The sequence below is a fragment of the Rhinoraja longicauda genome, chromosome 13 (genome assembly GCF_053455715.1).
Source record: "Rhinoraja longicauda isolate Sanriku21f chromosome 13, sRhiLon1.1, whole genome shotgun sequence".
Classification (NCBI taxonomy): domain Eukaryota; kingdom Metazoa; phylum Chordata; class Chondrichthyes; order Rajiformes; family Arhynchobatidae; genus Rhinoraja; species Rhinoraja longicauda.
This window is the reverse complement of record NC_135965.1, coordinates 13618201-13864929: the sequence shown is the minus strand read 5'-3', so window position 1 is coordinate 13864929 and position 246729 is coordinate 13618201. Positions and strand designations below refer to the sequence as shown.

At 41.9% G+C, this 246729-nt stretch overlaps 2 protein-coding genes and 1 long non-coding RNA gene across 13 annotated transcripts; 1 reads left to right on the top strand and 2 right to left on the bottom strand.

Moving 5' to 3' along the window:
* The first annotated feature begins 6334 nt into the window (after positions 1-6334).
* Positions 6335-182570, top strand: LOC144599462 (transcription factor Dp-2-like). Of its 10 annotated transcripts, none has more exons than XM_078410402.1 (14): positions 6335-6795; positions 29318-29437; positions 38768-38834; positions 115055-115158; positions 124256-124377; positions 133537-133584; positions 136045-136128; positions 143262-143424; positions 148219-148365; positions 161049-161117; positions 164980-165131; positions 166708-166874; positions 179982-180078; positions 180393-182570. In XM_078410402.1, the coding sequence occupies exons 2-14, from the start codon at positions 29426-29428 to the stop codon at positions 180586-180588; spliced, it is 1428 nt and encodes a 475-aa protein (XP_078266528.1). In that variant the 5' UTR covers positions 6335-6795; positions 29318-29425; the 3' UTR covers positions 180589-182570. The 10 variants fall into 10 exon arrangements, with proteins under 10 accessions (XP_078266528.1, XP_078266532.1, XP_078266535.1 ...); XM_078410401.1 differs by lacking the exon at positions 6335-6795 and adding an exon at positions 32886-33002 and having other exon boundaries at positions 29317-29437; positions 148222-148365; XM_078410400.1 differs by lacking the exon at positions 6335-6795 and adding an exon at positions 32886-33002 and having other exon boundaries at positions 29317-29437.
* A 13786-nt stretch (positions 182571-196356) lies between these two features.
* Positions 196357-237013, bottom strand: atp1b3a (ATPase Na+/K+ transporting subunit beta 3a). 2 transcript variants are annotated; one of them, XM_078410398.1, is made up of 7 exons: positions 236635-237007; positions 221439-221567; positions 212947-213054; positions 212674-212867; positions 212533-212589; positions 199783-199860; positions 196357-197072 (listed from the first exon to the last, which is right to left on the bottom strand). In XM_078410398.1, the coding sequence occupies exons 1-7, from the start codon at positions 236741-236743 to the stop codon at positions 196905-196907; spliced, it is 843 nt and encodes a 280-aa protein (XP_078266524.1). In that variant the 5' UTR covers positions 236744-237007; the 3' UTR covers positions 196357-196904. The 2 variants fall into 2 exon arrangements, with proteins under 2 accessions (XP_078266524.1, XP_078266525.1); XM_078410399.1 differs by lacking the exon at positions 221439-221567 and having other exon boundaries at positions 236635-237013.
* LOC144599461 (uncharacterized) lies at positions 227946-236539 on the bottom strand. The gene is made up of 3 exons (XR_013548006.1): positions 236078-236539; positions 232971-233110; positions 227946-228864 (listed from the first exon to the last, which is right to left on the bottom strand). It is a non-coding gene; the product is annotated as an uncharacterized LOC144599461 (long non-coding RNA).
* Positions 237014-246729: the final 9716 nt, after the last annotated feature.

Here is a 246729-nt window from a genome sequence, read left to right as displayed (position 1 = left end):
TTAAAACCCAAGCAATTGAAACAAATAGTATGGACGGACATAAGTACAATCTGGACAAATCTCTGATGGAGAAACCAATATTAATAGATTTAAATATGGAAACATGGGAGGGGGTTTGAATGGTGTGGTCTGTTTAAACCAGGGATCCTTTCTGTGCTGTTTCATCACTGTACTATTTGCCATTATTGAAATACAGGAAATTATTCAAAAACATTTCAGAACAGATGTGTTGGCAGGTGAAGTCCATTATTGATCAGTGCAAGATGATTAATTTGAGCCAAAAATATTCCTAGTAAAATGGGATGTCTCGGAGTATAGTTACATGGATCATTAAAAGTGGCAACGTAGGGTAAAAAGTTATTAAAATGTTTCATTGGCATTCTTTGCTGGAAAGATAGGAACTGAAAAAGATAAATTATACGAAACCTATTGAGAGCTTTGACTAAATTGTCCATGCAAAGTTCTTGCTTCAATCCTATTAAAATAATTGAGGCACTTGCGAACTGAAAATAATTCACTAGTAGATATTGGAACTAGGAGGAATGCTCAAAATTATACTGAAGTGTGGCCTGAAAAAACTGCTCCAAGATTGTTGTATGTTGATTGGGTGAAATGAGAACCAGGAAGCATTGGCGCAAAGAGAAATGGAATTAACATTTCACATCTATGATGTAGACTTCACCAGATGAGTAAATATAAGCTCTAATAAGTTACAAAAATCGTAGTTGTGCTCAAAGCCTCCTTGAAAAGATGCAGCATCCCACCGACTCCTGGTACCTGTGGCCAATGGGTGTTCAAAGGGAAGAATGGAATTAAAACCTCAAAGCCATGCATGGGAGCTCACAGACCTATGTAAGTGGAAGGTGCATCACCTCAGAAACTACCCGCACAACATCCATCTTCAGCTCCATCTGCGGAAGAGTCCTTGATTCCCACTTTAACCTCATTAGTATTTCAGAATTTCAAAATCCAAGCATAAGTTGTAACGTCTAAGAATGGTACAGCACAGGATGAGGCCATTCAGCCCATCATGTCAGCTGTCTTAACAGACATCTCAACATTTCCAATCCCCCATTGCTCCATATCCTTACAAGCTTTTTTCACCATGTATTTATTGAGTTTCTCCTTGGAAACCACAATGGAACTTGGCTTCCACACTTCTTCAGGCAGTGATTCCACATTCCCAACACACTATAAGAATGTTTGTTTTTTTCAAGGCACTCAATTCTCCTTTATATACCTTTGGCCTTCAGCCCTTGACCTCTCCACCAATGAAAACAGTCTCCACTCTGTCCATACCCACCATCATTTTATATACTATCAAATCTTACTCCTGCCTCCTCTGAAGAAAACAATACCAGCTTTTTCAATCGACCACTGCAACCATTGTTTCTCAACCTAGGAAGCTTTCTCAGAAATCATTTTCTGGACCCACTCTACTGCCTTTATTACCTTCTTGTAATGAGGTAACCTGGATTGAACACAATAGATTGCATGGGATTCAAGGAGAGCTAGCCAAATGGATAGAAAATTGGCTTCATGGAAGGAAGCAGAGGGTGATGGCGGAAGGTTGTTTTTTGGACTGGAGGCCTGTGACTGGTGGTGTGCCGCAAAGTTTGGTGCTGGGCCCGTTGCTGTTTGTCATATATCTAAATGTTTTAGATGTGAACATACAAGGCATGATTAGCAAGTTTGTAGATAGTGAAGATGGTTGTCACAAATTGCAGCAGGATCTTGATGGGTTGGTAGGTGGGCTGAGGAATAGTTAATGGAGTTTAATACAGAGAATGCAAGGTTTTGCATTTTGTGGAGTCAGACCAGAGCCGGATCTACACAGTGAATTGCATGGTACTGGGGAGTGTTGTAGAATAGAGGGATCTAGGAGTGTAAGTACATAGTTCCTTGGAAATAGCATAAGTAGTTAGGGTGGTCAAGAAGGCTTTTAGCAAATTGGCCTTCATCAGTCAGAGTATTGAATATAGAAGTTGGGAGGACATGTTACAGTTGTACAAGACATTGGTGACGCCACATTTAGAGTATTGTGTTCAGTTTTGGCCACCCTGTTACAGGAAAGATGTTAAGCCGGAAAGGGTACAGAAAAACAATATGAGGATGTTGCCAGGGCTCGAGGGCCTGAGCTACAGGGTGAGGTTGAGCAGGCTCTGTCTTTATTCCTTGGAGCACAGGTTATCTTATAGAGGTATACCTAATCATGAGAGGAATAGATAGGTGAATGCACAGTCTTTTACCCAGTGGAGGGGAATCGAGAACCAAGAGGCATAGGTATAAGTTGAGGGGGAAAAGATTTAATATGAACCTGAGGGGCAACTTTTTTACACAAAGGGTGGTAGGTATATGGAAGAGCTGCTGGAGGAAGTAGTTGAGGCAGGTACTATCACGATTTTTAAGAAACATTTAGATAGGTACATGGATAGGATAGATTTGGAGGGATATAGGCCAAATATAGGCAGGTGGGACTAACGTAGCTGGGGCGTGTTGGTCGGCATGGGCTGATGGCATATTCCAGTTGAGGTTGGACCAGTGTTTAATGAATGTTTTGCTTGACTTCCTTGTTTTTATACTTTGTACCTCAATTGATATTACCACCTAATCTCCCACTTCTAGAAAAAGCATAAGATTCCAGTGATCCTCAAGGATGTCATAATTGTTAGCCATCGTAAAGTCTATTTGTTGTAATTACACTCTTCTTGCTGTCATTACCAGAGTGTTCCCTGAAACATACTGCAGATTCCATCCATCAAGAAGTCCAATAGATCTGATTTTCACCCTGCATTAATTCAAATAAAAACCCAAGGAGTGATATCAAGTATAACAGATGGCCTTCTTTGACCTCACAAAAGCCTTTGATTCAATAGAGGGGGACTATGACACTCCATCTCAAACTTGGCTGCTCACAGAAATTCATCTCCATGTTACCTCTACATTCAAACTGTTACTCCACAACAAACCTAATTTCAGTGCAGGCTGATGCCAAACATGATGCTGTGTCATTGCCCTGATATTTTTTTCAATCGCTTTCAGCTTGGTTGTGAACCCACCTCCAATTAACTTCCTGTCAAAGTGAAGCTAACTTACAGGACAAATGGGAAAACATGCAACCCATGTCATCTCCACAGCAAAACAATTCTCACCCTGGATACAGCACATTGGCGCAGCGGTAGCATTGTTGTCCTACAGCGCCAGAGACCCAGAATCAATCCTGCCTACGGGTGCTATCTGTATGGAGTTTACATGTTCTCCCTGTGACTGCGTGTGTTTTCTCCGGGTGCTCTGGTTTCCACCCACATTCCAAAGAATGTTCGTAGGTTGATTCTGTTTCTGTAAATTGTCCCTAGTGTGTAGGGTCAAACTAGTGTAAGGGGATCAATTGGCGGTGCGGACTCGTTAGGCCTTAGTGCCCATTCCCGTGCAGTATCTCTAAACTAAACTAAACCCCTACTTCAGTCAATAAGGTGCTGTCTGCTGATGATACTAAATGAACTCACATGTTCAGAAATCAATATCCAAGCCATCGGTCAATGAAGTGTGAAAAAGAATTGGGCCTTACAGTTGATATAGGTGCAGAATGTAGAAGGACTTTGTTCTGGTCCACCAGTATCTGTTTCCTTCCAATAAAAATCCAGGAAGAGAGCCTGGAAAACATGGATCTTGCCCACATCTGGGTGCTACCTCTGAACAGAGATAGACACAAAGAAGTGCAGATACTAGAATCTTGAGCAAGACACAATGTGCTGGAGTTTATGGACGGAATGGAAAGGTGACGATTTGGGTAAAGACCCTTCTTCAAACAAAGTAAGAACACTGCTGTGCACCAGAGAATTCTCTTGGCATCTGACAAAAAAAATATTTGAAAATCACGACTTCAAACATTGCGCAAAGTGCAATGTCGACCATTCTGATGTTTCCTCCTCAATAAAGGAAGCAGCCCATGCCAGCAAAAGGCAAAACCCAGGTGCAGTCTGACATGTGGTAAGAAAAGTTGCCACAAAGGAGCCAGATAATGGCCCTCTCCAACCAAATGGAGTCTAATTATTGATTTTAACTGGCATTTCTATTGCTGAAACCCCGTCATCAATAGCCTATGAGTCACCATTGCCAGAAATTCAACTTGGTTTGCCAAGTTGAGAAAGATTTTGACTTCAGGAAGTCAGTGACTGGATGTACTGAAGCAAGTGACTCATCTCTTGATATACCAAGGCCTTTCCACACCCAAAGGGCACATGTCAGGAATATGATGAAATACTATCCACATGTCTGGATGAGTGCATGTCCAGCAACACTCAGGAAAAGTTGATACTTTCCAAGACAAAACTGCCTATTTAACTGACAACCCATTAACCATCCTCAATGTTCATTCCCTACATCACCAACACGCGGTGGTTGCAGCGTGTACCATGTGAGAATGCACTGCAGTTCCTTTGACAACAGCTCACAAACATGCAACTCTCACAAGATAGAGAAGAAAGCAAGCACATATGGTCACCACCACCTTAAGTTTCTTGTCAAAGTCACATACTATCCTGGTCTCAGAATATAATGCTGGTCTTTACTCATCACTGGGTCTAAACCTAGAACTCACTGCTCAACAGGATAGGAACTACACAATAAGGCTGTAGACATTAATCTCCTCTTCATGAGCAATTAGGGATGGGAAAAATATGATGGTGTTGCCAGTGATACTTAGATCCCCTCCCCCAAAACCAAACTTTATGTCCTGTGTTTGGCAAAATCCACGGATCTCACATCACCTTTGAAATAGACATAGAAACATAGAAAATAGGTGTAGGAGTAGGCCTTTCGGCCCTTCGAGCCTGCACCGCCATTCAATATGATCATGGCTGATCATCCAGCTCAGTAACCTGTACCTGCCTTCTCTCCATACCCCCTGATCCCTTTAGCCATAAGGGCCACATCTAACTCCCTCTTAAATATAGCCAATGAACTGGCCTCAACTACCTTCTGTGGCAGAGAATTCCACAGACTCACCACTCTCTGTGTGAAGAAATGTTTTCTCATCTCATTTCAAATCACGGAGGAAGACCTCTCTGAATCTGAGCAAACTCCTAAGAAGGTAGAGGAAATCCTTGGACAATTTGTTAATGTCAAGACTACAGAAATTTGGAGACTTGGATTATCTTTAGAACACAGTAAGATCTGAATTGCTTAATTAGGTTTTAATAAATGTAAAGATTCTTGTTAGTCTGTGCAGAAGAAAGCCATTTCTCTGAGCAACGGTCAATAGCACTAAAATTTAAGATAATAAAAGGATGAGGAGCTAAAAAAAAGTCTAAAACATAAGAGCTGAATGGGCGAAGATGTGCTGACACTCATACAGTTCTAATTGAATTTCCACAAACTTGCAAGGCAACACGCTAAATTTTATTTTCTTAGTTAACTCTGAGTTTGGTTAGCATTATCACGATGGGCCGAAGGGCTTCCTTAAGTGCCATCAATTTTTGTTTGCATGGTTTTGCTAGTTTGTGACTTTTGTTGCTCTTCCCCTGGTCTTCCTTTGCTCTGGGCCGCTGTGCCCTTCGTCTAATATAGCAGTCGCTTCAGTACTGTTTGGTTTTGTTTTTTGTCTTGCTGGTCAGTTTGCCTAGCGTATTTATTGGTACACTCTGCTCCCTTTACCCTGTACCCTGTGGACCCTGCACACTGCACCCTGTACACTGCACTCTATTGCCCTGTACACTGCACCCTGTATTCTGTACATTGCATCCTGTACCCTGCACACTGTACTATGTACACTGCACCCTGTTGCCCTGTACCCTGCATCCTCTACTCTGCACCCTGTACACGTTGCCTTGTGCACTGCACCCTGTACACTGCACCCTGCACACGTTGCCCTGTACACTGCACCCTGCACACGTTGCCCTGTACACTGCACCCTGTACACGTTGCCCTGTACCCTGTATCCTGTACACGTTGCCCTGTACCCTGTACCCTGTACCCTGTACCCTGTACCCTGTACACTGTACACTGTACACTGTACACTGTACACTGTACACTGTACACTGTACACTGTACACTGTACACTGTACACTGCACACGTTGCCCTGTGTACTGCTGTGACTTGGCCTCTGCCCCGGCCGTGCCCTCGGTCGCCGAGCGCTGCCTTTGTATCCATTCAGGCCGCGCTGTAACCATTCGTTTACTGAGCAGGAGGCCAGCGGCCAATCCGCGAGGAGCGGCGAGGACAGAGCGCCCAATTGGCCGGGGCGTGAGCGGCGGGCGGCCAATGGGAGGCGGGTGTCTGCGGCGGGGGCCGTGTGATTGGCTGGGGCGGGTGCGCGCGGCGGCCGGCCCGGGCCCGGGGAGAGGAGGCGGGAGTGTGAGTGTGCGGGGCGCCAGGCTGGGCGCTGCTGATACTCTCAACCTTTGCCGGCTTATCTTCGTTTCTTCCACTTGTAAACATTAACTGGGCGGCTGATTTTCTGCACAACATCCCTGTTGAAGCAGTGCATGGATTCCCGGGGCCTCTTTTGGAAAGGATTTGTTTAAAAAAAAACAACAATACGAATCATTCAAATGCTAGAAATGAATGTTTTTAAGAACAAAAGTTTGTTTCTGTTTTGACATCGCAGTTCGACGTTTCCTTTTTTCTCTCCCCCCCCCTCCTTGTTCATCCGGAAATTAAATTGCCCGAGGGTTAGTGTGGAGGATCTGTGATTTTGTTTGAAGCCTCTCCGCCTTTGGCAGGAGCTGGTGACAGATTGTGCCAGCTGATCGCTGCCAACTTCCCGGCGAGTTCTTGGAGCAGACAGAATGATGGTGAGTGCCTGATGCAGTTCATCTGGTGGAGAGGCAGGGTGGGACGTGCGTACACGAGGATGCATGCATGCATGCATGCAGCCTGGGGTAGAGACAGGGACACGCAGACTGAGTAAGGCCATGCATTTAAAGAAACTCCAAAATTAGTGAGCTCCTCCTCCGACAGTGGTCGAGGCGCAATTATGGATGTGGACTATTCTTGCAAATAAATGCATTTCAAAATACGAATCTTTTAATCTCGCCTGAGGTTTCCAAAAGAAAGTGCAGGCATTCTCGTGTTTGGCTCTTCTGGCAAACTTGGTAATCGGATACTTATTTTGAGAACAACCAAAATGAGAATCTAATTAATGAAACTTGAAGTGTTAGTCCAATTTTGCATGTTTTGTGCTGTATGACATTAAAAACAATTTTCATTCAATTTGTGATTTTATAGGCCCTGGGCCACACCAGTAAGTGTTTATACCAGAAGAGCATTAAAATAAAACAGTTTAATGAATGCATTTAATCCTTGTTGACTTGAAAATCAAAATGCGTGAATTTTAATTAAACTGTTTCACTTATTTGCATTTCGATCTTGTGTGGTTAGCTGGCAGAAGTGGCTTGCTTGTTATCCAGTTTTGGTCATTTTAGGACTTATTTCTTGGCAAGGCCATGGGCATATTTAATTGGTTGCGTACTCCAAGTTATGATAATTGCTGTGTGATTTTAAAATAAGCTGTTTCTCCTGTCAGAACATTCTGGATCTGTCGATTCTTTTCGTCAAAACAAAACATGCAGCATAAAGTATCAGAGGGTGGGGAAAGGAGGAGATTAGTAAGTGTGTTTAGTACTTTTACTTCCTGAAATAATTTCAGTCTCACGTTCTTCCTTTTCATCTTCAAATCAATCAAGTACATTAGCAAGAAACAGAAGTGCCGGGAGATGTAAACTCATATATATATTTGAGTGCTCTAGATATTTGGTGGGGATTAGGCAAGATTAGGGGTAAATATGAAATGATTACCTTTAGCTGTATTTAAATTTTCATCCTAATATTATGGCAACATATTTTCTGGATATGGTAACAAGAATTAATTTGAGTTATGGAGGCACAAGGAACTGCAGATGCTGATTTCCAAAAACCCCACAAAATGCTGGAGTAACTCAGTGGGTTAGCAGCATATCGGAAGGACATGGATATGAGATGATTCGGATCAATAGATAATGATAGATAATAGACAATAGGTGTAGGAGTAGGCCATTTGGCCCTTCGAGCCAGCACCGCCATTCAATGTGATCATGGCTGATCATTCTCAATCAGTACCCCGTTCCTGCCCTCTCCCCATACCCCCTGACTCCGCTATCATTAAGAGCTCTATCTAACTCTCTTGAAAGCATCCAGAGAATTGGCCTCCACTGCCTTCTGAGGCAAAGAATACCACAGATTTACAACTCTCTATGAGTGAAAAAGTTTTTCCTCATCTCCATTCTAAATGGCCTACCCCTTATTCTTAAACTGTCCCCTAGTTCTGGACTCCCCCAACATTGGGAACATGTTTCCTCCCTCTAGCGTGTCCAATCCCTTAATAATCTTATAAGTTTCAATAAGATCCCACTCTCATCCTTCTAAAGTCTGAAGAATGGTCCCGACCCAAAACATTGTTTATCCATGTTCTTCAGAGGTGCTGCCTGACCCGCTGAGTTGAAGCACTTTGTGTTTTCATTTAAAGTTATTGTCATTTAAATGCAAATAGCTAGAACTGAAATTGTGAATTGGACTGTAAACACAGTAGGGGGGAGGGAAGGAGATTTGGGAGTTTAAGAATGTAGTGTGAAGTCACCAGAGAATTGTCTATACCTCAGCCAGCAGTAATTGGGGTTTAGAGATTTCATAGTGCACTGCGATGAGTTGGGACAGACTGTTGAGGAATATTTTCATAAAATCACAATGTTTGCGTGATGATGGAACTTTTATACTTTAGAAATGAGAAATCATCCGTACAAAAATGGAAGTACAAATTCATTCAAAACTGGGATTAACACGGGTTGAGAAGGTTATGTATTGTCTGAAACTTCATTCCGATATCCCACCATGCCTTCTATTCGCAAATTTTCTTCTCCCTTTTCTTCAAAAGGAACGCTTCCTGAAGGGTATGGTTCTTTTGGTGATTGTTGCCCTCCCATAACTTTTTGATGAAAAATCATCCGTGAGTGCAATTCCATTTGTAACAGATGTAAATAACATCATATTCTGTCTATTCCAGCTATTACGGACTTCACTCAAAGGAATTTATGGCAATTTTATGCCCTCGGGGAAGCTGTGCCTGTAGTGATGACTTTTATAGTTGAAGTTGCGACCATTGTCTAAGATATGACTTGTCTGGTCGCTAGGGTGTGGTATTCAGGAAATAAACTTGCAAGAGTGACATATTTTGAAGTGTTAAGTTGGCGACAGGACTTTGACATTGCAAAGCATTGTGCACATCTATATACTAAAACTCTTGTTTGTTATCTTGTTTGTGACTGAACTTTAGCCCAAACGGTACACGATAGCGCAACAATTTTTGGCCCACCTTACTCACCATTTTCACTTTAGTGATAATGCAAGTAGTTTTATTGAAATCGGTGTTATATATTTAAAGTTATTCACATTTTAAACTTTAAAAGGAGGGGAGGAGGGAGGGGGAAGGGGGAGAGGGGAGGGGGGTGTGAGAGGGGAGGGGGGTGTGAGAGGGGAGGGGAGGAGGACAGGGTGCTGCACCAATGCAGGAGAGGTTTGGGCCCAATGCGTCCACTAGTAATAGATAAGATGCTGTACTTGAGCTTTACTTGGTGAACAACTTTGCCTTGGGAAAGGATGTACTTACGAATGCATTGTTGTATGTTCATAAAGGATTCTCATGGTACCTGAAGGAATTATGTTCAACAGTAAAAGAATCTTGTGAAGAAGTTACTTTTGAAGAATTTGGCAGGGAAAAGTAAAACATTTGACCAGAGAACTGGAGACTCCAGGAGCAGTAGAAACTGCAGGAAGAAAATCACATCAACATTGTGTTAGGTACTGACTTTGGTGCAGATTGTGTCAGGAGGTGGGTTGAAACAACACATGTAGTCATCTCAGTCAGTCCATGGGCGCCTGGTGAGAAAGGGTACCAGAAACTGGTTCTGAATCTATCAGATACTTTTATCAGCAGGTCAGGCAGCATCTCTGGAGAAAAAGAACAGGTGACATTTCGGAACCCTTCTTCAGGAAGAAAAAAGTGCCTGAAATGTCACCTATTCTTTTACTTCGGAGATGCTGCCTGAGCCGCTGAGTTACTCCAGCACTTTGTGTCTATCAATAGACAATAGGTGCAGGAGGAGGCCATTCAATGTGATCACGGCTGATCATTCACAATCAGTACCCCGTTCCTGCCTTCTCCCCATACCCCCTGACTCCACTATCTTTAAGAGCTCTATCTAGCTAGATCTAGCTCTATCTAGCTATCTTAGGTATAAACCAGCATCTGCAGTTCCTTCGTACACTTGATGACTAAAAGTGTTTGCTGTACCAAGGCTTTGAAATTGAAATTGGAACCATTAGATATTTGTCAAGTGCAATTGCACACAAGTTGAAAACCAACTCTTAAAGTGGGATTCCTTTTGAGATTTGGGTATCATAGATTGCTGTAAGGTGTTTTGTTCAGAATATATACTCACTCTGGTAATATTTTGCACAGGTGTTAAGGGAATAATTAAGTTGGCAAACTGTTATTCTCATTAGTCTACCATCCATGTTGGTACATAACGGAGAAATGCAGTTCTAAAGTAATTACACCAGTGAACAAATTATATTAATGTGGAAAGGCAATTAGATTTATGTGGCATCCCTGGACCATAATATTTATCATATTTATTGTGACAAAGACATTTTTTTATTTGACTGCATGGTAATGATAGATCATGGGAATGATATCTTAGTCTGTGAGGGACTGGTACACAGCATCATCTGCATTGAATCTGACCTCCATGGTTTATGTTATGAGGGATCAAATCAACTAGGATTGCATTGGAGACATAAGATTGTACCCACACAGGTAACCTGCTCCCTTTCTGCCCCCTTTCTCTCTCCTTCTGGTCTGCCTCGGTGTTCTTGCGCATATGGCGACTGTGCGTTTGTGGTTGTGCAAAAGAGTTTCACTGTGCTGTGAATACATGACAATAAAGAACCATTCTCTTCTTTACTCTTCTTTACAAATCCCCCCAGTCTTCTATCACCCAGTTTCTTTCTCCTTCGCTACTCACTCCATCTGTCCATTATCCACGCACTCCTCCTACTGGATCCCCCCTCTCCTCCTCCCCACCCCCGTTCCCATCTGCCGTTCTTCCCTCCCTTTTATCATCTATCTGTACACTGTGGATGGCTCATTTGTAATCATGTATTGTTTTCCACTGACTGGTTAGCATAAAACAGAAGGCTTACCTCAGTACACGTGATAATAAACTAAACTAAACTAAACTTCCCTCTTTGGTCCCATGTTTCACCTTCCTTTGCTATCAGATTCCATCATCTGCAACTGTTTGTTCCACCTATTATCTTCCAGCCTCTGTCGATATTTCCACCTTCTCTGCTCCACCTAATGTCAACTTACAATCAACCCCTCCCCATTCTGATCCAACTACTGCTTGCCAGCTTTGGCCCCCATCCCTCCTCCTCATCTCTATTACTGGCTACCTCCTCCCTACTCTTTCAGTCCACATGGAGGCTCCCGATTCGAAACGTGCCTGTCTATTTCCCCTGATAGACACAAAATGCTGGAGCAACTCAGGCAGCATCTCTGGATAGAAGGAATGGGTGACGTTTTGGGCCGAGACCCTTCTTCAGACTGAATGCTGTCCATTTCCCACTACAGATACTGCCGAACTGCAGCAGATTTTTTATTGTTTTGGGATTGCATTGCTTTAATCTATTCCTCTGGAAATGAGAGGAATAGAAGGTTAAAAGAAGGTTGATAATTTTGGCTGGCATCTTGAACTAATATAAAAATTAAAGGAAAGTCAGGAGTGAAGTTGGTATATAGTTCTGCACACTGTGGGTGTAAAACTCTGCAAGTAATACTTATTATTACGTAAATGAATTTAAAAATCTGAGTGTGAGGGTTTTGTTAACAAAAAAAGATACTGAGGGACATGGGAAAAGATGGGGAATAGTTTCAAGTGCCACAATTGGACTGAATTGTAAAATTAATGTCGCTTTCTACATTGTCTTTCAAAATGAAAAACAAACCTGTACCAGGAGGTGGAATCTGTCAAAAGGCAGGCTCTGTATATAAAAGCAAAACGGTGAGAGCAAATGTGAAAATTCAACCAGAGGTCCCTGAGACCAGGGACCCCGGTTCGATCCTGACTACAGTGTTGGCTGTGCAGAGTTTGTACATTAGCCCTGGGACTGCGTTGATTTTCTCTGGGTGCTCTAATTTCCTCCCACATTCCAAAGACGTACAGGTTTATAGGTTAATTGGCTTCTGTAAAATTGCCCCTAGTGTGCAGGATACAAAAGTGGGACAACATAGAACTAGTGTACGGGTGGTCAATGTCGGTGTGGACTCGGCGGGCCAAAAGGCTTGTTTCCACGCTGCATCTCTAAACCAAATCAAACTACTGGCTGATAAGAAACTTTCAGAGAGTTGTGCAGGCACCTTAGAATAAATCAATGGAAGATTGGTTGGCAGTGGGAGGGGAAGCCAAGCTTATTTTGCATAATGTGCTTTGCTGATTTTGGATTTGATGAGAGACTTTTCGCCTTGACTTGGTGGCACTCTGGGAATTTGACACAGATAGTGCCATAGAAATGCGTTGTTTTTGCTTAAAAAAAACTGTTGCTTAACTGCCACCCCCAATGGATCCAGTTCATTTGCTGTTGGGAAACAGACACACAACCATAATGGTGCCAGTATGCTGCAAGAGGTTGAATGACAAAACCCAACATCTACAGTTACCAGCTGCGTACATTTTACAGTAACCACTAGGTACTGGTTACGGATCATGAGCTGATGCAGCCCAGCAGCTGGTAATTTTTGTTGAGAAATGTTATGCTTCAAAATTTGTGGTTGCATAAACTAGATTCCAACTCAATTTTCACTGACCAACTAAAGCAGATGTTATCTGTGTTTTTTTGAATGAAAGTAGTCTTATTTTTCATATTTTATCTTGTAGCTAAAGCCCCTAGATCATAGATTTATCTCCGTTAATCTCCTCATGTATTCTTGTATTGCGCTGGGTATCCTGCCTATATTAGGTCTCCTGGACTAAAGCCCTTTGAAAAGACCTAAAGGTCTGGAGAGGAAAGAGAAGTGGGTAGAAGTTGAGAACAGTATTTAGTATTTAACCGTCATCTTTTTGTATCAAAAGACTTGAACTTTGGTAGTACCATCCATGTCTTTTCCAGGACTTTCCGATGCACACAGGCCAATGAAGTGCCTTTGGTCATCATGAAAATAAAGAAATGCAGCAGTCAATTTGCATAAAGCACGCTCCCAGGAACAGGAATGGGTCAATGATTAGAATATCTTTTACTTGAATAGGGGATAAATATTGACCCAGGATTCAGGGTCAAATCGCCTGTTCTTTACCAAATAGTGCGTGGGAAACCTCTAGGTCCTGTTGGTGACAGAAGATGGGGCTTCAGTCTGCTGACAGAACAGAATTTAATATCTCATCCAAAAGTTAGCCCCTCCTGACATTGCAGGATTCAAACCTGCAGTGGAGCCCCAGCCTTGATTTATGTGCTCAAGCTTCTGGCACAAATGTTGACTTGGAGATGAAAATGATGGCGACTGAAATGGTGCTGACCACAGAGTAATGATATTTTGGAAGAATGATGAAACAGTATCCAAGGTTAGGTTGAGGGGAGAGCCAATAGAAGTATATAAAATTTTGGGATGTATGGATAGGGTTGACAGTCAGAACCTTTTTCCCTGGATGAATATATCAAATGCTAGAGGGCATAGCTCTCTTGTGAAAGGGGAAAAATATAAAGGAGATATACAAGGCAAATTTTTTGCAGAGCGGAGTGGATGCCTAGAACGTGTTCAGGGATGGTGGGGGCAGGTAAATAGTTACATTTAAGAAGCATTTAGATAAGCGCATGGATATGCAGAGAATGGATATGGATTATGTGGATGCAGATGAGAGTTTCCCTTGGCATGTTGGGGGCCGAATGGCCCGTTCCTGTGCTGCACTGTTCTATGTTCTATGAAAGTCAGTTAATTATCATCGCTGATGGCAAACTACTAGTAGTTACAGTGCCATCCATAATGTTTGGGATAAAGTCCCATCATTTATTTATTTGCCTCTGTACTCCACAATTTAAGATTTGTAATAGAAAATATCACATGTGGTGAAAGTGCACATTGTCAGAATTTAACTAAGGCAATTTTTATACATTTTCGTTTCACCGTGTAGAAATTACAGCAGTATTTATACATAGTACCCCCATTTCAGGGCACCATAATGTTTGGGCACATGGCTTCACAGGTGTTTGTAATTGCTCAGGTGCGCAATAATTGCCTCCTTAATACAGGTATAAGAGAGCTCTCAGCACCCAGTCTTTCCTCCAGTCTTTCCATCACCTTTGGAAACTTTTATAGCTGTTTATCAAGATGAGGCCCAAAGTTGTTCCAATGAAAGTCAAAGAAGCCATTATGAGACTGAGAAACAAGAATAAAACTATTAGAGACATCAGCCAAACCTTAGCTTACCAAAATCAACTGTTTGGAACATCATTAAGATGAAAGAGAGCACTGGTGAGTTTACTAATCGCAAAGGGACTGGCAGGCCAAGGAAGACCTTGCTGAAGAGAAAACTGAAGGGGACTAGCCTCCAAAACAAGTGTAAGGTAAAGATGGCTGCAATACAGGCCTGGCAGAGCATCGCCAGAGAAGACACCCAGCAACTGGTGATGTCCATGAATCACAGACTTCAAGCAGTCATTGCATGCAAAGGATATGCAACAAAATACTAAACATGACTACTTTCATTTACATGACATTGCTGTTTCCCAAACATTGTGGTGCCCTGAAATGGGGGGGGGACTATGAATAAACACTGCTGTAATCTCTACACGGTGAAACCAAAATGTATAAAAATGGCCTTTATTAAAATCTGACAATGTGTTGGATAGAACTCTTAAAGATAGCGGAGTCATGGGATATGGGGAGAAGACAGGAATGGGGTACTGATTGTGGATGATCAACCCTGATCACAGTGAATGGCAGTGCTGGCTCGAAGGGTCGAATGGCCTTCTCCTGCACTTATTGTCTATTGTCACTTTAACCACATATTACAAATCTCAAATTGTGGAGTACAGAGGCAAATAAATAAATGATGGGTCTTTGGCCGAAACATTATGGAGTGCACTGTATTTGGTAGCATTAGGTTGGGATTAGATTAGGCACTTTGACTTTGAGCATGAGAAAAGCTTCAGCATTGATGCCAATCACGTTGGTCAACAAGAGTAGCAATGATGACAACGTATGTTCCAGAACTGAACCTGTTTTGAATGTGTCGAGCTGCTGTGAGATTGACTGCAAGAACACCCAGCAAATTAAATAGTGCTCTATGGGGATGGAAAGGTTTAGGTGGATGGGGGGGGGGGGGGGGGGGGGGGAAGGAAGGTAGAAAGTAGAGACTTCTAAGAGAGAGAACTTAGACAGGGTGTTCCAGAACAGGATCAGCTGGCCTCTGAAAATTGCAACCACTTGGCTGAGCCCCATTTCCTCTCACCCGAGAACTTAAACGATTCCAAGGCAGGATTTGGAAAAGAAGGATTGATGTATTGCCTGTACTGAGCAATTGCTGTATTCACTTGTGGAGCAGCAGTTGACCTCAACTAGCTCAGCATAGATTGGGTACGCCAATGCTTTAATATCTTTGTATTTGCCTGCAATACTTGTTTCAGTTTCTCGGTCTGAAGAAGACTCCCGACCCGAATAGTAGCCTGTCCATTTCTCTCCACGATGCTGATCCACTGAGTTGCTCCGGCACTTAATATTTTGCTTCAAATTCCAGCATCTGCAGTCTTGTGTGTCTCGTTGTGGTTGATCATTTCCCCACCCTCACTCTAGTGTGGATGGCCTCTTTAAAACAGGGATCCTCGACTGAAGGATTCAAATCAGACATTGGCAGCTATCAGTGTAGGGTGGGTCCCTAGATATCACCATAATTTCTTGAGCGACTGAGGTGTCCAATACGTGACCAGCAAACCCTTTAGCGTGTCGGCTGAGCTGTAAAATAGTTTGATCAACAGTATTTTTGCTACCTCAGACACCTGTTCTGTCTCATCAAAGAATTATTTACCTTCTCTATCTTGAAGCAATCTTGGGCCTGCTTCCTGGCAGCTTTCAATTAGTAGAGTTGGAGCCGAATGATTCACCATGTTTATTGTTACTGCACAGCTCCCTCTACGTTTTTAAAACATCAACAGGATGGAGTTTTGGATAGTCTGAGATGATGTTCCGCAGTATTCAGGCTACCAAAAAAGAGATCTGCAATCTCTTGAGTTCTCCAAAACAAAATCATCTATTGCTCAGAAGATTTGCATGTTTAGTTTTAGTTTAGAGATACAGCACTGAAACACCACCGGGTCCGCGCCGACCAGCGATCCCCGCATATTAACACAATCCTACACCCACTAGGGACAATTTCTTACATTTTTCCAAGCCATTTAACCCACAAACCTGTACGTCTTTGGAGTGTGGGAAGAAACCGAAGATCTCGGGGGAAAAAACCCGCGGGGAGAATGTACAAACTCTGTACAGACAGTACCCGTAGTCGGTATCAAACCCGGGTCTCCGGTGCTGCACATGGCTGTAAGACAGCAACTCTACCGCTGCGCCACCTTGTCTTAACCAAAGGAGTGCCTCTCTGTCAGGAGCTTGCATTGGCTGTTGGTCTCTTCCCACGGGTGGGAAGAGTTCTGAGTACGGAAGGTTTTAATGACGTACTGCCATCAGGCTATTAAATACTACAACCTCCAAATAAGCTCTGATCTACATAGCCTTGGGGCTTTGTTTTTGTCTTTTTTCACTGTTATTGTTTGTTTGTTGCACACACACACACATATTGTTTACAGAGTACTATATTCGCATATTTTGTTGCGCTGTTAGAACATATGGGACATATGACAATAAAACACTCGACTCTTGCCTCTTTGACCCTTTGGCTATCCTATTGCTCGATTGTTTTTGGTGTTCAACTTGGTTGCCCTATTAATTGGCACAGGGGCAGTGAAAGTTTTAAGCCACTGCCATAGAAAAGAATTTCACAGGTTAGACGGTTACAGACATTTTGCTAGATTTTCCTGAGATGATATTGAATTCTTATTATGCCAGTGGTGTACGAACTGATAAACAGTTAAAATTCAATCAGGTGAGAAGCACCCAAGTTGTGGAACCACAACGATGTTCGTAAAGGAAATGTTGATTGAATCAAACTTTTCAAGCCACATGTTTCTCTTGGCCTCAAGTGCACCTGTGTTGTAACTAACTTTAACTGTTCTTTTTAGTTTTTAAATAAGATGCTTTGACTATGACGATTGACAGTGCAACCAAATAGTAGATGCTGGAGAAGAATATGAAAGAATGCTACTCAGTCATGGTATTATATTCAACAAGTCACAAAGCAAACGGCTGTGGGTGGAGGGAATTGATGAGAAGGGTAAAATACTCACAAAATTGTATTGTGGAGTGCTGCCATGCAGGTGCAGTAAGTGTTGATGAAAACAGAACGGTGAAAGTCCAATTTGCACAGCAATTTACGTTGATTCAGATGTACCTAGACTTTTTGGTGTAACGGGATGGGTATTCATCGTACTCTGGCACATGAAGTGAATACGAATGTACTTCTATTAAGACTGTTGTGGATAATTTGGACAGCGTAACTGGGAAACTGGCAACTCTTTTCAGTAATTAGGTATAACTGAAAATATGATAAAGTTCAATTAAAGCTTCTTTAATTTTCTTTTTGGAACCTGGGCATTGTTAGCAAGGCCTGCATCGGTTACTCCTAGCTGCAGCTGAGAAGGTAGTGAACCACTGCTGCCCTTCTAGTGAAGGTGCTCCCATGGCATGGTTGGGTGGGGAGTTCCAGGATTTGGATCCAGCTGCGATATGTTTCCAAGACAAGTGACCTGGAGCAGAACTTGCAGACGGTGGTGTTTCTTTGCACTTGTTACTCGAGTCCCACTTGCATGGTAGAGATTGCAGGTTTGGGAGGCACTGTTTGAGTAGCTTGGGCGAGAAATTACACTGCATTTTGTAGATAGTACACAATCTGTATGGTAGGTAGGGTATCAAGTGGATAGACACAAATCAAGTGGGCTGTGTGGTCCTGGATAATGTGATGCCTATTGAGGATTGTTGGGGCTGGATACCTCCAGATAAATAGAGATTATTCCATTATACTACAACTTTATGCTTTGTTGATGGTGGAAAGGCTTTGGGATGTCGGAAGATGACTTGGGTGCTCCAACATACCCAGCTTCCTGCAGCCTTGATATCTGGTCCATTTGAGATCATGGTCAGAAGTGATCTCCAGGATATTGATTTGGAAATATAATGCCATGAGGAGGTGATCAGGCTCTCTCTTGTTGGAGATGGTTATGCCCTGCTTTTTAGTGATTGAAGTCCATACCCTTCTTCCTTTTAGTGCTTCTAAGTTTTGTCAACGAGGAGGAACACTGATTCATCGAGAGAGGGAGGATAGTAATTAGTGTTCAAGAGGAGTTTCCTTGCACATGATTAACCTGATGCCACGTGACTTCATGGGATCTGAGGTCAATGTTGAAAACCCCTTGGGCTTTTCCCTCTCACTGCACAGCAACCCTGCTGGTGGGACAAGCTGTCCTTAAGGATTGTGATGGGGAACCATGTCAGACTGTTGCTTGTCTAGTCTATGGGGCAGTGCTCCTGATGTAGACACTAGTTAACAAGTCTTTGATTGGAGGATTTTGCAAGATTGACTGTGCTACGAATTAGTTACTTGAGATGCTGCCTGACCTGTTGAGTTACTCCAGAGATGTTGCCTGACCCGCTGAGTTACTCTGAGATGCTGCCTGACCCTCTGAGTTACTCTGAGATGCTGCCTGAACCGTTGAGTTACTCTGAGATGCTGCCTGACCCGTTGAGTTACTTTGAGATGCTGCCTGAACCGTTGAGTTACTCTGGGATGCTGCCTGTCCTGTTGAGTTACTGAAGCACTTTGTGTCTATATGCTGAGAATGCCTTTGCTGTGATTGAATTCAGTGCTTAGGTTGATGTCAGGTGGCCCTGTCCAGTTTTATTCCTTCTCAATTTGAATGTGGTCATGGTGATACCACTGAATGGCTTGGAGGGCATTTTGGAGTAAACCATAGAGGAGCCCTGTGCAATAAGGATGATAGTTTTTATAACAATTCATGGTTTTCATGTTGAAGGTAGGCACAAAATGCTGGAGTAACTCAGCGGGTCAGGCAGCGTCTCAGGAGAGAAGGAATGGGTGACGTTTCGGGTCGAGACCCTTCTTCAGACTGAAGAAGGGTCTCGACCCGAAACGTCATCCATTCTTTATCTGTGTTTTGCCCAGTGATTGGTATCTTAGCCTCTTAGCTGCAAATGGCCAATTGGGAATCCAGTTATCGCTAATTGTAGTTTTAATTTGTAAATAACAACTCTGAAATGGGCCATGTCATTAAATATGTGATTTTAGTATTCATTTGTGCAGGCTATTCATGTGACATTTAATCTCTGTGTGTTTCTCAGTAAAGGTGTAAGAACATGAATGTTTTATGGTTGTTGAATGGATTCCTTACCAAAGTTAATGAATGAGCTAGATGTCTGTTACGAAATGTGAACTGTAAGTACATTCATCTGTTAAACGTGATTAACGTAAAAGGTACTATATTTCCCAAAAATTAGCATTTGACTAGTCAGTGATTTCTGCTGTCAACACTATCACCCTTTAACAGCAAGTGATAAATTTGTACAATCATTGCACATTGAAAAAACAATTGAAAACATGCATCCAATCTAGGGACCAGTTGAAAACAGCAGTGCACCCAAAGTTTAAGCAAGTGCTTTATCATGGGAGAGCTTGTATCAGTATTAGCTCAATCACAGAAGTCAGGAAATTCTTGCACCTTCTGCCAAGCCTGGAATTTGTCCCACTTTAAGTTGAGTGATGCTTTGCCTCAGACTTGAAGGACATTTTTTCTGTCATCCCTTTCAACCAATGGCCACAATGTTAATATTCATTTAATAAATATTTAATAAATTTTATATGGATGCTGCCTGTCCAGAGTTTGTACATTCTCCCTGTGACCGTGTGGGTTTTCCCTGGGTGCTCCAGTTTCCTCCCACACTCCAAAGATGCAGAGGCTTGCAGGTTAATTTGGCTTTGGTAAAAATGGTAAATTGTCCCAGTGTGTAGGATAGTGCTCGTGTACGGGGATCATGGTCGGCTCAGACTCGGTGGGCCGAAGGGCCTGTTTCCGTGCTGTATCTCTACTAAACTAAACTAAAATGAAATGAAATACTTGTATGTTAAGCACCTTCTATAAATAAGAGTGATGTTACCAAGTGACACAGCCTAAATAGTAACTACCAGTAAAATGCAGTCACCAAAAGATGTGCAAAGTGGTATTGTTATAGCAGTCCTCGGGGAAAGGCAAAACTCAAGATATTGAGTACCAACAACAACTATGTGCTTTTAAAGCAGCAAAGAATCCCAGTCTGAAAAATAGTCTCGACCCAAAACGTCACCCATTCCTTCTCTCCAGAAATGCTGCTTGTCCCGCTGAGTTACTCCAGCATTTTGTGTCTATCTTTGGTGTGAACCAGCCTCTGCAGTTCCTTCCTACACAAATTCCAATTCACACCTTTATTAATTGGGGTAGTCTATTTAATTCAAAGATAATTCATTCAAATAACATTTTGTTTTCTTGCTAAAACTACTAAATTGTTACGGGTGGTCAGTAATTTCAAAGAAATTGAATGGCTGTTTGAAAAATGAAAATAAAGAGTATGGGGTGCTAGAAGTGGGATTTTGTCAGTTAGCCGTATGCTTTCCTAACCTGTCATGTGCTCACCCAAAAACAAGATACAAAGTGCTGGAGTAACTCAGTGGCTCAGGTAGCATCTCTAGAAAATATGGATAGGTGACATTTCAGGTCAGGACCTTTCTTCAGACTCTGAAGAAGGATCCAACCCGAAACTTCATCTATCCATGTTTTCCAGAGATGCTGCTTAACACGCTGAGTTACTCCAGCACTTTGTCTTTTTTTGTTGTAAACCAGCATCCGCAGTTCCTTGTGTTTCCATCTATCTTCCCTATCTGGAATCGGGTCTGGCAGAGTCTATTACAATGTATGTTCCCTCCCTCATAGGCCTGCTTGATTAATTTCACATTGGGTTTGGGCCACAGCAAAGAAAACACCTCTAATTGTCAATAATTAACAATTTTCACCGAGAGCTCAGGCTGCTCACTCAGCCTGCAAGAAGTAGAAAATGCCAACTGGAGTAGTATGTTCAATGCTCTTGGATTAGGCTTGTGGCTTATTATCAGAGTGACTCTGACAGGGGGGCCTCATTGAAACCTACGGAATAATGAAAGGCATAGAGTGGATGTGGAAAGGATGTTTCCGCTGGGAGAGTCAAGGACCAGAGGTCATAACCTCAGAATTAAAGGGTGCTCTTTTAGAAAGGAGGTGAGGAGGAACTTCTTTAGTCAGAGGGTAGTTAATCTGTGGAACTCATTGCCACAGTGGGATGTGGAGGCCAAGTCAGTGGATAGTTTTAATGAGGAGACAGACAAATTCTTGATTAGAACGGGTGTCAAGGGTTATGGGGAGCAGGCAGGAAAATAGGATTAAGAGGCAGCCATGATTGAATGGCGGAGTGGACTCGATGGGCCGAATGGCCTAATTCTTCTCCTATAACTTGTGAACTGGTGAACTAAATTGTTGCATTGACAGAATAGAGATCCTTTGAGCAAAAGAAAATGATCAAAACAGTAAATCACATCACTGCAATATTCAGGCATGTGAATTTCCCGCGGATGTCCGCGTTTTTTAAATCAATTTCCCGCGCTTTTTGCATGGTTTCCGCGTTTTTCACTTTGCCAAATAAACGGAGAAATCGGATCGAAAAAAAGACATTTAAAAAAACGATTTTTAGACTTGTAATAAACACTAGGTTCTGCTAGAGGTCGCTAGGGATTCCGTGAGAAATCCCCCCCCGTGCGCCCTGGAAGTCTCCCCGGAAATGTGGCACCTAGGCTGGGCAAGGCAGCCAATCTCGACCTCATTGAGACTTCCATGGCCAATTTGTCAATTCGACCGCTGGAAGTCACTAGAGGTTCCGCGAGAAATCCCCTGCGCCGTGGAAGTCTCCCCAAAATGTGGCACCTAGGCTGGGCAAGGCAGCCAATCTTGATCTCATCGGGACTTTCACGGCCAATCGGTGGGTTGAATTTGCAACCTGCCGCCGGGGCTCTGGAACTCCAGCCCAGCTGGAGCCAGCAAATCTCTCTCCATTTATTCACAAAATACTGGAGTAACTCAGCAGGTCAGGCAGCATCTCGGGAGAGAAGGAATGGGTGATGTTTCGGGTCGAGACCCTTCTTCAGACCCGAAACGTCACCCATTCCTTCTCTCCCAAGATGCTGCCTGACCTGCTGAGTTACTCCAGCATTTTGTGAATAAATCGATTTGTACCAGCATCTGCAGTTATTTTCTTATAAATCTATCTCCATAGCCTGCTGGATAAACCAGCAAAGTTCTGCGGGATAAACCAGCAAAGCTCTGGAACCAAGAATGCCAGAAAATCAGTGGTGGAACTGTAATGTGTAAATATTAAATTTAAGTGCAAGATTATATAACTAAATTAATTAATGTAAATTACCCTGAAGTGGGACAAATAAAGGAATATATTATTATTATTATTAAGACAGGCTTAAAATATAAAACACAGCAGAAAAGTCAATTACCACCTTTTTGGGCTGATTATCAATTAATGTGTGAATTTACTTCAAAATGTTATTAGTGTATTGTGATATATTCACATTATTTTGTAATGTCTGTTTTTACTTTGAAATGCACTAAAAGAGGCTTGAAACGGGTAATTTTGTGTGTACATTTTTGACCCCCGTTGTACGCCTCGCGCAAACGCTCTGATCTTTTCCTCTTTTTTTTACCTTACATGTCTGAATATTATAGCTTAGTTACTGAAGTCTTTTTTTTTGTGGAGTGCATGTTATTACTCGCGTACTATACAAGATTAGTTCTTGTATAGTTTCCTGAGCAGTTGAACAGCAGTCTGGCTGAAGATAAACCGGTAAATGTTGGAAATAGGAAATCGCTTTCAGGGGACAGTAATATAAACTATTGAAAGACTAATCGACCTGAAAGCCTCCTTGGCACTGGGGTCACTGTCCATTTTAGGGGTGGTTAAAGTCTCCTTGATATCTTGCTCGGCAACATGTTAGTATGGGAACTCGGAAAGATCTGGGGGAGAATATGTTAACTTTGCATGCTGAACAGTATTTAGATTTTGTGGACTTGATAAAGGTGTTTTGTTTGGAAATCCAAAATTCTGCATGTGCCAAAGAAGCAAAATTACATGTACTAATCTTCATACTTAAAGAACAATAATAGTAAATATATACCATAGATCCTGCAAGTGCCAAAGAAACAAAATTACTGTACTAATCTTCATACTTAAAGAACATTAAGAGTAAATATGCACCACAGATGATTCATTTGCCCGTCCTCCCGAGTCCTCATTTTCCTCGTTCCAAATGTTACTATATTTTTTTAATGTTTTGAGGAGTACTTTTAAAGAGAAGTGGAAAACGGTTGTTTGTCTCAGTCTGCCGAGGGAAGTAGTGAACTGGAAGTGTTTTCTGTAATCACGAGCAACTGTGGCGGTGGAATGTGAGTTGGACAGTGAGAGTCTGATTTTTTTTTTAAGAGAGAAAATTCTTGGTGTGAATAAAGCTGTGCTGAGATCATTGGAAGCTGATATGGATGTCCTTTGTTCGGTAGTGGAACTGGAGCGGGAGGCTGCAGCTTAATGCGCTGTGACAACAGGTGGCATGCCTGCTGTCTCAAACTGGAGAGCAAAGGTAACGGCCACAAGGGGATCCACACTTAAGTTTATATTACTTGGTGATGAGATCGGCCTTTTATATTTCGACTGTCTTTCGAAATATCAAATGTGCTGATGCAGAAATCTTTGAACTAACAGCACTTCCTCTAAAAGCATTCTGTCAGAAACTCTGCTTTTGAGACCTTGTGCTGCTGCCACATGTCTTGGGTCCAGAGAAACTAATTGCAGGTCGCAATGTCAATGTTGTTGTACATTTGTTAATGTTCACATCCCAAATGTAAGGAATTAATTTTATTGCACTTACTCCCTATAACTGGAGAAAAATCTTGTTTCGGTGATGGGAGGGCCTGGTGGAAAATAGTGGAAAGTGTGTTTAAAAAGCAAAAACCTTCACCCCCCCCCCCCCCCCCCCCCCCCCCCCCCCCCCCCCCCCCCCATCTAGTCAATGAATCACTTTGTGTGCAGTGTGCCATAAATTATTCCCCAAGTTTTGATGGGCAGCCAACTTTCTGCATATGTGTGGTGCTCACAAACTGGTCATTGGGATATAGCCAAACAAGCACAAGTTAATGTCCTTTGATCTATTCATATTCCTACTCAGAAAAGTATCTTTTTAATGTTTAGTGTTGTTCAAATACCTACGGTTGGGTCCAACATATTGGGACCATAAACGCTTGATACCCCGCTGCTACCCAGCAACATAACACAAAGCACAATATGCAGATGTTGGAAATATAAAATTGTTAACATTTTCATTTTTACTGCGATTCAGGCACTGTATGAACGATAGTCTTCTTCTTTTGTGTCCATCATCCACGTTTCAATTGTTACATCGCTGTCATCGTCCGTCCTGAAAAGGGCACAAGCTTCCGGCGAAAATCAGTAATGATAGTGTTACAATACTTTCAAAATCGTTTTTTTGAAAACTGCAAACCCACACAAGAGAGAGAATCTTATTTATTGTTCCCAATATGAAATTGAAGACTAAAATAAATTGTAAATTTGATTACTAACTAAAGTTTGGCTTTTGGTGAATCCATTCTAAAGGAAAGCATGTTCTTCCTGTGACCGTGTGGGTTTTCTCCCACACCCCAAAGATGAGCGGGTTTGTAGGTCAATGTAAATTGCTCGTAATGTGAATGGGTGATTGATGGTCGGCATTTAAGTTTATTCTTGTCTCGTGTATCGAGGTACAGTGAAAAGCTTTTTGTTTTGTATGCTATCCAATCAAATCAGATAATACTATGCAAAAACGCATTCAAGCTAAACTCAAGTACGATAAATAGGAAGTGCAAAGGGGAAGATGCTGAATAGTGTCATTTGCTGGTGTTTTAATAATAATAATAAATTTTATTTGTCATATGTAGCTTGGTACAGGGTCAATGGTACAATGAAATGTATTTGACAAGACAACGGGTCACCTCAGCAGTAATATTCCAAGGATAAATAAGATTAAAAAATGACATTAGTAAGGTAAAAAGACAATATTAAAAATAGTTAAAAACACAATATTAAACAAACTTTGATTAAGTTTTCTCCCATTACAAAAGGAGCTAATTGGAAATACCGAACCAGTCTTCTACACTGAGTTGTGATTTCTAGGCACTGTCTGTATGTTTTCAGCCCAGTAGTTTTGATTGGCTTTTTGTTGGATTGCATTCTGTGCAGCAAATGTCACATTAAACGCCACTGTTGCAACCTAATAATGCAACCTTGTATTAGAATCATTGATTTGTAAATGAACATTCATTATTGGGCCCTCTCCCTACACATGGCCAGATCTCAGATTCCAGCTTCGTTGACCATCTGCTCTTTTTTTTTTTGGATTCGGGAGAGATAGTGGCAGATGGTGAGGTCAGAAAGTTCATGTTCCTTGGTTACACAGTGTGTGCTGTTCATAAAAATGTGTGGTGATTGTCTATTGCTCCCAGCACCTCATGAGGTTATGAGAACAGCCGCGATTCTGGGGCTCTCTGCTGTAGATCAAATCTTCCGGGTCAGCAGCAATAACTCATTTTATTTGCTAATAGCCCATCATCATGAGAACAATAGTACCATGAATGAATATATGGTGATTGTGCACTCAGTGTTGAATAATGGTTGATACAGTATCAGCTCACATGAGCTTTCTTCTCTGTGTGAAGTTCTACATACTGCAAAGTAGTACAACAAAATTTATTATACATGAAGCCTTGGGACCATGTCTGCGGTTATATTATTGTTTATGCTCTGAGGCTGAAGGCTGATGGAAACAAATGAAACATGTTTGTTTTACATTCATTGATGGTTTTATATTTAGTTCTGGACTACTACCCGTCCCCACAGTTAGCCATTGCCCCTCCAGTCACCTCTCCCACCAAACAAAAGGAAACATCTTGTCTACATTTACATTGCAGTTTCATAATTCATAATTTTTCAAACCTCCTCTGGTCTCCCAGATGGTTATTTTGGTAATACTCTCCAGTTTGATTTAGAGATGCAGCATGGAAACAGGCCCTTTGGCCCATCAAGTACACACTGACCATCAATCACCCGTACACACTAGTTTGGTGTAATCCCAGTTTCCCGCTCCCTACACACTAGGAGCAATTTACGGTGACCAAGTAACCTACAAACCCGTACATCTTTGGGATGCGGGAGGAAGCTGGAGTACCCGGAGAAAACTCACACGGTCACAGGAACAACATGCAAACTTCACACAGACAGCACTCGAAGTTGATATTGAACCTGGATCTCTGGCACTGCGAGGCAGCGGCTCTACCAACTGTGCCACTGTGCTGCCCAGTAGATTTTACTTTTAATGGAATACAACATTAAGGGATTAGTGTAATGAGATTAAAATGCAAACTAAGTTGCTAATTAACAAATTACCTAAACTGTAAAGCGGTGATATTCTGGACGTGTTAAACCATCTTGCAAATTTTGGGGACCATTAACATAGGAATTAATACCTTGTGCATTAATATTTCATAATTGGAGACAGTCATCAGAATATGAACAATAATATGTAAGAGAGTAATAATTTATTGTTATAGTTATCATTGGATTTAAAGATAAAATTCTTCCATCTTTTTACTGTTTTGCTGAAGCCCCAGATTTACACACACAAGCAGATTTGGAAAGTTCTGACAATTTCCGTTGTAATAAAAGTTAGACGCTAATCAAGGTACTGGGTGGTAGGAGAGATGGGAGCGCATGAGGCTGGGGAGGTGCTCAGGGGAAAGAGAGGAGTATTCAGTGTTTGTACCATTGGGTTGCAAGTTAACTAAGCAGAATATGAGGTCCTGTTCTTCCAGTTGGCTATGGCTTTGCCCTGGTAACGCAGGGGGTCAGGAACAGAATGGTCAGTAAGGGAATGGGAAAGGTAGTAAAAACAGTTAGCAACCGGGATATCCAGCAGGTCTTAGTGGATAGACACAAGTATTCAACAAAATGGTTGCCTAGTCTATGCTTGGTCTCGCTGATATAATGGAGGCCGCCCTAAATGCAATAAACAAGTTTGGAGGAGTTGTATGTAAACCTCTGTCTCATCTGGAAGGACCGCTGGGATCCCAGCATGAAAGTGAGAAAGGAGAGTAGGGAAAGGTGTTGCATTTCTTGTTGTTGCAGGGGGAAAGTGCCAGGGAAGGGGGCGGGTTGGGTGGGAAGGGATGAGTGAACCAAGGTGTTGCGGGGCGATGTCTCTACAGAAAGCGGAATGGAGTTAGATAGGAAGATGTGACTGGTGGTGGGATCGCATTGCAAGTACTTGTGTTTGCAGACAATATCATTCCTATGTATGAAAGAATCCTGGTTTATAGCAGAGGCAATGTTTAATCCAGATCGTCTTGTGTTCTGACTAGCTAATGCCCTTGATAAGTGAACCTCCTGCATGGCCTTAAACTCCAAACTATCTGACAGGCAAGGTGGTCTGAAATGTATTCTTGTATAAAGCGTGGCAAATACTACATCTTTCAAAGGAAACCATCAATAGATGTTTGACAGAGATCAAATTCCAATTCCAATTGAGAGGTGTATATGTGCAGAAAAAATATGGAGATGCATCAACTATTTTATGCTATTTCTGTTCTTCAACTTTATGAATGTCATTTGTGAAGATAATACTACTCCATGGTCAGTTCAACTATGTACACTAATTTTAAAGGCTTTCTGTTAGTCTCTATGGAGGATGGATGTCAAAGGATTTCATAACTTGCGGGTCAGTCATATGTGATTATAAGTTTTGAGTGTGATTGACTGCTTGACTAAATGGGAGATTTGAGCATGGGCATGAAAATAATGGATCCAACCTCAATGGATAATCCACAGTGTGCAGCTAAACTGACCAGCAACTGGGACAATTTGTTGTTGAACCAATATTTAATGTTTATTCATCAGTGCAAGGAAAACTGCTCTCTCACTCTCTCCTCCCACGGAGGTAGCTCCAAGGAACTTATTCTTTGTTAACCTCATTTCATCCCATTGAGCATTCAAACCTCACCATGATTTTGTCTTTGCTCCTTAGTGATTTATATCTTGGAATTATAAAGCTCTACAACAAGGAAATGGGCTCTTCAGCCCAACTTGTCCATGCCAACCAATTGAATGAATGAATGAATTAATTAATATTTATTGACCAAGTATGTGCATATACAAGGAATGTGCCTTGGTGCTCCGCTCACAAATGACAACACAAACATACCGTTAACAATTAAGAATAAAGCATAAACACATCAAAACACTAAGGATACAACATTACGGTCTAAACATGTGGGTGAAAATAAACCAGAGCAAAAAAGAGACAACAGACTTTGGTTATTGAGTAGAACTACTACTCGTGGAAAAAAAGCTGTTTTTATGTCTGGCTGTGGCTGCTTTGACAGTCTGGAGTCGCCTTCCAGAGGGAAGTGCTTCAAAGAGTTTGTGGCCAGGGTGAGAGGGGTCAGAGATGATCTTGCCCGCTCGCTTCCTGGCCCTTGCAGTGTACAGTTCGTCAATGGGGGGAAGATTGCAGCCAACAATTGCCTAACTGAGCTAGTCCCAATTCCCTGTGCCTGGCACTTATCCCTCCCACTCTTCCTATCCATGTACTTGTCCCAAAAGTCTTGTAAATGTCATTGTACCAGTTTCTACCACTTCCTTAAGCAGCTCATTCTATATGCATATCACCCCTGCGTAAGAAACCACCACTGCTCCACTCTCCCTATATGCCTTTGCACGTATTTTATTCCTAGTGATCTACTAAAGGTTACAACCTCAGGTACCCAGCGGGAATTTCCTTCTGAATCACCTTGTGTGTAATGTTCCTTCTTTATGTATAAATTCCTGTTGCAGAGTTTGCATTTTGCAGCAGGCTGATAATGCCCTGTGCTACTTCTTCACAAAGTTATTCAGTTGCTTTCACTGTTGCATTGGTTATTAAAACAGAACCTTGTTTCCAACAGGATACTGTCGTGGTGTAAAAGAACACGCGTGCTAAAGTGTCATTTTTGTTTGCGGCTGAGGGTCTTGAAGAATTTTGGATCCTGAGCACCCATTTTGGTGCAGATACGATGGCAAAACATGTAAGTAACAGCATATATAGATATAAATATATATATATATATACACATACAATGGGCCCTTGGTTAGTTGTAGAAATGTCAGGATGTCTAGTTAATCATCTCCATAGATGTATTGTGAAAGGCGGCTGGAAACCAGGTGTTGTGATGAGTTTTCTCAGACGTTATGATGGCGATTCCTTGTATGAAGTCATGTGGCAACATTTTATGCAACAGTTACTTGTTAAAATGTAACTTCCTGAATTCAATTTTCAACTTCGTGTTCAGCTCCAGGTACAATTCAACTTACATCTACCTTAATTTAAATAATTCTCGTTAGACCAGACTTTTCTGAGCCATGCAAGAAACACCATAGCCTGGATATTTATCGTAGGATAAAAATCTTGTCAAAATGTGACTTTTTTTCCCTAAGATTTACCAGATGTTATTATTTTATCATCTTTCAGGATGTCCCCTCCTCACTCTTCCCTACAGCCGCATAACATTTTTACAATAAAAATGGGTAACTTATTTACTCCCAGGTCTCCATTGTCAATGTGATAGCAATTGCTGAAAAAAATGTTCATTCTTCCCCTTATCCTTTCTGCTCCCTGCTTGCAGGTGCCTTCCTTGTGTAGGACTGGACAATCATTGCCTGAATTTGCTTGACTTTGCTTTGTAGAAAAACTCTCTTTAGACTTTAGAGAAACAGCGCGGTAACAGGCCCTTCATACCACCGAGTCCGCACCAACCACTGATCGCCCCCGTACACTAGTTCTATCCTACACATTAGGGACAATTTTTACAATTTTACCAAAGCCGATTAAGCCTACAAACCTGTACGCTTTGGAATGTAGGAGGAAACTGGAGCTTCTGGAGAAACCCCACACGGTCACTGGGGGAGCCTACAAACTTCGTTTCGACAGCACCCATAGTCAGGATCAAACCCGGGTCTCTGCCGCTGGGCGGCAGTAACTCTTCCGCTGCGCCACTGTGCCGCTCTGTTATCTTATTTTTAGCTGCACACTGACAAATTGCTTTCTGATTTATTCATTTTAATTTTTTTGGTCTCATCTGCCATTACCACATCTCACCATAGGAAACCAATGCACCCAAGTTGTACCAGTGGCTCTCATCCAATTGAGAAGCGCGCCAGGTTCTGGGCTCTGATTTTAGTTCCTGTCACGAAAGGGAAGCAACTCATCTACACTGTATTATTCCCCTTTTTCCTTAACACTTAATGCCATTGATTGATTAAATTAAATGAAAGATGGGCATGGAAACAAGCCCTGCAGCTCATTGAGCCCACACCGACCGTTGATCCATTCACATTAGTTCTGTGTTATTTTCCCTTCACATTACTCGCTACACACTGGAGGCAATTTGCAGAGGTCAATTAACCCACAAATCCTCACATCTTTGGGATGTGTAAGGAATTGGAGTACCCGATTTAAAAAAAAATCAATTCATAGGTGTTAATGTCAAGGCCTGCGTTGAGTTCCCATCTCTCACGTTCCTTCAGCTGACTGGCTTGCCAGGTGATTCAAGTAGGACTTAAGATGATCTTATTGAGGTGCACAAGATTATGAGTGGCATGGATTAAATGAATGCTCACCATATTTTTCCTGGGGTAGAGGATTCTAAAACTAGAGCGCATCGGCTTAAGGTGAGTAGGAAGAGATTTAAGAGGGACTTCAGGGGGAGCAGTTTTACTCGGATTTGTCGTCCTTATCTGGAATGAGCTGCCAGAGGCAGAGAAAGCAATAGAAGCAGATATAATTATGAATTTTAAAAGACACTTGGACAAATATATGGATAGGAAGGTTTAGTCAAGTCAAGTCAATTTTATTTGTATAGCACATTTAAAAACAAAGTGCTGTACATCAGTTCGGGTACTAAGAACGAACATACAATGGCACACAAACATAACAGCACATACATAAACAGTTCACAGCACCCCCTCAGAGGGCCTCAAACGCTAGGGAGTAGAAATAGGTTTTGAGCCTGGACTTAAAGGAGTCGATGGAGGGTGCAGTTCTGATGGGGAGAGGGATGCTGTTCCACAGTCTAGGAGCTGCAACCGCAAAAGCGTGGTCACCCCTGAGCTTAAGCCTAGACCGCGGGATAGTGAGTAGCCCCAAGTCGGCCGACCTGAGGGACCTGGAGATAGAGCGGTGGGTTAGAAGATGAGATTTAGAGGGCAATAAGTCAAGGGCAGGCAAATGGTCTGGTGTCATCATGGACAAGATGGGCCGAAGGGTCTGTGTTGCTGTATTGCTCTATGACTCTTTAGAGTAAGAGTGTGTGCCAGCACCTCTGGAAAGGGGGTGTGAAAGAGATGATTGGTTCAGGACACTGACAACGGAGGGGGGGGGGGGGGGGGGGGGGGGAAAGAAGCTGTTAAGTCTGGACAGCCAGGCTTTCAGGTTTCCTTTATCTGCTCGTAGACAATAGAAGAGAGGAAAGGGAAAGGCCAGAGTGGAAGGCGTACTGATTCAATGCACCATGACAATGGACAGGATGGAAGGAAGTGGTGAGCTTGTGATCGATTGGGCTGTATTCACTACTCTGTGCAGGTTCAGGAGGTCCAGAGCACAGCAGTTGCAAAACCATAGGTAGACACAAAATGCTGGAGTAACTCAGTGGGACAGGCAGCATCTCTGGAGAGAAGGAATGGGTGACGTTTTGGGTCAAGACCCTTTTTCAGACTATACCATGCTCTTCCATATTGAGATGCATCTCATGAGATACCATATCTGCAGAACTTCGAGAGAATCCTCACGGACTTGCCAAATCTTCTCAGACGCCAAAGAAAGTACATATGCTGATGCGCTCTCTTGATCACTATAGTTCTGTGAAGGGACCAGGTCAGATCGCAGGTGACTTGGATGTCGAGGAAGCTGGAAGCTGTCGACCATCTCAGCAGGAGCTCCGTTGATGAGAATAGGATTGTGTTCACCTCCCTGATTCATTGGGTCGACAACCAGCTCGGAGTGGCTGCAAAACACTCTGTAGAGGGAGGGTGTGTAGCCAAAAATCATTGCACATTGGCACGAATGACATGGGTGGGAACAGGGATGAGGTCCTATGAGCATAGGATAGCTCCCCTCTGACCTGCTTCAATAGTAATGGTATTTATACGATTGATGCAGATGAATTTCTGGTGACCCCCAGAATGTTAAAGGTGAGGAACATGTTGCACTGAATGTCAGGGGCAGGTGGTAAGACATTCTATTATTAAAGATGCTTATTGGCTGATGTTCTTATAGAGTGACCCGAATGGTCAAACAATCTTTTAATCGAGAAACAAAATCCTGGGAATACTCTGTAGGTCAGACAGCATGTGTGGAGAGAAAAACATAGTCAACATTTCTGATGAAGAGTCATTGACCTGAAAACAAATTATAATGTTTCTCTCCACAGTGCTGCCTGACATGCTGAATATTTCTGACATTTTCTGTTTTTGTTTCAGATTTCCAGCATCTGGAGTTTATTGCTTCAATGTTGGTTGACCAATTAATGTTGCCTAGGATGCAGACAACTTTCCTGCTCTTCTTTGAATAGTACAATGAGATGTTTTAAGTCAAAGGTGAGAGAATGTATGGTTGGTTGGCTTAATAGTTCATTTGAAAGCCAATCTCTAGCTCTTGATGTTATTATACTCCAAACTAGAAAAGAGAAAGCTTCACCCTATAGGAATTACAGCAGTGTTTATACATAGTCCCAACATTTCAGGGCACCATAATGTTTGGGACACAGCAATGTCGTAAATGAAAGTAGTCATGTTTAGTATCTCATTATGGAGGGCACTGTACTTAATATTGTTTAATATGTCAATACAAAGAATTGTTGTTGTATACTTAAAATAAATTATTTCTGTCTGAATGCTTTTTTATTTGCTCATGAGGAACGGTTTCTAGGTGACATTATCTTTGAACCAAAAGGGAAAAAATTAGAAACATTAGAAAAATATTAAAGCAAGATTTATATTTCATATCCCTTTCAAAACATCGCTGATTATTTTACATCCATGCATTGCTTCTTGAGGCATGTTTTTTGTTGTAATATCGGAAACTCAGCAACCATTTTGTGTACAATAAGTGCAACAATCAACATTGTTGAAATTACCAAATAATCAGTTTTTTTTTTGCGATGTGGTTTGCAGATAAATACTGGCTAGGGAAACCCTGGAGCTGTTCTTTGAAATCAGATGATGACATTTTTAATGTCCTCTTGAGAGTCAGACAATGTCTCAGTTTAACATCTCATGTACAATGCTGCAATCGTTTTTGCAATGATCTACCGTGTGTTTAACTGGCGTTTATCAAATTTTTTTTTAAACTCATTTCCTTGGTGAGGCAATGTAATTTTGATTCTTGACCATTAATTTGAAACAAGGCAGAATTTCCATTTATTTTTCAACCAGTCTCTGCTGTCCACTAATCTGGAATGGAACTTGTTTTAGTTTAGTTTAGAGATACAGCGTGGAAATAGGCCCTTCGGCCCACCGAGTTCGCACCGACCAGCGATCCCTGCACATTAACACTATCCTGCACACACTAGGGACAATTTACATTTATAGAAAGCCAATTTACCTACATACCTGTACGTCTTTGGAGTGGGGGAGGAAACTGAAGACCTTGGAGAAAACCCACGCGGTCACGAAAAGAACGTACAAACACCACACAAACAGCTGTAAGGCAGCAACTCTACTGCTGCGCCACCGTGGCCGCCCATGTTATATGCAGTCCCTCATGTTGCATGTATATTGCACCTGCACCCACTGGAACTGCACTGGGCGTTAGCTGTTCATGGAAAAGGTTACAAAAAGACTTGGGTAAACTCAAGTCTTGAATTGCTGTTGGGTATATTTTCCTGAAAGCCTTGTGCCATTGGAACAACTAATGTTTTTGTTAGAGCATTGGTTCAATGGAGCATTCAGTTGAGCTATCAGTTAGCTTAATCCAGTACTTATGATTTGGTTAACTGTGCAGAACCAGGGTTTGGTTAAGACTTCTCGGTGTTTTTCATGAGAGAGGCACGACAACTAAAAAAATTCAGCCATTCAGCGGCTCAGGCGACATTAGTGAATTGAGAAGCATTTGTTAACATTGGGTGTTGCCCGACCTGCTGAATATTGCCAGCATTTCTACAATGTTTCAGATTATTAGCATTTGCAGTTTTTTTGCACATTGGTAAATTGGAAACCACAAAGAATTAAGGCCGAATAGTCAAGCATTTAATTTATCCTCCCCCCCCCCCCCCCCATCCCAATCCATCCACTTGTATATCATGTTTTCTACATCATTTATGTTTGTTAAGTTGGCCCCAGCACCAACTCTAACTGAGAAAAGCATGACCCTCAGTTAATACTCTTCTTACTATCATCTTAAGCATTAAATACCAGCTTTTGTTTTATTATGTAATGGAATTTTAAAAATACACTTTACGCCTTTACACCTTGTTTGATACTGCTCTCAGAACATTAACTGGGTGGGGTGGGATGATATTGTTCTACATTTGAATTTGTATCTGATGAATTTAAGGAATTACGATCTATATATTTTAACATTCAGAATTTTGTGAACAGCAACTAAATCGACCTGCATCCAGACATGTCTTAAGTTGTTCTCACCAGTTCGTCGACATGCCATTATTTGTTTAATTTTTTTTGTTACTACTTAAAATTTACATTGTTATATAGAACATTTCAGTTAATGAAGCTATTATAGAAATGATAACTGTATTCGCTTTGGCAGAGTGGCTCGTGTGGTAATTTCCTGCAGTGTAATCGCATTACTCATTGCATGCAAAAGAGTTGGATAACATGTTGGTCATGCAGTTTGCACAAGACAATGTACTTTGGGTGCTTGCTGTAATGGAAATTGTGCACAAGGGAAGTGCACAATATTAACGTTGCAAAGTTTGAGTATGTTCATTTCACACCGTGGATAAATTTAGGTAAAACCAATTGTTATTGCTTCATTGTTATTTGTTTTAATGTTCATGGAATGTGCCATTTAGGTTTGTATATTTTTTTAATTTAATTTTCAAAAATATTTAGAGAGCTAGAGCATGGAAACAGGCCCTTCAACCCATCAAATCCATGCTGACCATCAGGCACCCATTTAAAATGACAATTCATAATATTTGCAAATACATAATACAGTATATTTATATGCCACCATCCTCCATGGAGCTGTGTGATTACATTTATATTTTTCATTTGTATACATTCCATGAGTGATAAATCTAAGTGGATCTTTGCAAAGTTCCCAGGTTGTCATTGAATTTGCAGTAGGGCCTTCATAGCCTTTGTGGAGGGCTCCATCCACTTGAAAATGAGCATGTTTTGGGCAGAACAAAGAGTATCTTTTATTGAGCAAATAATGTTCCAGCAGCTGTTGTGTTTGGTCTCAGTGTGAGTCATAGGATGTGCAACAGTTTATGATGCACCTCAAGAAAGACTACTGGTTCTGTTTCTAGACCTTCTTGGTAAACATGCATCCAAGAAGTAGATGGATGTTGGTCTCAACCTCAGCACAAGTAATTTGAGGGTGTAATGATGCCGTTGAGTCTGGCTGTGCACGAGGGTTCTCACATGGAGATTCTTCTCAAGATTTTGATGCTTATGTAAATATTCTGATGATGAGACATACTACACATGTGCAGACTGCAGTCTCAGTGATTTACAGTCAGATATCCTTCTGCTCAAATGTTTCTACACGTGGCACATGGGATATGTGATAGGGCAGACAGTATCGGAAAATAAAGTTATGTGACATGGTGGCCAGACTCATCCTTTAGAACAAAGTCAAATACATAGTGAGACCTAGTGTTTGCGCACAATGGGTCTGTGGACAATCTGATGTGGCCACAAATGGAGGTAGCCCTCAGGATGAGGGCCATGTTGGATACCTTATCGCTTCCTTCATACCTCCCCACCAACCCAACAATTTTTTTATCAAGATCTATACATTATTTCTCTGAAAACGATCCATTTTCTGAAGTTATGTCCACAAGCAATGCAATCTGCAGTGCACAGGTCACACCTACTGCACCTATTGTCTACCTGTCGAGGGCCTTAATCTCACAATAACCAACTCCCACTAATTAACTTTCATTCTTTGTACTGAGCAAAGTAAGGCCAAAGTAACCAATATCTGCCATATTGTTATGAATTGCAAACCTAAATATAATATCCTTCTAAAATATGAACCCCCTAATAGGCAGGCAACGTTGACTAGGCCTCCCATTAACTGACTTACTGAACTACTCCTGCATCATTGTGTATTCTCCCTTGCATCTTGCAAGCCTCTTTGCCCCCTCCGTTAACAATCAACTTTCCATCAAGCCATGTGATTTCTGCCTACGTGATTATTCTTACTGACACTGGACAATTAGTCAATAGTTTAATGGCCTTCATCAGCAAAGCCACGCACTGAAATATACTAGAGGTCAAATTTGAGTGCATCTGAGCTTCTGCTGTGCCTTTGGGTGCAGCATTAAGACTGGGGGTGTCCTGCAAAGTACTGAGTTGAGAGACCAAATACACTTTTTCACAGCACCTCAGCTCTAAGCAAACAGGACCTGTAGCGTCCAACAATGACCCATTTTTTTTATTTGGGTCATCGACCTTGAAATCAAAAGAAAATGGTTTGCTATCAATGTTTTTTTGATGAATGTGATCCTAATATCTTAAAAACATTTTTTTTAATGGACATGGAACAGTACAGCACAGGGACAGGCCCTTCGGTCCACAATGTCTGTGCCAAACAAGATGCCAGGTCCAACAATTATCTGCTGACACATAATTCGTATCCATCCGTTCCCAACATGTCATTTTCTTTTTTTCAGAGACATTTATAAATGGTGGTGAATTCCTTTTGATAGTAGGAGCAGAGTCAGAATGCTGCCAGAGTATCCCATGGACAATCCATTGGTTAACGCCAACTGCAGTCCACTTGCTGTTTACAGACCGCGCCATCTCCTGGAATGGCTATGGTAGTATAGCTGTTCAGGGTTTGGGACTAATGCAAGCAGAAATCATATAGTCATGGATTTATACAGCATGGAACAGGTCCTTCAGCCCACCTCATCCATGCCAAGCAAAGTGCCTATCTGAGTTAGTCCCATTTACCTGCATTTGGCCATATCCCTCTAAATCTTCCCCTTCCATGTCATATCTAAATATCTTTGAAACATTGTAATTGTAAATACCACTTGCTCTGGCAGCACATTCCATGTACACACCATCTTCTGTGTGAAATGGTTGCCCCTCGAGTCCCCTTTCAATCTTTCTCTTCGAATCGATCCCATGCCCATTAGTTTTAGACTCCCCTACCCTGGGAAAATGACTATAGCGATTCAGCTTATCTGAGCATCTCATGGTTTCATATATGGCCACCCTTTCCAGTCTCTCCTTATAACTCAAGCTATCAAGCTGGCAAAATATTTGTGAATCTTTCCTGCACCCTTTCCAGATTAATAACATCTGATAGCTAGGTGACCAGAATTGCACACAATACTCCAAACGCAGTCTCACCAGCATCTCGCACAGCTGTAAGATGACGTTCCAACTCTTGTACTCTATGCCCTGACCATTGAAGCATGCCAAACATCACCTTCAGCCCCCGGTTAGTATATGTCATTACGTATATCCTGAGAAAGTAGACAGATCTGGTGTGATCCAGTCTAATTGTCACAGATGTCATAGTGTTTGACATTTATCTCTATTGTCCAAGAGCTAATAGAATTGCTGGATTTTGGGCCCTTTTTGAAGCACTCAAACTTAAATGGTGATGCCTTTTTCTTATTCTAGAATTAGGGACCGAAGCTTATCCTGTGAAGGGGATCACATTCTTAGCCTCTCTCCTTTAAATATCCTCAGAATTTTTATAGCAAAAAGATTGCCTTCATTTCTCTAAACTCCAATTAGTGCAGGCTGAAATGCTCCTCGTACCACAATCACCTCTTCCCAGGAATCAACTCAGCAAGACTCCCAAAGCAAGTAGGTCCTTCCTTAAGCAAGAAGACCAAACCTACGTGCAGCATTTTAGGTTTACTCTGGTACTCCAGTATAATTTGTCACCATATTTCTGTATGTATTTCAGTGCCAAAGTATATCTCATAACATTCCCTACAAAATGTGTGGAATGCTTAATTTTGTTATAGGTGCTATTTAAGTGCAAACTACCAATGCCAAATCTTAAATAATGAACATCGGGATATACTTTATTTGATCTAATAATTATTCACTAATAATTATTGATGAAACATCTACTGTTAGTGGAGTCTAAATACTTTGTGAAGTATCCTAATTCTATACTTATCCACCCCTTATCCTCACTTTAGGTTGCAATAATTAACACAAGTGGAGAGCTGAAAGAATTCACAGACCAGAACCTTTATCCAGTAAAGGGTGAGTAGAAAATAGAAAAGTACAATCTATGTGAATTTAATTCAAAATCGTTTCACTTAACTGAAAGTCTAATTTGAAGTACCATCTCTCATTACAAGTCAGGCTTCAGAGAAAGGGTTTTGAGGTTATTTTAATCTGGAACAGATTCCTAATTTGTTTCTCAGAAATATTGCCTTCACTTGAGTTTGTTGAGAATTGGATTAAATGATGGTGCCAACTTGATTACAGTTGGTGCCTTGTGGTTCCAGGGACCTTGGTTTGATTCTGATTTATGTTGCTGTATTTGGAGTTTGCATGTTCTTAATGTGACAATGTCCATTTCCCTCTGGTTTCTCTGCTGTCCACCACATTTGGAAAAAATTGGTGGGTTAATTTACTGCCGTAAGTTCTCCTATTGTAGGTGAGTTATAGAAGAACTGGGAAACCTTATTGAAGTATTCAAAATAATTGGCTACAGGGAAATAAGTGGGAGAATGGATTTTTTTCTGAGTGCCAACATAGACTTGATGGACCAAATGGCTGCTTCTATGCCTTTATGAAATTTGAGATTAATTTACTTATGAATTTGTAGTTCCTATAGGAATATTATTGTGTGTGAAATCCTGGATCATTTGTACAGGCCAATTTACTGTTCAAGTCTATGGGTAAACATCTGTGTTACAGTTTGTGCATGTACATATTATTGAAGGTAAATTGCAGACGTTGTATGTTTGAGTGTGTGGGCACAGTTTACAGTACTCCTTACATATAGTGTTTATCTCAGCTAACGTGAGAGGTAGAGGGGCTTGTGTAGGCTGTTTGTGGAAATTTGGTCATAAGTCTCTTGCCCATTTATACAACCAATAACTGTTCCCCAATGCATTGATGTGACCAGTCTTCTGAGGTGGAGAGAGCAGGAAAATGGTATCAGTGTATGAATTAATATGGGTCAGATACGTTTAGGTTGTAAAGAGAGATTGGAGATGCAGAATGCATTATTAAAGTTGTTCTGATCAGTAATTCACCATTGTGCTGTAGCTACACTCGCACTGAAAAAGACATGATTAAATTTGCTTGAATGGCTAACTATCCTAGCCAGTAACCTACTGACATTGAGTTGTTCATAAGTACAACTAAAGCTGAATCACTGCTTTTCCTCATTTTCTAAATTCTGCATTTTTACTTTAAGAGTGAGCAGAGACAAGCCAAAAGGATTTAATTTACATCCACTCTCCAGATTGATAAGTAATCTTGTCATTGTTAGATGTTGATCTATGATAGTTCATCATTTTACATCAGGTGTCAGATTTGCTTTTTTGATTTTCAACTATACTTGGTTGTAATCGGCAATTACTTTCAGAGCATCTATATTACCCGGTGGAAATGATCACCTCACGCTATCAACGAGGTTGTCTTTAGGGTGGGAGATGCAGTTTGTTTTGCATTTACGTACACGTGACCTACTTAACTCGAGCAGATAAGTCCCCTGACAGTGCTGAACAGAGTTCCAAGTTTGTAAATTTGAATACGTTGTTTTGATGAGCTATAGGAAATAACTGAAAGTTGCCGATTTTGCCTTTGGAGTAGGTTCCTAGTTTTCGAAGTTTATATCAATATTCCACGTCCACATTTCGGTTGCAGGGTTTCATTACTACTTCTTGAGAGAGGTGCATTTGAGAGTCTTCACTGCTTGGCTAATATTTCAGTCCCAAAAAAGCATTTATGAAGGTCTACATTAGTATATTATGGTCTTGTTCATAGTTAGTTTAAAAAGCTACACCATCTATTAGTTCTGTTGGCATTCCTAACATTTTTGAATCTAATTAGGAACTAAAGAATATAAACATCTTGATGGAGAAGGGTCAGTAAAATGAAGCAGGAAACAGAAGAACCTCTGAGTTATCTGCCATGTCTCAGCAGCCTAAATTCTAGCGTCTGTGGGCTAATGATATCATTCTGACTCAACTATTTGAGCTTTCTTGCAAAATACTCAACGCTTTGTGGTTAAGTTGGCATCTTAATAAATATTTATTCATGTTCTCTTTGAATTTGGATGATAAGTTATAGTGTTCACATTAAGTTCAGCAGGTCTGATGCCCTACATAACAATGGGCCGAATGGTCTCTTGTGTTGTCATTAACTATGGACATGAAGTTTAGGGAGTAAGTGAAATTCATGAGAGGTTTAGTGTTGAATTGCTGTTAACTTCACGTGTTAATGGCTACTTCAGCCTTGAAGAAGCATCCGGCACAAACCAAGCTATTTCCCTTCACAGATGCTGACTGACCCACTAAGCTCTTCCGGCAGTTTGTTTTTTGCATCTGCAGTCTCTTGGGGTCAGAAGTGTGCCCAAAACAAAATAAAATCACTCATAAACAAAGAAAAAAAACTGGATCAAAACATTTTGTAGAAAAACGTGGTGTGGTGTATTTTTGATCTACAATCTCCATTGAAATCTTTGGTTGTCTTTCATCCTGTATCAAATCTGACCTGGTGCAGAATCTGGGAGGCAGTTTCCCTGGGGAAATGCTGGGGAACCTTTGCAAGACTAAACGCTGCTGCAAGACTACAAATCTGTGAGAAAGTCCTGGTCATCTTTGCTTTCCAGGAAGTCCAGCTAACTTCTCTTTCAACAGCTGTGTCTAAATGGTTCCAATTGGAATCCCCAGCAAAGGTCAGCACGCTCTAGGTCATTCAGTTTTTATATTGTTACAGGAACTCTAAGAGTATGGAACTCTAATAGGTGTGCATTTCACACCTATGATAATGAAAATGGAAGGCAATTGAAAGAAGCACCACTTGCCTGTTTTTTTTTGGCATGCGAAACAGACCGATGATATTGATGAGAAAAGGCAAGTGGCCATGTTGAAGGTTGCACAGTTTAGACAATTGCTAGATAAAATAAAGAAAATAGGTTATACAGAAAGATATACCTCCGGAAGTAGAGATGGAGAAAATAAAATTTTGGAGAAAGAAGTTATTGTATGCAGATGGTTGAATATATTTTAAAAAGAAACAACTTTATATGAATGCCCCTTTCATAATTCACATTTTGCTTAAAATTACATAGACAATGAAAGTTATTGAAGCATTGTTATTGTTAAAATATAGGGAAACAACTGGGAAATTGAACATAAAAATGCACAGTAAAATTAGTGGCCAGATAATTTGATTTTTGTAGTGTCCTTTGAGTGATAACTATTGAAGAATGCTTGCAATTTTCTTGAAACGGTGCCTTGGTCTGGCATCTTACGTCTAATGTGGTGCTCTGAAGTTTTACTTGGGGTGACACAATGATACATTCGGCCAAATGTCCAAATTCTGTGGGAGAGTTGGACTAAAACACCTGATCTTCTGGTTAAAAAGAAGCGGACGGAGGTGCTACCACTGAGTCATGACACCAAAGTGTTCTGAAATCAATTTGAATAAGTGTCAGAGAAGTGGGAAGTCCAAGAGAACAGTTACGAGCACAAATGTGATGAACTATGGGCTTGCCCTCAAGAACTTTTCTTCTGATTCCTCTCAAAGCTGTAGCCATGGGCATTCGCATGGACCCCAGCTATGCCGGTCCTTTCTTTGGTTACGTTGATCACTCCTTGCTCCAAATGTACCGTGGCATCACAACTCCTCCTCCTCCACAATATCAATGACTGCATTGGAGCTGCCTCCTTCATCCCAGCAAAACTTGTCAATTCCATCAACTTCACCACCAACCTCCACCCTGTCGTCAAATTAATTTGGGCTGTTTCTGACACCTCTCCCCCTCTCCTGATATGTCCGTCTTTTTCCAAGGGTCTTTTCTGAGAAAAGTTCAGGTATTCTTCAATACTTATCTCTCAAAGAATATCACTTAAAAACAAATTATCTTGCTATTGTTTGTTGTGAACTTAGCTATGTTCAATTTGTCTTCTGTTTCCCTATATTTCAACAGTGATTACACTTCAATAACTTTCATTGTATCCACAGACATCTACTATAAACCCACCATCTCCCAGGGCTACTATACAAAACCTGACTATACGTGAAGTATAATCAAGTCTCTTGCAAGGATGCCATCCCCTTTTCACAATTTCTCTACGTCCATTGCACCTGTTCTAAAGTTGAGGGTTTCCACTCCAGGGCATCTTAGATGTCCTTCAGGGAAGATTCCCCCCCCTGTTGTGGAGTTCTCACCCCCATCAATTACATTTCTTGCTGTCCTGCTGTCTCCCTAGACAGAACTGGGATAGAATACCCCTGGTCCGTTCCATTCACCTCATCAGCCTCCGCATCCAACACATCATTCTCTGACATTTCTGCCATTTTCAATGAAATCCGAGCACCTGTCAAATCTTCCCTTCCCCATCCCTTTTTGCTTTCCACACAGTCCAGCGTCTGCATGACTCCTTGATATCCTCAGCCCTCCCTAACCACCTCTACCACTCCCTAGGCACTCCTGCAACTGCAGGAGGTGTAACACCTCGCCATACACCGTTAACCTAGTCTCCATATAAGGATCCAAACCGCTCTTGCAGCTGTGACCAGAGGTTGACATGCATCTGCTCCAACCTCATCTATTGCATCTGTAGCTCTCTCGGCAGTCTCTATAATAATAATAATAATACATTTTATTTATATAGCGCTTTTCATATACTCAAAGACGCTTTACAGAGATTTTGAGAACATAGGGAAATTAATAAATAGATAAATAAGTAAATAAATAAATGAACAGAGAAAGGAGACAGTAGGTGAGGTGACCTTCAGTGGTTGAAGGCAGTACTGAACAGGTGAGACTTCAGCAATGTTTTGAATGTGGTGAGTGTGGGGGAGTCTCTAACGGTTTGGGGTAGTGAGTTCCATAGGGTGGGAGCAGCGATGGAGAAAGCCCTGTCCCCCCAGGATCTGAGTTTAGTCCGGATGTGGGGGGATAGGAGATTGGCAGCGGCAGAGCGGAGGGTGCAGGTGGGAGTGTGCCTGTGGAGGAGGTCGGTCAGGTAGGATGGGGCCAGGTTATGGAGGGCTTTGTAGGTTATGAGGAGGATTTTGTACTGGATTCTCTGGGGGATGGGGAGCCAGTGGAGTTTATAAAGGACGGGGGTGATATGGTCACGGATCGAGGTGTGTGTGAGTAGACGGGCAGCGGAGTTTTGAATGTATTGAAGTTTATTGATGATTTTTGAGGGTGCGCCATAGAGGAGGCTGTTGCAGTAGTCCAGACGGGAGGTGATGAAGGCGTGGATGAGGGTTTCTGCAGCTGTGGAGGAGAGGGATGGACGGAGACGGGCAATGTTTTTGAGGTGGAAGAAGGCTGTCTTTGTGATGTGTTATAGAGAGCACGTACTCTGTCTGCCTGGGTCAGCTGGAACGTTAGTTTGTAGCCGCATAGAACTGGCATAACATTATGTTCCATTTGGGCTTCCTACAATCCAACTGCATGAAAACTGAATTTTCCAATTACATGTAACCCCTGCCCCCTCTACACACCTTTCCTTTACATTATCCCCTGCCTTGGTCACCCAGTGTTGTCGTCCCCACCCCCCACCCCTCCTCCATCCACTCATTAACCATCCCACCCTTCTTTTGTTCCATTTTTCTTCCTACCCCACAACCCTCTGCCTGTTCCCTTCTTCCCACCATTACTCCCTCTGGTTCTACATCTCACTCCCCACTTTCCTTATCAGATTCCTCCATTTGGACCTTTTTATCTTCTCCACATCACCTCCAGGCCTGGTTACCCTCTCCTCTCTTCTTTCCCCCACTCGGCTCACCCTCCTTGCCTGGATTCTCTTATCAGTTGCCTGCTCTTACCCCATTCCTTCTCCTCGCCTCATTCTGCCAGCTATCTCCCCTCTACTCCATCAGTCTGAAGAAGGGTCCCGTCACAAAACGCTGTCTGCCCATTTCCCTCCACCGATGCTGGTTGTCTCACTGAGTTCCTCCAGCAGTTTGTTTTTGATGATGCATTAAGTTTCCTGCTTTGTGCCATAATTTCCGAGGAAGGCGTCGTAGGTTGGCATGACCTAGTGAACTTGGATGCTAATCCAAATTGAAAAGGGACCTGGAACTTCAAATAATACCGGCAGAGAAGTAACCATCTGAAAATCTGTTGAATGAAAAATGTACAGTAACTTCATATCCAGGATTTGGTCATAACTGAGTTACAAATATCAAGTGTCTGTTGTTGAAGTTCTAAAAGTATGAGCAAGTGAGGAAGTATGATGTTTCATGCTATGACCTGTGGGATGCTGATAAAACAATCACATTTATACAAGGCATTCCTTTAACCTGTTGTTTACCTAGTAAGGACTCCAATCCGCAGTTGCCTTAACAACCAATCTGTTGTGAGTATGCACTTTGGGGTTGGAAGGGTGGAAGATTAATAGTCTTTGGGAACTGAGTTGGCGGTGGAATTTTGGTAGCAGGTAAGCCTTTTATGAGTAATCCAATACCTCCGCCAGGCAGGTCTATAGTATTCCAAGCCGCAGTTTAAATAACAATCTGAATTAAACCTGGAGGGGTAGATTTGTTATTAAGGTTTAGAATTCTTTCATCTCCTTCAGATAAAGTATAAGGTAATGATCTGCTTAGTGGGTGAGCCTGTCAACAGAAGAATGTGTACCAGTGCTTTTCTCTGATAGACCGTATTGCTTTATATATTTAAACTCCCATCAGTAAGTATACTAGAAGCCTGCTAGCCTTGCCGTTTCCATGTTCTGTGCAAATTGATTAGACCCCTGCAACAACAAAAATGATACCATGCATTTGCATGGCAACTTTAATATGATAAAACATTGTAAGGTGCTGTCCTGGAGTAGTGCCAAATAAAAATTATACACTAAGCCACAGAAGGAGTAGATGCAGGTTTATACCGGAGATAAGACACAAAGTGCTGGAGCAACTTAGCGGGTCAGGCAGCATCTCTGGAGAAAATGAACAGGTGATATTTCGGGACGGAATCCTTCTTCAGACTGAAGAAGTCTGTTTCTGTTTGAAGAAGGGTTTCGATCTGAAACGTCACCTGTTTCTTTTCTCCAGAGATGCTGCCTGACCCGCTGACTTGCTCCAGCACTTTGTGTCTATCTAGGGCACAGAAGGAGATGTTGTGACAGAGGACGAAGCATGTCGACAAAGAGGTAGAATTCGAAAAGTGATGTGGAGAAGAAAGAAGTTGGAATAAAAAACTGGAAGGCCATAGAATACACAATCTGGAAAGTAATGCTGTTAATTTACAAAACATATTAGCAATCCACAGCCAGTATTCTGCACAGTTCTGGCCACCACCTAGTAAGAGGATGTGACTGTACTGGAGAAGGGTGCAGAGGATATTTAACAGGGTTTTGCCTGGGATGGAGCATTTCAGCAATGAGGAGAGCCAGCATAGAATGCGTTTGTTATCTTTAGAGCCGAGGTGTGACCTGATTGAGGTATTGAGGGTTATGGATAGGGTACAAAATGAAGACTTGTTTCCCTCAGCAGAGATATCTATGACAAGAGGGTATAGGTTTAAGATAAGGGGGAGGAGATTTAGATTGGATTTGCGAAATAATCTTTTTTGACCCAGGGGAAAGAAAATTCTGTTTCAGGGAGTGGTGGAGGTTATTTAAATGGTATGAGTATTGAAATGACATCCATCGAAAGCTACAGGCAAAGTGTTGGGAAATGGAATTAGTACAGATCTTTCACGGCGGCACGGTGGCGCAGCGGTAGAGTTGCTGCCTTACAGCGAATGCAGCGCCGGAGTCTCAGGTTCGATCCTGACTGCGGGTGCCGTCTGTACGGAGTTTGTATGTTCTCCCCGTGACCTGCGTGGGTTTTCGCCGAGATCTTCGGTTTCCTCCAATACTCCAAAGACGTACAGGTATGTAGGTTAATTGACTGGGTAAATGTTAAAAAAAATTGTCCCTAGTGTGTGTAGGATAGTGTTAATGTGCGGGGATCGCTGGGCGGCGCGGACTCGGTGGGCCGAAGGGCCTGTTTCCGCGCTGTATCTCTAAATCTGTAAATCTAAAAAAAAAGATGATAGCCATGGACATGTGGGCTGAAGAACATATATCTGTGCTGCATGTCCTAATGTCATTGAGAGGATTTAATGGATATTGCAGTGGATAAAAGCTGTGGTTTATTTTTGTGTTTCTGGAAAATTCCAGAGTCAGCTTTAGCAAAGGAGAATAGAACCCACCAGGTTGAACCTCTGCAATTATGTAATAACTTCACAGAAGATGGGTATACATCTATTTCAAGTGGTTTTTTAAAAGATTGTTAGACTTAATCATGGCATGTTGGTATTTCTTGCTCCTCATCGGCCTGAAGTATGAGTTGGAGTCCACCATTTTAGTATTTAACGTGGGAATAGAGTCATACAGCATGGAAACAGGCCCAACTAGCCCATGCCTATCAAGATGCCTGCGTTTGACCCATATACCTCTAAACCTTTCCTATCCATCAGGGAATAAGCAGACATGGCTCCCTCTTTATTGTTTTTCCATGCAAGTTGCTTTTCTCAGCTGCATTTTTTTAAACTAACAATAAAAGGGTGTTAATAAAGTAACTGGGTCACTGGTGAAGAGAAGGAAGAACATGTGGATAAGCAAGGAAGAGGAAGTTAATTGCTGGCACGTTCCTTTTACACTTCTACCTTCCTATTGGAGAAATTGTGGCTCTGTCTCGGAAGGGAAATCTGTAACTCGTACGAGTCTTCAATTCAAATGCATCCATTATAGACGTGATCGATTGGTAGATGAATAACTTTTGAAACAACAGCTGAGGTGCTTCAAGATTAACTGTTGGCATTCTAAGCTGTGGAAGATAATTTTTCCAACATTTTATTTACCAATTGGTTCCTGAGCCAGAACTCATTCCACACCATTTTTATTGTCTTAAATGATCTCAAAGCAGTTTTATTATGTTTACTTATGGTAAATTAATAGTAGTCATTATCAAAGTATATCAGGATCACAAGTTAAACTTATATACAAGTTGTACAATATACAAATCACAAGTTATACTTATATACAAAAAAAGAATGATGAATGCTAACCATACATTGTTCAACTGCAGAATGGTTGTAGTGGATGACTGCTCTCCTAGCTCTCCACACTGTTAAACTGAATTGCTGGTTATTAGATTCATAGATAAAATAATCTAATAGAATCTAATACATAATCTAGTTAATAAGGAGACTAACTCAACTCACTACAGTTAATAAGGATGCCCCAAGGTTCCTTAATTTTTCCAGTTCCCTCTTCTGTGCTGGGGAGAAAAAACATCCGTAATTACACAGAAGCCATCTCATGGAAATAAGTATTCACACTAAATTAAATTGCTCAGTTGTTTCTGTTATTTGGATCAGCATTACATTCAGTTTGCTTGCAGCAAGATCTCACAAGTACTGCAGTGAGAAGATACAAAACCAGTTAATCTGTTTTTGGTTGTTTTTGTTTTGTTGAAAGGAGAACAATTGGCACAGACCTGTGCATGATTGCTGCTAACTTGGCCAATCTGCCATCTGTAGAGGAATGCATGTATCCCTTCTGGTGCATCCTACCACAAATGCCAGCTCCACACTGGGCTTTATCAAAGTAAAGCGAAACTCCGATAAACTGGGACCAGTACAGCAACACAGCTGGTAGAGCCGCTGCCTCGCAGCTCCAGATAACCAGATTCGATCCTGACCTCTTGGTGTCTTTGTGGAGTTTGCACATTCTCCCTATGACCATGTGAGTTTCCTCCCACATCCCAAAGTTGTGTGGGTGTCTAGGTTAATTGGCCACTTTAAAAATTGCCCCTAGTATGTAGGGAGTGGATGCGAAAGTTGGATGTGATAGTCGTGTTTAGAGATACAGCAATGGAAACAAGCCCTTTGGCCCACCGAGTCCAAGCCTACACACTGGGGACAATTTTACAGAACCCAATTAACATACAAAGCTGCACATCTTTGGAATGTGAGAGGAAACCCGGGGAAAACCCATGCGGTCACGGAGAACGTACAAATTCCGTATAGACAGCTCACATAGTCAGGATCGATCCAGGGTTTCTGGCACTGTAAGGCAGCAACTCTACCACTGCGCCACTGTGATGCACATAGAACTAGTGTGAATAGGTGATTGATAGTCGGTGTAGGCCTGCCAGGCTGAACAACCTGTTTCCATTCTGTATCTCTAAACTAACCCAGAACTTTGTGACTCACAGAATTTCTAGACTGCTGGGTGTTGCTTGTTTTATCACAACACACCTTTATAATCTGGCTCTGATCTACTCGCCATCCTGCCCCCTAATGAACCCGACCCTGGCTTCAGCCCAAGCCCGATGATATGCAGTTGTTGTCAGAAAAGGGCGGGAACAGAGCAAGGAAGACCGTTGGCTGAGAGCAAAGTAAATGTTAATTGCTGTGTGTAAAGGCAGTTTAAAAAGAGCGCCAAGAGTCCGTTAGTAGTCAGTCAGAAAAGTGCATAACTCCAAGCTTGTCAGGAAGGCAGTATAGAAGTGAGTACCTGGATTGGTTGATCAATTAAAGTAGAAGTTTGGTAAATTGGCCATTTAAGTAATTTAGTGACTGATATAAGCCAGACTTGCAGAAGGGGTGCGGCCCTGTTGAGGGTGAGGGCAGGAATAGAGAGATCGGGGATACGAATGTATGGCTGAGGGGCTGGTGCAGGGAGCAGGGATTTAGATTTCTAGATAACTGGGATCTCTTCTGGGGTAGGGGTGACCTGTACAAAAGGGATGGGTTACACCTTAACAGCAGGGGGGACCAACATTCTGGCAGGCAGGTTTGATAGTGCTACAAGTGTGGCTTTAAACTAAGTAGTGGGGGGGAGGGGTTGACAAACTGGGAATATGGAGATGGAGTTAAAGGGGAAGCAAATACAGGAGAAATTGCAAAGGACTCTCGAATGAATGGGGAGGGAAGTTCTAGAAGGGATAAGAGAGTAAGGTCAGGGCCAATTGTGACCGGTGTGAGGGGGAGGTGAATACGGAAATTAAAGTGTTGTATTTAAATGCGTGAAGTATAAAAAATAAAGTGGATGAGCTTGAGGCTCAGTTAGACATTGGCAAGTATGATGTTGTGGGAATCACTGAGACATGGCTACAAGAGGACCAGGGCTGGGAACTGAATATTCAGGGGTACACAACATATAGAAAAGACAGACAGGTGGGCAGAGGGGGTGGGGTCGCTCTGTTGGTGAGGAATGGTATTCACTCCCTTGCAAGGGGTGACATAGAATCAGGAGATGTAGAATCAGTATGGGTAGAAATGAGGAATTGTAAGGGTAAAAAGACCCTAATGGGAGTTATCTACAGGCCCCCAAACAGTAGCCTCGACATAGGGTGCAAGTTGAATCAGGAACTAAAATTGGCACGTCGCAAATGTAATGCTACAGTGGTTATGGGAGATTTCAACATGCAGGTAGACTGGGAAAATCAGGTTGGTAATGGACCCCAGGAAAGAGAGTTTGTGGAGTGTCTCCGAGATGGATTCTTAGAACAGCTTGTACTGGAGCCTACCAGGGAGAAGGCAATTCTGGATTTAGTGTTGTGTAATGATCCTGATCTGATAAGGGGACTCGAGGTAAAAGAGCCATTAGGATGCAGTGATCACAATATGATAAGTATTACTCTACAAATTGAGAGGGAGATGGGAAAATCGGAAGTGTCAGTATTACAGTATAGCAAAGGGGATTACAGAGGCATGAGGCAGGAGATGGCCAGAATTGACTGGAAGGAGGCCCTCGCAGGGAAGACGGTGGAACAGCAATGGTAGGTATTCCTGGGAATAATGCAGAAGTTGCAGGATCAATTTATCCCAAAGAGGAGGAAAGATTCCAAGGGGAGTAAGAGACACCCGTGGCTGACAAGGGAAGTCAAGGACAGCATAAAAATAAAAGGGAAGAAGTATAACAAAGCAAAGAAGAGTGGGAAGCCAGAGGATTGGGACTTTTTTTAAAGAGCAACAGAAGATGACTAAGAAGGCAATACGGGGAGAAAAGATGAGGTACGAGGGTAAACTAGCCAATAATATAAAGGAGGATAGTAAAAGCTTTTTTAGATATGTAAAGAGGAAAAAAATAGTCAAGGCAAATGCGGGTCCCTTGAAGACAGAAGCGGAAGGAATTTATTATGGGAAACAAGGAAATGGCAGACGAGTTGAACCGGTACTTTGGATCTGTCTTCACTAAGGAAGATACAAGCAATCTCCCAGATGTTCTAGTGGCCAGAGATCCTAGGGTGACGGAGGAACTGAAGGAAATCCACATTAGGCAGGAAATGGTGTTGGGTAGACTGATGGGACTGAAGGCTGATAAATCCCCAGGGCCTGATGGTCTGCATCCCAGAGTACTTAAGGAGGTGGCGCTCGAAATTATGGACGCATTGGTGATCATTTTCCAATGTTCTATAGATTCAGGATCAGTTCCTGTGGATTGGAGGGTAGCTAATGTTGTCCCACTTTTTAAGAAAGGAGGGAGAGAGAAAACGGGAAATTATAGACCAGTTAGTCTGACATCAGTGGTGGGGAAGACGAAATTGCGGAGCATTTGGATAGTAGTAACAGGATTGTTCCGAGTCAGCATGGATTTACGAAGGGGAAATCATGCTTGACTAATCTTCTGGAATTCTTTGAGGATGTAACCAGGAAAATTGACAGGGGAGAGCCGGTGGATGTGGTGTACCTTGACTTTCAGAAAGCCTTTGACAAGGTTCCACATAGGAGATTAGTGGGCAAAATTAGAGCACATGGTATTGGAGGTAGGGTACTGACATGGATAGAAAATTGGTTGACAGACAGAAAGCAAAGAGTGGGGATAAATGGGTCCCTTTCAGAATGGCAGGCAGTAACTAGTGGGGTACCGCAAGGCTCGGTGCTGGGACCGCAGCTATTTACAATATACATTAATGACTTGGATGAAGGGATTAGAAGTACCATTAGCAAATTTGCAGATGATACAAAGCTGGGTGGTAGTGTGAACTGTGAGGAAGATGCTATGAGGTTGCAGGGTGACTTGGACAGGTTGTGTGAATGGGTGGATGCATGGCAGATGCAGTTTAATGTGGATAAGTGTGAGGTTATCCACTTTGGTGGAAAGAATAGGAAGGCAGAGTATTATCTGAATGGTGTCAAGTTAGGAACAGGGGACGTACAACGAGATCTGGGTGTCCTAGTGCATCAGTCACTGAAAGGAAGCATGCAGGTACAGCAGGCAGTGAAGAAAGCCAATGGAATGTTGGCCTTCATAACAAGAGGAGTTGAGTATAGGAGCAAAGAGGTCCTTCTGCAGTTGTACAGGGCCCTAGTGAGACCGCACCTGGAGTACTGTGTGCAGTTTTGGTCTCCAAATTTGAGGAAGGATATTCTTGCTATTGAGGGCGTGCAGCGTAGGTTTACTAGGTTAATTCCCGGAATGGCGGGACTGTCATATGTTGAAAGACTGGAGCGACTAGGTTTGTATACACTGGAATTTAGAAGGATGAGAGGGGATCTTATCGAAACGTATAAGATTATTAAGGGGTTGGACATGTTAGAGGCAGGAAACATGTTCCCAATGTTGGGGGAGTCCGGAACCAGGGGCCACAGTTTAAGAATAAGGGGTAGGCCATTTAGAACAGAGATGAGGAAAAACTTTTTAAGTCAGAGAGTTGTGAATCTGTAGAATTCTCTGCCTCAGAAAGCAGTGGAGGCCAATTCTCTGAATGCATTCAAGAGAGAGCTGGATAGAGCTCTTAAGGATAGCGGAGTCAGGGGGTATGGGGAGAAGGCAGGAACGGGGTACCGATTGAGAATGATCAGCCATGATCACATTGAATGGCGGTACTGGCTCGAAGGGCCGAATGGCCTCCTCCTGCACCTATTGTCTATTGTAGTCATTAAAACAGTAAATCTGTGGATTACTAGGACATTGCATTAATGAATGAGCCAGATGCTGAACCATCAAGGTGTTTAAACTATCAAAACCAGTCTGGGTCCTAAGGGGAAACCTGAGGAGCATCATTTCCACGTAGAGGGGGGTGGTTATATGGCAGATTTAGATTTATAGATACATCGCGGAAACAGGCCCTTCGGCCCACCGAGTCCGCGCCGCCCAGCGATCCCTGCACACTAACACTATCCTACACACACTAGGGACAATTTTTACATTTTTACCCAGTCAATTAACCTGTACTTCTTTGGAGTGTGGGAGGAAACCCATGCAGGTCACGGGGAGAACGTACAAACTCTGTACAGACGGCGCCCTTAGTCAGGATCGAACCTGAGTCTCCAGCGCTGCATTCGCTGTAAGGCAGCAACTCTACCGCTGCGCCACCGTGCCGCCCCTAAACCATCAAGGTGTTTAAACTATCAAAATATACTTTAACAGCATTTAAAAGATGTTTGGACAGGTACATGGATAGGAAAGTTTTAGAGGTGAATGGGCCAATTGCAGGCAGGTGGGACTGGTGTATGCATCACGATTGACATGGGAAAGTTAAGCCAAAGGGTCTGTTTCCAGGCTGTATGGCTCGATAAGTCTGTTCAGCTGAAGGGTCCCAGACATGAAATGTTAATTGGAGACACAATGGACTAAAGATGCTGCAATCTGGAGCAAACAAACCCAAACTGCTGAAGGAACTCAGCAGGTTGAGCAACATCTGTGGAGGAAATGGAATTGTTGATGTTTCAGGTCGAGACTCTGTATAAGGACTGAAAGTGGACCGAAGCAGCTCTTCCAACCTCGTCTCCTGCATTTGGTGCACCCAATGTTGCCTCCTGTACGCCAGGGAGATTAAGCACAGACTCTGTGACCATAATGACTTTGAAGGTATTTATTTCACAAAATGCTGGAGTAACTCAGCGGGTCAGGCAGCATCTCAGGAGAGAAGGAATGGGTGATGTCTGAAGAAGGGTCTCGACCCGAAACGTCACCCATTCCTTCTCTCCTGAGATGCTGCCTGACCCGCTGAGTTACTCCAGCATTTTGTGAAATAAATACCTTCGATTTGTACCAGCATCTGCAGTTATTTTCTTACATAATTACTTTGAAGGCACCTTATCTTCAAGGATCAGGTAACATAAGGCAGCAACTTTCTAACTGTGCAAGGAAGTTGCAAGGCAGGCATGTCCCGAAACCTCTGCAGCAACATCTCCCAAACCTGAGTTCTCCTCCACTTAGACGGACAAAGGCAGCTGGTGCATGGGAAGTGAATAGTATATGTACTTCCTTGATTAAGAGAGAGATAGCATTTCATTTGTTGCCACTGTGACTCACTACTTAACAGAACTGGGTGGAGCTACATTTTAGTTTACTTTAGTTTAGAGATACAGGGCGGAAACAGGCCGACCAGCGATCCCCGCACATTAACACTACCCTACACCCACTAGGAACAATTTTTACATTTACCAAGCCAAACCTGTACGTCTTTGGAGAGTGGAAGGAAACCAAAGATCTTGGAGAAAACCCACGCAGGTCACGGGGAATACATACAAACTCCGTACAGACAGCACCCGTAGTCGGGATCGAACCCGGGTCTCCGGCGCTGCATGGCTGCAACTTTACCGCTGCGCCACCGTGACCGCCCCATTCGACTCCAGCGTTCATGAAAGTTGTGGCGCCTCTATGGATACAAGGCCAGGTAGTTGCTGAGAGTTTTGAGAGGCGGCCTAACTGACTTGCCACTGCGCCACCCATAAGTTTATTCACGATTGTAATCACCAACACTGATAGTTATTTCACTGTTCCTACTCCATGCAATTCTGATGCACCACACCACACAGAATTTTCCATTTTATCCTCAATGGATTCAACATAAACTTCAAATGATTAAAAGATGAAATGTGGCTTAGAAAGAATATTAAATTGTAGAAGAGACACATATTAAAGGACTTGGCAACATATCAAGTCTTTGAACTTTTTTTTGTTGATTTGCCACTAAGCTGTCTTGGTGATTTTTGCTTAATATTTAATACTGTTAAAGTTTATATCTGAGAAACATGTTTTTGATGCATTCAATGCCAATAAGTATCTGGGTCTCAATTTTGTTTCAAGAAGTAACTAAGCAGAAATTGTTTGGATATTTTCAACAAGCAAGAGCAGATCCTTGCTTAACACAGGTAAACTGAGATTGTGTGCAGTACATATAACTAGACAAGCATAGTTGATTGTGCTTTGATTTTTTTGGAAATCTCGTCTGTTGATTTTTCTACCTAAAGAAGTGTAAGGTGTTCTGATTATTCCAACCAGCAATCATCCCTCAATCAATTCATGTTATAGTAAGACTCCAATAATCTGGCATTCTCTGGACTTTGGTGGTGCCAAACTAGCAGGTTTTCTGGACACAAAATGTTGGAGTAACTCAGTGGGATAGGCAGCATCTCTGGTGAGAAGGAATGGGTCTGAAGAAGGATCTCGACCCGAAACGTCACCCATTCCTTTTCTCCAGAGATACTGCTTGTCCCGCTAATTTACTCCAGCATTTTGTGTCTATATTGGATTTAAACCAGCATCTGCAGTTCCTTCCTATACATTTTCTGGACTATTGGGTGTTACTTGTGTTAACTCGCACACAATTTTATTTCACTATTTTAAGCATTACACAGTAGAATAATCATAGAATCCAGTGCATGTATAAGGAGAGAATGAGAAATGGAATCCGTTAAGTTTCAGCTGGTTAGATACAGTTTCTGTGCTTTAATTAGTCAAACACACTGAAACGTGCAGGTCTTGTCTCTAGCCACATGTTGGCCCACACTCTGGCAGCAAACCTACCCACATTTCTGACCCCCAGTATTCCTGAAACCGTCGCCCTTCTTTTGCTCCCAGTAATACACCGCTGGCTTTGCAAGTGCTCGAATAGTAGGTCTACAGATAACAGTAAATTGTTTTAATGAATGAGTCGGATAGCAATCTATCAGGATTTTAGAACAATCTGAGACAGTGTTATTGAGGTGTTGTAAGTTTGTATTCGTCTCATTGCCCTTATAAACAAGATGTGGATGGTATTATCTAATAGCTTAGATAAATATGCGGGTTCTTTCATCATCCTCCATCCCTTTCCTCTCCGTGTGCTACTTGTGTTGCCGCTTTTAAGGTTACATCTCAAAATCCCTCTCTGTGTCAGTGTTCCTCAGGGCTCCTGCCATTTACTGCATAAATTCCTCTTATATTTGACTTCTCAAAGGGCGACATCTCACATTTGTTCAGGTTTAACTCCATCTGTTTTCTCACTGTCCAAATTTCCAATTGATTTATATCCTGCTGTGATAACCTTCTTCGCTATCCACAATTTCACCAATTTTTGTGCCACCTACGCACTTACTAATCAGACCAGCTACATTCTCATCCAAATCACTGTGTACGAATTCTTTCAAGAAAACCTTCTGGATGCATTGAACAACTTCTGCCTGATCTCTGCGACTGGGGTAAGGAAGTCAAAGGCAATAATGGAATTTAAAAAGGAAGTTAAAGCTACCCACTGCAACAACCCTGGTGGCTTTGCTTCTTTCCATGAACTGCCTTCTTATCTGTTCTTCTTTCTCTCTCCAGCGATTGGGAGGCCAACAGTATAATTCCCACTATAGTGATTACACCTTATTCCTGCACTTTACCCATATGGTCTTGCTAGATAAACCCTCCAAGATGTTCTCTATTGGTGCAGCTGTGACATTGTCCCTGATCATTAATGCAACTCCTCCACCTCTTTCACATCCCTCCCAATCAAATCAGGGACATCTAAACGCTGGAATGTTGAGCTTCCAGTCCTGCCCTTCTTTAAATCAAGTTTCTGTAATGGCTAAAACATCCCAGTTCCATGTTTGAATCCAACTCTAAGCTCGTGTGCCTTACCAGTTATACGCCTTGCATTAAAATTAACCAGGCCCGCCATGTTCCTACATCTGGCTATGCATGTTCTTCCTATTAGACTTGGAGACACAAAAACTGCAGATGTTATGATCTGGAGCAGAAAACAGACTGCTGGAGGAAGCATTTGTTGAGGTAAATGTTCAGTCGATGTTTCAGGTTGAGTCCTTTTCTCTGGACAAAGTGTGGATTGGAGATCGCCAGTATAATGAGGTGAAGGATTTGAGGGCAGACCTGGCAAGTGATAACTAAATGGGTATAAGTGAAAACTTAATGGGTATATGTGAGAGGATATGCGGAGCCGGGAGCTATTGTTTGTCAATTTTTCTCGGGTAAGACCATGACATCAGAAATAAGAAAGGGGGGGGGGGGGAATGATACTGCTTCCTGGCAGCCAGCCTGGCACAAAGTGTTGAATGGCCACATGTGTAGTAAGTAAGTGAGTAACTTAAACACGTGTTGGAGATGATGGCTGAGGCAGAGGAGAAAAGAAACAGGGGAGTTGGTCATGTGAAAATGATGGCAAAGATCTATGACAATGCAGAGAGCAGAACCAATGTAATCATCACTGTGAGGGAAGAGGGGAAGGTCCTGGGTAGTTCTGAAACAAAGACTGTTGCACACATCCCACAGAGGTTGGCATAGATTGAACCTGAGGAGGTCTTTTAACTGCACCTTTGATAGGGACAAAGTGAATGGAATTGAAATGGTTGCTGTTCAGCATGAGAGCTGGTTCAGTCAAACAACATCCTTTCTGAGGTCATTTGTTGCGGCCTTGATTGGTCTTGGTCTTTTCTCACCTCCAGCTCGTCACCTCCCCCGCCCCTCCCATACTCCCAGTCTAAATAAGGGTCCTGACTCAAAATATTTCCTATTAATTTTCCCCAGAGGATGCTGCCTGACCCGCTGAGTTACCCTAGCATTTTGTGTCCATCTTTGGTGTAAACCAGCATCTGCAGTTCCTTTTATTACAAAGGAGGCTAATGTCAGGAAGACTGCTTGGGCATCTGTTTAAGTGAAAAACAAAGGGCCCTTGTGTCACCCTGATGGAGGGAGAGAGCGATTGGACATCCTTGATGAAAATGAACCAGCTACCAATTAGAAAAGATCAAAGTGGGAGAGGGTGTCCGAGGTAAGTGGGAAGAAGCTGGATGAAGGTAGATTCTTCCATTCCCTCCACATTCTCTCCAACTTGAAAGATGTTGGATTGCTCACATTCCTGAGGAAAAGTAATTGGGCTGAAAGGTTAACCATCTCCTCAGACACACCCGACTTCTTGAGCGTTATGAGCACTTTCTGTTTTTATTCCAGATTAACAGTGCTGTTTGTTTATTCTTTTCACTTCCCTTTGAATTCAGTGCTTACCTTGTGTGGAGGGATCACTCGGCCCCTTTCACCTGCCTACATTTGGTGTTCTTGTCCAAAAAGGGCTAAAGTTTAAGCTATGGAACATGTGTATGATGTTCTACCGGCTTTACATTCATTTTCGTGCTTCAGCTTGTACCATGGTTGGTGTATAATGCTTGGATCTGCATGCAGAATTCCTGATCTTGTGGAGGCATGCGCATTAATAAGAGATGATAAACAGTACATTGAACATTTTGCACAGTTATCCAAGTTGATTTTGATATGATTACATAATTAAAAACAGCTAGCTGACCATTCTTTTAAGCTGATGTGACTGCTAACTGAGGGATGATTTTCTCAGCACATGCATAATTAGCTGGAAATTTCAAAGATCTAATGCCTTTTTTACATTACTGGAATAAAGTAATTGGCTATCTTCATGTTATATAGGAAAGAACTGCAGATGCTGGCTTATACCAAAGATAGACACAAAAGTGCTGGAGTAACTCAGCAGATCAGGCAGCATCTCTGGAGAAAAAGCATGGGTGACGTTTCAGTTTGGAACCCTTCTTCAGACTGAAGAAGGGTTCCAACCTGAAACGTCACACATCCCTTTTTTTCCAGAGAATCTGCCTGACCGGCTGAGTTACTCCAGCACTTTGTAGATATCTTCAGGTTGTTTAGTGGCATTTTGGAAATTCAACAAGGCAATTACTGATTTGAAAAAAGACATAAAGTGCTGGAGTAATCAGCGGGTCAGATTGCATCTCTGGGGAACATGGATATGCTATGTTTCGGGATAGGACCCTTCTTCAGACTGATCCTACTCACTGATCTGATTCATCTTTTTGCATCTTGTACAATGTCCCTCTTAATGCACCGAATGGGAGAGTGGACCAATTTTCAATTGGAAATTGGACCAAGCTGTGCTGGAATAGAACAGTTGCGCCTTCATAGGACAGGTTGGTTGTATTATAGAAGTGCACTACTTGTGAAATCATTGGAGACAAGTCTCATGCTTGCATTTGATTCTTCAGTTCCTCCTCAGAAAATCTCCATTTCTCCCAAGCTTGCAGTCCGATAGGTCATAAGTGCCATCCTCACAAAACCCCTTTTTCTTTCTTGTTGGTACTGCCGCATGGTTACTTACCTTGTTCACCCATTTAGCACCAGGTCCCAATATTTGGGCTATGGTTGCCTGCACTCTTAATATTTAGCTCTAACTCAAAGTTCCCCATATGCCCAGTGCATTTTTTTTGTGATGATATGTGCTGATAGATAGTAGTTATCTAGTAAAACTAGATAGTAATTCAAAACTAGATTTTCAAATCTTCAGAATTTTTAATATTATAAAAACATTACTAAAGTTTTAAATACAAGTTGTTGATTAAATCAGGCTATCAGTAACTCAGCGGGACCAGCAGCATCTCTGGATGGCAGAATGGGTGACGTTTCATAGAAACATAGAAAATAGGTGCAGGAGGAGGCCATTCGGCCATTCCAGCCAGCACCGCCATTCATTGTGATCATGGCTGATCGTCCACAATCAATAACCCGTGCCTGCCTTCTCCCCATATCCCTTGATTCCACTAGCCCCTAGAGCTCTATCTAACTCTCTCTTAAATCCATCCAGTGATTTGGCTTCCACTGCCCTCTGTGGCAGAGAATTCCACAAATTCAGAACTCTCTGGGTGAAAAAGGTTCCCTCTCACCTCAGTTTTAAATGGCCTCCCCTTTATTCTAAGACTGTGGCCCCTGGTTCTGGACTCCCCCAACATTGGGAACATTTTTCCTGCATCTAGCTTGTCCAGTCCTTTTATAATTTTGTATGTTTCTGTAAGATCCCCTCTCATCCTTCTGAACTCCAGTGAATACAACCCTCTAAACTCCAGTGAATACAAGCCTCTAAACTCCAGTGAATACAAGCCAAGGGTCGAGATTTTTCTTCAGACTTGTCGGAGTGAGGAGAACTTCTTCATGCCTTGAAGAGAATTTGCAGCGGGGCAGACGAAATGTGCAGGAGGAACTGCAGATGCTGATTTACACCGAAGATAGATAAAATGCTGGAGTAACTCAGCGGGACAGGCAGCATCTCTGGAGATAAGGAATGGATAGGGACATGCAGGTTATTGGATGACAATCTGTCGTTGACACTTACAGGAAGGGATGATATGCATACTGGAACCTTTTTATCTACAAACAATGTACTGCCCAAGCCAGGATTGTCATTTGAAAAAATGTCTGATGTCTTGTACCTTGGGCAACAGTCATTTTTCAGTGGGGTACAATGACCAAACTATCACTGGTTCTTTGTTGTGACATCTATCTACCACATCCATTTGGGTGCTCTAAACATTCTCGGCAAATACAGGAAAAAGGCAAAAGAAAGAGCAAAGATGAAAAATAACTTTAAATTTGCTAATGTGAACCTTGCTAATGTTTAGTAGTCCCCAATAAAGGATTATGCTTTCTTTTTAAAACTTGAGAGTCCTTGACACAGTGGCCAGGTCCCTCTACAGAAACAAGGAACTACGGATGCTGGTTTACAAATAAAAGGACACACAGTGCTGGAGTAACTCAGCGTGTCATGCAGCATCTCTGGAGAACATGGATAGGTGTCATTTCAGATGGGGACCCTTCTTCAGGCTGGATTCAGCCAGGTTCCTCTGTTGCAAACTGATTTATCAGGCGTCTTATTATCCCTCTATATTTATGAGAAATGAAACAGCTTTGGTTTCAGAAGAAAAATCTCCATCTGGATATATTTTTGAACTTCCATTGCTTTTTTTTTAATCCCCCACATGAATTATCAGTCTATTCATATTCTCTCTTCCCCCATACCCTCTAACCCTTGTGTGGAGGGATACTCCACAGCTTGACCATACATTGAAGGCAGGCAAGGGACAACAGATGTCTCTCAATTAAGTTAGTAAGTCAGCCTCGCCTCTTGAAAGATAAGTCTTTTTTTTTTTGTCGTGTTTACTGCAGTTAATAATTTGCTTCTTGTTTCTAATCATACACTGAAAGGAGTCGTAAAAAAAAAATTCTAATTGCAAGGACTTCCATCACAAGAAAATGTGGTTAGGCCACAAATCTGCGACAACTATGCATGTTGTTTCATTCCGCCCCAGAAGTACTGTGAAGTACTTGGGCAAGTTTTGTTTTACGAGTTTGGGTATTTCTGGGTTAACAACTAATTGAGATTTGTCCGCATCTTTTTTAGTGACTAGTTGGAAATGGTGACGTCCCTGTTGTCATGTTACTTAGAGTGTAATGCTTACAGAATATTTTGTGTAAAGCCCACACTTGAGAAGACTTTTTTTCTGACAAAAACCTGTGTGTCAGCAGTGTTGCAGCGATGGGTGTGGCCCAGAGGAAGCACTTCTTGAGTTTTTGAATTAGTAAGCAATGCACAGACCTTTTGCTCCACTGATGTAGAGGATTAATATGGCTTCTTCATTGCTGCTGAGCTGAAGTGTGGCAATTGCAGGACAAACACTGAAAGGTAATTAAAAATATGTTATTTAAGTAGAGCCTTTCTGCCTTGAAAGTTGTAGAATTTGACAGTTTATTAATTGCTTTTGAAATGAGTTACAAGAAAAGGAAGTGCTTGAGGTACAGTGTGCAGTATTCTACAGAGAGGTTTACAGTGGAAAATGTTCAAGACAAATGAACCGATTAAGACACTATTAGTGTGAGTGAGACTTTGTATAGGAGCAGTGATTATTTTTAGAGATGGATCAGCAATTAATTTTACACAGATGCCTTGTCTAGCATGATAAATAAACTATCAATTATCTGAACTTGAAACATGAAAATGTGTGCATGCAATGTATGATTTCAAGATTCATCTCCATAACATAATTTGCACTGATCGAACAATGAACTAGTTTATTATCCCAAGGTTTATATTCTCAGTAGAAAGCAAATGGTGGCCTGAAAGGGGCATTGTTGAGCTTATAGGACTTGGTATTACAATCCCTACTGTAATCGGCACCTTCCTAATCTCTTGAGTGGGGGTAGGGGTAAAGACTTCATTGGGGTCATCAGGTGGGCACCCTCCTTCCTTGGTGTTTCGTTGATAGGCCCACGACACCTCCAGAGGGCTCAACAGCGATACCTGGCGTCCCAGGTGCGGTCCCCTCCCATTTTACCCCTGTTGCTGGTCATTTTGCAGCCCAGTTGAAGTCTTTCCTCTTCAGCCACATCCCAGAGCAACTTTGAGGTTATCTTGAAAAAGGTAGACAACATTAGTAGGAACTATTTATTGGTCATTAAATAGTAGTTGTCATATTGGGCACAGCATAAATCAGGTAATTAGTGGTGCATGAAACTGGTAATGCAGTAGTTATGTGGGAGTTTAATCTAGATATAGACCGAACAAGTAACATTGGTGGAAGGAAGGCGAATATTAAGTTTTTTTATTTTTATGAAGGACTTCTCGATTGCAATTATGTAGGGCCATAGTGATACCACACTTACTGTCTGGTGTACAACTGTAGTCTCCTTGCCTAAACAAAAATATGTTTACCATAGAGGATACAGCAAGGATTCGCTGCTCTGGTTTCAGCTATGATGTGTTTACAAATTGATGAAAGATGGAGTAGACTAGGCCTGTATTTTCAAAAAATTAGAGGAACAAGAGGAGATCTCATTGAAACGTGATTTTTGTTTTGTTTACTGGGCTCAATATGTGGGACGCAGGGAGAATTTCTCCCCTGTCTGAGGAGAAACCGTCTTAGAACAAGGGGTAGGTTGTTTAGGATTAAAATGGTTCGAAGTTCCCATTCAGAGATTGATGAATCTTCGGCATTCCCGACCCAGAGTGCTGTGAAAGCTGATATTGAGTTCATTCACAATAAATATTTATAGGTTTCTGAATATCAAGGAAACTAAGGGATATAGGGTTAGATTTGATCAACAAATCAACCATGATCAGGATGAATGGCAGAACAGGCTTGATCGGACTAACAGCCTCCTCTTAATCCTCTAATCACACAATATATTCACGCCTGAAGTAGGTGCGAGGCTGCTTACAGTTCTAAATTTGGGCTCGTATGTGTTGGGAGACCGCTCTTTGTAACCCCAAATACAAATGGATCTGGCCCATGCACCTCCACACTTAATCAAACAGTACATTTTGTGTTATGTAATGGGTAGTTTAATCAGCAGGCCTAAAGGGCTTGCTTTAGTCACTCTGAAAAGGTCCTTGGATTCTTGTAGGACCTGGAAGAACAGGAATATTGTGCCTTTGGGGAAGGGTGTTCTGGTGTGCTTCCCCCCATTTTGCTGCTGACTTCCCTCGTTTTAGCTTGCATGCCTCGAAACTACCAAATATCATCACTACATCACCTCTACCTTCGCTGCCCACCTCCAGAGGCTTTGGCAATGTGCTTGTTTGTATTCCTTAAAAACACAGCAACTGATGCCAGGAGCCTTATCTCACACTCCGGCATTTTTACAATTCCATTTGTATTTTCAGAGCGAGTTAAGGATTATCTCAAATGACAGTAAATGAAGGTTCACCCTAGAATATGATCAGCAGCATTATGTAAAGCGTATCTCTATGAAGTCATAGAGCTTTACATGCCCATGTTGGCATTCTGGGCTAGTCCAAATTCCCTGCATTTGGCCCATTTCCCTCCAAACCCTGCAATTGGTCCATATCCCTCTAAACCTCTAAATCTGGTGTGAAAATTGCAACTAAATCACTGTTAGTTTGCAATAAAAGTCAATCCACTTCCATGACAATAGAGGGAAATCAATTGCAGATCAATGATCTCGGACCTCGATGCGATGTACAAATCTGGAATATTTTAGATTGCATAACTAGTACCATTTGGGGCAGTACTTCTACTATTGAGATTCCAGTTTTCTGCATCTTGATAACTTGGGTGCAGTTAGGTGCTGCGGAGAGCTTAATGAGCAATAAAAACATAATGTTTCTACTCAAGGAGCTCCTGTGGAGAAGAAAATCTGAGTTAATGTTTCAGGTGTGTGACCTTTCATCAGTTCTGGTCATCCTTCCGAAATGCTAACTGTTTCAACCTTCCCATTCTCAGCATGTTTTAGCTTTTATTTAAGATATCCAGCAAGTGCTTCCAGCTCAGTCGATTGACCTAAATAATACTGTATAACATTTACAAGGATCTACAGATGTTGGAATCATGAGCAAAATTACAAAGTGCTAGAGTAATTCAATAGGTCAGGCAACAACTGAGGAGGGAATGGACAGGCGACATTGTGGGTCGAGACGCTTCTTCAAGTTCACATTTAAGGGTTAAGGTTTCAAGGTCAGTTTATTGTCACATGTACCAGTTAAGGTACAGTGAAATTTGAGTTACCAATACAACCATACTAAGTGAAAAGCAACAAGACGCACAACCACATTAAATAAAAGTTAACATAAACATCCATCACAATGGATTCCACATTCCTCGCTGTGATGGAAGGCAATAAAGTTCAATTTTTGTTCAGAAATTAAAAGCAAACCGCTGTTCATTCTGTACATTTAGTCATATTTGAGTACAGACACCACACAGTTTCATCATTCTGAAATTAAACAGTCTATAACACAATCAATACAAAATAACTAAATAGAAAGGTTTGACTTGATAAAAAAACTCGTTTTGAATGTGCCATTGATGAATCGTGAAAATGTTTTTGGAAAGGAAACCATGGGGGAATGTTTGGCACAGAAATATAACCAATGTCAGAAAATTGTAGAGTCGTAGAAGTCTACAACACCGGAGAAGAGGAGATGGTTTAGCTAGGTCTATATACTTTAAAAAATGGTTATTGATAACTCGTCTTTTCTCATGATTGTTGCTTTGAAGGTCTGGGAAAAAATATTAATTCAGGTACTTTTTAAGATGATTACTATTTGATTTTTATTCTTTCACCTTTGTTCCAGATCCCATCCTTAGGGTGAATGCAGGTTTTCTTCAATTTCCCTCAAATAGATACTTGTCACCTTAAATCTTTATCCACTTGTTCCAACCTTTCTGGTAATGGAAACAAAACCTAGTTATTCACCTTATCCAGGACTTTTGTAGGCATCCTGTAGTTCTGCTCTGAATTCATCGGAAACATCCTGGAATGTGGTGAGCAGAAAGAATTAGGCCTAACTAGCATTTTGTATTCAAGCTTTTGTCTGGTTTGGTTTCTATGCCTCAGCCCCAGAATAATAATAATAATAATAATAATAATAATAATAATAATCCTTTATTCGTCCCACAACGGGGAAATTTGCAGGGTTACAGCAGCGAAGTGGATAACAAAAATAAATAAGCATTCATTAAAAAATAAATATAACGGTAATTATAACCGTTAACTCTCCTGTAAACTCTCTTAACCTCCTTATCAACTTCCCCTTCCATTAGGGGACTCGTAGACATGGACTATTTGGCCATCTGTATCTCTATGTTTCCCAATATTCTGCCTTAGGTCTCCTTAAATCCTTGAAACACTAAATTAAATTATATTTGTCCCTTTTGGTTCCACCTGACCAGTCAGTCCATAGGCATCTACCAATAGTCCACGGCTTTCCTCATCAACGTGGTTAATTATTTTATTGTTCAAGCGTTTCAAACACATCCCCTAAAACAGATCCGAAATCATTGACTTTGAGTTTCTGTGCTGACACATTTTTGATTGACTTGCCATTTCCCTATGCATCCACAGACTTTTACTTTTCTAATCTGTGTTATATGGTATTTTTGTTAAGCATTGCTGAAACTTACATAAACAACACCAAATACACAAGCCTCATTGATCCTTATAGAACAGAAAAGTACAGCACAGGAAGAGGCCCTTTACCCCATATGTCTGTGCCAATAGACGTTGTGTTGGATAGTTGTTGGATAAATGTAATGATTTTTTCTTTCCCTCAGCAATCATGTTGTCTGTCCCTGATTAACCTTTACCTTTCTAAATGCCGAACTTAAACTGTCATTCAAAATGTTATCCAATGATTTGCTTATTATGTGTAATTAACATGATGAATTCACTTTATCAATTTCGTATAAGAGCTCTCCAAGGAAATGACACCTATATCAAAACAACCTGAACTTTATTATTTCTCTTGTAAAGTCTTTCACACCATTCCCATAGTAAGAATGAAGGTATCCTCCTTACGTGTTTCTAGAAAACACAACAGATAAAGAAACCGTAAAGATGGAAAGATCTATCTATTTATCCATCACTCCACTTTTTTCAACTACTGTGCACTTGGTGTGATGGTGTGTTGATGGGGTGCCAGCCAAGTGTGCTACTTGGTTCTGGCTGGTGTCGAGCTTATTGAGATGTGTGGGGACTGAAGTCACCAGGGCCAATGGATTACTCCAATCCATCATGCTCCTGATTTGCGCCTTGTAGATAGTGGAGATGCTTTGGGTTGTCAGGAAGTGAGTCATTTGTCACAAAATGCCCAATCTCTGATCTGCTATTATGTGGCCATAGTATTTATCTGTTGAGTTTCTGGTTAATGATGATCTCCAAGATATTGATGGTAGGAAACTTTGCAATGGTACTGCCATTGAATATCAAGGATAAGTGTCGGCTTGTTGTCCAGGTTTGCCTTGCATGGGCATGGATATCTGATCCAGTGAGGAATCATGTAGAATAGAACATGTGAATATCTGCACTCTGACATAGTGGATGGAAATTTATTAATGAAGCAACTGAAGATGGTGAGTCTTTGACACTTCTACAACAAATCTCCGCATTGATGTGCTGGGCTGTAGTAATTGACTTCCAACAGCCACAACCATCTTCCTTTGGTTGATGTATGACTTCAATGGTTGGAATGTTTTCTCCTTTGTGTCAATACACTTCGGTTTGACCAGAGGTGACCAAATCTCTGTTTTTTCCTAGTTGCCACTTTTAAGGAACTATGAACTTGAACACCAAGGTCCCTGTGTTCATCAACATTCCTTAATGCATTTGACTTTCCAAATTGCATGACCTCACAGTTATTGGGATAAAATGTCATCCGCTAACGTTCACCTAACTTTCCATCTGATCTATATTCTGTGTAATCGTGGTCAATCTTCCTCACTGTCAAGAACACCACCCACTTTCTTGTTATCTGCAAACATATTAATAACACCGCCTACATTCATATCCAGGTTGCTAATATATATGACAAACAACAATGGTCCTACCGATCTCTAAGTTACACCACCAACACCAGGATGGAAGTCATAGGCTTCCATCAATAACTTATCCTTCTGTCGCAACAATCTGCTATCCTTCACCAAACTAATTTTGGATCCAATCAGCCAGCTTGCCTCGGATCTCATGTGCCTTAACTTTATGAACCAGTCTACCAGGCGGGACCTTGTTAAAAGTCTTACGAAACTCCACATAGACAATATCTACTTCCCCTGCCTTCATTGTTTATATTACTCAAGCCTTCATTGTTCTTCTTACTTGTCTGAAAACACAATCAAATTAGTGAGGCAGGATTCTCCCACTCAATGCCCTGCCACATCAGCCCCTGCCTTCCCAAATATACCCAAATCCTATCCATGAGGATTTTCTCCAAAATCTCTCGTAAGCCAGTGGCCTGTGCACATGTGGTTAAAGTACTGCTCCTTAACCTACCAATGGTAATTTCTATTACTTTGTTGATAATTTTGAGTATTTTAATCGGGAGGTAATTATCTAGATTGGGTTTATACAACTTCTTGCAAACAGGACTTCATCTTGCCAGATTGAAGTGGTAATTTTTGCCTATTGAGATAGCAGGAAGCACTAAACACCATTATGACTTGGGGCGTTAAAAATATCTGTGCTTTGAAAATTAACAATTAATGGTGTGTTTGCAACTCTCAGTTTAGATGTTAGTGTGAAAATTCAGCTTAGCATACACTCCAAATTTTCCATCAATCTGCTAAACTGGCTTCTACTTGACTCATTTGGGAACCTGCACAATAATAAGCCATTCGAGAGTTACCAGCCTGTTCCAGCATTTAATTAGATATATTTTTTAAGAGAATCTTTTCTATTGGAAATACTTCCTCATTTTGAACACCTATCAAATATTCTATCACCTTTAGAAAATTTGTTCAACCTTTCCATTCCAAGAATTACTCATTCTCACATGTAAATGTGTTTGGTGCCAGTCTTGGATACTCTTTGTCACCTTCTAAAGTTTGATGCCCAGATTGTTATAAATTGTATTCACGCTGGGGTGCAATAAAGGTTCAGCGTAACTTCCTTGCTTTAATTCTCTGCGTTGTTATTCATAAGGCCAGGAGTTCAGGACAATTGCTATTCCATTACAGTTACCTTTAGTAGTCTGAAGAAGGGTCTCGACCCGAAACGTCACCCATTCCTTCTCTCCTGAGATGCTGCCTGACCTGCTGAGTTACTCCAGCATTTTGTGAATAGTTACCTTTCAAAAGGTCAGCCTGTAATTTCTTATGTGGAACCACATCAATTGCTTGGGAGATGTACTTGGCTAATATCCATAAATACTTGCTTATACACAGCATTGGAGGCTTCTTCAATAAAGCTAACTGGATTATATTCAAATTGTCAGAATTTAGTTAGAGGCAGAGAAAATCATTGGCTCAAACTTAATGGGCCAGGGCTCATTTCATCACTTCAAGAGAGTTACTCGCACCTGAAATTGAACAATAGAAAAGGTGGTAAAATCTATATTTTCTGGCTTTCCTGATATCTTGCTAAAGCTTTGGCAACTGAGAAAGATTATCTATTCACTTAATTTCTTAACATTTCCTTGTTGCCTGTCCTTGTTGACCCGCTGAATTACTCCAGCACTTTGTGTCTTCCATTCTCTTGTTGAGCGTAGTGGAACAATTATTGCACTGACCTTCATCCCAATGAAGTTCCAAATCCTGGCTGCTGTCCATTGCTCATTTGTGAAAGCTGCACTTTGTGTGGATAGCTAGTGAAGGTGGAATTCCTCACCACATCTAATTCCACTTATATCTGAGCCTATCCTTGAACATGTCGACACAAAAGTGGCCCACCGAGGCTGTAAGCATTAATGGAGGTGCAGCCATGTGAAATATAGATTGTTGTTTTCTGAAAGGGATGGCAAAGTTACAGTTGCATCTATTGAGGCAACATACAAAAAGCCACTCAATTCGCTAATATTCTATGTTTTCATTGTTTGTTGAGGGTAGTGGAATCATGGCCAATTTATGTTATAGGCTGATATTTTGTAAATTATCAGTACATTTCCAAAGAAGAGCATGGGCAGATGCATTAATTCCATCTGATCTGTCATTAACTCTTTCTTGTGGTTACCAAACAATGTAGTGAAAATCCTGAATGGAGGTAGCAGAAGGGAAGTTAGGGTCATCGGACTGCAAGATTACTTAACTCCATTGACTCGCCCTGTATTCTGAGGGTCAGTACCTCAACCAGACTCTCCAACATATAAATGGACTCCGACTGACCCATGCTGATGTTTAATACTAATGTTTCAGTGTTTGATAATTTTTAAATTAATTTTATTGAATGAGGGTTATCACACATCACCATTTATAATTCTTTTTGATATTTGATTGATCCTACATGAAGATAAAATGCCTTGGTTGTTGTGTGTTAAATATTTAGTAAGAGCAGCAAATTGAGCAAAACATGCTTAAAACACGGAGTAAATCCTAGAATTAGAAAGTTACAACACAAGGGTCTAATCCATGTTGAGGTGTTCACACTAGGAATAAAAGTGCCATTTGAATTAATCTCACTTCTCACCTGTTTGTCTTTAAACTACTGCAATTTCATTGTTCGCCAGATATTTCTTAAGTGTGATGTGGGTTTCTTCATTACCCTTTCAAGTAATGAGTTCCAGATCCTCGCCACTTTTTTGATTTTCTTTCCAAACAGCCATTCTTATTTTTCTACCTATTGATTTAAATCGATATCTTTTAATTTTTTAACTCACTGCTGAGGGAAACAGATCCTTCCTTTACATCCAAGCTTACCTTGTGTAATTATATGTACCTTGATAACATCTCTCGTATTATTCCAAAGAAAATACGCTAACCTACCCAGTCTTTTGTTGTAAATATTGCTCCCCGCTTGCGTCAGTTATTTTCCAAGACTATCAGTGCACATGTATTCCCATTGGTTTTCCTGATTGTGGAACTGATACCTGGGCTCACAGTTAGTTTATTAACTGCAGGTAACGTGCAATAATACAAGATGAGGAAGATGCATAAAGATTCTTTGGAATGAACGTTTGGTGAACTTGCACAGATTGCTGTCTTTCTTAATTCTTTGATGGTGATACTCATGGTGTGGAGTCTAAGCATGTCTTTGGTTTACCATGGTATTTAAACAGCTCTAACGAAAGAGACAAATGACATAGTCTGTGACACTTTATTCCTTTTTCAATGGCCCAGCATATCATGTCTCTCATTCCTAATGTCCCTTGATAAGTGAACTTATCGCTGTTTGTTTAATCCTTTGCTCCCAGATTGTGTTTTTGCTGCCTGTTAAAGTTCTCAATAACGAAGAAATATTTGTAGAAAGTATGTCAGTTATGTCAGGGCGGCACGGTAGCGCAGCGGTAGAGTTGCTGCTTTACAGCGAATGCAGCGCCGGAGACTCAGGTTCGATCCTGACTACGGGTGCTGCACTGTAAGGAGTTTGTACGTTCTCCCCGTGACCTGCGTGGGTTTACTCCGAGATCTTCGGTTTCCTCCCACACTCCAAAGACGTACAGGTATGTAGGTTAATTGGCTGGGTAAATGTAAAAAAAAAAAATTGTCCCTAGTGGGTGTAGGATAGTGTTAATGTACAGGGATTACTGGGCGGCACGGACTTGGAGGGCCGAAAAGGCCTGTTTCCGGCTGTATGTATATGATATGATATGATATGATATGAAGGTGTACTTGATCTGTTGTTTAAATTGTATATCTGCTGAAAACCCCCAGTGTATCAATAAATAAAAGCTGCAGCATTGAAAAAGGACATTCAGTAAATGTTGGCACTAATCCCCAATGAGAGCAGGGAATCATGTGGACACAGCCTATTTTGTTGGCTCATTTTCTTCATCTTTTTAATTTAACCAAGAATATTGAATTTTGGGTTTTCAGTACATTTTTCTTGCCCTCTGCTTTAACTCCCTGAGTTATAATCTATCTTCCAATGCTCGCTGGTTTCCCTGGGTGTAAATTGCAATACAGAGCAAAATGAATGTCAAATCAGACAAGTGTTTTGCAATGGATGCAAATGGTATCAGAACTGAGTTAGAGGTATTTAATGTGAGTCTGTTATACTCACTAGAAACTGGGAAAGAGGTGGGTTAAAGACATGCTGAAACTGCAGTTGGATTGATTTGCTGCCTTCTTGTTTACACATGAACATTCAACAAAAACATCAGTGCAGTGGAGAACTATGCCTGCTTGTTATTCAGTGTGATTGTTCAAGTGCCTAACACCAGGATAACAACTTGGTAATGACCATTTCCTACCTGAGCAATACAACACATGCAGAATACCTCAGGAAGAACCAGGGCCTTCACAGCATCGCTGCGCTTCACAAAATTAGAGGCGTTCAACAAGATTCATGTTCCCTAAATATTTGTTGGATGATGAATGATGAGAAAGAGAAAACTGCTAGGATTTCTAAGATTTCATTAAGGATGAATTTCCCAGTAGACGGTGGCGTGAAATCCTGTTTATTTGAAATATTTTTAGTACCGCGTTTGATTCTATACTGAAGAACTGGTTTGGTCCTTAGAGACCATAATCCAGACATTTGGAGAAGATTAGTATGAACTAAACTGAATTGATTAAATGTGTGGGAAAGAACTGCACTGTGTGTTCTGCCGCTCCATTTGAAGCGGGATGGTATGGAGCTACTCTAGTGTGTTTCACAGCATTCCCTTTCATGAATTGTGCAAACTCTTGTGAACAGAATTGTGGTCCGTTATCAGACACAATTTCCTCTAGAAATCCATAGGACGCAAACAACCCTCGCAAAATGTCTATCGTTTTGCTGGATGTCGCTTTTTTCATCGAAAACACCTCAACCCACTTGGAGTGACTATCAATCACAATGAACAATTGTTGTCCATCTAACTCTGCAAAGTCAATGTGTAATCTTTGCCACACTCTAACCGGCCATTTCCATGGCTGTAGCGGTACTGTGGGTGGATTCTTTCCAACTGCTTGACATGTGCTACACTCTTTCACCGTTTGTTCTATGTCCTTATCTAGACCAGGCCACCATAGATAGCTTCTAGCTAGACTCTTTGTTAGACACATTCCCAAATGCTGATCATGAAGATCTTCTAGCAATTTTATTCCATATTTTTCAGGTATTACAACTCTCGCTCCCCACATGACATAACCTTGGTCTACTGAGAGTTCGTTCCTACGTACAAAGAATGGTTTCAGTTCTGCCTCTGAATTCGGCAATTTGTTTGGCCATCCATTTGTAATATATTCCTGCACTCTTGACAAAAATCTGTCAGTGCGAGTAGCCTTCAGAATGTCCCCTGATGTGATAGGTAACTCATCTACATGGGAGAAGTAAAACAAGTCCTCTCTGTTGAGGGATAACCTCTGATTCCAAAGGTAATCTAGACATGGCATCAGCATTGCTGTGCTCTGCTACCTTACGAGACTGAATATCATACTGGTATGCAGACAATATCAATGCCCATCTTTGCATTCTGGCTGCTGCCAGAGTTGGTATGTGTGCTTTTGGATTTAGGATCATTGTCAAAGGCTGGTGATCTGTCTTGATTACAAACCTTCTACCATACAAGGAATTGTGAAACCTCCTAACGGCAAAAATCAATGCAAGAGCCTCTCGCTCTATTTACGCATTATTTCTCTCACTGGCATTGAGTGTTCTAGACGCAAATGCTATTGGCCTTTCCTCTCCATTTCCTAACACATGAGAGATCACAGCACCAACACCGTATGGTGAAGCATCACATGCTATAACTTCATTGGCTTATTGACATCGTAATGAACAAGCATTGAACTCTGCCAACTGAGCCTTACATGACTTGAAAGCTTGATCACATTTACGTGTCCACTTCCATGGTACATCTTTTCTCATAAGCTCATTCAAGGGATGTAAACAGGTGGACAGATTTGGCACAAACTTCCCATAATAATGCACTAATCCTAATATGTTTCTGGGAGTGGGTGCATTCTTGATCGCATCAACTTTACCCTTGGTGGGGTGTAGACCATCCTTGTCTATCTTATGACCCAAGTACTCTACCGAGTTCTGAAAGAACTCGCACTTCTGTGCCTTCACTCTTGCGCTGTGTGTTTCAAGTCGTTTGAGTACCACTTCCAACCTTTCATCATGTGTCTGCCTGTCAGGGGCTGAGATGAGGATGTCATCCAAGTAACACACCACACACACCTTCAATTCCCTCTAGAATTTGTGTCATTACCCCTTGAAAAATCCCTGGGGCTGATGATATACCAAATGGAAGCCTATTGAACTGAAACAATCCCAAATGCGTGTTAATAGTTAGCTTGGATTTAGATTCGTCATCTACACCTAACTGCAAGTAGCATTTGTCAAGTCCATTTTTGTGAAGACTTGGCTGCCTGTGAGGGTGCTAAACAAATCCTCTGCCGGTGGTAGGGTATCTGGTATGCTATCTTCAAGCACCTGGTTTACGGTCACCTTATAATCCCCACAAAGTCTAACACTACCATCAGGTTTAGGTACAACTACAATGGGTGTTGCCCATTCACTATATAGACAATAGGTGCAAATGTAGGCCATTCGGCCCTTCGAGCCAGCGCCACCATTTAATGTGATCATGGCTGATCATTCTCAATCAGTACCCCGTTCCTGCCTTCTCCCCATACCCCCTGACTCTGCTATCCTTAAGAGCTCTACCTAGCTCTCTCTTGAACGCATTCAGAGAATTGGCCTCCACTGCCTGAGGCAGTGAATTCCACAGATTTACAACTCTCTGACTGAAAAAGTTTTTCCTCATCTCCGTTCTAAATGGCCTACCCCTTATTCTTAAACTTTGGCCCCTGGTTCTGGACTCCCCCACAGAATTCAACTTTGTGACCCGATTTCTAGCTTTCCTTGACACCAAAAGTTATACAACCTTCTCCGTGCCTCTGTAGAATTCCTTATCTACACAACCAAGTACAGCTGGGGAATCGACGATCCCATCGGGCGGCACGGTAGCGCAGCGGTAGAGTTGCTGCTTTACAGCGAATGCAGCGCCGTTGACTCAGGTTCGATCCTGACTACGGGTGCTGCACTGTAAGGAGTTTGTACGTTCTCCCCGTGACCTGCGTGGGTTTTCTCCGAGATCTTCGGTTTCCTCCCACACTCCAAAGACGTACAGGTATGTAGGTTAATTGTCTGGGTAAATGTAAAAATTGTCCCTAGTGGGTGTAGGACAGTGTTAATGTACGGGGATCGCTGGGCGGCACGGACTTGGTGGGCCGAAAAGGCCTGTTTCCGGCTGTATATATATGATATGATGATCTTCCTCGCTAATTTGTGATATCTTGAGCTCAGATACAGAATAACAAGTTAACTCACTGCAGACCGGAACATGACTGCACAGCTGTACTGTGGTTTATTCAATCATTTACAATCCTCCAACCAAAGGTGGCGCTATTACAGGGAGAGGAATAAATAAATAAGTTGGGAGTGTTTGTGGGCAAGTTCTAGATTGATGCTCCATCATAGACCATTTTGAAGAAGATTGCTCTGATGCCCTGGTCTATATTTATATCTCAATCTACATCACAACGCCGAACCTTGTAATTATAACTTTGGTAGTTCAGAGACCTTACTAGATCTAAATTGGTTGCATTATGTCCGATATCACAACCTTTCTTCAAATATGTCTTTCTGTGCTGCCCTCTGGGACATTCTGGAAAGGGTGTGAAAGCCACTCCAGTGCTCAGTGACACAGCGGTAGAGCTGCTGCCTTACAGCGCCAGAGACTCGGGTTCAAGCCTGTCTACGGGTGATGTCTGTACAGTGTTTGCACGTTCTCCCCATGACCGTGTAGGTTTTCTCCAATTTCTTCCCACTCTCCAAAGAGGTACAGGTTTGCAGGTTAATTGGCTTTTGTAAATTGTCCCTCGTGTGTAGGATGGTGTCATAGAGTGATACAGTGTGGAATCAGGTTCTTCAGCCGAACTTGCCCACACCGGCCGACATGTCCCAGCTGCACTAGTCCCACCTGCCTGTGCTTGGTCCATATCTTACCTGTCTTTTCCATGTACCTTTCTAACAGTTTCACAAAGTTGGGTTAGTCCCTGTCTCAACTACCTCCTCTTGCAGCTTGTTCCATACACCCACCACCCTTTGTGTGAAAAAGTCACCCCTCAGTGCGAGTGTAAGGGGTTATCTGCTAGTGGAGGGAGAGATAGTTCAGCTATGATTGAATAGCGGAGTAGACTTGATAGGCTAAATGGCCTAATTCTACTCCTATCACTTATGATCTTATGATCACAAGTCGGCACGGACTCGATCTGCCAAAGGGCTTGTTTCCACAATGTATTTCTAAAGTCTAATATCTAGTTTCCTTGCTGTTCTTTGGGTCAACAGATTATTTTCTTTGAATTGATATAGCGGGAATTAAATAATTTTATTGTAGTTATAATGTGATGGCCCATTGGAATGTCGTGTTATTTCATACTACATATTTAACTATTGCTTCTGGGCGTGTTAATTTTGGTAAATAATCAGATTCTTGTATTGATGACCCAAGGACAAATCTTAAGATTATTTTTGTTTTCTTTTATTTGTTGCTATAATGATTAATTAATGACATTTAAAATGAGAACCTGCAGCCTGATCTGATTTTTAGTTGGTCTTGGGCCTTACAGCAGCACACATGCTAGTTACATGTTACTGGTATGGTGAGAGGTAAACCATGTCCGACCTGTGTCTTTACTTGTGCGGAGAGGCCCCTAGTTTCAAAACAGTCTTATAGTCATAAATCACAGAAACAGGCCCTTCAGCCCAACTCGTCCATGCTGACCAAGATGCCTGTTCTAAGCTAGTCCCTTTTGCCCACGTTTGGCCCGTAACCTTCTGAACCTTTCAGGTGACACAATGATCGACAACGATCATTGGGCGCCACGGTGGCGCAGCGGTAAAGTTGCTGCCTTGCAGCGAATGCAACGCCGGAGACTCTGGTTCGATCCTGACTACGGGTGCTGTACTGTACGGAGTTTGTACGTTCTCCCCGTGAACTGCGTGGGTTTTCTCCGAGATCTTCGGTTTCCTCCCACACTCCAAAGACGTACAGGTTTGTAGGTTCATTGGCTGGGCAAATGTGAAAATTGTCCCTAGTGGGTGTAGGATAGTGTTAATGTGCGGGGATCGCAGGGCGGCGCGGACCCGGTGGGCCGAAGGGCCTGTTTCTGCACTGTATCTCTAAATCTAAAACATAAAATTGGCTTATGCCGTGCTTTGTTTAGTTTGTAACAGGACCAAACAAGCCTTTGTTAGAGACCATCTGCCTCTCAAAACCCCCCCTTGCCAGTGTCCACTTATTACCTGCCGCGCTTTGCCCTGCCTGTGCCCTCTTCCAGCTTTCTTTCCTCAACCACCTCTCCCCAAAGAGTCCGAAGAAAGGTCCCGAGCCAAGACATCACCTATCCATGTTCTCCAGAGATGCTGCTTGACCTCCTCAGTTATTCCAGCACTTTGTGTCCTTTTTGTGTAAACCAGCATCTGCAGTTCCTTGTTTTTGGAAATACTATAATAATTATATCAGAGACACAAGAAACTACAGATGGAAAACAAAGCACAAAATGCTGGAGCAATTCAATTTTCATTAACATTGATTTCATGTACCCATGTAACAATTTTTCTGACTTCTGTGTATTTTTTTAGGTATTTATAAATTGTGTGTATGCACAATTTAAAATTAACAAATATAATGTTTTCTTTTCATATATTGTATTTTGTTTAAGGCTTTCTGTAGCAAATGATTATTTTAAAAAGTTTTGATAACTGAGGTAGTCCCAGTATCAAAGATCATCTGGTAATATTTTTTCTATACAAAAAGCAGTTTTTATGACATTCCAGTTTACGATCAGGGAAATGTTGACTTCCTAAATGGTCTTTTATAAAGAAAGTCATGAATATAAGCTTAGTTACCTGTTTCCAGCTTGAACACAAACACAGAGTTGTCCTGTACTGCCTCATATCCTATGCACTAGGCAGACTTAAATAGTTGATGTAAGAATCACAGATGTACCTCTTCCTATTTTCCTTTTTAATGGTTGACCTTTCCCAGTCCTGGCGAAGATACAGTCAACAAAGCGGATTTTAAAACTCTGCTCTATTTTTGATTGTGTCCACAGACGCATGCGAAGTGTTTAAAGCTGTGCGAAGAGGGCAGCCTGTGGGTGATTGCTAGAGTCTGGTACAGACTCAAGTTTCCATTGAATGTTAACAAAGACAGTGGAGGGTTCTGTTGGTACTGCAGTGAGAGCATGCTTTCTGGGAACAGGTAAAAGAGAGACCTTCTGTAATCTACAATTACTGCAGCCTTCTTCATGTAATCTCTGCATCTCTTTTGTTGTGTTATGCTCAGCAATCCTGGAGTTGAAAACGGCTTATTGTCCCAGTTGCAAAGCATAAAGGAAGTTTCAGGGAAGCAAAGTACATAGTGTGGAGAGGGGGAGGGGCAAAGTTAAGGGCTGGCCTGCAAAAATAATATTAAAAGTGGAGATTATTTTCATCGACTCAACTGTGTACCTTTATGCCTTATGATTTGTCTGTTCGTGCACTTAAACTGATGTTGATTTTAACTGATTGTTCAGAGCACGTGTGTGCATAGCATGATCCTGGTGTTGGTAACAAAGGTGCACTGAGTAAAGTGCATAAATAAGTTTCAGTTTCAATACAGTCTATTTCTTTCAAAGAAAAATGAATGTATACTTTGACTATGGTAGAATGCACTGTTCCTCTATTTTTATTTAACATAGAAACTCTGGTGTATTGGAATGGTAGTTAGTGGTCAGCTGTATTCTAATGAAGTCGAGCCATTGTTTGTTCTCAGGACACTGGTGCATTCCATTGCTTTATGGTTTATTATCAGACAGTGTGTGCGTGTAGGGTACCGTTTGGTATCAGCCACTTGGACATTACTTCAGCAAATAAAATATTCATTGGTTCTCTCTCTCTCCCCCTCTCTCTCCCCCTCTCTCTCCCCTCTCTCCCCTCTCTCTCCCCCTCTCTCTCCCCCTCTCTCTCCCCCTCTCTCTCCCCCTCACTCTCCCCCCACTCTCTCTCCCCCTCTCTCTCCCCCTCTCTCCCCCCTCTCTCTCCCCCTCTCTCTCCCACTCTCTCCTCCCTCTCTCTCCCCTCTCTCTCCCCCCTCTCTCCCCCTCACTCACCCCCTCTCACTCCCCCTCCTCACCTCTCTCTCCCCCTCTCTCTCCCCCTCTCTCTCCCCTCATCTCTCCCCCTCATCTCTCCCCCTCACACCCCCCTCACTCCCCCCACACTCCCCCACACTCCCCCCTCACTCCCCCCTCTCTCCCCCACACTCCCCCTCTCACCCCCTCTCTCTCCCCCCCTCTCATCTCCCCCCTCTCACCCCCCTCTCTCCCCCCCTCCCACCTCCCCCTCTCACTCCCCCCACTCCCTCCCCCCTCTCCTCTCCCCCTCACTCTCCCCCCTCTCTCCCCCCTCTCTCCCCCCCTCTCCTCCCCCCTCTCTCTCCCCTCTCATCCCCCCCTCTCTCTCCCCCCCTCTCTCTCCCCCCCTCTCTCCCCCCCCTTCTCTCTCCCCCCCCCCCTCTCTCCCCCCTCTCACTCCCCTCCTCTCTCTCCCCCTCTCTCTCCCCCCCTCTCTCTCCCCCCCTCTCTCTCCCCCTCACTCTCCCCCCCTCTCTCTCCCCCCCTCTCTCTCCCCCTCTCTCTCCCCCCCTCTCTCTCCCCCCCATCTCTCTCCCCCCCTCTCTCTCTCCCCCCCTCTCTCCCCCCCTCTCTCCCCCCCCTCTCTCCCCCCCCTCTCCCCCCCCTCTCTCCCCCCCCTCTCTCCCCCCTCTCTCCCCCCCCTCTCTCCCCCCCCTCTCTCCCCCCCCTCTCTCCCCCCCTCTCTCCCCCCCCTCTCTCCCCCCCCTCTCTCCCCCCCCCTCTCTCCCCCCCTCTCTCCCCCCCCCTCTCTCCCCCCCCCTCTCTCCCCCCCTCTCTCTCCCCCCCCTCTCTCTCCCCCCCCCTCTCCCCCCCCCTCTCTCCCCCCCTCTCTCTCCCCCCCCTCTCTCTCCCCCCCTCTCTCTCCCCCCCTCTCTCTCCCCCCTCTCTCCCCCCCTCTCTCTCCCCCCCCTCTCTCCCCCCCCTCTCTCCCCCCTCTCTCTCCCCCCCTCTCTCTCCCCCCCTCTCTCCCCCCCTCTCTCTCCCCCCCTCTCTCTCCCCCCCCTCTCTCTCCCCCCCCTCTCTCTCCCCCCCCTCTCTCTCCCCCCCCTCTCTCTCCCCCCTCTCTCTCCCCCCCTCTCTCTCCCCCCCTCTCTCTCCCCCCCTCTCTCTCCCCCCCTCTCTCTCTCCCCCCCCTCTCTCTCTCCCCCCCTCTCTCTCCCCCCCTCTCTCTCTCCCCCCCTCTCTCTCCCCCCCCTCTCTCTCCCCCCCGTCTCTCCTCTCCCCCTCTCCCCCTCTCCATATCTCCCACCCGACAAGTTGGCCTGAGTAAATCTGTGATTAATTTGATATCATGAATTTAGTAGTGGCTGTAGTTGGATCATGGATGAAGCAGTAAGCTTAGTCACTGCTGCACTTGGGCCACCTGGGTATGAAAGTTTAATACGGCAAAATAAATCCAGCATTTGAGTCATACATAATTGATGTAGCTTTATTATATTTTAAAATTGCTTATTTTTCAAGTGGTCAGTTGTAAAATTGGTCATGCTAAATGCTCAAGAATTTGCAAAAAACTTTTAATGCGAGTTCTTCCAGCTCGACTTCATATCGTACCCTTCTTGTTTCGTTGACTTTTTAAAACTTTAATCTTTTTCCATTTGTTCTTTCCTCTCATAAATGCAAGCTTGTGTCAATGTGAAATTCGGTCCATCTGTTCCTGTGGGACAGTACCTCAAACAGGAACATAAAAAGTGGGGGGAGAATTCTATGGTTGACCAACATTCAGTGTTGGGCCTCCTTACCCATGGTCAACAAGTGACATTCTAACAGCTGTGATCTATCTTGAGTTTCCAAATAAAGTTCAATTTATGCAGTTTTGGAGGGTTCATAAAAAGACACAAACTGCTTGAGTAACGCAGCGGGTCAGGCAGAATCTCTGGAGAACACAGATGCCATGCGGGACTCATTTTTGGACTCTGACTGAGCCTATCCATGTTCTCCAGAGATGCTGACTGACCCATTGAGTTACTTTAGCACATTGTTTCTTTCAAAGTCAGTCAGTGCAAGGAGTAAAGTTATATGAGGCGTAAGAAAATATCAAGACAAAGGCATGATCATAGAGGTAGGTTTGAAAGAGCATTTTATAGGAGGAAAGGGGGATTGTTAATCTAAACTGTTTTTGTAAGCCAACATCTGCCGTTCCATGTATCCACATTTTGGGGGTTTCATTTTGTTTTATTTACTAATGTAGTTCGGGCTTTACACAAAGGAGCAGAATTAGGCCATTCGCCCCATCGAGTAACCCGCCATTTGATTATGGCTGATCTATTTTTCCCCATCTCAATCCCATTCTTCTGCCTTCTCCCCATAACCTTTGATGCCCTTTTCAAGAACAATTAGACTCTGCTTTAAAAATTAAAAAAAGCAAAAATAATTGCTTTAATAACAGAAATAACAGTTGCTTAATGCATAGAAATTATTATCAGAGCTTGTCTAAAATCTGTGCATCTCCCCCCTCCCCTCCCATCCCAATCCTATGAAAAGGCAAAAGTTAGTCAGAAGGAACTACAGATGCTGGTTTACCAAAACAAGAAACAAAGTGCTGGAGTAACTCAGTAGTACAGGCAGCATCTCTGGAGAAAATGGATAGACAACATTTCAGGCGTGGACCTTTCTTCAGACTCGGACTGAGCCTATCCATGTTCTACAGAGATGCTGCCTGACACACTTGAGTTACTCCAGCACTTTGTGTCTTTAAAAGTCGGTCATTGGCCTTCCTTCTGTTTGAGGTGTGGTGACCCCTGCTGGACAGTGTGAACTTTGGATGCGATCCTCATCCAGCTGTTATTTCCATGGTTGAATAGTCTGATAGAACAGAGCTTATACTGGGACGCCGCATTAACACCTGTGGAGAGAGGGGGATATTTAAAAAAACACAATTACATAATTTAACATTACAGCTTAAAAAGTACTGTGGAGTAATTGCAAATATTAAGTCTAGTAATGCTTGAACATTTTGCTAATGTTCCGACATGCAGCTTGGGGACATTGTGCAAGCAGTCACAGATAGCAATATCTGTTAGTCAAAGACTACAATTTGTGTTGTGAATGAAAGGATTAAAAAATATAATTTTTGGGAGACCTCCCAAATTAGCAATTACATTTGTCCTCAAACCAACAAAGGTTTGCGTAACTAACTTCTTTGATTAGAAAATAACTTGAAGATCCTGTTCAGGTACCTATCATTCTGAATGAAACGCCTTCAGGATAGCAAAGTTCCGGGAGTGCAGTTGAGGCCTGTGGTCTTAATTGGCTGCATATTGTAGATAAGAAGTTAATAATTTCAGAAATTGCAGGTTGTCCAGAACAGACAGCAGTCTCAAACAAATTTTAATATCAAGTATACGCACAAATAGAAGAAAAGCATCTCATACTGTGTTTTGGTCACCTTCAACCCAATAGTATGAACATTGAATTCTCCAATATGAAATAATACACCCATACCTCACACGTTTCCTCCTCCATCCAGCCCTGAAGAAATTCCCGACCCAAAATTTCATCTGTTCAATACCAGGCCTGCAAACACTGATTCTGTTATGTTGCAACAACACTCGCATGTTATTTTCTAACATCACAGTTACATTTGATAATTTGGTTGTTCTGTAATTGTACTTTCATATTTCTTTGCACTACTTCCACAACCACCTTGTGCCATTCTGCTGTTTTGCAGTCATTGTTGTATTTATCATTATTGTATGTATACTGAAGATTGAAGGGAATGCTGATGCTGGAATCTTGAGCAAAAATATAGTGCCAAAGAAACTCTGTCCATGGTGGAAAATGAACAGATGACATTTTGGGTTGAGACCTTTCTTCAGGCAGATGGAATAACAGGGAGAAAGCTGGAAAAGAGAAACAAAGATGGGGAAAAGCCTGGCAAATGATAGGTTGGTACACTTAAGGGGGGTGGGGATGGGTATTGCAATTGACAAATAGGTGGATATAGTGGCGAAGCCTAGAGATATAAAAGGGTATCAGATAAGAAAAGAAGAGGTGGTGTAAAATGTAATGGTGCTAGGGATATGGGTAGAAGGGGAAACGAATATGGGGGAAAGAGAGGGATTGAGAGTGGTGGGGGAAGAGGAAATAGGATCAGGGTGATGAAGATGGTGAGGGAAAGGGGGGAATGAGTCGAAGGGCTGGATGGGGAAGAAGTCATAGTCATTGAGTGAATCAGTGTGGAAACAGGCCCTTCGGCCCAACTCGCCCACACCGGCCAACATATCCCAGCTACACTAGTCCCATCTGCCAGAATTTGGTCCGTATCCCTCCAAATCTGTCCTAATCATGTACCTGTCTTAACTGCTTCTTAAATGTTGGGATAGTCCCTGCTTCAGCTACCTCATCTGGCAGCTTGTTCCATACATCCACTGTGTGCATGGCCTCAGAACATTTATCATGAAAAGGTATTAACCTAAAACATCAACTCTCTCACTCTTCACAGATGCTGCATAATTCTGAGTATTTCCAGCATTCACTGTTTTTATTTCATATTTTCAACATTTGCTTTTTTTTTTGCTTTGTAATGTTGATGCTTAGAGATCCCAGGTTTACTCTGTAAAATGCCACACTTGAAGTCTTGTTACTGCTTCCTGTTGAGTTTTTAACAATTTAAAATGTTGTTGGTATTTAGTCTCTGAATTGCTTTGATTGATTGAATTGATTGAAAGAGACAACATGGAAACAGGCCCTTCTGACCACCAAGTCAACGCTGACCATCGGTCACCCGTTCACAATAGTTCTCTGTTATTCCACTTTCGCATCCACTCTCGACGCACTCGGGACAATTTACAGAGGCCAATTAACAAGCTACAATCCCGTGCATCTTTGGAATGTGGGAGGAAACCAGAGTTTTATTTGACAGACTGAACGAGTGCAACTATTTTTTACCTGTCTGTATTCTAACTCTTACCGAGTCTTATTTGCCCATCTCGCCATTGCTTTCTGACCTGGATTTCACATTGACCAAAAACCTTGATTCTTAAAGCTCTTGTCTTTGTTGGCTCTTTGCTCTATAATTTTGTCAGATCCTATCTCTGAGAACTCCTTCACTGTGATCGAGGCATTTCTCCAATTCTGGCCTCTTGTGGATTCCCTAATTTTGTTTTCTTGTTCCCAGTCGTGCTTTCAGCTGTTTACTTCTTACACAATGGAATTCTCTCCACCTCTCCCCGGTTCTTTTAAGACAGTCCGGCAAAACCTACCTTTTATTTTAAATCAAGTTTTGGCTCACCAGTTCCTGTATCTCTAAAGGTGATTTGGTGCCGAACTTTGCTTGCTTATGCTATTGTGATGTGTTTGGGGACGTTATGCCATGTTGTAGGTACTATTATAAAGACATGATGTTGAAGTTGTGGATCAATGAGATTCTGTCTCCATCAGATGTTTGTCACAATCGAGCCCTCGCAACACAATGATTAATGAGCTAGCAAGTTTTCGTAATCGCCTTGTTAATTGCCAGATATTTTGAAGCCTTGAAATTGTAGCATTTGTTTGGAATTCAGTGCCAAATGTATCAATGTGATTTGTCCCTTCTGGTATCTGATGCCATTTTAATTAAATCAAAATCTTTGGGTAAATGCCATTATGTGTGCCTGTTCATAATTTGTTTTCTTAAATTCCCCATCAATAGTGCCATGTGCTCAGCACTGTTGATACCCTTGGTATTGACAGGCTTATTGAGACAGGTTGATCCTGTCATTCCAGAAAAATGACAGGTTGATCCTGTCATTCCAGAATCCTGGGACATTCCAGAAAAGGCAGCAGCTGCAGCTATTCCGATCTGTGCCAGTTTCTGTTCACCACCTGCACTGGCTTTCAAGCTGGTCTTCAGCACTTCGAGCACTACACGCAGAACAGGTGTTCCTCCTGGATTGTCATGCAGGAAATGAACCCTTCGGCCCACCTTGTGTACACTGACACATCTAGACTAATTCTATTTTCCTACACTTGGTCTGTAGCCTTCAGCGCCTTGGCGATTCAAGTCTTTGTCCAACTGCTTATATATTATGAGAGTAAATAGTTCAACCTCACAATTTAGGAACTGTGTTCCCGATTCCAACTACCCTCAGGGCAAAAAGCTTCAGTGGAGACTGAGGGTATATGTCAAGAATGCCTTGAGTTGGTGGACTGGAACATATTCAAGACCACCTCATCCAGTCTGAATGAGCATACCTCAGTCGTCACTGGATTCATCAAGAAATGTGTTGATCCCTTTGATATGACAAAGACAGTTCAAGTCTATCCGAACTGAAACCTTGGATGAACAGGGAGATTCACTCTGCTAAACTCAAGGTCCAAGGCTTTCAAGAAGTTTAAAAAACATTTGGACAGATGGGACAGGTTTAGAGGGATATGGGCCAAGCGCTGGTAGGTGCGACCAGTGTAGATGGGGCATGTTGGTCGGTGTGGGCAAATTGGGCTGAAGGGCCGGTTTCCATGCTGTACAACTCTGTGACTAAGAATGATCCCACACAAGTCAAGTCAAGTTTATTTGTCACATACACGTACAAGATGTGCAGTGAAATGAAAGATTATCCACAGTCCAGCAATAGAGCAATAAAAATAAACAATTCCACACACAATCACAACCAACACCACAAAAAAAAAGAATGCCAAGTTCGATATGGTAGTCAGGCCAAGTATGATCTTCATAAGGCCATCAGGAATGCCTGGAGACTTCCAAAACAAGATGATGGTGCAATTTAATCAAGCGGATGCCTGGAGATTGTGGCTGGAAACAATGCATGTCCATGAGATGTCTTTTGGATCCGTTTTGAACAGACTAACATTTATTTTCCACTTAGGCATCCCCCACTGGCTCTGTCTCTTACATCTGAGTGGCATAAAAATCAGAACTGCTTTTAAGACAGTAAAATCTTGGAAAGAAGCTCTAACATCAACCTTAATGAAGTGCAATGGACAGTATTTGTGCCAGTCTTCCAGCCAATCTAGCCCCCCTGCAAGTTGCGTATAGGAAAAAATAGGTCTACAAGGAATGCCATCTTTGCACATACATTCAGCACTGGATCGCCTTGACAATAAGGTTATCTTTGTCAGGATTTTATTCATCGACTACAGCTCGACCATCAAGACCATATTACCAAATAAGCTTGCCCCTAAACATCTGGAACCGGCATCTCAACTTCTTGATCAGCAGGCCTCAGCTGGTTAGGATTGATCATAACATTTCCTCCTCTAAACTGGTGTTCCTCAGGGTTGTGTGTCCTGTCCCTATGCACCCATGAATGTGGGGGAACATATGTCAACTTGATCTTTAAGTTTTTGCCGATGATGCTGCCGGTGATGCCAACATTATCTACAACAACGATAAGATAAAGCTCTGGAAAGAGATCGAGATCCTTGTGTCATGGTATCAGGGCAATAACTTAGACCTTAACATCAGGAAGAAGAAAATGTTGGTTGTTGATCTGGGGAAGCAAGGGGGTGAACACATGCCTTGCCTCATCAACAGAGCTGCTGTAGAGATGATTGTCAGGGTCATTTTCGTAGGCATCCATATTACCAGTAACCAAACCAAGTCTGTTCACCAAACGCTGATCTGGACAGCGCATTTACTTTGTTGGACATCTGAGAAGATTCATCAAGTCCACGAGGATTCTCTCGGGCTTCTGTCACAACGCTGTAGTAAGTATTCTGACAGGATGCATCTGCAGAGACTATCCAGTTCATCGCAAGCTCGTCACTTCCTTCCACCCAATCCATCTTCACGGTGCGAAGTCTCAGCAATGCTGGAAGTACCGTCAAGGATGCCTGATCCCCCCCCCCCCCCCCCCCGGCCATTCCTTTTTCTCTCTTCCTCCTTCTGGGAGAAGATACAGGAGCTTGAAAGCCCAGACATCCAGAACTTAAGAACAGCTTCTTCCCACTGCCATCCAACGCCTGAACCATTCAGAAGATAGACACAAAAAGCTGGAGTAACTCAGGCAGCATCTCTGGAGAGAAGGAATGGGTGACGTTTCGGGTCGAGACCCTTCTTCAGACTGGTTAGGGATAAGGGAAACGAGAGATGTAGACGGTGATGTGGAGAGATAAAGAACAACGAATGAAAGATATGCAAAAAAGTAACGATGATAAAGGAAACAAGCCATTGTTAGCTGTTTGTAGGGTGAAAGTGAGAAGCTAGTGCGATTTGGGTGGGGGAGGGATAGAGAGAGAGGGAATACCAGGACTACCTGAAGTGGGAGAAATCAATATTCATACCACTTGTAAGCTGCCCAAGCAAAATATGAGATGCTGTTCCTCCGATTTGCATTTAGCCTCGCTGTGACAATGTAGGAGATCGAGGACAGAAGGGTCTGTGTAGGAATGGGAAAGAGAATTAAATTGTCCAGCAACTGGGAGATCAGGTCCGTGAAACGATCGCCCAGTCTGCGTTTGGTCTTGCCCATGTATAAGAGTTCACATCTTGAACAACGGATACAGTAGATAAGTTTGGAGGAGGTGCAAGTGAACCTCTGCCTAACCTGAAAGGACTGTCCGGGTCCCTGGACAGAGTCGAAGGAGGAGGTATAGCGACAGGTGTTAAATCTTCTGCGGTTGCAGGGGAAGGTACCTGGGGAGGGGGTGGTTTGGGTGAGAAAGGATGCGTTAACCAGGGAGTTGCGGAGGGAACGGTCTCTGCGGAAGTCGGAAACGGGTGGAGATGGGAAAACATAGCTGGTGGTGGGATCCCGTTGGAGGTGGCAGAAATTTCGGAGGATTATGTGTTGTATGCGACGGCTGATGGGGTGGAAGGTAAGGACTAGGGGGACTCTGACTCTGTTGCGACTAGGGGGAGGGGGAGCAAGGGCGGAGCTGCGGGGTACCGAGGAGACACGAGTGAGGTTTGTAATGGACGTCAGCCAATAGTCTATTTCTTGTGATGGAGACTGAGATCAAGGAAGGGGAGGGAGATATCGGAGATGGTCTAAGTAAATTTGAGTGCAGGATGAAAATTGGTGGTGAAGTTGATGAAGTCCATGAGTTCTGCATGGGTGCAGGAGGTAGCACCAATGCAGTCATCAATGTAACGGAGATAGAGTTCAGGGATAGGGCCAGTGTACTCCTGAAACAGGGATTGTTCAATGTACCCTACAAAGAGGCAGGCATAGCTGGGGCCCATGTGGGTCTCCATAGCTACGCCTTGGACTTGGAGGAAGTGGGAGGAGTCAAAGGAGAAGTTGTTGTGGGTGAGGACCAGCTCCGCTAGGCGGAGGAGAGTGTTAGTAGAGGGAAATTGAATGGTTCTGGTCGAGGAAGAAATGGAGAGCTTTAAGACCTTCCTGGTGGGGGTTGGAGGTGTAGAGTGACTGAACGGCCATAGTAAAGATGAGGGAGTGGGGGCTCGGAAAGCGGAAGCCATTAAAGAGACGAAGGGCATGTGAGGTGTCTTGGACATAGGTTGGGAGTGATTGGACCACGGGGGATAGGATGGAGTCGAGGTACGTGGAAATGATTTCCGTGGGACAGGAGCAGGGAGAAACAATGTGCGACTCGAAAAGTCACCCATTCCTTCTCTCCAGAGATGCTGCTTGTCTCGCTGAGTTACTCCAGCTTTTTGTGTCTATCTTCGGTGTAAACCAGCATCTGCAGTTCCTTCCCACACCTGAACCATTCACGTCTTTCACACCCCATTCCTGGAGGTGCTGCCACATGCTCTTACTCTCAACTCTACCTCCTTCATTTATTTTGTTATTGTACTTTAATATTTCTTTGCAATATAACACTGCACCATTCAGTCTGTTTTGCACTGGCCACATTTATTGTTGCCTTTATCTGCACAGTATGTATACAGTTTACTCCAAGGCTTGTGTGAACAACATTAATTTAATTGCATTGTGGTATATACGACAATAAACTGTTCCAATCCAATCTAAACCTCTTCTGCCTGACTTTACATTGTAGACACTTAAGCTGAGGGGAATGCTTCCTTTTAACCACTCTTCTGGGTGTGCATTTCCGTCAAAAGGAGTTCAGTCTAAACTATTTTATATGCATTGGAGTTCAGAAGAATGAGAGGTGATCTTATTGAAACCAGATTTTGAGGGGGATTGATGAGGGGAATAGGAAGCGAAACAATCTGTGGAATTTTATGCTTGGGTAATTGGTTGGACTGTTTCATTGTGTCAGGACCTGGAGGGGAGCTGTGGGTTATGGAGCACAGGCAGGAAAGTGGGACGGAGGCCAGGGACAAATCTTACTGAATGATGCACCAGGCTCCAGGAGCTGTGTAGACTCATAGAGTCCTACTGCACGGAAACCGACCCTTCGGCCCAGCTTGCCCATGCCAACCAAAGTGCCCCATCTATACTAGTCTCATCTGCCTGCATTTGGCCCATATCCCTCTAAACCTTTCCCATCCATGTACCTGTCCAAATGTCTTTTAAATTATCAAATTAAATTTTAGTTTCATTTAGAGATACAGCATGGAAACAGGCCTTTGGCACACCGACCAGCGATCCCTGCACACTAACACTATCCTACACACTGGGGACAATTGATAATTTGTTTACCCTTACCCTTACAATCAGCCCTACAAACCTCTACGTCTTTGGAGTGTGAGAGAAATCCGGAGGACCCGGGGAAAACCCACACGATCACAGGGAGAACGTACAAACTCCGTACAGACAGCACCCATAGTCAGGACCGAACCCGGGTCTCTGGCGCTGTAAGGCAGCAACTCCACCGCTGCTCCACCACGTCGCCCATTATGGTGGAATTATGGTCCACTCCAGATTATCTTTTATTAAAATGTACAGCATAAATTTGAGAGATTATCTGATTTCCTGTACAACAAACAAATATGGTGGCTGAAGTATCAACATTTTAATCCCAAAGTTTATTTAATTGCGAGTGTAAATAGAAGACTAGAAATTAAAACACTTTCTCACAACTTCACCGGTACTAGAAAATGTACAGTGGACATTTTTGGAAAACAGCTCACCGTTACATGCATATGGTTATGTAATGGAATGAATTAAGAATTTTTTCCTGTAGGGTTGTAAGCCAGTGGCCTATTTCCAGCCTTGAGCTGTAAAGATATTTCAGAGGAGGTTCTTCGTTGTGTAGCAATGAATACTTTTGTTTTAAACACAATCAGTTCCCAGCTATGAACTTTATTAGACTTGTTTTGACCGGTTCCAAAATGTATTTCCACTTTGACTTTGTTCAATCGAGATTGGGGGGGGGGGGGGGGGGGGGGGTGCAATGGGGAGTAGTTGGGAGAGCTGATGACTGTGGGGCCTTAAAGAAGATCTTTGGGCTGGCTGTAAAGGGAGTTGCTTTTGTCCTGAGCAGAACTGATAGAGATTAACTGGGTTGTAAATCCAGAGTTGATTTGGCACCAACTACCCCTGTTATTCATTTCCTTCACAATGCTGAGGAGAATAAACCAAATGATGTAATAACTACTTGCTTATTGAAAAATGTCACCACATAAAATTCCAAAATGGATGAGGGGGGTTTCCTTTTTTATTGAGAATTTTTGGAATCTGTAGTTTTGTTTAACCATTGCACTACTTGGTTTCTGGAATGTGTGTAATGAATTTCTGCTTTTGTTACATTTGAGAAATAATGAAGCTAATCCAAAGAGGAATTGTTTATAATTAGAAGACTTTGAAACTGCTTTTCAGGCTTCCACCAGCCGTCCAGATGGTGTTGTCTCAATTGTTTCGTAAGGAAGATGGCCCATCATGTGTATCTTCATTATCTCAAGGATGGAGGCCAAGTTGAAAGAAAGAATCCCAACATGAGTGTGTAAATTTATCATTTGTGACAGTTTACAACCCTGTTCCACCAAAGGCGTGCAGCTATTTTGCTGCTTCAGATCTTGGGGGTTTTGAGAATGATGTGAAATAGAGTACTCAAGCATACATTGGGTTATAGTAATTAAATTACTGGATTAACACTTAGAATAGCGAGTTCAAATCCCACAAGTGCTTTCTGTGTGCTTTTGTAATAAGTTAGTTTTGTTCGCAGTTCACTGCATGGAAATGTGCCAAATTGACGAAAGCAGATTAATTAATAACTTTAAAAATTGAGTTAGATGTATTGTGGAAGGAAAATGTTATTCAGCTTGTGGGTAAAATTTAACAACTAAATGGATAACTCTTTCAGAGGCATGATGGCCTGACTGTCCTTGCATAGTGTGCTGAATTACAACCTTTGGAAGTAAAATAATATATTTGGGAACAGCTAAGTAAGTGAATGGAACTTTCTGACTTTATGTACTTTTTGAACTAACTTTGACTTTTCTGAACAGCTTCTATTTGATTTTCAGTTCCTGAGATATTTGGCTAGATGTATCCCTAACCCTGTGAATTAAGCAATACCTAGGTGCAGGACAATTGTGTTATTAAACCTCAATGGGACAGAAGATAAACCTTTTGGAGTAGTCCATGTTCAACATGGAACTGAATGGAAACCACATAGAAGAGTCCCAACCTTAAACAGTACCAATGAGTCCCAACCCATCATGTTCCCAATGTTGGGGGAGTCCAGACATGTTCCCAATGTTGGGGGAGTCCAGAACCAGGGGCCACAGTTTAAGAATAAGGGGTAAGCCATTTAGAACAGAGATGAGGAAAAACTTTTTCAGTCAGAGAGTTGTGAATCTGGAATTCTCTGCCTCAGAGGGCAGTGGAGGCCAATTCTCTGAATACATTCAAGAGAGAGCTAGATAGAGCTCTTAAGGATAGCGGAGTCAGGGGGTATGGGGAGAAAGCAGGAACGGGGTACTGATTGAGAATGATCAGCCATGATCACATTGAATGGCGGTCGGTGCTGGCTCGAAGGGCCGAATGGCCTACTCCTGCATCTATTGTCTATTGTCTATTAAACGTCATCTATCCATGTTCTCCAAAGATGCTGCCTGACCCGCTGAGTTACTTCAACACTCTGTCGTATTTTAAACCTCCTCTAACATTGGGGACAAAAATATATTTTCTTTGTCCCTCTGTTTGCTTATTCTACCTTCCTCATTTGAGACCCATGAAATGGAAGCAAACAGTAAAAAATGCATCACTTGTACTGTGATCTCAGCATCATCTCCAAAGATTGGTTCAAAAATGCAATACTTGTACTGTAATCTCAGCATCATCTCCAAATATTGGTTCAAATTTGAAATCAGCCATTTGCCCGGAAAAGAAAACCAAAATTCAAGGTAATTTCAAAGATGTATAAATGAATCATGATCAAGAAAACATTATTTAATTATAAAAATCATTTATTAAAGAAATTTGCAAACCTGAAAATACAAACAGTGTGCCTGGATTTGTAAAAGTAACTGAATTCTTGACAAAGATTCCTCATCCAAAAGGCTGTTTTTTTCTCTTTTCAAATACTACCCAATACTTAATATTCAAGCATTTAACAGTATTAAAGCAGTGTTTTGAGTTTATGCCAGGGCAATTTGGTAAAATGGGGTAGAGGGACCAAATATTGAATACTTTATTTGCAATAATTATTTTAATAACCATAAAATATAGTAAACGCTGAAACCAAGACATACACTCATGGCTATAAATCTCGGCTTTGTCCCACTGCAGCTTTTCTGAAAGATACAGAATTAAATTAAAATGTTGGTAATGAAAGTTTGACTCACTTTTAACCTTCCATGCAAGTTAGCAGTTCTAATCGTCACTGTTTGCCTATCTCGTAGCTTCTGATGAAGATAGACTTACCTGCTCGTCTTCGATGTTCATGTCATTTTTGCCTCTTCTATTAACTCTGAAAGTGAATTCCACAGCCTGTGTGCTGACGTTTGTTCCAAATCTTTGGTACTGTAATTTCTTTGTAAAGCCTCTCAATGACTGAAAGTATTCTTCATCCTTCAATAATTTTAAATGCTTCCATCATCTAGCTCTGTAATCTGTTCTGAGAAAATTAATAGACCCATTGTTTCAACTCTTTGCGCTTGTTTCCTCAAACTGGAGAACATCACAGTTAATCTGCACTGGGCCTCTATCCATAATATCCTGCACAATATCCAGCGAGAAAGACAGTCGGAGAGCAAGGAGGGCCAACGAGAATGATGGGGGGCCCGGCGGGGAGAGGTGGGGCGCCATGAACAAAGGGAGGCCCAGGGGGGAGGAGGATGCTGCCATGTGCAGTGGCAGGCAGTGGATAGTCTGAAGAAGGGTCTCGACCCGAAACATCACTAATTCCTTCTGTCCAGAGATGCTGCCTATCCCCGCTGAGTTACTCCAGCATTTTATGTCTATCTTCTGTCTTGTAGATAGGACTGTTCGGTGAACTTTTGTAACTTTGTCGGCGCCAAAATGTGGTGACACGTGTGTACTGCCTAGGTGAGGTTTGCTACATGATTTTGTCGGGTTGTATGCAAAGCAAAGCCTTTCACTGTACCTAGGCACGTGTGACAATAAAGTATCATTGAATATAACTTCATAACTGAGGTCAGAGTAGGGTTATTTAAAAGTTTGACTAAGTTGACTTAGAGATGTGTCATTTAATTGGTAGAGCAAGATCTGATTTGTTTCTTTTGAAACGTTTTGCACAATGAGCAAAAAACTGCAACAAATATATAGTGTACTGAACAGGGCTCGGAAAACAATTGCAATACATATTATGGGGAAAATATAGCCTTGGCGGAGAAAACATGGGTTTACAACAGATGGACAGCAGATTAAAGATCCTCACCATTCCACAGTAACATAGGGGTTGTACTTAGCAACTAGCTGAGCTGTGCATTCCAGGAAGTTCTTGCATTCAACCCCTGAGCTGTGCTGAGTTAGCTGATCTACTTTCAAGGTTCTACATTTGGCCGAGTGATGTCTCTGGATTGAAATATGGAAAATTGAACAACGTTTTGCAGAGAAATGTTCCCTAAAGTGATTATCGGTGTCCAGAAAATTAAATGTAATTCAAATTCAGGTCAGTTCAGATTCAGATTTGTTGATGTCAAATACACCAGAATGCAATGACATTTATAGTCACTTGAAGCGCATTGAGTAAACATTATACGGTAATGATAGATACAACAATAAAAATGTAAAACAGCAGAATGTGACAGAGATTGTCAAGTAATTGTCAGTCAGGATGGCACAGCTTTACAGCGCCAGACACCTGGGTTCCATCCTGAGCACGGGTGCTGTTTGTACAGTGCCCTCCATAATGTTTGGCACAACGACCCATCATTTATTTATTTGCCTCTGTACTCCACAATTTCAGATTTGTAATAGAAAAAAAATCACGTGTTTAAAGTGCACATTGTCAGATTTTATTAAAGGCCATTTTTATACATTTTGGTTTCACCATGTAGAAATTACAGCTGTGTTTATACATAGTCCCCCCATTTTAGGGCACTATAATGTTTGGGACACATGGCTTCACAGGTGTTTGTAATTGCTCAGGTGTGCTTAATTGCCTCCATAATGCAGGTATAAGAGAGCTCTCAGCACCTCGTCTTTCCTCCAGTCTTGTGGACAGATGAGACAAAGATTTACTTATATCAGAGTGATGGCCAGAGCATAGTAAGGAGGAGAGAAGGAACTGTCCAAGATCCAAAGCATGCCACCTCAACTGTGAAACTCGGTGGTGGGGGTGTTATGGCCTGGGCATGTATGGCTGCTGAAGGTACTGGCTCACTTATCTTCATTGATGATACAACTGCTGATGGTAGTAGCATAATGAATTCTGAAGTGTATAGACACATCCTATCTGCTCAAGTTGAAACTAATGCCTCAAATACATTGGCCCCTGGATCATTCTGCAGCAAGACAATGATCCCAAACATACTGCTAAAGCAACAAATGAGTTTTCAAAGCTAAAAAATTGTCATTTCCTGATTGGCCAAGTCAATCGCCTGATCTGAACCTAATTGAGCATGCCTTTTATATGCTGAAGAGAAAACTGAAGGGGACTAGCCTCCAAAACAAGCATAAGCTAAAGATGGCTGCAATACAGGCCTGGCAGAGCATCACCAGAGAAGACACCCAGCAACTGGTGATGCCCATGAATCGCAGACTTTGCAAGCAGTCGTTGCATGCAAAGGATATGCAACAAGATACTAAACATGACTACTTTCATTTACATGACATTGCTGTGTCCCAATCATTATGGTGCCCTGAAATGGGGGGACTATGTATAAACACTGCAGTAATTTCTACAGGGTGAAACCAAAATATATAAAAATGGCCTTTATTAAAATCTGGCAATGTGCACTTTAACCACACATGATCCCAAACATACTGCTAAAGCAACAAATGAGTTTTTCTATTACAAATCTCAAATTGTGGAGTAAAGAGGCAAATAAATAAATGATGGGTCTTTGTCCCAAACATTATGGAGGGCACTGTACGTTCTCCCTTTGGCGATGCGGGTTTTCTCCAGGTGCTTCGGTTTCCTCCCACACTCCAAAGACGTACAGGTTTTAGGCTAATTGGCTTTTGAATAATGTAAATTGCCATCGTATATAGGATAGTGCTAGCTTACAGGGTTGATCGTGGTCCATGCAGACTCTGTCGAAGGGTCTGTTCCCGCGTTGTATCCCTAATGTCTAAGTAATCTGAGGTAGTACACAAAAAACTAAAGTGCAATAATGGAATAACTGAATGAGGTAAAGTTAAGAGTAAGGCTGTGGGGTAGCATCTCTGGAAAGGAGGTGTGTGAATGAGGTGATTAGTTCAGGAGTATAATAGGCATGGGAAGACACTGTTCTTAAGTCTGGACATCCGAGCTTTCAAGTTCCTGTATCATCTTAGAGAAGGTAGAAGAGATAAACGGATATTGGCAGAGTGATAGGCATCCGTGGTGATATTTCCAGCTTTCCTAACGCAATGCACTGTGAAAGTGGACTGGGTGGAAGGAAGTGAAAAGCCTGCGGTGGACTAGGCTGTGTTCATCACTCTACATGGACAGGCAGTCAAAAGCAGAATAGTTGTCATACCAAGCTGGGATTCAACCAAGTTGCCATACCAAGCACATTTGCAGGAGTTTGAGAGAATCCTCATGGACCTGCTGAAGTTACTTGGATGCCTAAGAAGGTAAATACAGTGATGTGCATTCTTGATTGTGGCATCAATTTGAAGGGACCAGGTTAGGTTGCTGATGATATGGGTACAAAGGAGCATGAAGCTGTCAATAATGTCTTCTGCAGCTTCATAGATGACATGGTTGTGTTCAACGCCTCCCTCCAGCATTTGAAGATTGGCAGATCAAAGACTGGATTTAAATAAATACTATGCGACTATGTTCAGAAAGGAGTAGGGAAACCAAATATTATCTATCTATATATAACTAAACCGCTCATCTTGTATGTATGCATGTTCCTGAAATACAGCCAAAACGATACACGATAGTGCAACAATTTTAGGCCCACCTTACTCACCATTCGCCTGCGGTGTGCAGTATTGAGTCTCGTTACATTTTAAAAGTAATTAACTTTATAAACTTTAATAAATGCGCCACCCCCCACACACACACAGCAGCGCTGGGAGGACCAGAGCATGTCCCGTGCCTGACCTTCCTCCCGTGGTGCAGCGCGGCGGCTGAGAGTCAAAACATGGCTGCCAGCAGGACAAACATGCGGCATCGCCTTGCGGCAGCTCTCCTGCTGCTGGCCACCCAGGGCCAAGGTGAGTGCCCCCCGCCCCTTTCCTCTCCCCCCTCGCCTGCCCCCGGCCCCGGGGGAGACTCCCCGGCCGGCAACGTTTCCACGAGTCGTCAGTTGGGGGAGGGTTGCCGGACCCGGAATCCGTGCGTGCGCAGTTGGGGGAGGCTTGCTGGGCCCGCCGGCGGCCCTCGACCCAGGGATCGTGCTGAGCCCTTTTGGGGCAAATAAAACTGTCACTTACAAAGTCACAGACTAATCAAAAAGTGATTTATTTAAAAAGTGTTCAATTCACTTGATTTAATTTTTTGAGGAAATACAACGGTTGAAGAGGGAATTCTGATTGATGGCATCTGTGTAAATTTTAACAAGGAATTTGGCAGAAGTTTCTCGCAGCATTTTCATCAGAAAAGTGATCAGATTATCCAAAAGCAAAAAAACTGAAATAACAAATAAAGAGCTCTGAAAATACTCAACCAAGAAGGGTCTCGACCCGAAACGTCACCCATTCCTTCTCTCCAGAGATGCTGCCTGACCTGCTGGGTTACTCCAGCATTTTGTGATACCTTCGATTTGTATCAGCATCTGCAGATTTTCCTACACAACCTAGGTGAAGGAGAATCTACAAAGTGAGAAATAGTTAACATTTTAGGTTGACTGCTTTTCAGCAAAATCTGTTAATGAATAAAGAAAGATGACGGGCTTCTTGGTAATTAGAAGGTTATTCCGAATGAATTTAAGGAAACATCAGTAGATTGCTCAGATAGGGAAAAAAAATGGAAAATGAAATTTATTCTGCAGAACTTCAAGGTCATGTACTTACTTGGGAAGGGGAAGCAAGTTAATAAAATTGTTAAGTTATTGAGAAGTGTGGACAGTAGAAAGGTGTTGGAGTTCATGCTGAAAGTTAATGGGGCGGCTGGTTGTGTCTTGCTGACAACTTGACATTTTTGGCATAAGATGTAAGAGCAGGCTGGTAATGCTAGAATCGTTTGCAACACTAGTCATGCTGGAGTACATGGAACAATACAACATAGGGAAATGCCCATCGGCCCACAATGTCTGTGCCGTACATAATGCCAAGACCAACACTCATCTGCCTGCACATAATCCATAGCCCTCCATTCCCTGCATAACCAGGTACCTATCCAAAAGATTGCGACTGTTTACTGTATAGATGCTTCTCATAATTTTAAATATTTCTATCATGTCTCCCTTGCACCTCCAGCATTCCAGAGAAAACAATCCCAAGTCTGTCCAACCTCTTCCTGTAGTTAATACCCAAATCCAGGCATCATTCTGGAAAATCTCCTTTGCACCCTTTCCTCAGCCTCCACGTTTTTTCTGTAATGGGATGACCAGAACTGTACATATTACTGCAAATGCGACTTCACCAAATCCCATAAAGCTGCATCATGACTGATAGTTATTTGGTCTTCATATTGCATGTGTATTAGTGTTAGAGAGGTTCAGAAGAAATTTACAAGAAAACTCAGGACTGGAGAACCTTAATTGAAGAGCTGCTGAGATTCTGTTTTGGACCACAAGAAGTCGAGGGGAGATTACTTGACGTATTTAATTTATAGGAGGTAAAATTGGACTAGAACGGAATGGTCTGTCAACATCCCCCCCTGAAGAGAACATTGAATTAAGGATTAACAAGATAATTATTTTCGATCCAAAGGGTAAGGAGCAGGGAATGGTGTGGAATTTGCTGCCTTAAAATTAATAGGAATGGAGATAGATGTAGATTTAACGTTAAGACTAAAACGTGAGAAGTGGAATTAGTCTAAATTGTTCATTTTTGAGTGACACACTGGGCTGAATGGCCTTCTTTGATCTGAATACTTTTGTGACATAGATGGAAACTAATGTCATTTAAAATGCAAAATTCAATCAGATTTATTTTTGAGGTCATCCATTTACTTCCCCAGATCATTGAATTCTTCACCTGTGCCATTTATACTGCAGGGAAAATAACTGCAGATGCTGGTTTAAATCGAAGGTAGACACAAAATGCTGGAGTAACTCAGCGGGTCAGGCAGCATCTCTGGAGAGAAGGAATGGGTGACGTTTTAGGTCGAGATCCTTCTTCAGACTGATGTCAGGGGAATGACATCCCCTGACATCAGTCTGAAGAAGGGTCTTGACCCGAAACATCACCCATTCCTTCTCTCCAGAGATGCTGACTGACCCACTGAGCTATTCCAGCATTTTGTGTCTACCTTCTTTTACACTGCATCTGTGTCTTTAAAGTTATTCTAGTAATTTTGGAAATTATCAGAGGGTAGCCTGTGGTGGAACTTCCCCTGGGATAGTCAGCCTCTCCGCTCATTTCACAAGTATGTGATTATAAATTTCTGCTTGGTCGTTTATATGATGCCTTAGTGCATTGAGGAATGGAAAATCTGCACACTAATAACTTGGTTGTTGGTTACAGCGTTTCATTTCTGAGACTTGGGAGCAAATGGCTTCTCAAAGTTGAAGGATTCAAGTGTGTGGGAAGTAACTTAAATGTATTTTTGAGTTTGGAGTGAAATTGCACATTTCTGTGTTGTTCATGTGAAATAATTTCAAACATCTTTTAAGCGAGAGGAGCAATTGCCCTTTAGACCTTCCAGAAAGTAAACTGTGCAAGTATTAGTTATGCTTACATGCAGTGTTTAAATTATTATCAGGAGTATGAAACCAAGGATATCCATTTGGATACCTTTGTTTCAGACTCCTGGTAATAATTTAGTTATTAAAATGTCTTCATGGAGCTCTAAGGGATCAGCCTGAAGTGTCTGTTCCATATACCTCCAAAAATTGCAGCTCTTCTTCTTTCTGTAAGTCTTTTTGGTGGACTTGGCCAAGATCTTGTATGCTTCCCTTTGAACAATGAGCTAACCAGTGGGATATAGTGGAAACATTTAGTATAACAGTTCTACAGAATTGGAAAGAACAAGTCAAAGGTACTGAGTTGAGTTCTCCAAGAGGTATTTCTGCCAGTTGTTGACCTCTGTTAGTTCCCAGGTATAGCACGGCAGCATAGTTTATTTTAGTTTATTATTGTCATGTGTACCAAGGTACAATGAAAAGCTTTTGTTTGCGTGCTATCCGGTCAAAGAAAAGACTACACATGATTACGGTCAAGCAATCCACAATACACAGGCAAAGGATAAAGGGTATGACATTTAGTGCAAGATAAATTCCGATGAAAGATACTTCAAAGGTCTAACGAGGTAGATGGGAGGTCAGGACTGCTAACTAGCTGATGAAAGGACCGTTCAGTTGCCTGATAACTGCTGGGGAAAAACTGCCCTTGAATCTGAAGTTACAAACTTTCCAGCCACTGTACCTCTTGCCTGATGGGAGAGAGGAGAAGAGGGAGTGACTGGGGTGAGACTGGTCCTTGATTATGCTTTAGGCCTTGCTGAGGGAGCATGAAGTGTAGATGGAGTAATTGGAAGGGAGGTTGGTTTGTGTGATAGTCTGGGCTACGTCCGCAACACTGCAATTTCTTGTGGTCTTGGATGGAGCTCTTCCCAAACCAGGCTGTGATGCATCCTGATAAAATGTGTTCTGAGGCGCATCTGTAGAATTTGGTGAGAGTTGTTGGCGACATGCTGAACTTAATAAGGCTTCCAAGGAAGTAGAGGCATTGGTGTGCTTTTTTTTGGCTATAGCTTCGATGTGGCTGGTTCAGGACAAATTGCTGGTGATATTTATTCCTTCTTAACTTCAGAACTTTCTTGGCAGAGGAGGTTTATAAGGCCCCTTGCCGTCACTGAAATAAGAAACTGAATGTCCCAACTTGAATAGAGCTTGTGGCATTTAAAGCTTGCTTGGAATTCCTAACTTTGTGTTGCAGTGTTTAATTTATGCATTGTGCACAGTTTAAGATCAAAGACTAATTGTCATTGTGTGGGAAGGTGGTAAAGCTAATATGAACACCATGTTTGTTGTATTGCTGGGATTCGCAGTGTTGGTGGAATATTTTTATGCAAGAGCCATACCAAAATCGGTTGAAGCAGTTAAATGCTGGGCTTGTATTTCTGGATTGTCAAGCTGGCTTGCACGCAGAATTGCACTATGAATCCTGTTTACACATGATGAGGGAAACCAAAAAGGTTTTTGTAAGTGTTGATGGATTTTTGTTTCTGGAATTAATATTTTATTTGAAAAATTGATTAAATGAACTGTAAAATACAAATACAACACTAATATTATCTAACTCATGTTGAAAACATGTGTTTCAAAATTTAGTATAGTTTAGAGACACACTGTGAAAACTGGCCCTTCAACCTTTCTGCGCTGAACAGCGATCCCTGCACACACTAATGCCACACAAATTGGGAACAATTTACAATTATACCAAGCCAATCGACATACAAACCTGTACGTCTTTGGAGTGTGGGAGGAAACCGGAGATCACGTAGAAAACTCACGCAGGTCACAGGGCAGAACGTACAAACTCCATAGAGACAAGCAGTTGTTGTCAGGATCAAACCCGGGTCTCTGGCACTGTAAGGCAACAACTCTACCACTGCACCACCGTTCCGTCCTCAGTTCTACTTCCACAATTGTGGAAAATACACATTAGCTTAAGGAATATAAAATATGATTACTTGCTGTGACATGCCTGAATAGATTGTGTAAGAAAATAACTGCAGATGCTGGTTCAAATCGAAGGTATTTATTTCACAAAATGCTGGAGTAACTCAGCAGGTCAGGCAGCATCTCAGGAGAGGAGAGAAGGAATGGGTGACGTTTCGGGTCGAGACCCTTCTTCAGACTGATGTCAGGAGGACGGAATAGATTGATGCATTTGCAATAAGAAGTTCTAGTTTAGGTCTCCACCCAATCACTTTGTTCTCTCCACCCCTTTACCTTCTCCTGCACATCTTAAAGTAGGTTTCTTAGTTCTGATGAAAGATCACAACTTGCAGCATTGATTATTTCTCTCTTCAGCAACACTGCCCGACCAGCTAAGTGTTTCCAGTAATCTCTATTTTATTCAAAAAGATATGCTCCAGTTATTTAATCATGTATTTGTACACTGGATGGCTTGATTGTGATCATGTATTGTCTTTCTGCTGACTGGTTAGTATGCACCTGTACCCCAGGCACGTATCAATAAACCAACTAAATATCTTATTGAATCTTGTTCTGGATGGGTAATCCAGATGTAGATTATATTCTTGAACTTTTTAATATATTTTCAGCATTACAGGTGTCATGAATGTCATGCTCCTCTGCACAGTATGATAGAGCAGACCATTGCCTTGTTGAATCAGTGCTTTCCAATTTTCATTGCCAGTGCTAAAAACAAAGTGCTTGATGAACTCAACAGACCAGTTAGCATCTGTGGAAGGAAAGGCAGGTGGTGTTTCAGGTCAGGACCCTACTTCGGGACCTTGTTTTTTGCTTAAGCTTCCAGCATCTGCAGTCTCTTGTGTCAATGTCTTTCATTGTTTGGACTGCTTCAGTGTGGGTGGTTAAGTGTGCTTACTTATGCTGATTGAGAGTGTGAATTGGGATGTTGAGCACCAAAGTAACACCATTGATGTTGATTGACATTAGAGTTCTACCTGCTCTGTCTGTAGATGGGCACACTGCACATCACTTTTGCATTTTCAGGGACTCGATGCAGGTACAGTGCCCTCCATAAATTTGGGACAAAGACACCCATAATTTATTTATTTGCCTCTGTACTCCACAATTTGAGATTTGTAATAGAAAAAAATCACATGTGGTTAAAGTGCACATTGTCAGATTTTATTAAAGGCCATTTTTATACATTTTGGTTTCACCATGTAGAAATTACAATTGTGTTTATACATAGTCCCCCCCATTTCAGGGCATCATAATGTTTGGGACACATGGCTTCACAGATGTTTGTAATTGCTCAAGTGTGTTTAACTGCCTCCTTAATGCAGGTATAAGAGAGCTCTCAGCACTAGTCTTTCCTCCAGTCTTTCCATCACCTTTAGAAACTTTTATTGCTGTTTATCAACATGAGGACCAAAGTTGTGCCAATGAAAGTCAAAGAAGCCATAATGAGACCGAAACAAGAATAAAACTGTTAGAGACATCAGCCAAACCTTGGGCTTGCCAAAATCAACTGTTTGGAACATCATTGTGAAGGATGGTGAGCTTACTAATTGCAAAGGGACTGGCAGCCAAGGAAGACCTCCACAGCTGATGACAGAAGAATTCTCTCTATAATAAAGAAAAAACCCCAAACAACTGTTCGACAGAACAGAAACACTCTTCAGGAGTCAGGTGTGGATTTATCAATGACCACTGTCCGCAGAAAACCTCATGAACAGAAATACAGAGGCTACACTGCAAGATGCAAACCACTGGTTAGCTACAAAAATAGGATGGCCGGGTTAGTTTGCCAAGAGGTATTTAAAAGAGCAACCACAGTTCTGGAAAAAGGTCTTGTGGACACGTGAGGCGAAGATTAACTTACCTCAGAGTGATGGCAAGCGCAACATTTGGAGGAGAGAAGGAACTGCCTAAGATCCAAAGCATACCACCTCATCTGTGAAACACGGTGGTGGGGGTGTTATGGCCTGGGCATGTATGGCTGCTGAAGGTACTGGCTCACTTATCTTCATTGATGATACGTCTGCTGATGGTAGTAGCATAATGAACTCTGAAGTGTATAAACACATCCAATCTGCTCAAGTTCAAACAAATACCTCAAAACACATTGGCCGGCAGCAAGCCAATGATCTTAAACATACTGCTAAAGCAACAAAGGAGTTTTTCAAAGCTAAAAAATGGTCAATTCTTGAGGGGCCAAGTCAATCACCTGATCTGAACCCAATTGAGCTTGCTTTTTATATGCTGAAGAGAAAACTGAAGGGGACTAGCCCCCAAACCAAGCATAAACTAAAGATGGCAGCAATACAGGCCTGGCAGAGCATCACCAGAGAAGACACCCAGCAACTGGTGATGTCCATGAATCGCAGACTTCAAGCAGTCATTGCATACAAAGGATGTGCAACAAAATACTAAACATAACTACTTTCATTTATATGACATTGTTGCGTCCCAAACATTATGGTGCCCTAAAATGGGGGGACTATGTATAAACACTGCTGTAATTTCTACATGGTGAAACCAAAATGTCTAAAATTGCCTTTATTAAAATCTGACAATGTGCACATTAACCACATGTGATTTTTTTTCTATTACAAATCTCAAATTGTGGAGTACAGAGGGAAATAAATAAATGATGGCCCTTTGTCCCAAACATTATGGAGGGCACTGTATCATTTGTCCCAGTTTTCAAGAGGAATGTTTTGCCAAACTGTAGAATGATGTTGAAAATTTGAATTTCAACAGCCAAGAGACAAGAGTGTTTTATTGTCCTATGTCCCAGAACGGAATAATGAAATTCTTACTTGCAGCAGCACAACAGATATTTAAACATATTACTCTGCAAAACCCATAATAACCAACAAAAAAAGTTCAGTGTATATAATTTATATTAAAAAAAACCAGACAAATGAATAGACATTATTTCAGACCCAGTCTGAAGAAGGGTCTTGATCTGAAACGTCACCCATTCCTTCTCTCCAGAGATGCTGCCTGTCCCGCTGGTGAGTTACTCCAGCATTTTGTGTCTATCTTCAGTGTAAACCAGCAACTGCAGTTCCTTCCTAAACAATAATAGTACAAAGTCAAAACTCTATATAGTTCAGAGCCTATTTGGATGTTAGTGTTTAATGGCCTGATGGTTGAAGCCGAGGGATAAGTTGGATAAACAGAGAAAACACCAGTGGGTTCTGGAGAAACGGACTGACAGAAGACCATGTGCTGACGTGGCTGCGAACTTGTTGAATTGTTTCCATTATTTAATAAGCCATTCTGCTACATCTATAGTGTTCTATCTGGAAGTGATTAAAGACCCTGGGTTCTGATATTTGAGTGGTCTTTATCTGCCCTTTTTTTGCTTTTGGGTTCCTGCTTTTGCTCTTGGGTACAACATTCACCCAGAAGTGTTATTCTCTACGGTCCAGATTTTGACTGGCTGGGGAGAGGAATGGAAGGAAAGTATTGTGCCAATTAGCATGTTGTGGGGAGATGGTTCTAGTATTGTTACAGCAACTTAGTCCTTCCCAATAAAGTCCTTAACCGTTGACGAAGGAAGGGAGCAATGGTTCTTGATGCAAATAACAACAACAGAGAGATCTTCACGACATTGCAGTCTAATTAGTTGTTTATTGAATTAATAATACAAAACAGATTAGTATATCTCCCGTCGCTAACTTGTTTGTTTGACTTGTTTGGTAAGAACTTAGTATCTCGCCGTCACTCCTTCGTATCCTGTTACTGGCTTACGGAAACCCTATTATCTTAGCAAGCTCCTGGTGCTGGTTCCATGGTCCGCCAAATCCCTTTGTTCAGCAGACTCCTCGTTGTTACTTGTATGGTCTGCTAAACCCTGTGTCTAGTCGGCTCTTGATGTCACTGAAGCATTACGTAGGTGCTGGGCAAATTATACTCAAAATTCTGGCCCTGCCCATGGCTCCTCCCATGGCTCCTCCCATGGCTCCTCCCAGTCCATATACGTAAGACTCCAACATTCATCTCAGGGCAATCCTCTGCTATACAAAAATAATACAGCAGGTTCCAAAGTAATATGCTAAGATAGCTAATAAACACAAAATGGCTCCGACAAATATATAAGACATTGATGAGGCAACATTTAGAGTATTGTGTTCAGTTTTGGTCACCATGTCATTAGAAAGATGTTGTCAAGCTGGAAAGGGTGCAGAGGAGATTCTGGAGGATGTTGTCGGGGTTGAGGGCCTGAGCTATAGGGAGAGGTTGAGCAGGCCAGGACTATTCCTTGGAGCGCAGGATGATGAGGGCTGATCTTAAAGAGATGTACAAAACCATGAGAGGAATAGATCGAGTAAATGCAAAGAGACGTTTGGTCAGAGTAGGGGAATCGAGAAACGTTTAATAGGAACCTGAAGGGTAACCTTTTTACACAAAGGGTGGTAGGTGTATGGAACAAGCTGCCAGAGGAAGTAGTTGAGATGACGTTTAAGAAACATTTAGACAGGTACATGGATAGGACAGGTTTAGAGGGATATATGGACCAAACACAAACAGGTTGGACTAATGTATATGGGGCATGTTGGTGAGCACGGGCAGGTTGGGCCGAAGGGCCTGTTTCCACTCTGTATGACTCTTATCTTCAACAGCAATATTGTCGCATCAGTCTGAGCTTTCACCACATGCCACCAGCCCTCAACAATTAGTACCAGTTGCCATACATTTAAGGAAACTTTTCATCTCCTCTTCCCCACTCCCTCTGACTTGCTATACGAACATTCACAAGACAAAACCGCTGGTACGCTCTCTGACACAAAGGCAGTGTCATCATCTGCCAGTAGCTTTATTTTTAAATATATTGATCTTAAGCACAATTTGTGTTTTGATTTATGTTGTTGAAGGGATTGGAAAGTTTTTTTTTTGGACTAAAATAGATTTTGGAATGAGGTACTTTTGAAAACTATTTTATTGAAACTCATGGGAACCAGTTCAATTGAGAACTTGTCATGACTTTTTTCCCCCTGATTAGATAGCAAATGTGAAAGCTGATAGACTTGGAGAGAAGACACAAGTTGCTGGAGTAACTCAGCAGGTCAGGTGGCCTCTCTGGAGAACATGGATATCCAGAAATGCTGCATGACCGGCTGAGTTACTCCAGCAATTTGTGTCTTCTCTCCAAGCTATACATCACTCTATCTGCTTTTACATGTGCTCTATCTAATCAGGAAAAAAAAGTAAAACCGGCACTTGCAGTTCCCTGCGTCTCCACATAGACTTGGTTGTTTCCAAGGACGAATTTGCTCTTTGGTGAAAAATCTAAGTAGGTTTCAGGCGGCACGGTAGCGCAGCGGTAGAGTTGCTGCTTTACAGCGAATGCAGCGCCGGAGACTCAGGTTCGATCCTGACTACGGGTGCTGCACTGTAAGGAGTTTGTACGTTCTCCCCGTGACCTGCGTGGGTTTCCTCCGAGATCTTCGGTTTCCTCCCACACTCCAAAGACGTACAGGTATGTAGGTTAATTGGCTGGGTAAATGTAAAAAAAAAATTGTCCCTAGTGGGTGTAGGATAGTGTTAGTGTACGGGGATCGCTGGGCGGCACGGACTTGGTGGGCCGAAAAAAAAGGCCTGTTTCCGGCTGTATGTATATGATATGATATGATGATAAACCCAGCACTCCCTGTCCTCCAAACAAAGGCGACCTTTTCAGTGGCTGCAAGTGACCATGTTGGAAACTAATTATTTTCATGAAAATGAATGCAAGACAAGAGTGCCCCGCACTGGTGGCAGTGGGAGGTCAAGAAGATATTGCACACAAACTCTAAAGGGCCGTTCAACTGACGACTTAAGCCATTGCATCTGCAGGACTTTGTTGCTTGCATGCTGATGGACAATGGAGAAGGAATTTCTACAATTTCTCCGGAATTTCATTTGCATCTTATTCAACAATGCCAGTTGCTTTGAATATTTCTGGTGCAGGGGTCATTCTCAACACATTAGTTGGAATTGTTAGCGAGCTAAGAGGCTTCATTTGGTTGCTGAACCTAGCGAGCTAAGAGGCTTCATTTTATCTACTAAATTGACATGATGGTTCAACGGTGCTTCATTCGTCATATGCACAGCTATACGGTGAAATTATTTTTGCATATATTGCACATGCAATTACTGCCATTTTGGGCGCCATTATTCAAAGTCCTAAGTCTGGTCGGACTACAGGAACAGTTACAGTGAACTGACACCCCTCTCTTCTCTCCTCAACCGGCCATCTTTGTAGCCGGGGGGCGCCTCTTGCAGCCGACCATTTTGGATTTCCTTTAAACCGAAGAACATGGGGAATAGAAAGAGTGGTAGGCTGTTTAATTCTTTACTCCTGCTCAGGAATTCAGATCATGGCTGATCATAGGTCGGTACCATTGCACCAGTGTGTGCACCCAAGGGATTGTTGCTGCTCTGATCTTTAACAACACATCTAGATTCTAGCATTAAGCATGAAAATGGGCATTTTACAAGATTTCCATTTGTATATCTTTCGGATGAAACTGCCCGACTTTGTGAGTATAAAGAATGCTCACTGCATTAACTTTATTTTTATATCGAGAACCATATTTGTTTCTTTATAGAAGTACAAAGCCTGTAATTTTGCACAGCATGCTAGGTGTCAGATCCAGTGAAAGAGTTTAGTTGGCCATCAAATGTTACACTTGCCTTTGGGGAAGACTGCTTTTATTTTTCTATTTTGGCACCCAAACCATAATATCATCCTGGGGTACAATTCCATGAACTCTGGGCACCTCACCCTAATTGATTGGAAAAATACAGCATACAAACCAGCCCTTCGGCCCATCGAGTCCATGCAGACCATCGATCACCAGTTCGTACTAGTTCTATGTCATCCCACTTTTGCATCCACTCCCTACACACCAGTGGCAAATTACATTGGCTAATTAACCTGCAAGCGGGCACGTCTTTGGGATGTAGAAGGAAACTGGAGCACCTAGACAAAACCTACGTGGGCACAGTGACAATGTGCAAATTCCACACAGACAGGCACCTGAGGTTAGGATCGAACACGGGTCTCTGGCGCTGTGAGGCAGCAGCTCTACGAGCTGCGCCACTGTGCCACCCATGAATGATGCTGTGTAATCCTCAACACAGCATGCAGCCAAAGTATTTAAGAATGGAAGGGTGTCATAGCCAACATGAATACTGATCTGAACAAGACCAAGGCTGTATCACTGTACTGAAAAGGAGGATGGGTGGGGTATGGGGAAGTTGGGAACTTTATTGGATAGTGAATAGAAAATTGCAAAAGTCCAGATCTGCTTTTGCAAATGGTAGTGTCTTGCTAATTTCCCACATGTTTCTTAACTCGGAATTTATCAGAAGTTAAACTTAGCACCTTGCCTGTCAAGCTCAGTTGAACAGCACCCTTCCAAACACAGCCCAATAAACAAAATAAATGACCAGTTTTGCTTCTTTCAATGGGAATGTAATTATTAACTAGAAAATTCCACATTTGGCATCAGTTGGCAGGTTGTATGAAAATTACCTCTTGGCTTAGAATCTGAATTGATTAAAATGCAGTTAAGTTATTTTTTTCCCGCGCTGTGATATTTATTTGCTGGTGAAAGTTGCAAGGCCTGGATATTTGTGCGATTATAGATAGCAAAAGCAATCAAAAGAACATTGATGCGTGATTCCAGTCTATGCAGAAAGTTTAAAAAATAGTATTTGGGTGTGAGAGATGACCATTCAGCCCACAGACCTATACTGACATTCATTTAGATTACAGTTGATTAGTGGAACTTCAGATCCACTAATCTGCCTTTTCTTCAGATAAATCCTTTAACCATCACAGCAATCTCATTTAACATAATGTTGCTAACTTTTTGCAAAATTCCATCGACCGAGTGTGAAAAGGTGTTTGCTGACTTAATTCCAAAATGGCCCCCTAGTTTAATGATTGTGCCCTCTTGTTCAGAATATAATCCATTAATTTAATTGTTTCACTATTGGTGGCTGTACTGTCAGCTGCCAAGATACTAAGATCTGGAGTTCCCATTCTAAACATCTCAGATTCTCCATTCCCCCTTTCCTCTTATAAAATGCTCTATGACCATGCCTTTGATATTTCCTTTTGTGGCACAAAATATAACTTTATTCCTTGCAATCATACCTTGGAGTCAAATTTAGAAACAGGAAACTGCTGAATATGCGGATTTACAAAAAAGCCACAAAGTGCTGGAGTGACTCAGTGGGTCAGGCAGCATCTGTGGAGGGAATGGACAGTGATGGGGGAGTTTTTGATAGGCAAATGGTTGGACAGGGATGAAAAGATAGAGGATGTGAGGAAAAAGGATTGAAGAGTTGTGAATTATGAAGCTAGAGGAAGGAACGTAGGTGGAAGGGAAGGGAGAGGGGAGAAATGGGTGCGAGTTCAGATGGGGTAGAGGGAAGAGTGGGGGTTGAAAAAGTGGGAGGGAAAAGGGGGGGAAGGTGTTTTAGATTGTTATCTAGAATTGGAGAATTCAATGTTCATACCATTGGGTTGTAAGCTACCAAGCGGAATATGAGGTGCTGTTCCTCCAGTTAGCTTGCGGTCTCACTCAGGCAAATAAGGCCTAGGACAGAAAGGTCAGTGTGGGAATGGGAAGAGGAGTTAAAATGTTTAGCAACTGGGAGATCCAGCAGGCAAGTGTTGGGCAAAATGGTCGCCGAGACCATGCGTAGATGTTGACCAAGTGTGAGCTTTATGGTAACAACAAATTTCATCGCATCCTGGTATATTTGACAAGAAACAAATCTGAATCTGAACCCTGACTAGTAAAATTTGTTATCATGTGCTCTTTCATCATCACTAAGTTTAGTCACTGGGGGGCAGCACTGTGACGCAGTGGTGGAGCTATTGACTTACAGCGCCAGAGATCTGTATTCGTTCCTGACTGCGGGTTCTGTCATAAGGTCGTAAATGATTGGAGTAGAATTAGACTCTTCGGCCCATCAAGTCTACTCCGCCATTCGATCATGGCTGATCTATCTCTCCTAACCCAATTCTCCTGCCTTCTCCCCATTACCTCTGACACCTGTACTAATCAAGAATCTATCTCGGCCTTAAAAATATCAACTGACCTGGCCTCTGCAGCCTTCAGTGGCAAAGAATTCCACAGATTCATCACCCACTGACTAAAGAAATTTAACTTAATTTCCTTCCAAAAAGAAAGTCCTTTAATTCTGAGGCTATGACCTCGTCCTAGACTCTCCCACTAGTGGAAACATCCTCTCCACATCCACTCTATCCAAGCCATTCACTATTCTGTATGTTTCAATGGGTTTCCCCCTCAATCCCCAGTGAGTAAAGGCCCAGTGGTGTCAAACGCTCATTATATGTTAAATTACTAATTCCCGGGATGTTCCCGGGAGTTTGCACGTTCTCCCTGTACCCATGTGGGTTTTCACGAGGTGCTCCGGTTTCCTCCCACACTCCAAAAATGTACAGGTTTGTAGGCTAAAATTGTAAATTGTCCGTAGTGTGTGCAGGATTGTGTTCGTGTGTGGAGATCGCTGGTCAGCACAGACTCGGTAGGCCGAAGGGCCTGTTTCCACGCTGTATCTCTAAACTAAACTAAATCCTGGAATTCCATGTCAGACGGTATTATGGGAGTAGCTGCATCTGAAGGATTGCAGTGGTTCAAAAGGCAACTCATCCCACCCACTCAAGGGCAGGTAGGGTTGGCAGTAATTCTAGACTGAATAGACGTGCCCACATCCTGAAAAAGTACAGGAAGAGATTAATGCGGAACTCATTGCTCCATCCTCCAGACAGAAACTGTTTCCTTTATTACCATTTCCTCTCCTACCTCCCGAGCCTATTATTAACCCACCGTTTCATTTTTGCTAATCTCTTGCGTGGGAGTATTATTAGATGCCACTGAATGTATGTATAGGCACTATTCATTGCTTTTCTCTCTGCCAGGCTAATAATCTCCTTAAAAAATACCACTAGATTAGTGCTACAAATTCATGCTTGCTTTCTTTGATCATCCCATCCTTGTCTAAATGCTCAGTCACCTCCTGTGAAGATAAATGCTGGTAACTTTCCCACGTATTCTGTTGGCACCAGATAGCTCACCAACAGTTTGACCCCATTTACTGAGGTCATTTCATTTCTCACTCCTTAAAGTTTGACATTCTTGATTGTAAAACCCTATTTAGTCGCCATTCTTTTATTGTCAGACTTCAACTGATTCTGACTAAATTTAGTTTAGCCTGATCCTCATTACTAAATCCAGCTCCCTTGTGAGGTCATAAGAACATGATTCAAGAATTTTGCCCCAAATATGTTGTAGAAATGAATTCCCATCGTGATTGGGGTGCGCCTGTTTCTCCCACTCTGTGAAAGTCCAAATCTTTTATTGAAGGTTCATTGTTCTTGTAGTATGCTTCCCTGGACATCTGAATATTCGCATCCCTTCATTACAGCATTCATTGGGTTGACATGCTCATCAATGCAGGTTCTGCTTTGTTCTGTACCTTCCCATACCTCTAGCTTCCCCCTCCCTGACTCTAAAGGGTCTCGACCTGAAACGTCACCTATTCCTTTTCTCCAGAGATGCTGCCTGACCCGCTGAGTTGCTCCAGCATTTTGTGTCTATCTTTGGGATGATTACATTGGGCTCAGCCAGTGCTTTGTGATTGTCCTCTACGCACTAACATGTGGTCACATAACCTTTGCAGCTGTGCTTCCCATAATCACCCCGTGGCCTTGTTACCATGGTTCTTCTGTAAAGTGGAGCAGGCCACAAGCATCGTAAAGGCCCCGCGCAACACAACCCAAGGCCCTGCCTGCAGACTGACTTGCTAGAATACTGAATCCTTAGATGGTAGGAAAATATTAAAATTTCTAAAATGTAAAAAAGTCATAAAGGCACTTAAAATAATTAGCTGATTAAATAAAGCAAGAAAGTCAATAAAATAAAGTACAACAGCAAACCACTAACATTGCTGTAGATTTTTAATGAAACTCAGTGGCTCGGTTCATCTTAATGAGGCCACATTCATTGAATGTGTCTCAGCTGTGGCTGACGTGAAGCTGGTGCATCCAAAATCCATGTAACCTTGGAATATTTAGCCATGCTCCATTTGTAGTCAGCTCTCCAGAATGACTGGTGGATCACTGGAGTTGTCCATACAATTCTTTGACATTACCCTGTTATTCAGTAAATTGTGGCCATTATTTTTAAGTAATTCCATATCCTGACAAATGCCTGTTTCATTCCCATAAAGCTGAAACTTAGACAATAGACAATAGGTGCAGGAGGAGGCCATTCGGCCCTTCAAGCCAGCACCGCCATTCAATGTGATCATGGCTGATCATTCTCAATCAGTACCCCGTTCCTGCCTTCTCCCCATACCCCCTGACTCCGCTATCCTTAAGAGCTCTATCCAGCTCTCTCTTGAATGCATTCAGAGAATTGGCCTCCACTGCCTTCTGAGGCAGAGAATTCCACAGATTCACAACTCTCTGACTGAAAAAGTTTTTCCTCATCTCAGTTCTAAATGGCCTACCCCTTATTCTTAAACTGTGGCCCCTTGTTCAGGACTCCCCCAACATTGGGAACATGTTTCCTGCCTCTAACGTGTCCAATCCCTTAATAATCTTATACGTTTCGATAAGATCTCCTCTCATCCTTCTAAATTCCAGTGTATACAAGCCTAGTCACTCCAGTCTTTCAACATATGATAGTCCCGCCATTCCGGGAATTAACCTAGTAAACCTACGCTGCACGCCCTCAATAGCAAGAATATTCTTCCTCAAATTTGGAGACCAAAACTGAACACAGTACTCCAGGTGCGGTCTCACTAGGGCCCTGTACAACTGCAGAAGGACCTCTTTGCTCCTATACTCAACTCCTCTTGTTATGAAGGCCAACATTCCATTGGCTTTCTTCACTTATTGCTTTTCTTAACGCATTTGCATTATTTGTGTAAGAGAAGCACAAAGTGATTAGAGTAACTCAGCGGGTCAGGCGGCATCTGTGGAGGACATGGATATGCAGCATTTCAAGTTGGGACCCTGTCTGACCCACTGAGTTACCCAGCCCTTTATGTTTTACTCAAGATTTCATTATCTCCACTTCTTTGCGTCTCTATTTGAGTAAATGCCTTTGTCTTATGATTTGGTCTTTCAATTTACATGGAAATAAAATAAATGAAAACAAAATGATTTCAGAAATAATAATTGAAGTCCAGAAAGTGCTAAGGTGCAAATTCATGTAAGGACTTTGTTACCTATAATAATACCCATACAATTTATCAAGCTACAGGCCGAACATTCAATTTCTATCTCACACAATAACAACTGAAATGTTCTCATTGAGTCATCACATCAACTGGATTGCTTTTATGCTCCATGCCACCCACCTGTCTTGATTCCCACAATTGGAATGAAATTTTCTTTGAGCTTTAAGAACAAAATTTACTCCTGACGAGGTTTCATTGGCAAGGCTTGCAACCATTGTGCATCGAGCATCGTCCTTGAGGAGAAATGGAAGCAAACTGCCTTAAACTATTGCAGCTCTCCTGTTGAAGCTGGGTGAAGTGCGAAAGGGGAAGGGGGGGGGGGGGGAGAGAGGCTATAAGGGAGGGTGCTGAGAGGCAGGAAGTGATGGAGGCAGTTAGGGGAGAATTGGAAAGAGGGAAGGGGACTGTGGACAATATTGTGTCTCTGTGTATGGTTAGAGTGCATCTGTAAGATTTAGAGAGAGTGTGTGTGTGTGTGTGTGAGAGAGAATGTGTGCCCATCCAAGTGTGCATACTCGGTCTATGCCGCAGAACTTGGTCTCTAGCTGTCAGGGCCTCCTTACATTTTGACCAAGATCCTGTCATATCCGTGGGGTAGCTGGTGTGTTGCAGCCTCCCCCATTTTTAATGAATTTATGTAGAAACAATTAACTGCAGATGCTGGTTTACAAATAAAGACACATTGTGATGGAGTAACTTGGCGAGTCAGGCAGCATCTCTGGAGAACATGGAAAGAATCCATGACAGGCATCTTCCTTTCCCTCCTTCTCCTGTATAAGCTGTTGCAAATAACAAAGTTGCCGTGACCTCTCCTAGAAATCACAAGTTGATGATTCCTTGCCTGCATTCCCGAGCAATTGGTTGTGCCTGAGCCAGCTGGATTAAATTTCATCACTCTCAATTGCAAGGAACCTTGTACATTCGAGGTAGGCCCTTACCTTTGCCAATATTTGTTTGCCATGTGTGAGTTTCACTGTTGGGGTTAATGTTTATTAACTTCCCCCAATTATCTCAGATTTGTTGGATGCAGCCTTGAGCCGACCACATTGGTGGGTCAAGAGTCATAGAGTCATACAGCACGGAAACAGGCTTTTCAGCTCAATTGCCCACTCTGACCAAGATGCCCCATCTGCACTAGTCCCACCTGCCCATATCTCTCTAAACCTATCCTATCCATATACCCGTCCAAATGTCTTTTAAATGTTGCTATAGTACCTGTCTCAACTACTTCTGGCAACTCTTTCCATATACCCACCACCCTCTGTGTGGAAAAAGTTGCCCCTTAGGTTCCTATTAAATCTTTCCCCTCTCACCTTAAACCCATGTCCTTTGGTTCTTTATTCCCCTGCTCTCCAGAGTAACCAATAGGTCAGATCAGTAAGGTTGGCAGATTTCCATTTGTGTGTCAGAAATTACACGTAGACCAGGAAGTTTTCCTTGCAGTCAAACTACTTATTTAACGTAAAGGCCAATCGGGTTTACTTATATCCAGATGGGTCTTTACATTAAGCCAGCAGTTTTATTGATAACTTTACTGAGACCAAAATTTTCATTCCAGTTTTAAGACTTGATCACAAAAGGTTTACATGTTGGAAGAGAAGGAGCTGAGGCCTTACCAAATCATTGGTATTAGTTTATTATTGTCACTTGTACCTAGATATGGTGAAAAATGTTGTTTTGCACATAATCTAGGCCGATCATTCAATACATAAGTACAAAAGGTAGTGCAAAAAGAGAAAATAAACAGGATGTCGTGTTAAAGTGCAAAGAAGGTGCAGGGATAATAGGCAAGTTCCTGCATTGGTCTTTGTTTGTCATTGTCACCTGTACTGAGATGCTGTGAAATATTATGTTTTGCATCCCATTCGGGCACATCACATCATTCATGAGTACAACAGGTAGTGCAAAAGAGAAAGGAAACAAAGTGTAGAATATCGTGTTACATCTACAGAGAAAGTGCAGATAAAATAAGGTGTAAGGGCCGGAACAAGATGGATGGGAAGATGAGGAAGGAGTTCATCCATAGCATGTGAGAGGTCCATATAAGACCTCATGTATGCCTGGTAAAGCTCCTGGCACCCTCCGAAAGACTAAAGTTTGGGTACTGGTCATATCTAGATATCTTCCCAAGCCAACAACCAGTTTCACATGGACTCCGATGAGACAGATCTTCCGTAACACTGCCAAAGGTTTGATTTGTGTGTTGTCCCAGGATGGGGTGTTCTCTTTGTACTGATCTTGTGGTTTAAGTTGTAGTTTAATGATTGATTTGATTATTTCCAGATAGTCTATCCATGGTCGCTACATCCGTTTCCAACATCGTCTCTCAAACCAAGATCTTACCTAAAACCTTAGGCCTAGCAAACGTGAATGTTGCACCCCAAATGGTGAGTACTGAAGTCAGTTTCATGACCTTTTCAGCTGTCTGTTCACCAGATACGAGCACAGTGTGATATGTTCTTACAGTATGTCCATCTGCTTTAACTACATTGTCAGAAAAGAATGTGTTCTGCAGCGGAGGAAGATGCAATAGGTATTTTTTTCCCCTTTTATTTCAAATGGTAGTGCAAAGAAGTGACAAGTATATTTGACTTTTAAATCCACACTGATGGACTTTGCTAAGTATTTACCATCTGTGGTGTTATTTACTCTAATGTGTTATGTATGTGAATTTGAAGTGGTGTCTTTCAGTTTTGTAAGTACCCACATGGTAAGAATTCAACATTAAGATGCATTTATTAGAAGTTGCCAGGTAAAATTCAGATACTTTTGACTTCTTATCCGATGCCACGCCCCCTGTTAAGCATCTCTCCTAGTTAGTATCTCTGCCAGGACATAGAAACATCGCAAGAAACACAATCCATTACCTTCCATTGCATTGAACATCATTGCGCTGTTTAGTTACGCTGAGAAGATGGTGGCGAGCCGTCTTGTTCAACCACTGCGGAGCTGGTGATGGTGCAGGTACTCCCACAGTACCATTGGGTCGAGGGTTCTAGGATTTAGACCCAGCTACAATGAAAGAATGGCATTGTATTTCCAGGTCAGAATGGTGTGCACCATGGAGGGTAGCTTGCAGGTACCTCTGCTGCTGGTTGGCCAAAGTCAGAAGTTGTATTATGATTCCGTTTGAGAGTGTGTCGTGGAATTATAATTTCAAATGATGTTAAAGATGAAATTGGATGAGTTGCTCAAGGAAGAAAACGCTACCTAAATCTAGTAAGGGATGATATAGGTGGGCCTTTGCCGTTATGGTTTGGAGAGGACATGATGCAATATGCATCATCTTTAGTGAGAGGGATCTGGTGTGCCAGGGTCCAGTTAAGTCCAAAATTTCCTAAGATATATCCACCATAATATTTTAAGTGGTGAGTGGCTTATTCACAAATGGATATTTCACATAGACCAGGACACTGAATGACGATTTTGTCAGGCAAAGATCCATTTGCAAAGATTCTCAAAGTTAGGCCCTCCCACAGTGTTAGTTGTGGGAGATGATGCGTTTATGATTGTTGCTAGGTGCAGTCAGCTGTGTGTCATGTGAGTGGTGAAGAGGTCCACAAAGGGGAACACAGAGAAGATGTGACAGAGGAGAGTTTTGAACTGGGAACAACTGAGAAGTGGCGTTTGAGGAGGATGCAATATGGAAAAATATATAACACTGAAAGGGGAGGAACGAAGACTTGGATAAATGTTGATGCAGGTTGGGAGAGAAAACTTTATTTGATAACAAAATATATAACCTAGCATGATTAAAGCAAATTGCAGAGAAATATATTGTCTGACAACAGACAACTAGAATTGACAATTAGCCCCTTGCCACTTGCTGGAGGTTAATTTAAAGCAAAAATTCTGTATTCACTTACAAAATCGGATTCATAAACTGTTGTCCTCTCCATTTCAAGGAGGCACACAATCTCCTTTAGAGGTTACATTGAAATAGTTGTGTGTGGTCAGATCTTCTGGTCAAGGACAAGAGCATGAGGAATAGGAGCAAGAGAAGGCCGTCTGGTCTTTCAAGCCTGCTCCACCCTTCATTAAGATAATGGGTGGTCGCTAACTGGCCGCCATTTCCCAGCACTTTCTCCGTGTCCCTTGATTCTTTCGATGTCCATAAATCTATTAATCTGTGCGTTGAATACAGGTGCTCCTCAGCTTCTGATGGGGTTCCGTTCCGAGAAACCCATCGGAAACCAAAAGAATTGTAAGTCGAAATGCATTGTAATACACGCGATCACGTGGCCGGAAGCGAGTGGCGGCTCGCTACGGGTCCCTGCCATTTGCACCATCGCAAAGTCGAACTATCGCAAGTCGAAATTATCGTAAGCCGGGGAGCACCTGTACATACAATAACTGAACTCGGCAGAGTTCAATTCCATCATCTTTCTGAGTGAAAAAATTCTTCCGATCTCAGTCCCAAAGACCCTGGATACTTCAGCCATGGATAACGCCTTCTCTTCATCTTTCCTCAATCCTTCTAAGAATTTGGTATGTTTTGATAAGATTACCCTTCATTCTTGTAAACTCTGAATATAATTCTAGACAACCCTAAATCTCTCCTCCTGCAAACATGTATTTCATTCAATTGTTCTATATCTCTCTATATCATCATCTATATCTCTCGTCTCCCTTTGCCGTGACTTTCAGTCTGAAGAAGGGTCTCGACCCAAAACATCACCCATTCCTTCTCTCCAGAGATGCTGCCTGTCCCGCTGAGTTACTCCGGCATTTTGTGTCTATATTCGATTTAAACCAGCATCTGCATTTCATTCCTACACATTTTGTGTCTATCCCTGGAACAAATTTGGTGAACCTTCACTGTACTTCCTCTATGACTATTACATCCTTTCTTAGATAAGGAGATGAAGTATGAACACTCTATTCCGTAGTGTGGAACTAGCTTGTCTCACCAAGCTCCTAAACAATTATAATAAGTCATGCTTACTCTAGTATTGAAATCATCTTCCAATAATGGCTAACATGCCAGTTTCTCTTTTTATGTCCTTGCAGTCATCTGTCTTTTGACTTTCAGTGACTTGTGCACAAGCAAATCTAGGTCCCTTTGAAATTCAACATTGTCTATTTTCTCACCATTTAAAAAATGCTCCACTTTCGATATTGTGCATCAAAGTGGATGACCTCATGATTTACCACATTATAGTCCACCTGTCATGTCTTTGCCCATTACTTGGTTTATCCACATCCCTTTGAAGGCTCTTCACAGCTTTCTCCATATTCACAGTGGCACCTATTTTGGATTATCAGCAAACTTGAAAACATGACAAAGAAGTCATTGTATTTGTCCCTACACCTTCTTCCTCGCATCCATCCAGGGACCCCAGCAGTCCTTCCAAGTGAGACAGATGTTCACTGTACCTCCTCTAACCTCATCTACTGTATCCTGAAGTGGCTTCCTTTACATCAGTGAGACCAAGCAACTCAGCAGCCATTTTGCCAAACTCCTGTGCTAGGTCTGCCAAGGCTTTCTCGATCCCTCAGTTGCGAACCATTTTAACACCCCTTCTCATTCCCCAAATGACCTTTCTGCCCTGAGCCTCCTCCATTGACAGAGTGAGACCACGCACAAACTGGAAGAGCAGCACCTCGTATTCCGCTTAGGTAGCTTTCACTCCCAAACCTTGAACTCTCCAATTTTAGGTAACTAACCAAAACCCGGTTAGTTCCACCTGGATTTGCATCTATTTCTCCCCCCCCCCTTCCACTAGCTTCACTATTCGCAACTCTTCAATCCTTATCCCGCACCTTTTGTCTTTTCATTTCTGGCCTTTGTCCACCCACCTGCCTATCAACCCCCCCCCCCCCCCTTCACCTGTATCTATCCACCACTGTCCTGCCCTTCTCTTTCAGCTTTCCTCCTCTACCACCACATTCATTCTGAAGAAGGGTCGAGCTGTCTTTTCTTGATAATACGACATCTGGTTTCCTCAAACAAATTGTTGACATGAGATGCTGGGTCCCAGCCACCTGCGGCACTCCACCGGTTGCAGCCTGTCAACCTGAGAAAGATCCGACTATTCCTGATTTTTGCTCTCTAATTCCAATATGTTCATATATTACTTTCAATACCATGTACCCTAACCTCGTTAATTAACATTCTGTGCAGGACCTTCTCGAACCCCTTCCAAAAATCCAATTGCATTACCTCCACTTGTTCCCTCTTACCTATCATTACCTGCCACATCCTCAAAGAACTGCAGCAGATTAATCAAACTTGTTTTCCTTTCATAAATCCGCATTGACCTTTCTCTTCGATTATTAAACTCTTCAGTACAGATTCCAGTACATTTTCCTACCAGTGATGATGTAAGGTTCATGTGCTGATAAAATGGAACCAACTTCCATTTGGTTAGTTCTGCCATTTACATTATTGTCAATCTAGCCCAAGATGAACTGACACCCCTCATTTTTGTGTTTTGAGCACCAGCAGTTTTTCTCATTTGATGAAGCTGAAGTTTGGGTTTTCCCCGACAGGTGGCAGCAAAGCATCTTTCAGGAATTTATGAACGATTTGGCTTCATCCAGTTGATGAGCAATGTTTTGCTTTGAGTTTTATTGACATTTTGATTACTTAATTATATAGGTTTCATACTTTTGTAGAGCAAATTGAAAAGGCTGAGTAATTACCTGAATTTAATTAGTTTCTTTAAAGCTTGCATTTAATATTTATCTTAATGATAAATTAATATTTTTCCATTCAAACCAATAATAAAATTGCCATCAGCGTTGGATTGAGATATGTGAGGAGACAGAGTTGTGAGCAGGCCCAGTACAAACTACAAACTATCCTTTGAGGAAGGTGCAAGGAATTGAGCAAGTCTTTTGGCTGCGGGCCATACAAAAGCAGACAAAGTACAAGGAAATGCTTTCTTAGACGATACTTCCAGGGTCGTAACTAAGCTATAAACCTTTGTTTACTGCACGAAGCTGTGTGTTTCATTCTGGCTCTCCTGTTTTGTTCTGATCTCGCGCCATCTCACTTGCTTGAAGTAGTTTTCTCTGGCCACAGAAGCCATCAAAATGGCAACCAAAGCAAGCTTGTGTTAATTGAAAGCTGATTTAAAAGAGAGGACAACTTTGATACTAGACTATTGACATGCCACTTGGTGTGCTGAAAGGTATGCTTCGCTCAGGAAATGCTGTTTTAATGCTTTGCTCTGTTTCAAATCATTGCATTTTAATATTGAGACCATGTATTCACACTAACATGTCATCATAATACCTGTGAATGCTTTAAAAGATGTTAAGTATATTTCATAAATATCCTTCACGTTATTCATTGATATTGTTTTGTTTTTGGTAAGAATATTCAAAGCAATCTTTAGTGGCCAAATGAACAAAACTACCTTATTGCTCTCTTAATAATTGAATTAAATCATAGAGTCACACAGCACGAAAATGGGCCCTTTCAGCACAACTTGCCCCATCTACAATAATCCCACCTGCCCACATTTGGCTCATATCTGTCTAAACCTTTCCCATCCATGTACCATGGATCTATGATCCATGAATCTTCGATCAAAATTGACAGATTATATCTATCTCTCCTAAATGGCATGAAACATGTGGCATGATCAACTGTCAGAATGGATCAAGGATCTACACTGGTCTGAACATCTTGCCTCTCTGTTCACTTGGATAACCTGCAGACCATTTGTGGAGTTTCTTTATTCCATCAACTGAAAGGAAAATACTGTTTCGACAGATGTGAGGAGAGGTGTTTGATCCTGAAACTCCGAGTTCCTGCTGGTATCAGAGCCATGCTTGAATATAAACTTTATTTTCACAAGCAGGTGCTTTAATCAAGGTTGCACACTAAAGAATTGAAACACTATGAACAAATAAGCAACAAAGGCTGACAATGGCACAACATTGAAACTGCTCAATACCAATAAGCTTAGCCAGTTTTGTCCATAGTGATGCTACCTATTTAAATTTGATGAGGCTGAATCACTTTTGCTAACTTGCTCTTGAAAATGTCACCACGATACAGAGGTTTGGTGCTTATCAAGTTGAAAAATGACAGTACAGGTCCACCACCGATTTCCGATAAGGTAGTTTTGTTCATTTTCTGACACTCTTGGTTGCAGAACCTTTCTGGATTATCTGTTTTGCCGGCCCATCAGGGGTCACAGCCTCCGAGAGGAGTCGAACATTAACGGAATGGTCTGCCGAGGGCCTGCAAAGTCGGCCTTGGAAGTCGACTATGGGAACGGATCTTGCTATTGAGGGCGTGCAGCGTAGGTTCACTAGGTTAATTCCCGGAATGGCGGGACTGTCGTATGTTGAAAGGCTGGAGCAATTAGGCTTGTATACACTGGAATTTAGAAGGATGAGGGGGGATCTTATTGAAACATACAAGATAATTAGGGGATTGGACACATTAGAGGCAGGAAACATGTTCCCAATGTTGGGGGAGTCCAGAACAAGGGGCCACAGTTTAAGAATAAGGGGTAGGCCATTTAGAACGGAGATGAGGAAGAACTTTTTCAGTCAGAGTGGTGAAGGTGTGGAATTCTCTGCCTCAGAAGGCAGTGGAGGCCAGTTCGTTGGATGCTTTCAAGAGAGAGCTGGATAGAGCTCTTAAGGATAGCGGAGTGAGGGGGTATGGGGAGAAGGCAGGAACGGGGTACTGATTGAGAGTGATCAGCCATGATCGCATTGAATGGCGGTGCTGGCTCGAAGGGCTGAATGGCCTACTCCTGCACCTATTGTCTATTGTCTATTGCTGGCTCCAACCAGGCAGGAGTTCCAGAGCTCCACCCACAGGGGGGAAATTCGACCCGCCGATCGGTTTGCGGAAGTCCCGATGAGGTAGAGATCGGCTACCTCACCCATTTTTGGAGAAACATCCGGGGGGGGGGGGGGGGGGGGGATTTCAAATACGCTCTGGTCATTTTGTCTGGATTAGGGGAGGTACTGAACCACCAGTTACTGGAAAATAGTGGTGGACCTATATTAGAATATAACTAGACCAAGTAGACCCGTTGGGCCTAAACCTCTCCTGCATTGGTGTAGCACCCTCTCCCTCCCCCCTTCCCCTCCACCCCACTCCATCCCCCTCAACCCCCCTTATCCTCCCTCCCCCTCCCTCCATCCCCGCTCCACTTCACCCTCACCCTCGCCTCCCCTTCCTCCCTTCCCCTCCCCTCCCTTCCCCTCGCCTCCAGTCCATCCCCCTCAACTCCCCTTATCCTCCCTCCCCCTCCCTCCATCCCCGCTCCCCTTCCCCCCTCTCGTTCCTCCCTTCCCCTCCCCGCCCTTCCCCTCGCCCCCACTCCATCCCCCTCAACCCCCCTTATCCTCCCTCCCCTCCCTCCCTAGGAGCTAGATTTAAACTTTAAAATGTGAATAACTTTAAAAATATAAAACCGATTTCAATGAAACTTCTTCCATTAGCACCAAAGGGTCGACGGTGAGTAAGGTGGGCCTAAAATTATCACGCTATCGTGTACCGTTTTGGTTGTAGTTCAGGAACAAACAAACAAACAAACGAGAGTTTTAGAATATAGATTACCCTCATGATTATAATTCCTTGCTATTGAATGCTGTCAGCAGGAAGTGTAGCACACATTTGGGAAAATATAAAATTATTTCTTGAGCAATTATTTCTTGTGTCTTCATAAAATTATTTCTTCATTGATTCAATGCATGCATATATCTCATTGGTGGGAGATGCTGCACTGTCTATTTGTATACTGTGAGCATCGTATATGGCTTCACAATTGATCTCATGTCAAGTCAAGTCTACTTTATTTGTCATATACACATACAAGATGTGCAGTGAAATAAAAGTGGCAATGCCTGCGGATTGTGCTAAAACTACAAACAGAATAGACTTTTTTTTTTAAAAGACACAACACAAAAAATTAATAGTAAATTAGTCCCTGATGATATGAGTTAATAGTCCTGATGGCCTGTAGGAAGAAACCGTCTCATCCTCTTTGTTTTCACAGCGTGACAGCGGAGGTGTTTGCCTGTCCGTAGCAGCTGGAACAGTCCGTTGCTGGGGTGGTAGGGGTCTCCCATAATATTGCTGGCTCTGGATCTGCACCTCCTGATGTATAGGCCCTGCAGGGGGGCGAGTGTAGTTCCCATGGTGCGTTCAGCCGAACGCATTACTCTCCGCAGAACCTTCCTGTCCTGGGCAGAGCTGTTCCCAAACCAGATTGAGATGTTGCCAGACAAGATGCTTTCTACAGCCCCAGAGTAGAAGCACTGAAGGATCCTCGGAGAGACTCTGAATTTCCTCAGCTGTCTGAGGTGGTAAGGGGCGCTGCCTTGCCTTACCCACCAGTGCAGCAAACTTCATTCTGCAGCAAACTCCATTCCGAGCCAATGTGCTTTGATTACAATGACATGGTTTTTTTTGTCCTGACCAGCATCTGTGAACCAGATCCTAATATTTGCAGGCTAAATAAGTACAAATTTGCCATAAAACTAAATGAATCACTGTAAAAAGACAAGATGGTTTATAAGAATTAAGGCAATGCCACTGTAAAGTAACCTACCCGTATTGTGCTGAGGACTGGGGTAATGTATAGTTTGTACACGCAATACTATGAAAATTGCATAATTAGGCTTAGTATTCGATTGATGTGAAATATCGAGGAGATTAGATTTTCTAATCAGAATTTTGAGAAATCTCTTTTGGAGGGGAATCAAGAACTAGATGGCATAATGTTAAAATAGTCATATAAATGTAAAATCGGGTTTAAATTCTCTGATATTAGGATTTTAATATTTCTGCTCCCGGGTGCAATAAATTTGGGGTCAGTTGAAGCATTCAAGGATCACAGAGTAATGACAGGTATATGGCATTGTGCAACCTTGATATTATAACTCAGTGGTATGAATATTGATTTCTCTCATTTCAAGTAACCCTTGCATTCCCTTGCTCTCCGTCCCTCCCCCACTCTAGTCATTCTACTAGTTTCACAGTTGTGCTGCTTAGCTTACTATTTGTATCTACTCATTATTACCTTTACCACAGCCAACAATGGACCATTGTGGGTTCCACCTTTCCTTGATCATCGTTGCTAGCTTTGATTTCTTTTCATACCTTTCATTCATTTGTTCTTTGTGCCTTTTCATATCTCTAGTTTCCCTCTCACCTGACCCTCAGTCAGAAGAAGGGTCTTGACCCGAAATGTCATCTACTCCATTTCTCCAGAGATGCTGCCTGACCCGCTGAGTTACTCCAGCTTTTTGTGTCTATTTTGATATAATTTAATATTGGACAGGTTGACTGGTCTATTCTTGCAGGGTCTGAATTTCACCCTGGATTTGTCCCGTAAAAGTCTTACTGGTTTAAAGTCAGGGAAAGAGATTAAAGAGATTTTTTGGCAATAAAAGCACGACGTGCACTTACACAATGCAATGCGCAGTATGCACATGTATTATGGTAGCACCAATATATACTCTGCATTTACAACTGCAAATTACTTCTCCCTTTGTGCTTGACAGATCATAAGCACACCACAGCGACTGAGCAACACTGGAAGTGTTCTGATCGGAAGTCCTTACACCCCCACACCAACTATGGTTACGCAGAGTCACATAACAGACCCTTCTGGATGGGTTGCAGGGTAAGCTTTCACCTTTTAAGAGACATTTGCATTGTGGATAAAATTGCTGGTAGTTTCACTGAGTTAATAGTTGAATTTGAAATCTTTACCCAATTTTATGCTTTTATCTGACGCTACGTTTCTGGTCTGTTTGACCAAAGCGTTTTGACATTAAAGTGTGTGTGCTGGTACTTGAAGTGTTGGGCATGAGAACAGTTGAGGTGATGGTCAGAGAGGAAGGCAGTTAGTGGACAATGCAGGTATCTGAAGTTCATTAATCACAAGGTGGAAATCACCAAAAATGACACCAGTATTATTACTACTGTAGATGCCCAATATACCACTTGATTGTTTTGGAAAATTTCTGATGCAATTAACACAAAACCTTTTAATCATAAGATTGTTCTTGCCATTCTTGAACTCCAAAACCAAATCTTCTTTGTTAATTAAATACACCTAGTGTAGTGTTGTTCAGTAGAAATTGGTGATAGGCCACAAAAATGTTTGCGGCGATTGAATTTTATCCACTGGACTGTTTCTCATGAGAAATATTTTGCACATGATACAGGTAAATGTATTTACATTACAGATCTGTCTCCTTCATCAGTAAAGTACAATGATCAAAATATCTTGCTTGCTTTACCATGTCATAAGGTTAAAGCACTTCAATTCAATTCAAAGGACTGAAATCAATGCACAAAAGACTGTCTGCTTACCATATATTATTTACTCGCCCACCTCAGAGTTAAGCAGTGTACATAGACAAAGTGAAATGAAATAAGGTAGGAAATCGTTTGCAAGATTAATTCCCAGAGTTTCCTTGTGCGAAACAATTGAGATGGGGATTTATTTATTCGATGTTTAGAAGAGGGGTGATGCTATTGAAGCATATATAATTATTCAGGGGGATTGCCAAGGTAAATCCCAAGAGGCTGTTTCCCATGGTTGAGGCATTAGAAATTGAGAACATAGTGTCAATAAGGGAGGCCAGCCCTTGTTTAGGACGTTTGACAAATCTCTTCACTTGTAAGGTTTAAGGTTCCATCCCATGGCCTATGGATGGTCTATTGTTTGGTTTCAGCAAAGCCTGGAGAAATAAACACTGAAGGATGTGGAAATATAGCAGTAAAGTGGTGGTGTGGTAGCAAATCGCTCATTGCCATTTGAATGCTACAACAGGTTTGAGGGTCTGTATCTCTTGTCCTACCACCCTTTCTTTTGTTCTGATGGGTGCAGGCTTCTGAGGAGAATGAATATTCCTATATTGGTGAATGTTTTGAGCTGTAAAATACTATGTTTGTGGCAATGTTAATAGACAATTGAATCTGAGAATGCAATCCCAAAGAACAGCATGACTTTAACCGCCTGGGGTAAATTTTGGAATCATGTAAAATTGTTCAGCTGTTGAAAGTTTGGCATCAACAATATTGTGCATTTTCCAAAAAGCATCTCCAACAAATGAGCGACAATCCTGCACTTTCAGCAACAAATTTAGTTACCAAGCAAGCAGCTTTTACCAGAAATTATATCTTAAGCAAGGAGTTTTTAAAAACATCAGTTGTGGGGTCGCAAAGGTGTCCTGGTGGAATAAATATTCTGTCAGTGCTTTATAATGACAATAAAATCAACATGAGTACAAGATGTTTATCTTTCACTCGTGACGTGGAATAGCCAAAGGTAGCACAGGTGGTAGAGTTGCTGCCTCACAGCGTCAGAGACCCAGGTTCGATTCTGAGCTCAGGTGCTGTCTGGTTGGAGTTTGTGCGCTCTCCCTTTGATCATGTGGGTTTCCTCCCAAAGACGTGCGAGTTTGTACGGTAATTGGCCTCTGGAAATTGCTGCTGGTGTGTGCGAAAGTGGGAGAACCTAGATCAGGTGTGAACGGGTGATCGATGGTTGGCATAAACTCAGTGGGCCGAAGGGCCAGTTTCCATGCTGTATCTTGGAATGAAGGGCATTACTTCTGTCATCAGAAACTTGGTTCCCCATCGAAAAGTAGTTTGATAAAGAAGATTCCGATTATTCTTTATTACTTGATGAGGTTGTATGACACCAGGAGTGCAGTTTGATAAGGCTTCTCAACCAGCAATATGTTTTGAATCTATGCTGACATGGGCAATAAGAGAGATAAGGTTAAATAACTCCACATTAGGTCTACTTCTTAGGCTTTCTGTTATCCTGGTATTCTTGACATCCAGTAAAGACCAGCAATTTGGAGGTGTGGCTTGTTCAACGTGAGCCATAAAAAAACTTAATATTTGTTAGTTAAGAAGCGCAGCCTGAGTTCGTAATAGAATTGCCTCGTGTCAGAAGCAGTATCAGTTCCTCCTATGACTCAAAATTTGTCAACATAACCTTATTATTAGATCTAAGGGCATTAACTTCACATCTATAAAGTTAGTTTTTTGATGACAAAGTAATGGTTTGACAGTAATCGCAACCTGATACGTTATTAAAATAAACTCTCCTGCATCTCATCCAGCAAGACATAACATAGAGCAGCACAGCACAGGAACTAATCTCTTCTGCCTGCATGTGATCCATATCTCTCCATTCCCTGCATATCCATGTGCCTCTCCCAAACCCTCTTTAATGCCACTATCCTATCAGCCTCTACCACCAACCCTGACAGCGTTCCAGATATCCACAAAAACTTGCCCTGCACATCGCCTTTAAACTTTGCCCCTCTCACCTTAAAGCTATGCCCTCTAGTCTTTGACATAAAGGTTCTGACTAACACTTTTGGTTTAGAGCTATGAGAACAGCAAGTAAAAAATTGATATTCTGCACTGATCGCATTAAAAAAAACAGCAAACTTCCCGTTGTGAAGGAGCATGTTGTCATTGTCAACGGTTTTGGGATTTTTCAATTTATTTGTGCATCTGCAAAAATCCCTCAGTTCGGAAGGTTTGCAACGGAATTGTCAGCAAGTGCTCTTAATTCCACTGACTTAATTAATTTAAAAATTTAATCTTAATTAAAAGTCCTTTTCTCCATTACGATGCTTGTCCACAACATACCACAGCAATAGTCTTGCTTATTGCAATGTTTAAGAAGTATTTAGTAGGTACATGCAGGGGATAGGTTTAGAGGGATAAGGACCAAAGGCAGCCAGGTGGGACTAGTGTAGATGTTGATCAACGGGCCGAAGGGCCTGTTTCTGTGCAGTATGACTATAATGCCAATATTTGCAAACAGCAAAACTTTGTCATTGTAAGAATTTTATCGAAGTGGATTTTATTTAATTTGTGGTATAGATATTACGTAAAGGAAAATTGTGATGTGGCAAAGGGCAAACTACTGAATTCAGATTGCAGTGATTTGTTACGTGGACTTGTACCTAATGTCAAGCCATCTGATCTCTAAATTTCAAGATTCCTTGTTTGCAGAAAGCTAATAATATGTGTATCTATGATCATCATTATTAATGAATAGCTTTGAATATGACTGCGTCTATTGTTTTAAGTATAGGATGTGCTCACATTGTATATTTTTCGGTTTTGAGTCTTTCTTCCTTATGCATTGTTTTTTTAAAGAAACTATAGCAGTATTTGTTGCAATCCAGGTGCTTACAAGGCAGAAATCAATTCACAACTGTCCTCATTAATTTATTTAATTTGATGCAAGTAAGGGATGGATAATTTTGACATAAAAAAGACCTCGGTTTGAATTTTTAATTTATATTATATATAATTTATATTTATAATTATAGATTGTATTTACTGAGGGAGCTGCAGACAATTTGAAAATCTGTTAGAAATCTTGTTTCTGGTTGTTATAAAGTCACGAGAATTTTTTTTTTTACATGTGTGACTATTGGATGAGAATGTGACTGTCTTTGCTGTGAGATTTCCATGATCAAATAGTCCAGAGATGGCCCCGTCTATCTTCTCCCATTGAGAATGAATACTAGAGTTTGCACACTCTACCGGAAGCAAAAGTTTAGATATAGATTTGTCATTGTCACGTGTACCGAGGTGCAGTGAAAAGCTTTATTTTGCATGTTATCCAAACCTACCAAAAATACCACACATAAATACGATCAACCAGGTCGAGCAAAGGGCAAGATACAAAGTGCAAAATATAGTTCTCAGCATTAGTCCATAGACAAAGTCCAATGTTCTCAATGGTCTAGAGGTGAATTGGACACTGCCCTAGCTTATGAAAGGATTGTTCAGAAGTCTGATACACATGGCAAGGAGCTGTTCCTGAGTCTGGTGGTGCACGCGTTCAGGCTTCTGTATCTACTGCTGGGTGGGAGCAGGGAAAAGAAGAAAGGTGGGACAAGCCTTTGCTTAAGCTGGCTGCTTTTCCGAGGCAGTGTGAAGTGAGGATGGAGTCAATGGTGGGAAATCTGCCCTGAGTGATAGATTGGGCAACATCTTCAACTTCCTGCAATTTCTGCAAATCTGCATGAGTCATTATCAGCAAGGGAGGAAAAGAGAAAACCAGGACTATAAATGTTTATTATTATTAAGAAGAGTCTTTTAACCTGACATCCATAGTCATTTATTAGAATTGCGTATGATTGTGCAGACAAGTTCAGTACCTGACTGACTTGAATATTTCCACTGCTCAGTGATTGAAGAATTGACGATGTGCTTTCCAAGCAGAGTGTTACTCAAGTGCAGACTCCCTGCAGAAGCTTTAATGATTGCAGAATTCATAATAGTTTATTTTTAAGTGAGGTGAATAAACATTTGAAATAACTGTAATTGGCCTGTGGACATGTTAATGGCATGGAACAGTGAAGTTTCTCTGAGAACAGGATTCAATGGCTTCTTTCTATGATGTTGTATTCAGTGATTTCATTAACTATTCTTCACCATTTGTGTTATGTATTGGTCTTCAAAGCCAGAGCTGCTGCAGCTTTAATAATTGTGCATCTGAATTGGGTTTGAATTAATTCAATCTATACATGGGCTAAGTGGGTTTGCTGCAGGTGTTGAATTCAAAAGGTAGAAAATATTCCATCCTAGAGCACTGATGTCCCTTATTTAGTCCTCTCAGTTTTCTCTGTGTCGAGTGCACGCATAAACCTATTCAGGCCTAAAACTTCAATAATTGCTATTTTTAGGAACTTGGCTTGTGGTGGTCTGTGCAATCACTTGCTGCTGTATTTCATTCTTGGCAGTGCCACGAGGAGGCAGCGAGCTGGAACTCAGAGATAAAATGCATCGCTGAGTGACCCTAAAGGTCTCTGAAGCGTTTGTGGAGTCCCTGGGGTAGCTCACACATTCAGCTTTGTAGAAAGGAACGGCATTGCGAAAGGTGAGGGAATTTAGCTTCCTGGTTCACTTTATGCAGTTCTGTTTGCTAAAATATTATGCTCTCTTGGGTCATTTGTGATTATCATCAACACTCTTCCTTCTCAGTTGGATGCTTGTAAATACAAGTGGCAATTCCAGCAACTTGAGAAAAATCTAACAGACACTTCCATGTCGTGCTGTAATGTGGGACATGCTATAATTCAGAATTAACTTTAAGTTAAGTCAGTTGGTATCAAAGATTCGTGGGATCTATTTTACAGACGACACGGGAAATGATTGCCAATATCCTGTCCGATGTGTGTCCTTTAATCAATATTTATAAAAAAGCAAAATATTTGACCATCATTACTTGACTGTTTTTCGGGGTTTGTTGTGTATTAATTGGCAGCCATATTTCCAGTATTGCTGCACCATTCATTGTAATAATTATTTTAGGACATTTGTGAGATTGTGTTACAGAAATATGAGTATAATTAAATATTCTTTAAATAGTGGATCAGATAAAGACCTTTTGGTTAATTCTACTAACTTCCATTACAATAGACAATAGGTGCAGGAGTAGGCCATTCGGCCCTTCGAGCTAGCACCGCCATTCAATGTGACCATGGCTGATCATTCTCAATCAGTACCCCGTTCCTGCCTTCTTCCCATACCCCCTGACTCCGCTATCCTTAAAAGCTCTATCTAGCTCTCTCTTGAATGCATTCAGAGAATTGGCCTCCACTGCCTTCTGAGGCAGAGAATTCCACAGATTCACAACTCTCTGACTGAAAAAGTTTTTCCTCATCTCCGTTCTAAAGTCACCTTTAGTCACTCCAGGCACTCACTCTAACCATCTTGCCTCTACTCTTCCTCCACCACCACATTAATTTCCCCCCCTTCATTCGTAAATGAAAAACCCAAATCAGCTTTCAAGAGCTGTGCTGTTGTTTGGCAAACTGTCCTGGCTCTGCCTATCAGAGGCAGACCGGCAGTTCTCTGACCCCACTATATCTCTCGCTAGACCATGACCACATTAGAGATCATTGGGCTGTTGTTTCCCCACGCAGTCACTCATCTGTAGAACGTGTTGGATATGGTGAAGCTCTGGGACATGCTCAGCTGGCCAGACTTGGGTTCTTGGTTCTTGGTCCTCCAAAATATTCCAAATGGAATTTAAACTGGAGGCGGAATACCAATGGAAGACCAATGGTACAAGTGGAATACCAATGTCTGAGTCTACATTGTGACAAGCAGAAATGCCCAGTTCTGAAAGAAAGAGTGCTCCATCTAAAGTTGGAGAATTTGATATCGAGTCTAGAAGGCTGGATTGTATTAGACGGAAGATGAGATCTTGCTTCTCAAGCTTGAGAACTGTGTAACTGTGTAACTAGTCTTGTAACTGTGCAGAAGGTCCACAGACAGAAAGATCAGAATGAGAATGTGATGGTGAATTGAAAGTTTCATCAAAAGTTGCCCATTTCCACCCTGAGATTCTCTTGAGATATCTCCAACTCATTTTTCATTTTCTCCACTTGTCTATCTGTTTCAGACACTGCGGTATCCACCACAAGCCAACAGGCTCTCACGATTACCTTGAGTGCACTTCCTTCCATCCGGCATCCCTCAAGGGCTCCATTCTGATCTTCAGTTTCTCTGTTCTATCTGTTCCGACACCAAATCACCTGCACCAGTGCCTCCGATGTGTCTTATTTTCCCTCTTCTCTCACCCTCCCTGCCTCCACCTTCAGAAAGGGATCCCTCTTCAGCAGCCTTCATGTTCAAGACCCTACCCATTACCACCAGTCAACACGCCAGCCATGATCACAGTGAATGGCGGTACTGGCTCGAAGGGCCGAATGGCCTCCTCCTGCACCTATTGTCTATTGCCTATTGTCTTCCTTTCCCCTGCAAATGAAAATCTTAAACGAACTGCAGATGGTGGAAATCTGAAACAGAAACACAAAAATACTGAAACACTCATCAGGTTTAGAAACAAGGAACTGCAGAAGCTGGTTTACACCAAAGGACACAGGTAGTAACTTGGTCAGGTAGCATCACTGGAGAACTTGGCTAGGTGACGTTTTGGGTCGGGAGTCTTCAGACTGATTGTAAGGGTGGGGGGGGGGGGAGAAAACTTAGAGAAAGAAGAGCCAAAGTGTGGCATGTAATAGGAGGACACAGACGATGGGGGTGGTTTTGATAGGCAGATGGCTGGAACAAGGGCCAGGGATAAAAGCGAGTGGTGTGAGACAGATCGAAGAGTTGCAAATTGTGAAGCTAGAGGAAAGGGGAGAAGGGAAATCGGGGCGAGTCCAGCTAGGGCACAGGGCAGCAATAGGAAGAGGTTGAGCAGGGGAGGACTCTATTCCCTGGAGCGCAGGAGGATGAGGGGTGATCTAATTGAGGTGTATAAAATCATGAGAGGAATAGATCGAATGGACGCATAGTGTCTCTTGCCCAGAGTAGGGGAATTGAGAACCAGAGGACATTGGTTTAAGGTGAAGGGGGAAAGATTTAATAGGAACCTGAGGGGTAACCTTTTCACACTGAGGATGGTGGGTGGTATGGAACGAGCTGCTGGAGGAGGTAGTTGTGGCAGGTACTATCACAATATTTAAGAAACATTTAGACAAGTACATGGATAGGACAGGTTTGGAGGGATATGGGTCAAGCGCAGACAGATGGAACCAATGTAGATGGGACATGTTGGCCGGTGTGGTTAAGTTGGACCAAAGGGCATGTTTCCACACTGCTTGACTCTGTACATGCAATGGACTATAACCTAGGGGGAGGAGGATTAACATGTCTTTACAATAGTGATCACAAAACTATCAGAATGGCATAAAAACCTATCTGTTTCACTAGCGTTCTTCAGGAAAGGAGATCTTAACTGATCAGCACCCACAAACTACCCACAATGCACCCCACTCAATGTGGATGACTCTTAACAGCCTCTTTGGTTTGAGGGCAAATAGACATGAACAATAAATCCTAGGATTGTGACCACATCCATATCCTATGAATGAATATATTCAAAAGAGGAATTTTAATGCTGTGTAATACTGTGTAATGTCATTTTTTAATTTTAGAAAAATACAACAAGAGGAACAGAAAACACATTGCAAATTGGCTCACACTGTTAATTTATCCTTTGTTATATATATGTATGAAAAGATTTAGAAAGATGGGGGGGGGGGGAGCAGGAAAACAGGGTCAGATCATTCCTGTGCGTAACGGCATTTGCTTATACGCCAAGAAGCAAATAACTACATCTGCTGACTCATTTTTGAAAATGAAAAAGATTGGAAATCATGTTCCAACATCTACGTGAATTGGAAGACGGAACTATTAATGACTGCCCCAACAGTGAGCCAGCAGTATTATCCGTATTTCCAAATTTCGAACACGGCAACTAGGCAAGAAAGAGAGATAAGGAAAAGTAGAACCAGGTTCTGTAGTTTTAATGGAACTGATTGATTAGGCTCAGGAGATAAAAATGGAAGAGCAGATGCTATTCTGAGGTGATTCTGTGCATGTTCTTCACTCCCATTGGAAGCTTTCTAAAAGCTTGCAATAAACTGGCTAACATTTCAACGAATTAATTAAATATATTTTTCATACATTTACAGGAGTGGTCCATTGTTTCCTATTCATTTGAACAAATAATGTCGGGCGTTTTTAAAATGCCCCAAACTAGCAATCCGTAAAATCATTTATTTCTGAAAGCTTTGAATTCTACGATAACCTGTACCAGGATATGTTAACATTATTGAAACTAAAAGTGCTTATCTGCTGCAATATAAAAAGCCTGGTAATGCCTCTACACTCGTTAGCATACAATGGAGTATCTCAGGCTATTTTTAAATATTCTATTATGAGAGCTATCCCTTATTCCTTAAATTTCGAATCGGTTTTCTCTTCCTTGCAGGAGCAGAAAACGTTCTCATGAATTTATTGAATCCGATTTTTCAAATAAGTAAGTACATATTAGCATTTTAAATATTCTTCCTCTTATGATTTCCCCAAAGTATATTATGTAATTTTTATTTGAGAGGAAGCAGTAACTCGTGCATGATGGCGCCTTGTCAATTGTGATTTATTTTCTGCGGCTAAAAATAGCTTTTCCTTCAGAGGGCTGTAACCTTGCTGCACTCTAATGCCACTGAATCTGTCAGGGAACAAGTCCCCAGAGAACAGAGCATCTGCACTTTTCCATTGCGCAGTCTCTGCTCGCTTTCATTGCAGGGAGGAGGGAGGAAGTGGGGGGGGGGGGGGGGTCCTGCTAAATAAACTGCAGTACACAGCAGAGCTTGGAAAAGGTGTCCATATTGAGAGTGTCAACCTTCTGAGAGCATTGTTTTGGCTGTGAATTCGTCCACAGACCCAAATTTAACTATGACATGTGTATGCTTGCGTGTGAAAGTAATGTACGTTCTAATTAATGTCTAGAATTAAATGTTATGCCAGCAATTGCTGACATAGGTCTTTATGCTTTTAAAAATAAATATCTAATTTGTTTATCATGTCAGTAGTTATTCCCCTATTTTAATCTGCATGTGGCATATAAACCCAATTTAAGGAAAGTTACCTTTTTGCCGCAGTAACTCTTTTGACAAAGCATTTTATTGTAAACATCAAACAAGTACTATTACTTCACCGTGTAGTTTAGAACATATTGGGAGCAGGAATAAGCTACTCGACCCCATGAGTTTGTCCCGCCATTCAATATGATCACGGCTGATCTGCCCCTGACCCCATTCCTCTTCTGTGCCAGTTCTCCATAGTCCTTCAAGTCTCAATTATCTGGTCTTTCAAAAATCTATCTACCTCCTCCATAAATGCCCCGAATGATTGGAATCAAGGGATATGATGAGAAAGTAGGAATGGGGTACTGATTCTGGATGATCTGCCATGATCATATTGAATGGGTGGTGCTGACTCGAAGGGCCGAATGGCCTATTCCTGCACCTATTTTCTATGTTTCTATATCTCCACAACCATCTGAGATAGAGAATTTCTAAAATTCACCACCCTCGAGGAAAATAGATCCCTGTGCACCTCAGATATAAATGGCTGTCCCCAATTTTGTAACTATATCCCTTTATTCAAGATTTTCCCCATGGTAGAAACATCTCGACATTGACCCTGCTGTGCCCCCTATAGATCTTTTATATTCTTCTTCCAAACCCTGAAGCAGAGAAACTAATTTATTTAGCTGCACAATAAGACAACCCTTTGGTCCCAGGAGTTACTTTAGACTGCTTCTCATGCTACTTTAGCCTTTCTTAAATAAGGGACCAAAACTCCGCACATTATACCAGAGCAGAGTACAGAGGAGATTCATGAGGTTGTTGCCAGCACTCAAGGGTCTGAGCTATAGGGAGAGGTTGGGCAGCCTGGGACTTTGTTCCTTGGAGCACAGGAGGCTGAGGAGTGAACTTATAGTGGGGTATAAAATCATGAGGTGAATAGATGGGATGAATGCACAGAGTTTTGTCTTCCCCGGAGTCTAGGGCAATCAAAAAAAAAGAGGGCACAGATTTATCGTGGGAAGGAAAACCTGAGGAGCAACTATTTCACATAGAGGGTGGTGGATATATGGAATGAGCTGCCAGAGGAAGTGGTTGCTGCCCGTACAATAACGACATTTAAAATATATTTAGACATGTACATGGATAGGAAAGGATTAGTGGGAAGTGGGGCAAATGGGACAGGCTTAGATTGGTCATCATTGTTGGCATGGACGATTCCATGTGGCCTCACTAGTGCACTGTACAATTCTAATCAGGATTTCCCTCTTTCTGAACTCCTCTTGTAATAGAGGCCAGTGTTCCATTCACATTTCTAACAGGGGGTAGGGTGAATCTGGGCAGACCATGGGGAGAAGCTATAAACAAGGTTATCTTGTCGTCGATTGAATGGGCGAGTGGGAACAAAGACAAAAGAATGTAAGAGTTGTGAAATGCAGGGCAAGACGACATGTTCTCCACTTCCAGAGAATGAAAAAGAAAAAATGGGAGGGTAAAAGAGCCAACCAGGCAGAGCCAACATGAGAAACATCACTACTTGCCATGATAAAAAGTTTGGTGTAACTTGATGAATTGTAGCTTAAAGCATTACTGCAAAATGAAACTGAAGTCACACTTAAGTGTAATAAGGCTGGATGTGAAGTTTATTTGTTTTAATCTTGTCTGCATGCTTTTCTTATTTATTACATCAGGCCTCTCCTGATGAGCCTTTGTAGCTCCATCAATTGTGTTGTCTTCCTTGCATGTCAACTGCAGTGATGTTGCTGGGTATCATTTCCCACAGCTGTATACTTATGTTTCAAGTTTTATTATCCATCTTTTTGCTTTGCTGATTGATTTCTGAAATTAAATGAACGCAACATTAGCTGTTTTTAGCCAGTCACTAATGCCTTTCCTTCTGTGAATAGAATCTTATTAAACATTAATATCTATGAAGATGAAGTCCTACTTCATTATGACGACACACTAGATGTCCTGAGGCATTGCATTCAGTAGGTACCACAATGTTGTTATGTCAATCCAACAAACCTCTCGAGGCATTAACAGATGCAATGAAGATTTCACTGTTCTTTCTATTAATGCTAATAACTCAAAGACTAACTTTTTTTCCTTGGAAGCTAATCGCATTCCTGGCACTTTTCTTAAGGAAATGGCATGTCTCCCTTCTCTTTTCTAAAAGAAGAACGACGTCAGATACCACAGAGTGTTTTCTCTCCTGAGCCTTAATACTGGGCATCACCATTTCTACTGGAGTGTTTCATTCATTAGTTTAATCTGCTACACGGCAAGCTAGCCAGAACAAAGTCCCTTTGGCAGCTGAATCTTCTCCTTGCCACCATGCATCCACTGCAGTCCATGCAATTTGCTATGCAGGGATTTACAACTGGATCTGCTCACCAGAATAACTAATTTCTTCATTAAGGAAGCTGCTTCTGTATATAGATACTGGCCTACTTTATTGTAGGCAGTGGTGCCAGAATCTGCAAATGTGATTGTACTACCTTTCTCAATGCAGCAGGTTCATGTTTCTACATTTTAATGAAACATTAAAACATATAACTGTTATCCACTCAAGTGGTTTCAATCCATGTGTTTGGAACTTATTTTGTCGATCACTTAATTCCTGGCGACACAATGCTTTTTATCCTCTGGTTGATCTTTGCTCCGTGTGATATTGGAGAGCATTTAGTCTGCGGATTCCATTTATTAAAATTCACATAGTGCGATGAAGAGTTGCAATCAAGGCCAGCATTTATTGGCCAGCCTTAATTTCTCTCAGGGGATCATGGCGATTTGCTTTCTTGAACTGCCGCAGTTAGGATTATGAAGGTATTCCTGTTACTGAGTTTCTGGATTTTAATCAGCAAAAATGAAGGAATAACACCACGTTTCCAAGTCAGGATTGTCATGGAACATAGAACAGTACAGCAGAGGAATAGGCCCTTCAGCCCATCATATTTGTGCAGAACATGATGATAAGTTAAACCAGCGTTTCTCAACCTTTTTACCCTTGCGGAACCCTTGAAATAATTTTCATGTCTCAGGGAACCCCAACATAAAAATTCATCACGTACAGCTCCTGTCCACTGACCACTAAAGGCCGTTTCACACTGATGCCATACAGACATCACTAAATATATTCCCTATGATTATTATACTTTTAAAGGTTGAAGACTTTATTATAATATCTAAGAAATTTCCAAGAATATGCCGTACATGTATAATAAAATTACGAATATGAAATTAAACGCAAAAATGACTCAAAAATGCATTTACATATGATTAGCAAGGATGTGCATTTCTGCTCTACATTGGTTCTAGTCCTGGGGAAAACAAACCCACATATGACCACTAATTGCAGTAATTTAGAGTATAATGTCATCTTGCTTATTGAAATACATATTGAAGTACTTGTTGAAGTAAATTCGCACATTAATTGATAATCAGCCCAAAAAGGTGGCAGTTGGCTTTTCTGCTGTGTTTTATATTTTAACCCCATCTTAATTAGTTAATATAGTTATATAATCTTGCACTTAAATGTAATATTTACTCAATACAGTCCCATCACTGATTTTCTGGCACTCTTGGTTCCAGAGCGTTGCTGGTTTATCCATTTTACCTGACCAAAGGAGGTCACGGCCTCCGAGAGGGGTTCAACGGTACCGGAACGGTTCACCTAGGCTGCTGGGGGGGCCGAGATACCGGCCTGCAAAGCCGGCCAAGGATGTCGGCTATGGGGATAGATGTGCCGGCTCCAGCTGGGCTGGAGTTCCAGAGCCTTGGCCGCAGGTTGCAAATTCAACCCATCGATCGGCTGTGGAAGTCCCGATGAGGTCGAGATTGGCTGCCTTGCCCAACCTAGGTGCCACATTTACCGGGGAGACTTCCACGGCGGGGGGATTTTAAGTGGGCTCTCGTAATTTTGTCCGGATTTAAGGAGGCGCAGGACCGCCAGTTGCTGGAAAGTCGGTGGCAGGCCCTAACTGAGGGCTTGTACTGAATAAATAACCGAGAATTTTCACCCAATCTTTTCAGATTTGCATGCAATACTCAACTTTTGAAAAGTGCATTTGATCTGGTTTGAAATGATTAGCGGCTATTTCTCGCAGAGCCCCTAGCGACCTCTAGTGTTCCGGGGAACCCCAGTTGAGAAACGCTGAGTTAAACTAATGTCCCTTGTCTGCACGGGATCCATATCCCTCCATTCTCTTGTGTATCCTGGTGTCCAACAGCATCGTAATGCCACTATCGTATCTCCACCACCACCTCTTGCAGCACGTTCCAGGCACCCGCCATACATACCTCTGTACAAAAGAAAATGAACTTGCCTCACACATCTTCTTTAAACTTTTAACCTTAAATCTATGACCTCTCGTCTTTGACATTTCGATCCTAGGGGAAAAATGGTCTTAACTGCCTCCCCTAACTATGCCGGTTTTGACTGTCTACCCTATCCATCATTTGAGGGTGACTTGCTAGCAGCAGCAGTTCTAGTAGCATGTCCTTTCCGATGAAATGTGGTTGTGGATTTGGAGGGAAGTGTCATCCAACAAACTTCATATTCGGGATCATATTCATATTCTGTGGGTGGTGCACCTGGTAGAGCTGTTGTCTCACAGGGCCAGCGATGTGGGTTCGACCCTGTCCTCGCATGCTGTCTGGGAGGAGTTTGTACATTGGCCCTGTAACTGTGTGGACTTACTCCAGGTACTCCGATTTCCTCCCACGTCCAAAAAACATGTGGGTTTGTAGGTTAATTGGCCTCTGTAAATTGCCCCTGGTGTCTCAAGAATGAATCTGAAAATGGGATAATATAGACATAGAAAATAGGTGCAAGAGACCTATTTACACATTCAACGTGATCATGGCTTATCATCCAAAATCAGTACCCCGTTCCTGTTTTCTCCCCTTATCCCTTGATTCCGTTAGCCCCGAGAGCTAAATCTAACTCTCTCTTGAACACAGATCTAGTGAATGAGTAACCGATGGTCAGTGTGGACTCGGTGGGCTGAATAGCTTGTTTCCATGCTGCATCTTTTAATTAAATCAATGTACTGAGTGCAAAATGGCCTGCTTTTGCCAAAGGTGTAATGATGCTTTTAAATAATAACCTAAAATGTTAGAAATATTCAGCTTGTCAGGCAGCATCTCTGGAGAGACAAATGTGTCAATTACCTATGTTTCAGATCAATGACCTTTCATCAGCTGTTCTGTTGAAAGTCAATGATTTGACAGATTAACCCTGTTTCTCTCACCAGAGGTGCTGCCTGACCTGTTGAGTATTTCCAACATCTTTCTGTTTTCATTTCAGTTTCTCAGCCTCTCTTTATTAGTTTGCAATTATTTTTATGGAGCTTTCACGAATATCATCCTAACCATAGGTGTAACAATAAAATTTGCTTTTACCTGGATTATCTGCAAATAACCTATTTACACAGGCAGTGGTTTTACATTTTTTTCAGTCATTTTAAGTACCAAGTGATGTGACTTCATTTAAATATCTGTTTGCATTGTAATTTAATAGTTAGCACTCTCATGCATCTATATATTCTATGGTATTCCTCTTGCATGTTAACAAAGGTTATCTATTGTATATTATGTAATCTGTTCAGCATTGGAAATGATTTTTAGTTTAGTTTAGGGATACAGCGCGGAAACAGGCCCTTCGGCCTGAGTTTGCCCTGACCAGCGATCACCCCGCATACTAACACTATCCTACAAACTAGGGGCAATTTTACCACTTTATCAAGGCCAATTAACCCACAAACCTGCACGTCTTTGGAATGTGGGAGGAAACCGGAGCACCCAGAAAAAACCCATGTGGTCACAGGGAGAACATGTGTACAGACTCCATACAGACAGATCCCATAGTCAGGATCGAACCTGGGTCTCTGGTGCTGTAAGGCAGCAACTCTACCACTACACTACCATGCTGGTATGAATCTAATGTGTCTTATCAGAACACTTCCAGTTTAAAAAAACTTTTTAACAAAACATATGTGTCCTCTGCAAAATTAACTGTTATGTAAAAAACAAACTGCAGGGATTGAAATCACAACTTCTCCAACTTCAGATAGCTCCTCTGTCCCTCCCTTCCCCTCCTCCTTCCCAGATCTCCCTCTATCTTCCTGTCTCCACCTATATCCTTCCTTTGTCCCACCCCCGACATCAGTCTGAAGAAGGGTCTCGACCCGAAACGTCACCCATTCCTTCTCTCCCGAGATGCTGCCTGACCTGCTGAGTTACTCCAGCATTTTGTGAATAAATTGAAATCACATTTAATATCCTTTGTCTTGGATCTGTTCTCATTGGAAAGTTTTGGTGTGATGATGACATTTTACCAATAATTTTCAATCTACATTCAAATAATTCAGATGAGCAGCTGATATTTGTACATAACCTTACCTTCTTTTTTCATCCTATGGAGAAAATAGGATGACATTTCTGAGGAAGGAATAGTAAATTAAAGGTAAACATTTTGATGCACTGCAGATTAGGGGAAGGTTGAATAATGAAAATATCTTTATAGCAAAGGTGAACGTTTTCCTATTATTTGAAGCTCAGAACTATTTTCATTTATAAAGTATGACTATTGAGTATTTAGCCTTGTGTCAAAAGGTGAAGCAGATAGATATTGATGGCAGCAAAGTGAAAATCTGTGTGTGTGTACACTGATTCTGATCAGAAAAGTGCTTTGAACAGTAGAATGCAGAGCACAATATAGTTAACCTTATTAGTTCTGTGGAAAGCTCAAGATAGAACAGTTAATTCTTCTTTCTCAATTATAGTTATTTTATCTGTCAGTAGATTTTCTTGGAGATTCAAATTTTGGCATCAAGTGCTCAATCAGCTCTTAATTTAATTGGCAATCAGTATGGTGTAAAATTATGTTTCTAAAATGTAATTGAGGTAGAAAATAACCAGAGCCTTCATTCCAGGTTAACTTGTTCTGTATTTGGTGCTCTAATGTAGATGTTAACCTTCCTTGAAGAAAAATCAGGTATATATAAGGATAATCTGCCTCTGCAGTCCTTGGGCCTTCCATCGTGTGCATAATGATGGACAATGCAGTCTGCTTTCTCACCATTTTAGGTTTAAAAAAAAGAAAATCAGCAAATCTCACCCCCATTTGCTCTTGCACAAAAGTAGAACTGTCTCTCTTTGTGGGTAACCACGTGGGAGTAAGGCTCATTATAAATCGTGAGCCATGACGCAAATTACTGTCAGTTTGTTCGTTCCATTTTGTCTGCGAACTATGTTGACGCATTTGCTTGTAACCTGACATGCACAAGTAAAGGACTTCTCAGTACCAACCACGGAGAGAACAAATCTACGTTCTTCAACTGTTTGTGTCAAAAGCCTGTATTTATTTTTATTTTAATACACACCAACTGAGGCAACGGCTGCTGTTATTTGATAAACACTTGTTCATAATTGATTTAGCTTGCTGCAGAAATTGAAGTGAATGGTGAAGGATGGTTAGAAAGATGGTTGACAGAAACGGAATTATTCCCATTGGTTGTAAATAATATAATTGATCTGTATCGTGCAGACAATAAAGTGAATAAATAAACTGCTGGAAGATATCAGCAGGATAAACAGCTTCAGGGAAGGCAATGGGGTAGTCAGTGTTTCTGGCTGAGACCCTGCACCAGGATTGAGAGGGTAAAAGGAAGATAGCCACAATACAGAAAGATGAGTCAGGCTGAGAGGTGGAACCAGATTGGGAAGATGGGCAGATGAAGCTGGAAGAGGGTGTGGGGTGTTAAGATGGAGGCTGGTAGATGAAAGGTGGGAACTGATGTGGTGGGACTGGTGGGGGAGAATATTAGGCAAATGGGGGAGAGGAGAGGATGTGTTGAAATGGAGGCAGGTAGGTGAGAGGTGGAACCAGATTAGGGAGGAAGGATAGCCAGTTGTAATTGGGGGAGGGGGTGTGCTGAGGTTGTATATTACAAACTGGTAGGTGATAGATGGAACCAGAGATGTGGGCAGATGGAACCAGGTCGGGAATAGAAAAGTAAATTAAGGGAGATGAAACCCAGATAGGTGGGGTAGGGTTCTGGGCATCGAGGAGGAGGATGGAAAAGGGAAATAAAGGGAGAGAGGACCAGGGTTCGCTGGTGGGCGTAGAAACGTAACACAGGTAACGCTATCTGAAAATGGAAAATTCAATGTTCATGCCATTGGGTGGCAGACTAGTTAGTGGAATATGTGGTGATGTTCTTGGGCCTCACCGTAGCAGTGAGGATGGACAGAGAACGGGAAAGGGATTTGAAATCGCACACAACAAAATGACCGTTGCGGACAGGTAATCTTGCCCTGCCAAAAATGGTGGCTCAATCTTTGTTTAGTCTCGCCAATGTAAAGGGGGGCACATACAATGAAACAGTTTTGTGCAAATTTGAAAAGTGTCTGCAGTTATTCTAATGTGCTCTGTTACAACTTCTTTGTAATTTTGGAAAATTTGACAAACCTTCAAGAAAGCCAAGATACATTGGCAGAATGGGCAGGCTGGTGACGGGTCTATTTTAGTGCAGACAAGAGGCAATGGAATTTAAAGGGAGAAACTCTGCTTTTATGTATGTAATGTCTTTTATATTCTTTGATTGTACCAAATGCTTCACAGCCAAATAATTATTTTTGAAGTGCTGTTACTGTTGTTTTGCATCCAAAGCAGGAGGCAATTTCCTCACCACATGGTCCCAAAAACACAGTGTGTGAGGTATGATCAGCTAATCTGGTCTGGATTGGATTGACTGGAAGATGAGCAGCAGCAAAAACTAGCATAGCAACAAGATATCTTTTCCTTCTCTCCAAGCAGGACTTCAGTTTATTATGTACCCTGAAGGGTGCCTCTTCTGATAATGCGGCACCCCCTCAGTATTTACTGAATTAATATGTTATTTAGTTGAAAATAAATATGGGGGTTTATTGAAAGACTAAGGAGTGCAAATTCATTTTTCCTTGTTGAGAAGAATTTAACGGTGCTTTCTTTTAGTGTCACAAAACCTGTGGGATAGTAAAAAAAATTACTTCATCCAGAGGCTTTCTCAGTTGTGTACACAAGATAAGCCTTAAAAAGCTACTGAAAGTGAAGTGTAAAACTTGATGTTTTTTTTAGTAAACGAAGCAAGAAAGGGGAAAAGAATGGGAAGGGCCTACGGCACTTTTCAATGAAAGTGTGTGAAAAGGTGCAGCGGAAAGGAACAACTTCTTACAATGAAGTGGCTGATGAGTTGGTGGCGGAGTTCAGCAGTTCCAATAATCACATGTCGTCGGATTCTGTAAGTGGATAGTTCTTCGCAACGTGTTAAATCTATTATGAGAAATTCCATCAATCTCTCGTAAGACAGTTCTTAAGTAAAACATAATAAAGTTAATCCGTTTCTTCCTCTACCGCAGAACCAGCCAATCTCCATCTACCAATACTCTCCTCCGCCTAGCAGAATTAGTTCTTACCCTCAACAGCTTCTCTTTTGAATCCTACCACTTCCTCCAAATCCGAGGCCTAGCTATGGGCACGCATGGGCCCCAGCTATGCCTGCCTCTTTGTAGGGTACGTCGAACAATCCCTGTTCCAGACGTACACTGGCCCCATCCCCGAACTCTACCTCCGCTACATTGACGACTGCATTGGTGCTACCTTCTGTACCCATGCAGAGTTCACTGACTTCATAAATTTCACCACTAATTTCCATCCTGCTCTTAAATATACTTGGGCCATCTCCGACATCTCCCTACCGTTTCTGGATCTCACCATCTCCATCACAAGAGACAGACTAGTGACCGACATCTACTACAAACCTACTGACTTCCATAGCTATCTTGACTACACTTCTTCCCACCCTGTTTCCTGTAAACACTCTATCCCCTACACCCAATTCCTCCGTCTACGCCGCATCTGCGCCCAGGATGAAGTGTTTCATACTAGGGCATCAGAGATGTCCTCATTCTTTAGGAAACGGGGGTTCCCCTCTTCCATTATAGATGAGGCTCTCACTAGGGTCTCCTCTATATCCCACAGCTCTGCTCTTGCTCCCCCTCTCCCCATTCGTAACAAGGATAGAGTCCCCCTTGTCCTCGCCTTCCACCCCATCAGCCGTCGTATACAACAAATTATCTTCCAACATTTCCGCCACCTCCAACGGGATCCCACTACTGGCCACATCTTCCCATCTCCACCCCTATCTGTTTTCCGCAGAGATCCTCCGTAACTCCCTGGTCCATTCGTCCCTTCCCACCCAAACCACCCCCTCCCCAGGTACTTTCCCCTGCAACCGCAGGAGATGCAACACCTGTCCCTTTACCTCCCCCCTCAACATCGTCCAAGGACCCAAACAGTCTTTCCAGGTGAGGCAGAGGTTCACCTGCACCTCCTCCAACCTCATCTACTGTATCCGCTGTTCCAGGTGTCAACTTCTCTACATCGGCGAGACCAAGCACAGGCTCGGCGATCGTTTCGCTCAACATCTTCGCTCAGTTCGCCTTAACCAACCTGATCTCCCGGTGGTTGAGCACTTCAACTCCCCCTCCCATTCCCAATCTGACCTTTCTGTCCTGGGCCTCCTCCATTGTCATAGTGAGGCCCAGCTCAAATTGGAGGAACAGCATCTCATATTTCGCTTGGGCAGTTTACACCCCAGCGGTATGAACATTGACTTCTCTAACTTCAGATAGTTCCTCTGTCCCTCTCTTTCCTCTCCCACTCTCTTTCCTCTCCCAGTTCCCAGTTCTCCCACTAGTCTTCCTGTCTCCTACTACATCCTATCTTTGTCCCGCCCCCTCCCCTGACATCAGTCTGAAGAAGGGTTTCGACCTGAAACGTCACCCATTCCTTCTCTCCTGAGATGCTGCCTGACCCACTGAGCTACTCCAGCATTTTGTGTCTACCTTCGATTTAAACCAGCATCTGCAGTTTTTTTCCTACGCAGTGAGATTATTTGTGATTTCTCCTTGTGTGTTTAACCATATACAGGGAATACTATTTCTTATAGACATTGCTCTGTTTTTAATGCAATTTACTCAGGTGATTTTAATGAATATGCATTTATTCGCTCTCATTCTGCGTACCACTGTATAATGTACTTTTCTGGAAAATTGTTCAATATTTACATTGGCTGTGGCAGCTCTTGATAGAGCAATCCATGCAACTTGATCTCACCATCTCCATCATAGGAGACTGATTATCGACTGGCATCTATTATAAACGCACTGACTCTCACAGCTATCTAGACTACACTTCTTCCCACCCTGCTTCTTATAAAGACTCTATCCCCTATTTCCTACTCCGTCTATGCCGCATCTGCGCCCAAGATAAGGTGTTCCATACCAGGACATCAGAGATGCCACCACCAGCCACTACTTCTCATCTCCATACCTTTCCGCAGAGACCGTTCCCTCTGCAAGTCCCTGGTCAACTCATCCATTCCCACCCAAACTCCCTCCTCCCCAGGTACTTTCCCCTGCAACCAGGGGATGCAACACCTGTCCCTATACCTCTCCCCTCGACTCCGTCCAAGGACCCTGACAGTCTTTTCAGGTGAGGCAGAGGTTCACTTGCACCTCCTCCAACCTAATCTACTGTATCCACTGTTCCAGGTGTGGACTCCTATATATCAGTGAGACCAAGCACAGGCTCGGCGATCGTTTTGCAGAACACCTCCGCTCAGTCCGCCTAAGCCTCCCAGATCTCCCAGTTGCTAAACACTTTAATTCCCCTTCCCATTTCCACACTGACCTTTCTGTCCTGGGCCTCCTCCATTGTCAGAGTGAGGCCCAGCGCAAATTGGAAGAACAGTTCCTCATATTTCGCTTGGGCAGCTTACACCCCAGCGGTATGAACATTGACTTCTCTAACTTGCTTTCTCTCTCTCTCTCTCTCTCCATCCTTCCCCCATCCCAGTTATCTGACCAGTGTCACTTCTCTGACTACATTTTATCTCTGCTTTGTTGTTACCTTCGCCCAGCTAACAATGATCTATTCTACATTTTCCTTGATTTCCATTCCCTTTGTCCTGTTTTCACTACTTACACTTCCTTATCTATGTATCTCCCTCTCCCCTGACATCAGTCTGAAGAAGGATCTTGTCCCAAACTGTCACCCATTCCTTCTCTCCAGAGATGCTGCCTATCCCGCTGAGTTACTCCAGCATTTTAGTGGGGTATGGGGAGAAGGCAGGAACGGGGTACTGATTGAGAATGATCAGCCATGATCACATTGAATGGCGGTGCTGGCTCGAAGGGCCGAATGGCCTCCTCCTGCACTTATTGTCTATTGTCTATTTTGTGTCGATTTTCAACCTATTCTCATGGTCTTCTCTTGTCCCTGATATTTTTTGCTCGTTCACATATTTATTCAGTTATCTCTTATGAGGCTCAATTGAGATTCCACCGGCCATGCTTTTGGATATCTTGGTGACTTCCCCAATGGCTTCAGAATAGTTTCTTCCTGTTCACTTTATCTAACTCGTTGTGGTTTTGACACTGGTCAGGCAAATTTGAATTGGACAACATTCCCAGATTCTTGGAACTGAAACCCCTCATCTCAGGAATTCTTCTCAGAGAAGAACAAGTCCAACAGCTTCCTCTGGGTCTGATTAGAAACATCACCTATCCATGTCCTCCAGAGATGCTGCCTGACCTGCTGAGTTACTCCACCACTTTCTTCTACACCCTGGCAAGGGCCTTCACATCTTTCCTGATGTACAATGACCAAAATTAATTGCAAACCTCTTTCTATTTTATTTCTTGCCTCTAATTATGAACAAGATCCTATGTTTTTTAAAAGCTGCTTTGCACTTCCTTATTACCTATAAAAAATATTTTCAGAATTTCCTACTGGTAGATGTGCAATCTTTTTGATGTAAATACCCTTTACTAATCCTGCAATTATGTTTTGGAAAATCGGACTCAACTCTGTACAATGTTCGTGTGCTGAGTTTGTGCCACTCTTTCCTATATAATTCTAGCCAGAGGTTCTCCTGAAATGGCTTCTGTAGCTGATTTGTCCCGTGACTTCAGGAGGGCCTAACAATTGCTTCTCTTCTCATGTACTTGCTGTATTTTGGTGTTGTCTTCCAAAGTTTGGTATCTGATTCTACGTATGATCTTGCAAAGCTCTATCAAATCTCCTTTCAATCTACTGGGCTCTGAGAAGAACAAATCCAGCTTCTTCCTTTGAGTCTGAAGAAGTGTCTTGATCCAATACTTCCTTTTGTTGCCTAACAGTGCTTTATAAAAGTTTAAAATAAGTTCCCTGCTTTAGGGTGACCAGAAGCCTCTTTCTTCAGCCTGTCATAAGTTCTGTCTCTTTATCTCCATTTGCAATCCCGACCGTTCACAAGCTTGGGTTTACGGCTTCTGTTCTGAACATTGATCCTTAAATGAGCTACAACACCATATCCAGTTCGACACAATCAACACCAAATGTCCTCCACTGTGACGTCACCTTAGTTGGCTCTTGTTAACAACACTAATCACTGCTTTTGTTGGTTCTGAAATCAGTTGTTCAAATGATAATTGGCCGAATGAACCATTTCACCCAAACCTCTACATTTCCTCTGAACTCATAGTCTGGGCAACCTACCTCATTTTATTTTGGGTTGTAGTTTTCCAGTGCCTAGAATTTCAAACTCGCTCCTTCACAGCCTAACCCCTTCCAACTCTCATGACATCCACCAGTCACCACACTCTGAAGATATTCTTGGGTCTTAAAATCTAACTGCAATTTATTATAGCAGGCAGGCATCACAAGAGCAATGTAGCTTTTTTTTATCTTTACCTCCTACTGCTGAGTTCCCAAAGGCAGAACTGCGAACAAAAAATGGCCATATGGTGCAATGAACGATTGACAGATTAAACGGGAAGATAATTATTGGACAGAATTTCAATTTTAATTAAACTGGTGATTTAAACAGGAGAAAATTTGAATTCTTTTTGATTGATGTGGTAATAACATTGTTAAAAGTTGAAAGATGTGGTGACATAATAAAAGAAAAAGCCATATGTTTTGGCTTTTCCAAACTTCTGAAGAAATCTTTAATGATTAGAGCTGGTTTGTTTTCCACCACCCTTTTCAGCAGGCATATGACCAGAAGAATATACGACGCCGTGTTTACGATGCGCTGAACGTGCTGATGGCGATGAACATCATTTCGAAGGAAAAGAAAGAAATCCGATGGATCGGGCTTCCCACAAATTCTGCTCAGGAATTCCAGAACCTAGAGGTGAGGCGTCATAAATTGTAACAAAGTGTAATCTTGCATGCATTCGAAAAACTACTGTATGGATTAAGCTTGTTAACAGTTTAGTAAATCAGACTCTGCAACTTGGGTAAACCAGGCTGAACATCTGCTTCAGAATATCTTAAAAGAGGGCAAATTTCACAAATTATGCTTCTGTTTTTCTTTCACCATTATTTCTTTTTGGTCCATTTATGTTTTTAGTATCCGCGCTGGCTAAATGTGTAGCATTCATGTAGAAACAAGGAACTGTAGATGCTGGTTAATGCACAAAAGGACGCAGAGCACTGGAGTAACTCAGCAAGTCAGGCAGCGTCTCTGGAGAAGATGGATAGATGACGTTTCAGGTCAAGACCAGACAACTGAATGTAACATTCAGATTGTGGCAATCATGCCAGAGTCAGAAGCAATGGTTTCCACTCAAGAGACGTGAGCTCACAATCTTTTTTGATACCTCAGTCCAAAACTGGGGCCTCCTGTCTGTTTAGGATACCATTCTTCAGATGAAATCTTTGCCTTCTTGCACATAAAAGATGTAGAAGTTTCCATCGTACTATTTTGGAGAAGAATACTGAGTTCTGGTCATTATTTATCCTCAACTAGCATCACTAAAGCGGGGTATCAAGAATTGATACTTGTGTACAATTGACTCTTGTACACATTGTGCATTGACTCTTGTGTATAATTTGGTTATTTAGTTCAGTTTAAAGTACATTGTGGAAACAGGCCCTTCGGCCCACTGAGTCCATGCCAACCAGCGATCACCCACTAGTTCTATCCTACCCACTAGGGACAATTTACAGACACCAACTAACCTACAAACCTGCACATTCTTGGACTGTGGGGGGGAAACCGGAGCACCCGGAGAAAACCCCTGGGCTGCTCTCTGCGCCACTGTGCCATCCTGTATGTATGTCCTGCATTGCAGCAGTAACGATATTTCAGTGCATCTTCTACTTAAACATGCTTCTGAGATATACAAATATAGTGATGGACATATGTTGACCTTCATGTTTCTGCTTGCCTAGAGCGCACTCTTAAGTTTTATTTCGGACCCTAATCTGATGAAGGGTCCCAACCCAATGCATCGCCTATCCATGTCCCCCAGAGATGGTGCCTGACCCGCTGAATTAGTCCAACGTTTCACTTTGTAAAATAGGTTTTAATTAATTAGGTTTTTATCTTTTACTCTCTCTACTTTTTAAAAAATACGTTTGTCTTTCCAGTTAATACATTTTATGCCAAACCAAGAGATCCATGCAGGTCCACTCAAAGTTAAACCAGCCCCATTATTAATTTTCAATTAGCAGCCAAGGAAGTGCAAGAGAGCAGCGTAGCTGGACGCCCTCTGTGACTTTAACTTCTTTATGTAACGTGCCAGCCCTCGTGCTTGGTCTCACTAGGGCTGCTGAATCTTGAAGCTTGTGTGAGGAAGGATGAATATGAACCAGCGTCTTCATTCTGTTGCCAGGACAAAATGTACTGATCATTATTGCTGCCTTGACACTTGTTGATATCCATGGTGACAGGAACATTGTTGTAATACCCAATCAGTTAAGAATGCAGGAAAAGTAGAAAATGGAGTTCATCTTGTTGGCCCACATTCTTAATTATCCATGCTCTTATACACCGATCAGCCAAAACATTATGACCACCTGCCGAATATGCTGTTGGTCCTCCGTGTGCTGCCAAAACAGCACCGACCCGCCGAGGCACGGACTCTACAAGACCCCTGAAGGTGTCCTGTGGTATCTGGCACCAAAACATTAGCAGCAGATCCTTCAAGTCCTGTGAGTTGCGAGGTGGAGCCACCGTGGATCGGACTTGTCGATCCAACACATCCCACAGATGCTCAATCAGATTGAGATCTGGAGAATTTGGAGGCCAGGGCAACACCGTGAATACTTCATCATGTTCCTCAAACCATTCCCGAACAATGCAGTGTGGTAGGATGCATTATCCTGCTGAAAGAGGCCACTGCCATCAGGGAATACCATTGCCATGAAGGGGTGTACCTGGTCTGCAACGATGTTTAGATAGGTGACACTTGTAAAATTGACGTCCACATGAATGGCCGGACCCAGGGCTTCCCAGCAGAACATTGCCCTGAGCATCCCACTCCCTCCACTGGCTTGTCATTTTCCCACAGTGCATCCTGCTGCCATCACCGCCCTCGCGCATCGAAGCGCCTTGGGCGCCCAACACCCTGTCGCCGTTTTGTGGTTTGTCCCTCCTCGGACCACTGTCGGTAGGTACTCACCACTGCTGACCGGTACCACCCCACAAGCCTTGCCGTTTCAGAGATGCTCTGACCCAGTTGTTTGGCCATAACAATTTGGCCCATGTCAAAGTCGTTCAGGTCTTTGCTCCTGGCCATTTCTCCTGCATCCAACACATCAACACATCAACTTTAAGAACTGACTGTTCACTTGCTGCCTTATATATCCCACCCCTTGGCAGGTACCATTGTAACAAGATAATCAATGTTATTCACTTCACCTATCAGTGGTCATAATGTTTTGGCTCATCGGTGTAGGTTTGATTCTCGTTCAAATTGTTCTAGGTTTGCAGCCTTATTGAGCAGTCCATTCCATACCTCTACGACTAAGCAAGATTTAAATTTAAACCATTTTGTTTCACAGTATTTTATATGTGAGCTCACAATTTATTGTAACGTTTTATTAATGTTACCGCTTTCAGTAGCAAACATTTTACAAGTAATATGAGGCTAACATATAATATTCCCCAAGAGTGGAGCTATCCTATAAACTACAATGTCCTACAGAATGGTTTCATTTCAGTAAAGAATCATAGGATAAACTTTAATTTTATATACACAGCATATACCAAAGGGACAGTTCTGACTGAAGAAGGGTCCCGACCCGAAACGTCGCCTATCCATACCCTCCACAGAACCTGCCTGGATGCTGCCGAGTTACTCCAGCACTTTCTGTTTAGTTTAGTTGAGAGATACAGTGCGGAAACGGGCCCTTTGGCCCAGCGAGTCCACGCCGACCACCAATCACCCTTACACTAGTTCTATCAGACACATTAGGGACAATTTACAGAAGCCAATTAGTCGGCAAACCTGTGAGTCTTTGGAATGTGGGAGGAAACCAGAGCACCCAGAAGAAAACCTAGTGGCAATCGGGAGAACGTACAATCTCCATGCAGACAGCACCCGTAGTCAGGATCGATCCCAGGTCTCTGGCGCACAAAGGCAGCAACTTTACCACTGCGTCACTCTTCTGCCCACTATTTTGCACAATATTCCAGCAATTCCTTGTGTCTCCATATGTACCAACAGTCCAAGTTTCTTGTATATTATTTGCTTTGTCCACATTTGTGAATAACAATCATTATGAAACTGTCTATGTATATATGCACGTTATTTTCTAGTAACCAGGTCAATCTGAACCTGCAATGTTATTGTCACATCCGCTCTGAACTGTTCTGTCAAGACTGCAATGCATACTTCAGAGCTAATCCATCAGATTATTTTTGGTAACTTGATTACTTTCTGGGATGCGAGTCTGTTGTGCAAGGCTACATTGAGTAAGTTTGGTTCATGTTTGCAGGGGTTTCAGAATTCTGAGAAGAGATAGGAAAGCTGCTGCAAGGCTGTTTTCTCCAGCTGAAGAATCTGGAGCCAAGAAGAAGCAGTCAGTAGATACATTTCTTCATTATGAAGATTGTAACGGTGTAGAATTCTCGACCTCAGTCCCTCATTACCTGAATGAGCAGCACGGTGGCGCAGCAATAGAGTTGCTGCCTTACAGTGCCAAAGATCCTGACTCGATCCTGACTACGGGTGCAGCCTGCATGGAATTTGTTCGTTCTTCCCCGTGACCTGTGTGGGTTTTCTCCAGGATCCCTGGATTCCTCCCACACCAAAGACCGCTTTGTAGGTCAATTGGCTTGGTAAAATTGTAAAGTATCCCAAGTCTATGTAGGATAGTGTTGGTGTGCGGGGATAACTGGTCGGCACGGACTTGGTGGGCCAAAGAGCCTGTTTCTGCGCTGTATATCTAAACTAAACTAAAACTAAAAGGTAGAGACTGCATTGTTGGATTTTTGGGTCCTGTGGAAACTGAAGGAAGTTGAGATAGGAGAGAGGACTTGAAGCATATGGCAAATTATGATTTTGTTGAATGGTGTAACAAGCCTGAGGGGCCATTCTGCCTACTTGCATTTTTTATTGCCTTACACCGCAATTTATACATAATATAGAAGGGACACCAATCTTTCATGCTGTTTCAGCCTCATACACATCTATCAGTCAGTATCAACCTTGTTGCATCATACCATCACTTTCAATAACAATCAAATAAAAAAGAAAAATGTAGTTAACCCTTGACTTGCTGCTACTTGAATATTGGGTGTTTTTCTCAAAGCGAATAGGCACATAGATCCAAATAGTGCAGCTCTGACGCAAAAGGTCAGCTTTATCAAAATGGCACCAAACGCTGGCAACTCTGTCTACTGTCTCAGTGTACTACTCCTATACACTTGTACTTTATCTGAGATGGTCATCCAAGATGCATAGTGATACTTTTACTGAACTGCATGCAAAAATGAATTTTACTGTACATGTGTCAACTAAGGTACCATTGAACCATAGAAAAATAAAATCTAAAGCTCGGCATATATCATTTGATTTTCACTCTATGCCTGCTCAGTTTAGTTTCTCCCATCTACTTGGAGTTACCTTGATTGAAAGTCTAGCAGCCATTTATTTAAAATTCTGTTTCAGCTGAAATTTGTCATTCTTGCTGATGACATGAAGCTAAATGGGAGTGTGAGTAGCGATGCAGATGCAGAGGAGCTTCAATGAAATATGGACAAGCTAAACGAATGGCCACAAGGCAGACGGTGTGCAACATGGCAAAATGTGAGGCCATCCTCCAGTAAAACAAAAAGAAATAGTGTGTATTTTTTGGGAGAGATTGGGAAATGTCGAGATTCAAAGGCTCCTGCATATATGCAGGTGAAGCAAGTGATTAGGAAGGCAAATGGTACACTTGCCTTTATTGGTAGAGGGTTTAAGTAAAAATGTCTCACTATGGTCATCGGGAAAACATAGAAAGTCGGTACAGACAGCACCCGTAGTCAGAATCGAACCCCAGTCTCTGGTGCTGTAAGTCAGCAACTCTACTGTTGTGCTGCTCTGTGTGTGAAGGCTTGTCATTGGTCAAGGGTGCCCTTTATTAAAATTGGTAAGTTGCATTCAGGAAATAAATACAAATAGTTTGCATGTACACCTTGATAGAATGCATTTGAAACATCCTAGAAATTGTTAATTGTCATTCTAGCAAGCCAGTTCTCCTGTCCATGTGAACCATCTGCAGCACAGTTATCTTTGTCAGCTGGCGTGGCAGGAAATCTAGAAATGGCAAATGAGCTATGGAAAGAATTTAAACTGGTTCTTGAAGAAGGGTCCCATCCCAAAACTTTGCATATCCATGTTCTCCAGAGAAGCTGCCTAACCCGCTAAGTTACTCCGACACTTTATTTCTATTTATTTCTGAATGAGCATCAGTGGACATGACTGTAATCATACCATTGTTATCCTCGAAGTATATTGGGAGTCATAACATTTGATATACCTTTGGAGGGCAAATTGGAAAAGAGACCTGTGAAGGAGCTAAAACTTTCGTTAACTTCCTTATGAATGATTTATTTATAAAAATCCTACTTGCCAAACAGAAATGTTTTGGTCACCGAGACGGGAAAAGAAAACAATCTGAGTGCAGCAAAAAGTGGAATACCTGTTTACATCACGTAGAGTAAAATCAAGGCAGAAGACTTCAAGTAACAGTGTTGCTTTTTAAATTGTGACTCAACAATTAAAAGTTTACGCTTCAAAATCTTCAGTGAGCGTAAAAGTTCACGGGAAATGTAAAACTTGGCTTTTCCTGCCAATAACTAACTAGTTAATGTATTTCCGACCAAAATAGTTTACATAGAATTTACAACAAAGAAATAGGCCATTTGGTCAGCCAGGTAATCCTTTATTAAACACTTCACTTGAATCTCCTTCCATATTTAATTTTATCAGCAATAAGAGTAAGGGGTAGGCCATTTAGGACTTCGATGAGGAAAAACCTTTTTCACCCAAAGAGTTGTGAATCTGTGGAATTCTCTGCCACAGAAGGCAGTGAAGGCCAATTCACTGGATGTTTTCAGGGGAGAGTTAAGGGCCTGTCCCACTTAGGCGATTTTAAGGCGACTGCCGGCGACTAGGTTGTCGCCGACAGTTCGCCTGGGTGTCGCGGGCATGATCGCGAGGAGTCTTCAAAGAATCGTAGTGGATCTCGGCGCGTCGCTGAGAAATTAACCGGATTGAAATTTCTCGGCGACAGCTGGCTTGTCGCCAGGTATCGTTACTTATTGCGGGCGCTGTCGCATGCTGTCCCCAGGTTTGCTAGGTTGTTGCAGATGCATTTAGAAACACATAATATTAAATTAAGTAAAGTCATTTGAAGATACCATAAAATACTTGTGTTTAACCAATTTATTTACCGTCAGGACATTTGATAGGTAGATTGGAGGCGACAGTTTGACGGTCAGGTAAGCGTGGGAATTTCGCGATGTTTATGGCCATCAGCAATTACTTTTAAAGTAGGCTCCCAACCCAGATATGCAACCCAGAAACCAGATATGTATCTCCCGTACATTTTCATAAAATGCCCACACTCGCACAAAAATCCATTTAACCACGTTTGAAATTAAATTTCTTAATACTGCTATTAGTAAACTGGAAGTCAATCCAGTTTATGTCTTGTTACCGTGAAGCTTGGTTTTCAAGTAACCCAGGCAAGATGTTATATTTCAAAACTCTCAAGTAATTACAGTGATTTCAGCGAAAGCTGGGACGCCGGAGAAGCATTGGCAGCGTGGGAATTTTGTGATGTTTCCGAAGACGGTGTAATCTCTTAGCCAGGTGCTAGTTTCACAAAAAAAGTAACTTGTATTGACCTGACTCGACATTGTCATGGTCATTGTTCAGAGTAAAAGAAAATTTCGGCGATCTGCTATGACTTTGACAGTCGCCTAAAAAATCGCCTAAGTGGGACAGGCGCTTTAGAGTTCCAGTGCCCTCCATAATGTTTGGGACAAAGACCCAAGATTTATTTATTTTCCTTTGTACTCCACAATTTGAGATTTGTAATAGAAAGAATCACGTGTAGTTAAAGTGCACATTGTCAGATTTTATTAAAGGGTATTTGTATTCATTTTGGTTTCACCATGTAGAAATTACAGCTGTGTTTATACATAGTCCCCCCCATTTCAGGGCACCATAATGTTTGGGACACATGGCTTCACAGGCATTTGTAATTGCTCATGTGTGGTTAAATGCCTCCTTAAGAGAGCTCTCAGCACCTAGTCTTTCCTCCAGTCTTTCCATCATCTTTGGAAACTTTTATTGCTGTTTATCAACATGAGGACCAAAATTGTGCCAATGAAAGTCAAAGAAGCTATTATGAGACTGAGAAACAAGAATAAAACTGATAGAGACATCAGCCAAACCTTAGGCTTGCCAAAATCAACTGTTTGGAACATGAAGAAGAAAGAGAGCACTGGTGAGCTTATTAATCGCAAAGGGACTGGCAGCCAAGGAAGACCTCCACAGCTGATGACAGAAGAATTCTCTCTATAATAAAGAAAAATCCCCAAACACCTTTCCGACAGATCAGAAACACTCTTCAGGAGTCAGGTGTGGATTTGTCAATGACCGCTGTCTGCAGAAGACTTCATGAACAGAAATACAGAGGCTACGCTGCAAGATACAAACCACTGGTTAGCCGCAAAAATAGGATGGCCAGGTTACAGTTTGCCAAGAAGTACTTAAAAGACCAACCACAGTTCGGGAAAAAGGTCTTGTGGACAGATGATGAAGATTAACTTATATCAGAGTAATGGCAAGAGCAAAGTATAGAGGAGAGAAGGAACTGCCCAAGATCCAAAGCATACCACCTCATCTGTGAAACACGGTGGTGGGGGTGTTATGGCTTGGGCATGTATGGCTGCTGAAGGTACTGGCCCACTTATCTTCATTGATGATACAACTGCTGATGGTAGTAGCATTATGAATTATGGTAGTAGCATTATGAATGTGTATAGACACATCCTATCTGCTCAAGTTCAAACAAATGCCTCAAAACTCATTGGCCGGTGGTTCAGTCCACAGCAAGACAATGGTCCTAAACATACTGCTAAAGCAACAAAGGAGTTTTTCAAAGTGGCCACGTCAATCACCCGATGTGAACAGAATATGCTGAAGAGAAAACTGAAAGGGACTAGCCCCCAAAGCAAGCATAAGCTAAAGATGGCTGCAATACAGGCCTGGCAGAGCATCACCAGAGAAGATACCCAGCAACTGGTGATGTCCATGAATTGCAGACTTCAGGCAATCATTGCATGCAAAGGATATGCAACAAAATACTAAACATGACTACTTTGATTTACATGACATTGCTGTGACCCAAACATTATGGTGCCCTGAAATGAGGGGACTATGTATAAACACTACTGTAATTTCTACATGGTGAAACGAAAATGTATAAAAATACACTCTATTAAAATCTGACAATGCACTTTCACCACAAATGATTTTTTTTCAATTACAAATCTTAAATTGTGGAGTGCAGAGGCAAATAAATAAATGATGGGTTTTCGTCCAAACATTAAGGAGGGCACTGTAGATTTAGCTCTTAATGCTAGAGGAATCAATGGGATATGGGGAGAAAGCAGGTACGGGGTACTGATTTTAGATGATCAGCCATGATCATATTAAATGGTGGTGCTGGCTCAAAGGGCTGAATGGCCTACTCCTGCCCTATTTTTCTATGTTTTTCTATGTTTCTGTAACTTTAGTCCTTTCTCTGCCATGTAGCCCACTGAGCAATGGATTGATATTGCTTTTTTACCAATTGCTTCAGTGTCGAACAAAATCTTAATTTCACATTCTTCCCTTCCTCAGTGCAGTGGTTATTTCTTGTACTAGCATTGGAGGCAGCCTAGAAAGATTTACTAGACGAATTGCTGGAGGGATGTCTTATCACGAACAGCTAAAACGTTTAGATTTATATTCTTTGCAGGAGTGATCGTATAGAAACATGAAAGATACTAGTGGAGGCACAAGGAACTGCATATGCTGGAATCTTGCACCAAACACAAAGTACTGAAGTAACTCAGTGAGTCAGGCAGAAGAATCTCTGGAGGGTATGGATAGACAAAGGTTCGGATTGGGAATCTTCAGACCAATGGATAGGCAACATTTTGGATCGGGATCCTTCTTCAGACTCGTGGATAGGCAACGTTTCGGATTGGTACCCTTCTTCAGATTTCATAGAGTCTGAAGAAAGGCCCTGTCCCAAAAGTTTCCTATCCATGTTTTCCAGAAATGCTGTCTGACCCTCTGAGTTACTCCAGCCCTTTGCAAGATACTCTTGGGGCGTGATAGAGACAATATTGAGATGTTTCCATTAGTAGGAGAGTCTTGAAAGAGGAAACATAGTTACAAAATAAGGGGGCGGTCATTTAATACTAAATTGCATGGGAATATTTTGTTACAGAGAATGGCGTGTCTCTGAAAATCTATACCGTATGGAACTGAAACCTAGATCACCAGAGTTAGTTTAAAAAAAAAGTAGATACACTTCTGAAAGCGTGGATTTGAGGGTTACGTGGGACAGGCAGAGGGGTGGGTGCAGGGGAAAAAAACTGCAGATGCTTGTTTAAATCGAAGGTAGACACAAAATGCTGGAGTAACTCAGCAGGTCAGGCAGCATCTCTGGAGAGAAGGAATGGGTGATGTTTCGGGTCGAGACCCTTCTTCAGACTGTTGTCAGTGGAGGGGGCGGGACAAAGATAGGATGTAGTCGGACACAGGAAGACTAGTGGGAGAACTGGGAAGGGGGAGGGTATAGAGAGGGAAAGCAGGGACTATCTGAAGTTTTTCAGTCCAGGTTGGGTGTTATAGGTTATGTGGGACGGGCACAGGGGATGGGTGAAGAGTTTTGTGGGGGAGGGGTCACAGGGGAGGGGTAGAGGCATGACGCCGATCAGCATGATCACCTTGAATGTTAGAACAGGCTTGAGGAACTGAGTGGCCTACTTCTGCTCCTGTATTCTTGTACTCCGATTTCCTCACTTCATTTCTTGTTCTTTGATTATATTAATTTCCTCTAGTTTTGCTCTTCTCGACAAGAGGAAACACTCTTTTTATATCTATTTAGATTCATTTTATAATATTAAACTAGGTCACTGTTTAGCCTCTACGAAGGAGAATGAAGACCCAAAGTTGTTGATCCTTACCTGAACTTTATATCCTATTTTCAAAAGTAGTACAATATCCTGGTTCAATGCAAGTTTAGCATAACCTCTGCTTTTCAATTCCATCTCCCCAGAACTAGGCTGTATTATCTTTTTGATAATTAAAAATACATATTAAAAATTGCTTGTGAAAACTAGTTCCAAATGTATTTCCTCAGTTGCGTTTGTAATGGTACAAGCAGTTTTGAAGATTCGGATCAATGATAGAGAAAAATCACTAAGGTTACAAAGAAACGTTTTTTTAAAGTACAGTGAAATATGGTGATATATTTGGTAAGGCCTCATCTGCTCACAGATTTTCACAAATACGGGCAGTGGCTGGTAGCAATGAGTCTCATGACCTTCTGACCATCGGGATCTCCAACCTGCGATGGCCGGTCTGGAGAACTCGAAGGTCTTGGCTTCGAACTCCAGCTCCCGGCCCAAGGAGAGGTCCGGTGAGCTCAGTCGCAGCATGGACATATACTCAATGCGAACGTGCCTTTTCCCTCCTCCTCAGCGATGGGAACACGGTTATTTATTGCATCAGAAGCCTCTGGGAAGAAAAGTTTGCCTTTTACATGCGTGTTCTATGTCCTTGCAGCTGCATGACCCACGACCTCATGTGAGGCCACCAGTTCTTCCAAGTGAACGAGTTATTTTCCTAAACACCTTATTGTTTTTGGAAGCAAGCCTGTTTGTTCAACATGGGAACTGTTAACAGACAACTCAATTTTAGCTGAAGAGCCTGCTTTAACCCTTACATTACAATATGGAGGTGAATATTTACTTCACCACATATTACTGCTGCTATAAAACTTACCCACTCAGATTTTAAAACAATGAATTAATCTTTTTTTTTGAGTTAGGTTTGTTCACTTGTTATATAATCGTGGAATTTCTCCACTAACAGCTTCATTTGAGTACCTTTATGGACTTCACAAAGTTTCAAGAAAACTTCACAAGGGCAATTGAAGATGGACATTAAAAATCAAACCACACTTTTTGCATAAAAAGAAATAAATCAAAGAATTGGAGTTATTACTATGAGTAGGGATGGCACAGTTTTTTTCTTGCAGCAATTTCTATCCTCCCTTGTATGTATCGCGCCCATTATAGATAAAGGAGAATCTTGCATGTATTTATCAGACCGCGAATAAAGAATCTTCTTGCAAGCAGCTAATCTTATTTTGGACACCACTGACTCCATTGCATCCGGAGCTGCGGGTGTCTTTCAGAACATAATTCTTTAAAACCGTTCATTTTTAAAAGCTAACTTCAGGGCATTTTTGAAATGAACCATTTCCAGATGTGTAATCACACAATGTGAAACAAAATGCGACCGGATGCTTCAAATATTTGACTTTATGTTTTTAATGACAGAATATTTTTGACATTCAGATGAGGTAATAAACTTTTATCTTTAACGGAAGCTCTGTATTTTTAATACACATGCATAGACATGTTTACCATCTTGTGAAAGATGACAAGTTCGAGAACATTGTATGCTACTAACTACCAGAAACATTGCAATTGATTGCTGGAGACTTGATATTTTTGGAGCCTCTTTTTTTGCAGTCCAGTTGACTGGATTATGAGCTGGGTTTTATCTACTTGGGAAGGGTGCCCTCTAAGTAGCCTCCTTGAATGGAAGAACAAAAGACTATAAATACTGGAAATCTGGAAAATAAAAGTAAACGCTGTAAATACTCAGCAGGTCAGTAGTATTTGTGGAGAAACAAAAGAAAGTTGATAATTCAAATCAAAGACTTTTTGTTAGAATGTTCTAATAAAATCCCATCAATTTAAAACATTACCTCTGTTTCTTGTCGCTAGGAGGTGAGGATTCCTTGTTTTAAAAAAAAACAGTCTGAAAAAGAGTCCCGACTTGAAACGTCAGCTATCCATGTTCTCCAGAGATGCTGCCTGACCCGCTCAAGTTACACCAGCACTTTGTGTCTTGCCTCTATTTCTATCTGCACAGATGCCCTTTTTCTCACATTTTGTATCCCTTGTCTCTAACTCTGGCATTGCAAGGGTAACTGACATTACATTGCAGTAGTGTAGGAAGAACTGCAGATGCTGGTTTAAACCAAAGATAGACAAATAAAGCTGGAGTAACTCAGCGGGTCAGGCAGCATCTATGAAGGAAAGGAATAGGTGACGTTTTAGGCAGTTCTGAGCTTCCTGGAACAATTGGAAGTGGCCAAAGCCATTTAATTGTCAAATCCAAAGGGACATTTACTTTATCTGTTTGGAAATGATCCAACATGAGGCTCACGACGGCGACTAAGTGTTTTCAAATCCAGGTGCCTGGTACATTTTGTGCTAATGGCAACTCTCATTTTCAGGTGGAGAAACAAAGGCGAATAGAACGGATCAAACAAAAGAGGGCTCAACTAGAAGAATTGATTCTGCAGGTAACAAATGTGTGTCCATAGAAAATCTGCTCAGATGTGGGCCTGAATAAATGCATCAATGTTGCTTGTGTTTGTATTTCAAGTGCAATTAAGCCTTTGAACCCTTAAGTCAGAACAAAGATAAAGAGGGTAAATTAATATGGACAGGTTGTTGTGAATAGTTATGTATCATATGAAGCTAATCTTAATGGAATAATTCATGAACGCGGAAGAAAAATGACAAAGACTTGGCAGTTGTCAGGCAGAAGAGCTATGTATATCAAAGCTCTTTGTTGCCTTTTAAAAATAGGATTACAATTATCTATAGATAGAAAAATCTAGTAATTCACCCACATTGAAACTATGAAGATTGTAATTTCTTATGTTTATATTCCCTTAGCCCGTTTGCCAAGTTTCCTAATTATATTCTTAACACTGCATAGCATGTTCTTTGGCTGAGAGTATAGGCAGGGGACCAGTTCTCAGACTTATGTCAATGTTACTTTTGGACCATCTTTGAGAAAATGTTCCAAAAATACAAATTATGTCTTCAACTACTTTCCTGAATCATTTCCATTTTCATTCCCACAGTACAGCTTGCTTTCACTCCTGACTTTCTCCAGATGTACTTCTGCAATTTTGAATATGCTGTATTATGTGGAATTCAAAAGCAAAACATACATCCTGCTAAAAAACAAATCAATTTATTACCACTGCTAGTATTTACATTGGCAGCTTGTCATTATTCTCCCTGTTGTATCTTGGTGAAATGTTGGAGAATATCTCCAGTGTTAAAGGTGCTGTGTTACGTGGAGAACACGGACACTGCAGTTAGCACTGCTGCCTCATGGCTCCAGGGATTGAGATCCTACACTGATCTCTATGCAGTTTGCTTGGAATTTGCTTCTTCTCCCAGTAACTGCGTGGGATTCAACAAGCCCTTCGGCCCAAATTGTCTGTGCCAAACATAATTCCAAGATCAACTCTAATCTGCCTGCACATAATCCAATTTCCTGCATATCCATTTGCCTATCCAAAGGTCTCTTAAATGCCATTATCGTATCTGCCTCTACCACAATACCTGGCAGCACATTCCAGGCACTCACCACCCTCTGCGTAAAAAAAAACTTGCCCCACACATCTGTTTTAAACTTTGCCTCTCTTACCTTAAAGCTATGCTCTCTCATATTTAATTTTTCCACCCTGGGTGGAAAAAGGTTCTGACTGTTTCTTCAGCGTACTCTGGTTTCCTCCCACGTCACCTGTCTGGTAGGCAAATTGGTTACTGTAAATGACCCCTAGTGTAGATATGTGGCAAAAGAATGAAGGAGCATTTGGGGAAGGGAGCAAGTTGCTGGGTTTCAGGGATCATGATAAAGCTGGGAATGGGACTCATGGGATGGTTCAGTTTGGAGACTTGTGGGATTCGATTGGCCAAATGGCATGCTCCTGCGTTTGAATAATAAATATTTATATTCTACTGATATCTTTCCAAACAAAGCAATTTGCACAGTTCAGGTAACTTTTTATTTAATCATCAAAATGCAATGCCTGGTTTCTAGTTACTACCCTATCACTGGTCCATTTTACAGCCATTGCAAATCATGACAGCCAAACAGAGCTTTAACGTATCTCAAGATACAAGAGACTGCAGATGCTGGAAGCTTGAATGTAAAACAAACTGCCAGAGGAGCTCAGTGGGTCAGGCAACATCTAGACGCCCCTCCAAATAAGGGATACTGTGTAAATTTTAATGTAAATTTGGAAATGAATTCCTGTATTGAACGTGTAACCTCCGGAAATGTCAGATGGGGTTGTTAAAAAGAAGATGTTTTGTAAATATTTATTACTTGAATAAAGTAATTTTTGATATTAAAAAAACCCCATCTAGACAGACGACATTTCAGGTCAGGACACCTCTGCATTCTGGAGGGTCCCAACCCGAAACTTTGCCTGTCCATTTCCCTCCTCAGATGCAGCCTAGCCCGCTATCTTTCTCCAGGAGTTTGTTTTTAACCTCAGCTTCATTACCAGCCTATTATTTTTCAGCCAGTCGACTATTGCAGAATAATAAAAACTTGACGTAACAGCTTTCCCTACATTACTTTGTAATGCATTTCAACAATAAATGGCTGGTAGGTGATCTGACCGCTGTGATTTGCCTCTGGTTTACGTGTGCAGTCAGAGAATTGTGAAGGGGGGGAGGGGTGTTGCAGTGTTAATGGTCATGTGAGAGATAATAGGTTACAAGGAAATAAAAGAAGGAATGGATTGCTCTGAGAGTTGATTTAGAGTCAATGGGACAAATGGATTTCTTTGTCACTTGGGAAAAATGGATAGAACATGATTGAAAATCACATGATATCTCTCCCATTTGTTTAATCATAAATATTGGATAAAGTCACTGCATTGTAACTTGGTTTAATGTTTTAAAGAGTCTTGGTTCAAAAGAGATAGGCAACGACTGCTGCTTCTCACAGGGAACTGCACATTGAGAACTCAGCCAGTTAGACCTATTACTGAAAGAGGGGGGTAAATAAATATCTTCAAATGGAGCATTAAAATGGGGGCACAACCCTAAAGGAAAAAAAAACTGCTGGAGGAACTCTGTAAGAGATGTCGAGTTAAATGTATTGTCTTATGCAGAAGTACAATGCGGTACGGGTAAATGAAAATCTTCCATGCAGCAGCATCACAGGCATATAGACTTGGACAACACCCAAAAACATAAGACAGGCAAAAAAAGGGATGAGGGAAAAAAAACAGGACATTGGTGCAAAACAAAATTAGAAAACATGGTCCGTGTTGTTCTGCTGCTGAGGGTGGTGCAGATTAAGGTTGCACAGTGCAATTGAAGTGTCTCGACCCGAAGCTCCAATTCTCATTATCCCTTCACAGATGTGTAGCAAAATAACTGCAGATGCTGGTTCAAATCGAAGGTTGACACAAAATGCTGAGGTAACTCAGCGGGTCAGGCAGCATCTCAGGAGAGAAGGAATGGGTGACGTTTCGGGTCGAGACCCTTCTTCAGACTCCAGTCTGAAGAAGGGTCTCAACCCGAAACGTCACCCATTCCTTCTCTCCTGAGATGCTGCCTGACCCGCCGAGTTACTCCAGCAGTTTGTGTCTACCATCTGTTATCCCTCCACAGATGTTGCCTGACCTGCTGAGTTCCTCCAGCAGTTTTTTCACATGGAACATAATTGGATCATAGCATTGTTTCCAAGGAAGTGAAAAAACAGGAACCTAAACATGTTTTATTTGACCATTGAATATAACTTTGAACACAAGAAGATGCAAACCAAGTCAGGGATGCAAACCAATAACCTGAAATATCATGCATCACTCTGGAAGGAGTTTCTGACTTTTGTTAAATATTTCTGTTGCTTCACCAAGCAGAAAAAAAATAATCTCTTCATGGGGTGATAAGATAACAGGCTTCAAGTTTAAAGCAACCGGATAAAAAAATACTGTTTAATCAATCTTTCATTTATTCAAATATCAACCAATGAAGTCATAAAAAGTGGATGGTGGAATATCAAAATCCTTGCACAAAGCAGTATTAATTGATTGGATGCATATTGAATCATTAATTTCCAGTATCGTTCTAATTAATGCTTTTCAAACATCAGCATGTGAATGTTCACTGGGATTTCTTTGTCTTTGCACAATTGTTCAGCCACACTCATTCCTCCCTTCCCTTTTTGATTTATTGCAATAATTATTTCGTGCATTTTCTCTTTGATTTATCTTTATACTTTTAATCTTTCCCTATTTATATTCTAAGCTCTAATTTTGAATTTCATGATGAAGCTCTATCTTGTTTTTCATTTGTTTCTAGTCTGTGGTTAAAACTTTTTCCCCCCCTTTTTCCTACTAAAAGCAAATAGCATTCAAAAATCTGGTACAGAGGAACAAACAATTGGAACAACAGACACAGAGTCCCCCTGCACCAAATTCTACTATTCAGTTGCCTTTCATCATAGTCAACACCAGCAAAAGGACTGTCATCGACTGCAGCATCTCCAGTGATAAGTGAGTACCGACCGAGCAACATGAGGGGCATTAACATTGAGTTAATTTTAACCAAGATAATACTTAGTGTACTTGTTCTTCTTAACTTTGCTTACATGCCACATTATTGTGGTACATTTTTGCCAGATGTGGCAGGATCATGGATTGCCTGTGTATGTTTTATGAGATACATAGTTAAGTGCCCTTAATTCAGAATGTCATTCCAAAACTGGGTGTTAATGTTGTGTAGATTAAAAAAAAGGACGAAGATTCTGTGGGCATTGAGCTTATCATTTCATTACGACTGCAGTGGAGAAAATTATGTTCAAAATGTCACTGCCCCACTTCAATGTGATGACGACAGGTTCCCCACTCAAGTCTTGATTGGCCAAGTAGCATCTCTTCCATTTGAAAATAATTCCTACCAGAAGCCACTTTGAAAGGAAAATATAACTAGTGAAAGATAAGTGTACCAAAATCTTTAAATCCATAATTTTCAATAGATGGAATAGTTGGGTTCAAAATAATAAAATCAAAGAGAATGAGGTGAGAAGACAAGGCACACAAAAGTAAGTGCTTAAAGCATTTATGTAAAAATTATATTTTAGATGTATTTGTTTCATTTTATCTTTAAAACTTAAATTGCTTTGCATTTTTGATTATTGATCTGACATGTCTTGCTGCATGACGCTGAACACTACAGACAAAAAAACAGTCTCTGCCATTATGGAACTTCCTTGAAATTAAGTCAACGTAATGGTTGCCATGACTACCTTCTCGTTCTGGTGCTCTGTTAAGGTGTTGAGTAATCCTTGATAGAATTGTTTTAAACTTAATAACCAGATGTTGTCAAGATATCCAAGGTTGATTAGTTTACAGCTAAAATGGTTGATATTAATAGCAACAACATGGACAGAAAAAGATCCACTACTCCACCCATGCTTCCTGGAGCATCATGATGAGCTATCTCACACTTCTGCCTGGGGAGCTTTCATCCCAAGCAGCCCAGTTTTTAAAGCTCCTGGAGAGATATAGTGAAGAACCGTAAGAAAATTCCTCTCCAAAACCCTTCAGTGATCAAAACCAGTACAAATGAATATATTAACTGGGCAGAACAGTGGCATAACTGGTAGAGCTGCTGCCTCACAGCGCCAGAGACCCAGATTCGATCCTGACCTCGGTTACTGTCTATGTTGACTTTGCACGTTCTCTCTGTGACCGTGTGGGTTTCCTCTGGTTTCAGCCCACATCCCAAAGACATGCAGGTTTGTAGGTTAAATTAGCCTCTGTAAATTTCCCCTAGTGTGTAAGGAGTGAATGACAAAGTGGGATAACAGAACTAGTTTGATTGTGATCTACGGTCAGCGTGGGCTCAGTGGGCTGAAGGGGCTGTTTCCATGGTGTATCTCTAAATTAAACTAAACAATACGTTGTACCTGGTAATCCACTTGCCTTCTGTGACTAAAGGCATATTTCAACCCAATTTGATCTTTGCTATTATCTTACATGAAAAAACACAATTGTTAATGTAAATTGAACTGTTGTGAATTTGTAGCTTCACATTTTGTGTTTAATTACATTTTGCAAATTATCTCAGGTTTGAATATCTATTCAACTTTGACAACACGTTTGAGATTCACGACGATATTGAAGTCCTGAAACGTATGGGGATGTCCTTTGGCTTGGAATCTGGCAAATGTACTCCAGAAAATTTAAAAACTGCAAACTCATTGGTGCCAAAAGTTTTGCAGCCCTATGTTGCAGGTTAGTAACTGCAAGGAACGATTTTAATCCATTACACTGTTTATCATATTCCTTATAGAACCTTCATCTAATCTATCTATATACTAAAACTCTCGTTTGTTTGTTTGTTTGTTCCTGAACTACAGCCAAAACGGTACACGATAGCGCAACAATTTTAGGCCCACCTTACTCACCGTCGTCCCTTTGGTGCTAATGGAAGAAGTTTAATTGAAATCGGTGTTATATATTTAAAGTTATTCACATTTTAAAGTTTAAATCTCTCTCCGGGAGTGGGGGGGGGGGGGGGGGGAGAGGGAGGGGGAGGTGGAAGGATAAGGGGGGTTGAGGGGGATGGAGTGGGGGGGAAGGGGAGGCAGAGGAGAGGGTGCTGCACCAATGCAGGAGAGGTTTGGGCCCAACGGGTCCACTTGGTCTAGTAATAACTAAGATAGACACAAATGCTGGAGTAACTCAGCGGGAAGGCAGCCTCTGGAGAGGAATGGGTGACGTTTCAGGTCGAGACCCTTCTTCAGACCTCATAAGAACTACCCTAATGCATAGCTTGGGTGACTAAGCAAAATAGCAGTCTGAAGATGGGTCTCGACCCGAAACGTCAACCATTCCTTCTCTCCTGAGATGCTGCCTGACCTGCTGAGTTACTCCAGCATTTTGTGAAGCAAAATAGCAGATAATCTTTATATCAATTTAGTACTGTTTAATTTGTTTGAGTAACCACACTGTTATTTTGCTCTTTTACCACATATTGTTCACCAAAAATATTTGAATTCGGGCACAAACTGTACCAATTCCCCTCCACACTGTCATTTAGCCAGGTGAGATCACACGTATCAGAGAGTCATGCAGCATTGGCTGGGTGATGTAGGTTAATTGGCTGGGTAAATGTAAATGTAAAAATTGTCCCTAGTGGGTGTAGGATAGTGTTAATGTACGGGGATCACTGGGCGGCACGGACTTGGAGGGCCGAAAAGGCCTGTTTCCGGCTGTATGTATATGATATGATATGATATGATAACAGATGTTGCTCCTCACAATCCACCTTGCTTACTGAGGTTTCGTGATCTTTCCCTATTTTCCGATGTCGGGGGAGTCCAGAACCAGGGGCCACAGTTTAAGAATAAGGGGTAGGCCATTTAGAACGAGATGAGGATGATCTTTTTCACACAGAGAGTCATGAATTTGTGGAATTCTCTGCCTCAGAAGGCAGTGGAGGCCGATACACTGGATGCATTCAAAAGAGAGTTTGATAGAGCTCGTGGGGCTAGCGGAATCAAGAGATATGGGGAGAAGGCAGGAACGGGGTGCTGATTGTGAATGATCAGCCATGATCACATTGAATGGCGGTGCTGGCTCGAAGGGCTGAATGGCCTACTCCTACACCTATTGTCTCTGTATCTATGTATTTCCTTGTTCGCTAGCGCTAGAAAAATGCCTTGGAATCTTTTACTATGTTAAATGCACGCAATTGCAGGTTTCTTAGATGGAAATTAAAATCCCCCTTTTATCTCATCCTCAGGGTTTAGTGTTTATAAATAAAATTACAGAAAGGGGGAATCTTTCCAACACATATAGATTATTACCGACCTCCCAATCTGCCCAGCAGATACTGTTGTTGAACAGTCACCAATAAATAGTTCATCATAGGACAAAATTGCACATCCCTGTTGTGAATGTATTTTTCACTAATGGAAGAATGAACTTTTCAATCGGAATCTTCATTATGAAACAGATACTGGAATTGCTTAAATCGCTTCTTGAAGTGTAATCTCTCCTTCTGATTGCAAAAAAATGTAGTAATCCTATAAACAGCAGATAGTGTAAATAAATGTTGTAATAGGTAAGTAAAATCTAAAATGAAACCTGCTTGTCATGTGGTATTAGGGTGCCTAATTGACCTTCCTTTAGTAATTGATTAGGCCAGCCTCCTCGAAAATGTCCTTTTTGTAAATCTAACACCCACATATAGTCTTGTATAACATTCCCTGTTCATACAGGAAGTTGCGGCTTAATTTGTCTTTTCCAATGGCCCAGATTTTGCTAACACACTGTCATTAGAAAATAATAGAATAATTTCAGGACTGCTGATCTGCATTTGAGCGATTTAATCAAGAAATTGTTATGTTGAACCACTGTCTCACTTATTGGCTCTTCATTCAAATACATTGAATAAGTACAGTTATGCTACATAGCCATTAGATAGCCACAAATCCTGCCAAACAAAATGTTACTCCAGTCCCACTAATATAATGGTTCTTATCTACCCCTGAAATGGTCCAGCAAGGCTTTCAGTCAGAACATTAACATTGCCAGGATCACCTATATATGTCTGTAAATAATTATTTCAGAAGTAGATGCCAAACAACAAAGTTGCACGGTTGGTGACCTGCTGCCTCACAGCGCCAGAGATTTAGGTTTCTGAATCTGAATCTGAATTGATCGAAAATCATTTGCCACGCAGCCACAACAGTACAGAGTAAAAGACACAAGACACACAATTTTAACACACACATCCATCACAGTGACTCCTCCAAATACCCCCTCACTGTGATGGAAGGCAAGAACATTTCTTCTCTCTTCCCCCATGCTTCTCCCACGGACAGATAGTTCGACTTCTGCCGAGGCGATCCTGACCTCAGGTGCTGCCTATGGGGAGTTTGCACATTCCTCCTGTGACTGCCTGGGTTTCCTCTGGGTGCTCCGGCTTCCTCCCATGTCCCAAAGATGTACGGGTTTATAGGTTTCATTACCCCTAGCATGTAGGGAATGGATGAGAAAGTGGGATAGCATGGAACTAATGTGAATGGGTGATCGATGGTGGGCCGAAGGACCTGTTTGTATGCTGTATCAGTCAATCAATTCTCTGTGCAGATTAACTTTCACCTGTGAAGTCTCATTCTTTCACATTTTAATTACATTTAGATTTAAAAATAACTTATTGAAATTGCTGCCCTCACTCTTAATCCTGCACGACTTTAACTCTCTCTTTGTGTTCATGCTTATTTTCTTTTCCCCAGTTCTGAGGAAGAGTCTTTGCCCTGGAACGTTAACTCTGTTTCTCTTTGTACAGATGCTGACTGGTCTGCTGAATGTTTCCAACATTTCCTTTTATTACTGAATTATTGATTATTGCAAAATCCAGGCAAAAATGACTGTTGTTTGTCTCCTCGGTTGTTTCAAATGGAGACAACTCTAAATGATAAACTGATATGAGTGGCTCATAGAGAATGAATCCGGACATTATGAGATCCAAGAGAAAAAATTAATTGTTGCAATGAAAACAAAATCTTACATCATTTTAGTGGTTCAAAATCCTCTGCAACCAACAAAATTATTTTTAGTCTGCATTTGCTTTTGTTGTGAAATATGTTTGTAGTAACAAGCTTACATGAACTGCAGTTGAATAATGCACAGATAATCAAGGTTGATCAAGATATATTGTCCAAAATACTAGAGGAATATTAGACTCGTGATCTTAAGCAATGCTCTTCATTTGTAGCACTGGTGCAGCTAATAGAACCACTGCCTCACAATGCTAGACATTCTTGATTAGTACGGATGTCCGGGGTTATGGGAAGAAGGCCGGAGAATGGGGTTGAAAGGGAAAGATTGATCAGCCATGATTGAATGGCGGAGTAGACTTGATGGGCTGAATGGCCTATTTCTACTCCTAGAACTTGTGAGCCTATTACCCCAGTTCAATTTTGGCCTCGAGTTCTTCCTAAGAACACGGGTCTCCTCCCACATACCTTAGATGTGCGAGTTGGTGGGCTATATGGTCACTTTAAATTGTTTAGTTTAGATAGAGCGTAGAAACAGACCCTTCAACCCACTGAGTCCACAGTGACCATCGGTCACCTGTTCACACTAGTTCTATGTTATCCCACTTTCACATCCTACACATTAGGGGTAGAAATTTACAGAAGCCAATTAACCTACAAACCTGCACATCTTTATAAAGTGTGAGGAAACCGGAGCACCTGGAGGAAACCCACGCTGTCACAGGGAGAACGAACAAACTGCACAGACAGCACCCGTAGTCTCTATCTTTGTGAGGCAGCAGCACCACCACACCGCCCTTTGCGTGCTGGGTCTCTGAAAAGTATTACTTTGCTTATCGGTGGGAATTTCTAGTAACCTTGAGTTCCGTACAACAAATTGCCCAAATTGGAAAATAGCATTTTAAGAAAATCTAATAATTGAACAGCTATTAAAGTTATTATTCTCACTTTCCCTAAAAGGACAGAAACCGAAGATACTGCGGAAATAAATTTTGTTAGGACACTCGGCTTCAATAGGTATATTCCTTTACCAGATCCGGTCACTGTTTGTGTGAATGCTCTTTTTAAACTAGTCTGGCTTATCAGTGCACTGTGGCAATTATTTTCACTTGAATTCCGATGGCATCCTGTTTATTGCCTTTTGAACTGGCTTGCAATTTGTCTGATTAACCCCTCCCTAACCCGACACCCTTTCCCTAATGGGCTACTGCTGAAACACAGTATTCCTGATTTATGTGTTTCGGCTGGTGAGAGGATGCGTAATTATCTTTACCGTTCTTATGCACCACCCTTCACAGTTAGATTATATTGTAAACATTGCATTTTTTCAACTCAAATTTAATTTTTTTTTGGAGGGTAGCAGTTAATGAGTCCCTGAGAATGTAATTACAAGCAAGTTAAAGGAAATACTAGGAAATTCAAAGGTTTGTTGAAAACCCCTTTGTTCCATTAAGGTAGGGGGTCGTGAAAGAGAGAATATTTAGTTCCAGCAGCTCTACTGGTTGTCATAGCAACACTTACTAACCCATTCCCAATTGACATTCAGAGAACATTCTTTCAGGTTCTGTTCTTTTCTGAATTTATTATCATTTACACGGTGCCGTCTGCAAGCTAATGGATTCCGTTTTTTGCTTAGTGTTTTTGTATGGACAAATTCATGAAGCTGTTTTAAAAGATCTGTGAAAGAGAAACAGCATAACCACAGAAAAGATAAATGTTTTAGGGCGAGTTGATGGGCCATTCATATCTGGCGTTAATATGAAAGGCTTTCTGCATTTTGTTATCAAGACTGCAGGTTAATTAGGATTTGGAATAGTTTGCAAGAAACTGAGCAAGATCTGTTACAAGGGTAAAACCATCAGATATCAGCTTAATATGACAGAACTGTTTCCCATAGAAACAGCTGAATCGAGTGGAAAGGCTAGTGTTCTGAATTCATCCCTTTTATGATGAGGGGTTGATTCGGAGCATGCCGCCGCCGTTGTCTAAATCATTCAGCTGCCTGTATGCAAAGTGACGGAACAGTATTCATCACAGATTTTTCCAGTGTTGCCATTGAGCCCATCGGGTAGTCAGCCTTTGAAAAGATCTGCTTAACCAACTCCATCCCTCACTTGTCCTCTCTAGATCTTTCCTCCATTCCTTTTTAAAATTATTGTTAAATCCTCTCATGCCTCCCCCTTTATGTATTGTACAGAAACCACTTTGTTTTAAAAGTCTCTTCAGAAGCCACCCCCACCAAATTAAATGTTCTTTCTCATCTTGTCCCCAAATTCTTTGGCAAAGAAAATAAATATGATTATTGACAATCTGAAATTTAAAAAAGATGCTGCTGCAAATACTCAGAAGGTCAGGCAGCATCTGCAAAGATAGAAATAGAGTTTATGTTTCAGATAGATCCCATTAGGATTTGAAATGCCAAATTTTACCCCCTCTCCATAGATGTGGCCTGATCTGCAACTATTTCCAGCACTCTCCTTTTACCCTAGATTGCTCGGTTCCCTTTACATCAAAAAATCCAATGCTTTCTTTCTTGGATACCACTCTTTGGTGTTTAAAATTTAGAAGATTTACAATCCTCTAAGTAAATAGTTTCCTTCCCTCATTCCTAACGGACCAATCATTTATCAAGACAGAGGACGCAGCTTAGTTATCTCCCCTTAAACCCTTTTTGAAAACGCAAAATACTTCTAGAGCATAGAATATAGAGAAGTACAGCACAGGAACATGACTTCAACATGGTACCAAATTAAAATTAATTTCAACTGTCTGCATATGGTGCCCATTCATATATCTGTGTAAATGCCTCTTAAACATTGCTCTTGTATCTGCCTTACCACGTCCCTTGGCAGTTCGATCCAGACACCTTCCATTTTCTGTGTCGCCTCTCAAATCTGCTTTACATTTCCCCCTCTTTTAAAGCTGTGTCCTCTAACATTTGAATTTTCCTTCCTGGGAAAAAGACTCTGACCAACTACCCTATCTGTGCCTCACATCATTTTATATTGTTCGATCAGCCCATCTCTAAGCCCCTGATGCTCCAGAGAAAACAATCCAAGTTTTTTCCCAGTCTTGTGTTATAGCTAATTTACTCCATTCCAGGCAACATCCTGATAAATTGCTTTTGTATCCGCTCCGAAGCTTCCACATTCTTCCTATAGTGTAGTGACCAGAACTGAACCCAATACTCTAAATGTGATCTAACCCAGGGCCGTCTTTACAGCATTATGGGCCCCGGGCAAAGCAGTGTATTGGGGCCCCTACGACCCCCCCATTCTCTCTCCCCCAGACCAACTGTTACTCTCCGCCACCCCCCTTTCCCCAGCACCCCCATTTCCACCACTCTCTCTTCCCCCCCACCACCAACCCCCACCCTTGCTGTCCCCCTCCCCAGTCCCACTCTGCCTCCTCCCACCCCCACTCTCTCCTCCTCCCACCCTCCCCGTCGCCCCCACCGTTACTCTCCCCCACCCCCCTTTCCCTACCAGCCCCCCCCTGTCGTGCCGGCGAAAAGCACTTAGCGATGGACTTAGGGTGCTACATTGTTGCGAAAAGCACTTACAGATCGCTGTGAGAAGCACTTAGGGATGGAAAAGCAAAACACTTAGGGAGCTAATTGTTGCGAAACAGATCGCTGTGAGAAGCACTTAGGGATGGAAAATGTTGCGAAAAAAACACTTAGGGACCGAAAATGTTGCGGAAAAAGTAGTATTTATTTATTGCAAGTCACTTAACATACACAGATCAGCATGGGGCCCCTATGCTCGTGGGGCCCCGGGCAAGTGCCCATCAGGCCCATGCGTTAAGACGGCCCTGGTCTAACCAATGTTTTACACAGCTGTAACATGACCTTCCCAACTCTTATTTTCAATGCCCCAATTGAAAAAAAAAGTTGCTGCACATCTCCCGTTAAATTTTGCCCCTCTCATCTTAAAGCTATGCCCTTTTGTACTTGATTTTTCCATCCTGGGTAAGGTTTCCAGCTGTCTACCTATCTGTGCCTCTCATAATGTTATATACTTCTATCAGGACTTTCTGCAACCTCCGGCATTCCAGAGAAAACAATCCAAGCATGTCCAGCCTCTCCCTGTAGCTAATACCCTAATTTAGGCATCATTCTGGTCAACCTCCCCTCCAACCTTTCCAAAGCCTCCATACCTTTCTGTAATGGGACGAGCAGAACTGCTTGCGATTCTCCAAATGTGGCCTAACCAAACTCCGATAAAGTTGCACCATCTATATACTAAAACTCCCTTTTGTTTGTTTGTTTGTTCCTGAACTACAGCCAAAACGGTACACGATAGCGCGACAATTTTAGGCCCACCTTACTCACTGTCGTCCCTTTGGTGCTAATGGAAGAAGTTTCATTGAAATCGGTGTTATATTTTAAAAGTTATTCACATTTTAAAGTTTAAATCTACTAGGGAGGGATGGGGGGAGGGAGGATAAGGGGGGTTGAGGGGGATGGAGTGAGGGGAGGGGAAGGGAGAGGGGAGGGAAGGGAGAGGGGAGGGGAGGGGGGGAAGAGGGGGGGAGGGTGCTGCACCAATGCAGGAGGTTTGGGCCCAATGGGTCCACTTGGGCTAGTAACTTCCTAATTCTTAAACACAATTCTCTGACCTAAAAAAGCAACCATACCGAATACCTGTCACTCCATCTAAGATAGACACATAAAGCTGGAGTCCACAAATCTGGAGAAAAGGAATAGGTATGAACAATGACTTCTCTAACTTCAGATAGCCCTTGCTTTCTCTCTCCATCCCTCTTCCGAGTTTTCCCACTAGTCTTACTGTCTCCGACTACATCCTATCTTTGTTCCGCCCCCTCCCCTGACATCAGTGTGAAGAAGGGTCTCTACCCAAAACATCACCCATTCCTTCTCTCCAGAGAAGCTGCCTGACCCATTGAGTTACTCCAGCATTTGTGCCTACCTGTAAAGAGATCTCCTTTTCTGTTAAATCCCAGAGATAAACAGGGTCTTCCTCATCTCTCCTCATATCACACTCTAACACACACACTCTAACACACATACATACACACACATTCATTCTAACACACACTCTCGCGCACACCCGCTAACACACACCCACTCGCGCACACCGCCCACTAACACATGCACATTCTCGCGCACACACACTTTAACACACACAAATGCCAAAATACCCATTATTACCTATAGCATTCAGCATCAGCTATGTGAAAATGGTGTGTGTTGCAAGTTGATATTAAAAAACTCAAGTTATAGTTGACACAGAATTGCTGACAAAGCAAGGCTTCACCTTGTGTGATGGTTTTATTTCTGATGAGTGAGTCAATGTTTACGTGTAGCGATGATTCACCAGTCTGAGGGCACTTGCTGGAGGTTGCGGTTCAATTGTTCACCGCAGGACATGAGTGGAAATCGGAGTGAATCATCGCTGCTGATTGTCTTGTTCTGTAGAGCTATCATAGTGTTGCCATAAGTGGCTAGTGAAATTATTGGCTCATGTTTTTTCACGCAACTGTTTATATAATAAAGTAAGTGATAGGTTAGTATTGACAGGGCATTAGGAGCAGGTAGCCGAGTTTCTTGTCATATACTCGAGCACGGTGTGCAGGTACAATGAAAACCTTACTTGCAGCATCATCACAAGTACAAAGACAACACCGAAAACTGTAAATTAGATAGACATTCCACACAAATTCCACAAGGCAGTACAAAAACAAAGACTGCAAAACAACACGACAATGGGTAAACAAGGTCACGCTAGTACAGCGGTGGTCTGAAGCAGGGTACCGACTCGAAATGTCACCTATCCATGGGTCCAAAGAAGGGTCCTGACCCGAAACATCACCTATCCATGGGTCTGTAGAAGGGTCACCTATCCATGCTCTCCAGGATGCTGACTGGCCCGATGAATGATGCCAGCATTTTGTGTCTTTCCATGGTAGTGCAGTAGGTGGTCTGTTGTGTTCCATTGCCGACATAGAATTAGGGTTGTGCAGGTTGTTTCAAACCTGATGGGTGTAGAAAGCCTGATGGGTGTAGAAAGCCTGATGGGTGTAGAAAGGTAGCTGTTCCTGAACCTGGAGGTGTGTGTCTTCAGACTTCCTGTCCAACAGTAGCAGCAAGAAGATGGGTTTACCCCGATGGTGGGGATAGAATCAGTGCTTGGTGTAGATGCTTTTACTGGTGGGGAGGGCTGAGCCCACCACTGTACATCCTCTTGCATTCCTTACAGCTCAGTGTCTCAGCAATTGCATTATGGATATATTTGCCAAAATATCTTCAACGTCTAGCTTAATTGATAACTGGGTATATTTGTGTCGGAAACTTAAGTGTTCTGTTAAAAAGAGTTGAATTGCATTTTTATATTGTAAATTGCATTTGTATTCATGAAATACTGCAATTTTGAAGAAAGAGACCTGCTTTCTTTCATTATAGTTTAGATTTTTTCCCCGTAATTTATAGGCAAATTGCTGTTTCTATTGAAGACTGATTTGAGCTCTCCAGATTGGGAGTATCATATAGTTGTGTTTCTTCTCACTGTTTTCCCACCCACTTTCCTCAGTAAATGCGCAAGGAGAGAGGCAGGTCTGGTGGGCTTATCCCAAATTCTGGCAGTAATACTCTAACTTAGCTTGTGAACTAGCTGGTCACTAGTCACTCTGGCCCTGGTCACTCCATTCATCTTGCACTGTTGCTGAATTACCCAGACCAAGAATGTGGCCAATTCAACTCAATGAAAGATGCACCAAGCAATGTTTTTCTCAGCTGCTTTTAATTTATATAGTGCATGGTAACAATCAAATGTGAGTTCTTGCCAAAGGAAAACGTATATTATATTATATTACAAGAGGCAAACATATGTTTTTGTTTATTTCCTTTGGCTATCTGCAAATTGATAGGGAGTTTGATATTGCAATTCATGTTGCATTATTTTTTAAAGATCAAGAATCTAACTTGTGAAATCTAAAACATCTCAGATACGTTTTACCTTGTAAGTTTAAGCATGTGGGCAATTAGAGCCTTGTTTGCATTAAGAATCCAAGAGGAGAGCTCAATGCGCCCCTGAATCCAGGCGGAATAAGGCAGGCATTTTTGTTTAGAGGATGCTTTTAGAGTTATACAGCGTGGAGATGTGCCACTCAGGCCACTACTACCCTGCTTGCGACTGCGGATATCCAGACCAGACCATCCCACACATCGTGACTGACTGCTCACTGAGGCTTTTCCCTGGTGGCATCAAGGCCATCCACCCAGGAACTGATGCTGCCCTGGCCTGGATGTCTACCCTTGACCTACAACTTTAGGCTGTGTACGCCATACGCAAGAAGAAGACTACCATGCTGATGAATGCGCACCCACCCATCTGCCAGCCTTCTATGCTTGGACGATGAGAGCTTCTCTATACATTTGATAAATGTTGCCAGTGCCTCTGCTCCCACCACTCTCTCGGGCTTAGTTTAGTTTAGGGATACAGCGCAGAAACAGGTCCTTCAGTCCACCGGGTCCGCGCCAACCAGCGATCCCCGTACATTAGCACTATCCAGCATGCTAGGGCCAATTTTTAATTCTTATCGAAGCCAATTAACCTACAAACCTGTACGTCTTTGGAATGTGGGAGGAACCGGAATTCCCAGAGAAAACCTACGCGGTCACGGGGTGAACGTATAAACTCCGTACAGACAGTACTCATAGTCAGGATCGAACCCGGGTTTCTGGTGCTGTAAGGTGACAACTCTAATGCTGCACCACCGTGCTGCCCTAAAGATTGTGTTCGCCATGTATTCCTGGTGCCAACCATACTCTGGATTTAAAAAAGTCACCGTCCCCTCTAAATGTCTTGCCCCGTACCCTAAATCCATGTCCTCTAGTTTTATCTCTCTCCTATAGTGGCAAATGTTTCCTGTAGTCCTGCAGTCTACACTGCTCATGATTATGTACATTCCCGATCTAAAAGGTAGCCTGTCCATTACCTCCACAAATGCTGCATAACCCACTGATTTACTCGAGCACTTTTGCTCAGATTCCAGCATTTGCAGTTCCTTGTGCCTCCCTCTTAACCTCTTCTGCTCCAAGGGAAACAGAACGAGATTCTCCCGTAACTAAAAGCCTCCATACCAGACAACATCCTGATATTTTTCCTTTGCATCCTCTCCAGCTCTATCACATCTTGCCTCTAAAGTGGTGACCAGAATTGTAGGCATTACTCCAGTTGAGGTCTGACCAATGTTTCATAAAGTTGGAACATAGTCTCCCTGCTTTTGTATGACTAATGAAGGCCAATATATGCTGTCTTAACCTTTACTTGAGCTGCCACCTTCAAGGATCTTTGGAAACTGTACACCAAGGCTCTGCTGTTTCTCGTTGCTCCCTCGGATTCTGCCATTCATGGTACAATCTAGCCTCATTACCACTTCCAAAACCATCTACCATTTCTCAGCCCATTTCACCTACACATCAGTATCACCTGTTGGCGTAAGACTACACTCCACACTATCAACTCCACCAATCGTCATGTCATCTGCAAACTTACTACAAACAGCAAGGGTCCAAATACTGTTCCTTGTGGGACACTACTAGTTACAGGCATCCAATGACAAAAGCAACCCTCTGCCACCACCCTCTGTCTCCTGTTGTCAAGCTAATTTTGGATTCGATTTACCAACTTGTCTGGGATCCTGTGGGGCTTAACATTTTGAATCAGTCTTCCATGTTGGATGTTGTCAAACCCTTAATGAAATCCATGTATACCACATCTACAGTACTGCCTCCATCAATACACTTTGTTACCTCTTAAAAAAATCCAATCATATTGGTTATCTCTGATTAATCCCCACCTTTCCAGATGATCATTGATTATTGGGAAGTTTTGCAATAACTTCCCTACTATTCATGTTGGGTTCACAGCTCTGTAATCACCAGGCTTTTCCCTGCTGTCCTTGAAAAGGGGTCCTTTAATCACCTGGCACCTCACTTGTGATCAACAAGGATTTAAAGATCTGAACAAGAACAACTCTTCTTGCCTCCCATAGTAGCCTGTGATAAATCGCATCTGGCCGTGGTAATTTATCCACCTTTAAGGCATTCAGTATTTATGGAAACACACTAGAATTTCATCTTCTCATCCGTTGAATCCTCCAACTCCAAACTCTGTTTCCTTTGTGAATACCGATGAAAGGTATTCATACAGGGCCTCACTTATCCCTTCTGGCTTCATGCACAGATTGCTCTTGTTGTCTATAATGGATCCTATTCTTTACTTGCTAACTCTTGCCCCATCCCTTCCAAAAATGCAGGCAGGTGGGATTGGCATAGATGGGCCGGCATGGGCAAGTTGGGTCGAAGGGTTTGTTTCCGTCCTGTATGGTTCCATGACTGTACAGATGGGAAGAGCTGCTTCGGCAAGCAGACAGAGCAGCTTCGCCAATGTCTACTCATTGCTGACCACTCAGGTGCGGGGATGAGTGATAAGGTTTGGCTTTCCCAATTACCTCCATGCCCTGAAAATCAATAACAAAAAGAAAATCTGACCCTCAACTAACACAAATGTAAAAGTAGACGATCTCTGGTATTTCATCTCATTGCTGTTTATGGGTGTTGTTCAGTTTACATTGCACAGGTCACTGCATTTTCGTAGCCCCTGACACAATTAAAGGCTCTTTGTGAATCCAAACTATTCCTTCCATCAGCCGATCATGGTGGAAGGAAATGAAAGACTGTGAAGTTCAGCTTGTATTGATTGATCTTGTGATGGTGTTGCAGTGTGGGCATTGATGCACTCATCCATGCAGCTCTCTGCATTTTTCTTGCTGTACAAGTGTGACTTAACTGTTCTCTTTCCGATAGAAATGGCGGAAAGATCATCCTGTGCAAACAGTGAAGTGCCTTCAGATCTAATGCAGACTGCCTCCGTCTTAACAACTGGCTCCATTTCACAGTCAAGGTGAGCAGATTATTACGAGATTTGCATTTGAATATTGCACACTTCCAAAATTACTTGCAACGTTTTTGTTGAACAATTAGAAATTACTGGTTAACCCATTAATCTCTCTCATAATTTCAATAAATCTTTTCAAACTCCTGGCTTTCAGCATTTGCAAATCCACCTGTCCTCATTAATACTCCTGTTGCGTAGTTTGTTAAAATGGTATGAGAGAGCTTCCAGTGAACAATATTCAACTTGTGAAACTGGCAAACGGCAGAAATGTATTATTGCAGTGCTACCTGAGTGTTTAGTTTTTCATTTTTATCCAACAGCATAAACCCTGGGTTTTCATTGGATGTAGAAGTTGCCTTAGCAACAGGACAGTTTCTTGCACCAGAGAGTCACCACTCCAGCAGTCTTGCCTCAAACTTTGAATCACGAGGTGAAACACCGTGCTCCTTCAACGATGATGACGAGGAGGATGATGACGATGAAGATGACTGCTCTTCACTTGTTGAAGGAGAGTAAGGAAACGCTGACATACTTCTCGAGCTGCCCGTGCGTGCTTTTAACGGAGCTGTACTGTGCTATGTTCCACCATCCGCTCTTGTCAACTTTGCGGCTGACCCTTGCAGACTATAAACTGAGGGAGTGAAAAATAAACAGCAATTCTGTGTGAATGTACAGAACCCTGTGATGCAGCCTCGAGTTTGTTGCTACACATTATCACAACCAGTTAAACATGATCCAAAGCTGATTGGCTGGCACAGTTGTAATAGCTGCTATCTTTTTTATGTTCTAGTTTGTTTTAACTTCCAATTTTGCCCTTTACTGTTTCTACCTTTTGGAAAACTGTGAGGTAGACAACCCAGTTGTTTCAGTGTTGGTGTTATATCTGTATCTTGTGCTCGTGTGGGTGATGTTTGGATTTGGGGTATGTTGAGGTGAAACAAATTGCGTTAGTGACGTCTCAGTTTTTACGTGCTGAGGCTAATGGCATGATTGGAACCCACTCAGCTTTTGGGTTCCTGGTAAGGATGCCCTTTGAGCAAGTACTGCCACTTCCTCTCAACCATCACGGGTCTACGTAGTTCTAAAGCAAGGGCCTCATGTTGATCGAAGCTAATGTACGGCATCTATTTGGAACAACATTTTCTTTCCAAAAGAGTATAAAGTAATTTCAATTTTGTAGTCTTAAATTCACTTTGTGAATGAGTTTTGTTTTTGATTGTTGAGCAATAAATCAAAAAGCATTCCTTATCAATGACATCCATGCAGGAACCGAGGAGAACAAGTCCAAGAAGCTGGTCAAATGAACCGAATAAATGATCTGATCAGTGGTTAAAAAGCTACAGTTCTGCTCTTCCAGTGGCGTTGCCGACTTATCTGACGAGTAGTATCTCCATAGCGTTTAGAAAGTGCCAAGATTCAGTCCCTAGAGTTAGCTGATCTTCAGCTCACTGCATCTGAATTCAAGGGACAATTGGTCAGGCTGATCGTTATCCAATATTTTCCATTCAAACGAACCTGTTCGGAGATCGGGTGAGATTAGACTCAGCCCAGAAGGAGCGCAGTCAAATAATTTTACCAACATTCTGTTAATGGGGATTACCAGTGAATTGTGATGCCCATGTGGAAGAATCAGGGAATGACTGGCTCCCACAGAGCTGTGGCCGAGCAAGGAAACATGCAGGAAGAAGGGAAAGGATAACAAATAGTCAAATAAATCACTTTATTACTGACCTCCAGCTTTTGGACATTGTCTTTGAAAAAGATAATATGATGGCAAAAGCCGGTATCTTTCTCGGACATAGTTTTTATTCTTTTAGTTAGCCTCTAACTTCCTCTCATAGGAGAATAGTATCAGATAAAACGTAGACTCTGTCTGATGCCCCAGATAGGATCGTTCATGCACCAACCAATCTCTCCTCTCTGTCATCTGCAGATGTAAACCTTTATGAACTCATTGAGATTGAAATTGTTCATGGACAGTTGTGAAAAACAGGCATCAGCTTGCCAGCAGTCCATTTGAGCAGCCATGCCATTTGCAATGTCATTCACTTCACTTAAGGTGAGGGCTATGATGGGATGCCAGTTTGTGTCTTGTCTGTTTACCACCAACATCCAGGACCAATTTCAAACCAATTGTGTTTTTTTGTAAATAATTAGCCATGTTCTTAATTTTTCATTCACGTTTTATATCCACTTTGTAGAAATATGTTCACTATGTGTGTGTGTGTGTGTATATATATATTATATATATGTATATATATATTATATATATATATATATCTATAATAAAAATAAATCTGTTTTGCTGCAAGTGGCATGTTAAGGTATACCTTTTAGTATGGTTAAAAACAAGGACATCATTGCTGACTGTGCTGATGAACATACCTGCATGGCCTCTAAGTGATGGTGCATCTACCTGCTTCCTGATTTATCAGGGCAGAATATTTCCACAATAAACTAAAAAAAATGTATTGTAGAACATGGAATAAAATAATTTAAAGACAATCAAATGACTGACTTTCTTTACATGTGTCCTGGGTGTTTAAATGCAGTAGATTTTGAATGGATGTGAACATTCAGGTGGTCTCATTGCAGGAAATGTGTGGAGGCTTTGGAGAGGGTGCAGAGGAGGTTTACCAGAATGCTGCCTGGATCGCTGGCTTTCAGACGCAGGGAGAGGTTGGATTGACTTGGATTGTTTTCCCCAGAATGTTGGACATTGAGGGGAGACTTGATAGATGTGTATAAAATTATGAGAGGCATAGACAGGATAGACAGTCAGAACCTTTTTTGCCAGGGTGGAAAAGGCCAACATTAGGGGGCATAGGTGTAAGGTGAGAGGGGGAAAGTTTAACGGAGATGAGCAGGGCAAGTTTTTTCACACAGAGTAGTGGGGGCCTGAAATGCATTGGTAGTGGTGGATTCAGATTTGATAATGGCATTTAAGAGGCTTTTGGAAAGGCATATGGAAGTGCAAGGTATAGAGGGGTATGGATCATGTGCAGGCAGATGTGATTAGTTTAACTTGGCATGATGTTCAGCACAAACAGGGTGGGCCGAAGAGCCCGTTACTGTGCTGTACTGTTCGATGTTGATGTATTCAAGAGAGAGTTAGGTATAACTCTTAGGACTAACGGAATCAAGGAATATGGGGAGAAAGCAGGAACGGGGTACTGATTTTAGATGATCAGCCATGATCATATTGAATGGTGGTGCTGGTTCGAAGGGCCGAATGACCTACTGCACCTATTTTTTATGTTCCATTGTTTTCATGTGGGTGAAGCACTCTGTTTACATGTACATCAGTTGGTCCAGTGTTGCAGCATCGGCAGCAGCAGCCTTGTTCAGTACCATGCAAGCAAGCACAGTCCCCCATTGCTGCCAGTTGAACTGCATGAGGCTGAGATTGCAGCCCAACCTTACAGAGGCAGAGTGCAGCACTGATGGATGGAGGCTGTTATTACTGAATCATCACGACAAATCATCTACCCTACACAGTTCACATTTCCCTTCCCACGCTCTGCTCTCTTCGACCACCTCATAACCACATCTGACATGGATAGAAAGTTGGTTGACAGACAGAAAGCAAAGAGTGGGGATAAATGGGTCCCTTTCAGAATGGCCAGCAGTGACTAGTGGGGTACCGCAAGGCTCGTTGTTGGGACCGCAGCTATTTACAATATACATCAATGACTTGGATGAGGGGATTAAAAGTACCATTAGCAAATTTGCAGATGATACAAAGCTGGGTGGCAGTGTGAACTGTGAGGAAGATGCTATGAGGTTGCAGGGTGACTTGGACAGGTTGTGTGAGTGGGCGGATGCTTGGCAGATGCAGTTTAATGTGGATAAGTGTGAGGTTATCCACTTTGGTGGTAAGAATAGGAAGGCAGATTATTATCTGAATGGTGTCAAGTTAGGAAAGGGGGACGTACAACGTGATCTGGGTGTCGTAGTGCATCAGTCACTGAAAGGAAGCATGCAGGTACTGCAGGCAGTGAAGAAAGCCAATGGAATGTTGGCCTTCATAACAAGAGGAGTTGAGTATAGGAGCAAAGAGGTCCTTCTGCAGTTGTACAGGGCCCTAGTGAGACCGCACCTGGAGTACTGTGCAGTTTTGGTCTCCAAATTTGAGGAAGGATATTCTTGCTATTGAGGGCGTGCAGCGTAGGTTTACTAGGTTAATTCCCGGAATGGCGGGACTGTCATATGTTGAAAGACTGGAGCGACTAGGCTTGTATACACTGGAGTTTAGAAGGATGAGATTGGATCTTATCGAAACGTATAAGATTATTAAGGGGTTGGACACATTAGAGGCAGGAAACATGTTCCCAATGTTGGGGGAGTCCAGAACCAGGGGCCACAGTTTAAGAATAAGGGGTAGGCCATTTAGAACAGAGATGAGGAAAAACTTTTTCAGTCAGAGAGTTGTGAATCTGTGGAATTCTCTGCCTCAGAGGGCAGTGGAGGCCAATTCTCTGAATACATTCAAGAGAGAGCTAGATAGAGCTCTTAAGGATAGCGGAGTCAGGGGGCATGGGGAGAAAGCAGGAACGGGGTACTGATTGAGAATGATCAGCCATGATCACATTGAATGGTGGTGCTGGCTCGAAGGGCTGAATGGCCTACTCCTGCACCTATTGTCTATTGTCACAGATCCTCCTGCCATTGCCTCAGCCTCAAGGGATGCTGTAGAAAAAGTGCACTATTTCAGATAAGTGTACAATTTTGTTGCACCTTTTATGCAAGTGAATCTTTCCACCACCACTATTCATCACCGCCCATTCCAAAGGTTCTTGAGTAAAGTTAAACATTAAAACTTGTTCAAAGTTTGAAATGCATTTTACAGTATGATGGGCCAGATAAATAATTACAATTGTCTGACACAAGTGATAGGAAGCTGCCTGGTCCATGAGATGCAGTCTGTTTTACGATTTCAAATCAATGTTTTTTTTATTGTCATGTATGCATGCATTCAGTGAAATTCTTTCCCGTCGCCATATTTGGCGCAAAAATGAATACAAAAAAACGTCAAGGACAGAGGTCCTTTCCACATGCTGGATGTACTGGAGTGCCCTCCACCATCCAGGTAAGCCCCAGGCTGCTGCAGGGCCTCCTCTGTCCTATGATCTATTGTCAAATGCAACTCTAACTTCAGTGGACAAATGTGTCTGAAGTAGCCAAATAGAACTATAGACAATAGACAATAGGTGCAGGAGTAGGCCATTCAGCCCTTCGAGCCAGCACCGCCATTCAATGCGATCATGGCTGATCACTCTCAATCAGTACCCCGTTCCTGCCTTCTCCCCGTACCCCCTCACTCCGCTATCCTTAAGAGCTCTATCCAGCTCTCTCTTGAAAGCATCCAACGAACTGGCCTCCACTGCCTTCTGAGGCAGAGAATTCCACACCTTCACCACTCTGACTGAAAAAGTTCTTCCTCATCTCCGTTCTAAATGGCCTACCCCTTTAATTTCTGGTGATTTTCACAGTGTGACAGGTTGACCCCACAAATCTGCAATGGCCATAGGAGGAGAATGCAAAGGGTATTTTGACGAGATTATTTGAGAGATGTTTTCCACCTCTTTGGTATGTGGTATGCATTATTTCCAGTAAAGTGTTTTTGTTTACCGTGTGTAGTTGGGTACTGTTGGACTGAGGGCTTCAAAGTGAACTGATAGATTTCAAACAAATTCAGACTTTCAACAACATCAAAGGGGAAGATAAATGTGTGGATGAAACAACAATCTAAAACCGTGCAGCAAAGAATCATCTTCCACATTTGAGATCGTAATATTATTTGGAGAGTACAAAAAAAGAACGTTTTACGTGGCAGAAATATTGGCATATTTTTCATCACGGATGAGGTGCCGCAAGGCTGGCTAATGTGGTGGATTCATTGAAGAAGGTTGCAGGGGCAAGTCTGGGAACTACAAGCCAGTGAGCCTAACATCAGCGGTATTACTGGTATCAGTGGGGAAGTCACTGGAAAGGATACTGAGCAACAGGATCTATCAGCATTTGGAAAGGCAAGGACTGATTAGGGATAGACAGCAGGAATTTGTGCATGGAGAATCATGTCTCTCAAATTTGTTTGAGCTTTTTGAAGTGAAAACCAAGAGGATTGACAAGACAGGGCAGTGGACATTGTCAAGGACTTTTACAAGATCCTGCATGGTGGATTGGTCTCCAAGGCTAGATCACATGATTCGGATTTACGGTGAGCTTGCCATTTGGATACCAGATTGGCTTGGTGTAAGGAGTCAGGATGGTTATGTTGGATTTTTGTTCAGATTGCAGGCTTGTGACTGGTGGCGTGCTGCAGGGATCACTGTTAGTTCCACTGTTTGTCACCTAAATGAACAATTTGGGATGGCCATGTTGTTGACATGGTTATTACGTTTGCGGATGACGCCAAAATTGGTGGTGTAGTGGACAGAGAAGAGAGTTATCTAAAGTCACAACAGAAGGTAGGCACAAAATGCTGGAGTAACTCAGCGGGTTAGGCAGCATCTCAGGAGAGAAAGAATGGGTGACGTTTTGGGCCGAGACCCTTCTTCAGACCCGAAACGTCACCCATTCCTTCTTTCCTGAGATGCTGCCTGACCCGCTGAGTTACTCCAGCATTTTGTGTCTACCTTCAATTTGAAACCAGCATCTGCAGTTATTTTCCCCACACAAAAGTCACAACAGGATCTGCATGAAGTCGGCCAAGAAATTGCAATTAAGTTTAACTCTGACAATTGTGAGGTGTTGCATGTTAAGTTAAACCAGGGCAAGTCTTGCACTGTAAACGGTAGGGCGTTGGAGATTGTTGTAGAACAGAGAAACCTAGGATACAGTTATATAGTTCCCTAGTAGTGGAGACACAGGTAGACAAGGTGAGAAAGAAGGCATTTGGCCTGCTTGCTTTCATCAGTTAAGGCATTGAGTGCAGGAGTTGTAACGTGATGTTACAATTATACAAGTCATTGATAAGACCACACTTGGAGTACTGTGGGCAGCTCTGGTCACCCAATGAAGGATGTCATTAGGCTGCAAAGATTGTTCAAAAGGTTTCACAAGGATGTTACCAGAACTGGAGGCCTTGAGTTATGGAGAAAGACTGGATAGCTTGGGTCTGTTTTCATTTAGCGTGCAGGAGGCCGAAGAGTGACCTTAGAGAGACATAAGAGTATGAGGGACTTCGATAACATTGGAGTGTCATGGTTTTTCTCCTCGGGTTGGGGAGTCTAAAGCTAGAGGGTATAGAATTAATGAGAGAAGAGTAATTTAAAAGAGACCTGAGGGGCAACTTTTTTTACACAGAGGACGGTGGAGATATGGAAGCAGTTGAGGAAGCTGTTGAGGCGGGTACGGTTACAACATTTAAGAGACATTTAGACAGGTTCATTGACAGGAAAGGTTTACAGGTCTGTGTGCTAAACACAGGCAAATGGGACTACCTCAGATAGGCATCTTGATCAGCATGGGCAAGATGGGCCAAAGGGCCTGCTTCCGTGCTGCATAACTGTATGACACTAACATACTGGCCATGAATTGCCTGTGCCAGGACTGATTGCTGGGAACAAAACACATAGATACTCGGAAGATAGACACAAAAAGGTGGAGTAACTCAGCAGGACAGACTGCATCTCTGGAGAGAAGTAATGGGGGACGTTGGGGGTCAAGACCCTTCTTCAGACGGGTCACCCATTCCTTCTCTCCAGAGATGCTGCCTGTCCCGCTGAGTTACTCCAGCTTTTTGTGCCTATCTTTGGGTTAAACCAGCATCTGCAGTTCCTTCCTACACATAGATATTTGGCTTTATTCACCAGTGTAAACATGGATTAGGAAGATTCCCTCCAATACTGGAGTGTACATACAGATGTCAGATGTAGTAAAACCATTCCATGCATATTTTTATTTTTAAAAGTACATCGTTTAAAAGTGCAAAACGATTGTTTTGAAATCGCTACGGGTGAGTTACATAGAAAAAGAAAATGAGATTATTAGCAAAGCAAGGAAGCAAGAAATCCAGAACATTGGCTGTGCTACGTTGCAGTTTGTGCAATGATTGAAGGGCGTTACATTTTATTCTGTGTTTTTATCACCACCAATACGGTAAGAGCTGCCGAGTGGTGTTCCTTGTATTAGATTCCCACTATCTGCTATATTCTCTGTAAACTAAATGTATCTTTGATGAGGAAGAATTTATTTTGCTGGAGGATGGTAAATCTCTAGAATTCATTGCCATAGATGGCGGTGGGGGCCAAGTCATAGGGTATTTTTCGAAAGCAAAGATTGATAGGTTCTTGATTAGTTATAAAAGGTTATGGGAAGAAGGCCGAAGAATGGTGTTGAGAGGGGAAAAAAAAATCAGCCATGATTGAACGGCGGAGCCGACTCGATGGGCCAAATGGTCTCATTCTGCTCCTTTGTCTTATGATGATCTTGTTTCTGCTGTGTAGGAAAATAACTGTAGATGCTGGTCCAAATTGAAGGCATCCCAAAAAGCTGGAGTAACTCAGTGGGTCAGGCAGCATCTCAGGAGAGAAGGAATGGGTGACGTTTCGGGTCGAGACCGAAGAAGGGTCTCGACCCGAAACGTCACCCATTCCTTCTCTCCTGAGATGCTGCCTGACCCGCTGAGTTACTCCAGCTTTTTGTGATTCCTTTGATTTGTTTCTGCTGCGTGCTCGCTTGTCCCAGAGCAATGAATTTCTTCAGCCAGGTTTCCAAACGCATCTCAGTAGCACAGTGCCAACTTCCTTCCATCTGCTGTTTCTACTTTTTACGGCTCTTGCTCACCTTCCTGTTGTTGAAAGAGTCACAGAAGCATCAGATTTTACTGCAGTGGAATAATTGGTAGTCACCGCCATTGTTGGGGCCCCACCCATTCCATCTCCCGTTCTGTTTGACATTGGCATGGTTTCAAACAGGACACCTTATCACCTAACTTAGCCCAACTTTATTCTTGAGTATGATCAACCTGTTCTCACTTCCACACTTGGTTTCTTAATATCCATCACCTCACTGTTGTCTCACCCGTAGGTCCTTTCATGCTGATCTACTGTACATGGTGACTACCTCCTCTAACAAAATAAGTCCACTGTTTGCCTTTGGGGGCAACGCGCCCATCAGCAAATGGAGAGACGCGTATGCTGCTTTGAATAGTTCTTCCCAGAAAATGGTACAGAAGATTCCAACTGGTGTGTGTTTCCCACAACAACACTTCTGAATAGTGAACATCACACTTCATCTTTCCCCCAAACTCCAATAAATGTCAGCAGCCATTTGGGTCATGTTCTTTGAAGTTCTTTGTGTAGCTTGTACCTCGGCTTTTGTTAATGTGTGATCTTGCAATGCAACTCTTTAGTATTAAGGGTAATAGTATTGCCTCAATGGTGAATATTAGAGCAGAGAGTGATATAGTGTGGAAACAGGCTCTTCAGCCCAACTTGCCCACCGGCCAACATGTCCCAGCTACACCAGTCCCACCTTCCCATCAAACCCCATACCATACTCCCTCAAAACTGTCCTATCCATGTTCCTGTCAAACTGTTTCTTAAACGTTGGGATAGTCCCTGCCTCATCTGGCAGCTTGTTCCATACATCCATTACCCTTTGTGTGAAAAAGTTCCTATTAAATCTTTTCCCCTTCACCTTAAAGTCTATTAGTCTATTCTTCCATCACTGTGTTGGTGAGGCCATACATGGAATATTGTGTTCAGTTTTGATAAACAGTTCACCCTGCTATAGATCAATTAAGCTGGAAAGAGTGCAGAGAAGATTTACAAGGATGTTCCCGGGTCTGGAGTGACTGAGAGATAGGGGGCGGTTAGGCAAGCTAGAACTTCATTCTGTGAAGAGTAGGCGACTGAGGGGTGATTTATAGAGATGTATAAAATCAAGTGGGGCCTAGGTAAATACACAGAGCCCTTTTCTCAGGTTTGTGGAATCCAGAACCAGAGGATATAAGTTTAAGGAGAGGAGGAATAGATTTAATAGGAACTTGAAGGGCAACCTTTTCAGAGGGAGAGTGGTATGTATATGGAACAAGCTTTCAGAGGAAGTGGTTGAGGCAAGTACAATAATAACATTTAAAAGACATATGGACAGGTACATGGATTGGAAAGATACAGAGGAATATGGGTCAAACACAGGCTGGGGATAGTGCGGGGCAGGGGAGAGTGGGGGTGGGGAAGAGGAGAGAATAGGGGTGGGGGGAAAGGGAGGGTGGGGGGGAAAGGGGGGGTGGGGAGGAGAGGGCGGGGGAGGAGGGGGGTGGGGGGGAAGGCTGGGGGAGGAGGGGGGGAAGACGGGGTGGGGGGAGAGGTGGTGGGAAGGAGGGTGGGGGTGGGGATAAGGGAGGGGTGGGAAGGAGGGCAGGGTGGGGGTGGGGAGAAGGGAAGGGTGGGGGAGGGGAGGAGGGAAGATTTGGGGTGGGGGGAGTGGGGTGTGGGCTGGGAGAATGGGGGTGGGAAGGGGGAAATGGGGGTGGAGGCAGGGCTGGGGGAGTGGGGAATAGGGATGGGGAGTGGGGAATAGGGATGGGGAGGGAAGATTTGGGGTGGGGAGAGTGGGGTGTGGGCTGGGAGAATGGGGGTAGGGTGAGGGGAGGGGGAAATGGGGGTGGGAAGGGGAAATGGGGGTGGAGGCAGGGCTGGGGGAGTGGGGAATAGGGGTGGGGATGGGGAAATGGGGGTGGAGGCAGGGCTGGGGGGAGTGGGGGTAGGGGAGGGGCAAGTGAGGGTGGGTAGGGGGGATGGAGTAGGTCAGTGCGGGGAGGAGGGGGGGATAAGGGGGATTGAGTGGGGGGGGGTTGAGGGTGCTGCAATACAGGAGGGGCTTTGTGTCCAGGGCTGGCTCACTCACTCACTCACTCACACCCTCTCCCCTTCCCTGTCCCCCCTCTACGAGGAATGGGCCCAACGGGTCCACTTGGTTTAGTGTACACTAAAATCATGTAGCACCTACACTGCCCTGCAAACCCAAGAACTATGATAGATAATTGGAACAAAAAGCTGCAGTTGTTGAAAATCCAAAGCAATAAACAGAAAATGCTCAAAGCACACAGCAAGTTATGTGGTATTAGTAGGGAGTGAAAGAAGGAAAGTTTGGAGCAAAAACCATGTTTTATTTTTTACTGATATTGCTCGACCTACTCGGGAGTTCCAAAGTTTAATATTTTGCTTTTGTGATATAAATCAAGCCTGTAATAGTCAGCCATTTCCCAATATTTCATCAGGAACACCAGCCATGCTGATTTTACAAATTTGGAACTAAAATATTTAATGTATGTATTGTAACTTTATAACAGTTGCACCCCCAACTTTTTCTACTTAACCAGAATGCAGTAAAATGTTAATAGAGGTAGCATCATAAAAGTCCCATGATAGAAGAGGCTTGCACCCCATTGTGTCTTTGTCATCTCATTGCCTTCCTCAGCTGCTGGTCTATGTCCACTGTGGAGAACCAAATATCTTTTACTTCCACTGAAGCTAAATACTGTCCATCCATCCATCCCTTCCAATCCTGCCCACCCCTCACCCAAACTTACATTTAATTCAGACAAAGATTGCAACTGTCTTATCACATCTACATGTTAGGGACTATCGTCTGGAAGGCATTTTCAGTGAAACCGGAAAGAGGAACTTGCGTTAATTTTTCCTTTTCCAAATTAGTTAATACTGCAGACAAGGTTTCTCCCCTCTATTGTTAGTTACTCAAACCCTTCGCAATTATTTGATGACAATGTTTGGCTCTGAAGCCATTCAGATTGACACTGATGCCATTTTCTTCCTGATAAACTCACACAACTCGATGCATTTACCAAGGTCGTTGCTTGGCTTATGATTACTGAAGACGTTTGAAGTGAAATATTACAAATGCCCAGTCATTGTAGTTTTTACATCGTCGACTATTGGTGACAACAGTCCATATCTCCTGGCTAAAGGCAATTATTTTATTAATACAGTGTTGGATTTCGATTTATGCTGTCCTGGCAAAAGGGAATATTGTTAAATAATTAGTGTTGGGTTGACATCACTTGTTAATGAAAGTTCCTGGAACACGCACTGCGATGTTCTGAAAGCTACATATTTCAATCTCATTTTGCAATGACCATATTTCACACTGAAAATTAAGGGTATGGTGCTTTTTTACAATATGGTCAATGATTTTGTGATGTAGCAACCTGGTAGACCCGAGATCGATCCTGACTACGGGTGCTGTCTGTACAGAGTTTGTACATTCTCCCTGTGACTCCCATGGGTTTTCTCCGGGTGCTCCAGTTTCCTCCCACGCTCCAAAGACGTACCGGTTTGAAGGTTAATTGGCTTTGGTAAAATTATAAATTATCCCTAGTGTGTAGGATAGTGTTAGTGTATGGGCTGGTCGGTGTGGACTCGATGAACCAAAGGGCATGTTTCCATGCTGTATCTCTAAAGTCTATAATAATTTGTTTAATTAACCCAGGTAATGCACCATTAGCTTAACCACATTATTTGGCCTAATTAAGAAATTTTATAAGCTATCCTCTGCTCCGAATTGTTCATGAGGTCTTTATACCAGATTGGAGCCCAAACAAATGACAGCAGAAATTTACTGGTAATTGTTTCTTCATGGTACCTTTTTATCCAATCATCAAATTTAATCAAGCATACTATTAACCCTTTCAACTAATTAATAACACAGGTTTCACAAAATCCTCTTGAAACATCCAGGTAGATTGAATAACATTTCTGTCAATGCAGTTGTCCCAGCCAAAACTGGACTAAAAATACCTAGAAAATAATGTCTTAGTCTTTTACATGAAAAGTTGGCTCACAATAATTGGTCTAACAAGATTAAGGAAAGGCCAAATACTAGTTTATCTGTTATTTTTGCACAGAGGCTGAACTACTTGAAAGAGACCGGGAACCTAGAGTCATGGTGTCAGGACAATAACTCAGCCTTAACTATCAGCTGGTTGAATGAGGTGGCACAGTGGGGCAGTTGGTGGAGCAGCTGCCTCATAGTCCTGGAGACCCAGGTTCGATCCTGACCTCGGGTGCTGTCTGTGTGGAGTTTGTACATCCTCCCTATGCCCGTGTGGGTTTCCTCCAGGTGCTCTGGGTTCCTTCGACATCTCAAAGTCATGAGGGTTTGTAGGTTAATTGTCCTTTGTAAATTGTCCCGAGTGTGTAGGGAGTGGATGAGAAAGTGGGATAACATAGAACTAGCCTGAACAGGTGTTTGGTGATTGGCGTGGACACGATGGGCCGAAGGGCCTGTTTCCATGCTGTATCTCTAAATTAAAGTTGGCTGTTGATCGTTCAATGTCATTCATTCATTTACTCCAGGGAAAAAAGAGAATGACCAAAAGCCTATATAAAGGAAATCAAAATAGAATAAATATTCATGCTTGAGAAATATGTTTAAAGTAAGAAATAATTGCTTAAGTACTGTATCATGATGATTACTGCAAGATGTGATGAAAAACAATTCAAACTCAAAGGCAAGTGCCTTAGTTATCTGATTTCTTCTCTGCTCAAGTGCAGTGATACAAGTGCAGGCTGCATGGATGTGTAACGTACAATGAATATTTACAGGCAAGGAATGAAGTCGCCATTAAATTTGTAGTCTTCATTTAGATTTCATCCAACATTGTTCTCTCCTCATGTTGTCACCTTGCAAGACAATGCAAAATTGAAAATAGTGATATTTCGCCTATTCATTACTGGAAAGCTTGAGTAAAATTAAATTTTAACCTAGATTATAATAAGTGAGAAACCAATTACAATTTTCATGAGGCATGAGTGGAAGTTGTGAGAAGATTAGTTTTAGCAGCACCACAGGATGCATGCGAGCCAGATTTGGTGTTAGCATTTAACCTCTGCCTCGAAAATAAAGCAACATCACACCTTCCTTCTTTAGATATTAGACATGTAATTTGAATACACTCATTATTCCATTCACTCAACTTCTGTTTGAGTTAGTTTGGCACCGCTTCATAATTATGGCTCTGAAATCAGCATTTTTGAAGTTTGAATGATGTAGTAATATCTGTTGTTGTGTGATTACATTGGCAGATTAAAAAAAATTAATAGCAATAAAATCAAAGGCAGATGTATAAAATGTCCCAAAATGGGTGTGAGGGATAAAGAGCTGCCTAACAATATGGAGGCAATTAGTTTGGCAAATTGATGAAATCTGCACGAGAGACCCTCATCTGGTACATCTTTTGATTTTCTAACAGGTCCGGTTTGGTTTTGTAATTGGAGAGCTGGCTTTGCACAATGACCACATGTCTCAGATTTGGTGATACTTGTATTGTGGTTGAGATATGCACCTAAGATATGCCAGGACACGAGTGAAGATGGGTTTGCAGACGCACAAATGAGGTATGGTATGATAGACACAAAGCGCTGGAATAACTCAGCGGGTCAGGCAGCATCTCTGGAGAAAAAGGATGGGTTACCTTTCGTGCCGGGAACCTTTTTCTGACTGAAAATGGAGGGGAGGGAACCGGATAAGGCCAGAACAAAGCAGAACCGGTAAACAGATGACCAAGGAAGGGTGGAGCACGTCATGGCCTATAGTTGGCTGGGGAAGAGGTGATAATGAAGGGATACAAGGATGCGAACAGTGGAGCAAGTAGGATGATTAGGGTAATGGAGTAGGGGGGGGGGGGGGGGGGGGGGGGAGAGGGAGGGAATGCAGGGAATACATACTTGGGTTACCAACCCTTGATCACTCTGCCCCATGCTGAACATTTACATGTTTGGTGATTGTCTCGTGTAGTTATTAGTTGGATGTAACCATGAAACTGCGGTGGAAGGATCCAAAGATAATAGAATACATTGCACACTTATGGAATATAAAATATTTACTTATTTTCCGATTTGTAAGCAAGTCTTGGCTAAACATAATTGCACCTGAGCACACCATGTAATCACTAATTATAAAAGAAAATGGGTCCTTTTTTCCTCCAAAGGTGCTCAACTGAGGTAGATTGTGGGAGGTGCATGGAGCCAGAGCAGTGGCCGTGGGGACGGTGTGATTGCGGGTGGCTGTGTGTGTGGAGTGGGCCACTGGGGGCCTTGCAGAGGCCCAGGGATCCATTGGATCAGGCACGGCTGGAGGTCATGAACATGAGGATCGGACACGGCAGCAGAGGCCAGGCCAACCCCTCCAACTCTGACCCAGTGCCGCCGCCAGGACAACCGGCATTTACGGCCAAGTTAAGACTCTGCATTTTTAAGGAGTTTGAACACAAAGGATGCAAGATGGCACCAGAAACTTGGTAACTCTTGCGTACTACCCCAGTGTAATCTACTATTGTCACACTCTTGTTCTTGGCTTATGCATCATGAGATTTTACTGAATTGAATGCAGAAATAGAATTTCACCGTACCTAGGTTACATGTGAATAAAGTACCATTGAACCATTGATTCAGAACTGGATTGATCCAGAATAATTCCAAATAAGGATGACTCAGTTAAGTCTCATAGTGCCACTGGAAAACTAGAATTGTAATGTAGCACAGAAATGGAGCTGTCCATGCCAACCATAAAGTACACATCTATACTGATCCCATTTACCAACATTCAGTACACAGTCTTCTGTGCTTTCGTTATTTAAATTCTGGAATATGTTTTAAAACAAGTCATAAGATCATACGTCATAAGTGATAGTAGAAGAATTAGGCCATTCAGCCCATCACGTCTACTCCGCCATTCAATCATGGCTGATCTATCTCTCCCTCCTAACCCCATTCTCATGCCTTCTCCCCATAACCTCTGACATCTGTACTAATCATGTACAGCTAATCAGTTAACCTGGACTAAGTCTTCAAGTAGTTTTGTTTAAGACACAGTATGTTGGAGTAAATGAGATCCTTAACATTGTCGATTACTTGGAAATTGAACCATCTCAAAGGAAATCTAATACTATTGTTAAAAAGCACAAAATAAAAAGGCACAAGTAAGCCACAGATTTGAGGCCACTGTTATTCAACAAGGCAAATCTTCTACCTCCTACTATCATTTTGTTTTCCTATTCTATATCTTTCAACTCCTTCCATGTCCAGCACTATCAATCTCAGCCGTGAATATACATAAGCTAGAGTTTCCTGTATATTTTTGTTACAAATTAAGCGTATGTGGCTAATGTACTATCAAGGTAGCTCTACCTGCCATTCATCAATCATTTCTATTAGGCAGAATGAGCTGCTACTTTAAGTGTACCTGCTCAAAGAAAGAGAAAATTTGTTTCCTAATTGTTTAAAAAAAATAATGACACCAATCAGCACTCTAAAAAAAGTTTAAAATCCAGTTTTATTTTTTATTTTTTCATACAGGTTTTAAGGCATCTGCATGAAAGACATAATTCTGCAAAGGTTATAAAATCTTTTATGGTCAGCCTGCGTTATCTTTGATCTTGCCTCCTAATTTTTTCATTCATATTCTACGTGGACATTAACCTGTGTTAATCCATTAAATATGTACACAGCAACAGCACATTAAGCTTTAGACATTCACTTGGAGCAAAAATCACAGCACAAAATGACAAAGACCGCCATTATTCATGGTTAAGTAGAGCTATTTACAGGTCCCTTAATTATGGCAATGATGTCTTAATATGTGCATAAACTGGTCCAACAAGGGGGCTGGGCAGGGGCAAGGCAGGCAGCTAGGTATTTAGGATTTATTTTAATACTTGATATCTGGAAGCACATGATGCTACCATAAAATGCCATCTAGCTCATACCCCCTTCAAAGTGGTCACACATCTAAAATGGCAGGTCCAGCGCATTATAACAAAACAAGACAACAGAATAGTCATTGTGCAAGCTCTTCCATTCATGCTATTCTGTTACATAAACTCTGAAAGCTACCCGACCCAAGAACCTGTCGCGATCGTCATTGTTCTTCAGATTGGTACCAGTCACCTTGCACTCGATCATTAAATCCCTGTTGGTGTCATTGGTACCCAACAATATTTTTACAGCAATCAGAGGCTGAGAGTAGTTAACCTACAAAGAAAAAGACAAAAGGAAAGAATATTCAGTATTTGAAAGCCACCTCTTCAGGGATACTACCCACTGGATCTCAGCAGGTGCGGTGAACTCCCCAACTCCACAGAAGAAGCCAACGGACTATCTGTCAATAGTTATGAGCTTTACCAAAGAGCAACGACAGACACAAAGTTATACAATGCAGAAATTAATCATTCCCCCCGCCATGTCAATGCTGACGTTTTACCCACCGACGCTAATCCTATTTGCGTGCATCAGGCCTGTATCCCTCTAAGCCTAGTCAAGTGCCTGACCAACGTTCTCCTAAATGCAGTAACTGTATTTGACCCCTCCACCTCCTCTGGCAGTGAGTTCTAGATATCAGCCACCCTCTGTGCAAAGAAAGCTTGCTGGTTAATTCCCATTTAAAACTCCTTTGTCTCACCTTCAACATATGCTTTCTTGCTTTTGGTATCCCAACCATGGGAAAAAGATTCTGTCCATTTATCCTAATTGATGAAGATGATTAACAATTTAAGTATTGCTTTTGGGGCATTGAGTACAAGAGTCAGGAAGTCATATCGCAGATTTAGAAAATGTTCAGTTAGGCCACATTTGGAGTGTGGTGTGCAGTTCCCCTCGTCCCAGTACAGGAAGGATACGGAGGTTTCAAAGAGGTTGCAGAAGAAGTTTACTGGAATGCTGTCTGGAATAGAGGCTATTAGCTATAAGGAGAGGTTGGACAAACTTGGATAGTTTTCCCTGGAATGTGGGAGGTTGACAGGCGACCTAATAGAAACAAATACAACAATGGGAGGTATAGACAAGGTATACTGTCAGAACCTTTCTCCCAGGGTGGAAATGTCAGCGACATTTAGCATGTAGCTTTAAGGTTAGAGAGGAACATTTTAAAGGAGATGGGCAATTTTTTTTAATGCAGAGTGGCGGATATCTGGAATGCGCTGCCAGGGATTGTGGTGGAAGCAGATATGATTGTGGCGTTTAAGAGGATTTTAGACAGGCATACGGAGTATGAAGGTAATGCAGGGATATGAAACATGCGGGCAGAGGAGATTAGTTTAATTTGGCATTGTGGAACAAAGCGCATGATCCTGTACTATACTAGTCTAATATTTTATGACCATGGCAGGCAGTGGATGTTGTCTACATGGATTTTAGGAGAGCGCGTTTGCAACGTCCTTCACAGTAGGTTGGTCCAGAAAATTAAGTGGCATGGGATTCATAGTGAGTTGGTGATTTGAATACAAAAATCGGCTTGGCCACAAAAAGACAGAGATGGTGGTGGTGGAGGTGTGTTTTGTCTGACTGGAGGTATGTGACCTGTGGTGTATTGCAAGGATCAGTTTTGAGATTGTTGTTTGTGATATATATTATAAATGATCTAGATAAAAATGTAGGTCTGATTAATAAGTTTGCTCATGAGTGGTGGATACCGGGAAACTTTATCATGTGGTACAGCAGAATATAAATCTGTTCTAAATTTGGGTGAAGAAGTAGAATATGGAGCTTAATTTTTTGTTCAGTTTAGTGGACCGAGGTGCAGTGAGAAGCTTTTGTTGTAGTGTGAGTGAGGTATTGCATTTTAGGTGGTCAAGTGCAAGAGGAAAAGACACAGAAAAATGGCCACATCCTAAGGAGCATTGATATTCAGAAGTATCTTGAAGTGTAATTCCATAGCTTCCTAAAAGTGTTAACAGAAGTGTATTGCATGATAAAGAATGCATTGAGTATAAGGGTCAGGAAATCATGTTGCTTGACAAGGCTTTGGTTGGGCTGCATTGGGAGGATTGTGTGCATTTCTGGCTGCCACACTACAGGAAGGATGTGGAGAGGGTGCAGAAGAGGTGCACCTGGACGTTGACTCGACTGGAGAGTTTTAGCCAAAAGTTGATGTTAAGCCAAAAACTGGATCGTTTTCTCTGGCGTATCGGAAGCTGAGGGGCCATCTAATACTAGTGTGTGAAAATATGAGAGGCTTAGATAATCTTTTCCCCAGGGTAGAAATGTGAAATATTGGAGAGAATAGGTTTAAGGTGAGAGGGGAAGTTTAAAGATTTATTTTACAAAGTTTATTTTGCACAGAGAGTGGGGGGTGCCTGGAATGCACTACCAGGGGATACAGACAAAACAGCAGAGACTAAGAAGCATTGAGACAGACGTATGAACAGGCAGGGAAGAGAATGATAAAGATCATGGGCAGGTAGGTGGGATTAGACAGATATGCATCATGCCCAGTGCATGTTCCTCAATGTACTGTTCTGCACCTCTTATCATTTTATCTATACCACTCAGCCTCCCTTGCTCCATGGAAAACAAATCATAACTATCCAATCTCTCCCATAACAAAAGTCCTCAAATCCAGGCAACATCTTGGTGCAACTGCTCTGCCTACCAGTACAACTACACCCTTCCTATAGTGAGGAAACCAGAACTGTGCACAATGTTGCAATGCAAATCTTCTCAAGAGGCCTGTCTTGTTCCCTTGGGTCATTCATCCAGATGATCGCAAATCATTTACTCATCTCAATATCTCATTCAACCCATAGCTATCAAAACTCAATGGATGTAGATTTCAATTGATCTAGCACAAACAGCCATTGAGTCAAGAGACCAGCAAACAGAGGAGAGTATTGTACAGACCAAACTAACAGAAATCTCAAAATACAATGGAGTATTCAAATATAGTAGTAAATTGAAGCACACTTACATGGGATTTTTTGCCATAATATGGATAGTACATTTTATCAAATGATCCAAAGTACTGCATATCCACGTATGGTTCTTTCTGCATAAAGACAAAATAGTTGTTTAAACCTCTTATATTATATTTGGTTACATTTATCCTATTAATCCGAGGCTTATGATGTATGTGTTAATTTTAAAAAATTGATTTCATAACATTTATTATTTTGCAAAAATGTTTAAATTTGCAACTGCAGACAAGTAGCCTGGGGACTTTAGTGGATTCATGTGATGGGCTGCATCGCAAAGTTCAGCATTGCTAACTCGTGTATGGATACATGCAGGCTAGGTTTGAGTTTTAAGGTAGAAGGGAAAACAAAATGAAGGAGGTAAAACAAAATTGTACATTAAATAACAGTTATAATATCCCCTGGTATTTACTCAGATAAAGTAGTCCATATAGTTTGTTAATAAAAACAAAATAATCTTAATGCTTAAAGTATGCTTAGTCTAGTCCTACTTTCTTTTTGTCCCCTTTCAGCCTGGGTGATACAGAGAGAAAAACAAGCCATCTAACGTGTAAACACTTTCAAACTTCATTCTCAGCCTTCAGACTCTAGCCCCTAACATTTAGGAGAGCAATGTGTTTTCTGACTGCTGAATGCATGTAATGAATGTGTTTAGAACTGAGAAACATTTAATCAAAAACGTTTCATAGAAACATAGAAAATAGGTGCAGGAGTAGGCCATTCGGCCCTTCGAGCCTGCACCGCCATTCAATATGATCATGGCTGATCATCCAGCTCAGTAGTCTGTACCTGCCTTCTCTCCATACCCCCTGATCCCTTTAGCAAAAAGGGCCACATCTAACTCCCTCTTAAATATAGCCAATGAACTGGCCTCAACTACCTTCTGTGGCAGAGAATTCCACAGACTCACCACTCTGTGTGAAGAAATGTTTTCTCATCTCGGTCCTAAAAGACTTCCCCCTTATCCTTAAGCTGTGACCCCTGGTTCTGGACTCCCCCAACATCGGGAACAATCTTCCCGCATCTAGCCTCTCCAACCCCTTAAGAATTTTATATGTTTCTATAAGATCCCCCCTCAGTCTTCTAAATTCCAGCGAGTACAAGCCCAGTCTATCCAGTCTTTCCTCATATGCAAGTCCCGCCATCCCAGGGATTAATCTGGTGAACCTTCTCTGTACTCCCTCTAAGGCAAGAACGTCTTTCCTCAGGTTAGGAGACCAAAACTGCACACAATACTCCAGGTGCGGTCTCACCAAGGCCCTGTACAACTGCAGCAGAACCTCCCTGCTCCTAAACTCAAATCCTCTTGCTATGAATGCCAACATACCATTCGCTTTCTTCACTGCCTGCTGCACTTGCATGCTTGCTTTCAATGACTGGTGCACCATGACACCCAGGTCACGTTGCATCTCCCCTTCTCCCAATCAGTCACCATTCAGGTAATACTCTGCTTTCCTGTTCTTGCCGCCAAAGTGGATAACCTCACATTTATCCACATTATATTGTATCTGCCATGCATTTGCCCACTCGCCTAATCTATCCAAGTCACTCTGCAGCCTCCTAGCATCCTCCTCGCAGCTAACACTGCCACCCAGCTTCGTGACATCCGCAAACTTAGAGATGTTGCATTCAATTCCCTCGTCCAAATCATTAATATACACTGTAAATAACTGGGGTCCCAGCACTAAGCCTTGCGGTACCCCACTAGTCACTGCCTGCCATTCCGAAAAGGACCCGTTTATTCCTACTCTTTGCTTCCTGTTCGCCAACCAATTTTCTATCCACCTCAAAACTGAACCCTCAATACCGTGTGCTTTAAGTTTGTACACCAATCTCCTATGTGGGACCTTGTCGAAGGCCTTCTGAAAGTCCAGATATAACACATCGACTGGTTCTCCCTTATCCACTCTACTAGTTACATCCTCGAAAAATTCTATAAGATTCGTCAGACATGATTTGCCTTTGGTAAATCCATGCTGACTTTGTCCGATGATTTCACCACTTTCCAAATGTGATGCTATCACATCTTTAATAACTGACTCTAGCATTTTCCCCACTACCGATGTTAGGCTAACTGGTCTATAATTCCCTGTTTTCTCTCTCCCTCCCTTTTTAAAAAGTGGGGTTACATTAGCTACCCTCCAGTCCTCAGGAACTACTCCAGAATCTAAAGAATTTTGAAAAATTATCACTAATGCATCCACTATTTCTGAGGCTACTTCCTTAAGCACTCTGGGATGCAGCCTATCTGGCCCTGGGGATTTATCTGCCTTTAATCCATTTAATTTACCTAACACCACTTCCCGACTAACCTGGATTTCCCTCAGTTCCTCCATCTCATTAGACCACCGGTCCCCCGCTATTTCCGGCAGACGGTTTATGTCTTCCTTAGTGAAGACAGAACCAAAGTATTTCTTCAATTGGTCTGCCATCTCCTTGTTCCCTATGATCAATTCACCTGTTTCCGACTGCAAGGGACCTACATTTGCCTTAACTAATCTTTTTCTCTTGACATATCTATAAAAGCTTTTGCAGTCTGTTTTTATGTTCCTTGCCAGTTTTCCCTCATAGTCTATTTTCCCTTTCCTAATTAAGCCCTTTGTCCTCCTCTGCTGGACTCTGAATTTCTCCCAGTCCTCTGGTATGCTACTTTTTCTGGCTAATCTGTATGCTTCATCTTTTGTTTTAATACTATCCATGATTTCCCTTGTTAACCACGGATGCACTACCTTTCCTGGTTTGTTCTTTTGCCAAACTGGGATGAACACTTGTTGTAGTTCATCCATGTGACCTTTAAATGCCTTCCATTGCATGTCCACCGTCAACCCTTTCAGCATCAATCGCCAGTCTATCTTGGACAATTCACGCCTCATACCCTCAAAGTTACCTTTCTTTAAGTTCAGAACACTTGTTTCTGTATCGACTTTGTCACTCTCCATCCTAATGAAGAACTCTACCATATTATGATCACTCTTGCCCAAGGGGCCTCGCACAAGACTGCTAACTAACCCTTCCTCATTACTCAATACCCAGTCTAGAATGGCCTGTTCTCTCGTTGGTTCCTCGACATGTTGGTTTAGAAAACCATCTCTCAAACATTCCAAGAAATCCTCTTCCTCAGCACCCCTGCCAGTTTGGTTCACCCAATCTATATGTAGATTGAAGTCACCCATTACAACTGCTGCACCTTTAGTGCATGCATTTCTAATTTCTTGCTTGATGCCATCCCCAACCTCACTACTGCTGTTAGGTGGCCTGTACACAACTCCCACTAGCGTTTTCTGCCCCTTAGTGTTTCGTAGCTCTACCCATATCGATTCCACTTCCTCCAAGCTAATGTCCTTCCTTTCCACTGCTTTAATCTCCTCTCTAACCAGTAACGCTACCCCACCTCCTTTTCCTTTCTGTCTATCCCGCCTGAATATAGAATATCCCTGGATGTTGAGCTCCCAGCCTTGGTCACCCTGGAGCCATGTCTCCGTAATCCCAACTATATCATAATCATTAATAACTATCTCCACATTTAATTCATCCACCTTATTACGTATACTCCTTGCATTGAGACACAAAGCCTTCAGGCTTGTTTTTACAACTCTCTTACCCCTTATACAATTATGTTGAAAAGTGGCCCTTTTTGATTTTTGCCCTGGATTTGTCTGCCTGCCACTTTTACTTTTCACCTTGCTACCTGTTGCTTCTACCCTCATTTTACACCCCTCTGTCTCTCTGCTCCTGCTCCCATCCCCCTGCCACATTAGAATATCCCTGGATGTTGAGCTCCCAGCCTTGGTCACCCTGGAGCCATGTCTCCGTAATCCTCCAAGTTTCCTCCAAGTCTTCAATTTGAGACACTTTCACTCAAATTGATGTTTAGAACTACAGATGTTACTGGAAATTGCCATGAAGTTAAACTTGCTGAACGAAGCATAAATAATCTTGCAAAAGTCAGATTGCAGGAATAATAACGTCAGAGAACAATACATCACAGCAGGGACAGTAATATTGCAGTTCAGTGTCTGGACACATTTCTAGGGGACTTGACCATAGATACTGAGGCGTGAGCTTAAAGTAATTAACTAAATGTAGAATAAAACATTAATATCAGTAAGATGTTTATGGAACTACTGGATTTTAAAACAATCGGGTCCTTCCCTGGTCAAGTCTATCTGCAACTCCAGACCAAAACTTAATTGAAATAGGTTCGCAAGTACCGATTCACAAGAGACTGCAGATACTGGAACCTGGAGCGTAAAACAAACTGCTGTAAGAACTCAGCGTGTCACTTGGCATCAATGGAGGCAAGGGGGATGGTCGTGTTTCAGGTTGACACCTTGCAATAGTACTGATATGCTGTCTAGACCTGAAACGTCAGCCATCCCTTTGTCTCCCCAGATGCTGCCTGACCCACTGATTTCTTATTGTAGTTTGTTTTTGCTCCAGTTGCAATAACACATGGCTCTAAGATCCTGGAAATTCTTCCGTGAGGCTTGTTACCCTGTCCTCTACCATGTTAAACACTTGCTTGCTCTGCTGCCATTATTCCATGGCTGCAATGTAACAATTAGCCTGAGGCTCAAGGGGAGCTGTTTCATAGGAACATTATTAGCTCCAATTTCATCTCCAAGTTGCACATCATTTTAACTATGATATACTGCTATTCCATTGTTGTTACATCAAAACCTGCCGCTCCCCACCTTGAATCCTGCATATATTTCGTTACAGGGAGCATCTTCAGCAGAATACTGCAGTGAATCAATGATAAAGTTCTCCACCAATTCTGTGGAACAATTTTGGATGGGCATTAAAGTGTTCATCTTGCCAGTGACAACCACATTCTCTAGAAATAAATTTAATCTAAAAATAGCACAAGTAGGTCATATGGCCCCTTGAAATTGTTCTGTATTCAGTGCGATCATGGTTAATCGTGTTCTTTGTTCATTGTCTTACCTATTTCTTACATCCTTCAACTGGCCTAGTAAAGAAATCCATACAAGTGAATCACACTGTTAATGTAGCTATGTACATTCATATAATCACCAATCAGAATCATACGTCCACTAGTTCTGGTACTAAAAGTTATGTGGACAGAAGAGGACCTAAAGGAAGTTGCCATTGCTCTGTAACCCATTCCATTCCATGCCATTCTAAAGGAGTGCAGGAAAAGGGAAAGCCATTTGAGGAAGGATATTCTTGCTATTGAGGGCGTGCAGCGTAGGTTCACTAGGTTAATTCCCGGAATGGCGGGACCGTCGTATGTTGAAAGGCTGGAGCAATTAGGCTTGTATACACTGGAATTTAGAAGGATGAGGGGGGATCTTATTGAAACATATAAGATAATTAGGGGATTGGACACATTAGAGGCAGGAAACATGTTCCCAATGTTGGGGGAGTCCAGAACAAGGGGCCACAGTTTAAGAATAAGGGGTGGGCCATTTAGAACGGAGATGAGGAAGAACTTTTTCAGTCAGAGAGTGGTGAAGGTGTGGAATTCTCTGCCTCAGAAGGCAGTGGAGGCCAGTTCGTTGGATGCTTTCAAGAGAGAGCTGGATAGAGCTCTTAAGGATAGCGGAGTGAGGGGGTATGGGGAGAAGGCAGGAACGGGGTACTGATTGAGAGTGATCAGCCATGATCGCATTGAATGGCGGTGCTGGCTCGAAGGGCTGAATGGCCTACTCCTGCACCTATTGTCTATTGTCTATTATCCCTTAAATACAGTGCTGAATAATTCTGGATTGAGACAAGAAAATAAACATAGAAACATAGAAAATAGGTGCAGGAGTAGGCCATTCGGCCCTTCGAGCCTGCACCGTCATTCAATATGATCATGGCTGATCATCCAACTCAGTATCCCGTACCTGCCTTCTCTCCATACCCCCTGATCCCTTTAGCCACAAGGGCCACATCTAACTCCCTCTTAAATATAGCCAATGAACTGGCCTCAACTACCTTCTGTGGCAGAGAATTCCACAGATTCACCACTCTCTGTGTGAAAAAAAACTTTCTCATCTCGGTCCTAAAAGACTTCCCCCTTATCCTTAAACTTACTCCTGCAAACTTTAACTTTTGCTGCTGAAGAAAATGGTCTTCACAATTCATCAGAATCTCAATTTGCAAGATTTGTCACCATTTGCCAAACCAAATTACTCGTCATACTCCACACAAACAAAATGAAAAAAATGTTGAAACATATGTGGTTTTAAAGTTTGGGTGCATAAAATATTTGTACCTGCTCTTGCTGCAGCTTTTGAAGTAAATACTTAGTGACTGTAGATCCTGAATCTACAAGAGATTTTACTTAGTTGTATGTTGTGATTGTAGTGTAGAAGTAAAATAAAGTGGATAAAGAAAGAAAAAAAATAATAATTCAATGTTATATTCATTAAACATCTATAAATATTTCATTTCCCAAACATACGGGGAGAGATGGATCAGCCCTAATTTCCTCTGTCCCTCCCTTCCCCTCCCCCTTCCCAGTTCTCCCTCTATCTTCCTGTCTCCACCGATATCCTTCCTTTGTTCCGCCCCCCCTGACATCAGTCTGAAGAAGGGTCTCGACCCGAAACGTCACCCATTCCTTCTCTCCTGAGATGCTGCCTGACCTGCTGAGTTATTCCAGCATTTTGTGAATAAATACCTTCGATTTGTACCAGCATCTGCAGTTATTTCCTTAGCCCTAATTGAATGGTGGAGTAGACTTGATAGGCCGAATGGCCTAATTCTGCTCCTATCACATGACCTTATGACCTACAAAATGTGCTGTTCGAACTTCCGCAGCCATGTACATATTTGGAACTAAGGATACACAAGATTATGGAACTATGAGAATTACTGAAGCTAGCTTTGTACAGAGATGAGACCTCTACTTTAAGGAGAATTCATCCGTAATGAGACACCAACAGCCAGCAACACAGCTGGGTTTAATACAGACTGTATATTAATCAGAGGACTTGCCATGCTAACCATTAAAAAAAATCCTTAAATCATGCATAACAAAAGATTTCCACTGAGAACCAGAGATTTATTGTATTTGTCTATGTGAAGGCAATCTTCTAGTCCCATTGATTATCAAGCCACTTTACTGTCACTTTCACGACAGTGTCAAACATCTTTGTTCAAAGCAGTCCTTTAGGGTTCTCTAAGAAACGGACTTGAGCAAACATTTACACTGTTATATTGTATATCATGTATCTAATCTCATTAAATATGGCATGCACAATATCTGCCATTTTCACCACTTCACAGGAGTAGATCTATGGGCTCCACTGGAAGAAGACCATTATTCAAAGGCTCACCTGATGAACAGCATTCTTCAAAATTGTATTAAAATCTTCAACTTAGTTTCTCTTTTAACTGCTCCCAGCTAACTAAAGACATCATTCTGAAAGCTTCCTTGTATGTGATACATCTTCTTCCAACCAATTCCTCTCTCTAATGCCATGAATACTCATATCAAAATGTGAGCTACGCAAAACTACATTAAAATGTGAAAGTGCGTGGGGCGTGGAAATATAGTGATGCATGTTCTAAAACAAAAGCCTGTGTTCTCAGCTTCTTACTATAATCCCTGTACACTCAAAACTGTTGAACCAAATTCCATTTCAGGTTTGAGGATAAAATCACCTTGGTGTGATAGATTTTGAACATTGACAAGATAGAGTACAGGATGAAGACAGGGAGCATAACAGAATGGTGTCAAGACAACAACCTCTCTCTCAAAGATAGACACAAAGTTCTGGAGTAGCTTAGTGGGTCAGGCAACATCTTTGGGGGAAAAAGGATTGGTGACGTTTCGGGTCGGAACCCTTCTGTCAGAAGAAGAATTCCGACCCGAAATGTCACCCATCCTTTTGCTCCAGAGATGCTACCTGGCCTGCTGAGGTACTCCATCACTTTGTGTCTATCTTCGGTGTAAACCAGCATCTGCAGTTTCTTCCTATCCACCCTCTCTCTCAATATCAGCAAAGTGGCGGAGCAAGTCATCGACTTCAGGAAGGGGGGTGGCTGGCGTACATGCCCCCTTCTGCATCAATGGTGTTGAAGTGAAAACGGCCGTGAGTTTCAAGTACCTTGGTGTAAATATCACCAACAATTTATCCTGATCCAATCACACTGATGCTGCGGGCCAAGAAAGCATATCAACATGTCTTCAATTTGAAGGTATTTATTCACAAAATGCTGGAGTAACTCAGCAGGTCAGGCAGCATCTCAGGAGAGAAGGAATGGGTGACGTTTCGGGTCGAGACCCTTCTTCAGCAACATGTCTTCAATGATTCTTGCCAATTTCTGCAGGTGCACCATTGAATCCTATTGGGATGCATCGCAGCTTGGATTGGCAACTGCTCCGCCCAAGACAGCAAGAAATTACAAAGAGTTGTGAACACAGACCAGCCCAACATGCCAAGCAGCCTTTCTCCCATCAACTCCATCTATACTTCAATCTGCCGCAGATCAGCCAACATAGTCAAGAATCACTCACACTACGGACATTCCACCATCCCATCAGATAGAAGCTCAAAAGTACAGGCCAGCTCTGCCCTTATCACTGGCCGGTCGCATTAACCTAATTAAAATGGTTACTTTATCAAAATTTTTATACCTTTTTCAACATATACCAATATTTATTAGGGGAAGCTTTTTTGTAAAATTGGACCAGACCATATCTTCCTTTTTTAGGGGAAACAAACCACGGCGCATCATGAAAGAGTATCTCCAGCGGTCCAAGTCAATGGGGGGGATGGGCCTTCCAAATTTCCTTAAGTATTATTGGGCATGTAATATTCAGAAGCTTCTCTACTGGTCTAATCTGGAAAACACTCCTCTTTGGGCACAAATGGAGCTGTCCTCGTGCCAGTACTCTCTTTGCTCTTTAGTTTGTTCAGGTTTACCGCTTACCTCTATTGCCTGTTCTATGCCCACCGTTACGCACACTTTAAAGATCTGGATGCAATTCAGGAGACACTTTGGTCTTACAAGGCCATCCCTGTATTCTCCAATACATCGCAATTATTTGTTTAAACCATCATGTACTGATTTTACTTTTCAAACCTGGTTTGATAAGGGTATCAGAACTGTTGATGATCTGTATGGTGATGGGACCTTCTTGTCATTTTCCAGACTTGTCTGAACGGTTCAACTTGCCCCGATCACATCTATTTCGCTATCTTCAGGTCAGGCACTTCTTACAAAGGCAATTTCCAGAATTTCCAAGTCAGCCCACTTACTCTGAAATTGATTCTATTCTTCTTTTGAATCCCAATGCGCAGAGGCTGATTTCAATTATACACACTGAAATAGACTCCATTAAGCCTGAATCTCTCCATAATCTTAAGGTAGCTTGGGAACAGGATTTGGGGTTTGGTATGACGGATCGGACATGGGAAACTGTGCTGGGACTTGTTCACACTTCCTCAATTTGTGCTAGACATATCTTATACAATGTAACATTTTGCATCGCACGCATTACACTAACGCTAGACTAGCAAGAATATTTCCCGGCACGAGTGACGCAAGTAACCGTTGTCGACAAACACCTGCCGACTTGATTCACATGTTTTGGACGTGCCCCCGCCTGTCTAAATTTTGGACGGGGATTTTTAAATCCTTTAGGGATATATCCGGTATAGATATTCTACCTAATCCTCTTACAGCTCTTTTTGGTGTCCCTTCCGGAACTAATACCCCCCCGATATCTAAAAGTAATTATGTCTTTTACTTCTCTTTTGGCTAGACGTCTTATACTTCTCATGTATTGCCACCCACTCAGAATAGATGGATCAAGGATGTGTTATATCACTTAAAGCTAGAGAAGATTAGATTCTCTCTCAAAGGTTCACAGGAAATCTTTAAAGAAACATGGTTACCGTTTCTAAATTATGCAAAAACTTTAATGATTGTTTTAGAGAATGGGGATAAACCAAAGTGTTGACTGCTTATATGTCTGCCTACACTCTTCCTCCCTTGTCTGTAATCGAAATTTTGATTTTTTAAATTTTTTTACATTTAAAATTTTTACTTTGTATTTGTTTTACTAATGTCAATGTTTATCTCTGCGTCTGGGATGGGGCGGGGGGTGGGGGTGTATCTTTACGCGTATTGTTTGTTCATTGTTGAAATAATTGTAAAAACTAATAAACAAATTTAAAAAAAGTACAGGCCAGCAGATTCAAGAACAGCATCTTCCCTGCTCCTTTCTGACTCTTGAACAGACCTCTCATATGTTAAGAATGAATCACTGATCTTCCATTCTATCTCACTGCATCTCATCCACTCTTTTTATCTGCACCTCCTATGCAATGCTATATTCTGCTCTCAGTTTCCTTTCTCTTTTGCACCACCTGTTGTCCTCATGTATGGTACGATGTGCCTAGATGGCACGCAAAACAAAGTATTTCACTGTATTTCAGTGTACGTGACAGTAATAAACCAATACCAACGGAGGTACTTGTCCGTCATCCTTGCTCTTAACCCAGCTAAGTGTTTTAAAATTTGTTTTTTCACTGTAACACGTATGCACTGGGCCAGGAAGAGCAGGTATAATTCCTAGAATTTTTCAGGACTTGCATTTGACTCTCCATTCTCCCTCCCTATCCAAACTCCATAGCCTTCTCCAGCTTCTTCCAGGATTTACCCAAAGGCTTCTGGTGACAAGATGCATAGACTATTGTTAGCTACTGAGAGGCAACTTGTCAGCAGCTACACAACTACTGCCACTAGTTTATCCAGGACGCAGGTGAGATGCAAACAGTTTTTCTTCAGATTTGTGCTGGATTAGGAGTAGACCAAAGAATTTATCCAGATCAAAAGCATGAGCATATCTCAGGGTTGTACGGATGCAATTCCTGGCTGAAGTGGCATAGAGAGAGTCATCCTCAGCCACCCTCTTCCCTCCACCCTCCTTTCCTCAGAGCCAATAGACATTCTGGCCATTACAGATATCCGGGCCTGCGCTAAAGAACAAGTTTCACAATAGCCATTCAGCGGCTATAAACTCATTCCTTGGAATACTTTATGCCAATCTTTCTATATTAGCAAATTTCCTCTCTATAGGGGCTATCTGAGTGTTCATGTGTGTTTTTATTACTAGATATCTGAGCATTTCATCACTAGAAGGGAAACAGTAAGGCATTTAGGGGTCTTATCAAGTTCTGTTGACTTGCATCTCACGTACAACAGTAGCTGAACAGGTACAGAGACAATGGCCTAAAGAGACTGCACCTCAGATTATTTTTTTGAGTGAGGGTGGTTAGTGTAGATCGCACAGAGACCTGGAGTAGGGGAATATACAGCAAATAATATCATTAATCTATGCATGATAAAAGTGATTTTATTTTGAAAAATTAGACAACATTCCATTCATTTTAATGGTAAAACATACATTTACTTACCAGTTAGTCCGTACAGTATTCCTCATGGCAGGGAACATATTATAGCTCTTACTTTCATTCTTCCTTGATCGGCCAAGGTCTTTCTATTTCTGATTATCTGTTTATGAATCTATCCTCAATTTTTCCTCCTTCCCTGCACCTCTCTTATTCAATCTCTCAAATGATGCTTTTCATTACCAAGATTTCTGCTATCTTCGCTAATTCTTGAAATCGCACATACGCCTGCACCCTTGCTTTATCAATCCTATTTTCGTTCTCACCTGCCATGGAGACCTGGAGGAAGACTTCAAGGTTCAAATCTTTGATAAACGTAGAGCGTGTCTTGATTCTTTGGCAGTGGTACCTGAGGCAGTTCGTGAGTGTGAAGGGATGCAAGGTGCGGGTGGAGGATGGGAAGTGGTGCACAGGATTAGCTAGGGCTTGGAGGAATCGGCGAAGCTGGGCCTAGCCTACACAGCAGTAGTTTGACCAAGAGTGCAGGGGCTGACTACCCATACAAGCAATGCTGCATTAATGGTCAACTAACTGGAATGCGTACAAGCAAATCTGCAGGAGATAATGGACAACTACAGAAAAGAAAAAGCTTCATTGATATCTATGTGCAAAATCAAATTGACTCAATTCCATTATATAAACATCTGAATATGAAATTATATTAATGCTAAATTATAGTTGCATAATAGGTTAACTTCAAATTTTCTGATTATATAATCAGTGGACAAAAAAAAAAAGAATTGTTATGAAATAAACTTTAAAATAAAGTTCCAATATTATAAATCTCTCTCTCTGTCAATATATATATATATATATATATATATATATATATATATATATATATACACACACATATCTAATATTGTAAACACAAACCATTTCAGGAATGTAGGAAAGACTGCAGAGCTGAGGCTGAGTCTGGTCCTGGGCAGTGCATAGTCTTCAGCTTGTGGTCATGCAGATCAGAAAATAAAAGTATTAAAACTTAAAAGCTAAAAAATACCCACAAAAAAGAGAAATAATTAAAGTTTGGGAAGTAGCAATACAAAACTTGTAGCCACGTGTACACTAGCAAAGTAGTTTGTAACAATGGCAATTCTGAATCAATTTGCCAAGTTTAAGATCTGAAAGATTCTTCCACCAATTTATTTCTACGATAAAAGTGAAGATGGTTTCACCAGAGATGCTGGGGGAAGAGATTGTTGGGGAGGGATAGAGGGGGATTGTGGTGGAAAGGAGAGAACGCACGTAAACAGAGATGGCTAAACTGTTATCGCCACGTTTTAGCCAAAACCTAGTAGATTCATCTAAGGCTAAGATGTAATTTAATAAAAAGAGAACCTACTACAAAATTGCTTTACAACTAACCTTGGATGTACAGTTTAATGTAGGCTTGTTTCCTGCGCCTGCTTCTAGTCCAATTATCTAAAAGAGAAGAGTTCAGAGCAATGAATTTCAATAATCAGCTGGTTGAACAGATTTTCAAACAGATATTTGAGAAGTACTTACCCTATTCATTTTAACAAGGACACACGGTTTCCCCTCATTATAGCCAAAACTCCTATTATATGTTCCGGAACATTCACCGAGCAACGTACGGTTAAATTGACATGCCTTTTTCTCCAATATACCATCTTCCTGCGTAAGATACTCTCCAGGAAGACAACGAATATTTTTTTGTGCTTGTAGCAAATCATCATAAGCTATTTAAAAAGAAGTATTTCAGTAAGATTGAAATAGGCAGAAAGAACACTAAAACATTTTAAGTTGATCAGTACTTACGTTTTAGAAAGCCATCGAGAGCAGCCACATATTTTTCATAAGACTTGACATCAGATTTGTTATAAACAATTTCTAGGGCAGATCCTACTTTTGGCCTGATCACAAGACCTACAAGTAAAACGAAATATTTCAATAATTATAGTCATACCGCACGGAAGCAGGCTCTTTGGCCCAACTCGCTCAGGCAGACCAAGATGCCCCTTGCAAGGTAGACCCACTTTTCTGCACTTGATCCATATCCCTCTAAACCTTTCCTTTCCCTGTACCTGTCCAAACATCTTATAAATGTCATTATTATAACTGTCCTAACTATTTCAATTATATCTGTTGGTACAATAAATTTCATACTGAAAAAGTTTTAATTATTCAGCTACATTCCTTCCATGTTGAAAAATGTTAACCTATTTAGTATCTAAATTCCTTAAGGTTACACCAAAACTATGTTGCATTGCCCAAGAAATTCAAATTGCAAAATGCTGCTTTTCTCGGCTTGTAGAAAGATTTTCTGGAATGAAACATAAGATTTCCACGTTTCTTTGCACCATTCTGGAAACTTGACTGGACAGTTCCTGTCACAAGTCATCCTTGCACTCGGATACACTAAATGTTGTAGCCTTTATCCTTTATCTTTACAATGTAGACGGCTTGATTGCATTCATGTATGGTCTTTTTAAAGAACGGAATAACAAGCAAACAAAAGCCTTTCACTGTATCTCAGTACATGTGACAATACTAAATTAAACTAAAAAACAAACTAAATACTAAACTATACAATTTGTGCTTCAAGGCGCGCTGTATGATGTCCTTCCTTTTGAGCATCATCTGCTCTCACTATTTAGTCTAAATTGAGGTTAACCCAATGAAAATCTTCCCAAATCAGTGCTAGACTGGGACCCACGTCAGCCAAGCCCCTTCGCACCAAAGCTAATTACCACTCCCCAATATTACTGCAGGCCTCCTTAGACTTGGGCCTTGGCGTCTCGATCCTCAAGGGGCAATAACCGAGGGCTTGATTTCTGAATCCCCATCCTGTCATGTACACTATTGCTGCAGAATTCCCCCTCACCCTCCCCAACTGAATTTCTAGATCTTTGATGAACACATTAAGAGTCCACCATGACCACACTTTAAAAAGAAAGTGAATAAACGGTAAATATTATTCAAGTAAAATGCAGAAAGAATGTACGTGGAGACTGGGATAAATCTTGAAGTTGGTGGCAACCTTCCAACAATGGGAGATGATGTGTGGGCAGCTTTCAATCTTTGATGGGGCCACGTCCAGAACTCTACATCCACAGATGAGGAAAATAAACTGATTCTGGAAAGAGAGTCTGTCATGAGTGGCCACAAATGAAAATGTCATTGGCCGTGACAAAGTAAGATCTATGGTTCCGTGGCCTCAGCACTGACCTCTGCTTCAGAGTTGTTGAAACCACTGATTGTCATTGTGGTGCATCCCATGTTGTCATTGGCTTCTGTCATCAGCTGCTGGACAATCAACATTGAAGGGTTTTAAAGAAAATCTCTTTTACTAATATCTTTTCAAATGGAGTTATGGGCACCCTGCTAGCCATTTGGCTCAGCTGACTTTCCAAGTAGTTTATTATTGGGGATGTGGCCATCTTCATCCAGTACATATGCCTGAGCCATTGAAGTCTTGAATGCTGGGGTGCTTGGCATCTTAGCTTCTGAAAGGACTGCTGTTTTCCATTTTCCTTCAATGGGATGCCAAGAACATGCCACAGACAATCAAAGATGGAAATTGCTGCTGCCACGTATCAATTCGCTTTAAATGCAGACTTTATAAAAGCCGAAAAGGTGCTTCTTATTCTAGAAATATGCACTATAATATTTACTATCCAGTGTCCACAGTTCAGAATTCGAAAGAGAAGACTTTGAGAATGCAGCGCAGCTACAGATATTGGCAATTTCGCCTGTCACCTGGAATAAAGTTATTTTTCCTGCCTGCAGTAGAGGCTACCTCTCTGTGAAGTTCACACTTCAGCGAACTTCTCCATCTGCCTGCAGAGATGCTGACCCTATTAATTTCAACCTTTCAAATCTGGCCATTGATCCCATATCCTACTTTGAGGAAGGATATTCTTGCTATTGAGGGCTTGCAGCGTAGGTTTACTAGGTTAATTCCCGGAATGGCGGGACTGTCGTATGTTGAAAGACTGGAGCGACTTGGCTTGTATACACTGGAATTTAGAAGGATGAGAGGAGATCTTATCGAAACGTATAAGATTATTAAGGGGTTGGACACATTAGAGGCAGGAAACATGTTCCCAATGTTGGGGGAGTCCAGAACCAGGGGCCACAGTTTAAGAATAAGGGGTAGGCCATTTAGAACAGAGATGAGGAAAAACTTTTTCAGTCAGAGAATTGTGAATCTGTGGAATTCTCTGCCTCAGAGGGCAGTGGAGGCCAATTCTCTGAATACATTCAAGAGAGAGCTAGATAGAGCTCTTAAGGATAGCGGAGTCAGGGGGTATGGGGAGAAAGCAGGAACGGGGTACCGATTGAGAATGATCAGCCATGATCGCATTGAATGGCGGTGCTGGCTCGAAGGGCCGAATGGCCTACTCCTGCACCTATTGTCTATTGTCTACTGACCAACATCACTGCTGCATTCCAATTTTGTTCCAATCTAACTGAAAACTTTGGTGATAACATGCTCATCCAACAATGATTGCATCAGCAATGAACCATAAAATAGTTACGGTATCCCAGTAAACATGATAAGCCATTAAACGTCCATACCTGGTCAAGAAGTTGGGATGGTGTCAGGGCAAGGCTATTTATATAAATCTGACAAAAGCTTCAAACAACCAACACTAATTAATTAACTAATTTATTTCATCAATAATGGATGTTGTTTCAGGTTCAAACACGGCAGGCGAGAAATTAACATTTGTTGGAAAAATACTTAAAATTGAAGAATCCAATTTTTGTAATAACTAACCAACTCTCTCTTTTTTCTCTGCTCTCTTGTGCTTGGTGTCCCAGGTGAATATGCATCCATTCTCCCCTATCCTGTCCCCCCTTTTCCAACCCCCTAACCCCTTCCGTCTATATCTCATCCTCTGACCTCAATTCACGCATCTTCTGTCCTCATCTCACACCCTTTTGTCTCCTTTTCATCTCGAGCGTTTAACCACCCATCAATGAACCCTCCCCTCCTCACTTGTATCCACTTATCAGTTGCTTACGAATGATTTGGATGAGAATGTACCAGGCATAATTAATAAGTTTGCAGATGACACTCAGATGGGTGGTATTGTAGAAAGCGAAGATGGTTGTCAAACAACGTAGCAGAGTCTTGATCTGTTGGGCAGGTGGGCTGAGGAATGGTTAATGGAGTTTAATACAGAGAAGTGCGAGGCGTTGCATTTTGAGAAATCAAACCAAGGCAGGACTTATGCAGTAAATGGTAAGGCTATGGGGAGTATTGTCGAACAGAGGGATCTAGGTGTGCAGGCACATAGTTTCTTGAAAGTGGCATCACAAGTAGATAGGGTGGTCAAGCAGGCATTCGCCACATTGCCCTTCATCAGTCGGACTATAGAAGTTGGGACGTTATGTTACAGTTGTACAAGACATTTAAAGTATTGTGTTCAGTTTTGGTCACTGTGATATAGGAAAGATGTTATTAAGCTGGAAAGGGTGCAGAAAAGATTTACAAGGATGTTGTTGCCAGGACTCTAGGGCCTGAGTTATATGGGGAGGTTGAGCAGGTGAGGACTTTATTCCTTGGACCGCAGGAGGATAAGGGGTGATCATATAGTGTATAAGATCATGAGAGAAATAGATTGGGTAATAGACTCTGTGCATTTACCCTGAGTAGGGGAATTGAGACCCAGAGGACATAGATTTAAGTTGAGGGAGATTTAAAAAGATGATTTAATAGGAACCTGAGTGGCAACTTTTCTTTCCCCACAAAGAGGGTTAGGTATATAGAACGAGCTACTGGAGGAGGTAGTTGAGGCAGGTACTATAACAATGTTTAAGCAAGATTTAGGCAGGTACATGGATAAGATAGGTTTAGAAGGATATGGGTCAAATGCAGGCAGATGGGACTTGTGTAGATGGCGAATGCTGGTTGGCATACAAGTTGGGCTGAAGGCCCTGTTTCCAAGCTGTATGACTTTATGACTTGCTTTGCTTTGTCCCATCCCCTGCTCTCTTATAGATTTCTGCATCCCTACTAGGATCTGTCTGATGAAGGGTCCTGACCCAAAACGTCACCGATGTCCTCCAGAGACGCTGCATGACTGGCTGAGTTCCTCCAGCACAATGCATTTATTACAAGAATAAAACTGATAACCAAGGGTTTTTTCAAACTCTACACAGCAAGAAATCTGAAATCAACCATGTAACATCCACAGTGTTCTGTTATATAGCAGCAAATGCTCTCGATCCCACAAACTATCCATAAGCACGGCCATGTTACCTTTTGCCTATAAGGTACAACCTGTAGATTTCTACGATGTATTGAAAGGTCCAGGTTCTGAATAAATTTGTCAAGCATTTGAGCCTATAAGTTTACATAAACTGAGGCTACTTCCAATCAAAGTTGTCATTTTGACTTGTGCCGTCAGCAACTTAATGCACCACCACATATTCAATCAGGATTAAGCTTGATCAGTCTCATCATGCCTTCAGTAATTCACTTTTAACTATGTCAGAACTTTGGGATGCTGAAGCTCCATTCATCTTTCGTGACAAAGCTGTTACTACAACCATTTATGAGCAGCTTCTAAAGACACCAAATCAATGTCAGATTAGACAATTACATAATGTCGAGGCTGTTTTAAATTAAGTTTCTTAAATGTCTTATTCATGTTAAAAGGGATTAAAACTGCAAAGATTTCAGATATCTAAGATGCAGAAACTTGCAAGACCTCAGCATTACAGAGCAGGATCTGGCATTGTGTGATGTCTTCAATTGCTCATTAACTGGAAGCTTGAAACAGTCAACAGGCACCTTTGGTCAAATCCAAGTACTTTGGAGAGGATCCCTAAAGTGGAAAGCTGAGCTTTCAGTCCAAACTAACCATAGACAATTGTTTAATCAACTACACTCTTTACAAACCCTTCCTAATTGAGATCTCACTGAATCATGACTGGCAGACGAGGATATGACTTTAGAAGTAACCAAAGGCACTTTTTCTGAGCCTTGCATGTCCCACTTAAAGTAACATTTGCTTTCTGATAGCATATGTCTTGAGAGCTAACAGGGCAATTTCATAACTTCAGGGATTCCACTGACTCTAAAGCAACCAAACTGAATTTAAAAATAGTTACTTTGGTGCATTTTACTAGTTTTTCATTGTTAACTGTATCTGCTCAATGAAAATTATTCATTCAGGAACAAACATTTCATTAGAAAGTTTTGTAAACTCTGGCTGCATGATAATGTAGCAAATAAAAGTTGATTTTCTTCTGCTATTCCCTCTATGAAGGGTTCTAACAAGACCAGAGCAAAGCATTTTGAACTGTTATTATTCAAGGAAAATATTTGAATTTTTATGGTGCCTTTAATCATCACAGGATATCCTAAAGCAATTTAAAGTTGTTTGAGTAGTTATGAGGTTTAATTATTGACCTGATTAATAATAGACTGAATATTATCGATGAGGAAGCCTGGTTATTTTTTAATTGGGATTTACTGATACCTTGTCAGACAGGCAAAGGTTAGGAACTGTTGATCCACAAGGATCAGACCTGAGACTAGTGTTGTTGAAATAATCTGGAGTCAGGAATCCAAAGTACAACATCAAGATTTGCAAGCATCAATATTGCAAACATGGTTAATGAAGAGTGTAACAAAATACACGAAGGCATGCATTTTAACAAATGAAGTTTGAAAAAGTTTAACATGACGAAATGGAGAATAAAGGGGCTACAGAATCCATGCAATAAATGAAGCATTGAGCAGACTGATTTTGTTTTCATTCCTCAGATGCAAAATTAGACCTCAGAGAAGTTATGCTCAACTTGTGTAGAATCTTGTAGGCAGGAATTGCAGATGCTGGTTTAAACTGAAGATAGACAGAAAAGGCTGGAGTAACTCAGCGGGTCAGACAGCATCTCTGGAGAAAAGGAATAGGTGACGTTTCGGCTTGAGACTCTTCCTCAGAAGACCCACTGAGTTACCCCAGCTTTTTGTGTCTATCTTCTTTTGTTTAGAAACTTGCTTAGACCAAGCTTGAACTACAGCAAAAAAAGACCCAGTCTCTACCTTATAAAAAAAGGTTATAGGCTGAAGTGTGACTTGATCCTAGTCCTAACATTATTGAAAGGGTTTGTTGAGAAAATATTTCCACTTTCAGGGGGGAAATACCTGAAGTATGGGCCCAATTTACAATATTATTCTGGTATTATATTTGTAAAATATATTTGTATCTCGCATGCTGTTATAACCTTTTTTTATAATGTAGAGACTGGGTCTGTTTACTGTAGTTCAAGGTTTCAAGGTCAGTTTATTGTCACCTGGACCAATTAAGGTACAGTGAAATTTGAGTTACTTGATATAAACAAGTTTCTAAACAAAAGAAGATAGACACAAAAAGCTGGAGTAACTCAGTGGGTCTTCTGAAGAAGGGTCTCGACCCGAAACGTCACCTATTCCTTTTCTCCAGGTTTTAGGGCAGTCTCCAATAAATCCAAAAGGGAGTAAGACATGTCATTGTTCAGAGATTTAGTTAAAATGTGAATCTTAGCAATACAAGAATAGTCAAGTCAAGTTGTGTTTTTGTCATATGAACAGGTATGGTAAGGTACAATGGAAACCCTGTTTACAGCAGTATCACTAAATGAAAACTACTCGCAGCAGTTTGTAGCCTAACTATATGCAAGAAACAAAAATACAATATTATCTTGATAGGGGTTACGTGAAGGCAGTTAAGAGCAGGCTTGTGTGGCAAGGATCTGGTCAATCAAATGACCCTTCTTTCTGCTGTAACATTTTCCAAGGCAGGATTTTATTTCAATGACAATTGACTTGGCAGCAAGGTGAAACATTCAAAATCAATCCACGCATCATCTTCTTTCACTAATACGCAGTCTCAATCAGTTAATGCAACCACCCCCAAAGAGTGGATACCTACTTATAAATCAAGCATTGATCTAATTCCTAACAGCTCAATAATTGATGGTAAAATGATGTCCTGGTTCGCACCAGACAACTTTTCAACGGTATCTCAAGGAACGATAATGCCAACTAAATAAGAACTGCAGCAAAAAAGGGGGAAATCAGTTAGGAAGGTAAAATTATCAAATGTTGAGAGCGTGATATTTTCATCAAAGACTAAAATCAGAGAGCAAGAGGTTCTTCGTGACAGTAGTCTGAACATCCGTAGAGTGATTTCCAGCACTTACACTAATAAATCTGCTTGAGAAACCTGCACCACAGAGAAGGTACAGGATTGGAAAAATCAACAGTGTAGACGTGAAAAATTTGAACGGAAAATCAGAAAGTCGGGATGAAAGGTCATTAACCTGAAATGATAACTCTGGTTCTCTCTCTCCACAGATGCTGCCTGACCAATGAGTATTTCCAACATTTCCCGTTTCCATTTAAGACCTGGAGCAGGTTTGGTGACTCATTTATTTCAATGGAGAGGAACAGCTGCAAGTCTAAAACTTTAATTAACAGTTAAATGCATTTTATTTTTTCCTTAATGTTTTGTGTTTGAGTTGTTTTAATTAACATTTAAACTTTAATAGTCTGGTTCATTTTTAATATATTGAATATTTCTGTGTGCTTGAGGCATTCATAAATATTCTCACTCTCAGTTTAGATGGGCTGTGAATCTCAGAATGTGGCTTCAGGGAAAAACTATCACTGCATTCACTCTCTTCTGAAAAAGACACAAAGTGCTGGAATGACTCAGTGGGTCAGACAGCATCTCTGGAGAACATGGTCGGGCAACGTTTTGGGGTGGAATCCTTCAGGCTGATTGTGGTGGGGAGGGAGGAAGAAACTGGAAGTGAGGAAGGGCCTGGAGAGTGATAGATGGATACATTTGAGGGGGTGGGGGTTGGACAAAGGCCATAGATGAGAAGACAAACGTTGTGAGATAAGGATAGAAGAAGTGGAAATTGTGAAGCCAGAAGAATGAAAATAGGTGGAAGGGGAGTACGGGTGTCAGGGGTTATGGGGAGAATGCAGGAGAATGTGGTTGAGAGAGAAAGATAGATCAGCCATAATTGAATGGCAGAGTAGACTTAATGGGCCAAATAGCCTACTACTGATCCTATAACTTATGAATCTATAATTCAAGTGTCTTAAAATAGCAAGAGGCAACTAATAACAAGATGCTTATCCTTTCATTTTTGCATTTGAGGGTAGGCTTCAGTTAGATACAAATACTCTGCTACTAATGCAAGCCGACAATCTATTTCAAAAGGAAGAAACAAAATTTATATTTTCTTCAATACAAAATGGGAAAAAACCCTAATAACAAGGCAAAATCTGGGAAAGTTACCTGGACTGGGAACTCTGTCACGGTACTTGGGGGTGTAATCATCCAACATCTGAAGCATTACCCACATGGTGAAGCTGAACAGACCGGCTAGGAAGCCATAAAAGACCAGATAGAAGAGAAAAATCAAAGCTGTACAGAGAAGAATATAGAAACAAAGTTAGATTGTATTTCCAAACGCCTTCAACTCCCAGGTTCATGATACAGTGCACACTTTCAAATTTTATAACGCAAGTAGGAGTCCTTTAGTGACTGAAAAACATCACCATTTCCTCACTCTCGGTAATGATTTTAATGCTTTCATAAGTCAGTCCCTGAGGCTGTACTTCAGCAACTCATTCTTTCAAAGCTCAGAGTTATGCAACATGGAAACTGGCCCAAGTCATCCATGCCAACTAAATTGCCAACCTGAGTTAGTCCCATTCGGCTGCATTTACTCCATATACCACACACAGTACTGAGAGTGTGATCTCACCAGCATCTTGTAGAGTTGAAACATGACATCCCAACTTTGTACCAGTCCACCAGACAACATTTAGAGTGCCTTTCACAAGGCATTGCCACCGTAAACTATTAAAACACAGCTGTGGCATTTTGTTTGGACAGCGAATTGGGAAAGGCAAATGAGGAAAGCAATAAGAATTTTGAATCGACGGCTTGGAATAAATGCTCAAGGATTCTGTGTGCATTTCAAATAATCTTAAATGTAAATTAAACCAAAGGTTATTCGGACTATGTGCTAACTCATTGCCAGCCCAGTCTCAAAACTAATCGCCTATCCTGCTAATGCTAATGTATTTTCTACATCTTCAAATATTTCTCAAATATACCTTTAGAAGCTGCAAACATCTTTGCAATGAAGTACCTAATACAAAATATTCCATCCGCCAACAACCCTGTGCAAAAAACTCATTTTATCAACATCCTTCCTCACTTTCGGTATTGATTTTAACATTTTTACGAGTCAGCCCTCAAGGCTAATCTTCAACTACTCATTCTTTCAAAGCTCAGAGTTATAGAGCACGGAAACTGGCCCTCCAGCCCGCTGCATCCATGCCAACAAATTTGCACACCTGAGTTAGTGACATTTGGCTGCATTTACTCCATATACCGCACACAAAACCACAAATGTGATCTCACCAGCATCTTGTAGATTGAAACATGAAATCCCAAATCTTCTACAATGTCCTGACCGATAAAGGCAAGTGTACCAAATGCCATTTTTACCATCTTGATGACCTGTTTTGACACTTTCTGGAAACTATGTACTTGCTATGTACTGAGGTTTCTCTGTTCTGCAACGTTCTCCAAGGCCCTTCCATTTACTGTGTAAATCCTACCCTGGTTCGACTCACCAAAATGCAACACCTCACATTCACCGAAGTTAAATTCCATTTGCAAATCCCTGTTCAAAATCCAAATCACTTTTCCCAGTTGAAATGCTAAATACCTTAACTATGTACTATACCACCAAATTTGCTGTCATCCACAAACTTACTAATCATGCCAACTACATTCTTATCCAGATCATTAATGTAGATAACAAACAATGGCACAACACTGATCACAGGCCCCCAATCTGATAAGATAACCCTCCAATCTGATAAAATAACCCTCCACTACCACCCTCTGAACCCTGCCACCAAGCCAGATTTATATTCAATTGGCTACCTCATCCTGGATACCATATGACCAGGTGGTTAACCTCAAAGGCCTTGCTAAAGTCCACATAGCAAATGTCTTCAGCACTGCCCTGGTCAATCCTCTTGATCATCTCTTGAAAAAACACATTCAAAATTGTGATTAAATTGAATGAAAACACACAATCAATAGAAAAACACAAAAGGAATGAAGTACTTAATTAATTGAAAGTGTATGTACAGGTAAATCATACCAACAGCATTACCACACAAAGCCATGCTGACTATCCTGAAGCAATGCTTGCCTTTCCAAATGCTGGTAGATAGTGTCCTTCAGAAACTCTTACTGTAACTTAACCACCACAGATGTCGGGCTCATCGGCCTCATTAAAATTGTCTTTTTTCTTAAGCCTATTCCTAAGTCTCTCCTCAGAGCGAGAGAATATTGTTTTTGATTTCATGTGGGTTCATGATGCGGACATCCCCAACAAGGCCGGTGATTAATGATCATCCTGGGTTGCTTTCTAGAGCCAAACACATTGCTGTAGATAATGGATAGGACGGAATTCCAAATGCTGGTTTACATTGAAGATAGACACAAAATGCTGGAGTAACTCAGCGGGCCAGGCAGTATCTCTGGAGAAAAGGAATAGGTGGCGTTTTGGGTCAAGATCCTTCTTCAGACTGAGAGTCGATCGCCCACTCCCATCCCCTACCAGGAAGGCCTTAAAGCCCTCCGTTTCTTCCTCAACCGCAGAACCAGCCAATTTCCCTCTATGAACGCTCTCCGCCTAGCGGAGCTGGTCCTCATGCTCAACAACCTCTCATTCGACTCCTCCCACCTCCTCCAAAACAAAGCCGTATCCATGGGCACACGCATGGGCCTCAGCCACACCTGCCTCTTTGTAGGGTACATCGAACAATCCCTGTTCCAGGCATACACTAGCCCTATCCCTGAACGCTATCTCTGCTACATTGATGACTGCATGGCGCTACCTCCTGCACCCATGCAGAGCTCATGGAATTCATTAACTTCACTACCAATTTCCATCCTGCTCTCAAATTCTCTTGGACCATCTTCGACACCTCCCTCCCCTTTCTTGATCTCACAAAGCAAAGGACTCTCAGTGTGAAGAAGTGTCTCGACCCAAAACATCACCTATTCCTTTTCTCCAGAGTTGCTGCCTGACCTGCTGAGTTACTCCAGCATTTTGTGTCTATCTTCACTGTAGAAATGGAATTGCATACAGGCCAGACCAGTAAAGGCAGCAGATTTTCTTCCCTGAAGAAATTTGTGAACCAAATGTGTTTTTATAACAATTGAGTTTTTCCATTGATGGCTCTGTTTTTTGTTTCATTAATCAAACTTAAATTCTCTATCTGCTGTGACAGTGCTTGAACTCATTATCTTGACTTTATTAATTGTTCCAAATTTCTATGCATTACTGATGAGCAACATAATCAAATCTACAAAAAACTATTCTCCACACATACCCTTCGCTCAAAATGCTGTTGGTTTGATCCACCCATGCATTTACTTTCAACAAATTAAGTACCTCATTCCTTTAGTGCCTTTTTATTGATTGTCCACTTTCATTCAATTTAATTTCCCAGAATCTATTACCAAACACATATACCCATCCTCAATACCATTTAATTTATTGCAGCTTTGCTGGTCTCTCTGTAACTGTCAAATAACTGATACCCAAAGAAAAGTAGATTAATGAAAGTTGTAGACTTTGAACTAAACAAAACCGATTTATTGTAGAAACCAGGCTGTTCAAAACCGAGCAATAATTAAATAACTCTGAAGGAGAATAATAATGTGAGGATTCTAACCAAACACTAGTCTTGATGAAGGTAAAGATATTAGAATTACGAATGCAATTGTTTTGAAAGAAGTCTTAAGATAAAATAAATGTAATATCTCTATACATGAAAATGCCCAAGTCTTTAGACACAGGAAAGCACGACCAGAAGATAAACTCTCCTGGATGCTCAGTGGGTCTCCTTCCAGAATTTTCTGATGTTTCTATCTATTGAAGGCTGATTAAATCGGATTAAGAATTCATTCAATGAATATAGATTTATGCAGATAAAACATTAAGATTGGTTTCAATAATCAAAAATGACAATCTGTGGAAGACAAACCAATTTCCTCCACTTTGCCATGGTGGCAGGAACAGCACAAGACTGGTGGACATGCAAATCTCAATGACAAACTGACTGTTTTTGCAACACACCTTTTTTTCCAAAGGAATCCTGATCAAAGACACAGGGGAGAAATAACCTCTCACAGGCTGGTTCTGACCCAGTAATCTGAAGTCCGTGAACAAACGTTGGTGTTCTCTGTTCCCCACCCCTGCCCAGGCATAATGCATTTGCAGCTTACATACTGGAGAAAAATGTGCATTTTCATATTCACATCAGTGATGCAATTACTCAATGGAAGTGTTAAACAAACAGTCAAAGATTGCAGGCAAATTATTTAAATGTTCAATATATATTTATGTATTTACCCTTCAGTTCTGCCTGTCTGAAGTTGTCCTGTCAAAATACATACCAATCATGCTATGCAAATACACATGTGGACAATTTTGCATACATAATGAATTTTAAACTTTTATACAATATCAAATAGTTTGATCTATTATTCAATAGTTGCTTGGCATATCTTGGCAGAAGAGGAATAAAATGTATTTCAGGGAAGCTTGTTTACTGGATTAGGAATTTATGGCCAGTATCATCAAGAAATAATGAGAAACCTTGGAAGAATTCAAAGCAAGATGTTAGTAATTAAAGGTCTCATTCCTGGAAAACATTAGAAAAGAAAATGGTATCAAAACAAAGCCACTTTATTTTCAAAACATATACTGCATTGGAATAGTGATCCCAAGAGGATTATCAGTTAGATGTTACTACAATCTCTAAATTAAATTATTGAACAATTATCAACACATTTTCGTAAATGCTGGATCCAATGATCTTTTGCAAGAAAGGAGCAAAATTCCTTATAAAAAGCAAATAACATATCCATAGCATTAAAAACGTTTTTTTTTAAATCCAGCAGCTGCAAGGAAAATAAAAAACAGCAGAGTAAAGTTTAATTTCAAATCTTTTTCTGTGAAAGTGTTAGTTCGTAAAGACAGAATAGTACATTTCATGAGATTAATACATCTAAAACACCTTGCAACTATTTAAGTACATTTACATCCACAATGTTAATATAAAAAGGAGCCAATTTAGATCCAGCAAGGCTCCCAAAACAACATTGTGATAATGCTAAATAATTTGTTTTTGAATACTAATATTGAATATTTGAAGGCAAATATTAGCCAGAAAAACATACCCTTGTCTTTTTTGAAAAAAAGTCTAAACGTTTCCATTATGGAGCCAATAGCACCTAATTTTTATTGACTGAACCATGAGTGCAGCATTCAATCAGCCCATGACTAGAGCTTGAGCACTAGTGTTTGGAGTAGTACTTGAACATTCTGAATCAGTAACAAAAATGGTATCATCTGAGACACAACTAACGACACAAATTTAAATTTAACAAACACCAATTTCAGCTTATTTTGCGTGTTTTGGTTACAATATTTTTTGGACACAACTTCATTCAGAATATAGATTACAAGCAAGATTTTGGAGTTTCGTATGCTAAAACAAAATCCATATTACAACTTGTGTCTTGAAATGCTTTCCAGCTGGTAAAGTACTTCGAGAAGTACAGTCAGTGACCTTATGCAGGAAACAGGGCAGCTAGTTTGTACTCAAGTATTATAACAGCCATGATTTTGTTTAAAAAGTGTCGATTGATGAATCAAACAGCATTGAAACAAGCCCTTCGGCCCAAGTTGCCCACGCCGACCAACATTTCCCACTACACCAGAACCACCTGCCTGTGTTTGGCCCATATTCCTCTAAACTATCCTATCCATATACCTCCAAATGTTTTTTAAACGCATGATAGTACCTGCCTCAACTACCTCCTCTGGCAGCTGGTTCCATAGACCCTTTGTGTAAAAAAGCTGGCCCTCGGGTTTCTATTAAATCGTTTCCCCCTCAACTTAAACCTATGTCCTCTGGTTGTTGATTCCCCTACTCTGGGTAAAAGTGTGCATTTACCCTATCTATTCCTGCTATTGTTCTAGAATGCAGTGCCACAGGTTCCTTTACGTCTACCTGAGAGATCGGACGGATTTTAAGTATAACATCTCGTCAATAAGATTCATCTTTGCAGTGCGCACTCACTCAGAGCTGCACTGGAGTGGCAGTCCAAGTATTTTTGTTATAATTCTGGAACTATTTGGAGGTGATTGTGCCACCAACATGGCAAACACTGTTAACTACAATAAAAATTTTAGAAATGGGTATATTTAAACCCAACTACATAATCGCTTATGACATCGCCTACAAAATCAAATCAAGTATAATCGACAGGTGAAGCATGTAACATCCTCATTTTGGTATAAAAGCTATTTTAAATAGCAATTTGTTTCAATTTTATGATTTAATAACGAAGCTTTTATTAATTGAGGAATGCAAAAAAATAGAGTTGGATGGAACATTGTGATTTTTCTACCAAAAGGTTCGGATGAAAAACTGATGCACTGCAGTGCCACCAATGGGGTGAATGTGTAATTATATGCGACTCAGTTTTATGAAAAAATGGCAGTTTCCTTGCAAACATGGAAATCAGAATTTATGATGGAAAAAAAATGCAGCAAAAATAAACACAAAGTGATTATTATTACACATAATGATTGTTTGGAACATTAAATATCATTTGTTTCAAAAATGTTACTTTTAACTATTAGTAAAATTAAAATTGAACTTTTCTTTTTCAATTTTCTAGTTCAGGCCCATGGATTGCTTGAAGTAAAATACAATGAATTATTTAGACTTGTTAATCTAACTCAGGAGAAAGGCTTTGAAAGAGAATCTTATTGCGCGGTACTTGTTACCTTAATTGAACATATAATTTATACAAGTAGAATATGCCAAAGTAATATAATAGAAATTCATTCATGTGATAATTGGAGACTTACGAATGGAGTAATAAAGAACTAGGGGCAGCATGGTGGCGCAGTGGTAGGGTTGCTATCTTATAATACCAGAGACCCGGGTTCGATCCCGACTATAGGTACTGTCTGTGTGGAGTTTGTACGTTCTCCCTGTAACCACGGGGTTTTCTTCACTCCAAAGACAAACAGATTTGTAGGTTAATTGGCTTTGGTAAGAATTGTAAATTGTCTCGAGTGTAGGATAGTGCTAGTGTACAGGGATCACTGGTCAGCACGGTCTCAGTGGGCCGATGGGCCTGTTTCCGTACTGTATTTCTAAAAACTAAAGAAAACTTTAAAAAAACAGAAAACATGTGTTGTTTGCAGCTCTATTCATCAACAGCCAAATTTAAATGATAACAGCAGAGATAGCACTGATCATTCACCAATTAAGTCATTTGAAAGATAAGTATCTATACAGTGGCTTTAATGTCAAAAAATGTCCTTGGCACCGAACCAAGGAAAGACATATTAGGGCAAGCAACCAACTTGGTTTTAAGGAATGTCTTGAAGGAGAACCCAAATGCCCACAAAAGACCCCACTATGATAGTAGCACCTTATTGCTGCTACCTTGCAGCTCCAGAGACTTGGGTTTGATCCTGGCCTTGGATGCTGTCTTTGTGGAGTTGCATGTTCTTTCTGCGACGCTGTGGTTTTCTGCTCAGTGTTCTGACTTCCTCTTACATGTCAAAGTTATGGGTGTGAGTGGCAGAAAACCTGTCCTTTAGAGAGGGGTGGCAGAATTGTTGTGGGTTAAGATGATGACATGTGAGAAGAAAAATGGTAAAAGCTTAAACAGTACTCGTTGATTGATGAGGATACATAAGCTGAAGATTCTTTTCTGTGCTTTATGACAGTCCAAGGCAGCCACAAATAAACTGGGAGATGCATAAGAGGCCAAAGTTGGCAATCCAAGAACTATCGGGCCGGAGGAATTACAGAAATAAATGAACCAGGAGAAAATGGAGGGATATAACGTTGTTCAAGGCACTGTAGATCCAAGGGTAAATGGGATCATATGGGTTGGATTACAAGCAACAAAACTTTAGATGAACTCCAAGTTTATGTAGAATAGAAGATAGGACTCATTCAAAAGAATATTGGATTCTGGTGACAACCAAAACATGAATGCAGAGTTTAGCAGAGGATGGGCTGAGACAAGAAAAAAAAGAGCGACAATTTTACAGCAAGAGGAAGTAATTACTCTTGATAATGAAGAAAATATTGGAATGGAATTAAAATTCAAGATCAAGTACAAACAGGATGGTGCAGCGGTAGAGTTGTTGCCTTACAGCGCCAGAGACCCGGATTTGATCATGACTATGGGAGCTGTCTGTATGGAGTTTCTACGTTCTCCCCGTGACTGCGTGGGTTTTCCTCGGATGCTCCAGTTTCTTCCCATAGTCCAAAGACGTACAGATTTGTACGTTAATTGCCTTTGATAAAGATTGTAAATTGCCCCTAGTGTGTAGGATAGTGCTAGTGTATGGAGATCGCTGGTCGGCATGGACACAGTGGGCCTAAGGGCCTGTTGACGTGCTCTATCTCTAAACAAAACTATTTGATGTAGATTGAGACAAGCCAAAGAGGAGGATGGAATTGGTGTGTGGGGAGTGGATTTACATTGTGAGCCAAATGCAGTTGTTTTGAGAAAATCTTGGCTCTTCTGGGATTGGATGTTGCGCCATCGGTTCCACCTATATGGGTCTCCTTTTAGTCAAAGTGATAGATGGCATTAACAACAATGTTGTCAAGTGTCACCAATGCACAAGTTAGATTCTGTCAGGAATTAAAATGGAATTTGTTCAAAACACTTTCAGCACTGTTACAACAAGGCTTAATGCAAGCCAAAGGAACATCACCTCATCTTCCATCTGAGCATTGTACAGCTTTCTGCTCACAATATTGAATTCCCCAACATCAGGGAATGTATTTGCTCTGTCTGTGTCAGACCTGGTCATTTTTGCCTCAAGTCATCCATCTGTGACATCGCGCCTTGCTCAGCATGTCCCACTGCCCTGCTATTAGAAACACATAATGCTGACAAACATGTTTAATCATCATCAAATTTTCACCATTCGACCTGCCTTCACCCTTGCACCTATCCATCCTTCCTCTCGTCTTCCTTGCAACTTAAAACTAACTTGTTATTTTTCTATTTCCCAATTCTGATGAACAGTCTTTGACCTGAAACATTAATTATACTTCTGCTGTCTCACCTACTCAGTGCTTCCAGCATTTTTTGTTTTTGTTTCAGATTACCACCATTGCAGGGGTTTAATTTTTTAAAATATTTATTGTTGAGTTGTTTCCGGACCTCAACAGTGAACAGTGGTGCATGGTGGGTGCAGCACAGTGGGGCAGCTGGTAGAGTATATGCCTTGCAGCACCCGAGACCCGGATTCGATCCTGACCTTGGGTGCTGTATGGGGTCTGCACATTCTCCCTGTAACCACATGGATTTCATCCTGGTGCTGCCGTTTCCTCCCACATCACAAAGACGTGTAGGTTTGTAGGAAAAAATGGCCTTTGCAAATTGCCCCCAATATGTCGGGAGTAGATGTGAAAGTGGGATAACACAGCTAGTGTGAATGGGTGATTAATGGTTGGTGTGGACTCGATGGGCCAGTTTCCTACAATAAAGAAAAAACTAAGGACATTACCCAATTACAACCCCATAACCCAATTACAATCTTGGCCCAAACACAGATTAAAAAGTTGAATTTAAAGTTGAGATTGGGAGCGATCAACAATGAGGGAACTTGTGATCCAGTGAAACTGAAGTCACGGGTAACATTACACTGGCTGGAATCATACCCATCACAAAGAATGACTTTTGTGGGGTCACTCCAGGACATTGCTCCTTATTTCCGGATGTTGTTTCTCAACCGTCTTCACCATCATGTCATAAGTGGAAATGTTTGCAGGTGATTCCACAATATCCAGTTCCATTCACAGCTTGTCAGGTCATGATTCGGTTCATCCCTGAATACAGTAAGGCTTGGGAACATTCAGGCTTGAATTGATGTGTGGCAATTAGTGTTACATGTCAGCTAAATGCCAGCAGCAACCATCTCTCCTTGACATTCAACAATATTACCACTGCAAGTCTACTAGCAGTAACATTCATGGGGTTGTCCAAAGACCAAACATTTAATTGAGCCAGCTATTGGGCTGAGGTAGGGTATATTTAGATGTGTGACTTCTCAAAATATTTTTATTACCTGACAAAGTCAGTCACAGTCTGCTGGCAGCAGAGGTGAGTGGGGATGTTTGGTTGACAACTCAAATGTCCAGGAACGAAGGAGATTACAGAGAGTGGTAAACACTGCCTGGTCCATCACAGCTACTGACCTCGCCATCATGGAAGAGATCTATAGAAAGCATCCAATATCATCAAAGACCCACATCACCCTGGCCACGCTCTCAATTCACTCATACCATCGGAAAGAAGGTCAGGAGTATGAAAACCTTGACCATCAAGAATAGCTTTATCTCAACAACCATCAAGATCTTGTTCAACACTAACCTCAACAATGAACCTCTATGGACCATCTTTGGGTTATTGTTTAAACTAGTTTTAATTCATTGTATTTTTTAATATATGTTATTTGTATGTATTGTGTTGACAAGCCTATTACTCTGCTTCAAATACAAAGTTTATTGTTACATTGTCTGTACATTTAGATTGTCCTATACAATTAAACATTCTGACTTTTGAATGCAAGGTTGAGGTTACCCTTAAATCAACTGTAATCTTTGTGAATAGCAGGGCACATTTAAGGGGCTGAATACCCTATTCTTGCTTCTTATTCATTTGTCCATATGCTTCTACTCTGTCATTGCCAGGGTAAAACTGTGCCTGTGCTAGTGTGTGCCTGTGCTCTGCAGCAATCTGCCAAGATTCCTTTCACAGAACCTGCCAAATTCCCAACTTCTACCATGTTGATAGATGTGGAGAATGGAGGCATCGTCTACAAGATTCCCTCCAAGTCGTGAACCATCCAGAAACAAAAAACATTTTGCTGTTCCTTCACCATCCCAGAGATTGAAACATGGAGTTGCTGGAAAGGTAAGCTTAGATCTGGAGCGAGAACATAATTGACGAGGAAAGGGAGACTCAAAATGTCTCCTTGTTTGCAAGGATGGATGGGTCGAAGGTGGTTTACTGATCGAGGCAGTGATGATGATTGGCTTTGTGGCTGTCAAGAGGGAACTATTGATGATATCAGATAAATGAAGCCCAGTAAAGCAGGTGGTCTGTGACTCTTTGAAAATCACGTCAATAGTGTAGGGAGGTGGGTCTCATGGATAACAGTTAATTCATAATGTATTAAAGCATTTATGAATCTCAAAATTGAATTTGTACCTTGATAAGCCACGATAAAGATAGCTACTCAGTCTCCAGTAATACTTTATTATAAATCTGTCCAGAATGTTAATTGAGGAAGAACAACTTAAATGTGTACTTGCAGAGTTTTATTAAATTAACGAAAGCTACCTGCTAAGGTTCCTCTGAATTCTGTAAACAGTTCTAGTCATCAAAATACTAGCCAATTGATGCCGTGCAGAATAGGGCAAAGAGAAAGGAATGAGTTAAGGAGAAAGGCTCAAGGAACTTTCGACCTTGAAAAATGATAATCAAGCGATGACCTTAAAAGAGCCATAAAGATAGTAAGTGGCATAGAAAAGATAAACCTGGAGTACCATTTCGAAACAAACAGTAGGGCAAGGGGGAACAAGTTTAAATTGTGAAAAAAAAAATTTCAGACTGATATCAGGATGTTTTTCTTCACACAAAGATTGAACACATGGAATTGACTCCTACCTAGGGTGGTGTTGGAAAACCCCTGGAATCACAAATATTTGGAAGCTGAGTTGCAATGGATACAATAATGCGATTTTTCTGTTTCGATGAGCCAGGATGTGCCAAATGGCCTTCCTCATCTGTATCCATTTTACACATCCCTGGAAATACATTTCCACATGCATTGTTTAAAACAGTATTTAATCAAGACAACAGCAAATCAGGGTTATGAAACTATTACGATTGCCACTGGAGCATCATCACCACATGGATGCAATAGCTCAGCAAGACACTCCACCACCATCTTTTCAAGAGCAACCTGACACATGTGATAAACACTAATCTATCCAGAGTAGCCCATGTTCTGAGAAGTAAAACGCTATCTGCTTGGTTTTGCAATCCAAGTGTTATATTTAATCCAACAAAAGAAATGATAACCTGCCTCTATGATTGGTTATGGGGAGTAGGTAGGAAAACAGATCGAGTCCAAGCTCAAATGAACCATGATCTTAATTGCGTGGTGGATTCAAGGAGTCATCCGGCTTATTTATGTCCCTATTTAGGTTCATGGTTCCTATCGCACATGTAATGCAAGTACTGATAATGGCTATTCATTATCCAATGTCAATATTGACTTCCATTGCAAATGGAAGATGCCATCTGAGAAAAGAAGACGTAAACACACAAACAGATTAAATTGTATTAAGTATTACCATTTTGCTCATATATCCTAAGGTCATTGCAGGTACTGATATGATAGTTATTTAGTTATCGAAGTGGTCAGATTTCTTACCATTGGTGCATTGGCCTGAGCACAGTTCAACTCCACTTACCAAGCTAACACATTGACTGCTCTCTAGTTCTCTTTCAGACCAGATGCTGCTAAGGGCATATTATTTAAAATTAATAGATTCAGTACTCGTATTCTTATCCTTTCCTTAGGCATTGCTGCTTCCAATGTCTACCCAGAAAGGGTGGACATATAGGGGTGAGTTGGTGCCTCACAGCACCAGAGACCTGGGTTTGATCCTGACCTCTGTGTGGAGTTTGCACATTCTCCTTGTGACTGAATGGGTTTCCTCCGGGTGCTCCGGTTTGCTTCTACATCCAAAAGACGTGTGGGTTTGTGGGTTAATTGGCTTCTGTAAATTTCCCCTAGTGTGTAGGGAGTGAATGTGAAAGTAGAATAACATAGAACCAATGTGAACGGATGATTGATGATCGGCGAGGACTCGGTGGGCCAAAGGGCCAGTTTCCACATTGTGCCTCTAAACTAAAAACTAAACGACGATGTAGCCAACAATGGAAGCTTATAAAGCAAAAGCATGGGTTGAGAGGAGAGAAGTGCCTATTATCTGCGTCAAACATTTTTAGGGTGAAATCAATTCCCTTCTTCCCCCATACTCGAAGGGCCGAATGGCCTACTCCTGCACCTATTTTCTATGTTTTCTATACTCTCGCCATTTGCTGACTATCGAAATTCTTATTTTTTGTGTGGAGTTTAACTTGAAGGGCAATACCCAGGCAGAGCTATTCTGTGCAGCATTTCAGTCAAAAGTAGGTTTTCGGTAAAATCCTTGTTTTAGAATCCAAAACAACAATGATAAACATATTTGGTCAACAGAAACCAAAGGACTGTGCGGTTTGGTTGGGTACTACCGTCCAAAGCTTTAATTTGTTTCAGAAATTGGATTCCCCATCCTGCCTGCATCCTCAGTTTTCATTTTTCTTAAATGCGGAGGTTGGTAAAAGCCAAATACACCCCAAAAATCAGTCAAAAAAGGCAAAGTAACATAAAGGACGAGTACTAACATCAATGTTATAAGTAGACACTTTAGCTAATGCACATCTTTCCTTACATGAACAACACCTGCATCACAGTTTAGATTTAAAAAAAACATTAAATATTTGTTACAATGGCCCAAGGAAAGGAAATATTTATTGCAAACAGTTAAAAATATTTGGCTTCACGCTTCTGAATAGCGCTCTACTCTGGTTCCTGCGGTAGTTTTTGGCAGAACTGTTAAGCAATATAGCACATACAGGAGATACAGACTAGATCGTCTTCCTTGTCTGCACAGATCATAAAAATTGATTGTTAAATAAGAAAAGGTTTCCATATACATTCAATGTAAGTAAATTGTCTTTAAACACTCGAAAAAGGAACTTCTAAGACGAATGGAAAGAATTATCCTTATCACCTTAAACAAAAATTAGATCTCCAATTATCCTGTGTATCCGCACAATGTTCCCACTCAAGATTTTTCTTACCTTCCAAAATGTGGACATTATTATATTTAGGTCGACCTATCGCAAAGTTATGGTTTCCAAGTGAAAATTAAAAATGATGTAAGTCAATAACGTACAGGAAAAAAATCTGTACCATTTCGACCTCCAATGACTTTGCCCACCATTTCTAATTATTAAATTAGATAAACGATTCAACATAAGTAATATAAATAAATGTTTTTTTAAATGAAGCAATGTAAATTAAAAGTCGACCATATTAAACCATTTGCCATTTTGGAAACCTTTAGCTAGCAGCGCTTCTCCAATTATTCGTCCTCAGGGATTCCGTTTCTGTGGGAACTGCATTGCTACAATCCATCTATGATGAAATTCACACCTTCTTTTCAAGAAGAGGTTACTTCAGAGTTGCTAAAGGTACAGTTACAAAATGACTCGAAATCTTTGACCGTGAAATATAATAATTTATGCATATGTTGCCATGCAATAGGCGTAACCCCCAGCATTACATTACATTGGCGAGATTTCCTTTCACGCTGATTAAAATGAGGATGTTTAAAATTACAAGCATTTTATTTTGCATTTACATCAACAATTCGCATTTACTGCTCGGTCAGCGCCTTGAGGTTTATAAGTGTATCAAAATCTTGTTGGAACGAGATGGAAGCAGGAAACCTGGCGGATACGTCCAGTCATTCACATCGAGCATTAGGAGTTTGCTCACGTTAACACTCAGCATCATGATTGACAGTCACTGCATAATGCGCAGGTTTATTACCTCCCGCCTGCTAAGCACCCCCCACCCCACCAAAGTTACATCTTGTCATACTAGCACGTAGCATACTGACAATGCTTTACATAAACATTGTAATCTTCCTCACATTCCCCCGACGTAGCATTTGCGTTCCCGTCCTCATCAATGTCACGGGTGTGTGTGTGTGTGTGTGTGTGTGTGTGTATGAAAGAGAGTGACTATGTATGTGCGTGAAAGGGAGGGAGGGGGAGAGAGAGGGGAGAGAGAGAGAGGGGGGATTCCCGATGACTCTCCATATTCAGCCCTCAATCCCTGCGGGGATGCAGCCCGGCTCACCGGCCACCATCCAGCTAACATGGGAAACACAGCATTGCGGGCAAAAGCCAGCGGATATTTCACCCTCTCCCCTGCAAACGCCGCGATCGTGACCAGGGTGCAGTCTTGCCCTCCAACACCCAATCATAAACATGATGCACCTATCAAAGCTGACTGTAAAGCGCACACAATAGACAGAAGCACTCAATTTACAATACTAGCAATATATGAACTCGGGAATCGCCTCGCGTTGATTTATGTGCCTTTCCCCCCTCTGAATAGACTTATTATTTTTCAGTGTGTGAGCGCAAAGCAGCGGGTGTTGGCATGTCTCCCCCCCCCCCCCTCTCTCGCCCCTCGTTTCCTTACCCCAACTGCTGGCGGTCCTGCCCATGAACTGGCCGGTGCCCGGGTTGTAGATGAAGTGCTTCCATCCTCCTGCTTGCTCCATATCCTTCTTCGCATCCTTGTCAGCCATGGTGCTGCAGATTAGATCGGAGTTTTAATCTGCAAGAGTTATTTCAGGCAGGCGAGGGGTGGAGTGGGTGTTTGGGAGGTGGTTATCCTTTTAAAAATAAATAAATAAAAAGCAAAATGTGTGTCTCTCTGTCTGTGTCTGTCTGTCTGGCTCTCTCGACCTGATCCCACTTGCGCTGCCGTCGCCCTTCGCTTCGATGCTGCAGTGAAGAGCCGCAGCGGCTACCCCGCGGGTATAAGGACTCACCGAGCATGCGCCTTGCGCAAAGCGAGCGCGCGCCGCCGCTCAAAGCGCGCTCCCGCGGGGAGAGGGTGCACGCGCCGCGGCGAGGGAGGAGGCGCCGGGAGCGCGCCGGGGGGGGGAGCGGGAGCGCGCGAGCAGTGGCTGCTGCTGGTGCTTCAGCCAAGGTGAGCGCTTCTTTGGAACGCGGAGACAGTGACGGCGGCCAAGTTGCTACACTTGCGGCTTGTTACAATGTGGCGGCGGAGCTCCCTCCCTCCCCTCCCCCCGCGATCGTCTGCATTGGGTGGGAGGGTGGGGGGTGACGGGGCTGCAGCGCGGGAGGGAGCAGGGACCGCGGGCACGCGCGCTGCACCACGCCACACCACACCACGGCGGAGTGTTTGCGCGCTCACCTGCGGTCCAAGGGAGGGAGAGAGGGGTGGGTGAAAGTCTCGATCTTCGTCAGCCACTGCAGTGAATTCGTGCTGGCTTGAGGATTGGAGAAGGGACATTATTCCGCCCTACTTCGCATGCTTGTAACACCGATGGGTTTCGACACATTGCGAAACACACACATTATTTTCGCACTAAATGGATGCCCTGGAATTTGTCTTCACGTTGATGAAAGGGGGTCAGGCCATGAACTCGTTTGGCTTATCCCCTTTAGTGTGGAATTGTGATTTCTGCATTTCAACGCCAAATTTCATTCTGTTCGTTCTTCCACAACACGAAGTGACATTCAAAAGCAAAACACTGCAACATCGAACATCTGATATAAAGTACAGCATAAAGGTGCTGGAAATATTCAATATCTGTAGCGAGTTATATTTCAATTCCATGATTTATAGAGGATCTGAGAAAAAATTTGAGGTTAAAAAGTTCCAAAAGGAGGGATACATTTTCATCCTGTAGAACAAAAACAGAAAAAATAGTGGAAATCAAGAAAGCAAGGGAAAGAGTGGGCTTCAAGTGATGGAGTGGAGTGGGAGATAAATAGATGGGGAGATGGGTGTGATAATGCTTGGATGGATGGCTGGAGGAGATTGCAAAAGCTGAGGTTATTTGTGCAACTTCAACAATTGTACAGCTTGACTCATTTGTCATTCAGTACATTTGTCATTCAAACTCTCCTCCAACCTCTCACACCTTCTCTTCAGTTCTTTCCCTTCCACCCCCTCATCTCCCACCAAAGGATGATATAAAAAATAGAAGCAGGAGGAGAACCTTTATCCACTTATTGGTGCTCTGCCATTCAATAAAAATCCTGGCTGATCTTTCACTTCATCGCCACTTTTCTGCATATCTCTTGATTCCCTAAATATCTTTGATCTCTGACTTGAATTTACTCAGTGACTGAGCCCCCACAGCTCTCTTCCATAAATAATTCTGCAGAAGAAATGAATTCTCGTATCTGTCCAGAAAAGCTAAAACACCCATTTTGAGGCTGTGACCTCTGGTCTAGACAACCCAGCCAACCCTGCATCTACCTGACAAACTGCTTATGGATTCTATACATTTTCGATCTGGTTACATTGTAAACTTGAGCTTTTAGAGTCAGAATGTTCATTCTTTCCTCATCTGATGAAGTTGCCGCCTCAGGAATCAATCTGGTGAGCCCTTGTGGCGATCCCTCCATCGCAAGAATATCCTGCCAGATGGGGTCTCACCAGGGGCCTCTCTGTTTGGCACGAAACATCTCTGCTCTTGTATTCTAATCCTTTTGCAATAAATGTCAATGTGGCATTTGCTGCTTGCTTGCTGAACCTGCATGCTAACTTTCACTGTTTCATCTACAGGGACTCCCAGGTCTCAGGTTTTTGACATCTTTCAATCAGCATTTAAAAAAATACTCTTGCCTATTTTTTTCTATCAAAATGAATGACTTCACAATACATTCAATCTATCATTGCTTGCTCATTCATTGAACTACCTGGACCGGCCCCTGCTACGGAAACTGCTCTGTCATGGCTTCAGAGTCACACTGGCATATAGTCTTGTATCATTAGTAAACTTGGATGTATGCACCTGCACACACCCAGCCCTTCATCCAAGAGTCAAGAGTGTTTTATTGTCATATGTCCCGAAACAGAACAATGAGATTTTTACTTGCAGCAGCACAACAGATATGTAACAGACAGTGCTCTTTAAACATCATTCTAAACAACAAAAATAGTTCAGTTTATTAAAAAAGTGAACAATAATAGTGCAAAGACAAAAACAATGCCCTCTTTCCTTAGAATTTGATCAGATCTATTAAATATTTCTAGCAATTCTTTTTTTCTTCAAATATTATTATTTTTTAATTGTGGGGGGGGGGGGGGGATGGGAAACCACTGGAGCTTAGTTTGTACGCTGAAGGAGGAATTGGATGTTTGATTGAGTATAACATTGGGTCCAGCTGGGGCCTAGGCTGATATGTTGTAGCAGTTCCCATTACTGAACCGATCATTGCTGTAGCTCTGTTGGTATTAGTTTATTATTGTCATGTGCACCAAGAGACAGTGAATAACTTTTATTTGCCTGCTATCCAATCAAATCAGATAATACGACATATTAATACAATCAAACCATACACAACAGGTAGAGCAAAGAGAAAAATACAGACTTACAAGTGCAAAAGAGATTTAAAAGAATGGGGCAAATGTATTGGATGATAAGATCATCTTCTGGACCAGCACACAAAGAACCACCATGCCCCAGTACCATCTTGATAGGTGCATTGTTTGTATACAATGATGATAGGTCCTGATCTGAAAGGGGTGTGAGTTTATGGGGCACAGCCTGACCTCACCGACCTGTTTTGAGTATCAGCCTGACCTCAACATACGGTTGGGACATGTTGGGCTTGGGATGGGTAACATAGCTCCAAAAGGAATGAAGGTGGACCATGCCAAGGTGAAGCTAAACAGTAGCTTGTGGAAGCTGAAGGCTAGAATAATACAGCAAAATGCAACAATGATAAATTAAGTTGAAAGAGAGATAAGGTGAATAGCCACGGTTTTTCCCCAGTGCAAGGAAGTCTATAAACTATAAGGCATGGGTTGAAGGCGAAAGGGGATAGATTGAAAAGGGACTTGTGTGGCATCATTTTCATACAGTGCATATGAAATAACCTGCCAAAGAAAGGCAGCACAATGGCATAGTGGTAGAGCTGCTGCCTTACTGTGACAGAGACCCGGGTTCGATCTTGACCACAGGTGCTGTCTGTACGGAGTTTGTACATTCTCCCTGTAACTGCATGGGTTTTTTTTCCAGGTGCTCCGGTTTCCTCCCACACTACAAAGTCATACGGCACGGTGGCGCAGTGGTAGAGTTGCTGCCGTACAGCTCCAGAGTCCCGGGTTCTGTATGGAGTTTGTACGTTCTCCCCGGGACCGCGTGGGTTTTCTCCGAGATCTTCGGTTTCCTCCCACACTCCAAAGAAGTACAGGTTTGCAGGTTAATTGGCTTGGTATAAATGTAAATTGGCCCTAGTGTGTGTAGGATAGTGTTAATATGCGGGGATTGCTGGTCAGTGCGGACTTGGCGGGCCGAAGGGCCTGTTACCGCGCTGTATCTCTAAAACTAAAACAAAATCATTCAGGTTTGTAGGCTAATTGGCTTCAGTAAAAATTCTAAATTGTCCCTGGTATGTAGGATAGTGTTAGTGTATGGGGTGATTGTTGGTCGGCACAAACTCGTTGGGCCGAATGGCCTGTTTCCGTGCTGTATCTCTAAAGTCTAATGTCTAAAATGAAGTGATAGAGCAGGTAGAGTTACAACATTTAAAATACACCTAGATAGCTACATGGATAGGAAGGGGCTTGGAGGGATATGGCACAGGCACATGGGACTCGCTTGGTTCGACAACTTATTCTGCTGAAGGGCCTGTTTTCGTGCTGTGCAGTACTGGTATTAGAAATTCCCATCAACTCTCCCCAGATTCTACCACTCACCTACACACTATGGGCAATTTGCCACGACCTATAAACAATAGACAATAGGTGCAGGAGTAGGCCATTCGGCCCTTCGAGCCAGCACTCCCATTCAATGTGATCATGGCTGATCATTCACAATCAGTACCCCGTTCCTGCCTTCTCCCCATATCCCCTGACTCCGCTATCTTTAAGAGCTCTATCTAGCTCTCTCTTGAAAGCATCCAGAGAATTGGCTTCCACTGCCTTCTGAGGCAGAGAATTCCACAGCTTTACAACTCTCTGAGAGAAAAAGTTTTTCCTCATCTCCGTTCTAAATCTACCCCTTATTCTTAAACTGTGGCCCTTGGTTCTGGACTCCCCCAACATTGGGAACATGTTTCCTGCCTCTAACGTGTCCAATCCCTTAATAATCTTATATGTTTCAATTAGATCCCCTCTTATCCTTCTAAATTCCAGTGTATACAAGCCTAGTCGCTCCAGTCTTTCAACATACGACAGTCCCGCCATTCCGGGAATTAACCTAGTGAACCTACGCTGCATGCCAGAATATCCTTCCTCACATTTGGAGACCAAAACTGCACACGATAGTCCAGGTGCGGTCTCACTAGGGCCCTGTACAACTGCAGAAGGACCTCTTTGCTCCTATACTCAACTCCTCATTATGAAGGCCAACATTCCCTTGACTTTCTTCACTGCCTGCTGTACCTGCATGCTTCAACCAACCAAGCTGCACATTTTTAGGATGTGGGAGGAAACTGGAGGACATGGATCAAACTCATGTGGTCAAAAAGGACAATGTACAAGTTCCACTAGACAGTTGGGATTGAATTTGGTCAGTGGAGCTGTGAGGCAGCAGCTCTACGAGCTGTGCCACTGGGTCAAGTCAAGTCTGGTTTATTGTCTTTTGCACAAGTAGACTGAGGTACAGGTACGATGAAAATCTTGCTTGCAGCAGGTACATACACTCTGACAACACATAAAAACAAAATATACAGAGATTACATATAAAGTGCAAGAAGGTAAACAGAAAAGACTGCAAAGTAAAACAAGACATTAGTGCAACACCACAGTATTAGAAAATAAAGTAAGTCCATCGTACTGCAAGAGGCCATCTATTGTAGAGAGACTGCCATCCCATTAGAAGAAGTAGAAAGAAATGGTGTACACATTTTGATTGAAATAGAGTGGCTTTGGCAGTTGATATCGAGAAGAATTTCAATCTAAATTGAAGATTATTCCAATGCATTTTTATTGATATTAAATTAGATTTCTAAATCATTTGTGTTAATAATGGGTAATTAAATGGTGAAGTAAAGCTGTATGTTAGCTCTGTTTTTATTTACTAGTATTTACATTTGGATTACTGGATGCAGTTTAGCTTTTCAGATAGAGGACAGAGCTGATCCCATGACCTCAGGGGGTCCTGAACTTTTTTCTGTGTCCCATTTTGAAGGGATCTATTTTTGTGGAACTCTGTCTTCTCTAATTACAGGCATTGAATTTGTTTTTATAAATAATTCTCTCTTCTACTGATGCCAAGTCCCTGCCTCACCCGCCCCACCAAATTAAATGCGTAGGCAATTGTTAATAAGGGCTTCAGTGGAGTACCAAGTGAGTGGTGTAGTTGCAAGACCAATTGTCATGATAAGAATTCAACAAGGAATCTGTTTGTTTATTGCAATGCATGAAAGGTTATATCACTTCAAGTAGAGCAAGGAATTGTGGCAGAGTATATCTCATCTAACTAACAAATGAGTAATTTTTTAATATGAAATACGGTTCACTGCCGAGCATATTTCCTTTACCTATATTGTGTTTCTCTATTTAAAAAGCAATGCAATAACATAAACTTTCATACCTTTTTCAAGACATGCCCAAGCACTTTGCAACCAATGTCGCAGTGTAGTCACTATTGTTAATTTTTAATTTATTGATTGAAGGAGTTTTCTTTCCATAGAGCATGAAGTGTTTGCTTTAGGTGCTTTTGGTAGCACAGAAATTGATAAATTGTCAAATCTGGCTTGAGTCCTCAATCTATTCAACATCTCTTCAAATCCTTGAATCTCTCAAGCCTAGAAAAAAAAGAAAAGCCACTGTAAGGAAAAGTCTATTTCTGCCATCAGTTAATTTGGTCACCACTGATGCAAACAAAACCTCAAAACTTGAATTTCATTTTCTTTGTTACATTTATCTATGATTATTAAACACAAACTTTATAAATTGGGGCATCATTTGCCCGGAGCATCAGGCTGTTGGCTCAAACATTTGAGACAATGTTCAGGTAATATTTACCATCCATGGCAAAAAAACAAGCTTTTTTGCTTAGGATTCCAGCATCTGCAGTTTCTTCAGTCCTCATATCACCTAACCCCCTTGAGGTTAGAAGGTTGCAAGATGTTGACCAAAATGATGAAGGTGGATGAAACAGGAAGGCAAAGGGCCTGGAGTGTACAGATACTTGACTAGTATTGATAGATTTATAACCTCAAAATGGATGAACATAATGACAAAATTGTTATAGTAATGGGAGTGTATTGTAATATTGTAACACGGACTTGGTGAGAGTCTGATTCTCCAAACCTCCAAAGGTTTGGAGAATCAGACTCTCACCAAGTCCGTGTTACAATATTACAATACACTCCCATTACTATAACAATTTTGTCATTATGTTCATCCATTTTGAGGTTATAAATCTATCAATACTAGTCAAGTATCTTGATGGCATACATATTGTAGACTATTGACTGAAACCATGTGGAAATGTGATTCACTTTCTGTAGGAGCATTTTGGCATTGAGGGTCATTTTGTAGAACAAACTACTTCAAATGGAAATGTAATACATTTTATAAACTACCTGAACATCTAGCATTTCTGATTGACAAATGGTTTAGTTCTTTAGAGGATTAAATGACACGGTCAGCATTTTTCTGTCTACCATGACTTTTCTCATATTAGCAGCATATTTCAGAAACTCTCCAACCAAGTTTGCAAAGGTAATTAAGGTTTAATTTTATGAGTTTTTAAAACATTTCCTGTCCCTTTCAGTACAAAAAATCTGTTCTGCCCTAAACAGCAGTTCTTACAACATTTCTAAATGTTTAATGTTTCTCTCGTCTACCTTAATGTTTACATTTTTTATTTTTCTTTTCCAACAATCTTTGGAGTGGCACAGTGACGTAGCTGGCAGAGTTGCTGCCTCACAGTGGCAGAGATGCGGGTTTGATTCTGACTTCAGGTGCTGTCCATGTGGAGTTTGCCCGTTCTCCCTGTGACTGCCTGAGTTTACTCCGTGTGCTCCGGTTTCCTCCCACATCCCAAAGCTTTGCGCGTCGACAGGTTAATTGACCTCTGTAAATTGCCCCAAGTTTGTACGGGGTGGATGTGAAGAGCTTGTTTCCATGCTGTATCTTGCAATCAAGTCCATCAATGAATCTTTCTTCGTCAGTTTGAAACTGGGGTCACTTTGTAAACATTTGGAGCAAAAGTAAATTACACCGATTTCTGAAATCATGGGCTTTCTTAAACTTTAGGATCAACGTCCAGAAACACAAGGGATTACAAAGTTGGCTTTTTATTGCCAATCATCTCAATTTAACTGTACACGGTTGCTGATCACACTCTCAGATCAGAGTGAGCAGTCAGGGGAGTGTATTGTGGCCATCTAGGGACACAAAGCAATACCAATATAAATAGCTGATGTCCATGAGAGCTCCATAAATGGAAGTAACTGCATTCTTCCCTAATCTGAAAACTAAAAACTGCAGTGTCACACCATCAGCTAACAGGAAGGAAAAGTGTGCAGATGACTTGGATGTGAACTTAAATTGACAATAACAAAGTTTTAACAAATATTAAATGTGATCATCCCTTTTTCTCTTTAAAAAAAAATCTTTTTTGTATCCATGATAATATCATCTGTAAGCAATGTCAGTTTTCATATCTATGCTGACAATACATTGCTCTGTCTCACCAACATTCCTCGACCTCTATATGTCAGAGATCTTGTCTAATGCTCAGAACTGGATGAAGAGAAATTTCTGTATTGGGAAGGCCAATTCAGTTTTCTTTGGTACTCATCACAAAACGCATTCCCAATCTCGTTGTACCCCTGTACAATGACAATAAAGATATATTGTATTGTATTGTATTGTATTGTATTGATTCACCCACTCCACCTTTCAACCTGAAATTGTCCCTGACCATTCATAACCTTAGGGCCGCGTTTGTCGCCAAACTAAGATTCAGCCCACAATTCTGCAGCTTCACTAAGACTGTGTTTCCATCTGTGTATCGTTGGCCACCTCTGTCCCGTCCAAATCCTCCAACTTTCATCTATGTCCCTGTAAGTCCCTTGGACATAATTATTTCAATGCAGCCCTGGCTGGCTCCCCTGTTCTACTTGAGATCTAGAATGTTGATGCCCTAACTTGTCCCAACTTCTATCCTAACTGGTATCATGCATCAGCCCCATGAATACCAACTTACATTAATTCCCTATGAGCAGCACCTCTTATTTTCCAATTCGCACTCATTTTTAAATCACTCTATGACCTCACTCATCCTTTTCCCCGCTCATGTCTGATGCAAGATCTTCACCTCAAAATATTAACTCACCCTCTCTGTTCCTGTGAAGATTTTCCAGCATTATTATATCAATAATTTTATCCTTTCCAAGTATGGAGAAGAGTAAGGGGAAACTGAGCAAATGTCTCTCATTTTAACAAGTTAATGTAGAGGGTGTGCATTATATTTTATATTTACTTGCCCCATCCCACATCCCCCCAACCCTGCTCCTGAACCCAACTCATCACCTATCCATGGTCTCCAGGGATGTTGACTGACCCACCCGCTGAGTTACTCCAGCACTTTGTGTCTTTTTTCTAAACCAGCATCTTTTTTTTTGTGTCTATAAATCAGTCTGAAGAAGAGTTCCAACCCCAAATGTTGCCCATCCATGTTTCCCCTGAGATGCTGCCTGACCTGCTGAATGATTCCCGCACTCTGTCTTTTTATTCTGCTCGTAAAAAAGTTGCCCCACAGAAGGCTGAATCCAGCCAATACGTCAATCAGCCAATACCCAAACACATGATCTGCATATATATTTCATTCCTATTTGTAGTACTTTCTATAAATTGTATTTTCCTCTGAGACCATTAAAACTAAGACCATACTTAAAATTGTGTTAATGGTAAAGTACTGTAATTATGAAAGGACGTATATAAATGTATGTTGTTCCAGCTGTGGATCTTACTAATTTTATATATGGATTCCCTATCGCATCTAAGCTTATATATTCCATACTCTCCTACTTCAAATAATGATCATAATTCAAAATCTTTTGATGGCGATAAAACTTTTTTGAATTTTCAGCGTCTAAAGAATTGGACTTTGCAAATGCGTCTATTTACCATAATTTTCCTTTTTTTTCTCTGTGGTCTTTTCCACTTGTTTTTCTTTTGAATCGTCATATGAACCCGAATTCCAAGATCCCTCTGCTCTTCCCACCTTTTCTCATATAATAATTACTTATTTTCAACAAGAAGTAGGTTGATTGTAAAGTCAGCTACAAATGAGCTTTTCTGCCGCAGTTCTGAGCAGTGATGTAATAACTCTATTAATGTGACAAACCTCAAAAATAGAATAATTTATCACTGAGAGAAAATGATTTAGACAATAGACAATAGACAATAGGTGCAGGAGTAGGCCATTCAGCCCTTCGAGCCAGCACCGCCATTCAATGCGATCATGGCTGATCACTCTCAATCAGTACCCCGTTCCTGCCTTCTCCCCATACCCCCTCACTCCGCTATCCTTAAGTCATTCAATAATTACTTATTATTCATAAG

What these genes read in the sequence shown, in the direction of transcription:
- LOC144599462 (XM_078410400.1), top strand. Translation starts at nt 32,982, where the DNA reads ATGAGATGTTTTAAGTCAAAG. An exon ending in GAACCTTTATCCAGTAAAGG is followed by an intron (nt 38,835 to 115,054) that starts GTGAGTAGAAAA and finishes GATTATTTCCAG; the next exon opens with ATAGTCTATCCATGGTCGCT. An exon ending in TAGAAGAATTGATTCTGCAG is followed by an intron (nt 161,118 to 164,979) that starts GTAACAAATGTG and finishes TCCTACTAAAAG; the next exon opens with CAAATAGCATTCAAAAATCT.
- atp1b3a (XM_078410398.1), bottom strand. Translation starts at nt 236,743, where the DNA reads ATGGCTGACAAGGATGCGAAGAAGGATATGGAGCAAGCAGGAGGATGG. An exon ending in CAGGACCGCCAGCAGTTGGG is followed by an intron (nt 221,568 to 236,634) that starts GTAAGGAAACGA and finishes TTCTCTGTACAG; the next exon opens with CTTTGATTTTTCTCTTCTAT. An exon ending in TCCTTGTTAAAATGAATAGG is followed by an intron (nt 212,590 to 212,673) that starts GTAAGTACTTCT and finishes CTTCTCTTTTAG; the next exon opens with ATAATTGGACTAGAAGCAGG.